This window comes from Phasianus colchicus, chromosome 26 (genome assembly GCF_987193195.1).
Source record: "Phasianus colchicus chromosome 26, bPhaCol1.hap1.1, whole genome shotgun sequence".
Classification (NCBI taxonomy): Eukaryota; Metazoa; Chordata; class Aves; order Galliformes; family Phasianidae; genus Phasianus; species Phasianus colchicus.
The window spans coordinates 4,229,933-4,443,977 of record NC_143461.1 but is presented as its reverse complement, the minus strand read 5'-3'; the positions used below and the strand labels follow the sequence as shown (position 1 = coordinate 4,443,977).

At 46.7% G+C, this 214,045-nt stretch overlaps 15 protein-coding genes and 4 long non-coding RNA genes across 45 annotated transcripts; 5 read left to right on the top strand and 14 right to left on the bottom strand.

Moving 5' to 3' along the window:
• Window positions 1-940: 940 nt before the first annotated feature.
• On the bottom strand, window positions 941-2,655 carry HOXB1 (homeobox B1). The gene is made up of 2 exons (XM_031600792.2): window positions 1,967-2,655; window positions 941-1,266 (listed from the first exon to the last, which is right to left on the bottom strand). Exons 1-2 carry the CDS (start codon window positions 2,571-2,573, stop codon window positions 941-943), a joined length of 933 nt encoding a protein of 310 aa, XP_031456652.1. The 5' UTR covers window positions 2,574-2,655.
• On the top strand, window positions 1,042-9,072 carry LOC149914981 (uncharacterized). Its single transcript, XR_016459990.1, has 2 exons — window positions 1,042-1,154; window positions 8,691-9,072. It is a non-coding gene; the product is annotated as an uncharacterized LOC149914981 (long non-coding RNA).
• Window positions 9,073-9,443: 371 nt separating this feature from the next.
• HOXB2 (homeobox B2) lies at window positions 9,444-12,986 on the bottom strand. Its single transcript, XM_031600785.2, has 2 exons — window positions 12,596-12,986; window positions 9,444-11,341 (listed from the first exon to the last, which is right to left on the bottom strand). The coding sequence occupies exons 1-2, from the start codon at window positions 12,981-12,983 to the stop codon at window positions 10,758-10,760; spliced, it is 972 nt and encodes a 323-aa protein (XP_031456645.2). The 5' UTR covers window positions 12,984-12,986; the 3' UTR covers window positions 9,444-10,757.
• On the top strand, window positions 12,395-14,976 carry LOC149914980 (uncharacterized). The gene is made up of 3 exons (XR_016459988.1): window positions 12,395-12,471; window positions 12,564-13,641; window positions 13,856-14,976. It is a non-coding gene; the product is annotated as an uncharacterized LOC149914980 (long non-coding RNA).
• Window positions 14,977-18,143: 3,167 nt separating this feature from the next.
• On the bottom strand, window positions 18,144-79,119 carry HOXB3 (homeobox B3). 13 transcript variants are annotated; one of them, XM_090125244.1, is made up of 7 exons: window positions 79,041-79,119; window positions 43,086-43,326; window positions 30,162-31,102; window positions 28,209-28,271; window positions 24,560-24,638; window positions 21,786-22,339; window positions 18,144-20,761 (listed from the first exon to the last, which is right to left on the bottom strand). In XM_090125244.1, the coding sequence occupies exons 6-7, from the start codon at window positions 22,219-22,221 to the stop codon at window positions 19,995-19,997; spliced, it is 1,203 nt and encodes a 400-aa protein (XP_089981370.1). In that variant the 5' UTR covers window positions 22,222-22,339; window positions 24,560-24,638; window positions 28,209-28,271; window positions 30,162-31,102; window positions 43,086-43,326; window positions 79,041-79,119; the 3' UTR covers window positions 18,144-19,994. The 13 variants fall into 13 exon arrangements, with proteins under 13 accessions (XP_089981370.1, XP_089981366.1, XP_089981369.1 ...); XM_090125240.1 differs by having other exon boundaries at window positions 31,046-31,102; XM_090125243.1 differs by lacking the exon at window positions 43,086-43,326 and having other exon boundaries at window positions 31,046-31,102; window positions 79,041-79,057.
• HOXB4 (homeobox B4) lies at window positions 46,290-79,193 on the bottom strand. 4 transcript variants are annotated; one of them, XM_090125251.1, is made up of 3 exons: window positions 79,041-79,193; window positions 48,205-48,631; window positions 46,290-47,381 (listed from the first exon to the last, which is right to left on the bottom strand). In XM_090125251.1, exons 1-3 carry the CDS (start codon window positions 79,191-79,193, stop codon window positions 47,065-47,067), a joined length of 897 nt encoding a protein of 298 aa, XP_089981377.1. In that variant the 3' UTR covers window positions 46,290-47,064. The 4 variants fall into 4 exon arrangements, with proteins under 4 accessions (XP_089981377.1, XP_089981379.1, XP_089981378.1 ...); XM_090125253.1 differs by lacking the exon at window positions 79,041-79,193 and adding an exon at window positions 62,201-62,286; XM_090125252.1 differs by lacking the exon at window positions 79,041-79,193 and adding an exon at window positions 49,456-49,992.
• Window positions 63,847-67,815, bottom strand: HOXB5 (homeobox B5). Its single transcript, XM_031600788.2, has 2 exons — window positions 65,828-67,815; window positions 63,847-64,753 (listed from the first exon to the last, which is right to left on the bottom strand). Exons 1-2 carry the CDS (start codon window positions 66,372-66,374, stop codon window positions 64,506-64,508), a joined length of 795 nt encoding a protein of 264 aa, XP_031456648.1. The 5' UTR covers window positions 66,375-67,815; the 3' UTR covers window positions 63,847-64,505.
• Window positions 69,262-73,027, bottom strand: HOXB6 (homeobox B6). The gene is made up of 3 exons (XM_090125256.1): window positions 72,533-73,027; window positions 71,312-71,898; window positions 69,262-69,899 (listed from the first exon to the last, which is right to left on the bottom strand). The coding sequence occupies exons 2-3, from the start codon at window positions 71,718-71,720 to the stop codon at window positions 69,640-69,642; spliced, it is 669 nt and encodes a 222-aa protein (XP_089981382.1). The 5' UTR covers window positions 71,721-71,898; window positions 72,533-73,027; the 3' UTR covers window positions 69,262-69,639.
• Window positions 79,194-81,735: 2,542 nt separating the features above from the next.
• Window positions 81,736-85,916, bottom strand: HOXB7 (homeobox B7). Its single transcript, XM_031600791.2, has 2 exons — window positions 85,164-85,916; window positions 81,736-82,547 (listed from the first exon to the last, which is right to left on the bottom strand). Exons 1-2 carry the CDS (start codon window positions 85,561-85,563, stop codon window positions 82,294-82,296), a joined length of 654 nt encoding a protein of 217 aa, XP_031456651.1. The 5' UTR covers window positions 85,564-85,916; the 3' UTR covers window positions 81,736-82,293.
• Window positions 85,917-85,938: 22 nt separating this feature from the next.
• Window positions 85,939-87,728, bottom strand: LOC149914979 (uncharacterized). Its single transcript, XR_016460048.1, has 3 exons — window positions 86,838-87,728; window positions 86,526-86,649; window positions 85,939-85,982 (listed from the first exon to the last, which is right to left on the bottom strand). It is a non-coding gene; the product is annotated as an uncharacterized LOC149914979 (long non-coding RNA).
• Window positions 87,729-88,147: 419 nt separating this feature from the next.
• Window positions 88,148-89,911, bottom strand: HOXB8 (homeobox B8). Of its 2 annotated transcripts, none has more exons than XM_031600793.2 (2): window positions 89,472-89,911; window positions 88,148-88,556 (listed from the first exon to the last, which is right to left on the bottom strand). In XM_031600793.2, the coding sequence occupies exons 1-2, from the start codon at window positions 89,890-89,892 to the stop codon at window positions 88,249-88,251; spliced, it is 729 nt and encodes a 242-aa protein (XP_031456653.1). In that variant the 5' UTR covers window positions 89,893-89,911; the 3' UTR covers window positions 88,148-88,248. The 2 variants fall into 2 exon arrangements, with proteins under 2 accessions (XP_031456653.1, XP_089981381.1); XM_090125255.1 differs by having other exon boundaries at window positions 88,148-88,553.
• Window positions 89,912-97,350: 7,439 nt separating this feature from the next.
• Window positions 97,351-103,405, bottom strand: HOXB9 (homeobox B9). Of its 2 annotated transcripts, XM_090125122.1 has the most exons (3): window positions 102,773-103,405; window positions 102,477-102,554; window positions 97,351-99,438 (listed from the first exon to the last, which is right to left on the bottom strand). In XM_090125122.1, exons 1-3 carry the CDS (start codon window positions 103,278-103,280, stop codon window positions 99,203-99,205), a joined length of 822 nt encoding a protein of 273 aa, XP_089981248.1. In that variant the 5' UTR covers window positions 103,281-103,405; the 3' UTR covers window positions 97,351-99,202. The 2 variants fall into 2 exon arrangements, with proteins under 2 accessions (XP_089981248.1, XP_031456654.1); XM_031600794.2 differs by lacking the exon at window positions 102,477-102,554.
• A 38,283-nt stretch (window positions 103,406-141,688) lies between these two features.
• Window positions 141,689-143,631, bottom strand: HOXB13 (homeobox B13). The gene is made up of 2 exons (XM_031600509.2): window positions 143,006-143,631; window positions 141,689-142,186 (listed from the first exon to the last, which is right to left on the bottom strand). Exons 1-2 carry the CDS (start codon window positions 143,586-143,588, stop codon window positions 141,930-141,932), a joined length of 840 nt encoding a protein of 279 aa, XP_031456369.1. The 5' UTR covers window positions 143,589-143,631; the 3' UTR covers window positions 141,689-141,929.
• Window positions 143,632-162,549: 18,918 nt separating this feature from the next.
• LOC116233732 (uncharacterized) lies at window positions 162,550-176,133 on the top strand. 8 transcript variants are annotated; one of them, XR_016459944.1, is made up of 5 exons: window positions 162,550-162,785; window positions 163,584-163,640; window positions 166,965-167,199; window positions 171,960-172,051; window positions 175,896-176,133. It is a non-coding gene; the product is annotated as an uncharacterized LOC116233732 (long non-coding RNA). The 8 variants fall into 8 exon arrangements; XR_016459945.1 differs by lacking the exon at window positions 175,896-176,133 and adding an exon at window positions 174,618-174,705; XR_004168000.2 differs by lacking the exon at window positions 175,896-176,133 and adding an exon at window positions 164,048-164,139 and having other exon boundaries at window positions 171,960-172,652.
• CALCOCO2 (calcium binding and coiled-coil domain 2) lies at window positions 168,813-178,248 on the bottom strand. Its single transcript, XM_031600795.2, has 13 exons — window positions 177,897-178,248; window positions 176,141-176,329; window positions 175,522-175,624; window positions 174,985-175,118; window positions 174,658-174,783; window positions 174,032-174,159; window positions 173,826-173,916; window positions 173,547-173,669; window positions 172,741-172,827; window positions 171,650-171,745; window positions 171,132-171,267; window positions 170,694-170,728; window positions 168,813-170,219 (listed from the first exon to the last, which is right to left on the bottom strand). Exons 2-13 carry the CDS (start codon window positions 176,318-176,320, stop codon window positions 170,037-170,039), a joined length of 1,422 nt encoding a protein of 473 aa, XP_031456655.1. The 5' UTR covers window positions 176,321-176,329; window positions 177,897-178,248; the 3' UTR covers window positions 168,813-170,036.
• Window positions 178,249-178,417: 169 nt separating this feature from the next.
• Window positions 178,418-180,793, top strand: ATP5MC1 (ATP synthase membrane subunit c locus 1). Of its 2 annotated transcripts, none has more exons than XM_031600796.2 (5): window positions 178,418-178,524; window positions 178,846-178,903; window positions 179,422-179,499; window positions 179,773-179,948; window positions 180,550-180,793. In XM_031600796.2, exons 2-5 carry the CDS (start codon window positions 178,862-178,864, stop codon window positions 180,662-180,664), a joined length of 411 nt encoding a protein of 136 aa, XP_031456656.2. In that variant the 5' UTR covers window positions 178,418-178,524; window positions 178,846-178,861; the 3' UTR covers window positions 180,665-180,793. The 2 variants fall into 2 exon arrangements, with proteins under 2 accessions (XP_031456656.2, XP_031456657.2); XM_031600797.2 differs by having other exon boundaries at window positions 178,458-178,594.
• Window positions 180,794-181,938: 1,145 nt separating this feature from the next.
• UBE2Z (ubiquitin conjugating enzyme E2 Z) lies at window positions 181,939-194,382 on the top strand. The gene is made up of 7 exons (XM_031600799.2): window positions 181,939-182,952; window positions 184,835-184,907; window positions 186,859-187,046; window positions 188,876-188,987; window positions 189,571-189,683; window positions 190,208-190,298; window positions 191,876-194,382. Exons 1-7 carry the CDS (start codon window positions 182,615-182,617, stop codon window positions 192,044-192,046), a joined length of 1,086 nt encoding a protein of 361 aa, XP_031456659.1. The 5' UTR covers window positions 181,939-182,614; the 3' UTR covers window positions 192,047-194,382.
• Window positions 194,383-194,512: 130 nt separating this feature from the next.
• Window positions 194,513-198,058, bottom strand: SNF8 (SNF8 subunit of ESCRT-II). 2 transcript variants are annotated; one of them, XM_031600800.2, is made up of 8 exons: window positions 197,949-198,058; window positions 197,535-197,585; window positions 197,034-197,172; window positions 196,627-196,731; window positions 196,349-196,421; window positions 195,618-195,759; window positions 195,328-195,402; window positions 194,513-194,904 (listed from the first exon to the last, which is right to left on the bottom strand). In XM_031600800.2, the coding sequence occupies exons 1-8, from the start codon at window positions 198,000-198,002 to the stop codon at window positions 194,767-194,769; spliced, it is 777 nt and encodes a 258-aa protein (XP_031456660.1). In that variant the 5' UTR covers window positions 198,003-198,058; the 3' UTR covers window positions 194,513-194,766. The 2 variants fall into 2 exon arrangements, with proteins under 2 accessions (XP_031456660.1, XP_031456661.1); XM_031600801.2 differs by lacking the exon at window positions 197,949-198,058 and adding an exon at window positions 197,851-197,870.
• Window positions 198,059-198,090: 32 nt separating this feature from the next.
• GIP (gastric inhibitory polypeptide) lies at window positions 198,091-204,184 on the bottom strand. The gene is made up of 5 exons (XM_031600511.2): window positions 204,023-204,184; window positions 202,860-203,006; window positions 202,392-202,523; window positions 199,813-199,905; window positions 198,091-198,704 (listed from the first exon to the last, which is right to left on the bottom strand). The coding sequence occupies exons 1-5, from the start codon at window positions 204,094-204,096 to the stop codon at window positions 198,695-198,697; spliced, it is 456 nt and encodes a 151-aa protein (XP_031456371.2). The 5' UTR covers window positions 204,097-204,184; the 3' UTR covers window positions 198,091-198,694.
• Between the last annotated feature and the right edge of the window lie 9,861 nt (window positions 204,185-214,045).

Below are 214,045 nucleotides of genomic sequence, written 5' to 3'. Positions count from 1 at the left end.
AAGCTTCTGGTGGCAAAGGGTAACAACTGGCCGTGGTTAATAATGTTTTTATCGGACTCCGATAAACCTAAAGGGGGTGGGGATACGAGGAACCGTGCAACTTCACTCCAAGACATGAGGCTATCGAGACGTATAATAAATAGCAGTCAGTGCATCGCGGCTGGGGGAGCGCAGTGCGGACCCCCCCGGCCTCCGTCCCGTGCACGTTCACACTCTGTGCGGCAATGACCGTCGCCCAAAGCACCCCGGGCTCAGCCTTCCCCTTATCTCGTTTTATCTGATAGCACAACGCTCTCACCCCCAGGATCAGTAATACAGGAGGAGAGCGTGTAGGAAACCCTGTATAAAGCGGCGATAGTGCAAAATGGCAGCAGAGGAGTTGCATTTTTGCTTTGTTTCTTTTTTTTTTTTTCGGGTCTTCCCGGAGACCTTCAGCGTCTTGGGCTCTTTTCGAGATACACAGAGTAAATATAAAATGGGGAATAAAAAGAAAGCACCCCGAACTTTTTTTTTTTTTTTAAACCATCTCGCGGGGAGGAATAATACAGCAAACTCGGGATGCGTGTGGACAAAAGTCGTTGTGCGCATCTTTAAAGCGGGAGAGAACTAAAATTCGTTTTCAAGTTTCTGTAGTTGAAAGTGCAGTTCCTATTGGGAAGGGGAGAAGGGAGAAACGTCCCTGAGACAAACGCCTATTGCTAAGGATAAAACGAGGACACGGCAGCTCCTTTGGAGTCCAACGTTTAACGGAGGGTCTATAAATTAAGAGAGGAAGGCAAACGGGGAATGGGCATCGCACGGGTGGATGCGGTCGGAGCCGAAGGGGCGGCTCGGAGGGAAGCGTGTGCGGCCGGGGCTGTGCGGGGCTGTGCGGGTGGGGCTGCGGGGATCAGCGGGGAGCAGCGGCCCTCGAAGGCAGCCCCGATCGTTGTGCCGGTCCTCAGGAGGACACGGAGCTGGGAGAGGCCTCAGGTGAGGTGCAGTTGGACTGATCCGAAGCTTCACTCGCTTCCTTCGCAGACCTGGAGGCAGCAGGAGGGGCGAGACCTTCCTTTTCCCTCTTCTTCTGTTTCATTCGCCTGTTCTGGAACCAGATCTTGACTTGGGTTTCGTTGAGCTCCAGTGTAGCGGCGATTTCCACCCTCCGGGCCCGGGTGAGGTACTTGTTAAAGTGAAATTCTTTCTCCAGCTCCGTCAGCTGTTTGGTGGTGAAGTTGGTGCGAATGGTGTTAGGTTGGCCCAGCAGCCCGTATTCCGACACTTTGGCTGTAAGGAGCAAAAAAAAAACAGGGTAGAAGCAACAGAAGGAGAGCCCTATATGGGCCTGGGGGTCCCGGGGCTGTCTGATGGAAGGGGCATCCCTTGTGCTTTGTGTTGGGCCCCCACCTCTTGCGGCTTCTGAGCCACCCCTGGCTTTCCAGGGATGTAACCCGGAGGGAAATGCTGCCCCGGGATCTGCAGAGTTGCTCCTTTCTCTTGCAAACGGTCATCCCAGCTCCTTGCAAAGTGCCATGAAACTTGAACGCGCGTGGGAAGGAGTGGAAGGGGAGGGGGGATGATGGTGGGGGAGAGGAGGGAAGTTCCGGATTTAAGGAAGGTTTTAGAGAAGGATGTTGAACAATGAGGGAGGTGGAAGCCACCTTTGTGGAGGAAGCAGGAAACTGGGAGTGTTTCCTATTCTGAGCTGGACTTAAACTGCGTTGGGCCTGAGGGCAAATGAGCTCATGGACCCTCTGCCAGGTGTCCCTGAAAAATCGCTAGCTGGTTTTTCTATAGAGCTTGAAAATAAGAATAAAAACGCATCTTCCTCAGGCAAAGGAGCCCAATGACCTCGAGCAGAAACCCCGGGGAGGGCAACATTTCGTAGCAGAGCTGCAGAACGCCCTGCCCCCCTTTCCCTCCCCTCGCACTTCTCCTCAGCCCGGATGGGAACCCCCCCGCCGAGCCCTGCGCTCCCCAAACTCACCTGTCTTGGGGGGGTTCCTCTTCACTTTCATCCAATCGAAGGTCCGCGCAGCGCTGGCGTTGGGGCACGGCTCGGAGGGGCACGCGGGGTCTTTGTCCTCATTTAGGGAAGGCGAGAGGTTGCCGTAAACCCCGGGCAAGTAACCGGGCTGCTCCTGCCCGTAAAGGTGCTGTTGCTGCTGGTACTGCCCTACGGCACCGCAATAACCCTCTGGCAAGGAGCCGAGGTGGGGTCCGGTGCTGGAGGAATAACCGGCAGCCTGGAAGTACAAGCCATCCGCGTCCTGCTGGCCGAGGTAAAGCTGGTGGTGCCCGTAGCCGGGGCTGCAGTTTTGGGTTGGGTAGCCGGAACTCGGGGCAGCGGCTGCGAAGGGCACGGAGCGCCCGGAGGCGGAGGGGAAAAAGCCGGGGCTCTGCGGTGGGAGATGGGCGGCCGAACCCGCGTTGCCCCCAGCACCGAAGCGCCCTTCTCCATGAAAAGTGTCACTGGAGGGGCTACCTGAGCAAGAGGGGAAGGAAGGGGAGCTTTGCTCTAAATGGTGGTAGGCGCCCGTCCCACGGTTACAAATTGCATACTCTAAGAAGGAGTTCATCCTAGTATTGTCCATCTGCCACTGATGGAGGAGGGTCAGCCTGTTTTGGGGGGGATTCCGCCTGCCCTACAACCTTTAGATAGTATGTCAAAGCTGTAAAACTTCCTTCCATGCATCGCTGGCCCTCGAAACCCGGAGCCTTCGGTGGGGCTGGGGTGGGGGCGGGGGGCCACGTGGTCCGCCCCCAACCCAATGAGCGAGGGGCTCCTGAAGTTTGTCACATCTCTGAGCTCATCCATCAAGGAGATGACATTTACATGACAAAGGGGTTTCAATCAAACCCTGCCCATCAATCTGATAACAACACGAATACGTCAAAATCTTTCCTCAAAGACTTTAAAAGAGAGGAGGGAGGTGGGGTGCGGGGAGGTGACGAGGAAAAGGGGATTGGGGGAAGAATTAGAATGATCTACGACTGTTTTAAGTGCTAAAAAAGCTCCCGAGCGATGTGGTTAGCCAATTTCAGCAGAATTTCCCCTTCCTCAACTTAAAAAAGGTTTTCTCCGATCTTAGTTTCACCTGAAAGGAAGACAAGGGAAAAAGAGGTAGGGAGGTCTGACTGCTTCCTCCCTCCACAGCCCCAACGACAAAAGGATGCTCTTTTCTTCATTGCGAAACTTTCCCTTGAAAAGTGGCTTGAACTTATTTGGAACTTTCTGGGCTAAAAGTTCCTATGACAAATTCGCTCTACGTGCTTTAATTTCGTCACTCCGGCTTTGTGTGTAGGGCCAGTGTGGGTAAAAGCAACGTAATTAAATCTGTATTCTAATGAGGTGGTGAAATAAAGTTAGGAAGACAGAATGTCTTTTGTTGGAGAAACACCATGCCCAGCTTAGCAACTGGAGCAGAGGAGCTAAAAATCACATATGTCTCTTTACTAACCCCACAATTCTTTCTATCCATCCTTTCTCCCATGTACCTTTGCATCCACTTCTGAGAACACGAGAGATTTTTAAGGGCTGTAACCGATAGGTTTAGGGGCTGCAACTTCAAGCTCTGCTTTCCTACACTGAATCTGCTTTGACCTCTCCCTGAGCCTGTTGTGAGCCTGGAGCTTTCCTTTAGCAGAGCTCATCTGATGAGTAGGTGGAAAGGCATTGACTTCAGCCCGGCCACTCCACTGTTCAGAGAATGGAAACATAGGTAGGCAACATTTATTTACTTGTTAGCAGAGGGAAGACAAGAGCACCCAACAATATGACGCCCACAGTCATTTGTTACTTGTCAGGATATTTACTGGTTATTCAGCCTCTAGGAAGAGCCAGGAAGGCCTCCCCCCCCCCTCTTTTTTTTTCCCCTCCCTCCTTAAATCGGGCCAAAAGTTCACTTTGAAAGGCATAAACACGTTCTTTAACGCAGAGCTTTGGTGTGGCTGATGCAACCCGTTGGGATGGCATTTGTTAAGCAACTGCAATAGCATCAGCCCTCCTCCCATCTTCAAACGTCCCCGAGAGAAAAAGTGAGATTTGCACAACTGCATCTCTCGTCCTCCAATAAAAAGAAGAAGAAGAAACCATTGCCACCGCTGTGCTTCTATTTATTCATGTATTCTGCAGACTTTGCTGATGCTGAGCAATTCAAGAAGGAAATATTTGAAGTTAGAAACGTTCTCTCAAACTGGATACATTTTTATTTCCTAAAACAAGAGAAAGCGCAGAAGCTGATCGTGAAGATTCAAAGCAACTATGATGTAATTTCCTTTGTAAGAGAATACGGTTTCCAGTTTGATTCCAGAAGTTCTTTCTATATAATGTTGTGCTCGCGCTTAAATTGAATACATTCTATTTAAACGATGCTCACCACGATGATTTATGGCTGTGAAATGAAAAAAAAGGAGAAGGATATGTGTTTATTTCATCCTTGAAAGCCATTGTTTCGTATTGTTCGATAACTTTGCATCACGGTCTCACTCTGCTGATGCAATACAGGGAGATGCTCGATGTTATCACAATACAGCTGTCCTCTGGAGCTTCAAGACAGCTGTGGCCTTATAGAGGAAAAAGTTGTGCTATAAGAATCCTCTCAACGAAAACTAAGCCGGATTTTAGACCTGAAGCAGTTCCTTTTGAGGATGGGAAAATCCCATAGGATGGGATCGAAATTATAGCCATGAAATACAGCAAACCATCCGAGCCGAGTAGGGGTGAAATGTGGTCCTTGGACTCCCGAGAGCCACTCCGAATCCTGGCACAGCCCCATAGGGGCTCTGCTCCCCTAAAGTAACACGGGCTTCCCCAAAACGCACGGCTTGCAGATGCTGCGAACGCACAAATGCACCGGGAATCACTTGTCCAAGTTTTCCTCTTAGTCCTTTAGCCCTGGGACTGACAGAAAATCACCGTCGTTATTATTAGCGGGTTTAATTCCCCTTATAAAAAAGGTGTGAGACCGTTTGGCACCATCCCTTCCTAAAGCGCAGGTGAAAGAAATACCCGATTATCGGTAGCAATCCATCGCTTGGTGAACTTAACGCCGTCATTTGTTCCATTAAAACTCCCTTTATTGAAAGCTGAGAGAGGGGAGGTGGTCAAAACATCCACGTCGTGTAAGTGGAAATTCTCAGATTGCCAGAGCTCTGCCTCCTATTCCCCGAAAAGAGTTAATTAGCCGTTCATTACTGCTTCATTTTCACTCGTGTGGAGGAGGAGAGAAAGGCACCGTTCGAGTGGTGCTGCTGTCTTTCAATCAGAAGGGTTGAAACAGAACTTCTCGAGCTGGATGAGGACAGAGGGCAAGTGGGAAGGATTCAGCTCGTTGATTCCTGGGAAAAGAAACCGTGTTGTCCAGATCAGTGTTCGTCCGGTTGACGGGAGAACGAGGAAATCCCTTCTTTGGCAGCTGCTTGGCTGCCTTGCAGATGTCCTCAGCCCACAGCCCCCAATTCTGTGCGGGACTGAAGGCCTTCAGGAGCTTCTGCTACAAACCCCGGCCTTTATTTGAGAAGCAGAAAAGGAACGAGAGCATCACCAGCAGAATAATGCGGTTTTTTCCCCGGAGCTGATGATGGTTTTCATGCACGGGGTGTTGGTTGGCACATCCTGGGACAGCCCATGGGCTTCTCCCCCCAGGTGTGAGCACAGCCAGCTCTCACTGCTAACAAGGATGTGGGTTTTGATCCTCTGGAGAAAACCACGTCTTTTTGTTCCGACAAAATGAAGACTTCATCTTAAAGGGAAGCTTTTTTTGTGAGCGCTGCCTTTTAGCGGCATGGAATGAACCCACGGAGCTCGAGGCTGCAGCGCTCTGGGGGGGCTTTCGCTCTTTCTTACGAAATGCTTTGCTTGCTTTGAACTTGACACGAAGGATAAGGACCTCCTGAAGGCGCCTACGTCATTTTTCCCTTGTAAGAGAAGTGATACAGACTGCGTGTGTGAGCTGGGGGAAGTTCTGTGCAGGCAACGCAGAAATTAAGAGCTTCAAAAGGCTCCAGAGCGTTCAGAGTCTTCAGATGCTTCGCTTTCGAGTTGAATATAAATACAGTTTTCTGCGGAGAAAGTTTGTGTCTTGCATAAGAAATGCCCCTGGTGGCTCCTGGCTGTGTGATTTAAAAGTTTGTGTTCGTCCCTGACTTCGTTATCACCAAAAAGGACCCACATCGTCCAAATGATGCATAGATTGCAATCTAAAAACGGAGGGGGGGAGGGAGAAGTTCTAACAAGGAAAACTGGCTTCAAAGTTTGGGAGATCGAAGAAACGCTGAAGGAATCATTGGGATGAACTACAAGCACGGGGCTATCTCTGAGCTGAAAAATGAACGTGGGACAATTAAGATAAGAGAACAGTTCTTATCTGCCTCGCCCAGGAGAGAGCAGCACCGGGACAGGAGCCCACATAGCCGGGGGGGGGAGGGGGGGAGATATATTTTGTGTTCTCGGTCTCCTGAAACACCTATATCTGAATTTCTCCATCTGAGTGTGGCTCAACCCCATCTAATCCCACCTCTATCTACTCCAAAAGATCAAACTCCTCCTCTTTGGGTTTAGGGAACCAGTCCTGGGAATCGCATCGGCCGTGCCTATGTGGGCCCCGGGGCATAGGTGTGCGTGTTTAAATCCATCCGCCCTGCTAATGAGCTTCATTTCAGCCTTCAAGCACGGTGACAGTGAAGGGATGAGGGCTGTACCCGCTGTCCCTATGTAGAACCGTGCTGGCTACCGAACCCTTTGAGTTCTACTTTAATCTGTGCGATTTCTCAGCACTGCAGAAACTCGACCTGGAGCATCTCCTCCTGAACCCTTCCTTTAAAAACTGCCTGATTTTATGATTTTATTCACATCTTCACCAACACTAGTATTTGTCGGGCAGCATTATTAATATCATCCAGCATCATTTTATACAACATTCCACTAGCCTTGAGACCTGGACTGACCACAGCGTTTCCTAAAGAAGTTTTCTCTGGATCCGACATTCACTTTCCCTATCGTGGTACGTAGATAGGGGGGGAAATAGCAGGTAAAGCTGTGATGGATGCGAGATTGCCAAGACGATGAGGAGTTCCTCTCTCTCACCTCCTTTCGTTGGTAGGGACGGAGCATTGGGGATGCTGGAAAAGCATCCCCCAGTCAGTAGGGGGATGCTGGAAAAGTCTGTTATTCCTGTGGGAAAACAGTCACTGTGGGGATATTCCCAGAAAAGAGGAGTCTGGCATCAGCAACTCAAGATGGAGCTGGGAGTGATTCCCACACAGAAGTTAACTTTTAGAGTTTCTGCTCCTGCCACTCTTTCCTGCACAGAAGGTTTTCCACCTTGAGCTTTCCCATGGCTCTAATGGCTTAATTCAGCATCTTCAAGGCCTCAAGTAGCTCTTTAGCAAACACATCCCCAGACTAGCCCAGCGCAAGATAAATATTACTTTAGCATCCCTACAACACGTGCGAGCACATCTCATTTGCATATTTCGAGCTTAATAATCGTGAGGCAATTGCAGTGTTTTGACAACGATCAAGAGCTGAATACGCTTAATATGCTTAATGTATGCCCTCCAGTTGCACGGAACAGAAGGGCAGGGTTGCAAATATGCATTCCCCATTTGTTTGACATTTTGAAGAAGGTAAAGAATGGCTGAACTAATGGCGAAATCTTACAGTCATTCAATAATTTAGATTTTATTGAATATTCCCCTTCTTTCCTCCGACATTTCAGTCTTGCTAATTAGGACAAATAAGAAGGGCCCTGCTGTTAGCAAGGATAATAACTGGCGAGGTTCCATTTATTAAGTCACTTTCCGTGGGTGTAGAATTGATCTGTGGCTGTGACTGGCATGCTTTCCAGACCTGCAGCAACTTTGTGAAGTCATTACGATCTGCAGAAGGCCCCTCGTTAGAGATTTGTATTGATAAGGTGTCAGGGTTTGTTCGGTGGGTTCGTGGGACCCCTCTCCCTCCCCCCCACGCCCCACTCCATCCCACCCTGCGTGGACATTACGGGGAAGGCCGTCCCCTCGCAGTCCCTAAAGGGCATCCCGGAGGGGAAGGTGTTGGTCCTGCTGTCCCCTCCCCTTCTCCTTTCGCTTCCCCTCCTCCCTTCCACACGGGAAGGGCGGCTGCTCTCGTGGAAATCCGCTGCGAAATTGATTCGCCAAATGATAGATGTGTGCGTGCGTGTGTGTGCGTGTTTATGGCGAACGAGGAGCTCCCTTCTCTTGGGAGGTTTCGTGGGATGCGCAAACACACGAGGCAAAATAAAGCACGGTGGAGCGGCTCCTGCCCTGGGGCCGGAGCGGGGGCTGAGCGGGGCTCTCGGAGGGGCCGAGGGACCATCTGATGGTCGGCCCTTTCCTCCCTTCAACAAGCCTGTATTCAAGGCTGTGGGAGGCGGGGGAGGAGAGAGGGGAAATATGTAAAGCGCTGGAACAAATGGCGCTTTGATAGACAACGTCTGGCAGTGCCAACGCTGCCGCTGAGTATGTTCCAGAAGCTGGAGATATTAAATAAACTTAAAGATAATGAATAGCCTTCTGTAAGGCTGCGATCTTCCCACCCCCCCAACTCTGAACCCCCCCCCTCCCCCCTCCTCGTGGCTCCGGATCGCGGTGCGGGGGCTGGGACGGCATCGGGCATTGCTCTTTGTTATGGGAGGATGCTCAGTAACGTTCGCTTGCATGTTTTAATTGCGGTCTACTTCGATTTTCAGTATAAACATACACCATCCCGGAGAGAGGTGTTAGCAGGATGGAAACGTCCGCTCGTTCGGTTGGGAAAGAAGGGTAGAGATGTCGGATAGAAACGAAGAGGCGGCCTTCAAACCAACCTCCCTTTGTTCCGACGGGAAGCGATCATCCAGCATTTCGAACAGCAATTTCGCAAACATCTGTCGAGGGCGGTTTTTTTTTTTATTTTTTTCCTTTCTTTCTTTCGTTTTATTCCTTTCCATCGCTGTTGGAAACAAGCCTGGCTGTGATGCTCTTCATACGAATTAAAACACGGAGGGGAGCACACGAGTTTCCCATATCCTTAAAGAGGGGGTGAGGGGGGGTGACAGCATCCGACCCAACCCTCTACGGCCCCCAGCGGTACAGCAAACGGTCGAGCCCCGCTGCTCCGCTCAGCTCCGGCCGCCCCAGAGCCGCCCCTCCATCCCCCCCCCATTCCCCCCCCCTTGGTTCTCCTCTCTGTTTTCCCATCGTTCCGACACGGCCGCCGAATTTCTGCCGTATGCGAGGAAACACCGGTGACTTAGCAAAGACGTAATATGATTTATTTTGGGTGTCACCGCGATTGATTCCTGCGCTGACCCCTTTTCATTCATAAGCCTCCCCCACCCCCTCTGCCTCGCCCTCCCTCCTTGATATATGAGTTTTGTGTTTAAAATTGCACGTTGAGAGAAAGCTTTCGGAAAGAGAGCTGCGAACCGGGAGAGAGCAGCAGCACAAATCGTTGTGGATGGAGACAACAGATTTACCAGGCCGGGCTACATCAATGGGGTTTGGTTTTTCGTGGAGGAAAGGAGAGGAAAAAAAAGAAAGAAAAAGAAAGGAAGGAAAAAGAAAGGAAAAAGAAAGGGAAAAAAAAAAAGAAAGGAAAGGAAGAAAAGGGAAAAAAAAAAAAAGGAAAAAAAAAAAAAGAAAGGGAAGAAAAATAAAGGAAAGAAAAAGAAAGGCCTCTTTCTGGCTCATCTCTTCCCCCTCTATAACATTTTTGTGTTGATCAAAATGCTGTCACCCACATTTTGTACCCATCCGAAACCCTTTACGGCGTTTCCTTCTTTATTTTTTGCCTGACCAGGACGTTGATAACGCCGATAATCTCCTCTCGTCGGCATTTGCTGCTGCAGAGCTGGGAGAGCCGTGGGATGCGGGAACGGAATGTGCGGGGGCTGCGCTCGCTGCCTTTGTGCCCCGCACCCACTGACAAAAACCCAACGGGAATCATTGGAAACCAACGCCCCTCTTCGATTCCTTTCCCCAAATCGCCACAATGATAATAATAATAAATTATTATTATTATTGTTATGAACGGCGCTGAAAGAAAACGCGAGCTCCGACTCGCGAAGCTTGTTGGCTGCGACGATTCCCTTTGTCTTTCCTCTTTCAATGCACACCAACAGACATCAAATTGCTGCAGATCAGGGAAGGAGATTGATTCAGGCCAAGCAACCATTTCAAACGAAACACTCAGCAACGCGCTTCCCTCGCTTTTATAAAGGCATTTATTTCCTCTATGAAAATAATGTACAATAAATAATTTGCCATTTGCTATTAAAGGATTTGAATAAATAATCTACATCTAAAACTTAAAAAGGAGGAACGAAAATTCCTCTGTTTTTTTTTTTTTTTTCTTTTTTTTTCTCATTATTATTTCCTTAAGAAATCTAAAAGTCTCATTCTGATTCCTGAGAAAGCTTGAAGGGTTCACAATTGTTTTCTCTCGAGGGCGGTCATCTCTGATGCGCATGGAAACTATTGGGTGCTTCCTTTAAAATAAATAAGGAAAAAAAGCCTATCATTTAGCACCTAATTTATATTTTCAATTTAAAAAGCTCTTTTATATGAGCCTTCTAAAATAAATACTGCGGCAGCGATTCGGGTCCCTCAAAGTGAAGAGCTTTAAAATGTCCGATTGGTGATTGAATGGGGGATGATTTGGGTTTGTTTTTAGGGTGAGCCCCTCTCGTTCGAAGAGCTGAAGCATCTCGGGGTGGGGCAGAAAGGGACAAAAAAAAAAAAACAAAAAAAAACCAGATAGAGACAAATGAGAACCGCTATTGGAAATTGAAGTGTTGCAGATCTATAGTACAAAGTGCGCTGGTAAAAAAGTCCAGATCTTCCTCCGAGAAATGGAGGGGGCTCTCTAAGGAATCCTGAAGAGCGGGGGAAAGCTGCAAACAAGATTCTGCCGAAAGGATGCTGAGTTCCGGCAACCAAGGCGAACCCTGGCTCTCGGGAAAGCCGAGATCCGAGGGGGGGGGGCCGGGCCGATCGGTGCCCCGAGGGCTGCGGGGCTGCTCGGGTTGCGCACCCCGGTACGGCCCCGGGCACGACCCCAACAAGGGGTTTTCCTCGGCCTCATCCGTAGTTTCGCTGCCTTCATCCAGGCCGTGGTAGGCGATGTCCCCGTCGGGGGGATCTTTGTATTGTGTTTGCCTTTTGTGCTTCATCCTGCGGTTCTGGAACCATACTTTAACTTGTCGTTCGGTTAGATCGAGTAAAGCAGCAATTTCTACCCGACGGGGCCTGCAGAGGTATTTGTTGAAGTGGAATTCTTTCTCTAACTCCAGGAGCTGAGTATTGGTGTAAGCTGTCCGGAGCCGCCTAGAACCGCTGCTGTCTGCCAACCCCTGCGTGTCTTAAACACACAAAACCTCACATTGCGGGGAGGGAGCGGGGTCGGGGAGAGGATGGAAGGGATGGAGACGCCCCCCCCCCCCTCACCACGGGTAGAGCGCAGCGTGCCCCCACGGTACCCATAGGGGGGAGGTGTGGTTGGGGAGCCGCTACGAAAGAAAATAAATGTTTAATTGCTCTCTTCCAACGGGATAAGGGTTGGAAATCGCCTTCTTGTAGCCTTGTCCCAAGGAGGAGAAAGGATTTTGCTCCCTGACCTCTCCCTTCAGACACCTTCCTTCCCTGCCTTCTTTTCAGATACGGGGAATTTCGACCCTTTCCTTCCCTTTTTCTTCTTTTTTTTTTTAATTTTTTTTTTCTTACCGTTTTAAAGCTAGTAGATAAGGACTGACTCTGCGGAGCTTTGATTTCATTATTCCTGCCTTATCTGATCAATGAGCTCTGATATCCGCCCTTCTGCCTGAACATTCTTTTACCTGAACGGTGGTGCTACAAAAATACCCAAGCAGAGAATTGCGCCTCGAACATTTTGTCCCGGGGGAAGGAGGATCCCTGGCCGGGTCTGCCGAGCTCTCTATCCAAAGGGAGCCTCGGAGGGAAGACATTCATTTATCCGAGGGTTGGGGGGGGGGGTTGGGTGTTCCTATCTATGCGTTCGTTTATTTTTGCAATAGGGATCTGGCTCTTCCCACTGCCTTGGATGCTCGGGGAGTTCGCTCTCCTGCCTCCTCATCTTGCCCGCAGCAATCCCCTCGTTACCCACCCGTCTTTCTTTTCCCTTTCCGCTCTTCTTTCGTTCGATTTTTTTTTTATTTTTTTATTTTTTTCCTTTTTTAATTCCCCCTGTAGGTTGTAAAAGAATTCGAGGTTGGCAGGGGAAGTCAAGAAAATGGAGCCGTGGCTCAGCTGCCAAATCCTCCCTCTGTAGCTAATAAAAAACCCGGCTTCCCCGGAAATCTCTCCCTCTTCGCTTTCGCAGAAGTTGCAGCAAATTGCTCTTTTATTTGCAGGGGGGGAGGAGGCAGTATAAATCCCCCCCCCCCCCTCCTCTTCCCCCCCTTTCATACCCCCCCTTCCCCGGCTGTGTACATTGCTGCGGTGTATTTTATTGCGTGACACAGTTTGGGAGAGGTGAGGGGCAAAGTCTGCTGGGGGGGGAGGGGGGGAATAGGGCTGCTGGTGGGACGGGGATTGTTTATAATTCGGATCCTCTCCGATTTCAGCCAACACCCCCTCAGCCCCTCATTATACGAACCTGCAGGAGATCCTGCGGCGGGGATCGGCACCGAGGAAGATGATGGGGGGAAAGAAGATGAAGACGAGGATGGAGCCTGGGTGGATTTCTTGGACGATTTCTTCTCTTTCATCCAGGGGAATTCCGCTGCCAATGGGCCGGGCTGTGCCGGAGGCTGAGGCTGGAGCAGGCCATGGGATGCTCTTTTTTGGCTCCTCGGTCTTGCCTGGTTGCTGGAACAAGGATTCAGGCTGAGGACGGTTTGCTCAAAAGGAGGAGGAATTAATGTCGAGTCCTTGATTGATGAAGTTTGAAATGTCTCCAGGACAGCGGGAAGAGACGTCAGGCACTCTGCGAGCGAAGGCTGGCTATTTATAAACCCGATCTCCCTCTCAAATTCAAAATTCATGGCTTTTCCAGGGCCCAGGGTTTAAAAAGCGGGAGGGGGGGAGGAAGGAGGAGGGGAAGAGAGGAAGAAATCTAAGGGCCTCAGTCTTTATGGCAGTGATGATGATGGTTCTCGGGCTTTTTATAATTGTTATATTGCTGATAATACAGGCGTATGGGGACCTTGCTCTATTAAACTCGAGACTGGGGCGAAATTGCAGCCAATTCCTGGTCACGTGGCCACCCCTGGCCAATGGCAGGCGGGGCCTGGTGGCAAACAGAAAGCATTATTTTCTTTAATTGATTAAAAAAAAAAAAAAAAAAAAAAAAGGCGAGAGAGAAAATCCTCAGGAAAGGATCCTTGCCATCGCTCCTCAGCAAGCAGAAAACTGCAGGGCGGTTCGGTGGGGCCAGCAGGCAGGGAAATGCTGGCTGGAGCTGCTGGGTGCTTCCTAGCACTGCCTGGGGCTGCTGGGTGCTGTTTGGTGCTGTTTGATGCTGCTCAGTTCTGCCTGCACTGCTGGGTGCTGTTTGGTGCTGCATGGTGCTGCTTGATGCTGCCTGAGCTGCTGGGTGCTGCTCAGTTCTGCACGCACTTCTGGGTGCTGTGTGGTTCTGTTTAGTATTTCTTGCACTTCTTGGTGCTGCTCGGTGCTGCCTGCACTGCTGGGTGCTCCAAGGTGCTATATGGTGCTGCCTGCACAGCCTGGTGCTGCTCAGTTCTGCCTGCATTGCTAGGGTGCTGCTGGGTGCTGCATGCACTGCTGGGTGCTGCTGGGTGCTCCATGCCTTGCTTGGTGCTGCGTGGTGCTGCATGCATTTCTGGGTGCTGCTCATTTCTACCTGCACTGCTGGATGCTGCTCTGTTCTGTTTGCACTGCTGGGTGCTCCAAGGTGCTGCATGCATTGCTGGGTGCTGCTGGGTGCTGCATGCCTTGCTTGGTGCTGCGTGGTGCTGCATGCATTTCTGGGTGCTGCTCATTTCTACTTGCACTGCTGGATGCTTCTCTGTTCTGTTTGCACTGCTGGGTGCTGCATGGTGCTGCATGCACTGTTGGGTGCTGCTGGGTGTTGCATGCACTGCAGGGTGCTGCATGCACTGCTGGATGCTGCTCTGTTCTGTTTGCACTGCTGGGTGCTCCTGGGTGCTGCATTCCTTGCTAGGTGCTCCATGGTGCTGCATGCATTTCTGGGTGCTGCTCATTTCTACCTGCACTGCTGGATGCTGCTCTTTTCTGTTTGCACTGCTGGGTGCTGCTCATTTCTACCTGCATTGCTGGGTGCTGCTCGGTACTTGGCAGCACTGCCTGGTGCTGCGTGGTGCTTTCTGGCCCTGCCAGCTCTGCCCAGCTCTGCCTTTGCCGTTTGCTCATCTCCACAAAGTTCGCACCCCCCAGGGGGATGCAGGCGTGGGAAAAGCGGCTCCGCCAGCCCGAATTGCCCGCATGCAGACGGGAAGAAAGCGGCCCGAACCGCAGGCGAGCTGCCTGGGGGTATTTGAATGCCATAAATACATCGCCGAGCTTGAGAAGTTCTGATCAGCAGGAAGGTCTGTCTGAACCCGGCTATGAGGCACTTAGGAAATCAAGTGAGCTTTCAAGTCAAGTAGAGTCAGGTCGGCCCGATTTAGCTCCTTAAACGACTTGTAAAGAAGCAGCGTAATCCTTCTGCTTCTAAAGCGACACTTAATGGACCCTTGGCACTTTCCTTAAAGGCCAAACGTTTTTTTAAGGTCATGGATATCTCTGAAATCGCATTTCTTTCCTTCCCATCTTAGATTTCTCTCCTCCCTCCCCGTTTCCCCTTGCCAATAAACGGCTCCACTTCCAGAGTTTACCAAATAAATAAAGCGAAAAGTCACTTCCCAGGAAGATTCTTTCTTTTAAAGTGGCCGAAATCCACACAACCAGTTAAGAAGAAACAATCAATCTTTTTCTTTCTTTTTCTTTCTTCTTCTTTTTCTTTTTTCTTTTTTTTTTCTCGAATGAATTTGACAGCTCAGCCCGGCGCACTCAGCAAAGAATTTTGGCTTTGGCAAAGGAGTCACTCAATGCAAAATAAAGAACCAAAAAAAAGAAAAAAAGTTTAACCCAGGTGTCTGAATTCGGGAAGTGTAGAATGTAACCATTTCTTGGGGTGGAAGGATGGGTAGTAAAAAAAATAAGTTATCTGCTGCAAAATGGAAGCTGGGATGGTTCGTATGTGTTTGTTCAAGCTCCACTTCTCCCATTTTTTGCAGTAGGCGAGGACTGGCAGGCTGCATTCACACGGGGAGAAGCCTAGAAACTTTTGTCACTTCAAGCATCCGTGTGGGTGGGGAGGGAATCAGAGGACCACATAATAATGAAGCTGAACCAAGCGATCCAAGCTTAGTTTGGCAAAGGGGTAAAATCAAATTAAAGAATGATACGAATACAAAACGAGGTTCGATTGAAGGCTTTGGGGGTTTAGGAGGGTTTCCTTCAATGTTTGAAGTTCGTCTATGCGCTCATGGAAACAAACGTAAATCTCATCAGATCGGGGCAGAAGTACGAATTCAGAGTTTGATTTGGGATCGTTTCTTATTGATTTGGATGGAAATGCATGTGGAGGAATTGGGTTTTGTCATTGAGAGCGGTTCTCTGCGGTGCAGCCAAAGAGTTGGGGATGCAAAAGGAAACTCTTTCCCAGCCGTCCTCAGCTGATTCCGCTGCTTTTGCTGACACCAAAGCTGCAAAATAAAACAAAACAAGAGAACGGCATCTCTTGAGGAAAGAGCCGTCTCTTTTCCCACGAGCTCCGAAGAAAATAATGTGAGCTCTCGGGGGGGAGGGCATACATAACCTGATGGGAAGGGATTCCCACGGCTCGGGGGCGGTTGGGAGATGCGATCACTGCTCCCCTCTTAGAACGGCCCAAACGGAACGTGAAGATGCGGAGATTTGCAGGAGTCCGTGAAGAAGCGGGAGGAAAAAGCAAAAGCGCTTCCTTGCCCCGAGCATCGCCTTGAGTTCTCCTTAAGGATCCTTAACTCGATGCTGGGGAACCCTGATACAAAACCCTATTGGGTTGTGGGATCGAGAAAATGGTATTCAGCAAACGAGGGGGGTGGGGGGGGGGAGAAGCCACTGCCTGAGCCTTTTATTTATCCCGATCCCGATCAGCGCTTGCACGCTTTTATGCTTCTAAATTATAGTATCCTCGAATGGTAAATTGCTCTCTGCATGGATGGGCAGAACCGAGAACAGGTCTTGGGAGAAAAACAAGCCCTGTCTTTCTTTTATACCGCTATTTATTATTGCGCGAAGGTTATAATTATTAACCTGGAACTTCATTTATTAAGCGAGATCGGAGAGAGAGAGGAAGAAACAAGAGATCGTTTCTCATGGAAATCTCTCTCCTCTCCACAATTTCACTTGGGGAGGGGGGTTGGGGTTATTCAGACACCCACGGCTGCTCCTGAGTGTGCAAACCTGTGTGCAAAACCACGGGCAGGGCACACACTCACATTTACACACACTCACAGCGGTTAAGTCCTGCCCAGCCTTTCCCTCCCTCCATATCCCCCAACGTCGGAGCATCTCCAGTCTGACATCAGCTCCCCCCACCCTACTTTCCAGAGCCATAAAACTTATATTACTGTCCGAACCAGCCCGTAAACCGTTGACAATTTCTCCTCGCTGCTTTCATATAAGTTTTTTCTTAAGGCTTTGGAGCATAAAAACCCGAATTTTGAGCTGTGTGATCCTCGCTGCTGCCAAGGGCTGCTCCCCCCATTGCTGGATCCTACAGCGCAGCCCTTCACAGCAGCTTTCTTTCTCTTAATGACAATTTCCAGCGTGCTTGCATGAAGATACTCGTGTTGGTGCTTGTGCACGCGTGACCGTCCCCATACGCGTGCATGGATGCGTGTGCACGCACCGCAAATCCCGTTTAAAATCCCTGCGTGGAAACTCGGGCCCTTTCCTTTTATTAGTAATAATATTTTGTGCGTGATTAATCATTTTCCTTTGTTTTCATTTACGGCCCAATGGCGGCCCGGCCTCGGCGCCACGTGACCCCGCTTTGTGACCGCGGGTGCGGGGGGGGCGCGGAGCGGGGCGGCCCCAAATCTCGGCCTTTGCGAACGGCGTGGGCCGCTCCGCTCCCCGGCCTGGACTGCAGCGCTTTCGTTTCTCTCCTTCCTTCCTTTCTTTCTTTCTTTTTGTTTCTTTTTCCTTTTCTTTTCCTTTCCCTTTTTTTCTTTTTCCTCCCCTTTTAATTTTTTTCTTTTTCCTTTCCTTTTTTTTTTCTTTTTCCTTTTCCTTCTCCTTTTTCTTTTCCTTTCCTTTTTTCCCTTTCTTTTTTTTTCTTTTTTTTTCTTTTTTTCCTTTTTTCCTTTTTTTCTCGTTTTTCCTTTTTCTTATTTTCCTTCTTGTTCTTTTTTTTCTTTTTCTTTTTCTTTTTCTTTTTCTTTTTCTTTTTCTTTTTCTTTTTCTTTTTCTTTTTCTTTTTCTTTTTCTTTTTCTTTTTCTTTTTCTTTTTCTTTTTCTTTTTCTTTTTCTTTTTCTTTTTCTTTTTCTTTTTCTTTTTCTTTTTCTTTTTCTTTTTCTTTTTCTTTTTCTTTTTCTTTTTCTTTTTCCCTTTTCTTTTTTCCTTTTTCTATTTCTTTTTTCGTTTTTCTTTTTTCCTTTTTCTTTTTTCTTTTTCTTTTTCTTTTTTTCTTTTTCTTTTTTCTCTTTTTCTTTTTTTCTCTTCCTTTTCCTTTTTCTTTTCCTTTCCTTTTTCCCTTTCTTTTTTTTCCTTTTTTCCTTTTTTTCTCTTTTTTCCTTTTTCTTATTTTCCTTCTTTTTCTTTTTTTCTTTTTTCTTTTTTCTCTTCCTTTTCATTTTTCATTTTTCTTTCTTTTTTTCTTTTTTCTTTTTTTTTCTTTTCCTTCTTTTTCTTTTTCTTTCTTTTTCTTTTTCTTTTTCTTTTTCTTTTTTCTTTTTCTTTTCCTTTTTCTTTTCCTTTTTCTTTTCTTTTTCTTTTTCTTTTTCTTTTTCTTTTTCTTTTTCTTTTTCTTTTTCTTTTTCTTTTTCTTTTTCTTTTTCTTTTTCTTTTTCTTTTTCTTTTTCTTTTTCTTTTTCTTTTTCTTTTTCTTTTTCTTTTTCTTTTTCTGTTTCTGTTTCTTTTTCTTTTTTCTGTTTCTGTTTTCTCTTTCTCTTTCTGTTTTCTCTTTCTCTTTTTCTTCTTCATCTTCTTCTTCCTTTTCCCTTTTTTCTGCTCCCCTTTTTCTTCTTTTTTACCTTTTTCCTTTTTTTTCCCCTTTTCCCTTTTTCCTTATATCTTTTCTTCCCTCTTTCCCCTTTTTCCCTGTTTCCTTTTTTTTTCCTTTTCCCTGTTTCCTTTTTCCTTTTCCTTCTCCTTTATCCTTTATCCCTTTCCTCTTCCTGCTTTTAAATCCAACCGCTAGGACGAGATGAAATTGATAACAGAAAGTTTATTCAAGAATTGTTCAACAGACAACCCTTAAGCAAGGAAATAAAATAACTACTATAAGAACAAAGAAAGATCTCCAAAGAGGAGGGGCAAGATGGGAGGGAGGGATTAGCTATAGTTCTTCTAATTCAGGACTATACAATTACAGTCTGGTTCTGCTCTCATGCCTCCAGTAGAACTAATTACATTATTCATAAGTACGAAGGTAACATAAAACTACTCGTCTTTCTAAATTACAGTAACTAAAATAAGCTTGTTGTACAATGACAAGGAAACACAACGTCCTTTATAACAAGTAAATACTAAAAAAGTACAATTTGATTCTTTTTTTTTTTGTTGCTGCTGTTGTTGTTCCTCATATAAATACATAATATCGGGGATAAATAATACAAAAAGGAAAATATTTTAAACTGGCTATAACCAATAAATATATATGAATGTTCACCAGAACACACACCTATTGAAGGACGTCTCGACTGAGTTCAATGAACGCCCTTCAAAGTTGTTTTTATACCCATTATATGTAAACTCTAAGTGCAACAAAGATGTCCAAACAATAAAGCATTAGCAAATCCTAGAGATCCATTCACTTCTGCTTCCATTGGAGGACATTCCATTTGTTCAAATATACCCTGTTTTCACGTAAGGTCAAGAGAAGAGGAGGAAAGAAGCATAGGACTTCTAAGTCTTAAGATTGCTTTTCTATTAATGAACCCTAAGGAAGAAGAAAAAAAAAAAAAAAACCACCCAAAAAACAAAAACCCTGGTATCATCAAATGCAAACTTCACATCATCTGTGGCAAAGGTGGAAAAATATTCAGACCTGTCAACATTTTCTTCCTCTCTTTGGGCTGCCGTTCCTGTTGGTGGGGTTTTAGGCAATTGAGAAACACTTTTCCTAAATCTTTTTGCAATTCTTACGCCTCTCTCATTTTCTTTTCTATTTTTAATTATTATTTTTGAGAAGGGAGGCGTGGAAGGGAGGGGAAGAGCGTGGATCCCACGTGTTGGCAGGTGTGTATATTTGCCTTTTGTGTGGGGATTGGTGGGAATTAACTCAGAGAAGAAGGATGCCCTGCCTCTGGAGGCTGGGGAGGAAAGCACAAAGCTCTTGAGGACTGAAGTGGAGGGCAGATTTCTCGTGCATCCCTTGGGCTAACCTGTGTAGCCAGGTGTAGATGCAGAGGCACCAACTGTAAAGGTTTGGTTGGCCATCTGCTTTCCATTGACCAAGAATTATCAGTGATAATCTGCCCCGGGTTTGGAAATTAAGGGTGTTGCTGCTAAAAACCTGTTAGGTTCCCATAAAACTTCCCCAAAGCCACTTCAGAAACATTTGTGTTGACACACAGGAGGTAAATCTTTTCAGAGAGAGAAATGCTTTAGACATTAAATACCAAAACCCTTGGAAACTGTGCCAAACAGAACCCGGAAATAACACTGGCAAACTCAACATCTTGGTAGAACTTGCCTAAGTGAAGAAAGGAAGAAAACACCTCAACACAAATGTTTCTGAAGGTCGTCCTGCCCCGTGCCCCCTCCAACTCATGCGTTGGTTGCCATCCAGTTCACTCCAACCCATCCCTGCTCCCGATCACAGGTGGGTCAGCTTGGGGGCCTCCTGGATTCTGCCCTGAGAAGATGCGTGGTGCGAGGAAAGGTCTGTGTAGGTGGGATGGGGCTCGCATGGTCCGTGGTGTTGGCTTGGAGGCATCTGCTGGGGCCCGTTGTAGTCCATGTTGGCCGCCTGGTGATGTGGGAGGTGATTGAGGCCATAAAGGGATGGGCCAGAGGTGGGCAGAGAGTCCACGTAGTTACCTCCAACGTAGACGGGACTTCCCTGCATGCTTGGAGTCCCGTAGGTCACCCCATTCCCTTGTAACACATGGGGGTCGTACTCGGGGGCCGTGTTGGTGTACTTCTGTTGGGAGGGGCAGCCTTTGATGGGGTTTTGGTAGTTAGTTGACATGGCATAGGCATTTTGGTGGGGCTTATTGAAGGAAGGTGGGGAAGGGGCATCATAGTTACTGCTCATGGTGTGCAAGGCGTTCATAAACCCGGCGGAGGATTGCATGGGTTGGGGGGGGCTGCCGGTAGGAGAAGGCCCTCCAGAGGAAGATCCCATCCCTTTTGACTTCTGATCTTTCTTATACTTCATCCTCCTGTTTTGGAACCAGATTTTGATCTGCCTCTCACTGAGGTTCAGCAGGTTGGCCATCTCCACGCGTCGGGGCCGGCAAAGGTAGCGATTGAAATGGAATTCCTTCTCCAGCTCCACCAGCTGAGCACTGGTGTAAGCTGTGCGGGCTCTCTTGGAGGCCGAGGAGCCTGGAGGGCTTTTCTCGCCGCTGCAGGTTTCTGCTGGCCGTGAAATGAAATAAAAGATAATTACTTACATGCAGAAATTGAATGCATCGTTTCTTAATAAATCCTGGAACAGGCACGAGAGCTCGACCCCCCTCCCCCCGTTCCTCACCCCTTTGCATTAGCCTGCACTCCATAATCATGTCATTTATTAAGAGTTCTGTTCTCCAAAGCTGCCCCTGGTTTATGAAAATTTGATCATGTCATGTAGAAAAGGATTCCAGGGCCATTTATTTAGGAGTCGATTATTTTCAACAGATAATTTTGAGAAAATAATCTTTGGCAGGGGGGCAGCGACTGTGAAGCCAATTAATATTAACGTGGGGCAGTGTTGGAAGGTACTTTGTTTGCAGAAGTATGAAGACACACGCATGCACGTCTTGTTTGTGCCTCGTATTTGTGTAACAGAACTAGTTGCACACACACTGTTAAGTGCCAGATTCTATTTATGCTGATATTTTTGTACTATAAGCACTTGCAAAACGGATATGTGATATTAACACAGTGAAGTGTGTGCTGCAAAGTTTATCCAAATGCATTTGTCACAAAGGTGCCATTTCCACACTGATCTTTTTTTTTTTTTTTTTTCTTGATTGCATTAGAGATGCGTGCATGCAAAAATATCCACCAATTTATGCATATGCTCCCTATGTGCACACATACACCGTGTTCACTGCCGTGTCTGAGGCAGGGGGAAGGAGGAGAACAAGCACTCAGCTTCAGCATCACTGGGTAATTGGTGGGTGTACATTTTGGGCTGTGTGTATCTGCATAGTCAGGCAGTGGCCCTATTCAGCTGCCTGGTTGTACCTCCCTGCCGTGCTCTGGTTGTTGTAGGATAAGCCAAGTGTTCTCAGCCAGCAATGCGGGATGGACCAAGGCCATGGGGTGTGGGTCGTGCCCAGTATCTGCATCCTCTCTGCATTCTTTCCCCCCATCCTTCCTCTAAACAAGACCCCGTGGCTCTTTGTTACCCGGCAATTTAGGAAAAAGAGATGCTCACAAAAGAAGAACGGTGTACCTGTGCTAGGGGAGCTGCTTTTCTGTTTCGAGTTTTGCCTCGATTCTTTCATCCAGGGGAAAATCTGCTTGGTGAGACTGGAGTTTGCACTGAGGTTGGCTTTACTTGGGGCACTTTTGCTGCTCCCTGACTGGTTATTGCTGTTGCTACTGGTGCTGTTGGTGGTGGGGTTTGGGGTTGGTGAAACAGTCGGAGGCGGATGGTGTTCCTGGGGCAAACTCGGCCTCATACAGCTCCCATTCAGGTCTTTACTTTTTGCATGCTGGGTCGTGTTGCCGAGGGACTGGAGGGAGCAGGCAGACCTCTGGAAGTCATTCTCCATGTGGGAACCCGGTTGGAAAGGCTGCTGGGGGCCCTCGTAGCCAAAGCCATTGGTGCTCCCATAGGAATAACCCCCAAAGAGAGTGGAACTTTCGTAGTACGTTGTCTTCTGCATCTCCAGGATACCCCAAAATGATTTTTCCAGCTACCAGGGTCTTGACACCCCTATGGCAGAACATTGGCACCCCAAGGCCACGTGACAGGCCGTTTCCAGCTGTCTATTGGAAGCTGACCTGAAAGGTTAGGAGAAAACACACAATAATAGTACCCAGCCTATGAATCCATCTTGGGGCCTGAAAGGCACATGACATGAATAGGGTTCTGCAGAACAGGGTGAACAGATGCTTTGAGCAGATTTTGTCCTGTGTGCAGCCTCAGAAGGCTCATCAAATGTTGCAGTGCAAAAGTGCTGAGCTGATTTTGGGGGGTAGTTTTTTTTTTCCTGGCTGTTGTTTATTTGCCCCTTTCTTTCCCTTAGAGCATAGCAGCAAGGTTGTAGAACTACATACATGCAAGCACACGTGGCTACATCTAAATACTTCTATTTAGGTCCGTATTTCTCTCTGTGTATAAGTATATACACGCATGCATTCACACATACATCCACTGATAGGGGTGTATGGATATATATGCAGATCCACACGCAGCTAACACACACATTAACATAAATACAAGCCTACAGAATGGATAATTGCTAACTACGACCACGAGAGGAACGAGACTCTGGCCTTCCTATCCCCGACCTATTCAAATCAGGCAGAAAAACCAGCAGGATGTTACGGAGTCAGAAAAGTGCACTAAGTTTAGGGTAGGGCCATTCTCTGCTCTGTTTGTTTTTAATTGGAAAACAGCAAAGCCTTGATATGCCCTATGCAGGTAGCCCTGTCCTGACACACTTGGCTCAATTTGCTGTTTACTCAGAGACTCACAATGTCTTTGGAATTCAGAGCAAATATTTGAAGCAGATTGAAGCAAGGGCACAAATTCAAGAATGTGTTTCCTTTGGCCTGTTTGTCAGCCAACCCCCCCCCCCCCCCTCCTCTCTCTCTGGCAGCACAGGTTGTATTTAGAAAACACACCAATTCACTGCACTGCTTCACCCTCATCAGTATTGAATCTGGAAATGCCGCTGCCGAGATGTAATTCCAAAACCACTTTGATTGCTGTTGGTTTTTTTTTTTCCCCCCCCCTCAGAAAACAACAAACGCATCTCCGGACCATTTGCTCCTAACTTTGTAACCCTTTGGTATTTTAGCATTCCTCCCTCTTTCAGTCCAAGCTCTGGAAGTCTAAAAACCCACTGCAAAACCTCGGATCACAAAATGAAACCTTTCTCTTTTCTTTCTCTCTTCATGTCCATCCTCCTCCCTTCCCTTTTTTCCCTCCTGTTTATGATTTTCTCCCTCTCTCCGACGCTTTTCTCCCTTTCTTTCTCTTCTCTCAAAGCATAAACTTTCTCCACCACGAAGACGGAGGAGAAACACCCTTAAAAAATACGAAAACCATCTTGAGCAGAAAATAATCTGATGGGTAAGGATGAATCAGACGGCAAACATCGTTAGAAAAGGCAGAGGCTCCTCTCTGCAGCTCGGAGTTGGCAAGGAGCCACTGTACTTAAAAAAAAAAAAAAAAAAAGATATCCATTGTATATTTAATTGTATCTACCGTATCTTTAATTGAGCCCGGGCTCTCCGTTCCTCTAAAATAAAACAAAATAAACTCGGTGGAGATAAAAAGTCTCACGCGATAGATCCGAGCGTTGGGGTTTGACAGCAGCCGCAGCTCGGTAATAAATAAGAGCTTTTTCCTCCCTTCCCTTCCCCGGCTGCTGAGCTCCTCTCTCACGACAGACGAAACCCCCATCTACTTTTAACACGGCCGCAGACAAAGTGCCCACGAAGGGACTGTTTGGCTTTTTTTGCACTGATTAAATCCTTTATGCATTCCCAGATCTGTATTGCATCTTCCGCCGAGATGTATTATTGTCTGCGGCGAGAGTGATGTCCTTGCTGGGAGTTATTCTCATTCGGTTCCCTCGGCATGATAAATAAGTCTTATTAAAAAGTAAACTCCTCTACCCTGGCTGAGAAGCCGGGAATTAATTAGCAAACAGCAGCGCCTTTCTTATGAATAGGTTTGCTGAAATCGTCTGGAAGGGCAGAGGTGGGAATTTCTCCAAGGCCTTCCTGTCTGCCATAGGATTCTTAAGGAAGAAGAAGAAGAAGAAGAAAAAAGCAAAACAAAACCAAACCCAACAACAACACAAAACAAACCAAAAGCAAAACGGAGCGGGGAGGCTCGGCCAAAAAAAAAAAAAAAAAAAAAAAGGCAGCTAAAAATAACAGCGATTTCTTTGGGTTTTGTTTTGGAAACGTCCATAAAAGAAATTTACGATCCCCATTCGCCCAACGGCTCTTTTCGCTCGTGGCATCCGCCGAAGGTTCGCTTTGTACCTCATCTCTCAAACGCCGCTCATTTATCTTCGCCGAGGACGGCCGCGATCCTTAATTATTGACTCCGAGGGATTGTCGGCTTTTAAAAAAAAAAAAATGAAATAAATAAAAATCTCGGGAGGAATAATAAATATTCGATTCTCTCCTGTTCCAATTAAAGGCGGGCTGGATCCGCGTTGGGTGATTCGTAGAGCTCCAACTTTCACTTCGAGAGAAGGGAACGTTTAAGCACAAACTCCTTGCCCAGAACTTTGGAGTGCGAAGGTGTTGAGATTTTTATCACTGCCTCCTTTCCCTCCTCATCCTCCGAAAGAATAATAAAAATCGAGGGAAGGTAAAGGTGAGGGAGGGCTGCGAGAAGAAACGGGGCTCTCGAGGACGGGGGGGGGGGGGGGAAGAGGAGAAAAGAAACGGAAGGCGGATGTATCCTGCTGTAAAAAAACCCCTTCCCTCCATGTTGGAAACCCTAAATTCACAACCTGCCTGTTTGTGAAGAAGAAGAGAGGGGTCTTTCCCCTCCCCGCCCCCCCCCCCCCCCGCCCCCCTCTCCCAAGGTACGTTTCCCACAGCCGGGAGAGCAGGAGCTGCTCCCCCGGCTTTCATCGCAATTATTATTAATCATAAAGATCCTAAACGTGCCCTCCACCACCGTAAGTCGGCTGTTCCAAAACAAAAAAAAAAAAAAAGACCTCAAATCTCAGCTACCGCCTCGCAAATGGATCTGCCTGCAAAAAAATAGAGACACATTCCTAAAAATTTTCCCCCTCCTTCCCTCCTCCTCCCCCCCCCCCGCCTCCCCCCCCACCACCGCCCGGCTTCACCCCAACCAGAACTCCCCAGTTGTAAAGCGGGGGTAGTGGGGGGGATGGGGTGGGGTGGGGGGGGGGAAAAAAAGGGCCCTGGATGAGGGCTGCAAAAGAGACTCTGCGTGGAAGGAAGCTTAAAGCTTGTGAACTCTTCTTGAACCGAGATTGGAGTCATATGGTCATAAATCATTGGGACATATACTCCGCCATTCACAAAGTGATAGCCTATTTGAGTCCGGCTTACCTTAGTCTCTGACGAGCAAAGCACGGGCAGACATAATATATTTTCACATCCAGCATCCACGCAATCAATAAGCAAGGAATGACCCCCTTCCTTTAAAAAACGTTAAAGGAATATACGAGAGAGAGGGGGGGGAAGAAAATCCGGCATATGGATGGATGGATGTATTAAAAAAAAAAAAAAAAAAGGGGGAAAAAAAAAAAAAGAAGAAAAAAAAAAAAACAGGGGGGAGGGGGCTCAGCCAGTGGAGCTTTCGGTTACGGCAGCTCAAATTGTCTCTCTGTCTCCGTTTGGGGAGGGGGGGGGGTGGAAAAATCAAGATGCTTTCCAGCTTCCAAGATGTGCGGAAAAGCTGAGGGCTTTGAATGGACAAACCCCGAGGTTCTGGTTGCCCTATAGACTGGTACGCTCTGCTCACTGATAACAATGGCCTCTGCTTTACCACAGCAAAGGGGAAGAAGGGAAAGGAGAAGGGAGGAAAAAAAAAAAAGAGAGAGAAAGAAAAGCTGAACACAACACCCCCCCCCTCATCCCCCCCCCCCCCCCCCCTTCTCACCCCCCTTTTAACTATGCGATGCTTGGCTAGGATTAAAATAATAACGAAAAGAATCCAGGCGACGGGGAGGGCGGGGGGCGAGGGGGAAAAGAAAGCGGAGGGGATATTTAAAAACACAGATCGGGTTCGGATTGCTGGGCAAAGGCAGAGAGGCTCCCGAACAGCGTCACTAGTGAAAAATTATGCTAATTGCAGACGTGGTGGACAGAGGCCTAGACAGAAAGATAGTAAAGCTCGCCTTTGATTCACGTGTTTAACAATTAGGTGTCAATTTATGCTAATAAACCGTTTCAAAATAGTCATGGTTTTCCCCCCCCCCCCCTTCCCTCCTCTCAAGCGGCCGCTTTCAATAGCCGCTGCCTGCACCCCCCCCATCCCCCCCCCCCGACCCCGGCTGCTTTCGGCTCCCTCTGGCCCCAGCGAGGCGGCCACGAAATGTGGGGCACGGGGGGGGGCGGTCTTTGGGGAGGGGGGGGGGGGCAATGTTTTGGGGAGGGGGCTGATGGAACCCTCGGAACTTTAACTGAGAGTTTGGGGCTGGGTGACCATAGAGGGGGTTTGCGGGGGGGGTTGGGGGGGTCGGGGCCGGGGAGGATTCGAGGTGTGGGACGGGACGAGGGCTATTAGCGGCCGTATTAATATCGCCGTTATTGCTATGCGAGGCTCTGCCGCTGTCGCCACGGGAGATTTATGCCTCTCCCCGCTCCCACACGCTGCCGAAAGGAGAAACTCGCCAAGACGCGTCCTGGGGAAAGTCCGTAACGAGGAGGGGCCGAAGAGTGGGAGGAAGGCAGGGCAAAGAATTGAGGTGTTTGCACTTTTTTTTTTTTTTTTTTTTTAAGTGCTACTTTTGTTTCGCATCGCAATTATCTTCTCTCCTTTAATTCTGACGCTCTCTCCTTTGGGTTAAAAGTGCTGACGGGGGGGATTTGCGTTTAGCAGAGCCAGACAAGCAGTGACCACAAAGGCTCTGAGGACTCCGCAGGAAGGTATGCCTCAGCGGGGGGAGGAGAGGAGGGGGGGGCGGGGGGGGTCCATCGCCTTTTTTCTTCTTTTTTTAGGGGGGGGGGGGGGACACCTTTAGGCGAATAAGTATGGACAGAAAAAAAAAAAAAAAACACCAACCCAAGGTGTCCAAGTGAACATCTCTGACTTTTGAGAGGATTTATGCTGGGTTGGACAGACAAGCTTTCTAAGTGATGGACAAAGTCTTATCCCGCGGACTACGGTGTTTCCAGCTATTGTTCTGCCTTCAAACCCCAGAATAAGGGCTTTCGTCCGGGGATTTGACTACTGAGGCCCCCCCGCACTCCCCAGTCTGACCATGATCTGCTCGAAAACATCATTTCTACTGCAAGTCTGTTATTAGTTTGGAGCCCCGGCGTTGAGATTCCAGGCAAGGAATGAGGAGAAACTACAGCGGACTTTTCTTTAAGGACTTCTCTGTAGGTGAAGTATTGGGTAGATTTCTGAATACGGACCTCCACTGACTTCTGACAAGCAAAAGTACCTCGGGCTCTGCAAGTAAACTCTTCCGAAGTGCAACATTTTGCATTAACCTTAAACCAGAAGCCGAAATCCAAAGCATTCAGCAGGTCTTTGCAACTATACAAGTTGGGCTGCTGCAAGCAGCTTTGGGGCTCCCTGTATATTACCATCTCAGCTTGGGATGCAGATGAATTTTTTTTTTTTTTTTTTCCTTTAAAATGCATCTCCCTCGCACCAAATCAGCAGCAAATGTTGCAACCCGACCGGGTTTCCCTTCAAAGGCAGCTCAGGAAATCTCTTCCATTTAAAACACTCCCTGGAAGTTACGGCCATAAATCACAAAAGTTTCAAGACAAGGCGGTAGCGAAATAGAGAAAGAAAATATTCTGCTGTAATCCGGGGCAGCCGTGTTTGGTGGGGAAATAGGAAATAAAGAAAGGAATAAAGTCACGTTGGGTGATTTTTTTTAGAGGAGGAATGGATCCGAGTGAATGGGGAGGAGGAAGGGAGGTGGGCGCAGGGAAGGGGAGCAGGTAGGAGATGGAGAGCAAAACTCACCGTTTCCCGGATGTGTGGTCCAGCAAACACGGGGCTGCGGTGGAGTTTGAGAAAGGAGAAGAACTGAAGAGGGGAAAAAAAAAAAAAAAGAGAGAGAGAGAGAGAGAGAAAGTATGAAACTCGGGTCAGAGAAGCGTGGACGAGGGAAAGCGAAGGGAATTCATCACACAGAGAAATGTTTGGGTGGAAATGGGGAGCAGACGGGCTCTAATAACAACCCCCCCCTTCTCTCCCCCTCTCCCCAGCATCTCCTCTGAGGATATCTCTCATCTAAGAGAGTACAGCTTTGCCAGGGGTTGCACCACTTTCCACACGCCCGTAACCGAAGTGGCACCACAGACGGTGGGCGCTGAGCTTCTTTCTGTCAATTTGAGATTGCTGATCCCCCCCCCCCCCCCCCCCCAACCCCGGGTCTGGGATTGAGATGGCTGACCCGAACGTCAGGAAAATACAAAAAACCACGTCATAAATAAATAAGAACTGAAGGGTTTTTGGTTAAACGCCGCCGGTAATTTCCGAGTTCAACGCGTTGAAGGGGTGAAGCACACGCGGTTCTTTGGGTTTGGGCTCAAGAAAAGTAAAACATCAGGGAAAACACGAGGCCGGGTTTCTGAAGGAGTCGGGATGAGGAATGAGGGGGAGTTACGTGGAGGTTCTCAGTTTGGGGTTTGGCAACAGAACGGACGGGTCGAACCGTTTGGAGCCGCACCGAGATTTATCAGAGCGACTTTCATAGGAAGGACTTAGAAAAGGGACAGAGAAGGGAAGAAAGGGGAGGGGAGAAAAAAAAAAAAAGAAAAGAAAAAAAAAAGGAAAAGAAAAAAGCAATCTCATTTAAAAATATTTTCGTTTGGGGAAACATTCGGTCGCTTTCATAATCCCGTTTCCGTTCTGGATGTTGAAGTTATTAATCTCAAATAAAAACGTTCCCCTCACGCCCTTACTCGGCGTGTGACAACATCCCCGAGTCCATAAATCAGCCGCGGATGCTCCGTGACCTTCTGCCGTCGGCGGCCGAGAGCTGTGTTTTTTATTAGGGTTATTATTACGTTCTCTCACACTTTCATACACAGCTTTGGCAATATTCCGTTTCCGTCTCAGCCTTGCCCGCTTTAACCGGGGCTTTCCAGTTCTCTCTGTGGAGTGTACGTTTGTAAAGGGGGTCGGGAGGGAATGGGGGCGAAGGGGGGGTGGAAAAGAGAAGAAGAAAAACGCTTTTTTTTTTTTGCTTTTTTTGCTTTTTTGCGTGGTGAAGTCGGCAAACGAAATACGAGTCCCGAAGCGTTCCTCCCACGTTAGGAACGGAGGGGGGGGGGGAAGAGGGCAGAGAAAAAGGAGGGGGAATAAAGGGGGGGGAACCGCGTCCGAGAGCAGCGCTTTGCTGGAGGGAGGAGGGAAAAGAGAAACAAACAAACAAACAAACAAACAAACAGAGGGGATCTGGCATAAATAACATCTCGGGGGGAAAGGGGGGGGGGGGGGGGGTTGTTTCTCTTTGGTTTTAATTTATTCCCTTGCAATAAAGGCAGTGGAGGGATGGATGGAGACGGTGTCTCCCCCCCCTCCACCCCCCCCCCTCACCCCAACCCTCGTTCTTTGTTTTGATCTGGGCTGCTTTGCTCGATTTGCTTTGCATTAATTTCTCTCTCAGAGGCGGTGCGGATTCAGCCCAGCCCTGCGAGCACCAACCGCCTCCTCCAGGGGCCTTTTTATGATTCATCCTTATTACTATTAGTAACTAAAAGGAAAGTGTTTGGCTTTCTTCGCTCCTATCCCGCAAACAGACAGCCCGAGGAAGCGGAGAGTTACGGAGGGACCAGGACCTCCCGGTACCCCAAACAGAAGCCAATGAGGATAAGAAATCAAAATGAAGCGGAGTGAGCAGTGTTTTTTTCCTTGACAGATTAGACTTTTTTCTCCCCATGACCTTTGCTTGGAAGAGCGATAACTCACCACGTTAATGATCACTCGGCGGAAGTGTTACCGAATTGTTTCAAATCATTAAAAAAAAAAGCCTAAAAAATCCTATAAAAACCAACCCCAAAACGAACCGACAGTGGAGAGGACACAAAGCTCCGAGGTTCCCATCCCTGTGCCAACGGGGGGTTGGGATTTCGGGGCATTTTGGGGTCGGTAGTTGTGTGGGTGGGGATGATGCTGTGAGCCAAAGGAGGCAATTTGCGCTATCAGCGCTCTGCAAATCGATACTTTGGGAACAGCTCAGCAGAGACGGGAAGAATCGCCATCCCCGCTCCTCCACCCACCCTCCAAATGCCAAAATAATGGCTTGAATTATGCGCTCACGTGATTGGGACACGTCAACCTTTTGCCCGTTTTATATAGAATTGGGAAAACGATCCGCTCCCTCTCCACTCTCACTAATTCCTCCATCAGCAAATTTCCCAAACTTGCCTGGCCGGAGATACCCCTCACTCCCTCCTATCGCAGTTGGGGCTGGACTGGCGTCTGGGGGCCTTTAGCTGCTTATTAATCCTTTTCTTTTAATTATTATCTTCCTCCCCCCCCCTTCCCCTCCAAAAAAAAAAAAAAACACCCTTTCCTATCTTTTGTCCTGAAGACAGAGGAGACGAACCAACACTAAAGCGACCTCAACAACCACCGCTCCTCTGAACGGCAGAGACGACGGAGATGGGGGGAAAAGCCGTATTTAGGGGCAGGAAAAACGGAATGGGGTTTCTCGGCCTTCTCTTCCTCCGAAAGAGAGAGAAAGAGAGGAAGACTCCAAGTTTTCTTCCACCGCCATCCCACCCCTCACCCATCTTACCGCAATGTGAAAAAAAAAGCAGGATTTGGGTTATTTTTGCAATGATACTCGCCTGAATCCGGGACCCGACGGGCGCTGTTGGACGGTCTGAGCATGGGGGAGAAAGGACCTGGGAGAAGAAATAAGCTCAGTTTACCTTTTTCCGTGCGCTACATCATAAAGGCTTATCAATTTCTGACGAGGGAATATCAGGAAAAGGGGTAAAGAAGAGGTGTTAAGGAATTGTATTTCTCTGGTTTGGGATGTTCCCACTAAATATCGGTCTTCTAAAGGGAACCGTGAGGATAGAGGCCAGTCCTGCATTCTCTCTTCACTGCACATCTCTGCAACCATCCCACAGCCACCGACAGACACACAGCAGAGCCACTGCCCCGTGCTAAAATCCCCTCTTACTGTAAGGGCATTTGATCTGACATCCTCATCACCATATCAAAGGGCTCCAATCTATCCCGAGTCCTCGGTTAATTTTTAATTAGGTGGGAAAGCTTTGGGAACGGGTAATGTTTAACGCAGCAGAGGACACGTAGATGGAAGTGAAGGCTTTCAATTCTATTTCTACTTCTAGTAGGGATGCGCCTCGCTGTAACACACGTGTTTTAGGCAGAAAAAGCTCATCTATGCCCACAAAGCCCCTGGGCAGAGGTGGCAGCGTGACTCGGGGAAGAACCCATAGAAATCCGCCTGCTCGAGTCACATCCACCCCAAAGAGCTCATCTCAATGCTCTGAGATATCCCCGTTGCTGTATAATACCACAAAGAGGAACCGAATTTCCAGTCCTCCCATCCACACCAGGACAGAGATCTGCACGTCATTCGTTTTTTAAGAAGAGTGGGAGGAAAGAAAACTGGAAGGTTGAAAAAATATCCCAACTCCCCCCCCCCCCCCCCTTTTCCAAACCTGTCCCAAAAGAGAATTGTGAGCACCGACAACATAGAGATCTATACAGCTGTATTTCAGAAAGTGACCATTAATATCAATTTACTTCAATGAAAACTTTGCTTCTTCATGAAGTTGATGATTTATGATAAAATCAATTAAATTACGGCCACTTAGGGCCTGCGGTTCCTTCTCAGATTTCATTCGCCAACAGATCAAGTGCTCGACAAAAAAAAAAAAAGAAAAGAAAAAAATATTCAGCTTTAGCTTCAGGCGAGAGCAGATAATTCTAAAGCTGGGGAGATTTAATGCAAAGCAATCTTCAAGGGGAAAGAAAAAGGAAAAAAAAAACACACACACACAAAAAAGGACCCCCACCCCCCAACCAATAGATGCCGTATATCCGAGATATTTTCTCTGCCAATTTAACAGTTTGCCTCGGGAAATATCAGACACTGAGTCCAAAGTTTTCAAGTTTCACAATGCATGTGGACGTTTTTAGAACTGGGAACTTGTCCAGAGGGCAGAGTTATTCTCTTGTTCTAAAGGGAAAGGAAGCAGAGGAGAGCAGAGAGCACAAATAGATACATATTTAGAAAAAACTTTCCAGATTTAATTCAATTTTTCGGATTTTTTCTTTGCCCTCCATGCAAACGAGTTTCCTGCCTCACTCTTTAAATCTACACCGGGAGTTCATGGGATGTGCGAGGAGGGGGGGGGAGGGGGGATTTCTGAGCACGAAACGAAGACTAAAAGTCCATTGAAAACGTTGCACCCTGTATTTCCATATGAAAATTCACCCTCCCTCCTGTTTCCTTTTGGCAGATATGGCATTTGTGTGAGATGAACCATTTTCGAGTACATCTCTCTCCCAAATCAACCCAACCAACCCAACCAACCCAACCAACCCGATCCAATCCTACTCAACCCAACCCAACTCAACCAACACAACCAAACCGAACCAAACCAAACCAAACCAAACCAAACCAAACCAAACCAAACCAAACCAAACCAAACCAAACCAAATTACAACCCTTTCTAAAAGCCTGACATTCTCATGCTCGGACTCTCCAAATTACTCTCATTTCATGCCAAATGTTTAAGAGTTTCTGCCTTACCCATTTCGGTCAAACTCACTGGCCACCACAGAGACGAGGAGCTCAAGAAGCCAGATGTTTGTAAGTCACATCTGGCCGCTACAGCCGGACCTGGGGAGGGAACCCTCGCGATGGACATATACAGAGCTTGGGATTTCTTTTCTTTCTTTCCTTCTTTCTTTCTTTTTTTCTTTTTTTTTTTTTAGAAGCCGTTGTAATTAGGATCTGCTTCAAGTAAACAAGAAAGTCTGTAGGGCCATAAATCACCATCACATACATTCTTCAGCTTAACACTCAGCTTTTCCAATGGGCTTTTGTAGTTTCTTTTTCAAACGAGAGAGAGGTGCTAAACTTTAAACAAATGTGGCCCGGACAAACTTTGAAGGTAAACACGCTCTTGGAAAGGAGCAGTTTGTAACCGGTCCCGGTTATGGACCGTGAGAGATCATTTTGGTTCATCTTCTGCTTCCCCCCGTCCTGCTCTGAGACATCGGTCTTAATTTGTTACCGGGAGAGATGAGGATTGGGGGAACGGCCTGTCAAAGCTTTCGGGCAATTAATTACAGCTCTCAACGTCGGAGCCAGGAAAGGCAGAGCCGCGTTGTTCTCTTATTTATTTCTCTGTAACTTCTTACCTGTGTTACCGTCCGACTTCGAGACTTGAAGAAGGAGAGAAGCCGAACCGGGCTGGTGCGACTTCACAGCTGAAGCGGCCAAATTAACGAGAGGAAAAGGAACTACTTTGTAGCGATGGATCTCGTTGTCAGTGCGTTCGGCCGCGGTTTGTCTCTTTGGTTTGGGTTTGGTTTGGTTTTTCCCCAAAGATGCTTTGACCGATCTATCTATGTATGTATCTATCTATCTATTATGGACTCGCTCGATTCAATCGGAACTGAGTTGACGTGCAGAAAAACGCTTCCAAAACCAGCTGAAAGTATCGCAAAGATGCGGCCCCTTCTGCACAGAGATACCGAACGGCGGGGGATGATGAAGTGGGGGTGTCGGGAGGGGGAGGTTGGGCGCACATTCCCCCTTAAAAGCCAAGAAAAAAAGCCAAAAAAAAAAAAAAAAAAAAAAAAAAAAAAAAAGCCTCAAACCTCCCCCACTCCTCAATCCTGCGTTTCTATCTGGAAAGCTGTTTCTCTTTATAAAGACTTAAAATGTTGCAAGACTGTTGTAATACTGAGTGACAAGGGGTGCTGGAGAGAAGGGAACCAAATGGATTCTGGTTTTCAGAGCCAGTAGGAATTGGCCGGCCTTCAATGTCAGGATACAAAATTGATTCCATATGTCTCGTCCGGGGAAAGGGAAGAAACGAAGAAAAGAGAGAAAGAAGGAAAGAGGGAGAAAGAAAGGGGCGAAGAATAAAAGTTGTGCAAAGCCCAACGAGTTTTCTTTCTCTTTGTCTCTGTTTCTCTCTCTTTCTCTCTTTTTCTTCCACTTTCTCCCTTTCCTTCTCTTTCCTTCTCTCTTTTTTCTCTCTTTCTCTCTGCCTCTTTCCATCTTTCTTTCTCTCTTTCTCTCTGCCTCTTTCCATCTTTCTTTCTCTCTTTTCCCATCTTTCTTTCTCTTCTTTCATTTTCTTTCTTTCTCTCTTTTCACCTCTTTCTCCCTTTCTTTCCTTTTTCTTTCTCTTTATTTCCCTCTTTTTTCTCTTTCTTTCTCTCTTTTTTTCCCTCTTATTTTTTCTTTCTCTCTTTTTCCCTCTTTCTCCCCCTTTCTCTTCCCCCCCCCCCCCCCCCCAGTAACACCGGCCTTTAACTCTTCCCCTCGTTCAAATAATACCATACAAAGAACACTGTTGACTCTCGGGTTTGAACCACGGAAGGGGAGAGGTAACAGTAGCGACAAAGCAGATCCTGGAGTTATTTTTAGACTCGATTTACTGAGGCTGACCTCAGCCTGGGGAGAGGAAATGGTGGAAATACGGATGCTGGTGAAAAGCTGAAGCGTGCCATTGCGTGGCCTCGGATCCAAAACAGGGAGGGGAAAGGGGGGGGGGGGCAAACCTTCACAGATAATAATGATAATGATAATAATAATAAAGAAAAACCACCCTTAGCTGAGCAGAGAGAGGAGGCTGCAGCTCCAGAGAGAAGGCAGGTGAAGGGCTCTGAGCTCGGAGGCTCCCATTGCATCAATTATAATGGGCTGGGGGGAGCGGGGGGATCGCTGGACACTTCGCACCCCCCTCCCCACCCCATTCCCAAGTCCTACAGGCTGTGGTTTGCCAGTTCCTATTGATTTCCCCAGGACATGCTTGGAGAGAATTTGACCCGAAGTTTTTCAGGCTTTTCTCTTGACGTCCAGATACCGCTGCCAATAAAGCACTGATATATTTCGCATTGAGTCGGACATCAAAAGGAGACAAAATAGCAACGAGAGGGGATTTCTTTTTAACCCCTCCCCTCATATCTATGTTAAAAAAAAGAAGTAAGGAGTCAAATCTCCACCATCACCTCTGATTTATAGCCTTCCTTTTCAACTGAGCCGGTTACACACGGGGAAGTGTTGAAATGTGGTTATTGCCTTTAATTTCTTTCGTCTCCCCCTTTTCTCCTATCCCTCCTCCCGACAAAACAGCAACAACAACCAAAAAAAAAGAGAGAGAGTGAAGGGGGGAAAAAACCCAACAACTTCAAAGGAAACCATCCCTGTTTCCAGACTCTCCTCTATTTAATCTGAAAAGCCACCGGACTCTTCCCCTCCCGTGCAGCTCACTCTCCTCCTTTTTTTATATATTAAAATGAAGCAGCATCATTGGCTTCGCCTTCAAAAACTCCTTCCGCTGTTTTCGGGCCTGCATCTCAGCTGGATTGCGGTTGATGCTGCTTTTATTTTAGCCTCGGATCCTTGAACATCCGAGCAGAAAACCAAGCGCTCTGCTCCCCTCCCCGCCCCGCTCCGCCCGTTCCCCCTCCATCGCTTTTCTCCTTTCTCACCCTCCGCGGTGCTTTGAACAGAAACAACCCTCTCCCACCATCCCGCAATAAATTATGAATCAAGGTGATGTTGACTCATATTTACAACGTTAATCGTTTCCTCTGTGGGAAAAGATAGGGGATGTGCGGCCGAGAGGGAGGGCGGTTTCTTTAGGGGAGAGATGTGAGCAAAGCGGATTCGCAGAGCTCGTGGAGCAAGAACTTCTGGAGAGATGACAGGCAAGGAGGAACGTTTATTGCACAGAAATTAGTGCAACAGCGACTTGAAATAGCTTATTATCTGCTCCCGTCTCTCGGACGTTATCTCTATCCTTTGTAACCGTAACCCGCGATAGCAAGTTTCTATCAAACTCGGCTTCAACCGAGTTGATAAGGGAAGATTTAACGCGGTGAGGAACGATCTGCTGGTGACTTCGGTGGGTCGGGGATGTGCTGATGGCTGAGGTGGGACAGGAGATGCTGGGCTGCTGCTGCTGCTGCTGCCCGGCTCCTTCCCAGCTCAGAGAGGATCGTTTATATTATGATTATGACGATTATTTTCAAATAAGATTTGTGTAGGGAGAACTGGGGAGCACGTGAAGGAGAAATAAGGAGAGAGGTGGGCTTTGGGCGCAGCGGTGTGGTCTAAGCCCGGATCTCTCTATATGGCTGCAGCCCCCCAGCTCCCCCCCCACCCCATTTCCTACCTGCAGCCCCCGTAGCAGTGCTGGGGGAGCTCTGCCGTGCCCCCCGCCCACTCGGATACCATCCTTTGGAGGGTTCCCTCTTGGTTTTGGCTCCTACCCTGAGTCTCGGGTGCCCTCCGAGGTTTGAGGCTGAGGTCCCATTCCTGGCATGGTCCATCCTCTTGGATCTAGGGCATCCTATCCCGGCTCTGCGCCTATTAATAAGGGTGTGAGTCTCTTATCCAGAATCTGGGGTCCTATTTAGGGTCTGGGACTCTCCTCCCGGGTCGGAATGACAGCGTCCTGGGGTCGGGCTAATGTCCCCAGAACGAAGGTTCGGCCGAAGCGATCCGGGAGCCTTCGGCCACCCCATCTCCTCCTGACATCTGGTCATTAAAGGGCGACATTCGCACAATGGCGTCTGGACCGGGTTGAATAAAGCCCCGGTATTGATTTAAACGGGGCGGGGGCTGCGGGGGGCTCCCCTGCTCCGAGCTTGCAGCCGCCCCCCGCCAAGTGCCCATTTCTCACGCTCAACATCCCGAGTCTACAGAGAATTAAAATAAAATGAAATAAAATAAACGTAACAAAACAAATCAAAATACCACCGACGAAAATAAAAAGGGAGAGGAAAGAAAAAGCGGGGGCTGAGAGACGCGAGGTGGCTGCATCCATCTGAAGCCGACAATTTAAACTAACACCGAACTTGACAGAGAATGATGCTGCATTTCTGGCTCAGTCACCGTCCCTGTTTCTCCCTTAATATTTAATGAAAGTCGCTGAGTTGCTCTAATTTTGCTACATAAAGGTTTACATTAGCAGACAGAGTTAAATATCCCCGCTCGGCGGTGTTAGACTTGGCTGGTGAGCAGCGTGGAGGAAAGGGAAGAGAAAAGCGGGGAATTCTCAGCTGAGAATCCGGTGCGAACATTTAATCTTTGCTCCTGTTGTCAGTTTTATTGTCTCCTCTCATGTTGGAGCTTGTAAAATATTTTTTAAAGCCATTTCTCACTTCCCCCTTCCCTTTCAACACTCGCGGTTGGGACCAATTTGGTCCGGTTCGGAGCTGGGGGGTTGAGGGGGGGGGGGATGGTTGGGGGACAATCCCCACCTCCCCCATTTCTGCTCTTCCCTCGCTGACATTAAAGCCAGGTAGCGATGCTCCCGGCTCGGATACACATCGTGTCCTCAAAGCTTCAGCTTCGCTACCGTGGCTCAGCAGCTTGAGAGGGATTTCCCTAAGTTCAGCTGTTTTTTGCACAGCAATCACTAAAACGTATCGGCTGCCAGCCAAGTCCTGCTGCCCACTTCAACCTATTGCTATTATTTCTTATAGCTGCTCTTTTCGTGGGGGTAAAACAGGCCCCGCGTCCTTAAATACAAAGAAATTCCTGAAAGCACCTTCTCCAACTTTCAGCACAAGAACGCTGTTCTCTATTTCTCCATCCATCACCATTACAGCCTCAGAGAGATCGGGGCTCTACGCAAACTTATCCTCCTGCAGCAAAAGAACAACGAATTACCCTCAACGAGCCTAACCCCCTTTGAGCTGTTGTCAATGGGGGGGTGAGGGGGGGTTGTGAGGACAATCCGCCCCGTGGGGTCCCTCGGCATCGCCCCACTTACCGCGGGTCCCCTTTGTTCTGAGCTTCGTAGACGAACCCCCTCCTCCCCTCTACCCCCCCCCCCCCCCCCACCTCTTGCCCGGGACCAGATCTGTTCCTCTCCCAAAGCTCTGCATCCTTCCCGACGCAATTTCCTATTTGTCTTTTGAATTCTTATTTCTGTGTCCGATTTAAAGCGGGACAACCCAGCAAAAAGCATCGCTCGGCTCGAGCAACCCGCGTCCATTCCCGGTGAGTCCTTCTGCCGAGAGGGGAGGGATGGGGGGGAGGGATGGGGGGTGGAAAGAAGGAACTGGAGGGAACGGGGAAGAAAATGAATTATCGTTGATAAAGGGATGCTGCAACGCAGGATTCCGAGCTGTAATTTTGATATTAAGGTCGTGCTCTGTCACCAGGTTTATATGCCAATGAGGCGTTCCCGGTTTACCAAATTTATACAAATCTCTCCTTAATTGGTAATCACAGATGCTGTAATTTAAGACCCCCAGCTACAGAGCTTTCATATTAGCTGCTGATCTATTACTGTAAATCGTCTGAAATAATCAACTCCAGGGAGTGGGGTAGAGAGAGATCTTCGCTCTAAAATATCATCGCTTGCACATCATTTTCACTCGAGAAATGATTTATCTTGGACACCACTATAAACAACACAACTCTCTCACAAACACACACACAATGGCAGCCGCACTGCTGCTGACATGTTTATTGTAATAAATCAAGAAAGGGGGAAGAGAGAGGAGAAAAAAAAAAAAAAAAAGAGGTTGCGAGGAGAGAGAGGGAGAGGGAGAGAGAGGAATATTCCTAAAAATATCAATGAAATGCCTCGATGGGTATAAACACACATAGCACCATGTGAAGAGAAATGGGAGGAAATGAAGACGGCTATTTGTCACATTTTACGACAATAACATTAATAACAAACAATAAATTTACATGGACATATAGACACGCTAGGAATTGGGAAGCCCCTGCTACTTACAATAATCCAGCCCTCGGCGTGGCTTCGTGGTTCCTGAGAATTGTTTTATTGCAGACTCCTCTCCCTCTCTCCTCCTCTCCCCCTTTCTCTCTCTCTCTCTCTCTCTCTCCCTCTCCCCCCCCCCCTTCTCTCTTTTTTTTCCCTCAGCTATAGGCTTGTTTGTTAAAGGACAGTTGAATTTCACGTCAGACTCAAGGAGACCATGTCTGCGATTTTCCTGACGAATACATATCTATTCTGCAACCTCTGCATTAATTATTTAATGAATCACGTGATGGGGAAGGGGGAAGGGGGTCTTTCAGTTTCATACTCAAAGGACCACTGTGACCTTCCACTGGAACAGTATTTTTTTAAGTAAGTTTTGAACTGAACGAAGCTTTTCTCGAGCTGGAGATGCCCTCTCCCTATAGCAGCTGCAGGGCCGCCTGGCACAGCCCGGCGAGAGTGTGATGTGTGTGTGTGCACAAGGCAGCACTTCGAATCTACTTGTCTACCAAAGAAGGCTCTGCTTTGGGTTTATTTCCCCCATCGTGGCTCCTGCCTAAAGTTGAGAGCGTTTAAACATTTCTCTAAACCTTTCCTGGAGGTTGGCTGGGCTCGTCAGAGCAACGCTGTGTTCTTTGTCTTTTCCTCCTCTCCTCTCCTCTCCTCTCCTCTCCTCTCCTCTCCTCTCCTCTCCTCTCCTCTCCTCTCCTCTCCTCTCCTCTCCTCTCCTCTCCTCTCCTCTCCTCTCCTCTCCTCTCCTCTCCTCTCCTCTCCTCTCCTCTCCTCTCCTCTCCTCTCCTCTCCTCTCCTCTCCTCTCCTCTCCTCTCCTCTCCTCTCCTCTCCTCTCCTCTCCTCTCCTCTCCTCTCCTCTCCTCTCCTCTCCTCTCCTCTCCTCTCCTCCATTTGCCTTCAGATTTTTATTACATTCTCGCACTGAACAAAACAACTCTTTTGGATTCCAAACCAGCTGAGACGATTTATGCTCCGGGTTCCACATTTTACAGAGCCCATCGTTCCCTTTCCTTTCCTTTCCCTTCCTTTCCAGGCCCTTCATCTCCCCACCGCTCTTATTGCTTGGCCGGCTCTCGGTGCCTTCAAACGAACGAACAAATAAATAAATAAACCACGAAAATAAATCACGTCGCGGCTCTGAAGAGAGCTGCCAGCTCACGGCATCCTGCAAAAGGGAATCCGTAACAAAAGCGGCAGCCGCCGAGCTCTGGCACCGACCCTACAGGGGGCGGCCCCGACTTATGGGGATCCCCCGCATTGCACCCCAAACACGGGGCAGAGCCCGACCCCCTTTTCCCCACCCCCAACCCCCCCAGGACCGGGTGCCTGCAATGAGAATTGCTGTACCCCACATCTCCCTGACCGGATAAATCTCGTAAAGCCTTAAAGAGCGTTTGAAAGTCTCTAAGAGTCTTTATTATTATTATTATTACTATTATTTTCCCCTTTAAGACGAGGATAAGGAAAGTGGGATGAAGGTCCTGACTCCACCCCGGCCCTTAAGGACAGAATGGGGCAGCGCTTCATTTCCATAAGGCCGCGATTATTTCGGAATCGATTTATTTTGGGGGGTGAGAAAGGAGTTGTTGGAAAGGTTTGGCTCGAGGTATGGGATGGGAGGAGGAAAACAATCCGGTTAAAAAGAGGCTGGAAGGATCCCACGAAGGAAGAAACTTCGAGGGAATGGGGTGGGGTGTGGGGTGTGTTGGGGGGGGGGGGTATGGGAACTTCAAGGCAATTCAGAAGCCGCAACTTTCACTTCGCACAACCACTTCATTATATATATATATTTTTTTTCCTTAGTCATAAAACGAAGTGTCCCTGTGGCTGCAGTCCGGTTATAAACCACCACCACCAAAAACCCAAACAACTCCCATCATCAACACAACAGATCGGCCAAAGCAGCAAACGGGGCAGATCCTCCCCCCCCCCCCCCCCCCCCCGCCTTGCACCTCCGACATTTTTGGGTTTGTTTCATGCAAAAGAAGCCCACATTTCGCTTTTTTCTTTTTCTTTCTTTTTTTTTTTTTTTTTTTCCAAGCCCTCAGTTCAAAGGGTCGGAAACGCGGCCATAAACAGCGGCTTCACCCTCCGAGGTGCCGTGATCAAAGCCGTTCCCTTTCTAAAGATAAAATGAACGTTTATATAGTGAGAAAGCGAGATTGATTTACGAATTTAAACACGCCGGTCTTATTGCGGATCATAAATCTGTCACAGGGGCTGAGAAACTCCGAAAGTCGGCTTTTAAAGAGCCCCGGCCCCATACCTGGGCTGCAGAACTCCCCCCCCAACCCTCGCACTTCCCATACAGCCATACAGACCCACGCACACGTATATATTTAGGATGATTTCCAATGATTTCCCCTATTTCCCGGAACTCATTCTCGCTTGGATTGGGTTACTGAGATTTCTCTCCCCGTTTTTTGTCCGATTTGGGGACCAGGAGGAGACAAAGGGGGTCAGGCATAGGAGCTGGGGGTTTCCTACAGGGGGTGGTAGGACCCCCCCCTCCACCCCATCTCCCCCCCGCATTCGGGCGGCTCCGGAGCGCCGTGGGAGGAGGGGGAAATGCGGAGGGAGGTGGGGGGGGGGGGGTCGGAAACAAAGGAATTTCTGAACAGGGGAGACGAGAGGCGACGTGCGAGAAAGTGAACGCGGTGGGTTGGGAGGGGGGGTTCGGCTTTGTTGTTGGGATTTGTTTGTTTGTTTGGTGTTTTATTCCCCCCCTCTCCCCTCGATTTATTTATATATATTATTTCGGGTACAACGAACTGTCAGAGCCAAACCACAGCCTCGCTCCAGACCCTCAAACGCCTTTCTCTGCCTCTTGTCTCCCGTACAAAGAAACAGACAACCAAGCCAACAACTGAGAGCTCTCGGCCCTTTCAAGTGAAGCGGCGAGAAAGATGAGGGGAAAGCAGTTCTTTTCGAGAGAGGGGGGGGGGCGGAGAGGTTGAGAGGCAAAAGATAATAAATATAAAGCCAACAACCCCCCAAATCAACAAATTCTCCCGTGCTGAGCAGAATGCCGATCTCTCTCCCGATCTCTTCCCACCTTCCCCGTCGCAGTTCGGGGGCACACAGGGCCGATCCGCACACGCGGATTTCCCCGCATCCCGGGTTGCAGCCGCTGCCCGCACAATGTCCGGCCTCGGGGAGGTCAAGGGGTTTACGAGGTCAGCCCCTGCCCGTAATACACAGCTAATCGCCCAGAAAACGTGTCCTCTGCGTGAACCCTCAGCCCCCGAACGCCGCTGCAGGCTCTGAGTTTTGCCTCCCCCGGTTTCCAGCCACTAATGGGCAGTGGAAGAGATGCGGCCCGGTTATGGGGCATCTCCTGGATACCCCAAATCACCCCTCCGTCCCTCGATAGCAGCCGCAACCCCGGCGTTCCGCAAAAACCCCGATTCCTTGGGACCTTTGTGTAAAGAATTCCCCTTCTCGGACGCGAACAGGGAGGACGTAAACGGGAGGGGAAAAAGAAAGAAAGAAAATAAATAAAAGGAAAGAAAGAGATGATAAAAAAAGAGAGAGGGGGGAAGAAAAGAGAGAGGGGGGAAAAAAGAGAAAAGGGGAAATATGAGGGAATCGCCCCCAAAGAGCAGAGGGGACGCGCATCACCGCGGGGCCGAGGAGGAAACTCGAGGAGGAAAAATCTCCCCCGACAACCCGCTGCCTGTAAACGTCCCTGCTTGGTCACAAGAAACAACTAAAACAGAAGGAAAACCCCGCACGAACATCCACGTGTTGGTTTTCTCTCTGCCCGTTTTCCCCCCTTCTTTCTCTCTCTCTCTTTTCTTTTCTTTTTTTTTTTATTGTTGTTGTCGTCCTTTTGCTTTCCCCGAACTTTCTCGTGAAAGGAGGCAATAAAACGATCAGAAATGCATGCCAAGAGAGCAGCTCTGTTACCTGGTTCGCTCCCACATCCTTTTTTCCAACGCCCCAGAGACGGCCCTCATGGTTTGGGTGGTTTCTTCCAAAGTGAGAGGTCTGGGGGAGGGGGGGTTGGGTGAGGATTTGGGTTTTCTCCCCCAAATATAAAGCTTTCACCTTTACGATCCAGATTTTATTATTAGTATTATTATTTCCCCTGAAGATTCTGGTCGAACTCCGGGTGCTTTTTCCCCAACAGACGGTCTGCGGAGATTTGCTGTTGAATAACAATGGGAAAAGGATAAGTATTTAAAGAAAAGAAGTGATTAATGATTTTCTGTATAATTCTCGCATTTTTCTTGGCTTCTGTCTGCTTATAATGGCTGTGAACTTTTAGGTCCTATAGAAATCTTCTTTTCTCCCCCTTCTATTCTATTCATACTTTCCAGCTTTGATTTGCTTCTATAGACCCCGCATTCCTGGAAGCATATGCTTTTTTTTTTTTTAAGAACGATCCCTTCCATCTCTTTACTACCTCGCACATCACACCCTTTAGGGTTTGGGTTTGTTTTTTTGCCCCCACAACACATCAAAGCGAGAAACGCTCAAATAAAACCTGCACCAGCAGCAAAAATTCACCCCCACCTCCAACACCACCATAAGACAACGGGCCCTAAAATCCTCCCTGGGAAAAAAATAATAATAATAAAAAGAATATATATATATATATAAAGAAAGAAACACGACGTGCTCGCTGCTGCTATCTCTACAATTGCGATAGCCGACCCCAAAAGCGCCCATAAATCCTTTTCTTCTCCATCTGAACGTGTCACACACCCGACCCCTGTCACTGCGTTAATATTATTTGAACGTTTGCAAATGTCGATAGAAAAAAAAAAAGAAAGAAATATAACGGCTCGCTGTTTTTTGGGGTGTTTTTTTTTTTTTTCTTCGGGGGTTGAGGGGGGGCACAATGGTGGGCATTTATTTGCGCGGTGATCGCGCAGAGAACGACTGCAAATAAGGGAACGGCGCACAGACATCGCCTGCTTTTCAACATTGCAGCTCCATCCTTTGTTCGGGAGCGATGGAGGGGGGGGTACTTTGTTATTGCTGGGGGGGTCCCGGAGAATTCCAGAAACAAATAAACGAAAGTCGTTTTATTTTTAAAGAAAAATCATCCTTTTCTTCTGCTGCTGCCAGCCCTCCTCCCTCAACCCCCCTCCACACAATGGGTTTTCTCTTTCTTTCTTTCTTTCTTTCTTTCTTTCTTTCTTTCTTTCTTTCTTTCTTTCTTTCTTTCTTTCTTTGTTTCTTTCCTTCTTTCTTTCTTTCCTTCTTTCTTTCCTTCTTTCTTTCCTTCTCTCTTTCTTTCTCTCTTTCTCTCTTTCTTTCTCTCTTTCTCTCTTCCTTTCTCTCTTTCTTTCTCTCTTTCTCTCTTCCTTTCTCTCTTTCTCTCTTTCTCTCTTTTTCTTTCTTTCTTTCTTTCTTTCTTTCTTTCTTTCTCTCTTTCTTTCTCTCTTTCTTTCTCTCTTTCTTTCTCTCTTTCTTTCTCTCTTTCTCTCTTTCTTTCTCTTTCTTTTCCTTCCTTCCTTCCTTCCTTCCTTCCTTCCTTCCTTCCTTCCTTCCTTCCTTCCTTCCTTCCTTCCTTCCTTCCTTCCCTTTTCTCTCTCTCTTTCTTTCTTTCTCTCTTTCTCTCTTTCTTTCTCTCTTTCTTTCTTTCTTTCTTTCTTTCTTTCTTTCTTTCTTTCTTTCTTTCTATCTCTCTTTCTCTCTCTCTTTCTTTCTTTCTTTCTTTCTTTCTTTCTTTCTTTCTTTCTTTCTTTCTTTCTTTCTTTCTTTCTTTCTTTCTTTTTCTTTCTTTCCTGTCTCTCTCTCTCTTTCTCTCTTTCCTTCCCTCTTTCTTTCTTTCTTCTCTCTCTCCCTTTCTCCCTTTCTTTCTCTCTTTTCTTCTCTTTCTTTCTTTTTAACTTTGAACCGGAATGTTATTTCGTCCTGAACAGTATTTTCGATACTTTCTATGAGAAAGAAAATGAAAATTAATACAAGAGCTGCGGCGCACAAAAGGAGCCATTTGTCTTCTTGATTATCTATTTGCTTGTCAGGCTGTGAGCTATCGCAGGAGCCAGCTCCTTTGTAATATAAAAATACACAGAAAACCTGCAAACACCGAGAAACATCTGTGCAGAAATTAGACTCATTAATGCATTAACTACCTCAGAGAAAGGCTTCGGTTGTTGGTTTTTTTTTTCCCTTTTTTTTTTAATTTCTTTTTTTTTTTTATAATTCCAGGAGCGTCTCTGGAGAAATACAACGCTGCATCCATTCCTTCCAGCAAAGCAAAGCGCTAATGACTGCCTCTGTTTTGTCTGGGACCAGTTTGGGAAGAGCGTATTAATATATGCTTAGAATAAATAAATCATCATATGTAAGGCTTAGCAGTACTTAAGGCTGATATACCCTATAGTCAAACATCCTTTGTTTTCATTACGGAGCGCCACTGACAACAGAACCCCCTGCAAAACAACAGCAACAACAACAACCAAACCAACAGATAAATAAAAGCGATGCGCTTTTTCATTAATTTCTTTAATAGATTTTTTTTTTTTTTGCCTTCGCCTGAATAAAAAGATCCCCTTCTCCCCCCTCCCCCCCCCCCCTCAAGAAGAACAACCCCCAAACAGCCGAACAGACCACACCATCGGGTTCACAAAGAAAAAAAAAAAAAAAGAAAACACAAATTTATTTCCAATTTCGCTTTTTTTTTGTCGTTGTTTTTCTTTTTTCTTTTTAACTTCTTTTTGGCTTTTCTCGGCTATTTACACTTAATCGTGGACATCGCAAAGGACAAAAGGAGGCAATGGAGGCGGTCGGGGTGTATGGGGGGGGGCTCAGCAGAGCCCCCCTTTCCCAACCCGCAAACCCGAAGAGATTCGACCCCCCCCCCTCCATCCTTACCCTCCCCCCCCCCCCCCATCCCCGTTCGCAGGGATTCTGAAATTCACATTCTGAATACAAAAAATGGGCTGAGATGGGGAGAGGGGCTTCCTCCCCCCCCCTTCCGGACCCCCCCCGTTTCCACCACCAGCCGGGCTACAGAGCCGAGTTCAGGTGTCGCCGGGTATCGCCACGTTCCTAACCTAAATTCTTTGCTTTCCCGTCTCTCCCTTCCCCCCCCCCCCACCCCCCCCCCTCCAGTCTTACAAATGAAGCAATTAACCCGCTGGACTCAAAAATGATGCTGGGGTGGGGGGAGGAAGGGGGGGGGGGGGTCCTGCTGAATTGGCCCTTCTCTAGGTTTCTTTGTCCACCACCCACTTGACACTTAATTTAAGGGATATTTCTTTTTCCAGGGTGTCCCCCCCCCGTCCCCCGTCCTCCCCCCCCCCAAATGTCCGAGAGCTCCGTTCCCCGTCTGCACTCCGGGGAATTTTGCTGTCGGTTCTGTTGGTTTTCTCCACCGTGGATCTTTGGGATGTCTGGGTTAAAAACGTTCGGTAGGCGAGAAAGGGAGAAAAAAAAAAAGGAGGAAAAAAATAGGGGGGGTGGGGAAGGGGAAAAAAAAGAAAAAGAAAAGGGGGTCTGGGGGGGAAATCCAGTTCGTCTTGAAGAAACTGAGCCTCATTTATTAAAGTGAACGCTGGTTGTCGAGGTAATAGCAGACATAAGGTCCATCCTTTGTACGGGAGAGTAAACATGACAAATGGGGCAGAGCTTGGCGTGATTAAAGATGAAACAAGGATCCATCTTAGCCAAATCTGAAAACTACTATCTACAGCCTTCTTCTAATGGAAGAGGGGCACAGCAGCACGGCTCTGCTTTGTTGGAGCTGAGCTTCTCTCTGTTCCCCCTTATAAATAATTAAAAAAAAAATAAAGCACCCCTCCTTCCTTCACATCTCGGAGCGTTAAAAAAAAAACAACAAAACCAAAACACCACAATTCTCCCGTGTTCCCTACACACACACACACAATCACACCCACGAGCACACACAAGCCGTCCATCCAGGGAATAGTTATAGGCTGCTGGCTGGTCCGCTGGATCGGTTTTGAGAAGCTGCCGGTTGGATCTGCAGGTTGGCAGAAGAGCTGGAAGTGTTAGACCTGATCTTGGTGTTGGGTAATTTGTGATCTTTCTTCCATTTCATCCTCCTGTTCTGGAACCAGATTTTGATCTGGCGTTCGGAGAGGCACAAGGAATGGGCGATTTCGACCCTTCGCCTCCGGGTGAGATAGCGATTATAGTGGAATTCCTTCTCCAATTCCAAGACCTGCTGCCTGGTGTAAGCTGTACGTGAGCGTTTCGGTTCCCCTCCTGAATAATTGGGGTTTACTGATCAAACACAAAGGAGGGAAACAAAACAAAACAAAACAACACAACAAAAGAACAGAAGAATTACTGAGCTGTTCCTTTAACGGGTCCTATCCCCCCCCACCTCCCCCCCCTCCCCAAAAAAATAGCATCGCACATTCTTTCGGCGGGGGGAAATACTAAAAAAAAAAAAATACAGCGCAAATCTAAAAATACACCCGGAGCCTATCTCCAAATCTCCACCTCCAGCCTCGTTGCTTGACGTGTATTCCTGTCCAAACGTTTTTATAAGGTCCCCCAGCCACATTTTCCATGCCCTCTACGTGTGGATGTACGCATATGTACTCAGCGCTACTCGAGCATCGCTCTGTTATCCCCAAATCTTTCAAGTTTTCCCCTGCACGCATGCACGCAGACGAGCAGACACGCTCCTTTTCTATTAAATATCACACATGCACCAAAAGAAAAAAAAAAAAATTATGGTGAAAGGAAAGGAAGGGAAAATAGTAAAAGTTTACTCAACCCGCCACTTAAATACAAATTACGAAAACATAAAACTTAACTTATGAAGATTCAACTGCCATAAAAAAAAAAAAAAAAAGAAAGAAAGAAAGAAAAAAAAAAAAAGTAGCCTGCAAGAAATTGGAGGAGGATGGTAACAGAGACTTCAAAGGCACATGGCCAAGCAGAGCAATAAAAATTTATGGAGGATGTAATTATACCGCTCTGCAAACAGGCGATCGTAAATCTCCACGAATGGTTATTTTACAACTGGTGCAATAAGATTTCTACAAGACTTTGAGGTGCTACTTAGTATAAAGCAAAGCCACTTTAGTTCACTTACCCGTGCTTACATGGACTTTTTTCATCCAGGGGTAAACTACCGGCTCTTTGCAAGAGGAATTGGAAGGGCTTTGGTTCAGAGAGTTTTGGCTGCAGGAGGGTGGAGGGCTGGGGGTTCCCGGCTCGCAGGGATGGTTTGGCTCAGAGAGATGGCTCTGCAGTCCGGCCGGAGGATGGACATGACCCCGGGGGGATAACACCGCTGCTTGGTGCCCGGAGCTCTGACAGGACGGGTAGAGCTGCTCGCTGCATGCTGACCGCGGCTGGTACATCGCTTCATGTTGGAAAGTGCTCTCTCGCCTCTGGCTGCTGTAATATTCCGGCGAGTGATTGGGAAGGTAATCGCTGTGGGAATACTCTTCACAGGGTGGGAACTTGGGGTCCACATAGTTGGAGTTGATCAAAAACGAGCTCATGGCCATTAATTTCTTAGAATTGCACACACGAAAAAAAAAAGTATATATATATATATATATTTCCTAAAATTTATTCCTGTCCCCCCCTTTACTCGTTTTCCTGTTTCGTGAAACCCTCCTACTTACTGTCAAGTGAACAAAGTTGGAGTCCATGTGACAGAACGGGCCAATAGCGAGATGGCCTGCGATCCCCGGATAAGGAAATCTGCCCGGCTCGGGGCTCTCCCGGGGACCGGAGCATCCCGGGGGAGGCGGCCGAGGGCGCCCGCTCCCCTCCGGCCCCGCTCCCCGGGCCCCGCCGTCCCCTCGCTCCGCAGCGCCCCGCGGGCGAAGAACGGTGTCCCCCCCCCCAACATCATCCCCCCCCCTTCCCCCCCTTCTCCCGGCCCACACCCCTCGGGGGTGTGTCCTGCTTTGGGGGCGGGGGGGCGGGGAAGGGGATGGGAAACAAATAAACAGCAAAAAATCTCCCCCCCCCCTTCTTCTTTTAACCCCCCCCCCACCCGGGGAAAGAAAAAAAATATAAGAAAAATAAGGAGTACGATTTATTTTTTTCATGCTGTTGGGGGTTTGCGGCTGATCCGGGTGATGTTCGCACCTCGTTCCTTGCTAAGGTGGTGCGGGGAGGGACATTGAGCCTCGAGCCTGGCAGAGATGAATAGGGTTTCTTTGGGATCGATAGGAAATTCATCAGCTAATTCGGGGTACCCGTTCTCCTAAATCACATTTAGCCGTGCTCTAAGATTGACCGTTTCCCACGCACCGATGGAAAAGGGAGCCCGTCCTCCGAGCGAGCAATCAGGGGCTTGATGAGCAATTACAAAAGGGAAACGAACCTAAATCCTCCCGCGTCTCCGCCTCGCCCTTCTTGTCATAAAGACGCGTTAAAAAGCCGGAGCAAAGAAAAACGCTTTGCAAAAGCTGCCCCGAAATCCTCCGATTCGGTTTTCTCCCCTCGGCACGAGCAGCTCGGAGCGGTGCGGAGCCATATATTCTTATTATTTTTTGCGGCGGAAATTCGGTGATCACCCGAAGTAAAGCAAAACAGATCCAAGCTCTCAGATGGCAGCAATAGTTCCCCCCCCGCCACCTCCTCCCCATCCTCCTTCTCCTCCCCTCAACCGTTTGCAGCTCAGATTTTATCTGGAAGTGATGATAAAGTTTATCGCAGGAACTCGGGAGTTGAGTTAAGGTCAAATCCGAAGGATTTCTTTCCAGCCATAAAAGCAGTTTCTGGTTAAGACCTTGTTTTCACCCTTTTATTTAGTGTTCAGGGGGTGCGGGAAGGTTGTGGGTTTTTTTTTTGGTTTTGGGTTTTTTTTTTAATGCCTTCTGGGATTGTGACCTGTAGTGTTTGTGTCAACTACATATTCCCCTAGATACGAATTTGTGACCCAACTTCCTTTACACAAATTCGGATCTACAGGGTACATATAGAAGACAGATGCATCCTCCTCGGTCAGAGATCTTCGCTACTGTCATAATTCTCTTCTGGGAGGGGACCGGGGGGGTGGGGGGGTGGGGGGGGAAGGAGGGAGGGGGCAGGAGGAGGGCTTAAAGTTTTGCAACTCTAGAGATCGAGATTTCATCTCTAGATAACGATGGTGAAAATGTTCAATCTTCGGTGGAAGGAAAATGAATTGAAGCATCATCTCTCTATCCGATCAGCTGAGAGTAGATTAGGAAGCCGGAGCTTTTCTACCTTCCTTTTTCCATCCCTTTACGCGGTAGTTTATTGCTTTGCAACATCACGGGTTCGTGTGCGGGATGCGCAACGCGAACGGACCCCAATAGAAAGAATCGGACTTGAAAAGTAAATCTCCGCAGCTCCGTTCCCCTCTTTTCCTTGAGATCCGCGTAATTACGCTCCGATTCGAGGCGCAAAGATTCCGTCCATTTTTCGTTCTCGGAGCACAGCCGAGGATTTGGGCTGGGATTGAGTGCGAGGAAAAAGTGTATATGGATGTCAAAGGGAAAAAAAAAAGGGGGGGGGGGGGGGGGGAGAAAAAGGAAAGAAACAGATGAAAAGAAATACAGAATGTAAAGGCAGATGGGACGACAGGTTTTTGTGTGCGCTCCCCCCAACCTCCCCCCCCCCCCCCCCATATGACAGGCAATTCTTTTTTACAACCCGAGAAAAAGATCAAAGGCGTTTCATTTCCGAAAAAGAAAAAAAGAGGAAAAAAAAGGGATATAAAACAATAAAATATTCATACTGTCTAGGTAATGAACCCTCATTCGGAACTAATGAGGGTAGCATCGTGTTGAGATTTCGTTTAAAATTCCCGGTGCCGAAGTGATTAAAAGTAGTGCGTTTAATTTCCGTATTTCAAAAGGGAGAGAGCTCTTTTTTTTGGGGGGGGGGGGTCAACTTTCTCCTGAATTAATTGTATTTAAATACCACCGCGGAGATGTTGGCAGAGAAACGCTGCGTTTCCCCTCCCTTTAAACGTCGAAGAGAAATTCATTTCTCCCCACACCCATGAAAAATATCTGAAATATAGCTCTAAACGCCGGCTTTTTTTTTTGCTTTTTTTTTTTTTTGTGGCCTATAAAAACGTAGTTATGACCAAGAACGAAAATCCCACAGCATCCCTAATGGGACACGCGCTGCCCTGATATTTTTCAGGTACTTTAAAAGGGGAGCGGTCGATTTTCGCGATAAAACATCGAATCGCCGCATCAGCGAAGCCGTATTTTGAGAACTGGGAACAAACGCCCGTAGGGCAGCCCCAAATCACCCCACACACATAGAAAATAAACGGAGATTTCCAGTAAGAGGAGCTTAGAGAGCTCCTGATGCCTCTCCGTACAGAGCAGCTCCAAATCCTCACCTACAATGGGAGCAGGTAGCAACCCTACGATTTACCTCCCCCTCTAAAAACCTGCCATAAAAGTAAGGAGCCAAACCAAATCTGCTCGTACAGCTCGTAGATGGAAGCCATAAAACAATTCGTCTGAACAAATCCCACCAGAGTTCTTTTTCTCTTCAATTTTATTCCTCTTTTTCAATTCCTCCCTGATTTATTTTATTGTATTTCCTCGCGGCCGGGACCGTCGAGACCTCCTAACCGCGGATAAGAGCCCGAATAGAAATAACAGGGGCCTCTATTCTTTAATTTTAACCCCTTCTCACATCCTTAAAAATAATAATAATAATAATACATCCGTTTTAATTTTCCTTTCCAATGACAAAAGGGGTTTGGTGCCAGCAAACCAGCACCCCTAGCGTCTACCACAATCCTTTCCCCCCCCCCCCCTCCCCAACACCACCACACCTCCAAGAGATCTCACACCCGCCGCTGTGATCCCAAATTAAAAAGGCTCCCCTCGTTCCCCCCCCCTTCACCCCCCGCACACCTTTCGCTCCCCAACAGCCCCACGTTGCGGAAGTTTCTCACGGCGGATCCCTCTGGGCTCTTTTCCATTTCAAAGTGGGCTCAGCTCGGGGTGAGGGGAAGGATGATAGTGATGGTGGTGGGGGGATTCCCCGACCTTCTGCCTCCCCCCAAAGGAAGGCTGGGGGTGATCCCCCCCTCCTCCTCACCCAAAGCCCCCCGAAGGCACCTGCCAACGCAGGGCTTTATTAAACCCCTCCTTACAGACGCACTCCCGCTGCTGAGCGGCTCTTTTGTCGCCTGTCTTCTTTCTGTGCCCCCCGAAGAGGGGGCACAGAGGGGGTCGCCCCCCCGCCCAGGTGTAACGCGTTACCTACCTCGACCAAACGTGATCCTTTCCTCAGGTTAACCCCGAGGGGGGGTGAGGAGGTTCCCTCAGGAGTTGGTAAGGCTTTGAAGGCGATAACAGAGAGAAATCCCCTAAAACCCCCGCACCCCTACCCCGGGAACCCCACCCCAACCCAACCCGGGCTATTCTGCTCTCTCTCCCCCTTGTTGCCTTTTCAAGGAGATTATTTCTCGATAAGAACACTAATTTCTCTCTTCTTCTTCTTCTTTCTCTCTCTTTTTTTTTTTCTTTCGGTCGGGATTGTTGCTTCCCCCCTCTCCCCCCCACCCCCCCGCCCCCAGTATAAGCCCCCATTGTCCCCAAAGGCTGAGCGGAACCGCCGCTGGCAGCGCCAGGAGGCCCTCTGAGCATTTTGGGGTGGGAAACCCGCAAGTTTTGGTATTAATCTCATAGTTTGTCAGTCTTTGTTAAACAGCGAGGCGTGTCCGCGGCGCGGCGGCCGCCGCCGAGAGCCGCACTGACCCGCGCTTCACCCCGCGCAGCTCCGCGCCCCTTCGCCCCCCGCGCAACTTTGCGCTCCCTCCCCCGGTGCCTGCGCGTTTTTTTTTTGTTTTGTTTTGTTTAAAATAGTTTTTAGTTTGGCCGTTCCCGAGCTGGATTTTTATCCTCCCTGCAAAGTTTCATTTGTTCGAATGGGATTTCTGAGCTCTAAAAGGAGAACTTTTAATAATAAGGAGCGATCGGCACCGCAGCTGAGATGGAAAACAACACCGAGAGTGGTTGTGGGGTTAGGAACCATCCTCCCACACCTGTTTTCCAAGAAGATTTAAGCTTAACGTGTTTTTGTGAATCTTTTCCCGGCCATGTTTTGTATTATTCTTATCGTTATTATTATTATTATTATTATTATTATTATTATTAATTATTATTTCGCCGACGTTTAAAAATCGCGCCTCGGGCAGCGCGTAGGATGCGGGTGGTGCAGCGTTGCTGGGGTTCCCCCGAGGGGATGGGGGGGGAGAGGGGGGAACCCTCCATTGATCTCCGCCTTCACACCACCAGCCCCAACACGGCGTTCCTCCCCTTGATTAAAGAGCTCCGTTGAAAAGTAAATCGGGATTAAAAAGCGCCCTCGATGGATTGCCTTGCCAAAAAAAAAAAAGGGGGGGGCAGGCAAATCCACTCTGAATTGTATTCGCTGCACTTAGAGACCCTCACCTCCCGACCGAGTCCGGAGCAAAGGAGATAAATTAGAAATATCCTTGAAAATGATACCTTTAATTTCCTCCCTCTCACCTCCCCTCCTTCTCTCGCTCTTTCTTTACATCCCTCCAAATGAACCCACTTCCAATGAACGCGCAGACGCCTATTCCTAAATTGAAAGTTAAACGTTATGATGTAGGAGTGAATATTATAAGGAAAGTTGGGAGGTGTTTCTTTTTATTGCTGTGAAATTATACCTGCTTGTTTTAATATCCCGAAAACAAATGGCCTTTATTATCCATTACCTGTTCTATAAACCTGAAGTAGAAATGACTGTTCTAGAGAGATAAGTATAGTAATTACAAGGGCGAAGAGATGGATCACCCAAGTTACAACTAAACGGTAGCCCTTATACAGTGATATTTTATAAATACCAAGCAAATTCACGGCAATTAATTAAACCCGAGCCTTATCACGCGAAACAAAACGCTTTCCGTTCTCTTGAATTTCACCCACTCTATGAATATATCGGCATCGGGAAAGCAAATGGATTTTCCAGAACGCCTTTCCCAGGGCTCTAATATTCTCTCTTTCTCATCCAAGAAAAATGACCCTTGTTAGAAGTATTTAGTCACTGAAAATATTTAAAAGCCGGGGAGGAGAGGGGGGAGAAATGGGGGGGGGGGGGTTAAAAAAAAAAAAAAAACAAACAGATTTACAGGGCTTTTTTTTCCAGTAGTTTGCCTTGCCTTCACTGTTTGCTTAAGGAGCGATTGAAAGGATCTTCCCCGGTCCCAGTGCAAATAATATTTAGAGTTTGGAGGGTTCGGAGTCTGGCAGCGCAGAAATAACTTTGAAATGCCAAGGGAAATATTTATTATATCAGTTCATTAAACTGTTGCAATGACCGGAGTGGAGTCACATTTCAAGGAAGAAATAGAAAACATTGCAGTCCCGTTTCGACGGAACGCGTGCTGCAAGGCGGAATTAACTGCACTAACCGGACCGAACGACGAAACGGGCACTTTAAGGAGATTTTACGTACAGAAATTGAGTATTTTCCAGCCCTCAGCCCATTGATTTCCCCTATATTTCATTATCGCACGTTTCACGCGGTTGAAGCAGACAAACGGACTCAATCGCGGCCGTCGTTCCGCGCTTTGTCGCTGTTTGGTGCGTTCGATTTTGCCCCGATTTGATGGGTTTTGTTTCGCTTTGGGTTTTCTTTTTCCTATCGGCTCCCCGGTCCAAATGTTGGATTGTGGGTTGGGAGCTCCGAGGAGAGACAGCGAAACCCCCAGCACCGGGAAAGGCTCCCGAGTGGCTGCGTAAAAACGCATCTCTCACCGCGCTTCTTTTTTGGCACACTTCGGTGTTTTGTTTTTCTCCTTCGGTATAAATTAAATCCTATCCAAACAGAACTGACGCTGGAATGAAAATTATTTTTTAACTGCTTGCGTTAATATCCTATAGGGACCGCGGCGTAATTGGATTTAATCAATGCCATTTCCCTCTATATTCTGTTAATTTGACTCTAAATAGCGTTCCAAGTGTTATCTAAGAAAAATACTCAGACTCTCAATGTTTCCTCTCGTTAAACCCAACTCTTTCTGCCTCGTTCCCTATCGACACCCACCCCAAACCCCACACCTTTTTCCAGCCCCCCCCCCCACGATCGTATTCTCCCATCTCCACCATAAGCAGAGACTCTTCCTCCCACCTCATCCCCAACCCCCGTCCCCCTCCCCGCTTTCTTTCTGCCCTTTTTTTTTCTCACACTGACATCAGTCTATCAGGGTTATACACAGGACCGAGTCACGCACAGCGTAAACTTTTGACCCTCAACTTTTTGACCCCTCGAGCCATAATGCTGTACTAACAAGCCCCCCAAGACCAGAGTTACTTTAGACGTCTCTACAAACGAACGGCACAATGATTTCCCTATTTTATTTATTTCGCCTCGTAAATTCTCTTTTTTTTTTTTGGGGGGGGGGGGTGGAGGAGGGGGAGACACACAAAAAAAATAATTTCAGACTTCTGCAAGCATCAGATGTTTATCTCCTGTTCACCCCGTGCTGCCTTACCCTGCTCGAACTTTTTTCCTCGACCCCCCGTGCCCCCATATATCCTTTTGTTGCTGTTGATGTTTAAGAGGAACAGGAGGGGGGAAAACAAAAAACAAAAAAACACAACGCAACCCTTAAATCACAGCTAGATTAATCTGACTTTGAATTATTTCTTTTACGTTTGCTATTTCACCTGGTTATGCTGCTACTGCAGCGATTTGACTGTTCTGGGATGTGGAGGATTTCTTTTTCTCTTCTTTTTCTTTTTTTTCCCTCCCCCCCCCCTTCTTCTTCCTCTTTATTTTTAAACATGTTCTCTCCCCCCTCCCTTTTTCTTTTCTATTTTTTCTTTTTCTATTTTTCTTTTTCATTTATTCTCCTCTCCTCTCCTCTCCTCTCCTCTCCTCTCCTCTCCTCTCCTCTCCTCTCCTCTCCTCTCCTCTCCTCTCCTCTCCTCTCCTCTCCTCTCCTCTCCTCTCCTCTCCTCTCCTCTCCTCTCCCGAATCCTTTTCATTTTCACCCCTCCCTTTCCTTTTTCTTTCTCCCTCTCCCCTCTCCTTCCCCAATTTCTTTAGCTTTCCCTCCCTTTTTAGAGACAAAACCAGACGAGTGCTGCTATGCCTATTTTTCCAGCCCAGCAGCTCTCGGTGCTGAGCATCACTGGAGCCGCCCAAGCGGAGCCGAAGCGCTGCGGGAGACCCCGGCGCACCGCTCCCCTCCCGACCCGACCCGGCCCGGCCCGGTGGCGCCGATCGAGCCCCGTTTCGTCCCCAGCACTTCTGGCAGTGAACTTGGTCTGAAGCGAGCTCTGCTGGCTGCTTGGGGACGTTACAGGCGAGATGCTCTTTCCCAACCCTCCCGGCCGGCTCCGTTTTCCCCCCCCTCTCCGTTCCCCAGAGCCCCGATTTCCAACCCGAGCTCTCACGGAGCCTCCCTGCATAAACACATCTCCGATTTGCCACCAAGCAAACGTCCCTTTCCAGAATCCTAATGCAGTAATTTGTTTTGACTTGAAGGGTATATATGTATGTGTATATATATATACATACACACACATGCACATGTTAAAAAGAGATAAATCAAAGGGAAAAAACCCTCGAACTAGTCTTATTCTTTCAACGCTCGCTGTCAAAATAGTTTCTTTTGAAAGCTATTTAGGGTAACAGAACACGGAAAAACTACGCAGGGTGGACACCTTTCGAGTTAGGTTATCAACCTCCTTCCAAATATCATTTATTTTACATTAGGACAGAAAATATGGGGATAAGTCAGCTCAAACAGCGAAAAAGCCACGGCCTGAAAGAAAGTTTCATTCTTAAATCCATTCCAAGACTGGAAAGAGACTCCCAGAGGAGGAGCCAAACCCTCACAAAAGTCCTTTTCGAGTTCCCTAATTGTGGAAAGACCTTTATCATGAGGATTTAAAATAATCCCGTCAGCTTGTTCCCTTCAGGTCCGACGTGTAATAAGAAAAAAAATAGAAAAAGAGAAAGGATGAAGAGGTTGGGACTGGGGGGGGGGGGGAGGGAGGGAGGGGGTGAAGAAAGAGCAATTTCTCGGATGAAATTCAGCTGTGGGGGAGGGAAAGGGGTTTGGGGAGCAGATCTGGAGGGAGGGAGATGGCTTCCCCTGAAAGCTTTCCTGCTATGGGAGATCGCGGTGTGTGCAGGATTTAAGGGGCTGTTGAAAAGAAATAGGTGAATAATCGGATTCTTCCCTTTAATAGAGTGAAATAAAAGAATTAGAGGCTGAGCAGCGCAGTTGCTCGATCCTGCCTCCAGCACATCCCCACCGAAGCAGATAGAGACCCACAGCCTCCCAGCCTTCATCATCCCTATGGCCAAAAGGAAAGGATGGAAGGGGAAGAAAAAAAATATAGGAAGAAAGGGGAGGAAAAAAGAAGAAAAAAAAAAGAGATCCCTTTGGCTCCTCTAAAGCATAAATACCACATTGTAGTTGTGCGTCTTTTGGAGCAATATGAACCACAAGCAGAGCTTCTCCTGCCCTCCCCCTCTTTTATTGCCACACCGGCTTTCGGGTTTGGGAAATTGAGGTGGGGGAAGAGAGGAAAGGAGAGGAAAGGAGAGGAAAGGAGAGGAAAGGAGAGGAAAGGAGAGGAAAGGAAAAAGAGAGAAATGGAGGAAAAAGAGAAAGAGGAAGAAGAGAAAAAGAGAAAGAAAGAGAAGAAAAGCGGCCCTGCAGCTCATGTTTTCCTTAAAAAGGTGCCCCAACAGCCCCCGGGGGCCGGGCGCGGTGATACGATGCTCACCCTCTCCTCCAAGAGAGGATCCGGGGCTGTACAAGTCTGCTGACCTCGGAATGATCCCTCTTGCCTATGAATTATTGATGAGATATGAGCTCTGATTTCTCCTTTCAGTATGCAAACCCCATTATACTGTTAAAATGGCGATTTAATCGTTTAGAATAGCTCGGCTTTTTTTTTTTTTTTTCTCCTTTCCCTTCCAACTCATTTGTGCCCCTTTCCTTTTCATTTAGTTCTCTTAATTAAATCCTTTAACAGATTTTTAATCACTTTTTGTCGGATAAAATAAGGCATCGTGCACATCTGTAACTCGGTTACCTTGGAGGATTTTGGTTTTGGGGTTGTTGGGTTTTTTTTTTTCAGTGGGGTTTCTTTGTTATGAATTCATTTCTATCTCGACCGGTTTGGGCTTTTTTGGTGCAGCTCAATTTTATATAAGAAAGCAAAGGAGACCTGAAAGAAAGGAAGGCTTTAAAAAATTCCTATATTTGCCAAAAAAAAAAAAAAAAAAGGGTGGTGGTGGTGGGGGGGGAAGTAATAAAAATAAATAAACCATGACGTTCAAGATGGTCTGACAATGGCAATGCAATATTGAGCTGCTTTGCACTGAAGCACTCCCCAAACCTCTGTGTCACTCACGAACGCATTTTCCCCCTTTTATTGCTGCATGAAGCTGGGAACCAAATGGGTATTTCTGGGTGATATTTTGCCTTTTTCACTCCTGCATCTCACTGCCTTTCAGCATCAGGGTCCCATCCTGGCATAGGGCCCTGGGGACACAGCACAGCCTGTGCGTGCCCCAAAAGTCAGCGTGAAAGGGCTCTGTAATTAATACAGATGTTCAACGCGGCTCTTTCAATCTGTGAAGCTCTTGGGTGAGAAACAACTGCTTTGGGGTATGCTCCCCCCCCTTAACCCCCCTCTGAATCCCCCCTCACCCCCCAGTCCCAAAGAATCAGGGAAGCTTCGAGCTCAGATACTATTCACAAAATGAAAGGAAACCTTTGGGGATGGAGAGAGGGTAAAGGGAGAAGGCAGAGAGAGAATAAAAGAAAAAAGAAAGGTAAACGTGGACTTGGTTGTGCCCATTTGTAACAAGCTAGAGACATCCAAACTGCACCGGAATGGCTGAGCTGGTGGGGAGGATGCTCAAGGCTTTGGTCGACTTTGCATATTTGAAGCCAGCAGACGCTCAGTCACCTCCAGGCTCAGTTTTGGAGAGGCCTTGAGTTTCATTTTTTCCCTATTTGCACTCAAAACAACAATGTAAAGACCTGCACCACTGCAGGTCTTTGCAAAACCAGAGTCTATTGTAACCATGTACAAGAGATTCTCCCTGCTCACAGACCCCTGTATGAAAGCATTCTGTATTTATTCTGTCTTCTGCAGCAAGGAGTAATTGTCCCATGCCTGATGTATGCTATTCAAATGAGAGAAACGATGAAAAATGCAAAGGAAAATCCCCACCTACCTGCACGCTCAGAGCTCTGTTTTCCTGTTTATCCTCCTTATACTTCCTTTCCATCAACAACAGGGAGGTTTTTTTTTTCTTTAAAGGATAGGGGGGAAGCCTGTGCTCAGCCTGTGCTCCTTCCCAGGCTGTAAAATGGGAGCCAATTATTCCTCCCTGTGTCTCACAGGAAGCTGGAGGTTAACACCATATAGGGGGAGAAAAATCCCCCCCCACCCCGAACCCAGCTTGTTAAAAAGAAAAACAACAACAGAACAAAACTAACGAGAAATCGTGGTACAACAATTCAGGTAGAAAGTGAACAACAGAGCGTGGGGTTTCAAGTGAGAGATAGATGGGAAGGAGACTGGGGTGATATTGTTGTGCCAGCAACAAACACAGCCTCAGTGCTGCTCCTTTGCTGTGACAGATCCATTGCCACCCCCGTGCTAAAATAAAGGGATGGCAAAGGATTGCTGCTAGCATTACCTGTTGTGGCCCACACAGGCATCTCCTTGCTGCAATATCTTGTAGCTAAGCAGCATTTCAGACTCCTTTTGCTCAGGCTCAGTCTTTTATCAAGGGGAAAACCTTGATACAACAAGCTGCTCACACCAAATGACTAGAAATGGTGGTGCTTGAGATCAAAACCTCATCCCTTGCTTCATCAGACTGGATTTCGAAGGGAAGTTTGCTTGTGCCCCTATAAGAGATGAATACGTTTGGGTGGGATGCGACTTAATGCAGATGAGGGATGAGGGAGAGGTGGATGGATGGACAGACACACGGATACGTGAATGTTGGCATCGTGTTGGTGGGTACATACATGCGCTGATGGTACGCTTACATTTCCAGATATATATTTAGGAGGAGGGATGTCACTTTTCTTGCCTAAATCACCATCACCAGAATCAGCCCAAATCCTTCCTAGTCGCCAGTACAGATCAGAAGGGTTAAGAACGACCAGGCCCATCACTGCTCTAACCCCAGGACGATTCACACCTCTCACCACAACCCCACACCTCCGAGCACCTCTCACACCGCGGAGACAAAATGTAGCCCATCCAGTCTGCGCGGTTAAATTCGCATTTAAAGTCAATCCCATTGAAATGCCTTTAGGATCCCATTAAAAAACAACAACAACAACAACAACAAAACACCTTTGTCATCAACTGAAAAGCAGGGCTGCAGCTCGCGCGGAGTTTAAGAGGCTGCTCAGAATAAAACCAATGTGTCGAAGCAGAAAGGTTCCCTTTCCCTTCCTTGAATTTGCAGCTTTTGCATTTGTGTTTACACGTTTGAGAACGGAGGCATCGGCCACCCCCCGACTGGCCCTGGGTAACAAGCAGGGAGTTCAAATGATGATCGCAAAGATATTAGGAGACACATGGAGCAGGACAGGAAAAACAGCCCAAGGAAGGAAAAGCAATCTCCAAAGTGTGCAAAAGGGGGGACATTCTGCTTTGTGTAAAAGAGACGGACATGTGTCCACCAAATGTTGTCTTACCGTGAAAATCCCCACTAAGGAGGAAAAAAAAATAAGCTGGTGGCTGCTCCAAATTCTGGAACTCCCCCCCCCCTCTCCAACTCAATACCTCCGCTTTGAACTTTTTTTTTTTCCTTCTCCTTCTCCTTCTTCTTCTTTTTTTTAAAGGAACGAGGAGGTGGGGATGGACGTGAGTTGGTTCAGGTGCTGCCCAAACGTCCCCTCACCTCTCCCACAGATGTTCCCCTTGAAAATCACCCCCAGCTTTCCTGCTCTCCTCTCAATCTGCGCGGCCGCGGAGCTCCGGGGGCCACCTGAGCGTCCCCACCCGCGGAGCTGAGGGCAGCCCTGTGCCTCCTCCACCCAACCCCGAGCTGTGGCAGCCTCTGCTCCCCTGCCCTTCCACGTTAACTTGTTTATTATTCCAAAGGGGAAAAGAAAAAGCCCTGCTGCCTGTCTTTTTCCAGAACGGTGTCACTCTGAGAGGCAGAGAGAGCAGCAAAGCTGTGACATATAGGTGGGTTCCGTAACGCTCGCAGGGTTTGTTATGCAAACTGCAGCCCCTCTGATTATTTTTCTGTAGCACTTCGAGCCAGGCTGGAGACATAACAGCAGTCATTCAGTGTCTCCATATGGTAGAAAAGAACTACGGAAATGTACGTTCTTATTACTAGAGGGGGGGAGGGGGGGGGGGGGGAGAGAGAAAGAAAAAGAAAGCAACCCAAAGAGGAAAAAAGAAAAAAAAGAAATAAAGGAAAATTCGGATGGGAGAGGGGAGGAATTAAACCGATCCCGGCAAAGGCCGAAAGAAAAAAAAAAAAAAAAAAAGTAAAAGTGAGCAAATTTCCTCGGTAAGCAGGTGAAAAGAATGACAACACAAACGTGGTCACAACCTGAAGAGCACAGACGTAACACAGCTCATTGAAATGCAAAGGCATGGACCTGCTCGGTGGCTATTTGCAGCATTACAAAACACACCAAAGCACGGCCAACAAACGAGCAGGATCCTCTTTCTTTCTTTCTTTCTTTCTTTCTTTCTTTCTTTCTTTCTTTCTTTCTTTCTTTCTTTCTTAATAAGTTGAAGGACGAAAACAAACTTGGTCTGAAATGCACGCATCCCCCGGCAAAGATAGGATGGAGCTTTCCCTGCAATCATAATGAATCTTTACAGATTTTCTATTCCTCCCCATTCCACAAAGTTTCCTGGCGGGCCTCGAAGCTGTGATGGAAATCTAATGCAATTCCAGCTCTCGGGAGGATAAGAATTAGGACCTTCAAAAAAGTGAGAAATTAAGCTTTGAAAGAGAGACAGACCCTCTTTCCTCCCCTCTCAGCCTTTTTTTTTTTTTTTTCCTCCTTTTTCTTTTTCTTTTCCATATAAACCCTTTAAAACAGTTCGAGCAGATAATATTTCAGAAGAACTTACTTTCAGGACTGCAGTCTATTGGCTCTCTGGACTGAAAACTGGACCCGCAAAACATGTTGCCTGCAATTGCAGCGTTTATCTCATCTGGAAAAGTGCTCACCCATTGCTGCCCCTTACAAGCCAAACCAAGCAGTTAAAGTGTCACTTAACATTCTAGAGAATGTGAAATATATTGTACATTGTCAACTCCCCAAAACCATAAAACTAACTTTATGGACCTCACGTGACTTTTGAGAGCCAGTGAGGGGTATCTGTCTGAGGTCTGGGCGATTTTTACGATCTAACTTCTAGATAAAACCCTATCCATTTGACATCTAAATGTCATACCCACTTTTGGTATAGTTTGCTATTGGTAAAAAAAAAAAAAAAAAATACCAAGGGAAGGCGAGCAAATGGTTTGGGATCTGACAGTCCACTTCACATCCCTCTCAAAATCACTTAAGAAGTACCTAAACAGTGGGAGATTAAGTTTGGTAAGTTTTAAGATCCAACTTTACTTGCTGCGAACAAAAAGCCGGAGTTGTGCTGGAGGGCTGGCAGTGGCTTTTTGCCAATGAGAGAGACTCGAAAGTGGAGTGCCTAACGCCTGGTTAGATTCCCTAGGTAGCAGAATGGTAACATTTGCCATCTTTGAGGCTGGTTGGATTTGGCTGAGGCCGAAATGAGTCGTCGGAGCGAGCGTTCGGTAGTCGGAGAGTTGCGATCTGTGATTTACATGCGGAGGCAGAGATGGGATGCGAGCTCAGCACCACCGAGAGATGGGAGAGATTACAGCTCAGGGCAGAGATATTCTGTAGAGATGTTCGTGTAGATCCGTAGATCCATTTTCTGTGTATGCTAAATATACAAACACACGGAGACGTTGATTCCATAGAGCGCAGTTTGACGTGTCTACCGATAGAAATACCACTCGCTTTTAGGATTTCTTTGTGTTTATCTAGATCTGACCGTTCCTGAAACGCACGTATATCGTCTGATGGGGGCGAGGGGGGGGGATTTATACCGCGTCGTTGTAACTTCAAGTACTTTCCAGCAGTTTGTTTGCTATGTTGGACTGGGAGGGAGGGGGAGAGGGGGGGGGAAATGCGTTGATTTTTGGGGATGCGGTTGAGAAATGGGACAAAGCAGCGTTTATTGTCGGCGGTGCGGGGTGTGTGGGTGAGTTTAGGAGCTCCGGAGGAACTCAGGGCCCTCCCGGGAGCTGCTGCCGGTGCGGCTCAGGCCGGCGGATTGCGGGAGCAATGCGGGAAAGGAGCGGAGCCTTTGCGAGTAGGAGAAACGTTTATTTGACTTCAAGGAAAGCTACAAACAAATACAAAAAAAGCGTATAGGCAAAGTACTACCAGGCAGCTAGACATGACAGATGCCTTTTTTTTTTTTTTTTTTCTTCCTTTTTCTTTTTACACGTAACATTGCATTCACTCTGCCCACTACAAACCGTCTATGAGTCACATCAGGAATATTCCTAGTATTTACAAACATTAGAGCACTCTATCCGATTTTATACATTTTTTTTTTTTTTGAATAGTGAAGTTTACCCACGTCTAAGAGCACATCTCAGAAATCAGCCTGGGACGGGAAATCCGGGCCTGAAGTTTGAACTAAAACACAGACTGGACAATTTTAAGACAGAAAGATACATGAGATTTTTCTTTTTTTTTTTTTTCCTTTTTCCCCCTTTTTAAATTTTTTTTTCATCTTTTTTCCCCCTTTTTTTCTCCCTTCTTTTTTTCCCCTCTTTTTTTTTTTAATTTTTTTGTACTTTTTTTTTGTTTGTTTATTATTATTCTTACTGCGACTGTAGTGCAGGAACCCCCGATTTTAGCTCAGGCAGAGAAGAACTCACCCCCAAAGCAGTAAACTCAGGAAGGGGAAAAAAAGCAACAAATAAACAAACAACCGTTATCTGTTACCATCTCATAAATAAGTTATAACATTTATAAGGCTCACATAAAACATGCTGGCTTTCCAGAAAGCATCAAGATAGCACGGACACGTACATTTATAAGAACAACGAGAGCATGGGGAGCATCTGCAAATAAAATTTAATAATAATTAAAAAAAAAAAATTAATAGGAAAAAAAAAAAATTGAATGAACCGAAGATTAAAAAAAAAAGAAAACCACGACATGAACTCAGTCCTGGGACAACGGTACCATACGAGTCGGTTTCGAATAGCAACAACATGCTGAAAAGAAGGTGCCTCACTGTACAGTACTCCAAAACTAAGATCTGCTGCGCTTTATTTATTTACGGCTTTATTTAATGTTTCCTCTTCTTTCCTCGATATTCCTTCCTTTATAATTTATGGCTGAAAGGCGCTGCCCGCAGAGGCTAAGCTCATGCTTTTCAGTTTATTATCCTTCTTCCATTTCATCCTCCTGTTTTGGAACCAGATTTTGATCTGCCTCTCGGAGAGGCACAGAGCGTGAGCGATCTCTATTCTCCTCCTGCGGGTGAGATATCTATTGAAGTGGAATTCCTTTTCCAACTCCAGGGTCTGGTAGCGAGTGTAAGCTGTCCTCGCCCTCTTCCCGTCTGGTCCAGTCATGTCTGAATAACACGGACAACAACGGGATTTTTTCAATTTCGCTTCAATTCTTTCGACCAGGATTTTCTTTCTTTTTAATTATTACGGCTCTACGTATATTTAACACCGAGGGATAAGATTCACCTTCCTCGGGCAATTAGGAACGCTGCTTATTCCCAATATAGCAGCTTCCCCACCTCTCCCCCCGGTTTCCTTCTCTTTCCCGCACATCCCCCCCCCCCCCCCCCCGACACGTGGAAATCCCCCCACCTTTGGCCCCTCCAAAAGCGACACCCGAGAACTCAATATTCATAATTTAACCGAAGAACCGAGATCCTGAAATCGCCCTTTTTCACCCTCGCCTGTTGTTGGGTTTTTTTGTGTGTGTGTGTGTCTGTGTGTTTGTGCTTGCTTTGCTGGGTCATCTGCATTAATGCTGCTTTCTTTTTCTCCAGGAGGGGAAAAAAAAAAAAAAAAAGCGAGTTTGGGGGGTGGGTGGGGTGTTGTGGGGGGGGGGGGGGGACACGACGACTCACTGTTTTCTGTATTTCTTTGCAATTTGGGTTTTATCAAGAGCAGAATGTCAAAAGTACACCCAGCAGAAGAAGAGAAGGAAAGGACGGAGAGATCCATCTGTGCATATAATGCCATTTTAATGGTCAATTCTTTCCTTTCTTCTGCCCCCCACCCCACCCCCCCCCCACCCCAAAGGAACACCCCCTTCCCTCAATTTTTAAATTACCTTCTCCCACCATAGACATATCGCTACTAGCCTGAAATAAGCGCACGTTTCGCTGCCGGAATAGCGAAACTAAAAGAAATTCTCCCCCCTCCAGGCGCCAGAGGCAGCTTTAAGGCAGTGATCAGAGCAAGAAATGCAAAAAGCCATAAATAGCTGCGATTCTGATCAAAGAGCCAGCACCGAATAAAGGGAAGGAGAGAGAATTAAAAAAAAAAATGGGGGGGGTGGGGGTGGGGGGGGAGGGTGTGGGAAAGGAAAAGGGGGGGATTTAAAAAAAAAAAAAAAAAAAAAAAAAGAGGGGTTGTGCGAAAATAAACAACAACAACGACAACGACCGAAAAAGAAGTAGCTGTACCATGGCTAATGTGAAGTTTCCTCATCCAAGGGAATATCTGAGGTGCCTGCCCTTCTGTTGCTGCCGTGGAGGTTGCGATGGGCTCTGCCTGCGCTCGGGGGATGCTGCTGCTTATTGGAGTGCCCTCGTCGGCTCCCGAGGACGCGCTGGTCTCGTCTAGTTCTGTGAAATTTGTGTTGGTGCTGGCAGAAGTAGCTTGGTCGGAGGGGGACGGGGCGGGCTTGCCTCCATGGCTCTCGCTGTTGGAGCAGGGAAGGGAGTCGGGAGAAGATAAGGAGCAGCTAGACGCCTGTCTAAACCTGCTCTCCTGAGCTGGAGAAGGGAAACCGCGGGAGCTCTCCCCCACAGCCCCAAAGTGACTAGAGGAGGCTGAGCGGTTGATGCTAAGGTCCATCCCATTGTAGTTGTAGCCATAAGAGCTGGAATGCATGGTGCTTGAATCTCTGTAAGAACCGTTCATGGAACTGCTGGTCCCATAATTTAGTAACTGATAGTCGGGGCCATTTGGGTAGCGCCCTGAGAACGAGTTTACAAAGTAAGAGCTCATTTGGGTTATTTTGGAGGGCTTGATTTGTGGCTCGTGGTCGTTATAACCCTGTGCTTGACGATTTATGATGTATTAATGAATTATAGCAATGCACTGTACTTCGTTTTTGCTATGTATGCGGCCAAATATGGGGGGAGGGTGGGGGTGCGTTTGGGAATCACGTGCTTTTGTTGACCAGTCGTAAATTCTCACTGATGACCTCAAGAGGTAATTCATGCTCTATGGTTACAAATAATGACGAGCGAGGAGTCGTTAGGCCCAAGTCGGTGCGCGGCGCCCCGAGGCCCCGGGCGCGCCGGCGCGCCGCCACCGCCACCTTGGACTGGCGCGCCACCTGCCGGCCGCGCAGCGGTATTGCAGCCCGGCCCCGACTCGCACCCCGACCCCAACTCGGTGTCCCCTCTCCCCTTTTTCTCCCCTTCTTTGCAAAATCCAAAGAGAGGTGTTTGGGGAGGTGTTTGAATGGGAGAGGGGGGGTCCAAGCTTTGCTTGAGGTTCCACGTGGCTCCTCACGGCTGGTTGGGTTTTTGAGCCAACGCGCTGTTTCTCGCTGTTAATTTTGTTGTAGGATTGGAGTTTTGGAGGTGTTGTGTTGAATTCCTTATGGGTTTCTTCTGCTTTTGGGGGTGAAGGGACAGTGCGTGGTCGCGGGTGCTTATTTCCGTGAGAAAATGAGAGTTTTGTGCACGACGAGTCGGGCGGTCGCACCTCCATCGAAGGGGAAAAGAAGAGGGAAAACGAGGGGAAAAGAAAAGCAAAAAGAGGCAAAGTCCGGCCGGTGGGAACGGTGACAGCCTTGCTTTTGGGATATTCTTGTTCCCGAGCATTTCCCGTCCTCCTCGCACACAGCATTGTGTTACGTTGTTCCTTTCCATGTGCAAACCTGCAAGGAATATTGGGGAGCAAAAGCACTCAGAAATGGCTAAAAGCGATGGGAAAGAGCTGTGCTAAGCGTTACTTTCCTTTTTCTTGTCATTTTCTCTCTTCTTTCTTTCCTTTCTTTCCTTTTTTTCTTTCTTTTTTTTTTTCCTTCTTTCCTTCTTTCTTTCCTTCTTTCTTTCCTTCTTTCTTCTTTCCTTCTTTCCTTTTTCCTTCTTTCCTTCTTCCCCCCCCCCCCCCTTCCCAAAGCAGTTTAGGAATTTCATATGCTTGTCTGCAACTCATTGGAAATTATGCGCCATATTGAAAGTGACATATAATTATAATAATTACGGGCAATGAAAAGCGTGGCAATAATAGTAAATGTCCTACAGCTGTGAAGCTTCTGCATGAATTGATTTTAAAAGTGACTGACATTAAAGCAGCTCGTGGCACGGGGGAATGCGTTCGTACATAGGTATTCCTATGGCAGTGGGGAATGGGAATGGGGTGATCCTATTGCATTGCTTTCAGCCCCCCCCCCCCTCCCCCCATACACACACAACCCCGTGAAGCTCTAGAAAATCATCTCCGGGTTCGGCAGCTCTGTTTGTTCCCTTCCTAATCCAAAATCTCTTCAGAACAAAAAAAAAAAACAGAACCGGGGGGGGGGAGAGGGAGCAGGGAGGGGGGGGGGGGGGAGAAAAAGAAAAAAAGAAAAAAAAAAAAGCGTTTTGTTTTGTTTCACACCGAAACCCATCAAAATTTGCCATTTGAACGTCAAGGATTCATCTTCGGAACGGAGCAGAAATATTTCCCCGTCCCATCCCGAGCGCACTCAGACCCCCAGAAGGGGCCTTCGGAATCTCTTTCAAAATAAAAGAAATCTCCTGTGTTAAAAGAGCTCGTTAGACTGAGTTTAGATCGCTTCTTTCCTGTTTATCTCTTCCTTCCTTTCCCCCTTTCTTGTTGTCCCCCCTTTAAATGAACGCTGTATTCCTGCAGCCGAAAAGCTGCTCGTTTCACGGGGAAAATTCCCCTGAAATCTGGACTTTTTTTTGCCATACGCTTCACTTTGATTTGGGGATATGAAGGAAAGGAGCAGATGTTTGAAAGATGCTAGGCAAATGTTAGGTATATTTGGTGGATAAATGAGAGCATATTTTTGCCCGTATCCTTGATTTATTATGTATATGGAGAGGATTTCGTCATAACTCTTTGTACTATAACAATAAAAAAGAGCCCTAGTAAAGCAGAATGTCAGCGAGGAAATACTATTGGTGAAAGGTCCTCCATTTCAGATTAGACAAAAAGAGGGAAAAGCAGATTTATCTCTCGGCTGTAACTTCCGTATGCTTGGAGCTGCTCGTCCTTGCAGATTAGAAGGCAGTGCCATAAAGAGAGAAGCAAAGCTCTCTTCATAACTCTGCGCTCCTTCAGCACGGCGAGTTGCCCTGGAGAAGGGAAAGATAACAATACTGACAGTGGTGAGATCGAAGACTTTGTTTTTATTAGAGAATTCCATGTTCATACCTAAGACAAACTCCAAACACAACACGTACAAAAAAATTAATAAAATAGAACTTCTTCTTCTATTTTTTTTTTTTTTTCCCCTGTTGCTTTTGTATCCCTATAGGTAGTACTCGTTCTTTCAGTAGGTTTTTCTTTAAAAAAAAAAAAGGAAAAAAAAAAAAGATAAACTAATTACAAGACCTCAGGGCTTGATTAATTTACCAAAGGAAGGGGGGGGGGGGAGGGGAGGGCGGGGAAAGATGGAAAAAAAAAAAAAAAAAACAACAAAAACAACCCCAAAACCCAACCAAAAAGCCCCTATGTAAACCGTGCAGGAAACATTTCTTTACAAAATTAAGACAATAAACACCCCGCATGACATATATTGCAGCACTTCCATTAAATACAGAGTTAGCAGAATACTAACAATGACACCAAGGGTAGAAACACGGGTAGGAGTCCTTTTTTTTTTTTTTTTTTTTGTCTTTTTTTTTCCCCCCCCTCCTTTCCCTTTCACTTTTTCCCTTTCTCCCTTCTCTCTCTCTCTTTACCTTTTATTATTATTATTATTTTATTCCATAGGGGATGGGGGTGGGGGTGGATGGGGAGGGAAGTCTAGGAAGAAAAAAAAACGCAACTAGAAGCCTGATTTTTGTTGTTGTTGTGGACACGACAGATATTGGGAACACGAGTCCATAGCGTTGGTAGCCCAAACTTTTTGTTGTTGTTGCTGTCGCCGTCTCCGCAGAGCTCTTGTCCCACCAATGTGCGCGTTTTCCCTTCCTCGCAGCCAGCCCACACCACCCTCATCCTCCTGGCTTCTCACACTCACTCCCTTCTCTCCTTTCTTTCTTTTTTCTTTTTTTTCTTTTTTTTTTTTTTCCAACTCTCCCATTCACTCCGCCGTTTTCTCCTCCTCTTCCTCCGCGCTCAGCTGCGAGGAGCTGAGCAGTTTGTTCTCTTTTTTCCACTTCATCCGACGGTTCTGGAACCAGATTTTAATCTGCCTTTCCGTCAGACAAAGCGAATGGGCGATCTCGATCCGTCGGCGCCGGGTCAGGTAGCGATTGAAGTGAAATTCCTTTTCCAGCTCTAAGGTTTGGTAACGGGTGTACGTTTGACGGCCTCTGCGGCCGCTGGGCCCGAAGGAAGAACCTGTGACAGCCGCAAAATAATAATAAATAATAACAATAAATAAGAAAATAATAGAATGAAAAAAAAAAAATAGAAAAAAAAAAAAGCGGGGGGAGCAAAGGGAAAAAAAAAAAACAAAACCGATGTGAGGTGAAGGTTTCGAACACCTCGACCATCCCCCCCCCCCCCCCCCCGCTTCCCCCCTCCTCCTCCTCCGCTCCCCGCGTTTGTGTGCGCAGAACTGGGCGCCTGTTCGATGCTCCGCTGGGTTCAGCACGGCCTCCGCGGAGCTGCGCGGAGCTGCGCGGAGTTACGCGGAGCTCCCGAACGCGGATATTCCGCGCGGGGCTGCGACGGGATCGGGGTCAGAGCTGAGCTGAGTGGAGGGGAGAAATCTATCTCAGTCCGCGATGAAAAATCGCAAGGTGTTTTCTCTCTCTCTCCCTCTCTCTTTTCACCCCCCCCCCACCCCACACACACACACACCCCCGACCCCCCCCCCCCTGCGCCCCCCGCCGCTGTTTTCCACCCTACCGGCAGCTGTAATGGAGCTGAGCATTTAAGCAATAATGAAGTGAATCGATCTGCCCAAACTCTGCATTAAAGAGGACACAACACTTTATGTCCCTGCGCTAATGGACATCAATTCGGAACTTTAAAAGGCAACAAATGCGTCTAAACACGGGGATGAGGGTGGTGAGCCTCTATTATTTTTCTTCCCCCCCCCCCCTCCCTCAAGCCCCCTCCCCCCAAGCCCACCCCCCCTTTTCTTTTTTTTTTCTTTCCCTTCTCCTGATTGAGGAAACAGCACTTAAAGAAGTCATATATCACCAAGGGGAAAAAAAAAAAAATTCTCCCCGGGCGGACTTTTCATTATGTGTAAGTTTCATTAAAAATGTAAGCTCTCCCTCCTTTCAAATATTTAAACACTTCTATATTATTTAACTACCACTCGGCTACAGGGGGGTGCGTGAGGGTGCGGGTCCGTGCGGGTGCAGAGTCCTCCAGCTCTGAACTGGGGGAAATCTGTCCGTCCGTCCGGGGAAAGACAGAGATAAATCGCTGGAAATGCGTGACAAGCAAATAGGAATGTGAAATTTAAAAAAAAAAAAAAAAAATAGGGGGGGAGAAAGGGAAGGGGGGGGGGACACACAGAAATGCTGTAAGTGGAGATTAAATACGGAGCGAAGTTGTTTGCTGCTGTTCTATTGGGGGCGAGAGGAGCAGAGCCTCACGGCGTGAAGTTTTGGTGCGTGTCAGGAGAACTTGGAGCCTCTCACGTTGCCTAAGTTCCCCGCTGGAAGTTTGGGCTCTAAAGTGAACCTTATTCCTACTTCCCTCGCTCTCTCTCTCGCTCTCTCACTCTGGCGGTAACAAATAAGAAAGGGGGGGAGGAGATTGATGTATTTATTTCTGTAAAAGAGTAAACTCACTATTGCAAGAGTTCATCCGCTGCATCCAGGGGTAAACCGGGGCGGAACACTTTTGCTCCTCGCTCTCTCCGAATACAGTTTTGCTCTGAGCGCAGTCCGACTTGCGCGGCTCGGGGGCGAAGGGGACCTCGTCCAGGTTGGGGGGGGGGCACGCAGGGTCCTTCTCCCTGAAAAACCCTCCGGCCCCATAATCACAGGCGGAGCTGCGGCTGTAGGCTCCGTTGCTTTGCTGGTAGTAGGGAGATGAGGCATAGCCCTTCTCCTGGACTCCCGTGGCTCCATAGGTGCTTGGATAGTGCCTCAAAGGATCCGCATAGCCCGAGGGATATAACGGGATCTGTCCCAGGAAGGGCTCCTGCCCCGCCGCCAGACTCACCGGGAAGGTCGAGTTGACAAAATAAGAACTCATTGGAAGGAGCCTGCCGTCCTTTCCCGGCTTTATGATTTGTTGTGTTTTATAGTCCAAGTGGTTTAGCTATTAGTAGTATATCGGAGATTGGGTTTTAGCTGAAGGGAGATGGCGTGGTGCCAGCGAGGGACACAAGGAAATACAACCATCTGATCATGGGCTGACCAATAGCAGGCGCCTGAGGTTGCAAAATAGCACCCATGAGGAGCTGAGATTGCACCAGGGACCCCAAGAACAAACCATCCACCCCCTTTTCCCTCCCTTTTAAACAGCAGAAATGCACCCCCTTAACCAAATATATAATATCTGCGGAAAGAAGCGTTCCCGGCGCGCTCAGAGCTTCAGAAATAAATAAACCGCCCCCCCTCCCCCCTCATCCCCCCCCTCTTTCCTCCAACCCCCCCCCCCCCCTCCACTTCAGCACCGGGGAGTGAGAGCCGGTGTGTGCGGATGACGGTGTGCACGCGGGTGTATTCACACACATAACGCATAGAAATACCTGGTGTGTGTGTGTGGGGGGGGAGATAGATGGTGGGGGGGGGGAGAGAGAAGGGGGGGGGGAAAGTTAATTGTTTGCATTCGGAAAACTTTAACCCCTGTTGCCCGCGAGCCGTCCGAAAATAGCCGAGCTCTTTTCTGCCGTGAAAGGAAAAGGGGGGGGGGGGGGAACAAAAAATAAAGAGGAAAAGTTTGGCTTTCGGGTGGGTGAAGTTTGCAGGGAGCAAATCCCGCCGCTTTGATTAACTCAGATTTCCGATAAGGGAGCGAATAAATGCTGACAGCTTCTTGCGGTCCGTTCTTTAGCTCATTACCATAGATTTGCATCCTCTGTTAAAGAAAGCTGCGCTCCGTTCACCCAAACCTTCGCTTCTCGCGTTTTGTGTCTTTTTCGTTTCTTTTCCTGCTAAAGCCGCATCTTGGGGGAGATGAATGGAAAATCGAAGTATTTCCTTTATCCTTTGCAAAATCCCGATCTGCTCCCGGTCCCGTACCGCATTGTGCCCTCTTGCGTTTTTTTGTTAATACCAAATCCACGCCCGACCTTTTATGGCCAAAAAGGAGCTCTGAGTTACTCTCAGAAGCGGAGTTTATCGATCGTCACCGATCGGAATTGTTTTACGAGAGGAAAGCGGTGGTGCGGAGGGGTTCTGCCTCGGAGACCCCGCGGTTCTCAGCTCCCCGCTGCAAAACACCTCTTTTTTTTTTTTTTTTGTCAACATCAAACGCTGGAAGCCCCTGAAAGCCACACTTTGCTCTTGGGGGTCGCCTCTTTCATTTATGGCTGCATTCATCCCTTTATTCTCCCCCCCCCCCCCCCTCCTCCTCCAACCCCCCTCCCGGATTTGGTCGCACGGGGATGCGCTCCGCAATACCTGGTCCGTCCCCCCCACCCCCCCAACCTCGGTTTGCTTCCTCTTATCAAACGTGAAAAGCCAGAGAGACCTTACAGAAAAAAAAAAAAAAAAAGATAATAACGATAAGAACAACAATAATGAAATCCAGAAGTGCCACTGATCGTTCGCATCGTATGAAGGACTTCTTTCCCCATCCGAATTTGTAACCATCTGTCTGTCGGTTCCTTACACGCGGTTGAAATGACACACGTTATCATACGCACTCCTCTGTGCCTGGATCTGCGGCCGTGTGTGCTCCAGATCTAGAATTACATACATTACAAGCTCACTGTACAGCTGCCAACTCGGCTCTCTCTGACGGAGCTTTAAGTATCTACGAAAGTCGTATCTTATTACGAGCTAATTTATTTTAAACATCGTATTTACAGGAGCGAAGCCAAGATTGTTTCATGCCATGGCTGCGATGAACACTTCGGCTGAAACGTAATCCTTATAATTCAAGGAAATAACATGCAAGGGAAGTAGTTTTCCATCCTCCACCCCCCTCTCTGACTGATATCTCTTATATTTGTTCTTGCAGAGTTTCCCTCGGTGCGTGGCGTGGACCCAAACTTACGTAGATCGGCTTTATTGGTATGCGAGAAAAACAAATACGGGATTGAAAGGGATGGAGAAGAAAGAGGAGAAAAAAAAGCATCGGATGAGAGCCTGAAGTTCACAGCTTTGCAGGAGCGGCTCATACGTTTGATTAGAGTTACGCAATATTGATAGCGCTACCAAAACAGCGACTGTCTGCCACCATCGGCTCCGCATGCAAATTCTGGGCTAAGAAATGGGATGTCCTGATAATTCAGCGCGTGAGTAAACCTGCCCAAATGTTTGTTAGAATATTTGCTCTCAGTTCTCACGGTTGCTTTGCGAATAAATGCCTCGAAATAGTTTGGACACCCCTTCGTCTCCCTCCCCCTTCGTCCCCCTCCCTCCCCCCCCCCCTTCGGATTTACCGTACTAAAATACTGCTCAGGTTGTGCACGTACGGCTAAAGAAGGTTTTTAGGACGGTTTATATGTCCACGTTATATAAGAAAACAAAATGCGTTGCAACTGGCCGCTTGCTAATCGCTTATTGCTGATATTTTAGATGCCCTATAGACGAAATGAATACATCTTGCTTCTTAAGAGAAGGGCGAAGCTTCTCTTGACCCCCCAGACGGTGATTTGGGGAGAGAAAGGAGAAGAGAGGACTTGATTTCCAAACTGAAATATATATATATATATATACACATATATCCTAAACCAAAAAGAGTGTCACAGTATTCATCTTCCGAAGGGTCCGGCCCGAGGAATAATTGGTTTGCCACCTAAAATGCATGCGAACACGAGAGGGGACCTTGCACTATGCTGTATCTTAGAGAACCGTACCTTCAGCACGGAGTTGGTTTCTATTCCCATGTAAATGGCTTTGCCAAAATAAAGGGCTGAATAAATAAATGAATGGACGGTGGCTTATGGGCATGGCCGCTTCGCAGACACTCTCCTGCCTTTCCCGATATAAATCTGAGACCGATTTCGCGAATTCTCTTTTCTTTGGCCGCCTCCAGCGCCAGCCAAGCCGGGAGGGACACAGACAGAGAGCATAAAGGACTCAGCAGCAAGCTCGTACAGTAGCCCATAAGTTAGGTCTCCCTCTGACAGTGCCCATTGGCATATCTTTATTCAGCCTTTGGCCTCGTCTCCTTAAAAACAGGCTCAGAGAAGGGGCAATAAAGAGGGAAAGTCGCAGGAGACGCCAGAAGGTGGTAGAGAGCGTTTCACTGAGCGCTGGGAACCCGTCTTTGCTCTCTGACTGACATCACTCAGCTGGCAGGGCATCAATAAAGATAAAGGGACGGATTTACAGTACGCACAATCACGGCTATCTGCCCAGGAAGGTCCAACTTTTCTGTTGCTTCTCTTTTCTGGCCAGCAAACGTCATCCCCACAAAGCAGAGGGAGGCAGATAGATGAGGGGATTAAAACAACACCCAAATATTTCGAAATGCAAACAGAACAGAGCATTTCTTGTGCCAGAGCTAAACCGGCTGAGAACTTGGTGGAAAGTTCAGTGCAGTTGGTTCCAATAAAAAATGAAACTCTTTTTTTTTCATGTGGAGCTGGAATTCCCGATCCTTCTGAAGTGAGAACACAGCGGGGGTTTCCCTACCCAGGGACTTATTGCAGCCATAAAGTCAAGCAAACACCACGAAAACACTTGAAAAAAACCCTTGTTCCTGGAGTCAGACATAGAAAGCAGTTGGCAGCAGAGCAGCCTCTCTGTAATGCTCAGCCACAGCCAAATTACATCGGGGGGAAACCCGACAGAAGTCCTCTGTGCTCCGCTGTTGCCGTGTTTAAAACAATGAGCCCTGAAGGTGTAAAAAAATATATATATATTCCATCTCCCAGCGCATAACCGCCTAAAACTGAATTCCCAGCAATTTAAGTTTAATTTACCTGACTTCCCGTGCAGTGCGTAATAACCTTGTTAATGGGATCTTTGAAAAGAAGCAATAATAATCTACCATTGTTCCATTAAAGAGTGAGGCTAATTATTAACAACAACAACAAAAAAAGGGGGGGTGGGGGGGGGAGGAAAGGGGAGAAAAGGGGGGAGGACGTTGGGTTGGTCGCATCGCACCCGGGCCAATGCAAACCCTGAGAGAGAGGGAAGGGTGGAAGGAATATCGGTGAGCAGATGAAGGGAAAAACCGACGCGTATCGTGCGGTGCGTAAAGGCGAGTGCTGCGGGGTGTTGGGAATTACAGCATGGAACGGTTTAATAGCGGCTGTTGCGGGTCAAAAGAGAGAGAAACTTTCCACCATCACCATCACCACCACCCCCTCCATTTTTTTTTTTTTTAATTTTTTTAATTATTTTTTTTAGCATAGGCACCGATCATCTCACTTTCTTAGAGAAAATGTCACCAGTCCAGACGTAAACAGTTGCCAGGAAACTGCGTGGTAGAAGGAGAAAACGAGAGGGAGAAAGAGAGAGAGAGGGAGGGAGGGAGAGAGAAACCTTTTAAAATAACAGGCTCGCATTGTCCCTTCAAAGCCAGCAGTAACTTAAAAGTGATTCGTCGTCTGCCTTTACTCTCTGCTCCTTCCCCAGCAACCACCTCCATTCTGTGTACACGACTTGACATATCTTTTCCAGACCCCACCGAAATGACCACTGGAAGCAATAAATAAATAAAAGCCCCTCTGCCTTTTATGATTAGCTGAAATCCCACCTCGCCTGCGCCTCGTACGTCATTACTGGAGCTCAATTTCACAAGATCTCCCCTCGTGCTCCTGCCCTGCAAACAACCGGCTATCTTTCGTCTGCCGCCTGTGTATACAGATAGATAGATGCGAGCTTTTACGTGTATATATAATTATATGTATGCATTGATGATAAATCTCCTCACGCATGGCGAGGAACAGACACACGGTTGTACACAAGCAGCGGTCACACATCGAAATAGGCACAGCTCAACACACGGACACACGGGGGGGGTGCACGTAGATCTTATTGCAGGCGATCTATTTACGTATATACATCCATCCCATATATTTACATCCAGACGCACGCAGCTAGAAGAACCCCCCCCCCTAAGCAGAACACCAGGCCTCGGGGATGCAAAACGCCATAGGGAACCCCGAGAAGCTCGGAGCCGGGTCTCGCATCGGGGCACAGAGGACGGGATCCAAGCTGTGTTCTCCCCCTACCCTTCCAATCCATCAGCCCCCTATTTCTTCACCCCCAGCCCCACCGGGCACTGCGGGAGCCCCCCGGGGAGCGCCGCCCGCAGCCGCCGACGGTAGATGGCAGCAGACGGCGGGGAATGGGCGAGCCCCGCAGAGCGGCGGCGGCACCGAGGGGACGGCACGGCGGGGAGCTGCCTCCCTTCTCCTCCACCGCGTTTTATTTCCATCGATGAAAGCTCAGGGAAACTGCCAAAGAAGGGAAAGGAAAGGATTTCCCTTCACCCCGGGGCACGCGTGGGCCGAGGGTTGAAACATGCTGCCGGCCCCGAGGTGAGAGATCCCACAAGTGGTTGCACGCGGAGGGTGTGAAAGGATGGGTGTAAAAGGGGTTTGGAGGAAGGTTAATAAATTGTTCGTATTATTATTATTATTACTATTTGCGTTGGGGAGATTGAAAAAGAAAAAGAAAACGAGTGCGGAGAGACCTGGACGTAAAGGAAAACAGGCAGTGAACCAGCGTTAGCTTCCCCCCCCCATACGTGATTTATGAAAAATGTAACAGGTTTGGGAATAAATGGCTGTTAAAGATTGTCTTTCTGTTTATTATTTCCACGGCTTGCGATCATTTACTCTCGTCCACACGATATTCCGGCACAGTCAAGTTAGCGGAGATAAATCGTCACGTCATAAAACGGTTTATGCTTAAGTAATGAATCTCATCTTAATCTCGTTGCACACACACTGCATCCTACAGCATCTTATTTAAAAAAAAAAACGCCTCGTAACAGTCGCAATTAGCGCTATATTCAACCAACCGAAAGCTGGAAAAAATGAAAATCACATTCAAAATGACGCGCATCTCCGGACAATTATTACCCTTAAGGCAACGTTAGGGAATCAGACAGCAAGGAGGGGGAACAGCGAGGGGATTTGCACAAAACCTGGCAGCAAGCTGTGGGAAAGGACCAACACAACGTGAGGCTGAAACTCTACCCGGTAATCCGGCATGGAAAGCCATAAAGACCCGTTAACACTGCAAAACGCAATTAAATACGAGGAGGTTTATTGCGCTACAACGTCAGCTTCATTTGGGAGTTTCACGAGGGGAGAAAAAAAAAAAAAAAGGAAAAGGAAAAAAAAAAACCACAACAACACGACACAACGAGAGCGCAGCGTTCTGGGTTGGCTTCGTTCTTATTATTTTTTCTCTTTCTTTTTTTTTTTTTTTTCCTCCATTTTTTTTTTTAAACTAATTTCCAGAACCGTATTTTCGAGGACTGCCGTGAAATGCCCTCTTTGAAGAAACCACCCACATCATAATGACCCTGGAGAGCAACACAAAACCCAACTGGCTTCCACACAAACTTCGCCAAATTACTGGGCTCGCCTGAAGACAGGCAAACTGGCACGAGATTCAGCGAGGGGGGATAAAATAAAACACGACAACTACCCACAAAGGGGCTGGTAATTTTTAAAAGGCAGTATCTAAAAGGCACATCACCGAGCTACTGCAAAATCCTTCATTCCAAGCCTACCATCGCCAGGTGACCTTACAGGCTTTATCCTTCCTTCTTATTCCATTTCTTTCCTTTTCTTTCTTTCTTTCTTACTCCATTTCTTTCTCTCCTTCTCTTTCTTTTGCTCTTTCCTCTTTCTTTTTTTTTTCCCTATCTCCCTTACCTTCTTTCTTTCCTTCCTTCCTTCCTTCTTTCCTTCCTTCCTTCATTTCTTTCTTTCTTCCTTCATTTCTTCCTTCATTTCTCTTTCTTTCTTTCTTTCTTTCTTTCTTTCTTTCTTTCTTTCTTTCTTTCTTTCTTTCTTTCTTTCTTTCTTTCTTTCTTTCTTTCTTTCTTTCTTTCTCATTCTCTCTCTCTTTCTCTCTCTCTTTCTTTCTCTCATTCTCTCATTCTCTCTTCCTTTTTCTATTCCCCTTCCTTTCCTTTCCCCTCCTATCTCCCCTATTTCTTCCTTATTCTCCTTTTCTCCCCTTTATTTCTTTTTTTCTCATCGTATCCTACAATTTTTCGGATTAATATTCACTAAAACACATTTCCACCAGCCATCATTTTCCTTTTTTCATCACTCCACCCTTTTCTGTCTATTTCCCCCCTTGGGTAGGGGAGGAGAGGGAGATGGGGAATGAAACAGAAAACAAGCAGCTTGACAAATGCATTTTCTCAAAGAAAATAATAATAATAATAATAATAAATTAAGAGAAACAGGTATTATTTCCTTACCTTTTGACGTCCATTTCTGTGGCATAAGCAAAATATATAGGGAGAGGGAGACAGCGTTTGCTTATCTGTTAGCTGACAAATATTGTCCCAACCTGATAGCCGTCGATTGCCTCTCTGACTTGTGAGAGCTTCTTGCATTTCTGTCATTTGCATAGAAAATGGAGTAACTTCCCTTTTTGAAAAATGAAAGCCGCCACTCCTTCCAGAATCTCCACTGTCCCTCCATTACTACTGAGATTCCAAATCGGCAGGCAAATTAACAGAGGAATTAAAAAAAAAAAAAAAAAAAAAAGAGGAAAAAAAAAAAAAAAAAAAGCCTCTTTTCCTATGTGTGTGTGAGGATGTGAGCGCCTATGTGTGTGTGTGGATGTGTGGATAGGCGTCCCCCCTCCCCTCTCCCTTGCTTTAAACCTATCGAGCCTATACACCAAAGTAAAAAAATGTAAAGAGGAGAGAGCCCTATAGAGGACACTGATCCGACCCAAGGTGCAGCGGACAGAAGAATGGTGCAATATAACCACATGGGAAATAATAAAAAGTTCATGTTCACGGTTAGCAGTCCACATGACCGGCTCTGGCCAATCCCAGAACCCAGCCACTCATAAAGTTCTATCACAAAGTTGTAAATTTTCATAAAACAACAAGGAATTTATTGCATTTCTTCATGACCGGTTTAACAGCAGTCTTTTTCTTAGCCGCCATCTTTTTTTTAAAACAAAAATAAAAGAATATGAAAAGGGGTTCGGGGATTTTTTGCCCCCCCCTTTGGTTCTATGGAGGGGGGTGTTGGAGAGAAATGATGGAATAATTCCTCGTGTAATAGGCTATGAACAATAATGACTCCCCCGAAATAAAGAGATTGGGCTTGGGGTTGGCTTTTAAACGAGCAAAGCCAGTAAAACAGTGGGGTTCGGGGGAGACTTTGGATGTCTCTTGATTTTTCAATGCAAGGGGGAACCTTTTTTTTTTTTGCTGCGAAGGGCAATTCTCAGATTTCGGGGGTAACAACAAGGGAAATAAAGGCGGACAACGATGTTCGTGCCTTGGGTAGAACCGGGTCGGAGGGGGGGGTGGGGGGGCTGTGCTATGGGGGTCTCCACGGCCGCTCACACCCCCAGGATCTGCTCATCACCCCCCCCCATAGAGCGGGGACTCCCATGGGGACACACGGGGTGCGCAGTTCGGGTTTCGGAGGCATCGCCATGGCACACAATTCGCCTTTTCCATGCGACCTTCCTCGATCCCTCCTCGATCCCTCCTCGATCCCCTCTGCTTGCGGCACAGCTCCGTGCCAGGGGGGGGGGGCGATGCAGCAGAACGAGGTGGGAGGGTGGGGGGGGGGGGGGGAGGTTGTGGGAGGGGGGGAAATTTCTAGAACCGCATGTTTTATTTATTTTTTTTAAAAAAAACCTCGCGAAAGGATCGCACCAAAGGATTCACCAAGAAAAAAAATAAAATAAAACGGAAGATTTCCCTTTGTTTTCCCTTCCTTCGAGCGGAATTTCCAGTGTTCATATGCCACCGTAAGTGGCACCTTTTACTAATGGGCTTGCCGTAATTAGCAGATGCAGCCTGAGCTGCAAATCGCTCTTATGGATGTGGGCGCGCAGCTCCTTGACGTGGCATCATCTCCCCCCCCCCTTTTTTTTTTTTTTCCTGGGACCTTCTGCTGGATGCCCCGCTCGCCTCCGTGGGGCCAACCGTGGCTGTGGGTGGCGAAAAGGAAAGGAGGGGAGGAAGGCTGAAAGCTGCCATTCCCCAACTAGAAGCTCTATGCGCTTCTCCGGCCGCATCCTGAGAGCGCATTTGGCGAGCAAGTTACGCTGAGCCTCCGCTGGAGGAATCCGCGTTGTGCAGCTCACTCTGTAATATATAAACGGGAGGGGGAGAGCGGCAGGGGCTGCGCAAGTGCTTAAATTTGCTCGCTTTTGTTTTGCATTGTTGATTCTCCCCCCCCTTCTTCACCCCCCCCCCCCCCCCCCGCCCGTTTAATTGCTTTAATTTCTTTTATGCGCGCTTTGATGCTAAACATTATTCGGTGCTAATGAAAGAGTTTCAATCCGCAGTAATTGAAGAGCGGAGGGAGAATCTTTAAAAAGAAAAAAAAAGAAAAGAAAATAGTAAAGCCCCGGCGAAATAGATCGGTTTTTTTTTATTATTATTTTATTTTATTCCTGTAAATTGGTTCAAGAAGAAGAGAATTACAACGAAAGGTGATTTGGGCCTCTCTGCATTCCTCCTTCGGCAGTGGCCACAGAGGAGGCGATCGCGAATTTCGGTGCTGCTCATCGCATTTCGGCCAAAGCTCTCCAAAAAAAAAAAAAATAAATAAAAGAGCTCAGATGTTGGAAGAGCTGCTGAGAGGAAAGAGGAGCGCAGGGTGGTGAAAAGTCGGGGCAGGTTTTAATAGAAAAGGGGTCTTTTAATAGAAACATTTGCTCGTATCTAATTAGAGATAGATTCCAAAGCCTTGAGTTGTGTTCTTAGCAAGGAAAGGCAACGGAACGCAACGCGGTTCGAGAAGGTTGGAGATTTCCTTTTTATTTCGAAGAATAATCAACACAGACGAGGGGAAAATAAAAAGCAACACGTCGCCATTAAATACTTTGCTACTTCGATATACAACAGTTTACGTAGCACAATATTAATTCCTCTTCTTTTGTTTTTTTCTTTCTTTTTTTTTTTTTTTTCCTAGGGTTTGAACAAGGAGGAAATCCGGGTAAAAATGTACACAGACAAAACAGCCTTGCAACGTGGAAAGAACCACAGAGGTTACAGAGGGAGAAGGCGTGATAATAATTCCTATTATGTACAGAACTCTACATATGCTAAGTATAATTTGCATTCAGATTTTCAGGTCACATCTTCTAAATTAAAGGTGCTAAACACGACCACGTTACTTCATACCAAAAAGTACACAGTGAAGTACAAACGGAGATTTACAAATTACTTGGACTATAGGAAGACTCACATAGAAAAAAATGTGTCTATTCTGAATCTAAAGCCACATTTAATAGGTAGATATTCATTCTATTGTACAAAAAAAAAAAAAAAAAAAGACTTCAATATAGGTAGTATTTTTTTTTTTTCAGTGTCAGGAAACACAACGCATCATTCCTAAGTTTTTAATTATTTATGCACTTAACGTTGATCTATTTTAGTATATAGTCTTTTCTGGGTGGTTTTTTCCCCTTTTTTATTTTTCCCCGTTCCCGTGAGCTTTCACGTTTCCCGGATCCACCTTTTGTCCTTTTCATTCCTCCTCGTCATCCTCCACGTCTGCCTTTTCCTGGCTGCTGGAACCGGAGCAGGCAGTTTTATTTTCTTTTTTCCACTTCATGCGCCTATTCTGGAACCAGATTTTGATCTGTCTCTCCGTGAGACACAAAGCATGGGCGATCTCAATGCGTCTCCTCCTCGTCAGGTAGCGGTTGTAGTGAAACTCCTTCTCCAGTTCCAGGGTCTGATACCTGGTGTAGGTTTGCCGGCCGCGTTTTCTGTCCGTGCCTGGGAAGGAAATACAGATTGGGATCTTTTAGATTCGGAGGTGTGTGTGTATGTGTGTGTCGGGGTATTTTTTGGTGCCCGTCCCCTTCAGCTCCACAAAACGAAGCGCACGACCTGAGCCTACCTTCCTCCTCATCCTCAATACCAACTCTCTGCTCTTTCCCCACCACACCTTCCCTATTCTCGGCCTCAAAACGTCGTCACTTTAATAATCGCCCTTCATCTCGGAGAGGCGAGTGGTGATTTTCCACGTGCAGCCCCGCTGTATCTCAAAGCCGAGCGGGATGAAGCTGCAAACTTCACCAAGTTTTCTGCTCTCCTATCGGGGCGCTCGGCTCCTGTTCGAATTTCTGCTTAAACACCACCAACTTCGGATGGAGGAGGGATAAATACACAAAAAGAACCCAACGAGAGAAGCACCCGCTACCTCCAGCCCCAACTATTTGTCCTCTCCTAAAGCTGTCATCGAGCTGCTTGCTTAGGAAGGTGTGTGATGGTCTTAATTATTGCAGGGAATGTTTTGAGCACAGCAGCGGCTTCTGGTTGACGTGGATGCTGCTACCCCCGGGTGTGCACAACATGGGAAGAGCTTCGACTCTACCGCAGCTTCTGAGCTGCTATTCCGCTGTTTGGAGAGGGTCTATAAGGGGCCCGACCCGTAATTCCACCGCCATTCTCCAACCCGACGTTTCCTGAGTCCGAGTGGGAATAATGGTACAATATAGCCCTTGTGATCCTTCTCTGTTTTCTGTGTAAATGCCATGTCTATCTATAGGAGAATGTATTCTTTCGTGGAGAAGTGGGGATGGCAGACAGCAGCCCTCGGCCTCTCCTCCACACATTCCACCGGACTCCACTTTCTCCCCCCCCTCCCCCCTTTTTTTTTCCCCCCTTTTTTCTTTTTAAAGGAAGAAAAGATCCAGTCATTAAAAGGACGGGGGGGGGGGGGGGGGGGGAAGCAAAATAGCCGTGCTAGCTGTAAAGTACGAATCTGCAGGTCGTGGAATGTGGGTTGTAAAATCTGCTGAGGGAGAGCCATAAACTGCTGCTGAATAGGGATGACAACTCTATCTCTGCTCGCTGATGAAATTCCACAACCGCGATCTCACAGTGGGCATCAGGCGCTGGAGGAGGAATTCCCGAACTCGAGTTTCTCTGGTTTTAGGCACAGCAGAACGCAGAGCATCCAGGTTTGGGAGTGCGAAGTCCCCCCGTTTGCCCTTCTTCCTCCTAACGCTGTTCCTCTCAGCGTCACATGCTGAAAGGGGTGGGTGGGTGGGTTGGGGGGGTTGTGCGGGGGTGGGGAGTGAAGGGCTTCTTAAATCTAAAGCCGGATAAAAGGGGGAGACGAAGTGTTTACGACCAGAAATATTTGGTCTTTGATAAATCAACTCTAAAAGTGAATGAATTATGGAGCAGGTAATGGAAAGGACTGACCACCAAATCAGTGCGAGGGTACCTCCTGCCTGTGAAGCCGCCCAGCATTGGCTGCCCCTCTGTTTTCCTTTCCCCTCGCTATGCAGGAGGTTGGCCCGCACTCTTCTCGCCCCCGAAGTTTACTAACACGACACTTTCCGAAGATTTGGCTGCTCTCATGGATGCTCTCAAGTTGCAATCTGGCACCGGGGCGGCCACAGACATGAGCTCATGCGTTCTCCTCGCTCCCGGGCAGAACAGCTCTTCTCAATTCCGTGCCAGGGTCACCCGGGTATAAACACATCCACGGGTGTCCGAAGCACAGGGAAATACCCCGGCTGGGGCCCGGAGCGAAGGGAATCCCGGCCCAAGGAGCTCCTTTCCCTCGTCCCATGCGCTTCAGTGCGATGGGAACGGGATATTTAGGAAATGTTACTTGACACTGAGACGGAACACGGCTGGGGATGAAGGCAGAGCAGCGTCTGGGCACGGGGTGCCCCTCGCCCACCCCCACGAGCGGAGCCCTGCGTGGGGTTCCTCGCTTTGGGATTCTGTTTGGGGTTATTTGGAAGGTCACCCCGCAGTCCCTGGATGCGTCCCTACAGCCGGATCCCGACCGGAATGTCAGCGTTTTTAATGTAAGCAGGGCTTTTAATTGAGCCAAGGATGATGCGTTGCTCTTTTCAGATGGCAACACGCTAGGTTTAATCGCGGTGTCTGGGACGCGGTGGCGAGGGGCTGGCAATGGAAAGGTCTGCAGCCTGAGAGAAAACAAAACGAGCTTGCGAGCACCTCCCATCAATAGTTTATTTCGGAATCTATATCTACATCTACACAGGGGTAGCGCGATCTTCATCCTGTAAATATAGGAGAAGAAGGGGATGGCCATTATTCCTGCAGCTCTGTCTGTCCCCTCTAAGACAAACTGCCTTTTGCACGGCACACACACAACCCCAGCACCACTAATAAATATTTAAAGCTAAAAGGATGGCTTTATGGCGGGGGTTTCTCTCTCTCTCTCTCTCTCTCTCTCTCCCTTTTGAAGCCGGAGATTCGTTTTCGGTGAAACGTCATGAAAGGAGTTGGGGACAATTCCCCCCCTCCCCTCCCCCTCCGCCACCCCCCGCGCACGCCATAAAATAATTTACACTCCCCCCACCCCCCCTCCGGGCTCCTTTCTTTAAGGAGGATTGCGCTTACCTGTGCTCCTCATCCAGGGGTAGATACGGAAGTTACTGTCGCTTTGCAAATCTGAATCCCTCTGGTCCGTTTTGTTGCAGTTCTGCTTGGAAGCATCTCCCGGACACATCATGGAGAGGTTTTGCTCAAAGGGGGAACAGTGCATGTTGAAGGAGCCGGGCTCCAGGCCGTACCCCGAGGAGTACATGCCGGGGGGTTGGGGATGCACGGCGCTGCCGCTGGAGTACAGCCCGGGCATGGAGGAGGCGAAGGGAGGCGTGGAGCCGGCCCCATAACCCGTTCGTTGGGTATTGGAGGCGAAAGCGCAAGAAGTTTGCTCGGGAAAGACTCCGGATGAAAAAACCGAACTTGCGGCTTGATATTTAGAAAATAAAGCATTCGCATAATACAATGAACTCATAATTTGGCCGGGTGATTTGTAGGTCGGGACGTTTTAGTGTCGGTTTTACGAGGTACCGTGATATATTACGGAATTAGAGTCCAGATTTACACCAAAAAGGAGCCCTTTTTCCTCCCGGCCCATGTGACGCGCGGGCACGTGGCTCCAGCGGCGCCAATCGCCGCCCGCTCCCTCCTCGGGGGCAAAAAATTGTAGTGCTGCTGGATTTATAAAATATGATAAATAATTGATGCGATATAAAACCCTCCAAGATCTATGCTGGAAGGGGGTGAAATTGTGCTGGAGTCGATAAGCAACCTGTAATCAGTTTTCAGCTGAGACCGAGGGAGAAAGAGAAAGGCGAAAGGGAAGGGGAAAGAAGGGGGGGGGGGGGGGGGGGGGGAGGGTTGGTGCTCGGCGCTGCTCCTCTCGGTCTCTCTCTGGTGGAGGAAAAGGAGCGGAGCTCTATTTATCCCCTTATTGATCCCGTCGAAAATTCCCTCCTTCGCTCCGTTTCCCGGCTCCGAAGCACTTTTTTCACAAGGCAGTTCACGATTTCCCCCCCCCCCCACTTCAACCTCCCCCCCCTTTGACCCTCTCCCCCTCTGCGACCACCCCCCAAAAGACAAATGTCTGATTGATACCTAATAGTTCCAGGCTCCTTTCCCCCCCCCTTCCCCCCCATTCAGTTCTATATCTCATTTATTCCAACGCCACGGGCTTTGAGTTCAGTATTGAGCTGGCATTTGCTTTTCTTGTTGCGAAAAATAAAAGGCTGTAGAGATCCCTTGTTTAGCGCGTCAGCGCTTCTGCGGGACTCAATTACAACGATAGGAAAGCGTTACCAGCTGGCTGATTTGCTTTCTGCTGGAGAAGCAAAGAGACCTTCCAGATCAGCTTCAATTTCCCCCCCCCCCTCCCCCTTTTTTTTTTTTTGGCTGGGGGGGAGCGGGGTGGGGGATAAGAAAGGAATAAAGTCTTACTGGCAGGAACAGCAGCTCAGACAATGGTGGATGTGCCGTTAGGATTTGCACCGGTTCTCCTTCCCCAAGGTTAAGTTGCAAGGGGATGTGTTTGCATCCCCACGCCCCATCCGCGCTCCTTTTGCTATGGCAGGAGAGCGAGAAAGCTCAGCTGCATCACTTCCACGCACAGAACAGTGAGGGGGGAAAGGAAAGAGAGCAGAGCCGGGCTCCGTAATGCGGAGAAAGCTTTGGGAAAGAGAGAGAGAGAGAGAGAAGGCAGAGAGAGACGGAAAGAAAGAAAGGAAGAGGGGCAATGAAAACACACGTTACCTTCGGGATGGCTTTCCGCACATCTCCCAACCTGTCACCACGCATGAATAGTTAGAAACAACAACAAGAGCAGAAGCCATCGCTGTGCCCCCCCCCTCCCCTCCCCTTTCTAAACCCCCCTCCCCAGTCCCTTCCCCGGCCCAGCAGCGGCCCAGCATCTCTCAAGCATTGCTGGCTTTGATGGCCGGGGTTTGCAGCTCCCACACAATTGACTTTTATTTCCTTTCTATCAAAGTGGTCCTGGAGGAAATGGAGCAGGGTAAAAGAATGATGTCACGGAATTCTCGCTTGTAAACTTTATTGTAACTTTCTTCCGCCGCTTCCAGGTTTAGACAATAGAACAAAGTGATGAAAGAACAACAAAATATATCATTAGTTCCCCCAATAAAGTAATTCACGTATACAGTATACATTCTTTTTCACAGTTAACCTAAGGATCACTTTACAACTTGCTTCACTGTGCGCATGCTAACTAAAGGAGAGAAAAAACGCTTTTTTTTTTTTTATGGTCTTTTTTCTTTTTTTTTTCTTCTTATTTTTCACCTTTTTTTAATTTGTTTGTTTTTGTTTTCTTTTGAAGAGACATTGAAAAAAAATCGTAAACAAACAAACAAACAAACAGAAAAGGGAAAAAATCCCGTAGCGAACAAAAGGACGAAGGGAAGGAAAGTAAAGAGAGAGAGAAAGAGATAACTATAGCATAAATAGGCAGTTTCATGTTGTTGGGATGTTTGTCTCAATAGCTACCTCCAGTACATACAGATAAAGCACAAAGGAGAACAAAAAAAAAACCAAACCAACAAAACAAACCACACAAAAGAAAGTGGAGAAAGATAATAACAATTAAAAATCAAACATTAAAAAAAAAAAAAAAAAAGTGCACGAATGTAATTTCACAGAACTCCTATAGCGTTGAAAGCTATGTTAACCAACCCACCCCCCCACCCCCCCACCCCCAACAAGGAAAGAAGAAAGAGACAGAAAGACAGAGAGGGAGAGAGAGAGAGATTTCACAGTCATGTTTTACATAAGCTATTGCGTTACACTACCACTAGTTAATAACTGGCAAAAGGCAGGGCAGAGCTCCACGGCGCTTTTGCATAACTGTTCATTGTATCAAAGGAGAATCAGGAAAGTGGTGCTTACAGCTATATTGTTTTACAGCAATAAAAGGGTCGGGTTTGTTTTTTTTTTTCTTTTTTCTTTTTTCTTTTTTTTTTTTTCCCTTTTTTTTTTTTTTTTTCCCTTTCTTTCTCTTTTCTATGCACTGTTGGTTTCACCCCCCCCACCCCCCAACCTCCCCCCCCTTCCCCCCCCAACACCCCTCCCTTACATTAACTACCATTAACGTGGGGCTCGGGGGCTCTTCCACCCCAGCAGCGCTTCTCCTTTCAGTCCTCAAAACTCCTTTTTATTTCTTGTCCGCCTTCTGTGCTTCCCCTTCCTCGTCCACCTCCTGGGCTCTTTCCATTTTCTGTTTTTCCAGTTCTTCCTGCTCGCATTTGCTGCTGGGAAACTTGTCTTTGTTGTTTTCCTTTTTCCATTTCATCCTCCTGTTCTGGAACCAGATTTTGACCTGCCTTTCTGTCAATCCCAGGGCATGAGAGACCTCGATCCTCCGTTTGCGGGTCAGGTAGGGATTAAATAGAAATTCCTTCTCCAGTTCCAGCGTCTGGTAGCGGCTGTAGGTTTGCCTCCCCCTCCTCCGTCCAGCGGCTGCTGGGGAATTGCAAAGGTTGGGTGGAAAGGGGAAGAAGAGGAGGTTGAAAGATACATAAACCAGGCTCGGGAATGGGCGCACACACACACACACACACACACACACATAGAGGAGATGGAGAGAGGGAGGGAAGGGGGGGGGGGGGAGTTTGGGGGGGAGAAAGGGCTCGCAGAAGCGAGGCAGGAAGCAAAGAGCGAGAGGAAAGGCTGTTGTATGATATTATAAAGGGAAGATGGTTCTAAAGGAACAGGGTGATGGTGGTGGGAGGGGGGGGGTCGGGGGGGGTCGGGGAGGGGGGGGGGAAGGGTGACGGCGAGCCCCGTTCCGAGCAGCCCAGCAAAACCTTTCCACTCGCGCACTCCTTATTACCCGAACAACAACAACAACAACAGCTCCGGCTCCGGGGGATGCGGGGATACACACACAAAAAAGAACCGCAGCTCGGGGAGAGCCAACAGCATCTCCGAAATCCCGAATCAAACGAGAAACAGAACAAAACAAAACAAAACAGAAAAAAAAAAATGAAGGGGGGGTTGGGGGGGTGTTTCTTAAGGCTATAAAAGTGCCATAAACTTTAAGGACGCTTCCTTCCACTGAAAGCCCGGCTACGTTCAGCCCCCAGAAGAAAAGGGCTCCTTCAGGGTAATTAAACTATAAAGCAATTTACAAGTGCAAAAGTTTACCCCCATAAAGCACTAAAATACAGTCATTGGGGAAGAAAAGGGGAGCGGGAGAAAGGGAGAAAGAAAGAAAGAAAATGAGAGAGAGAAAGGAAGGGGGGGCAGAAAGAAAGAGGGGCAGAAAGAAAGGGAAAAGGGGCAGAAAGAAAGGAAGAGGGGCAGAAAGAAAGGAAGGAGGGCTACTTTTATGGGCTCAGGAAATGCCTCTTCGCTGTCCTTCCCATCTCGCCTCACCTTGCGGTCGCATCCAGGGGAAAAGCTGGGTCGGAGAAGGGCTTTGCTCCGAGCTCTCCGCCTCCTCTCCAAGGCCGCTGGCAGCAAGCTTGCAGTCCGTGTACTGCACCAAGTCCGACTCCTGGGCGCTGAAGAGGCTCTGCCTTTGCAAAGGGTCGTAGCCATAGAAGTTGCTGGGGTCCCCATGGCACGCCACGGCGCAGGGATTCTGTTGGTAAGGGGAGCTGGAGAGTGAGGATGCTCCGTGGTAGAACTCCTGGATTTGGGTCGGATGCTGGAAGGTTCCCCCCGTGCTGGGTCCGTACACCACCGTGGGTCTGCCCCCAAGATCCTGAGCGAACCCGCAGTCATAATAATTGGGTCGCAACGAGTCCCCGGTTTTGTATTTGGAGAAGAGTGAGTTGACAAAATAAGAGCTCATCTTAATTTAAATAATAATCTTTCGTACGGAGGAGGAAGAAGGGGAGGAAAGAAAGAAAGGGGGAGAGAGAAAAAAAAAAAAAAAAAAAAAAAAAAAGCCAACCGAAGCAAAGCACGGGAATCTATTAGCAAAAAAAGAAAGCGCTAAGATGCTAAGCTACGACAGTTTGTGATTTCCAGGAATATAAAAGGAGGATATAATCAAAACTCTAAGCCTGCATGGTACTGAATTCTTTCCTCCCCCCCCACCCCTAAAAAAAAAAAAAAAAAAAAAAAAAAAAAAAAAAAATCGCCACTTAAAGAGTTCTCGCTTTACATTTCCAAGAAGAGATGCCAGTTCATAAACAGTTTTCAGTGATTTACTTCAGCGCAAATGAGTTGTTTCATATTTTGCAGTGTCTTTTCATGATCATTTGCATCTATTACCAAAACCTCATCCTATTGGCTTCTCCTTACTCCACACGGACTCTGCACTGCATGATTGTGAAAGGAAGAGTGTGAGAGAATAAAGAAGGAAAAGCAAGCGAGGGGGAGCGAGAGAGAGAGAGAGAGAGGGAGCGGGAGGGAGACGGAGAGGAGGTGGGGTGAATATACGGATTAAATATGTTTAACTACCTACATTAATGAGATATCGCTCGCCTCACAACAAATCACGCACCTCGACCACCCCAAAGATTGATTTTTGGGGAGTGTTGGAAAATGAAAGGGAAGCGCTCCCAGTCGTTAATTTGGAAATTTTAACGAGGCAGTTTTAGCCTTTTTAAATGTCAGGGTCGCTTTGGAAAACTGTAAAAGAACACGATTTAATTGCTAGCAGTTTTAAAAGGTCCTATAAATGTAATTGGTATTTTAATACAAGTTATCAAATCATACAGCTTCTTACCCTAAACATATTTTAAAACAAACGAGGTAGTCATATTTAACATTTTAATGATCAATTTCCTTATTATTGATAAAGGTTTAACTATCGCATGAAGGGAATTGCATTTGTAATAGCCCCAAAAAAGGCTGTAAACTGTTTAACAAACTATAAAACGCCATAAAGCCGGGGATGTTGTTGTTGTTTATACCGCACTACATAAAAGCCGTTAGGATTTTACGAGTTCTTTCCTCTACTGCTATAAAACAGAGGTTTCGATTGGACTCGTCCGCATTACGGCGAGATGCGGAGGTGTCAATATTGAATTAAAATGATGATGGTTTTTCGTATATAACATTGACTTTTGGTGCTTTTCTCTCAGTGTCGTCCCCCCCCCTCCCCTTTTTCCCCCCACCTCCTGCTCTCCTCAAGCCGAGGACTCCTCAAAGATGTGCTGGGGGATGATTGCGAACTCCGAGTATTGTTTCTCTTATCACCTCCGGAGCAGAACCTCTATGCTGGCTCATTGCTGGCCGCTTCCTCACTTCGTCCCCCACCTCAACAACTTCTTTTTGTTGTTGTTTTTGTCGTTGGGACTTAGCAGGAAAGATTGGGGAGAAGAGCTTGTGGAGGGTTGTGGGGGGGGGTGTTGTGTGGGATGGCAGAGGGGAAACGAGAGCGAGCCCGGCTGTTTTATGGGTGTAACAACGGAGCAAACTCACCCCCATAAGATGCCAACGCTGCGATTTCCCACCATCGAAAACACACAGGGGGTAGATATGGAAATCCATTTCTCGCACTCAGCAAATATGTATTACGGAGACGAATTCCAGCTAATAACGGCCCCGACCCCTCCCAACCCAACGCTGTCCCCCCTCTCAATGCCCGCTCCGCTTTCCGACCCTTTCACCTCCATCACAACTCCAAGACGCTTCCAAACACTTCGTTTCCACTCCCCACCCCCCCCAACCCCCCCATCCTGAGATCCCCGCTTTGCTCTGCAGCCCCCCGAACGGTTTTGGGTGAAGCAAAGTAGGGAAAAACCCTTTTCCTTTCAGCTTGCCTACAGCGGTGGGGAGGTTTTCAACCTTAAACGACGTGAAAAAAAAAAGCGAGAAGAGGAGAAAAGTTGGGTTTGGTCACTTCGTTTGGGTGGTGGTAAAAATGCCTGCATTCGAATTGGCGGTGGGAGCGGGTGGGGAACGAAGGTACGGAGGAAGAAAGAGAGGAAGAGAGAAAGAAAGAAAACAAAGATAATAACGGAATAAAACTTTAAAAGCACCCTTAGAGAAATAATTTAAGTAAACACGTTTCGCCTCTTTTGAGCAGGGATAATTTGAGCCGAGTCTAAGAGCCTTTTCAAGTAATTATTGTTGTTGGAGTACTTGCAGTGGTATAATTAAGGCTTCCCTCCTCCCCCCCCCCCCTAAAAGGCAAGTTAACATTTTATTTTTCTCCACACTTTTATCGTCGATTGAGCAGATTTTTGGTTTCATCTTCGCACATAAAAGCCCAGAAATGGTGCGCATAAGGAAACAGAGCCGAACAGCGCAGCGTGGGGATGCGCGGTGCTCGGATTTTCAACCCAGCAAAACATTGAATTGGCCAAAGAAACCCCAGCAAATGATTCGCGTCCCTCCCCGTGCCTTTCTAACCGTTCCCGCATCCACTGATGGTGGTAAAAAAAATGAAAAAAATCACAACGGTTCCCATTCCTAAACGAAGCTCCGAAAAAGGAGAGAAGGGAAAGTTGTTGTTGGAAGTTGGCGTTTTAGAAAGGGCGGTAGGATTTTATGGTCGCGATGTGACGGGAACTCATCAATGCCCTGCAAATCAATACCGATCTTAAATCACTCATCTACTGTACTCAGATTCCCGATGAAAGGAAAATGTTTCTATTATAAGAGAGAGGGGCCGGGGTTGGGGGGGGGAAGAGGAAAAAAAAAAGCCGAGCGGGTGCGGATGTGTGTGGGGTAATTTATAAAGACCCAACGGAGGAGAGATTTATTAGGAATCCACGGGAAAGAAAGGCAAAAGAACGGCCCCGAAGCCTCTGTTAGGTAAACCTTAACTTTAACGCTGCTCTGCGCTTTCACGGGGAGCACGAGGGCACGATTTCCCTCCGTCTGCTTTATTACTATTATTATTGTTGTTATTTTATCCGTATCTCTTCCCACGTGCGTTTCGTTGGATGGGTTTTGTGATGGAGTCTCGAGGTGTCGAGACTTTTCCTTTTTGGACAACGCCTGGAATCGTTGCCAGAGCCGCTCCCGTTTGCGCATCGTTGTAACTTTGGGGCATTATTCAGCAGAAAGCTGCAGATCGGGGGGCGATCTTTTATTTTTCTTTTCTTCCCTCCCCACCCCCTTCCTTCCCCCCTCCGCACAACTTCAGCCAAGGCAAAGCCGCATCGATTCGAGAGGAAAACTCTCGTGCAACGTTTGCCGGCTTTTCTTACTGCGTTGTTATCTGAGGCTGAACGGAAGGGTTGGAGCGTCTGCACGGTGGTTGCCTTGTAGTTATGATGGTGGGGGGGGGGAGATAAGGCCGAAATAAAAGTGAATTAATAGGGCTAAAAGTTTGCGTTTCGGTGCTGTTGCGTTAACGAAGGAATTCCTCACGTTATAAAGCGCTGTAAGTTCATCGTGTTTGAGTATTTTGTGACATTTAGGAATATTTCAAGCACGTTAAGTGGAGTCTTCGGGCATGAAGAAGCGGCAGCGTTACCAAAAAGAGCAAGAACTAAATTCCACAAAGAGTGCTTTTAGGCGATGCTCCTGAATCTAAAACGTATAAAACGATGAGCTGAGATCGCACACATCATCCTAATGGCCAAGGTACAGTGCCAAGGAGAAATATCCCGATTCTGCGTGCCCGAACTCTCCAATCCACTCTCCTTTTCAGTCTTCCAAACGTAAATCTTCGGTTTGGAGACAATTAAGTTGTCCTCCCACCTCCACCCGAACTCGCAGAAGACAAAAACCGATACATTTTCTCCCCTTATAAATGAACACTGAAAATAGATGCGTGTCCCACCTCTCACTCCATCCCAGCCGACAGATCAACTCCCCTCCTCTATTTTTTTTTTCCCCTTTGAGCATCACACAATTCACCCTCGCAGAAGAGAAAAAAAAGAAAAGAAAAAGAAAAAATAGATGTAACCTATAAAAATCGGCAAAACGGCTATAATTAATCCTATATTTTATGCCTCGGGATGGTTCCCGCACGCCAGCAGCGGCGCGGTGCTGCCGCTAATGAAATCAAGGTGTTGCGCGGAGCAGCGCCGCGGGGCGCGGGAGGCGCGCGTCTATCGTGGAGCAATGGCGCCACCTCGCGGTCAAGCGCGGTACTGCAGCGCCGTCGAGGGTGCGGGGGTCTCCGTGCGGGGCAGAGTTGGGTTTGGGGGGCACGGAGCTGCCAAGGAAAAGAGATGGGGAAGGGAAAGGGCAAGGAAAAGAAAAAATGGATTTCGCCTCGCCTCGCAGCGTTGGGGTGTTGCGCTCTGAGAGCCTCATCATCCAGCCGCTCTGCTAGCAATAAAAGAGACAAAATGGGGTTGCTTTTGAAAACCACTATTGTTTCAAATTCCGAGACTAAACAATTGGTCATTCTGCTCTGGAGGGGGAAGGCCAGGGCTGTAAACCGATAAAGAGCTTCCCAAGCCCAGACGTCTCGCCAGAACTTGGAGTGTGTGAGTGAGGGGGTGCCCCTGTGTGTGTTGTTGTGTGCGCGGCTCTGCATTCTGGCAGCCTGGAATTGCTTTAAAGAAAGAGAAAGAAAAAAAAGAAGAAGAAAAAAAAAGAAAAAAAAAAAAAAAGAAAGAAAGAAAAGGGGAGAAAATAAAAAAGAACAAAGGGTATCATCCAGAGTGCGGGATTTTCACGGCAACTGCAGGAGAAGAATAAATTAGCCCAAGTCCCTCCCCACCTTTTCTCTCCCCCCAACTTATCTCTTATTTTTTAACTCCCCCCTCCGTTAGGGAAAACAAAACAAAACAAAACAAAACAAAACAAAACAAAATAAAAATAAAGGAACTTTATATGCGACCGAAGCAGAAATAAGAGCATTTACACGTTGGGTTTCCCCACATTCCCGAGTCGTTGTAGTAATTTAGGAGTTCCTGAAAGTTTTCTTGCACTGTTTGCTTTACAGCCGTTTAGTTCCTTAACCTTCAGAAATTTATACCCTATAAAGTTTTATAGCGGTCATATTCTTTTATTGCAGCACACTGCACTGAATTTTCCTTTTTTTATGACAAGTTCCTTCCCTTTCTCTCTCTTCCCTCTGTAAGCTCCGAATATCTTTTTTTCTTCTATTGTTTTCTTTTCGTTGCTGCCCCAAAGAAAAGATTTTCTTCCAAAAAAAAGGAAAAAAAAAGTGAAAAATTGCCCTTTCGAGCTCCCATTATGTTAAAAATTAGTGGAAAGAGATTCTGGGTTGTATTTCTCACTACCTGCTTCCCGCAGGGCTGAGCGGCTCTCGGATTCTGTTGGATTTTGTTTCGGTGGGGTTTCTTATTTGATTTTATGGAATTTCTTGTTTATTTCTTGAATAGAGAGAAGCGTTTTCCCGGCGCTTCTCTCCCTCCACGAGCAATAAAACGTCAAACGAATTTAGAGGCGGAATTACCTCTCGCTGATCCCACGGCAGAAGGAGCGGGGTGTCAAAACCGAGGTGATGCCAACGGGTCGGGCATCCCCGTGTTACTTTGGGGTTTCTGATATCCCCGTGCGTAGAGATAGAAAGCGTCAAACCGCTGCCCCGCGGTTGATGTGAACTCGCAAAGAAGAAAAGCTTCCAAACGAAGCAACAAACAAGCGAGGAAGCGAACTGCAGCCCTGAAAGGGAATCGGAGAAAAACGATCTCCCGATTGAACCCATAAAAAAGGGGGAGAGAAAGGAGAGAAAAAAAATAAAGATTTAGAAACGCATCGAGGATGCGGGAGACCGAATATACGCACTTGCTGTACCGGAATTATTTCCGTTTGTCTCTTTTTTATTCTTTGAACCTAAGCAGAAATGGATTCTGATAATACACTTAATGAGGCACTAAAGAACGCGGAAAAACAGCGAGAAAATATTTCTGGAATTTTAGGCGAAGCCGTATAACACAATGACATATCGGTGCTGTTGTTCTCAGATCGATTTTTATTCCGAAGCATTAAACATCTGCGGAAAATACATCCGGGCTGATGCTACAAAAGACTGCTTCCCCCCCCCCCCCCCCCCCTTCCCCAACATTTTAAAGTCTATTTCCTAAAAATCAAAATTCAAAGAGGAAAACAACCAACCCCGTTTCTAATTCTATTCAAACCGACAGCACCTCGTTGTTATTTGTAACATAACTGCCCTTTTATTTAAGGAAAGGGAAAAACTCAGCCTGGTGGCCGCCGTGTTGCCAATGGCAATGAGATGGGTGCGCTGACACGGATTTAACCAAAAGCTCAGCTCGAAATAAGGGCGCATCGACCCACCACGAGGCACAGCTGAAGCTCCTCCACCCTTGAGAAAAACCAAAACTGAAATCGTTGCCTGCTTTCCACGCACCTCCATCATTTCTCCCAACCGAGCATCTCTGTTTATAGACAGATACGTTCATTTTTGTTTAATAAATCCGGATTTAGGGCAATAAGTTCTGCAGTTCTGCAGCCACAAACTTTTTTTTTTTTTTTTTCCCCCCCAGCTCCAAATCTCTTTGCAACAGCTTTTCCGAGCTCGGATTGGAGGAAGGAAAGTGGGGCCGTGGGCACAGGTGGGAGTTCTGTTGTGCTCTATCAACACCTGGAACCCCTCCCTCCCAACCTCCCCCCCCCCTTCCTCCCCCCGAGTTTCCATTCCCAGAGGAGCTCCTGAAGGATGGAAAGTTTCAAACGGGAAAGACTGGGCACGAAAACAAACTTTGGGAGGGAATGGGATTAAACATTACACGTCTGGTTTCTGGTCGAGCGGAGGATTTGTTCCCCCCCCCCCCCCCCCCCCCTCACTTTCCATCCCTCCCCCCCCCCCCAGTTTGCTGAACTGATGCGATCCTCAGCGCAGCTCCCAGCCCTTATCTCTGCATCGAGGGGGAAAAGAAGGAGGGGGAAAGAAGGGGGGGAACGGGAACACTTTCCAAAATCTGCCTATCTCTCTTTCCCAGGGCCATTTTTGTTCCCAGCAGATAAAAGCAGCCTCACAGCCCTCGTGCTAAGGATGCCCAGCAGCTTATCAGAACAGATTTGCGTCGGTTCATCCGCACAGACAGCAGATTTCTCTTCTTCTTCTCCTTATCCCAACCTCCCCCCCCCCCCTCCCCTCCTTAAAACACGCTCTATCTCACACCCCCTCGTTCCTAAACAGACTCCTGGCAGCTAAACATACAAACTTGCACACGAAGAAAAAGGGAGAGGTTTATTTCCATATTATTATTATTATTATTATTATCCTTTTCCCCACCAACTAACAACCGAGGAACCCTTCGTATACTTAAAAGCCACAATAGAAAACAGAAAAACGAGCTTCGACATTCACAGAAGCACAACCACAACCACATTTTACAATAGCCACCATATCATCAACTGGTACTAATCCAACCCCCCCCCCCCCCTCTCCCACCCCCCTTTTCTCCTCGTTCCCTCCCCCTCCCTTCCCAAAACAAAGTGAAGTCTTACAGAGATAAAGGAAACTCAGTCCTGTATGGTTGGGGAGAAACCTGCAGCGGATCTGTCAGAGCAGAAAAGCATCCGTCCGGAATGCCGGGAGACCTCGCCGTAAACCATCGGGGCTGGGTGGGCTATAGAGAGTGATTTGAGGGAGAAGGGGGGGGAGAAAGGAGCCGCTGCAGCTCCTGGTGTCGCTCGTTGAGCCGGGATGGGGACGGGGATGGGGATGAGGATGGAGATGAGGATGGAGATGGGAACGGGGATGGGGATGGGGATGGAGATAGCAACGGGGATGGGGATGGGGATGAGGATAGGAATGGGAACGGGGATGGGGATGGAGATGGGGACGTTTGGGGCGGCCCCGGAACGGATGGGAAACGGAGCCAGGAACGTTTGCAGCCCAAACTTCCCAACACTCGAGCGTTAACAGCGTCTCAGCAAACAGGAGGGGAAGAAATACACACACGCCAGGGTTGGCACTTTATCTCTGCAACAGCCTACTGCTTTAGGAAAAGTCAATTCACAATAAATTATAAATATGCTAGCGCTAAGAACACAACCTTCCCCTCCCCTAATAGCACTACGAAGGTAGTCGGGTTTTTTTTTTTGTTGTTTTTCTTTTTTTTTTTTTTCTTTTTTAACTAGAAAATCCCATTCTTCCTCCCCTCTAAAAGTTAGGAATAAGTTGGCAGGGGTTCTTCCGCCCCTTTTTCTCCTAAATAATTTACAATGCGGCTCTGAGTGTGCCCCACACACAGCCTTTCGCCTCCCCCCACCACCCCCCGTCTGCTCTCGTCTTCCAAGTGACCCAGTATAAAACTACCAGATGAAGGGGTTGGAAGGAAGGAGGGGGGGGGGGAGATGGTTTGCCTGGAAGGGTTCTACTAAACTTTCAGGTCAAAGTCACACATCTACCACGGTAAGATGGAAATAAAATCTCGCATCATAAAACAAAGCGAAAAAAAAAGAGATATAAAAGAAGGAGGGAAAAAAAAGAACAACCAAACAAACAAAGAAAAAAAAAAAAGGAAACAGAATCCCAGCACAGTCGGGAGCGGGGCTGGCACTGAGAGATTTGCCCACTGTAAAGTTGACGAATTGAAAATGATTTGTTGGGTGCAATTAAACGCAAGCCTTACGAATGCGTCTGTCTTGGCGGCAGTTTAATTAAATCCTCCGGTTCTTCGGCCACCTCAACGTGTGTTTGTGTGTTTGTGAGTGTGCGTGTGTGAGCCGGGTGTGAGCGCGAAGCTTTGTCCTTATGTGGAGGAAGAAAAGCAGCGTGCTTTGGTTGGGGAGGTGTGTGGGGGGGGGGGGGGGGGGGTTTGGATCGGGGTTGTTTGTAGCCGGTTGTGTTTTTTGTCTTGTTTTTCCATGGAGAGAATTGCAAGCAGGGAAAGCTGCTGCTCCGACAGGAGCCTGTGTTACACTGTGGGGAGAAGGAAAAGAAAAAAAAGAAAGAAAGAAATAGAGAAAGACAACAAGAGAACAGAAACAAAACCCAGCATGTGCCCCCCAGTGAGGAGCTGCGCTATTCTTATTTTTTTTTTCTTTTTTTTTTCTCTCTTTTTTTTTTTTTTTGCTAAGTTGCCTCCTACGTGGCAACGCTAAGAGGATAAAAAGGATATGAAGCAACATCTCGCATGCAAAGGTGGAGATGGGAAATTGGGAAGGTTTTCCCCTTGGTTCGGGTTGTGTGTTAGCATTACAGCTCGGGTGTTCGGAGCTGGGGGTTTGGGGAGGGAGGAGAGGCTTGGGGGGGGGGAAAGGAGAAAAGGGGGAGGAAGGGGAGGGTGCTGCTCTGCTGCTTTTCACTCCTTGCCCTGCTCCTTGTTCATTTTCTTCATTTTCATCCTTCGGTTCTGAAACCAGATTTTGACTTGTCTCTCACTCAGGTTGAGGAGTCTGGCCACTTCGTGTCTACGGTCCCTCGTCAGGTACATATTGAATAAAAACTCCTTCTCTAGTTCCAGGGTCTGGTATTTCGTGTAAGGGCATCGTTTTTTCCTGGAGGAACGGGCGTGCAGCCAGCTGGCAGCTGGGTTGGCTGAAAGAAAAGCATCAAGATCAATACGATGCAGCCTGAAGTGTTTCTCAGAAGGTTTTCATCATGCCATCAAATACGAAGATTAGACACACGCATATGCGAACCCGAGATGGGAACAGGATTGAAAGCAGCCCGGCCTCAGCAAGGCGAGCCCTGCCCACACGTGGGGGCCCAAATCCAACCTCCCCCCCCCCCACCTCCATCCCCAAGGTGCAGCCTTGATGTTCTCTCCTTGCACTGGGAGAAAGCAAAGCTAAAATCCCGCATCTATTTCAGCTGCGTTTCCCCACGGGTGACTCCAGCTTTTCGTGTAAAGGGGACAGAGAGGAGATGAGGGGGGGGGGGGGGAGAAGAGGGGGGGAGCAAAAAAGGCTCCTAGAATAAATCCTGCTTATTTTTGCTACGTGGCAAGAAACTCTCTCGATACCATAAACATCCTCAGGGCTGGCTGGACTGTGCTGCAGGAGGTCTGGACAGTGTTATACTGAACCATGGACGTTTGTAGGGCCGATGAGAAGGGAGAACAGCGGCTCCAACAATATAACCCCCCCCCCCACCTCCAACCCCCCCCCCCCCCCCGCCAATAACTGGCTTGTGGGAGAAGTTACGTGGGAACCGTTTGCAAAAAGCACATTTAGGGCTTAAACCCAATGCTGGGATGGGGGTTTGGGGAAGGGGAGAGGAAGGGGAAGGGGGGGTGGGGGGGTTGAGGGATTAAAACATCATTTTAGCAATGAGCCCCGCAGACGCGGCGCTGGGTGAGGTCGCACCCAAAGGTGAAGCGCTTCGGGGGCGAATAATAGAGCGTTCGTTAATCGCATGCAAATATCGGAGGAGTGCTGGGGAGAGGAGAGGCGGGAAAGGCAAAGGCAAAGGACAGACCACGTATTTCTATTTTATTTCCCTTTCGTCCTCCGAAATGATGGCCGAAGCCATAAACCTTTACACCAATTAAACGGACCATTATAAATATATATACACGCACACACGCGCGCCCCATCGCGACGTTTCCTCCACGTAAAACGAAATATATTGAATATTTTTACAAATAATCCGCTTAATCTTCCCCTGTAAGCGCTGCCTCTTCCAAATCTGCCCTGCTATTTCCTTAATGTAATTGACTCGATCTAATATGCAGAATTAAATATTAAAGAGGAAGAAAGCTGTTAATAATTGATACTGTTAATCCTGCTACCCATCCTTTAATGGCAACGGAGGGCTCTGCATCATAACGGATTTTTATTTGGTTGGGTTTTATTTTATTTTATTTTATTTTGGTCGTATCTCGGATCGTTAAAATCGGAGGCGTTTGAAACGCGGATATTTTATTTACTGACTGTATACAGCCTCGTGAATGGGCGAGCAAATGAGGGGAGGCTCTGGCACATGGCTTCCAGCAAACCTAGCAAATAAATTAACAGATCCCGGTGCCATACCCGGCTCAGAGATTCATTATTGTGAAATACTTTCAAAAATTGAAAGAGTCAGGGAAATGGGTGGGAGTGCTTTCTGCAAAACAGCTCCGTCTCCCAGCCCTGGCAGCCTCTCAACATTAGCTCAAATTAAACTATTATTTAAAACAAAATATGCGTCGTAACCACACGCCATAGAGAAACCGCACTGCATCCTCTTAGCTCGGGTCCCTTCGCTTACTTAGGACTTAATAACATTTTCTTGGACGAGGCTTTTCTATATTGAATTTCAGGGACATTGAGCACAGAACTTGGATATTTCATTCTCTCCGACCATTCACCTCCCGCTTGCAGTTTGTTCTGGATCTCTGCCCAGCACAATAGAACAGGACTTTCTTTTTGTGCGTGCGTGCGTGTGTGTGTGTGTGTGAGTGCGTGTGCACCGTGCAAGCCAAACGATAGGGGAAAAAATAATACCCCCGCACCATCGTGCACACGGAGGGGGGAATACATCGCGTTTTCCATAGTGTTGCTCTTACACTTTGGCGAGGGGTTAAAGGAGGGGGGATTGAGAGGGGGTAGAAAAGCTAAAACGAAGTTAATTCACCGTACGGCTGTGCCAGGGTGTCCTGCACACGCTGTGCCCTTGGCGAGGGATTTCTCTGCCCTTTCCAACCCGACGCTCCGCACAACTTCGCCTTTCACTACCCAAACATTCACCGCGGTGCTGGAGCCAAATTTCTCCCTTTCCTCCCGCACAACCTTTCCATCTTCCAGATGGACCCCGGGTACCAACCGAACCGGACACCCGTTCTTTCTCACTCAAACGCTCTTGCGTCATTTTAGTAATAACAACAACAGCGTACTACAAGCAGAATCAACTATAATTCAACTATAATCTTATTAAATACATCAAAACGATTTTTCTTTCCGCGTTTCGGGGAGAATCAAAGTGAAACCAGGTCACTAAAAAGGCACGCGATGAAGTTTAGCTGTTCTCCAATCTGGCTACATTGCAAATAAAGAGCTAATTAGGCTGGAAGCACTCATCTCTCTCTCTCTCTCTCTTTTTAACTCAAGTCGGAGGGAGTTTGGAAATAGTGATATTTCGGCTTTGAAATCGTCAGACCCTGAAGTGAGGCGTAAATACGCGAGCAGTTCGAAACAGAAATAAGCGAACGCGTGCCAAAAATATATATAATAAATAAAAAGAAAAAAAAGAAAAAAAAAAAAAAAAGGAAAAAGTAGGGGAAAAGGAAACCAAGCAAAACATGCACAACAAATACATCCACGACCAAAACTCGGCAGCAAAAACAAACAAACAAACAACAACAACAACCAAACAAACCCCGAGGTGAAGGGGAGCCCCGAGCCCGCAATCTGCCGGCGCAGCGCAGCGCAGCGCAGCGGGCACGGAAAAGCCCCCGCCGCTGTTTACTTCCCTCCCCCCCCCCCCAACACGTGAACTTTTCCTCCACGATTTTCCCCTTCTTTTCTCTCCCCCGACCTCCGCTCTCCTCTCCCGGCCCTTCTCCCGACGTTTCTCCGCTCTTTCCCCCCCTCCCCTCCTCCCCCGTCCCTCCGTTCCCTCCGCCCGCAGCTCCGCACGCCCTCATTCCCGCTTACAGCAATGATCTCCGCTGCCGGAGTCAGCGCTCTGGAGGAAGGAGGACGGCTCCATCCAGCTTTTGTCCGCTCTGGACTCTGTTTTAGTCGGAGACGACGCTCGTTTTAATTTTTATTTGTATTTCCCCGCAGAAACAATGCCACCCCTCTCCCCTCCCCACCTCTCCCCTTAGGTTGGCATCAGCCATCTGAGAGTTTTCTTTAAGCCCTGATTTTAAACTTTACGCAGCATTGTCCCCTTTTATTGCACCTCCTCCAGCTTTTATACTGTTTACTTCCTCACTTTTATAACTTACTTTGATCTGTTCTGTCTTTGTCTTCGCTTCCTTCACAAACTTTATTGTCCTCGAAGCTGGGCCTTTGATTGGAAACGATCCCTTCCCTTGCAGCAGAAGTTTCTAAATTGTACTCCTGTGTTCCCTGTTTATGGACATCCCCGGGACGGCCCAGCAGCGGTTCTGCCTTAACAGATCCCTGCCCGGGGAGGGTCTCTGCTCTGGGCACTGGATCCAGCCAGCTCCGTAGATACCTGCTATCAGATGGGACGCTTTGATGTTGAATATATGGATGGTAGACGGCAGGAAGGGTACCAGAAGAATGTGGATTCAAAGGAGTCCAGGAGGCGCTGAAAACTGGAGGTTTTGGCTGAAAACTACAAGAGGGGAATTCTAGATGTTCATTGTGCCCAGCTTGCCTGGAACTTGTATATTGCCCAGATGAAAATTTAGCTGAAGGCGAGTCTTCACTTTCATGACTTATAATAGAGTCGACATAGTAATTGCTAAGAGTCCCAGAAATGGACATTCTCAGACATCATACAAAGCACGGTTCAATGAAGGGAAAAAAAAAAAAAAAAATTTAGGACAGATCTAGATTTGTACTCTACCCCCTTCTCGAACTTCCTAGCCAACAAAGTACAGTTGGGCTGCTGTGTTGTGAGCTCCCAGCAAAATGATTGGTCAAACTTTTTTCGTGTGCCTGATAAAGCGTCAGTCTCGGCGTAAATCAATCGAAGCCGAGGGGGCTGCGCTGCGCTGTCATCCGCCCTTGCATTCCATATCAAGGATGGATTGTTTTATGTTTATGCAATGTTGCAAAACGTCAGGAGTTTAGAAAAGCCACGAAACGGGCAGAGATGGGGTTGATATCTCCCTACGTAGATTTTGCTGCTGAAACGTTATGGGGGGGGTCCGGGAGGGGATCCGGGTTTCTTTTCTTTTCTTTTCCTTTTTTTTTTTTTTTTTAATGAGAGATGCTGATGTATTCACTTCGCCTTTAATAACCACCATGGGGGAATGGAGATAAAAGCTATTCTTTGCCACTCGGGCTCCAGAGTACGATAGCAAAAATAAGAAAAAATAAGGCAGAAAATACATAGAAACCAACCTCCCCCCTTTTCTCCTTCCCCCCCCCCCTCCCCGCACCCCGGTGGTTTCGTATCCACACATAGTCGTGTGCGCATTAAACGACACGATGCGCGTAGAACCGCGTTTTTAGAAGGAAAAGCAAGAGCCGTGGGAGGGTGTTGTAAATAACAAACCCTCTGGCATCGGAAAATGGATGCTAACGTGGTACGATCATGGGGGCAAATATGAAATTTCAAATGTGAGTGGCATATGCGTGACATTACGGCTCGAGCTGCAGACACGACTCCCCCCCTCTCCTCCCCCCCCCCCCCCCCCCAGTGCCCTCGGCTGAGTGCTTCTATCCATATCGCATCCCAAAACCGTTCCTTACGTGAATACATCTTCACGTGTTTTGCGGCATTATCTCGGGGTTGTTTTGCTGGAACCGAACCAGCTTGATGCACCACGTCTCTGGAATCAAAAACCTTCATTGAACTTTACAAGCCCGGTGAAATACCGAGCGTCACTGACGCTGCTTTGTTGCGGGCTGCCTCCGACTTGAGACGGTTAAAGAGTTTAATAAAACTTACATTAGCTTGCTTGGATTTTTATAGTCCTGAATTTATTGCCTGTGGAAAAAGAAAGGGGCAAAAAAAAAAAAAAAAAAAAGGGATCCCTCGCCTTTCCAGTCACGGTGTCGTGTCCCCCCCCCCCCCGCACACCTCGCTCACACCACCGCATGTATGTGTGCGTGCCACCCCCACCCCCCCCGCCTTCTCCCCGATGGCGTTAGCGACGATCCGACTCATTTCGGCTTCGTTTTAATTAGAATTCTAATTTTTATTTCTCTCTCTTTTTGGTTTTATTTTTTTTTTTTTCCAGTCCTGGATGCGATGATTGACGCTCGGCTTCGGTTCGGTGCGGGTCCCGCCCGGCGGTGCGGGGTAACGGGGTCAGTTTTTCCCGACTTATTATGACAAATGCGTTTATTGCGAGATGATCTGATGGCGTCGTAAATGTTGGTTAAGGAAAAGGTGCGCGGTGCGATTAGGGCAAAAGTGTTTTCTGGACTTTTGCTGTAACAGTCTGGATCAATTCGCCTCCTTTAATCTATTGCCCCTCCGCCCTTCTTCCTCTCACCCCAACACAGAAGGATATTTAATGTGAAGGGCAAAGAGATTTCTAGGAATGATAAATCATCGCGAATCCTTTCTGAAGTATATAGGGATGTAAGTATTATATAGCCTGTATTAACGGGCTAATAATAACATTGGAAGGGGGGAGGGGGGGGTGCTAATAGCCACCTGAAATCAAGGAAAAGCGTATTTCGCATCTCTCTCTGTCTGTGATACCGTATGTGTGTGTGTACACGACTCCTGTGTGCCCGTCTGTACAAAACCTATGTACGAATTTGCTATCAGAGGTCATTTATTGATACGGGGTGATCATTAAGGCGCTAAAAACCCGACACCCAAACTGTTAGATTTTCCCTTATTCCCATCAGCGTTGTTTTTCGATGGCCCGCAGCGTGATGGAGGGACGCTTTTCCCCACGTCCAGAAACAGAGACCCTCTTCAAGAGGAGCTGGGAAGAAGCTGTCCATTTTCATTAAAAAATATATAAATAAATAGAATTAATCGAGAGGGTCGGGATGATGGGCCAGAGAAAGCCGGATCCCAATACCGGAGGTCGGATTTAATTTTAATTTTTTTACATCAATCAAGGTTATAAGAGCCCCCCTCCGCCCTCAGCCAGAGCAAAAAGCTCCCTGATTTGGAAAAGCAGAGGGAATCTCGGGCTCCAGCCAAGGTGAGCTCTGGTTTAAGCTCTTGCAAAGACCGACGCGTGTAAATGTGACCAGGTGAGTCCTCACCGCCCGACAAACCTTCCTCTCCTTTCTGTGGGGCGCATCCAAATGAACCCCGCTTCATCCCTTTGCGTTTCAAGTGGGGAAGGCAGAGAAATCCCTACAAATAGAGCAGCGTGGGGAGAAATCGCTCATCTCCCAAACCAGGGCGAACGATGGGCGAAATTCCTGCTTTCCCCAACTTTGATTTGCTCTTCCCTTTAAGTCGTTACGGAGTTTTTGAACTTAAGGGATCCCGTGTCATCAGCCATGCAATGCGAGCTGCTTGCTCGGATTGCCACAGTCCTCCGCTTTATTGCCTTCCAAGACTTTATTCTTTTTATTACATCAGCCTATTTCACAGCAGATTCGGAGGGACTCTGAAAATATTATGAGAGCTCGGAAAAGAGAAGGGCTGATTTAAGCGAGTTCTGGAGATTAAACTCTCCTGGCTCGTGGAAATGTGTTTATACAAGTGATGGATAAACAGCCGTGTTGGCATCGAGGTGTTGAATAAGTATAGATAAAATTATTGAACGTTAATTGAAGCAAAACACCTGTTCTCTGTTTGCTAGATAGATTGGCCGTGTCTTACCTGTAATAAATATATTCTTGGGGAAAAAAAAAAAAAATCCTGGTGCGCCTCCTATAAATAATGATGAACTATGTCAGCATGTGAGTATATAATCTTCTGTAGTATATAAATTCAGCCCAAGAAGACTCTTAGGAGTGTGGCTGTGAGGCAGAAAGCAGGAGCTCTCAGATCCCTGGTGGATGGAAACTTCACATGCTGATCTGTCAAGTCCATTTGCTTTCGCTCCTCTGGAGGTTTCCGTTTGTTCAGTAGTTTATTTTTGGTGCATATTCCCATAGCTCATATCTTTGTAACTTTTGCTGAGAGGGACTCCAGGCCAGCAGCCGCTCCATCCCAGATCTGGGAGCCCCTGGTCGCGTGGTGCTGTCTGTTTCCTGTGACTTCATACTTGAAAGCCTCAAACAGAGCCCGAAAGAAATGGCATGAAAGGCTCTTCTCTTTTAGAGGGAGGAAAAAAAAAAAAAAAGAAAAAGAAAAAAAAAAAAAACAACTCCGAGGAGGAAAAGCCGGGGGGAAAGAGACCTCGGAGAGTCAATTTCGGGATGAGTTTTTGGGTTAGAAGAGTCAGGGTGTGCGAGCTGGGCTTCGCTTTGCACACCGGCTGCCTACACTTGAGGTATGGGTTTATTGCTGGTCGGTAAAATGGAACTAGAAACAGTAACCCTAACCCTAACCCCCCCTCCAAAAAAAAAAAGAAGTCCAGAGTGGAAACTTTTTGCTGCTCTCGGAATCAGTGCCAAGTATTATTTTGCCTGTAAGGCAAAAACTGGGAGCGTTGTCAGCTTGCAGTAGAAACCCAGAGGCTTCCGAGTTCAGATGTTGTTTATAAATAATCTTTCTTGTTTGTAGAGAGAAAACCAATTCCACACAGCGCTTTCCTTTGAAACACACAGCTGCAAAAAATTCATCCTTAACAAACAGCTTCCTCGGGTCGGTATTGCTACACAGACCAAACACAAAACGCCTTCACAAGATGCAGCTTTGTAGGTTTGCTCCGCTGCCATCTTTTGCTGATGTGGAAGTTTTGGCATCAGAAAAATAAAAGAGCAGACGATCCTATTTATTTTATTTTTCATTTTTATTTATATATATATTTATCATTATTATTTTTTTGCCTGAAAACATATTGAACCACTTGTATTATTTTTAAGGACAGTTGTTATCATTTATTAGAGTTGGCACCTTCCTTTTCCAGTCGCTTTAGCACTGAGATGAAGGAGGTGGTGGGGGGGGGAAGATCTGGGGGTGCTGGGCTTTGTGCTGTGCTGGGATGGGACGGGGGGGTCCTATCACGGTTTCCAGGTGGTGTGCAGTGTGCGTTACTTTGGATATATTCACTCTTGTTTTCACGTTGGGTTTTGAAGGAGATAAGGATATGCGAGAGGGGATAACAGCTGAGAGCGAACCTCGCGGCTATGGGGAGTCTGGAGACCAGATTCAGAGATCACTCAGCCTTCAAACGGCTGAGCGTGAATTTCGGATATGGAAAGTATGCCGAAATAGCAATTATTCATAATAATAATTATAGAAATGTTTTTAAAACCAAGAAACAGTAATAAAATCCCGGCTTAAAGCGCTCAGAATTCACCAACAACGCATTTACGCGGATCTAAGAGAGAAAACTTCAGTCCCAAACCCTTCCAAAGTCACGAGAGCGGAACAAAAATCCCTCTTGTGGAGTTAAACTTCTTTTCTTTTTCTTTTTTCTTTTTAATAATAATAATAAAAAAAGTGAAATAAGCTTCTGTAGCCTGAAAGAAGAAGGATCTACCTTTGCCATTTCCTGTGTTAGCCCTCAGTTTGAATGCGGCCGTCTGTTAAAAATCCGTAAGTGGTGAGAAGAAGGGGGGGGTTGGGGGGGGGGAGGCGGAATTCCTTGTCTGAAGAGAAGCAAAAACAAGTTACACATGTGGGCAATTTTCCAAGAACCCGAAGTATACTCCGGTTAAAAAACACAATTCCAAATGAGGTTTGTAATCTCAGCAGTTAATAAAGCATTTCGATCCCCTGTAAAGTAAAAGCGTATGGGCTTTGTAAAAGGGGAAGCCGGAGGAGAGAAAGTTAAAATAAAGTTGGATTGTTGTTCAGGAGCCCACATTTTAGCTACCAGACTGATTCTTCCCTCCATCTCCTCTTCTCCCTCCATGAAATCATATTGAGCTCCCAAGAAATAACTGGGAGACCGCATCGCTCCCGATGTCGCCGGTTTTGGGGGTTTTATACCCAGCTGCTGCTGGGTCACCCGTTACGATCTGCTGTGGGGTCACAGCCAGATAGTGGGACCCCCCCCCCCCCCCCGAAAAAAAAATAAAACAAAAAATCGTCTGATGTCTGGGAGGGATCTGCCTCCACCACATCGAAGCAAGGCGGTAGGGTGGAAAAAGGGCACAGGTACGAGAATGAAGTCCAGAAGGGAGAGTTTTTCTGTAAAATGTGTAGCGATAAAAGAAGGTGCGGTAATAAAATAGCATAAAAGGGGGAAATTCTTTCAGGCGGGCTCTTTCCGCACCGCTTTCCACCCCCCTACCCCCCCCCCCCCTCCCATACACACAGACCCCGAGTCGGGCCGATATGGGGCAGACGGGACCTTGGCAGGAGAGCAACTCGTGGGAAATGTGTTGGACGACCCGCAGTTTCTCTCTGCTTCTTAGCTCAGAACTGCGCATCACGTCGCAAACGGGGCAGTTACCACGAGGAGGGGATTTTTTCACCATCCCCACACAGCTGCTTTTCCAGGTAAGGTCAATCTTCTCTTTCTAATTCGGAAAAGAAGAGAAAGAAACGGCTGCGGAGCTGCGGGACGAGGGGATCGTCTCCCCTCATCCTCCTCACCCCATTCTTTCCTTGGGAAACGAGTTCTGTCCCCGCTTGCAGGCAGCCATACACCCCCCAACCGCCCCCCCCGAGCCTGATTCTGATCTCCCCCATCTCCGTCTCCCCACTCTCCTCCCCGGCCCTCGTTTCCTGTATGGACGTGGGTAGGAAAGAGATCAAAATCAGCAGCCCAGACATTTACAAGGCAAGTTAGTGGTTGCCTATGGGGACATTATTACCGAATAGTTTATGATTAACTTTCCCAGATTGTCCTTTTCCGTTTAAGGGCTTTGAGGCAGGGCACAAGTAGCGCGTTGTTTCTAAGGAAGGAGTCACGGGGCTGCTGAATTGGGTAGAAAACTCCGAGCTATTTGACGCTGTTTGACTTTCCCTCTCCTCCCCTTGGAGCGGCTGTTTGTTTAATAGCGGAGATAGGCGATGCGTCCGCCACAATCACCACTTTCGGGGGAGAAAGCACACGCCGACCTCAAACCCAGACGAGTTTTCTGTTTGTTTGTTTTCGTTTTCACAAAATGGAGGGGGGAGGAAAAAAAAATAATAATAATGCAGGAAAAAAAAAAAAAGAAAGAAAGAAAAAAGAATTCCCAGGGATCTCTCAGCCGCAGCAGATGGCGGTTAAACCCTGGATATCGTATCAAACTTTAATTCTTCAAACCTCGGAGGGGGACACGCAGGCTCAGGCTCGTTTAGCCGTGGCCTGAATCATGTGAAACTTATTTTTTACGGGTGTTTCAAACACCAACGCTGGGCGAATCGCTTCCACGAGCTGAGCGGTAACACACACTGAACACAAAGTCGCAGTGCGTCCAAGAGGAACGGAAGGACTCCGTGCAAACACGCACCGTTTCCCGCACCCTCCCACCCCCACGAGGACTTTTATGAGCTTAGAAGACATTAAAACGAGCGCAGTCCCGCATGCAACACGTTGGAGCGAGGATGGGGGAGGAAATCATTGCGGCGATTCTCGACGTCACCCGAACCTTTTCGTTCGGTGAACGTAGCATTGGGTTTTTGGGTTTGTCTGGAGGTGTCCTAAGAGATGCAAGAGCTCCTCAGCGGCTGAATATTGCCCTGAATTCAATATCCTACACGTCCAGCTATGCTGGGCATTTAAACCTCTAAAGGAAAAGCAATACAGAGCCGCTCGCCGTCCCCATCCCTGTAACATCGCCAGCGAAATGACAAAGGCGAGGCACTGCGCGATGAGCAGCAGAGCCTTTAATAAACTTAGTTACTCAATGGGGATAATTAAACTGGACGCAGTTTCTTTCTGCTCCCTAACGCCGCATTTTATCCCTCACACGGAGGCGTGGATCACTAAAACAAGACTCCCTCCGATCACTTCGTAGCTGTGTGCGGATTTATATGTAGATATTTTATATGACGCTAAAAAGAAAAAGAAAACTTTATTGAGGTTTCGGGACTGCCTGCCGCTTGGGGGGGGGCGGGGGGGGGGGGGGGGAGGAGGGCATTTTGGCCTCCGAGAGGCGCCGCAGCCTAATTAGACCTTTAATGAGGTCTTGATGATTTGGGTCGTTGTCTCGCCAAAAGTCCTCTCAAATGAGGAATTGAGACAAAGAAAGCAGCACCGCTGCGTGATGCGGGGAGCGGTGCGGGGCTGCGGAGCTCCGTATCCGCCCCCTCCATCCTACCCGGGGCAGCTGCACACCGAGGGGGATAACTGGAGTAAATCAGGTAGTTTGATGTTCTTGTGTTTAAAATTTAAAGCCCAACAACATGAAACTACCTAATTCACAGAGCAGTTCTAGTTCATTCTTGGGTCAAAGGCTAAAATTACCGAGAAAGGCGCCTGGGCGGCCATTTTGTTTGACATCATCTACGATCTGAACTTTTATAATAGAAAACAGTTGCTAGGAAACAAAAGCAACAAAAGGACCTTTTCAGAGACGAAATAAAACCCCTACGATTTCGCGAAATGACTATTCAAATGATTTCCTATGTACAGTGTCTGGAGCGGATCCCTCCCGCAGGACGTTACAAATAGTTGACAAATAGAGCAGAGGAAACAGTAAAATGCTGTTGACTTTGAGAAACAAGCGATTATCGAGGCAATAAAATAAGTCGAAAAATTCCTAAAGTTCTTCCCCCACCTCCTCCCGAAAGCTGATTTCAAGGGCCCTTCCCATATCAACGGCATCCATCGAGGCTTTGTAATAAAATGCTATTACAAGAGATAGAGAGGCAGAGATAGATTATACGTATATATTATATATATAATCTAGAAACATTAACGTTTAGGGAACCGTCGCCAGAAAAGAGAATGAAGTCAAAGCAGAGCGTTCCGTAATAATAGCAATAATTAGCACAGCTCTTAATTCATATTCCCCTCCTCTGAATGCGTGTGTAAGGTGATTAATTTAAAGAAAAGAAGAAGGCGAGAACGTAGCATAAATCAAGGAAAGCAAGAGAAAAAGCATCATTGTGACTGTTGTAGAGGTGTGAATAGTAACTCAGAGAAAGTTATGATGTCTTTCTCGCCCCCCACAATGTGAACTCTGTGCTGGAAGAACGTGTTATAAAATAATGGCTCGGTGGTGATGGAATGGGGAATTAAAGCTGGGGAGAGGAGATTGGGAGCCGAGCGGCTCTCAGAGCTTTGCTGTGACTTCCGAAGGGGGAAATTGGAAGAAAGAGCAACAAAATAAAAGCAAATATAATAATTCCCATTTGGCAAAGTATGGACCGTACGTCACGTCAGGCTCCTTCGTGTCACAAATGCTTATGTATAGACATCATTGGTATATGTATAAAATAAAGTTGAAGGCTTACCTTGTGAATTCAGATTTAGTCCTCAAGTGGATTAAATAACAAAACGGAGTGGAATCAATAGGGGCTCGAAAAAAATGGGGCAACAGCTCCCAAAGAGCAAGTTTAAAGGAGATTAAAGTTCGTTGAGAACGAATTCTCTGGGATGAAGAGATGCACGCAGGAGCCAGAAAGTCGACAGTAATTTAGCTCCATTTCATTTGAGAAGAACTTAAAGGAGTGGATGGGACTGTATATAAATCTATTGTGCCGGAAATACAATAAAACTTTGCCGTGTTGTTGAACTTCAAACAGTTTACACCAAGTGGGGAGGGAGGAGAGGGATGGGAAGGAATCAGGAAAAAAAATCCAACACATAAACCAAACCCAACACCAACCCAAAGCCAGCACATAAAACAAACCCAACACCAACCCAAACCCAACGTATAAACTAAACCCAATATATAAACCAAACCCAACACCAACCCAAACCAAACACATAATCCGAATCTAATACATAAACCAAATCCAACACCAACCCAGACTCAACGTATAATCCAAACCCAACACCAGCCCAAACCCAGTGTATAATCCAAATCTAATACATAAACCAAACCCAACACCAACCTAAACCCGACGTATAAACCAAATCTAACACATAAACCAAAAGCAACACCAACCCAAACCCAGTGTATAATCCAATTCTAATACATAAACCAAACCCAACACCAACCCAAGCCCAACGTATAATCCAAATCTAACAAATAAACCAAACCCAACACCAACCCAAAGCCAGTACATAAACCAAATCCAACACCAACCCAAACCCAACGTATAAACTAACCCCAGAGTATAAACCAAACCCAACACCAACCTAAACTCAACGTATAAACTAAATCTAACACATAAACCAAAAGCAACACCAACCCAAACTCAACGTATAAACTAACCCAACATATAAACAAAACCCAACACCAACCCAAACTCAATGTATAATCCAAACCCAACACCAACCCAAACCCAATGTATAATCCAAACCTAACACATAAACCAAACCCAACATCAACCCAAAGCCAACACATAAACCAAACCCAACACCAACCCAAACCCAACGTTTAATCCAAACCCAACACCAACCCAAACCCAACATATAAACTAAATCTAACACATAAACCAAACCAACACCAACTCAAAGCCAGCATACAAACCAAGCCAAAACCAACACCAAACCAAACCCAACGTATAAACGAAATGTAACACATAATCCAAACCCAACACCACCCCAAACCCAGTGTATAATCCAAACCCAAAATATAATCCAAATCCAACACATAAACCAAACCCAACCACCACCAACCCAAACTCAATACATGAACCAAACTCAACATCAACTCAAACCCAACACCTCCAACCCAAATCCAACACAACAAACCTGCAGGGAACTCCCCCTGGGAAAACAAACAAATAAACACACATTTAAAAGAGAATAGAAAGGGGGAAAAACTCATCTGGAGGAGAGGAATTGTGGAGTCCGGGTGTTTATTTTTGTGTTGTGTGAGGTTAAAGCCCTCCCAAAAGGGGAGAAAGATCGTCTGACCAGGAATCTGGTACAAGAAAAGCTTGTATGCATTTTTTTCTATTACTTTATGAATTATCTTCCCCCCCCCCCCCCCCCCCCCCCTTTCACCACTTTGGCACAATGTATGCATATATACGTGGGATCAAGTTTAAATAAAATCGAATCTGTGAATGAACTTTTATGGAGTTGACTACGAAACTTTAATTACATCTACATTAGGAACGTCTAGCACTGCATTCCTGAGGTCGGTAGACACAATAAGTTTGCAGTCGTGCACACATACCATCCACTAAAGTTATTTCTATCACGTCCACAACACCATTACAATGCTCTGAATATTTTTCTACTTCCCACGAAGAGGAATAATATTAATAATAATTAAAGAAAAAGAATAACGCTACGTTTACAATTACTGAACCCAAAGTCACAGTCACACTTGAACTCGTAATGCTAAAAGCTCTTTCCTTCAGACAGGACAGGCAGGAATGCATTTAGAACTGAGCTTCCACTGCTGCAATGTGGAAATGAAGCACACTCTGCCCCCCAACCCCCCCCCCCCTCCCCAAGAAAATTGCAAATTGAAAACATAAATAAGGGAAACCAGTCAAGTTAAGCATGAAAAACAAAACCGCACGTGCCATTTAATTTCATGATCAGGTTTAAAATAAATAACAATTAGTCGAAAAGGGAGAGAAAGAAAAAAAAAGGGGGGGGGGGGAAGAGGGGGAGAGCAAAACAGAAAAGGAAGAAAAAGAACAAAATGCAAATAAGTGATGAATGAGCTTTAATTCTTGGGCTGGAATCACATTTGAAGGTAATGGGGGTTATTTTTCCCTTTCTGGATGTTGCTGAAGTTTTTAAAAACATTTTAAATTTAGACGTCAAAGGCAAGTTAGAGCTGTGAGACAGCAAATGGATGTCTCAGCAATAAGAGAACTTCTGCTTGTCAGGGGAATAAGTGCTAAAATAATTAATAGGGTGGAATGGGAGGGCGCTTGCATGAGCATAGATCAGTAAATGTATATATGTGTGTATATATCCATTACAAACACACTTAACAGAAGAATCTATTACAGATTATCTAAGGGAAATGGCATCGAGTCTCCAGATCCCATCACTGATTTCTTTGTGACTTACTTAGATGTTCACAAAGCCCTACTTTCATGAAAATATGGTGATAGCAGCTGTTTTTCACAGCTCCCATTCATCAGCATTAGCCTTTGGGAGTATTTGGTGTCCGCTCCTTAGGAGTCATGCAGATATTCCCAAGCAGAACGCGTTACAAACGGGAGGCTCTTGATGCGTTTATAAGGGAAAGATGAAGACTTTGCCCCCAAACCCTCTTTCCTTCCTCCCCCCCACCTCGCTGTGCCCCTTAGGAGTGGGAGACAGCTCGCCGTGGGCTCTCTCTTTTTTCTTCCCCCTACCCATCAAACCAAAAAGATACTCAGCAACGCACAGAAAAGTGCGCTGTGACGTTTCTCAACCAGCACTGCACCAAAAAAAAGGAAAAAAAAAGGGGGGGGGGGGGGGGATGTTGGAGAAGGAGACATTGATGGGGAGAATAGAAAACGCTCGACTCGTTCGTACTCCGCCAATAAACCGTAAACAAGAATTATTAAAAAATCTCTGCCCTCCGTTGGCTGGGGCTGCGTTTAACCCCTTACAGCAGCACCGTGTCGTCCCCCCTCTCCTCCTCCACCCCCCCCCCGGCTTTCGTTCCCCTCATCTCCCGTCGGGGTCCGTCGGCTCCGTGGCCTCAGGGCGGCGCTCGCTGGCCGGGTTCGACCCCGACTCCGCGCTTCCTCCGCACCAGCGCTGCCATCCGCGGTGCGGCCTTTGTTTCCTTCGCCGACCATTTTAACCGAGTTTTTTTTTTTTGCCTTTTCTTTTTTCTTCTTCTTCTCTCCCCCCTCCCTACTCCTCTTTTATTATTATTATTTGAAAGTTAAAGGAGGGAAAAGGAAAGAGAGAAAAGTTTGCGAATAAAAATGAGACATTCTGCCTTAAAGAAGGAGACGATCAAAGTCGTTTCCCTGCAGCCCGCTTCCCAGGGGATGCCCTCAGACACCATCCAAGCAAAAGGCATTGTAACGTTGGGAATTCCGGGCTGGGAATGCTCGGATTGAGCGTGGGGACCAGAAGGTGAAGGCAGCGAGGTGTGCCGAGGGGCAGAAGGGATCTCGAGTCCTGTTTAGATGTGAAAGTGGCATCAAACGCGACCTTAGAGAAAGAGTGAAGCGGAATCCCGAAGGAAAACTTCCCCTCGGGGCAAGAAAACACGAAGTGGAGGGCAGTCGGAGCCCCTCGGCCCGGCCCTCCCCATCAGAATTGGCCTGGATGCTTTGCTTCATCATTCTTCCACCACCCCTCACGGCTCGCCGTTCCCAAATCACGGTGTGCGACCGTCCGGATTCGTCCTGAGATCAGGGAGAGCCGCGGTCAGACAGAAAACCCCGAGATATTGGATCCCGCTGCGTCTTAGAGACCCTTCCATCGGCACCCACTTCCCACAATGAAGAGAAACCAAACCGTGCGAAATCCTCGGGGAGAAAAAGAAAAAATCCGGACAAAAATCCCTTCGGTGAAGGAGAACCCCAGTTAATAATAAGAAAAAGGAGGGGAGGGAATCGATCGCACCTATCTCAGTAATTCTATTTCTTTGCAGGGCGAGCTGGAAATGCGGGCGGTGTGCAGAAGCGAAACGATCCCACAGTTCAGCTAAGGAACACGGAATGATTCCCATAAAGCCGACCCCAATTTGGGGCGATCAGAACCACCTCAGCTCCAGCCCGGGGCTCTGCACCAAATTCAGCATCGTGAGCTGAGATGGGGAGGGCGGGAGGGAGCTTCACTTACAGAAACATCATTTAATTAATCCACAGATGCGGCAAAGCTTCTAAATGAATCGAATAAGACTTGAGGTCGCAATAGGAACTTTGGGTGAAGCAGTTAAGGCCGAGCATCGAGAAAGAATTCAGGTAAAAGGGAGGAGGAAACGTTTGGATAGCATTAAAGAAAAGGAGTTGGCAAAATACTTCCAGCAAACCTGCAGTCGGATATGAGCATCTACTTATCCGGCATGAAACCTCTCTCTTTGCCAAGACTTTATTGCTCCAACAATTCATTCGATTATTTTTTCCCCCCTATTTTATTTTTCGTGGGGAAATCTGTCCAATAATTTTAGCTGCGTTCAGAGTCTTTTTTCATTCTTCCTTCCCCCCAATTAATATTTTAATTATTAGTTTATACATTTCGTGTTATATGTTTAAATCTCTGAAAAAGGTATCAGTTAAATAAATAAACTGAAGAGTAATATTATTGAGAGCTCTATGGAAAGACGCAACACAAATACACCCTTCTCTGCGTGACCCATTAAATAAAATACCGCATTTCTTCCTATCCTACCAATTTGTTGAAAAACTTAATTAAGCTCGGCTACATATTTATATAAACCCTCAGTCCGGGAGACTTTAAGAGGTTTCTTCTCCGGTTTCCAACATTGTTATTAGAAATCCATAAAGCATGGGAGGGACAGGAAATTAAATTTAAAGGTACCTCATTACGGCACAACTGCTTTCCTATGGCAGCGGACGGAGACAACACATGGCGGCATAAAAGGCTGAGTCCCCCCAGCACGTAGACTTGGCAATCCTCTCGAAATGACCTTTTAATTCCAAACCTAGCGAGCTTCCGTCCACACAGCGGGTTCTAAAAGTCGGCGGAGAGGGGAGAAAAGAAACTAAAATAGAAGAGAGGACACCGATGCGAATGGAAGAGCCACGCAGATGGAAAGCGTGGGGCGGATGGTTGTTAACAGTGGGTTTGGCTGGGTGGGTATCAGGAGAGGTAAAGGCTATTTGGGGGGATTTGTTCTGGAATTTCCCAGCTTTGCTCCAAGCGGGATTTCCCTGCGGTGTTTCTGCAGTCCCCGATTCGTTTCCCGTTGGATGGTGCAGATTAAATGGATTTCAGCCCAAAGCAGAAACAAAGAAACGATGCTAACCGTGAAGAGTCGGAACCGAGAATAGACGGAACTCCCAACAGACGGTGTGGAAAAGTGGAGGTGAGAACAAAGAAATTTTGCGCCCGATCTTTGTTTTAAAAGAGAGCTTGAACTTTGAGAAGACAGAGGAAGAAATGATTATAGAAGCTAAAGAACGGGGAAGACGAACAGCTCTGCTCGGCCGTCCGCAGAAGAATCCAACAGTTTTCTATCCGGACGGTTGCAGATGATGAGAAGCATTAAAAAGGAATCGGGAATTTACAAGTTGGCAACTACAAAAAGACCAACACGTTACGAACACCACCTCCCTCCCCAGCACCCGGCGAGGCCGAATCCAGCACCGACTTACCCATCCTCACCTCCATCCCGCTCCTTCTCTTATTAATTAATATCACTTTTCAAGCAAACTCTCCCACTCCTAGTAATAATAATAATAAGCCAAGTAAATGTATAAAAATATATATGACAAAGAGGCAGCTTTGCTCGTTGGTAGAGCATCCTCCCACCACTTGTTAGAGCGAACCTTTCCCATCTCCGGCTGTTTTCACGTTATTTCATTTTTCTCACTCCTTTCCTAGACTGGCGACAGAGCAAAGGTGCCGTAAATTAATTTTTAACTAAAAGCCCTTTGTGTTAACGAAGGGGAAAGAAAAAAAAAAAAAAAAAAAAAGCAACAATAACAACAACAAACCAACAACCCACCTTCCCTCCTCCCCCTGCTTAGCAGTCTAGACAAAACCATTCTATTTTGACGGCGGACTGCGGGCTTTCCCTGCTCGCCGCCCATTCCTGATTGTTTGCATTCGCCCCCTGTAAAAGCCTGGGGAGAGGACTTCAGTTTTTTTGTTTATTTGTTTTACCCACCTTCGATTTCTGGTGCCGTTTTAGCATCTTTAGACCCTCGTCTAAAGACGGTAATTTCGTGCCGCGAAAAAAAAAAAAAAAAAGGCTTATCTTCTTCTTTTTTTTTTTTTTTTTATTTTCCCCTCGGTCCATAAGGAGCCTCCGCAGCAGAACGGACACCTCAAAATCCCCAATTGCGATGGGTGCGAAGCTACATCATCCGGGAGCCGGCTGAAGATATTGGTTATGCGGCATAGGAGAAGCTGCGGGCCAGGAGGGGTGCGGGACACCCATTGCTGACTGCTGCCGACCCTTTTACACCCCCAAAAGAGGTGCGAGGGGGGGGAAATATCCCCTCATCCCCCTCCAAAAGCGCTGAGGAGCCGAGGGTGGGTGGCGGAGAGGGGAGAGCCGGGCGCTGCCGGGTGTCTGGTGGGCTCCGGCTTTGCGAAAACGGTATTTTGGGATAAGGTGGGGGGGGGTAGAGGGGGGCAAGTCTCCGCCGATTGACTTATCTGTTAGAAAATGCGTGTGCAGGCGGCTTCCGGCGGGGCTCACCAATCCGGGGCGGACGAGGCTGCTAAGACCATCCCCTGGTGTCAATTTTAATGGGAAACTTCACCGCTTTGCGGGGGGGTGGGGGGGGAGTGAGGAGGGGGGCCGCGTATTTTTTAATACGAGGACGCGCGGCTGCGGTTCAAGCCGACTTTCCCGTCGTCCCTCCCCGCTCCGACGCTTTTACTCATCACCGCTATTTCCACCCTCCCCATTTTTGGTATGGGGGTTATTTTGAGAAAAGCCTTTCGGAGGTGAAACAAAACCCCGTGGTTATATCGAGGCACAAAAACCCATCCCCCCCCCCCCCCAAAAAAAAAACAAAACCCAAAGCCGAGCCCAACTGCGTGCGCTCAGCCCGAAGCTTTTGCCATAGAGGAGGGCTCAGCTCTGTCCCCGCAGCCCCATGGGACAAATCCTCACGTCCCTGCAGTCCATTTGCCCTCGGGCTGTACAAATCTACGTGCAGGGGAGGGAAATGTTGTATGTTACATGCAATAAAGGTTGAGGTGCTTTTGGGAATGGAAAAACCACTTGTCGCGTCGGGATACACAAGGAGGAACCGGGAGGTGACACGCAGGTCCCCATTGTGAGGTTTGCTCTGGGGTTTGCCCAGCTCAGGAAGCCGCACCCAGCCTGCTCCGAATAGGATTTATACACTGGATTAGATGCCTGGCTTCGCACTGCTATTTAACAATCACCGGGGATTCATTTTGTCTTTGTCTTTAAGAAAAAAAAAAATGCTCTTTGTGGCTCAACCCTCTGCAGGGCTGCAATTGCTAAGGGGAAAACAAACAAACAACGCGACAACAACGCAACCAAACATAAAAACCCCAAATCACTACAGCAACTCAAAGAGTTCCCGGTGATTGGAGACACCGTTTCCAAAATGGCCCGAGCTGAGAGCGAGAAGAAAAAGGGGAAAAATTGGTTCTTCGTTAGAACCTCGTTAGTCCAACTTCTTCGTTTTTAACAGTTCTCCTTCTGGAATTAAGCCTTAAGGAAAGGAGTGATGGAAACCTGTTAAAGCTCGTGATGGTTTATAGCCGCAACTGGTTCTGTATTCGCGACACATACTCAAAAAATAAAACGGTGCGGATTTTAGTAGCTATTAATGGACAATTATTTTCGAATGGGTAATGGAAGGGATTTTAAAGATTTTGGAAATTAGAAGGATAAACCGAAAGTTCATACGTATGGAAAGGAAGAGAGAGAAGAGTTTTTTCGAAGCTCCCCGAGACCCGGAGGAGTCTTTGCTCCTTTTTCTGCGGTCTCCTTCCCCGATGCACCAGGACTGAGAGCAGCACCAGCATTGCAGCAGCTGGGTGCTACAAAGTTGAGGGGTTTTCCCCCATTTCAGCGCCTTTCCGCCTCTCCTCTCCTCTTCCAACCTCTTTCCCACTTGCTCTTTCAACAGCCTTTTGGACAGCGATGGGGAAGGTAGCCAAAAATCCTCCGCTAATAAAGAATATCAGTCCTCCCTCAGGGTCTGATCCTGCACTGTGATCCTCGGGGAGGCAAGGGGGGCTGTTCCATGCATTCTCGTCCCTGTCTTTTTCCCCATGGACCAAAGTCCGGGCTCGCTTTGCACACCGGCAGCCCGCGATGCCTTCAGCTCGCCCGGGGGCAAAGGCAGACAGCAGCCCCGGCCCCGCTCCTCGCACTTGTCCTCAGCCTTTCTCCAGAACCGAGAGCCGTCGGGGAACTGGGGAGGACGAAAAGGAAGGAAAAATAGGCATAGAACCTTCAAAGGGAACCTCGAAGGTTGAGGCGCAGGATATCTCGGCTAGAAGGAATGAAGGTTTGCTCCGAAGATGTTATTAATATTACTTTTTTTTTTTTTTTTTTTTAACACAAAATTTGTGGTTGCTCGGAAAAGTGGAACCAAAAAGTCCCCGACAAACAGCAGCTCTTTGCAATTACACACAAAGCAGCCTCAAACCGCCGCCTCTCGAGGCTCAATGCCAGCACTCACGACCGAGCTGAGCCGTCGGGATACCCCGCTCCAGTCCGACCCTCTGCCGCGTCCCCCACGGCCCTCATGCCTTCAAACGGAATCTTTCCTTGTAAAAGTCACTTTATAGCGCCTGAGCCTGAAAACTACCAGGTAACAGCTTTTTTTACAACTCGACTCCCAGGATACAATTTCATTTCTTTCCTTAACCCTCTTTCCATCTCTCTCCGGGTTACATTTCCCAATAAGAAATCCCTTCGGAATTAGAGAGAATTAAAACATTCAAACCTTGCAATGGGAGCTGATTCACGACCTGCCCTTAGGCTGCAGGATTTTCAGACTGATGTTGAATTCTGATTCCATCCAGAGGCATTTTCGGCTTCTAAAACATCCTTGGGACATCCATGAAGGTGGGGAGAGCCCCTCAACCATCAGCAGAGAGCTGGAGAAACTCCATATGACACCAGTTTGCTGTTCTTGCTGCTTTTCCTTTTGATTAATCACAGGTTTTTGGGTTTTTTTTGTTTTTTTTTTTTGAGCTTGGTAGGGAAAAGAGGTGAAATTAATTGGAAAGGATCATCAGAAATCCAGGCTGGGAAAAAGAACGAGAGCAAATTCTGCTTCACTTCCATTGGCTGTAAGAACTCCCTTTGCCCCTGGCCCTTGTCCGGGGACCTTTGCCTTTGGTTTATGGCTTTCCTTTGAGCAGTGTCTGCGTCTCTCACCCTTGACAACAGTCTTCTCCAGTCGTTCTGAAGGTTTGGATCTCAAATAGAGTTTTAAAAAAAAAAAGAAAGAAAGAAAAAAAGAAAAAAAAAAATTACTTCTCCAGCTCTCTGATCATCCCTGATGCTTGGACATTGTCCTGCCCGTTCATCTGCCAGTTTTTCTTTAGAAGAAGTGTGTTAAAAAGCCCCAAAATCACGAGATAAGTCACAAGAGCAAAGTGAGACTTTGGGTCCCAGCAGCAGAGCTCAGTGCCTTTTCACTCCGACACAGCAAAGAAAAGTTGCAGCCCCATCCTGAAACTATTTAGCTCTCATCCATGGGAGATGGGGGCCTTTTAAGGTCTCTTCTCCCTTCTCCACCCCCAGAGCCACTATCCCTCATATATTATTTTTACCAATGTGATGGGATTTTTTTTTTTTCCTCCCTTTCTTGGAGGAGGAGGGATTCGTACAGCCAGATTCTAGGAATTTGGAGGGGGGGGGGGGAATTCAGAGGGGAGGTGGGGTGGGGAGAGAGATCCCCCTGTAGACTAGAGAGATGTTGTTCTTGGGATTAGAGATGTCTGACCTTGAAGGTCACAGGTCACCATCCTCGAATAAGGAGCAGGAGCGCAAGGTTAGGATTGAAACTTGAGGTGTGTCTGTTGGAGATCACAGGGAAAAACCTTCCAAACAAAGAAGAATGCCTCGGTCAGGGTGAGAAAGGACAAATTCCCCAAGAATTATGAGCTCCTTCCGGATGATCGCATACCTGCAGACCCCCCAAAGGATGCACTGTGGCTGAGAGAGGGGAGAAAGGAGGGGAAGAAAAAAGAGGGAGGATGGCTGGAGCCAGCAGACCATGTTATTTATCGTTATTTGCATTCTGGGCAGGCCCAGAGGCCCTGATGCTGGCAGTTTTATGGAGATAGCAACAGAAAGAACATCCCGTCATCACAGCAGCCTGGAGGTGGAGCACTGGAAAAAAGGAGGCTGCCCAGAAGTATCTTTGCAGGAAGGGAAGAAAGGATGAGATTCTCCCAATGGTAAGGAAGTAACAGAGAGCTACAGGAGGAAATTGCACTTCTAATCTGTGTCTAACACAACCATGCCAGCTTCCCACTGTGAGATCCTGAAGAGCTCTGGGGAGAAGGTCCCAGCTGCGTGCCTCAGTTTCCCCACAGAAATAACTATAAAGGAGGCAAAGAGCACCTCAAGCCTTATTCCAGGGTTTCAAAGACCGAACTGAGTAAAGAAACCTCATTTCTCTGATGTGATTCCCATCTAAATGATGAAAGAAACACATTCACAAGCTCAAGGCCGCCTGGCTCATGCCCATGCACCCTGCTTGCAGAAGTCTGTGCTTTCTGCCCCTGGGTATCTATGCATGAGCAGCACCTTTGCTTTCCAGGGAATAAGGTTGCATTGATGGTTTGAGCACTGGGCTCTAAGGCATGCAGTTGAAATCCACTGGGGCTGTGAGGATTTAATGATGCAGGAAAGTGTTTGAGGATCTGAGAACTTCCACACAACCTCAGCTCGCTGTGCTGAAGCCCCACAATTTAACCTGATCCCACTCCAGATCCTTCTCTGGTGTCAATATGATCTAAAGAACCTCAAAGTCTGAACGACCTCACCATATTTTGGCACATTTTGAAGATGGCAGCCGAGACCTCTTTGTGTCATTCATGCAAACAATGCACAGAGAGATGTGCAGGAAAACTGCAGAGATCAAGGCTACCCGAGATGCTTAAATTCGAGGGCATTTTCCCTTTAGGAAAGGGAAGGATGGGGCCGGGAGCAGTCCCCCACCCATGGAACAGCCCCGAGCAACGCTAGAGGGAGCCCGGGGCTCAATTAATTAACTGGCTAAAATTAGCCGAGGTGGAGAAACATTGGAGCCTGGAGGGAAAGTGAGAATGGGATAAATTGTGTTTTCACGGGGTTTTCAAGCTGCATTTCTGTCAAGTTACACCAAAAAGCGACATGCATGGCAGCGAGGCAGCACTAGTGCAAAATGCAGCATGGAAATGGCTCTGTGCTCTGAGTGCAGTGGGAGGAGGTCACAGCCATGAGACAAAGGCAGGGGGTCCCAGAGGCTGAGATCAACTCTTGGATGCTGGCTGTATGGCTGGCAGAGGGGTCCCCTATTTTAGGGATGCTTGCAGGGTGCTGCCTGCATGCAGAAGTATCTGCAGATCCTCCCAGGGATGTCACAGAGCCTCAGTTTCCCCTTCTGTGTCCTTTCCCACATGGTGCAGAGCTTTGCTGAATGTCCAAAGCCATCCTGAAGGCAATGGGGGGTTTTCCATTTGTTTCCTTTGGTGTAAACCTTACTAGAGCTTCTGTGGGTGGGGGAAGGGAAAGGCAGGTCCCCAACAGGACCCCATGACATGGTGGATAGGATGGAACTGTGTGGGTAATCAACCCACTTGTGTGATAGCAAAACTGAACCAGAAAGGGAGCTCAGCAGTAGCCAGCCCATAAAAGCTGCCGTTGGACTCATTTATTATCATTTTAATCTTATTAACATCCCATCCAGTGGCTCTTTGGAGGATAAAACGTTGATATTATATATTTCTCTCGGCAGAAACCAACCAACCTTAGAAAAAAAATGAAGCACTCAGTAAAGGAAAAAAGAAAAAGGGAATCAAGTTTTATATTGTCTTTTTAATTAACCGATCTAATATTGCCTGAGTATGCAGGAGCAGAGAAACGAGGAAGTAGCAGAGATTATGTTAAAGGTTTGCTGTATCCCATGTCCTAAGTGTAAATAATGTTCCTGTTAATTTAAAACCAAGGCTGACTCTCTTTACGACTTCATTGCACTCACATTAGCTCTACCTTTAGGCAGTGTCGTGGGTGCAAATAGATTGGGCTGAAAACTTCCCCAGAGCCACTTTAAAGTGACATCTAATCTTTCCCTTTAGTGGTGTTAATTCAACTTCGCAAGAGCGTTTGAAGCACCATTAGGCAGAGAAATGGACCTTCTCTCCTGCTGGTGCCCTTATCCAAATCACAACATTCCCCCCCAAAATCTGTTTTGTATCAGGCCAACTGTCTGTGGCTCCAGAGAGCATCTAAGGAGACGTGGGTTTCCTCTTTATGAGAGTTAAATACATAAAGGATTTATGTTTTGTGTTTCTTACTGCCTGCTGGAAGTCTCTAAGCATCTTGGGAACCTCCTGGCTCACACAATGCAGTGGGAATGGGGGCAGAGAAAGACTTGGGGATGGAACCACAGAGACAGAGGATTCCCCACAAACCGGAATGCCTCCCAGGCTATGATGGCATGCTGCTGGGTTGGATTTTAACCAAGGAAAAGTGGAAAATGAAGTGCTGGGAAGGAAGCCCCACGAGTTTTGTGGTAGGCCACAATCATGTCCTTACATCTGTCTGACATTCCACAAATGGGCAGAGAGGTTGGAGCAAAGGCCACAGTGTTATTGCTCACCAGTGGGAATGGAGTTGGCCATTAAATGTTTCAAAAGCTGTGCAGCCCAGAGGCACTGCGGTGCTGAATTCTCATCTGTGCTGGTTGAGGGCAGCAATCAGCCCCCATCTCCTGCTTCCAGCAGGGCTCACAGCAGAGAGGTGGGGAAAGGATTAGGATGCATGCAGTGCTGAGGGTGATGGCTCAGCCCCTGATGTCTGCAGGATAAGAAACTTTCTGCCCTGATGGCTTTGTATGGATTGCTGTTAACAGTCAAAAGTGGTGGATGTGTCCTTTAATAATCTGTTGGTTTCCGTTCGGTCTCCTGTTCACATCTTTGGCTTCTGCAGCCTCTGGTAGAAGCAAGTTTCACAATTCAAGGTCACATTCTGTGAGAAAAACTCTGAAACACTGACTAAATATTCCCCTGAACCCTTCCCTTCTCCTTCCAGGATGGGGCAGACCTCTGTCACCTTCAGCCTTGGCCATCTCTTGGTTCTGGCCAGTTTAATCCCCTGTGTGTGGGATGGTCACACTCATTTTTGATGGAGAAAGTATTATATTACAGGACAGCCTGCTCAAGGAGAGGCAAAGCATCCCCAAAGTCTGGCAGGTGCAGGAGTTAAGAGCACGGAGGGAAGGTCTGCAAGGCTGTGGGATGCGATTTTCTCCTCTCATCCAGGAGGGGGCAATCCGTGGCTGGAACTGAAGTGAAAGGAGCGCCGGATAAGGAGATTTTTCTTCTTTCATTGCTCCTTCCAAGGAAAAGCTCAAATTACTCTGATGGAGGAAGGCTGTAAAATGGAAACACAGATGGAGGAACTTAAAGGGACCATGGGTTTGGGGCAGCCCGTTTTTTCTTTACACGGTGGCATTAATTCTTATTAAAAATTTCTCCCAATTAAAAGGAAAAAAGAGAGTTAAACTGGATTTTCTTTTGAATCAGTTGGAACTTTATGCTGGCTGATACAATCATCAGCTTATCTCACCATTTATTTTCATTAAGCTTATGATTAACGCATCTTCTTTGGCCTGCCTTCCTTCCAAAGCCCCAGACAGAAGATGCAGCTGCATGTTGGGTACAACAAGCAGATCTATACATACAGCCATTCTCTCAGCCTAACTTTGATCTCAGTCTTTGATTTTTGCCACACACTTTTATTTATACAATGCATTCTCTTATAGCAAACACACTCTTGACTCCTCGACCTTTGGAGATGGGCTGGTGAGCAACACATGGGCAAAGGTTTGTTCCAAGGTATATCTTGTATCTTTGGGTGAGATACTGAATAGCTCAGCCTCCTCTTTGCCTTAGTTTCCCCATCTGAAAATAAAAATAAGAAGCAATGAAACTGCAACGTATTGCAAAAATTGCACATTCACAAACCATGAATTAAAAAGATGGGGAGAGAGTTTCAGAGTAAAAAATCACCCACTGGAGGAGAACTGTTGGACGTTTCAGGGGCTTCCCAGCTGCATTCTGGGGGAAGGTTTGGAAAACCTAATATATGGTTTTGGAACAGGAATGGGCATCCCACTGGGCCACTTCATCCCAGTGAGGGTGTATGGCCAGGAAAGCAATGAGAGCTCAGAGAAAGAATATCTGGAAAATAAATGAGCAAAACCTTGCTCTGTCTCTTGCTAACTGTTAACTACACAAAGAAAGAAGGAATGAGGGGAAAAAAAAAAAAAAAGAAAAGCAACACGAACCACTCAAGTCTGGGAGAAATGGAATGCGGAGCTTTTTTGGCACAAACCAAGCAGGAGAAGTTTCCAGAAGAAACAACATGAGTGAGAGGATTATTGCAAAAGGCCAGAGTGTCAAATCTGTGCTGGGAGTTAAAAGGAGCCCATAAAATCCACTCAGCAGAAATGGAGCCAGAGCAAGGTCTGGAGTTAACTCCTTAAAGTCTACAAAGCAGTGATAACCATCAGGAGTGACTTCCTTTCTATGAGGTGCAGAGTCTGGGCAAAGTCCCCTCTCAGCCACCACTCAGAGAGCTATAAAGAGGGAAAAGGCAAATCAAGCAGGTTGAGGATTATTTTATGCAATGCAATAAATCCAATGTCCAGATCAGCTCTCTAATTTTAACTCCCTTTTTCAAAGCCAATTATCATGATTCTTTCAAAATTAATCATAAAAGTAGAATGAAGTTACAACAATATAATCCATACACATCTACTTTTGCCATCATTGTTACAAAAAAAAATTATTGCACTGAAGACAAACTCTACCATGGACTTTCAAACAGAAAACAAAGATGGTTAATAATCCAGTAGCTTCATAACTTCTTTTTCCCATTCAAACTCTTGACGCATGCTGAGCAGTGAATCCCTGCTTTACACACCAGTTTCTCCTCTTCTGCATGAATGCAGTGGGTCCTTGCAATATTTGGATACTTATGAGTCTAAAGAAGTAAATTAGAAAGAGAGATGTCAGACTGTTGCCTAAATTAGTGTCTGTGAAGTTAAAGTGCACCGTGTTCTTCACTGTTATGGTGGGCAGAACCAGAAATAATAGTTCAGGTCACAGTGAAGAGGATTTCATATCATGCTTCCCCAGATTTTGCAAGGAACACAAAGCATGGATCTGGAGTCCAATGGCAATGACATCTCTGACACTGGGTGAATACAGGTCATGATAATAACAAGGTAAAATTGTCTGGGACCACACAGTAAGCTGAGACTGGAAATTAGAACTTACACAGAGGGTATGAAGTTCATTCTTACATTTCCCCCCTCCCCTGCTTTCTTTGCTGAGTGCCTCTCGTTGTATAGCCCAGGAGCAGATGATCCATAGGCTGCAGCTCAGCCTTGGCCTTCCCTCTCTGCCCCTCCTGCTTCTGCCTTTGAGATCCCAACATTGCTCTCCAAATGTGTGAGATGTAAACTGTTTGAAGGGAATGGCAGGCAAGATCCCATTGCACAAGTCCTGCCCCCCGTGCACAGCCTTTGCTCACTTGTACAGATCATGGAAACTGTCCAAGGATGTAATGAAATGTTGATGTGAGGCATATATAATAATTCAGTTCTGTTTGGATCACTGGTGCTTATAGAATTTGGGGGGCAGGAAGGAAGGATATGGCAAAATTCTGCAATGATTTTGGGTGCTCCCCTCAAATGGCAGGTGCTCAGAAGATCCTGAGAAGCAATTTACTTAATGTCAACATCTAAACCAGAAAGTAATGTTAAATGAAGCCAACTAATACTACTTTCTGCTAGTAGTAACTGAAATGACTGCTATTTAAGACACACCAAAGCAAATATCATGTCATCATCTCAGGCAGGCAGAGCTTAAAGGGGCAATCAAACTGAGATGCACTGGAAAGGAAGAAAAAAAGTGTAACACAGAAGTAAAAGCAAACTAATGAAAGTCAGAATGAATTTATGAGGCGCCTTAACGAAACACGTGGATGTGCTAAAGATGAATCCATGGCATTTATACTTTTAAGTCCGTGTTTAGTATGGAACTCATACAATTGGAAAGGTAATAAATTTCATGGCAAATGGACGCGATCGTGTTTGCACAGGGAAAGCCTTTGCCCAAGGAAAGCATGTGTGGTTTGTGATTCAATTAGGCTGCACAACAGTTACAGTTGCACAACTGCTTTGTTCAAAGGCTTGTACTATGTTCTGTCAAAGGTTGCACCCCTTAAATGGTAACATATCTGGATTCAAGTCGAACAGCTTTGCTCTGCCCAGCAGATGGGTCTTGTTCCTTTGATGAGGGAGATCACAGAGACAATTATAAGCAAATCATGTCCAATTCCATACGCGCAGTGACAGAACATACTGAACAAATGTTACTTTTTACTTAATCACCCAGAAAATGCTCAGACAATACACAGCCTCAAAACACGACATGGAACCGCTGAGCAACGTTCAGAGGTTGTTAGCATTTATTAGCCGTCCTACAGGAACACCCGTGCCCAGATGCTGCTCAGAAACCACACCTCACTGTTAGGCAGACAAGAAACTCAACTCCACCCCGGTGTCAGCGAGAATTTACAGCTCTGGCATCGCGGGGATCCTTCCAAAGGATCAGCGTGGCTCAGGCAGAGCCCGGCGCAGCGCTTGAACCCGGGGCTGCAGCACCGCGGAGAGCTCCGCACCCCTCCGGGGCGGCCGGAGCTGCTGCGTCCCAAATCACTGCACCCAACCAAGGAAGGAGGGGAACCCACCGAAGGTTTGACCCTCGTTTTCCTTTTGCAGGAGACGAAAGGATAAAAGCAACGAGAAAAATCGTTTCATTCAACCTAAGGGTTATTTTGAGGTGCAGAACGTATGGCTTTTTTAATTCTTCCTCTACGAGAGAAGGTGGTGAAAGACAGGTGAAGCAATTCTGCTGGGTTTGTGCTCTCTAGAGCTCAGCTCTCTGATTTCTCACTCCTTCCATGCAGGGCTGCTCCCACAGGTGGTCAGATGTGGGAGCTTTCCCCCAGGAAAGTGACAGGCCCATATCTGTCCCCGTTGCATTGCTCAGCACCAACTGCTCAGCACCAACTGCTCAGGCTTGTGCTCTCTACATGCTGACCACATTCATCTGCAAATAGGCAGAACGAGGGAGCTCTTGCCTAAGAGGACTATGCAGGAGGGCTGCAAACAGCTCTGCTGCCCCATAGTGTGTTTAAAGCAGTTTCTTGCAGCCAAGGGCTGAATGATCGCGGTGTCTCAGCTTGCAAGCCAAACACATGCAAGAGGGAAATTACAAAAGAAACTGTGGTTTTACATGGAAAAGAAATGATCTCATTTGTTTTATTTTGTTTTCCACAGCAATGTTTGTAACTTTCTGCAAAATGGCAATTGAGGATGATGCAAAGTCGTAACCACAGCGTAATTCCAGATCTGCTTCATATTTCGTTCTCCATTCTTGTTTTTCATTGCAAAAAGTGGGGCTGAAGGACCTCCATCTTTTTAATTGCATGTAGCCCATTGGCTCTCTGCAGCTTTCCTGGGTCATTTAACCTGGACATGGAGAAAATGCTGCGGGGTATTCAGGGATGGGCTGTGTGTGCTATGATCCAGCCCTTGGGAAATGGAAGAGCTGGGGAGAAATCACTATAAAAAGCTACAGCAGCCTCTCCTGAAGGGGTTTAAATCTGAGAATGTCACTCAGGCAGAATCTGTTGCCTACAAGCTGTGCTCTTGTTTGGGTCACAGCACATTTCCCCTCCGGCACGCAGCAAATTGAAGGTGGGGGGCTGGGTTGGGGGGGGGAATGAAGGCAGAGGAGCCTCCTGTCACCCCTCACTGCTTGGCTGTTCTGTCTCTGTGGGTGGAACCTCTGGAGCATCTCCTGCAAAAAGATTGGGGCCCCCCTGGCACCTCCCCACCTCTGTCAGTCTCTGCACATGTGGACTCAAGAAAGGGATTCTGATTTGTACCCGAAGCTCAGAGAAACTTGTGTCCACTTGTTTCCACAGAGTGTTGTTTTCCCTCTTGCATTTGGCATTCACAGCAAAGGGAAAAATGAAAACAAGAAAAAATGAGGAGGAAGAATGGTACATCCCTCATATTCTGTTGTGTCTTTCTAATTCTTAAGATCAAACAGCAGGACAGCAGGGAAAAAGAAGTTCTGGCTGAGCTGAGCTCTCTGATTTCTCACTCCTTCCATGCAGGGCTGCTCCCAGAGGTGGTCAGATGTAGGAGCTGAGCTGCAGAAGCCCCCAGGAAGGTGACAGATCCATACCTGTCCCCATTGCATTGCTCAGCACCAACTGCTCAGGCTTCAGGCAGCAAACAAGGGACACTCCTGCCCAATTCCTGCAGCAGAGTTAGGAATAAACTGCTTTTTCTATAGAGGCCATCTAGAAATTCCAGTTTTTGAAGTAGTTGTGCTCTCCTTTGGGGTTTTGCTGACATCCAGGCTTGCTGCTCAGGCATTGCTCACCTCGCCAGGCATGGCCAGCATACACCCACTGTGACCCAGAGGGCCCAAAAGAGCCTCTGTGTAATTGAGCTTTTCATCTTGAAATCCGAGAGACGAGGATTTGAGAAAGGTGAACTTCAAGGAGCAGTGAAAGGTAATCTTTAGTGATTGAAGGGGGTACATTTGGGGACAGTGCATCTCTCGGTGACCTGATCAGTTATGAAGCCAATCCTCGTGCTCCAGGCAGGGGGACCAAAGTGCCTTGTCCTCACACAGCAATTTCTCAGTCTTTATATGAAATCTGCTGGCAGCCAAGCTGGAAGACCCCCCAGGTTTGCCAGAATTCACAGTAATTCCAGCCTGCTGCTATCAGCCAAGAGAGACACCAGGCAGACTGGGGAGGATCTCTCTGCAACTTTGCCTATAAATGACACTGGCCCGTATACAGCCAAGTTCCATGGAGATCTCTGAGCATTTTACAATGGCTGTAAGAAGCGGAAATAAAATTAGAGATGATGGCAAAGCCAGAAGTACAGCTGAAACCTCACCAGTACCCAGGGTAATACCCCAGCCAATGGGCTCTTGGGACTTCTGAAATACATTAATTCCTTTACAGCAAAAGCTGTAAACCAAATGCAAAACAATTCTTGGGATATATTTTTTTTTAAGATCATTCAGCCTTGGGGTTTGAATTCACGCTGAGAACAGAGAAAACCAACATTTCTTACTGTCTTTGAGGAATTCCAGTCTCTTTCCTTTTAAAACTTAAGGAGAGAAGGGAAAAGAACAGAACTGATTAGGGGAAATATTTTGACAAGGAGGTGTTTCGATCAAAGCCTTCGACTATTATATGAAATAGATGTTTTAGTTCACCTGTTTTACCTCTGTGAAACTGTAAGCTATAGCACAGAGGAGGGTGTTAGCAGAGGTTGGATGTGAGCAGATACCAAAAGCCCTCTGTGTGTTTCCAGCCCTGCTCTGTACATCTCTCTTCACATCGTTTCATGCGTTAGTGTAACTCTTAGGCTTAGTGGAATGTGTCTGAATGATGGTTGAGCACAGATGTAGGAAAAGACTGCCAAAAGCACTCCAAGAAAGGACATGGGACTGGCAATGAATAGAGCCGCATCAGCAGGAACGGAGCCATGAGCCCTGGAATCTCACTCCAGATTTCACCTCCTCTGTGGACTGATGACAGTGGGGAACTTGGGAGAGGGACAGGAAATGGGGCAGCCAGTGTCCCAACATCAGCATCTCAGCATTAGATTTGGCAGCAGAAACAGAGCAAGTGGGAAAACAGACGTGAAGCAATGGAGGATGAGTCAATAGCCATCTCCACTCATTTACATCAACGAGGGCTTTGCTCAGTGCATGGATAGTGCCATACAGATGGGTTAGGAGCTCTGTGCTTCCCGTGTGCCAGTTGTTTAAAGTGCTGCTGAATTCAGAAGGGGCTTACAGAAAGGGCAAAACAGAATAAACACAAGAATGAGGTAAAGAGCTCTCATGTTTTACCCACTTACAGACTGACAGGGTGTGGAGAAGGGTTTATTAAGCACAGTTCTCCCTTTCCCCTCCAAACCAGGGCTGTGCATGGCCATAGGAATGAGCTTTGTCCTTTTTTCATTTGCACTGAGCTGAGTCATTGTGGAGGAAAAGCTCAGCTAGCAATGAGAACAAAATGATAAAGCTGAGATACGAATCTTTTTCATTGCCATCGAAGCAACGCATTCATTTCCATGAGGTTCCTCTAGAAATCCCAGCCAGGATTCTCAGCCCTGGGGGTCTCCTCAGCTCCCTCTTCACCTGCTAATGGAGCAGAGGGTGGTCCTGTGCTTGGATCCAACCCTGCCTGGCCCTACTGGACGGACAGACAGACAGACAGACAGACAAAGACCTCTCTTTGCTGAACTCCTGCTCCCCCTGGAAGTGCAATGGGTTTTGCATGAGTGCAAGGTACACACAAACAGCGTTGGCCTTGGATCACCTGGGCAGACTGTAGACAGAGCCATAAGGTGCCATAAAGCCTAAGGTGTGTGATTTTTATGTAAACATTTATTTTGATGCTGGTTCTGTGGTCTGCTCAGGAGATTCCATGCCTGGGGCATCTTGCTGCTGTGTACAAACCTTCCTTAGGAGCCATCCTAAGATATGGGGCACTCAGGAGTAAGGAGAGAGAGAGTTCATGAAAATAGGGAGGGAAAAATGAGAGGTTTTAAGGATTCCCATAAAAATACCATTGACCTTCGTTTGCTTGCAAAACCCTGATGTCTGAGACTTGTTTGTTTCCCTCTTGACATGAAGGCACTTTCTCTTTTAAGTGTCTATAGGGAGGAAAGGGCCAAGGTTGGCAAACACTGCTGTGAAATGCTGGAGGTTGGAAATTTCCTCCTGTGGGTTGTGGAGAATTATGCTGAGGCACCTCAGTGCTGAATTCTGGTGCTCGATTTCTTGGAGGGAGAAATAGGAACAAAATAACTTTTCTGAGCCACGTGCATAAGAAACACATCTTCAAGTTGAAATATGGGGTAAGATGGTAAATTCAAGAAGAGAAATGGTTGTATTTGGAATTATGTTTAAGACATAGAGAGATGTTAAACAGTGTTTTAAATCCCACTATTTTAAAGTGGAGATGGATGGATGTTGCAAAAATGGTGATCATCCAAAGGACAGGAGCTCACCCCAACCTGCCATGCACTGCAGCAAAGGAATTTTAACAAGAAGCACCTGCCTGTCTCTTCTAACTCAGCTCTGGCCTTTATGGCTTTACACACATTGTTAAATCTAATCAAGCACATCAGTTTATGTATTATTTCTAATGATTAAGCTCTCTGTGCTTGTTGTGTTGTTTGTTGTTGCTTTGTTTTAACATGAAGGTGAACGTAGTGTTATTGAATTCTGGAAATATCCATCAGCCAAAACTCTGCAGGCTGTTTGCATGTCACAATCTGAATCAATCCCTTCTTTACTCTCAGCATGAACATCCAAGGTTTCACTCAGACTGTTGACAAATACTTTAGGACAGATATAATGTGAATATAAAGGAATTCGACTAAATGACTGGTCTGCACATTGGGTTTAATTGACTCTAGTAGAAGCAAGAGGCACCAAATGGTCCCAAGGGTGAACTCTGTGTGTGGGGAATCAGCACCCAATGGATTGCCATTGTTTTGCCACAATGCCCTTCAAATTCAGAGGTGAGGAAGTATTTTGCGCTATCAAACATCTTCCTGGGTTAAAAAATGGGCACAGAGAAGGGGGGCAGGGATGTGGGGAAGGAAGGAAGGAAGGAAGGAAGGAAGGAAGGAAGGAAGGAAGGAAGGAAGGAAGGAAGGAAGGAAGGAAGGAAGGAAGGAAGGAAGGAAGGAAGGAAGGAAGGAAGGGAGGGAGGGAGGGAGGGAGGGAGGGAGGGAGGGAGGGAGGGAGGAGGGAGGGAGGGAGGGAGGGAGGGAGGGAGGGAGGAAGGAAGGAAGGAAGGAAGGAAGGAAGGAAGGAAGGAAGGAAGGAAGGAAGGAAGGAAGGAAGGAAGGAAGGAAGGAAGGAAGGAGGGAGGGAAGGAGGGAGGGAGGGAAGGAGGGAGGGAGGGAGGGAGGGAGGGAGGGAGGGATGAAGGGAAGGAGGGAAGGAGGGAAGGAGGGAAGGAGGGAAGGAGGGAAGGAAGAGTGGTGGGCATTAGTATTGGAAGGAGAAAGGGTGTGACAGCTTGGAACCCCCAGCACACAATGGAGGTCATGTACCACACAACACTGAGGATGCTCAAGGTCCCAGCAGTGTCAGATCACAGAGCTCCATGGAGTTCATCTCATTTTTTATTCCTTTGTTCCGCATTTCTGACCTTCCCAAAGCCATCGTCTTCCATCGAGCTTGTTGGATAAAGAAAACAAGTTTTGAAGCCATTAATTCTCACTTCTTTCCCAACTGCCTGGCTCAGCCTCATCTTTACAGGCTCACAGGGACCGTTTCTGGGTGCACATATGGAAGAACACACAGAGACATGCTCCTTTAGCTACTGCAGCTCGCTAATCTCTTGTCCATCTGAAAGGCATTGCCTTAAGGGGCCACTGCCTGCACAGGACAGAGGATGAGAGGATCCATGGAAATCAGCTGTGGGGAAAATCTCCGTTGTCACTGGAAGAAGCACTAACTCCATCCCCAGAGGAGCTGCAGCATTGGGTCAGCATCTCAGCAACACTGATCAGAGGATATAATGGACTGACAGATAGGAGAAGCCACCACGAGGTTCATTCTGCAGAAAGGCTCCAGTTTTTTTTTGCTTGCAAATGTGCATAAAATGATGCTCCCAGTGTCTTCCACATTAAATCTAGGGAGGCTGCTCTAAAGTTAAACCAATGGAAGGGACAGCACAGTTTTCCTGATGAACTCAAGCAGAATGTTGTTTCATATCAATGTAAGGCCAGGAGCTTAAAGAGAGACCTGTGGGGAGGTGCTGCACTCAGAGCCACTCAGAAAGAAAGGCTCACCCTTGTCCTCTCCAAAGCTAAATGAGATGCACCTCTTACAGCTCTTGGCTTTTTGGGTGCAAGCATTTCTCAGTACAGGAGAAATAGCACTGAATGTAATTTAAAGATGTTTATCCATGTCCCATCTTTCCTGTTTTGTGTCATAAAATCCTGGAGGGGGCGGAGGGAATAAAAGAAAAATCATTAGTAATTGTATATGTACTTATTGCTAGGAAATAAATGCAGTGCTTATATTTCCAACAACTTCATTTAAAAAGTGCTTGCCAGGCTCTGTGTGTGGACGTGAATGTGTATGCAGGTACACGACCCAGAGACTGCTAAAATAAAAAGAGATTTATATCACTTCACCATCCTTGGTTGGGGGGTGGGGAAGGGCAAGCTGAAAGCTACGTTAATAAATTAAAGACAACATTTCTCACTAACTGATTTCCTCCACGCAGCCTTTTCCTACTGGGTTTTTCCAAGCCAGAAGTGCTTTTCTTCTCTTGTCTTGTCTGCCAACAGGTGAGTGCTGGCTGTCCCAGCGAGCCCAGCTATTTACATCGCTTTGCTCTGATGGTAGCGGCTGCAGGAGGAGATGTCAGAGCCCCGTGTAGCTCAGGGTGTTTGGGAGCTGCCTGCTTTAAGCACCATTAGCGTTGATTAAACCTGCTTCAAACAGCCGTGCGTGCAATACCCCTCTAAAGCGAGACCCGAGTGAAGGAAACGAAGCCGTCAATCCAGGTTCTTCTTTTATAATGAGTCTTGCTGAAATGCATCGGTGGAAATGCAGCCCTGTCTCTGCTTCCATCCCGTTCTCCCCCTCTGCACATCGGTGCCTTTCAGTGGGAAGCAGATCTGAAGGCTCGGTGCTGCTCTGTATCCGATCCTTGCGGCCGTGCTCGTGTCTGTCCGTCCCTGCCGTTTCCTCACCTCATTCCCTTTCACTTTTGATATTCTCATCCGGTTTTGGGACCGAAGCCCCTGGGTGGGACCCAGCGATGGTTCAAGGGTTGCGTGAAAGCAAATTGAGGTTGGAGGTGAATTCTGGTAAAACAAATGAACCCCTTGGAGCCGCCGATAAATGGTCCCTGCAAGGGGTTCAGGTGGGATCTGAGTTTCTTCTGGCTACAGCAGCACCCCAAATCCCCTCATTGCCACCGTATCAATGGGATGACAATGCAGTAAATCCTTTTCGTTTGGATGTTTTTGTTTCTTTATGAGACTGAAGAGAAACGGCACCGAGGTTTTCTTCTCCTTCTCTGTGAAAAACGAACCAAACCGAAATGAAACAAAACACCTCGGTCCCAGCATTGCTGCAGCACCGATTTCCACCTATTTTTCTTCATCAGGAGGTGCCCCTCCTGTAGTCGAGCAGAGAGGTTTTCTTCCTTAAAGGACAGAAGCAATCGGGAATACGGTCAATGAAAGGAAATGGAAAAATGAAGTGAAAGGGAATGGGATGGGATGGGATGGGATGGGATGGGATGGGATGGGATGGGATGGGATGGGATGGAATGGGATGAAGAAATGAAATGGGATGAAATGAAATGAAACGAAATTGAACGAAAAAAAGAAGGAAATAAAATAAAATAAAAATAAATGAAAATTAAATTAAATCAAATCAAATCAAATCAAAACAAAACAAAATAAAATAAAATAAAATAAAATCTCCCCAAACCTTGGGAATTAATGATGAAAAAAAACAAAACAAAACAAAAAAACCCTGAAACCCAGAGGAAGCCCTACAGGTGCTACAAATGATTCGGGGGGTCGGGAGATGCTGACAAGGTGGGCTCAGTCAGGACTCTGCCCACATCAAACTGAGCTTCGCAAGGATTTTTGCCTCTTCCCTCAGCCGTAGCCGGGTTCTGTGCCCGGTATTACCGTCGGATCCGGGCTGCTCCCCCCGGTTCCGTCCCCATCCGCATCCCGGCGTTGTCTCTCATTCGCTGCCGACCCCCGCATCGCATCGGCAGAATCGGAACCGAACCGCAGAGCGGAGCAGCGATCCGGGAACTGCGGCAAAACGCAGCCGGGCGGTCCGAGCTCCGCTTCTGTGTTGTTTTGTTTTACAGCAACGACCAAAAAAAAAAAAAAAAAAAAAAAAAAAAGAACACGGTGAAATAAAGGTGAAATAAAGGCGGTGCCTCGAAGGGGTTGAAAAGAACCCCCCGTTCTCAGCCGTTTTGTTGCAATAGATTCGGACGTTGGTCCGTAACGCGTCGGTGTCCCAGCTCGAAGCTCGCATTAACATGCAGCACACGGAGAGCTTCGGTGAGATTGAGATGGTTCGGAGGGCGGTATGAACAACAAAAAAAAAGCCATTTGAAAGCGATGGCTCTGGTACATCTCAGCTCGGAAAATCGGGATCTTTCCCTTGGAAGCCGTTCCCGTACGTGGGAGAAAAGTTATAATGAGAAGAGCGCAGTTAGAGGCAGTTTGGGACGTGTGTTATCCCTGCGGCTCCTTCACACTCCGTGGGATGCATCAATAGAACCCGTGTGCAAGTAATAAACCAGTTCCATCATCTTTCCTTCCATTTATTTCTTAATCAAAAGGCGTTTAAGCCATCAAACGGGAAAGGGTAAAGCTGATTCCAGTAGAAAATTGATTCTATTTTGCTTTTCGGTGGAGTGCAGCACTGGAACACAGCACAAAAGGCGTTTCTGTGACGCTGCTTCAGAGGAACGAATTGCATCTGATTTTTATTGGGTATAACTACGATGAAAATCATTCCTGTTTTGTGAACGGGTCTAAAACTGCGTGATGGTGTACAGCAACACACACACACACAGACCCTCATGGTGTTTGAAACAAGAATAAAAAGCGAGGGGAAGAAAAAAAAAGGTGGTTTAAAATAAAAGAGAGGGAGAGGAAGAAAAAAACCTCAGAGGTCTCTTTGATATTGGGTTTTATTTTTGGATTCGGATTAGGAAATCAATGGAGTCGGGGGGTAGAAAAGGCACCTTTGATTCAGCTGCTGGGATTTGGATGGGATTCTGCTCTGAGCTGCATAAAGGAGAGAAGCAGAGCAGTCTGAGGTCCCCGTTAATGACATCCCGTCACGATGCTGTAAGACCCAAGAATGTTTACAACGTGGGCTCAAGTTCAATGACAAAATGCTTTGAAGAAAAAAGAGGGGGAAAAAAAAAAAGCCCAGACACTTTGTGCAGTGGGAATGAACTTGAACAAAAGAAAGGAGTCAAAGGCGGGGGGGAAAGGGAAGACGGCAGGAGGGAAGGACTTGGGAGTGTTTTCCCCACTATTTCTGCCTTCTGCTTGTTCGAAGGTGTATCTGTGGTGCATCTTAATGTAACTGAGGGGAAACAAAGTAGAGGTAAAGGGAAAAAATAGGGGAGAGGAGAGGAGAGGAGAGGAGAGGAGAGGAGAGGAGAGGAGAGGAGAGGAGAGGAGAGGAGAGGAGAGGAGAGGAGAGGAGAGGAGAGGAGAGGAGAGGAGAGGAGAGGAGAGGAGAGGAGAGGAGAGGAGAGGAGAGGAGAGGAGAGGAGAGGAGAGGAGAGGAGAGGAGAGGAGAGGAGAGGAGAGGAGAGGAGAGGAGAGGAGAGGAGAGGAGAGGAGAGGAGAGGAGAGGAGAGAAGAGAAGAGAAGAGAAGAGAAGAGAAGAGAAGAGAAGAGAAGAGAAGAGAAGAGAAGAGAAGAGAAGAGAAGAGAAGAGAAGAGAAGAGAAGAGAAGAGAAGAGAAGAGAAGAGAAGAGAAGAGAAGAGAAGAGAAGAGAAGAGAAGAGAAGAGAAGAGAAGAGAAGAGAAGAGAAGAGAAGAGAAGAGAAGAGAAGAGAAGAGAAGAGAAGAGAAGAGAAGAGAAGAGAAGAGAAGAGAAGAGAAGAGAAGAGAAGAGAAGAGAAGAGAAGAGAAGAGAAGAGAAGAGAAGAGAAGAGAAGAGAAGAGAAGAGAAGAGAAGAGAAAGCTCAGCTCGGGGTGGGAGCTGCTGGATGAAGGCACATTTCCACCACTCCTGATTTAAACCCAATTTTCATACTGAAACCATACCGGAGCCCCCCCCAAACCTCCCGCTTCAGCCCACCCGGAACCTCCCAGGGCTGCTCTACTCGGGATTTGGGGCTGCTTTGCCTCAGGTTTGCTGAGTTTCAAGTTCAATGGCAAAGGGGGGGGGGGGGGGCCGGGATCCTTCACCTGGCCCGGTGCCCCCCGGCAGCGGCTCCTTCCCGGCGTTTTACGAGGATGTCGGGGCTTTCTCGCCTTTTGCTGAGGCCGCCGTGTAAAGGTTTTACAGCTCTACCCGAGACTTCCCTCCTCCCCTTCCCATCCGCATTTTCCACCTCGGATTCGGGGCCGGAACTGAGGACAGGCGCTTGTTGGGGGGGGGGAGGAGGGGGGCACGAATCCCCCAGTCTCGCCCAGTCTCCCACTGGGGAGGGGGGGGGTCAAGAAGTCCTAACAGGGCTTGGGAGGGGGGGGGGGAGGTTGGGGGGGTCTGGTTGTCGCCCGCTCCACATCGGTGAAAAAGCCCAGCTGTGGGGGAAAGGATGGGAAAAAGGAAGATGTCACTGAAAGGATTAACCCTTAACGTGCCATAGAGGAGAGCATCCTTTTCCAAACCTATAAAAAGACCCGGTTTCTTTTGAAGTTGCTTTCAGATACATTATAGATCACGGTCAGATTTATTTTTTATTTATTATTTTATTGGATTTTATGCTTATCTTTGGGGAATATCCGAGTGATTGCTTCCTCTCGGGCAAAGCTGCCTCTGCAGGCATAGAGATGAGAGGGCTGGTGGACTCAATGGTTAACACAGGGATAAAGGATTTGAAGAGAAATTGAGAGATTTGGAGATTCTCATTCCCTAGCACGTTCAGAAAAGCAGCAAAAACGTTTCCAGGCATTTTCCTTCACAGAAGGATGGAGCTGTAAGGCAGAGATGGGACGCTTTGAGTCACCCCTCCAGCCAGAAACTGTAAAACACGAGCAAGCAAGCAAGCAAACAAAATGGTTCAGTATAGAGACTAATTCATAGCAGGATCCAGATGGGGAAAAACAAAGTTGAACGGATCCCTGCAGCTGTCAGAAGGCGGAGGAGCATTTCTGCCCTTCACCACCCATCTAGAATCACTCGTGTTGGAAAAGTCCCTCATGTTGCCTATTTACCTCCTTTTATATCAGTTTGTTTTGATTTCCCGCAGCCCCAAAGGGATTCATTGAGTTCTTTCCCCTTCATTGCATCATTGCTCGCAAAGCTCAGCACGAAGCCATTGGCTCTCCCCTCTCGTGACGTCATGGTGGAGTGACGTCACGCCGAAGCTCTGAAAACGAGCAGAAAAATGAGGGCAGCCCATGCCTGAAATACTTTAAAAATGACCCCCCCCCCCAAAAAAAAAGAGCAAAATCGCTGCTTGAAAGGATCACGAGTTGGGTACGCTGCCGTTCAATGCATCGCATTTACAAAAGAAAAGGCAGAAAGAAAAAGCAAACCAACGCGGGTGGTGGCCGTGGTAGCGGTCCTGGAGTTTATTCGCCCTTCCGAGGCTGTTTGGGGTTTACAGGAGCTTGAAATCCAGCGCTGCTGCCTCTAAACAGCACGCATTGAATATGGGCTCATGCACCGAGCCCTTCCCTTCCACCGTAAAATACACCTAAAGGAGAAGAGGAGAGCGGGTTCCAGTACTTACACCCTATTTATTCTGATGTAAAGGATCACAGCGTTTCTTAATATTCACCAGTATCATTTTGCACGACGCGGGGTTTATCTCAGCACATGCTATGAAACGTATCACTATAAATCAGCGTTATAAGGAGGAGGTGGGTACAATATCAGTACAAACGAACTCGTGTATGGAATTCTACAAATTGCATTTCCTCGTATCAAAAGATAACCACGAACATACATGTATTGGATGTATGCATACAAACACGTGCATATATATTTATATCCACACAGCCGGTACCATACTGCATGTGTACATGCATACGAATACACATCTGGGTATATATATCGACACACAAACACAAAGATCGTAGGTGAGGAAAGGGAAAATAAGGCGCAATCCTAACCGTGTGCGTTTGCACACCTATGTGCATCTCTGATACATAACAGCAACGCGGTGGGTGCCTGCAGCAACGGGTGTGAACACGGATCCACACAAGCAAGAAACGTGCATGCGTTTCCATAGGGCACATCTGGACTGTATGGATTTCCCCCTTCAAAGAACATTTTGATGCTCCTGCCTGGATTCTAAGTTCGGGTTTTTGCCTTGCAGACCAAATCCGTGTGCAGTGCATCCCCCCTTCCCCCCCCTTCCCCTTCGATCCGCCTTACGCAGACGAGACAGGAGTTGCGTTCGGGGTTAATTAATGCAATTAGGCTTTTTTTTTTTTTTTTTTTTTTTTTTTTTTTTAAGAAAGCGCTCTGCTGATGCAGTTCGAACAAAAGCGACGGAGGGAAACGAAGCGAACGCGACGTGATAAAGGCAGAAAAGAGCGAACTGTACGTAGTCCTGGATGGGATCGTTGCCCTTTCCGACGTGCGGTGCCCACATCTGCCGATGGGTTTTTGCCCCTCGGGAACAAAATACCCTTCATTGCCCCATGGGGACGATGCTTCACCCCCCCCTCCCGGTGCTGCTCAACGTGCCGGAGCCCAGGGGATCCTTTGGGGCTACGGTTTGGAATGGCTGTGGTTCTCACTGAGCGACGCTGCTGCTTTTGATTTTGGCGACGACTTTTTTCTCTTTCACCCTCCTGTTCTGGAACCAGATGGTGATCTGTCTTTCCGTAAGGTTGGTGGCTGCCGAGATCTTCCTCCTTTTGTCTCGGGTGATGAATTTGCTGCTGGCGTACTCCTTCTCCAGCTCCTTCAGCTGCCCCTTGCTGTACGGGACTCTCTTCTTGCGGCCCCGGCGAAAGGTGCAGCCGTCGGGGGGCAACGGAGCGGCGGCGTCTGGGAGAGATGGGGCTGAACGGGGCCGGGCTGGGGGGGCACAACGCACCCGGGACCCCCAAATCCGACAGCAGCACCTTCCCCTCTGCCACCCCGGTCCTTCCCTCCAGCCTCCCTATCTACTTACGGTCTATTCCCTAACGAAATGTAAAGGTTATTTTGCCTATTTGCATTTATTCATACACGGTTTTCCTCTTTACGTGCATTCAAATCTTGTTTCTCCCCTCTGCATTTATTTAAATCTTATTGTTTTCTTCTCCGCATTTATTCAAATCTTATTTTTTTCTCCTCTGCATTTATTCCTATAGCCTTTCTCCTCTAAGCCTATTTATATATCGTCCTTCTCCTCTAAACTTATTTATACATTGTCCTTCTCCTTTAAACTTATTTATATATTGTTCTTAATGTTGGTGTCTAAACGTATTTATATATTGTTTTTTCTTCTCTGAACGTATTTATATATTATTTTTCGTCTCTAAACTTTTTTTTTTTTTTTTTTTTTTTTTTTTTTTTTTGAGGGGTCCAGGTAACGACCACCAACGTGAGGCAGCCTAACAATAACACATTCTCTTTCCCCATTCCCACTGCTGCCCCGGGTTATGTCACCGATCGCCTCAAAGCTGCAAAGGGCATCGTTCATCTTACTTCTTATTTTTGCAGCCTGGCCTCCCTCTTGCTCACAGTGAAGAGCTCCTGGTCGACAGCACCATTTTATTTTCCAGTAGGTTATTATAAGCCTTATTGAAGCAAACTACTTGAAGCCTTGCTCCCAACCACCCCTCTCACAGCCCCTCCGCATCTCCAGCCCATGGACTTTACCTGCAAAAGCGGATTTCAGGAGGTAACCCGCCTGGCCTTGCTCCTTGGGACAGCACATCTGACCGCTCCAGCTGCCTCCCAGAGCCCAGGGCTGATGGTAACCATCCACGGGCAGCAACGCTTCGTGCCTCGGTTCTCCTGGACCTCCCAACCCCGGCACCACCGACACGTCCAGGTATCCGGCCACAGGCTGATACGGTGCACCGTAACCGGGGTAGAAAGCCAACTCTGCGGGACGGCTCTGAAAATCCTCGCTGCCCGCGGGGGGGTCCAGGTACTTCTCGGGGGGAAACGGCCCCTGTGTCGGACCGGCTTTGAGGGCGCTGCGGGCGACTCGGCAAGAATAATAACCCCCACCCAGGTACCCGTAGGGCAGCGGAGCTGAAGCGGTGGGACCAGGAGGGGCGGCGGGGCCGGGGGGGGCCGTAAGGCACGGCTTGGCCGCTTCTTCAGTCGGGTAACCGGGGTTCATCCCGGGGGGAGGCGAAGGGCAACCGAGGGCCGGTGGGGGCGGCAGGATCCTGCCTTGACCGCCTGCGAAGCCGCCGGCAGCCAGGAGCCCCTCGAGGCCAGGGGGCTGCATGCGGGGCGGCGCGGGGGCCGGGGCATGGAGAGAAGCTGCTCGACTTCACCCGGGTACTGCCCGAAAGGGGGGGGGTCCCGGATCTTTTTAAAAGGCTGAGAGCTGCCGAGATCTGCCTTGCCCCGCCGGGCTGCCCTGACGCAACGGGTAGAGCCGGCCTCATTGGTTGCTGCGTGGGGGAAAAAGGACGGAGAAGGAGGGGGGAGAAAAAAAAAAAAAACACACACACACACACACGGACCCACAGAAAGAAAAAAAAAAAAAAAAAATCTCCAGCCCAGCCCTAATAAACCGTGGCTGCAGAAATTGCGAAAATACTTTTATTGCAGTCGGAGGAGGAGGGAGGAAACCTCCCCAGCACGTGACAGGCGGGTACAAGCCTGTGCATTATACAAAAAAATAAGAAGGGGGGAGAAGGGATAGAGGGAGGGATGGGGGATGAGGGAGGGAGGAGGGGAGGGAGGATGGAGAGCAGCACGGAGGAGTAATTCCTGGTGGAAAAACACAGGCTCGGCTTCAAACCATCCCATAGCGATGTGTCCACATCTTCCTTAGAGGTCTGAGAGCAGAAAAACTCCAGTGGGGACACCTGGGGAGGCCGTCAGCCTGGCCTTGCTCATAGATTGTGTCCCATGCACATTCCTGCAGCCACCCATCACAGTGTAAACCAACAAAACCTATATCCTATATAACCTCTACCTAACCTCTGTATTAGGCACAGCTTCGTACCTAAACCTATATATAACCTATAGACAGGGTGCAGGGAAGGCCAAGGAATGATCCTGACAAGCAAGGAGTGAAAAGAGAAAAAAATAACTGCAAAGGGTGGGGAGAAAAGGGTCTCTTCACGTTCAGCTTTGCCTTCTCATGCAGTGCTGATGGGGATTTGGGATGGGGGTCCAAGTCAGCAGCTCAAAGGGAAAGTTTGGAAATGGAGAGGGATGATAGAGGGAGCCTTTGGGTGCAGGAGGAGTGGGCATACAGAAGGGTATGGACAGGCAGGTGTGGAAATGGAGGATTGCTTCAACGTGGAGAAGTTTGGAGTTAATACACCGAGGCCCACGTGCGTGTAAATGTTCAGAAATGATCGGGCTATGCACATTTTTCATTGCCTGTAGCTGTGGTGCAAACACAAATCTGCTTTTCTCCCTCCTGTTCCTCTCCGTTTTCCCCTAAAAGTTTTTGCCTGGGGGAAACCTTCAGCACCGTCACCCGAAGGGCAGAGCAGCTCACGCACTGCCTCTGCGTTGTTTCCTTCTTGCAAAGAGATCAGCTTAAAAAAATCCACAAGAAATCGAGAATTCCTCTTTTTCTCGTTACCAAATATCAGCACCGCTGCTCCTTCTGCCGTGCGTCTTCAACCACCAAAGAAAGCTTTGAGGCCCCCAACCCCAAACTGAAAGGGGGTGGGGGGAGGCAATGATCGCGTCGGGAAAGCAGCGGCTCCGCAAAGCGGTCCGGGGGGTGAAGGGGGGGCGGATTGAAGCTTCATCCCCACCTGTGGATGCGAATGCGGCTGGGTGGGCTGAGGGCAGGGTGGGGAGAGGGACAGAGCTGGGTCTGCAACGGCAAATCCTGAGGAAAAGGCCTTGGAGATCTTCCCACCCCCCCTCGCTGACACCGCTCCTTTCAGCTCAGGGGATCCGTGGGGTCCCTATGGGATTTTGTCCCGCTGTGTCCTACAGAAAAAGGGTAAAAATCAGCGCGGAGCTGCGGGTTCGGTCTCGGCTTTTGTCGTTCGGTGCTGCTGAAAATCTTGGGGTCTTTGTGGACGCGGTGGGTTTTGTTTGATTTGATTTGATTTGAGTTTTCGGAAGAAAAGCGGGAGAAAAATTGGGGCAAAAAAAGAGGAAGATAAAGAAGAAAGAAAAAGAAAAAAGGAAAAAGAAAATGATGAAAAGGAAATAAGAAAAAAAAAAGAAATGAGAAATAAATAAGAACGAAAAGAGAAAAAGTGAAAGGAGAAGAAAAAAAGTGAAAGGAGAAAGAAAGGAAAGGGGGGGAAAAGGAAAAAAATGGAAAAGAGAGAAAAAAGAAATAGGAAGAAAAAGAAATGAAATAAAAAATAAAAGAAAGAACAGGGAAAAAAGAAAGGAGAGGGGAAAACATAAAGAAAAGAAGGGAAAAAATAGAGAAAAAAGGGGAAAAAGGAAAGAGAATAAAGAAAAGAGGAAAAAGGAAAAGAGGAAAAAAAGAAAAGAGAGGAAGGAAAAGAGAGAAAGGAAAGGAGAGAAAGGAAAAGAGAGAAAGGAAAAGAGAAAAGAAGAAGAGAGAAAAGAAGAAGAGGGAAAAAAAAACCGAAGAGAAACTAAAGAAGAAAGAAAATGGGAGATTTAAAAAACCGGGGAAAAGAAAAAAAAAAAGACAAAAAGGAAGAAAATGAAAAAATAATACTCCTATCTTTTTAACCTCCATCTTTCCTCTTTCAAAGCCCCCCCCCTTTTTTTTCCCCCCCTTTCCACACTTTAACGACCGCTCTCCTTTGATGCCCTTCATGTCCGTTCCCCCAACTCCCCCCCCTCCCCCCCTTTCTCCATCCAGCTCCCATTTGCTCCGCTCCCTGCTTTGCTCTCGGCTCCGCGTTTGCCGCAGCTCCGTCCGGGCTCCGTCTTGGGGTCAAGGCCAAGTTGAACGCCGTGAGCAGCAATGCGGGGCCGCCGTCGGGTCCAGAAGGTGCGGGGGGAGATGGGGGGGGAAGAGGGGGGGTCGAAAAGGGGCAGCTCTGAATGAGAAAACCCGAAGGGATCCGGGCTGGGAGAGGAGCTGCTGCTACAGAGGAGCGATTGGCCCGGTGCTTTGTGCCTTATTTAATCTTATTTTATCTTATAGGTCGTTTCCAACCTTGGGATTCTATGACTCTATGATTTTATTCTATTTATTTATTATTATTATTATTTTTTGCCCTTTTTCTTTATATCTCGTTGAAGGAAGATCCAACAGCACAGCGTGCAAGGAAGGAAGAAGCAACGCTGGATGGAAAATGGGATTTTACCCTTTTTTTTCAAGGAATCCTCGTTCAGACACAGCCCTGCTGCCAGCTCCAGGAGCAGCGCAGGCTGAGGTTCTGCTTTCTGCCTCTTTTCACCCCAAATTTCCCACTCGCGTTCGCTTATTTAGAGGTCGGAGGGGATTTTTTTCACCTGGTTTCTCCCATACATTTGCACGTGGGCTGATTTATTGGAGGCATTACCGATCTTTTGAGGTCTCGTTTCCCTTCGGTTTATCTTTACAACACGGTCAGAACGTTTCGAGCACAATTTGCAGTGGAAATGATTGCAACTGTGGCTTTCAAAGCGATATGAAGATTTCTGTTCTTGGACAATTTTACACATAAAATTCGGTGTGATATTTTATATCACAATAAAGCCAGAGGAACGGTGTCGTTTTAAAGGAAAAGATCGATTTATTTACCAGCTCCTCTCTGCCCTCAATGATTGTATTTGAAATTATTAAATACACTTTGCAGCTATACTGATATTATATTCTTGATGGGATCCATATAATATTTATGCCATCTGGAATCCGAAAAAGCTTTGGAATAGATCTTAACCGTCTGTAATTTTTTTTTAAAAGCAATTGAATTTGAGGTCGTCCTCACAAAATAGAGGAGGAGGAAAAAAAAAAGCAACCTCAAAACCAACACAAACCCCGAAGCAGTTTGAAGGGGAAAAAAATTGGAACTATCTTAAAGACGTAACATTTGGAAATAATCAATTGTTGAAAAATTAAGTTCTGGCTCTGGAAGGGAGCCCAGCCCTTTGGTGTCTGATTTTGGCAATATTTCTGGGAGGAAAAAAAAAAATCAAATAAAGGCAAATATTTTGACCTTTTCTTTCTTTCTCCCTTTATTGATGGACGCTCCTTTCCCACCCCACGGGCAGCCCCAGAAGCTCAGGGGGACATAGAGGAGAATATTTCTCTCCCTGGTGCTTGGAGGGCCATAATCTGTACTTCGTAGCACGTTGTTCTTGAATCCTTTGAAGAAATCAGCTGGCATGGGAACAGACAGCACTGCCTGGCTTCTCTTCACTCCTTTTATCCTTGTCTATTGCTCCTGGCCGAGCCCCTGTGCTGCAATCACTGCAGCACATTTCTGACCCCCCCCCTCTTCAGGGTGCGATGCGAAGCGACCTCAAACCTGAAGCATTTTGTTGGACCCGGTTCTCTTTATTCAATGCAATTTATGTCTCTCCTCCCTGAGTTTGTTTGGCCAGAGGCTTCTTCCTTACCTTTCAGTTTCCATTCCAGGAACCAGGAAGGCTGAGCACCCTGGACAGCCAAACCTGAAACCTTCAGTTTGGAGTTCTCCTTCCCTTTCTCCAAAATATGGTGTTGAAACTCTAGGAGGTTCCCCAAAGGCTGAAGCTCCTTTGGAATATGCCCCTCTTTAAGCCCCTCTCTCTGCTCACCTCCTGCTTATTGGGCAGGGGAGGGCTGAAACTCCAAAAGGGGCCCATTCTGCCCTCACTGCTGCCTCCGGGAAAGGAGGAGGTGTGGTTGGATCTGTATGGCTTTGCCTGCAGAGCAGAAGCCCGAGGAAATTGAAGGCAATGTGGACTGGGTGCAGCTTATGAAGCAAATGCTCTTATCCTGGAGCAGAGAGAGAAAATATCAACGCTCATCTGCTACTGCAAATAGAGACATTTGCACATCTTCAACCTGGAAACAGCTCCATAAATACTGCTGGGTATCCATGTCTGTGTTGTCTCTGTGTACAGCCAACTCTTCCAGTGCTCTTGCTTTAAATATGGCAAAATGTGCCTCTCTTCACACCTCCCTCTTCATAGCCCCATATGTGTGTGTATGAGTGGTTGTGCCCTAAGTGCCACCCCACTGGAGCAGCACTTTTGCCTGAGCACATTTCTTTTTGAGCACCCATCACTGCACACCCCAGGGATTAATTCAGGGTTCCCCAGATTCCTGCTCAGCTAAAGCAAATCATTTCAGCTGTTGTGGGATAAAAGGGGAAACGCTCTGTGAGCAGCTTGCTGTACTTCTGATGTTTCATTCATTAAAAGCTGTTCCACTCCTCTGAACTTTCCCACTTGGACCTGGCTGTGGGTCCTGCAGGCAGCCTGCAAAAGGCATGGTGGGAATAAGCCAAATTTTAGGTGGAATCAGGAATATTTTAGGGCTATTCTCACAAATGTGGGAAATGGATCCCCCTGAGGGAGGTGAATTCAGGTGGGAACAAAGACCAGGAGCAGCTCTCCCACTTGGGGCTCTTGGGCACAGGGCAGCTTGCAGGTGGGAACTTCACACCATAAACCTACAGAAGATCCTGTTCAGATGCTGAGGATCTCTGTGAGGCAACAGTAGGGCTGTGGCTAAACTCATTGCAGCTGGTGAAGCCCTTCCTGCCTCTTCTCCACTGCACACGATGGGTGATCATCTATTCCAGCCTCCCTGGTAATTCAGAAATTTTTCCAGACAGAAGATCTTTAACTTTTGGACAATGCCATTGATACGACAATCTCTGCTGTGCTGGATGTGATTCAAGCCTTGCATTCAGAAAAGTTTTCCCTGAGCTCAATAGGATGGAGCATAAATCCCAGCGAGATGAGTGGTGGCACCTCCAGGACCAAGCTGGGCACAGAGCAGCAGGATGAGGCCCTCAGCCCCTGCGGTGCCCATTGCAATGGGAATTACGTTGCCTGATATTTGCGGTAAAAAGGTTTGGATTAAAGTCTTCAGAGCAGACAAAACATCGGGGATCTGAGCTGAGCACATCCACGGAGCTGCCCTGCTGTGGAAATGTCACTCGGCTCACACCAGTGGGAATTTGGGATTTTTTGGGATGATTTGTATTTATTTATTTTTGATAATCTATTGTTCTCATCTGATTTGTGCACAATCAAAAAGCGGCTGGACGGCTCACACGGGCTCCTTTTGCCTTCCCGAGCACGGTGATGGATCGTCCGATGGGAGTCACCCCCCCCTGCACAGGGCTGGGTGGGCTTCGTGTCCCCTGGATGGAGCAGAAACCACAGCAAACCTTCCGGGAGACACTCGCGTCCTCCCCCCTTTTCAACTTCTGAGTCCAATGGGAGTTCTAAGCACGAGATGGGAGCAGCAATAGGGAAAGACGGGGATCTCGGTGCTCCGGAGGGGGGGTTTCAAAGGTCCCGACCCCCGCCTTTGGGAGGAGGCTGAGGGTAGGGACACGAACTCCACCTCGCCGAGGGTTTCTGGGGACCTGAGCAGCTTTAGGACTCGATGAACGCCCAAACTCACATCCAGGTAGCATCCAACCATCCATTCACGGCTTCACACGGTTTGATTTAAGCACTGCTGGGACTATCCAGCTGAATTCGAGTTCATTTGGGTTGAGAAATGAATGCGAGGCTGTGAATCAATTAAACACCCGAACAGCGTTTGCTAGAATGGGGGAAGATAAAAAGCCGACTATCAGCCGACGGGTCGGGGGAATTATTTGCTTACAGGAAGTGCCAGACTGCATTAAATTCCGTGCATGAATACAATGGAGGGATTGTCGGTTTACGAGCTGCACACGGTCGGATGCTGATGTTCTGCATTGCAAAATCCTAACTCCAGAGACAGCATTACTCGAATCCTTCATTCGAAATCGCTTTTCTTCACCTCGTTTCTATCTCAGTGGAGAAGACCGGGGTTCCCCTTCCACCCCCCCACCCCGCTTCTTTCCCTTTCCCCTTTGGAGGATCCCAATTCAGAGCCCCACAGGTGTCGGCACACGGGAGGGAAAGCCGGATCCGGACGGCAGAAGTAATTCCCATCAATTAGGAAATAATTGCTTTGGGATCGGAGACATCGCGGCTGGAAAGATCCCTGCAGTAACAGTTAAAACAAAAGTTAATTGCTTCTTTCTCCACGTCTTTGCTAAACAAGCCACTGAATTGAAGTCAGTATCGGCACAGGAGCGCATTTCTCCGTTAATTTGGATATTCACTGCTCTTCACGCCCTTCCCATACACACGAGAGGCGGTAGAACAACGCAGAACCGACCCAGCTCCCATCTGTAACACGAACAGAAATGCCCCCAAATTTCTTCCCTTCGTTTTTCCCAACAAGTGAAGAAATCTCTCACATTTCCCCTCGGCCGTTTCAGTGCACAATCGCACCCACGGCGGGGGGTTCTGCTGCAAAATAGGAAGACCAAGGATCACCACGATCAATTTGCCATCGGATTTCACTTTTTCAGCGCTGCAGAACGACGGGACGCCGATCCGGAGAGCCGTGAATCCATTCCCACCCGGATTCCCCCCCCCCCCCCCCCAGCTCTCTGCCTTTGCAGACATCACCAAGAAAGCAAATTATCCAACCCACAAGAATGTATTTTTTCTCTCTGTTAACGCAGCGGATAGGAAAGGTTTCTTCCACCCCCCCCCCCCTCCCCCTTCTTTAGTTAAATAGGAGAGAAAACAAACAAACAACGACACAAAAACGAAACAAACCACGAGAAAAACCGACAAACGCAATTGCGAGATAACACTGCAAAGCGGAGAAATAATTCCAGCGTTGATTAATAATTTTTTTTTAATTAATTATTTCTAATCTTCATTTTTTCCCCGCTCGCTCCCTGTGCTGCCCGAATTACACCGCTTCCCTCGAATGGAAGGGAAGCTTTCCTCCACCCTCCTTCTCTGTAACCTTTCAACGTTACCTGTTTTCAACTTGTCCGAGGAAAACGGATCGTTTTTCTTCCCTCTTTGTGGCACCTTCGGCTTTGGGGAATTCCCTGAGCTCCTGGAAGCCCCTCAGTTCCATCCGATCCCCCCTTTGGCTCCGGGAGGTGCCCGCAGAGCGCATCGCCCCGCTGCTATTACAGCTATTACAGCCCCTCCTCTCCCGAGGGCTGATCAGGGAACGGATTTCCCCTCCGCAAAGGCAGCTGCTTCAGTTTACCTCCATTATCCGGATTATGAAAAGCGAGCCCAAAGCGAAGACTCCCTTTTACGGTGAGGAGGGGTCCCTCTGCAGTGCGAGATCACCTATTTTGCTATTGCTGCTCAAGGAGATCCTGGAAACAGATTTACTGCCAGCTCTCAATAATCTCTTTTTTCCCCCTGCCCCCCAGAAATCGCGGCTTTCCTCTCAGATCGCTGACGGAACAGGACCTGAGGAGAAGGATTTCCGTGTCTGTAGGGTGGATTTGGAACCTGGACCTCACCAGGAGAAGCAGAACAGGTAAAGCTGCCCCCCATCTCCAGGTACCTGTGGGGCTCGGGGGTTCCCACAAAGTGCCATTACTTCAAGGAGAGCTTTGTTTGCAAACGACTCAGGCGAGAGCACTTCAGTGTGTCTCACCTGTGCCTTATTTTGCTTTCATTTTCCCCCCTATACCCGGTAAAGTTATCCTGGAGAAACCTATGGGGGCTTCAGATCCTTGAGATCCTGAAGGTGAGGGGTGGGGAGAGACCTGATGTGAGAAACCCCAAACTTTCCACCATAGAATCGTTCATAATCTCAAGAAACCATAGAAGAATGAAATAATGCATTTCCCAGCAACATTTCCCGACCTGATGTAAATCCTTTCACCTCTTAATTTCGAGGCAACGTCTCCATCTCCTCGTCCTCCAGCAAAGAGAATCCATTCTCTTTCCCCAATTACCAAGCAATCAGGATGGAAAAAAGAAAAAAAGCAGATTACAGCATAATCAATAATAATAATAAAAGACAACAGCTGCATGATTAAAATTAAAATGATCTTTCCTTGCTCCCAAAGTCCAGCTCACCCAGAAGCGTTTTTCAGTGCCTGCCTGCTTGGTGTCAGTGCGGTGTTTGGAGCTGAAAACTCCACGATTCCCACTCAAAAATTCCTCGTTTCCACAACTCTGATTATTTTTGGTGTTCTTAAAAGCCTGGACGTTGAAACACTCAGATCCCAAATCCCCCAAGGAGCTGCAGTTTTGCTCTGCTGGGCTCCCAGCACAGAACTGTACCCACCTCAGCTCTCCACCTCCTCCATTTCCACCTCACCTCTCTATGGGGAACCTCTTCTGGGGCATTTTGGTGCTCTCTAGCTGTGCTCTTCCTTCTTGTTTTAGTTAATCCCCATCAGCTTTCATTGATGCTTAGCACTGCAGCCAGGGGTAGCTTTGATTTCTGAAGCAAAGCATAGGAAAAGCAGAGTCACAAAACCAGAGTTATTATTCACAGCCACAGAAGAAAGTTCTTCAAAAACCATTTTAATTCATTCCCTTCAACAAATTTCCTCCCAACATTGCCCAGACCCATTTCTATACAGCAAAAGAGGCAGAGAATGTGCACTTGCACTTACCTCCAGGGATCTGACTTAGCCACTCATTTTCTTCCCATTTCCAGGATATCAGGGATTTTCCAATACCTGTGCCCAAATCATTTTGTGTTCACCATCTGGACAGGGCAGACCTGGCTTCTCCTTTCATGTGTAGTGGGTACACCACACCAGGCAGAGCACTGGTCTGGCAGATGGCTGCCAATTAATTGTGCTTTCCCACCATCATTATGTACAACTTCTGCTGCTGACAAGTCACGTACGGCGAGGCACCAGGCAGTGCAGGCTCATTGCATGGATGCCAGAGCCAATAAATGCTTCTTGGTCCTCAGTGGTTGTCAGCAATGTCACCACCCGTGTGTCTTAACATAATAACATATTGCTGCATCCAGGTCTCAGCAATTACTGTGCCAGCGGTGGCTTCGTAGTTTCCATTCATTATTAGATGTGTCAGAAGCACTACTGATTGTTGCTTAAGAAATTAAGAAGCAAACACTGCATCCTCCTGACTGTAACAATCTCATCTTCTGAGGTTTTGTTTTGCTGTTTGTAGGTGACACCTTTCCCTTCTGCAGTAACGTTTGGTATCCACACAGAGGATTTTTATCTTGAACTGGGTCTCCCTGTCCCCTATTCTTCTTGGGTGTAATATCCTGGGGATTTTGGACTATAGAATCATAGAATGGTCTGGGTTGCAAAGGAGCACAATGCTCATCCAGTTCCAACCCCCTGCTATGTGCAGGTTGCCAACCAGCAGCCCAGGCTGCCCAGAGCCACATCCAGCCTGGCCTTGGATGCCTGCAGGGATGGGGCATCCACAGCCTCCTTGGGCAACCTGTTCCAGTGCCTCACCACCCTCTGGCTGAAAAACTTCCACCTAATATCCAACCTAAACCTCCCCTGTCTCACTTTAAAACCATTCCCCCTTGTCCTATCACTATCCACTCTCTTAAAACTGACCAAGGCTGTTGTAGTGCCTCTCTGGGCTGTGCTGTAGGGAAGGAAATCTAGAACAGTGTCAGCAGAAAGGAGTCAGAGCCCTCCATGGGCCACATCCCTCCCTGTCTCTGCTAGGACATAAATCTTCAGTTATGCGCCGTAATGAAAGAATCCGTGCCATATGCACTGGAACTAATTAAATCTGAATCTCGTTCCCAAAGCAGGGGATGTGCCCTGGGAGAAGCACAGCTCCTCCACACACACAGGAGGAAGGGAACGTTTTTCTCTGGGCTGCCAGCTGGACTGACATAGCCCCGAAAAATGCTGAGCAAACGTTTTGGCTCCTGGGTTGGGTTCAGCCTGAAATTCTGCTTTTGTTCCCACTGCTGGTTGTTTAAGGAGATTTTCAAACTAAATGTGGAAGAGCTCAAATGTCCTCGATGTACCACTGCCTTCAGGGAAGCAGGAGAAATGGATGTTGGGGCTCGTTATGCAGATAGCTCCCAAATCAAGGCTACCAGAGGACAAATATTATCTGAAAAGCAATATGTGTGGCAACTGATGTAATTTTCATATGCCGATAATCACTTCAATCTCATTTTGTGTGATTATATTATTGCAAAGGGATTATGTGCTATTGAAACTCAAGATATCCTCCAGCCTAGATCATTTCTCAGAGCCTTCAGCTGACAGTATTGCTGTCCATAATAATTATAGCTCATGATCGCCTTGCTTTGCCCAGCTGTTATTGATATAACTCATCAGCTAGATGACGTTCTAAGATCACACTGATAAACTGAAAGCTGCATGCATACAAAATAGGATGGAGTGAAAAATAATAAACCCGCTACACTGAATGATCATAACAAAGCAATAGTCCCACGCAGTGAGACATGAAAGCTTTCAAGGAAGGGAAATTTATTAGAATTGTTTCCAAAATATACAGTTCAAAGTGGGCAGAACAACAGAAGCTGGGATTGTCTCAGCAAGGAGCCAATAAAGACCGGAGAAATGGAGGAGATGCTATTTGAGGTTCTTACACGATGGCATATCCTGACCATATTAACCATTCACATCTCAGCTCCTGAGGATGAGAGGCACCATTATAGCTAATGGATGGAGCAGTGTGCTCATGGAAGGACCTTCCTGCAAGAAAAACCTTTTCCTAGCTTTCCTCTAGCTCCCATTTCTCAGGAATTAGATTACAAAATGGCACTCGCTTCCTTCCTCTGCCCATTTGACTTCCAAGCAGGAATCACTCCCAAGACATCCCCATCCTCCCCCCTTCAAATAGCACTGGGGAAGCAGCACGTGTATCAGTGCAGGAGCTGCAAAGCACTTTGCAGGCAGATGCAGTGAAGGCAGCTCTGAACCTGTGCTTGCCCTTAGCTGAAGGGCAGTGTCGAAACTTCATTTTCTTTTTGATTAACCCACGGATTAAGTAATTTAAAAGGAAGGAAAGTGGTTCTGCTGAGTGACACTAATTTCAGTCTGATTCATTTTACAATGTTGTAAAAACAATTATGTGCCTGGCACCCTCCAGAACATTGAGCACTGCTCAGTAACCATCAGATCTACTGAGATGAAACTGATGCAGCTTGTTAGAGCAGAAACTTATTGAAAATGTGCTTTGCAGCCAGAGCAAGTGGACAGTGGCTTTTTTTTTTTTTTTTTTTTTTTTTTTTGTAGTATGACCTCAGCTGGTTTTCCTTCTCTTCAATAAAGAGGTGCAGTTCTCAGATCTCAAGGATCTGCTATCCTGGTCAAACTCATTGGTCAGCACCCTCGAAATTCCAGTTCTGCTGGAATGAATTGCTTTGATTTGCTGTTTTCTGATTATGATTACAATCCTGGATGTTTTAATCCCTACACCAATCCTCTGATGGATCAGAACAAGGCTGGAGAGATCTGTAGAGATGAATGTTATGGGATCTCTCACTGCTTAAGAGTCAGTAAGAGCTGACACTACTGAGGGGTATCTTTGCTGTCTGATCCAGCCCTGTGCCATTGATTGCTGCAGCAGGAACAAAGACCAGGTTGAAGCTATCAAAACTGTCTACATCACAGTGGAGAGAACAAACAGTTTGGTTCTGCTCCTCTGTGGGTCACAGAGGATGTTAGTGAGAAGTCCAGTCACAGAGGTGGTCTTCTGCTAATTAACACCACGTTCCATGCCTCAGTTTCCCTACCCACCATACTGACAAAACAATATTTTCCCAATCCATCAGTGGTGCTTTGTACATATGGTGTTTCTAACATGCTTTGCTTTAGTTCTGTCTGGACATTCAGTTCCAGAACTTAAGAGCAAAAGGAAGAGATACTAATTACCTTGATAACTTCCCCTCAAGCTTGCTTTCCATTACTCAGCATGCATTTAGTTATGCTGAACTGATCCTTCTCATTTCCCTTTACACTCAAATTTTCTTCCAGTCTTTCGTACTATATTTCTATATAGGAAATAGAACACCATGGATGCGAGTAGCCTCATTTGTAACCAAGCTTTTATTAAAATATATTAAAAGATTAATATTTCATGGATACCTTGCATTGGAATGGCCTTCCTTGAAACTCAGACTCATCTGTCTCCCAAGGCGAAACAGCTCGTATCACTGGCTGCTTCAAAATGGGATTGATGGTACAGACTAAATTCATTCTTGATGAAATGGAGATCATCCACTCAGTCTATGCTACAGAGTTAACCAGTGTTAAAAACTAAGTAAAAAAAGTGAGGATGAAGCATTGATTATTGCTTCGTGTTACTGTTCTGCAGAGCTAATACAAAGCAGTAAGCTCTGGAAATGGATGAAGATCAAGCTGAATGGGACACTGAGATGCTGAATGAGGTTGTATTTGTTCATTTGCTGATAGAAGAAACTCAGAGCCATAGCCTTAAACCCATCTTTTTATTATGGCAGGTGTTGTAAGTTCTTTGGACAGGGACAGTACCTCGTTACCTGTCTGCAAAGCATGCATAACAGAAAGTTATTAATGAGTAAAACAGATTTCCTCGTCCTTGACAGGTTACAAACATTTGAAACTTTTCAATGACAAATCTAGGCATTACTCCAACAGACCCATGTGTTCTCTGGCAAGTATTTCTTACATCTCTTATCTTTGAACCCTGCTCCATCACTCACCCACTCATCTTATGGCAGTTTTCAGGATAACCAGAGGAACCGTAGTGAGTATTAATAAGAAAAATCAACATTTTTGTTAATATGAATGAATATAATGATAAATGAATATCAGTGTACTGAAATCGCTCTACAGGAAGAAATCACCCTATGAAATGAAGTAATTTGTCAGACGTAAGAGGTCTTTTTGCCTCTAATCAAATGAAAACTAAGCCAAGAAGGGCATGTGTGAGGAGCTGAGTGCTCTCTTAACAGAGTGAAGTGCAAAATGAATGGCTCTCCTTTGAGCGATATAAACAACGAGCCTTGCCAAAGCCCCAGACCTCCAGGATCACAGTTGAGATCCCTCATTTTGGCCTCTTCCATCATTTCATCTCTGTGAACCTGCAAAGTGAAACCCTGGTATATCGCATTAATCTATTTGTATTCATATCAATCCCAGAATAAATGAAGACTAATAGATGTGGTGCTGGAGATACCCGACTTTGGCAGTCCAACAGCTCAGCAGTGTTGGCTCAACATCCACTGGGAAGGAAATACTACGATCAACAATTCAATAGAGTGCCTACACTACAGAACAAAGCTTTAAGCAACCCAGCTCCTATTCTAGAAGTAGTACAGCCATGTCCATGCATGTGCACCCTCACTTCTCAATGAAATAAAGTCAAGATAGCTCAGCTATCACTACACAAGGGTGTTACTGAATTAAATTGCTGCTCCACGCCATAAAGCCGCATGGAAAGTGTGCACCATTGCTCATAAAGGCGTCACAGTTTGAGAATGACTGCTCCATTTTACAACTGTAGGACTGCAGAACTGCACGCTTTCCAAGTGGACTGAAAGCATTTGAGGAAAGGCAGCAAACCCATCCCTTCAGGCTCCCCACATTTCTCCCACAGATTCCATTCCACCTGCTCTTGGAGCTACTGAACAAGCTGTCTATCAACACAATCCATCCTGATTTCAATTTACTGCCATAGTCAAGGTTGGATATCCATATCCAAACCAGTTTTGCTGCTGGTTTCACCAAGGATTGCTTCACAGCCATTTCAGCTGAAAAAGACACCTTCTTATCCTATCTTATCCTTATCCTATCCTCATCCTGTGCGTCCTTGCTGTTTGTCAAATCAACAACAGCAACAAAAAGCAGTGACACCAGCTGGGTTTTTTTTTAAATTATTATTATTAGTATTACTTTTAATTTGGCAAAGAGAAAACTAATCATTGACATGCTCAGTTTGAAACTATGGCCTGAGATTGAATGTAGAGTTGATGCCAATCTAGCATCCACTAGGAGTAGAGGAAGAGGAACTGCCATTAACTTGCTGTCTCTGAGAGCCACAGCCTACCCTCTCCATCACCAACTACAGAGGGTAATAACTAAGTCTGAAATAATTCCGCATGCAAAGAACTTGAAAGAAGCTGTCCACGAAGGTGGGGACTCCTGCAGGCAGGAGATGCTCCATGCAAGCTCCCAGAGCTATTTTTCCCACCGATTCAGTGTAGTCTATCCCCCTCTGCCGGCCACCCATGAGCCATCCATTAAGTGGGAGCTGCAGGAAATCCGAAGCCACAATTAGAAATGGGTTGTTAAAAAAAGAGCCGGGTGACAGCAAGCAACAGGTTGAAGAAGAGAAATAAGTTAATGCAGATTCAAGGATCTAGAAGACATCTTCATATGGCAGAAGAGGTAAATGCAACCCTCTCTGAGAGTAGCTCTGAAATGTTGACTTCTTTTTACTTCTTACCACCAGTGATTTCTTCTCTGCAGAATTAACGCTGTTCTGGTTAATGGAATAATTTGTCAGATGCATGCATACATTATCTGTAAATGAATGAACAAGATGCAGGGTTAGAAAGGTATTAGCCTCCTCTCTTCTTCTCTACATGATCCTGGTCACACTGCATAATGTACAGAGCATCTTAATTAAGCACAGAAGATTTAATGGCACTGAATATGATCAGCTCTATACTGATCCCATTACTCTAAAGAACCCAATAAATGAGGCTCAACAGCTTCAATTTCACTTCACTGCAATCTCATCAGCATTCCAATTCCATCACTTCTGAGAAATCAGCAGTTTCAATTGAATATAGCCCTCTTTCTCAGTCAGGTCCCATTCTACAACTACTTATTAGCAGAGCTAATTCCATGTTAGAATGATCCAGAACTACACAGCAGAACCTTTTCCAGCCATCAGCTAAGCCAGGACTTCTTTTCATAAAGAAGCAGGAAAAAAAAATATTTTAGCATGGAGGCAAATCTTCCTTCCAGCGTTTCTTTTTCTTATAACTACCTTAAATAGTACCAAAATTATGCTGAAAGTCGATTAGATATGTATTTATGGCAATATTATCACACCTAAAACTTGTTTTCAGCTTAGATACCAAAAATATAACTACCTACTAGAAAAAGAGCTAAAATATTTCATGCATGCTTTTATTCATGGAACGTAGAGATTACCAACATTTATGGAGTTCTTAGAGATTCCCAGATAAAGAAACTTTGGACAATCAAACCACTCTGTTTTCTCTGCCCAATTGCTACGTATTGGATTGTCATTAATATCTGCTAATAGAGTTGTTTACTTATGAAGCTATTATGCAAAGGGTCAGAGTGTGCTGAACTAGTAAAATGTGTAAGGTCCTCATTATAGTCAAATATCCTCAGAGGATCACAAGATGTCACCAGCACATAAATTTGCAGATCAAACTTGTGTCTACCAATTATAAAAGTCTGGGATGGAGAATGTGAAGCCAATTTGCATCTCAACTTGCTTGAAACACATGAATCACTCAGGTAACTCATTAACCTATAGAGCAAAGGTTATAAGCCCAGTTAATGTCTCTACTGAACCCTTTCCTACAGCAGATATTTTTCCAGAATAGTCTAGCCTAGCTATCACAGAGCTAGGAAAGATGCAGTAAATGTCTGTTGCTGGGGTGTATGACCCAAACACTGATTATACAGAGCCCACAGCACGGGAGGTGGAATAAGATGATCTTTAAGGTCCCTTCTGGCCTATGTCATTCTCTTATCCTATGATTCTATAACTGCCTACTTTCTTTTTCAACAAGCCAGTGCCTGCATGTGCCCTCCCCTCCATCTCTTACTGCTTTGACTTTCATTCTTTCCTGGGAATGATCCCTAAGAAATAACAACGGGGTGAATGCAAAGTCAAATTTATCCCCCCAAAATAAAGTGTATCCAAAGGTCAACAACAAACCAGAGTAAATTAAGGCTCTGTTTCTAAGATTATCAGAAATCCAGAAAACGAGACGTTTACTGGGGTCTGTATATTAGACTTCATCAGGAACATGACTCCAAATGTCAATCAAAAATGCTTTGATGAGAGACTTGGAAGGAGCAGGACAATAGAGCTTAAGTGGACTCGTGAAAAATGAGTATTGTTTAAGGGCTCATTCAGTCGTGAGGGAAAAAGTTTTCCTTGTCCAATGAGTCCGAATGGCCTGAATTCTTGTCAAGGTGATTCCATCTCAAAACATCAGAGGCTATTTCTGAACGAGAGTTTACACGGCGACATGTAAAGTAGATATTTTTCCTTTTGACAGCAATGAATTCTTTTGATAGTGATGAATCTGAAGAAAATGACCAGTGAATGCTATTTATGGCTGACTGACCACATCAAAGCAAGGCTAAAGTGGATATTAAAACAGTAGCTCAGTGACAGAACAGCAATCTTGAAACATGGAATGGAGGGGTTACCCTTGAGATGTATTGCTGGCAGATCCTCCCCTGTCCAGGTTTTATGTCCTCAGATTTGGCGATGAAGATGCCTCTTCCCTGACAGTCAAAGTCCACTTTACAGATATAAGTCCTGTGTTTCCTTGATATGCTATCAGGCTGCAAATCATCACCACTACGGGGAGGGAAATGGAATAAAGGGACTCTTCAGAAGTTATCAAACGCTTGCACTAAAGCTGCTTTCTATGGTAGACTTTTTAGATGTAATTTTTCAATCTTTTGAAATAATTTTGGAAAAAAAAAAAAAGGTAACTAAGTGTAATAAGTAAATGTAACATCTGGAAAATCTTCTGGGTAGCTAGGTCAGAAAAAAAAAAAAAAAAAGTGATATGTTGATTTTCATCTCTTTAATTGGAAAAGATAATAAAGAGACCATCGTATGTCATGCCGTGGTTGGACTCGATGATCTTTAAGGTCTTTTCCAACCTGAGTGATGCTATAATTCTATGATTCTATTCTATATGCATACAGGCTAAGCAGTTCATGCTTCTAAGGGCTCGATCATCACTTCCATTCACCAACCTGTTGAGATGGTACAACCTGTCCAGTATGCTCTCCTCATCACCTCTCACTGCCCATAGGTTTCAGGAGAACGAAGTGTTGTAATTTCAAACTTTGCCCTCCGAGTGAGATGCAGCATCTCCTTTCAGTCAGACCTCAGCAATAAAGCGAGGTGGATTGCTTCTGCTTGCTGCAGATGCATTATTTACAAACTGCCTGTTTTAGATGGCAATTGGTCATAAAGGAACCACCAAACAGGCCAGCAATTTCTTGCTGCTTCAGAAGCCACCAACAACTGCCCAAACAAACAGTTCCATTGACATTTCTGATGAGTGGTGAAAAACAGATTCCTGGAACACAAGCCTGAATAATGCTTTGTTTAAATTGGGAACAGAGCCATTTGTAGTGCTTCTTCGTGTTCTGCACCCGAGGCATGAATCCAGAAAAGTACTGGCAAGAGCTCACTGACATATTAAGTTTTGACTTCTTGCCTAACTTCAGTCATTATGAGAGAAATATGTATCGTGATCACAAGCAAGCCCTTTACAGAGATTAAACATTAGGGATAGTGAAGGCTTGCAAAGAGCAAGTGTTAGAACAACAGGGGACACTCCGGGGCAATAAACAAATACTTTGCCTAATGACTGGCAGCATATGTCTGAACAAAACTGCATCAATGGGGAATTCCAGCACAGCCTGCCAAGCTCTGCACAACCAGCCACGACTTTCAAATGATATTTGCAAATCGTGTCATGACCCTCATGCAAATGGCAATCGACTCAGCCTTCAGGGATGGGCTACACCACAGTTATTTTGGCTCCTCCGAGCCCAAAGGCTGTGTGAATGCTTTCCCAGTGCTCCATCCATTGAGTTGGTGCATCTCCCAGTGCTCCATCCATTGAGTTGGTGCATCTCCCAGTGCTCCATCCATGCTGGTGCCAATGGAGACCCATTCATAAGGAGCTTTTTTTTTTGCAAGACCTCTGTACTGCTGGCACGGGGGAGCCAACACCTGCAAGGGACGGAGCGCTGGGAGCTGCTTTCAAAGACGACGGCTCACCAGAAGGAGTGGAGGAAACGCTGAACTCCGGCAGCTCGAACCCCACGGGACGCCAGGAGCCCCGAACCCGCGACCCTAAGCCTCAACGCGACCCGCAGCAGCGCCACCTCCCGCCCAGGTGAATGCCCTTAGCGCTGAGCCCCCACCTCAACCCTCGCGCCTTCTGATTGGACAAAACGACAAGCACCACCCCTTTATTTCCCCGCCCCCTTATTAACATATTGCCGCTCCATTGGGCCGAGCGGCCAGAAAAACTTGTGACTGGATAAAAACAGCAAAAGGGCGGGGCAAGGAGCTGGCGGGGTGACGTCACTTCCATGCGCCACCAGTGCGCAGGCGCGTTGTAGAGCCCTCCCCTTTCCCGCCCACTGCCCGCTGCTGACGGCCCCGCTTCGTTTGAACGGCCGCAGCCAATGGCAGCTGTGAGGCGATGTGAATATTCACGAGGGCTGAGGAGGAGCGTCTGGGGGTTGGAGGCTGGGGTGACTCCTGAGGGCTTTGCTACTCGGGGGGGGGAACGAAAGTGCTTCTCTTGGGGCCTTTCTACAGCAGTTTGGGGGAGGTGAGAGGGGAATAAACGGCTGTGAGGCCCAGAGTAGCGCGTCTGCCTGGATGGGATTTCAGGGCTGTGTTTTAAACAGCCTCAAGTTCGAAGGTGGATCTGCACAGCTCTGCCAGGGCTGCCCCAACTCTGGGTAATGGCAGCACGTGGGCCTGAGAGCGGCTGTTTCTCAGATATTAACATTAAAAAAAAAAAAAAAAGCACCCAAATCATCCTCGCTAAGTAATGATAACAAAAGCAAATTAGAAGCCTTGGGGAAATGAAATTAGGTGTTGAGGTCTGCTGGTGCTGCTGACACAATGGGCAGCACCATTTACATCCAGAATTCGCAGTTGGTGTATTAATTCAGTGCCTGCTGCCATGGAAACAGATGGAGCTGGCAGAAAGCAGAGCAGGTTGTGCTAGGCAGGGGGGTTGGAACTACATGATCCTTGAGGTCCCCTCCAACCCAGGTCATTCTGTGATTCTGTGATTCTGTGATTCTGTGAGCTAATTGACACACGCACACAGAAAACTGGATTCCCTCTTCTTTTCTGTGATAACATATCCTTTAAACTAACCCTATTCCATTTCCATAGCAGCCCACAGCGGATTCACCAGAATTCATTTGAAATTTTACAATCCTGATACGATCTTCATAAGCTTATGAGTTTTCCAATACTTAAAGATCTAGTGAGCATCTTAGATTTATTTGAGCAATCTGTGGTGCACTCAATAAGGTGCACCCAAGTGATACATAGGTACATTATTTCTCCATTAAAGCAATGTGTTTTTCTCTTTTGTTGCTTGTAAACACAGATGTTGGAGCCTGAGACCAGAGAAAATTTCATTCAGGATTTCATGGTGATGCAGTAGGTCTGTATGCTGTCTCTTATTGGGATTATTTAGGAGAAAAGGCAAGAATCTCATGTTTGGGGGTTGTCTTAGGAAAGCTCACTGAAAAATAGGGTACAGCTTTCAAAGTTAATTTTTTTTTTTCCTCCCAAAAATATATATATTGGGGTTATAATTATGAGTATTTTTATAAGAATTATTGCTTTAAGAACAGAGAGGTTCTCTTGTAAATAGCTAGCTGGAAAGTTTGAGTGTCCCTATTTTAATTGATTCATCAAGAAAAGCAAAACAGGTCATTAAAGTTATAATAAAAGAGAAGGCACTTCTTGAAGGTGTGAAAAACACTGCACTGCCTAAAAGATACTGATGTTGTGACAGTCTTTGGGTCACCTAATGAAGGGTCTTTCCTTTCCAACATTCTGAATCAGCTGTATCCTAGCAATCAACCTCTTTAAGGAAGAACTGTCAAGTTCAGGAACTCTGCTAAGACAAGTGTGGATTCATAAACTGCTACCATCAGGTAATAACTCCTAGAGATTAAAATTCCATATGGCTCTCTCAGCTGCACTACATAACATGCAGTACCTGCTCTCAACAATATAACTGCTAATAAAAAGGAATTAGCCACACTGTGTAGCTGGCAAAACTGCAACTTAGTATTAAACACAAAAAACGATAAAAAATATTCGGAATCTTTAGGTTTCCCATCTTTTTTGTCTTTTTCGTTGTCATTATTTGTTTCTGGTTGCATTTAGATGCTATAATCATGACCAAGGCCCCACGGGAATACGCATTATGAAAGCACATGCAATATTCTAGTCTCATCCTGTTACTGGAGAAGGGAGGCAGGCAGCGTATGAGACATACAGATGTAAGTGCCTCAGGCCTTGAGTTATCAACTCACTCTCAAAGCAGCTGCTCCCACTGGCAAATCTCTTATGGATCAGCAGAGGAGCAGTACAGGCTGATGAACCCCACCAGGTTTTTCAGGCTGGCAAAATCATTGGGAAGGGTTAAAAACTCCCTGGAGTCTGAAGGACATCAATCCCTTTTGGCAGCCATCCATTTTTTTCTCCATCCTGGCTCACTTCTTGTGCTGCGCAGCCTTTCTCAAAATGAATGTTAAATCTGGTGAGGGAGAGGAGGATTATGCCACACATTTTCTGAGAGACTTTGGCTAAATTCCTTCATGTCTGCATGGCTGCTTCCCTATCAATAGCACAGAGGTAATATTTAATTACATAATATAGAGCATAAGTCTCTTAAGACCTGCTTCTTCCATACTTGTAAGGTTGTAATGTGGAAGGAGCTATATTTTAAAGTAATTAATTTAGCATCTGTGTTGCTGATGGCTTTATTGTATTTTAGGCTTTCAGTGCCAGACTAGTAATTATGTAAGACTATAAGCCCTGGGCACTCTGAAGCTAGTGGAAGCTTTGTCACCAATGTCATTTTTTATTTCTATTACATGGTAAGCAAGGGTGCAAGCCTACCTTTAAGCCTAAAGTGACCTTGCATACAAATTTTAATGAGCTGTGGAGCTCTTGGACTCTTAAATAGGGCACCATGTAGTCCCATCTGCTTTGCATGAGGGGTAGGCACAAGTATGGCTGTGCCTTGATCCAAGCCAGTCATAATATATCCCATAATACAGCCAACAAAGAATGGATGAGTGAGTTCAAGTTCCTTCCTAGAAGGCTTCAGTGTTGTATGCAGAAGGATGTTGTGATCTCTGCAGACAGCTAAGCTAATGATATTTGGAGGCTGAGTAAATAATGTCAAGGAACATTGTAGTAACCCAGTTTCTGGTCAGATCCAGTGAACCACAGCAACATTGCTATTTGAATCAGGGTACAGTGTTAATTTTTCCCTGAAGGCAGTTTGGACTGACTAGGAAGGTTAAAAAAAATTGTCTTGAAAAGTCCTGTTTTTACTAACAACAAGAGACAGTCTATATAGTATCACATCAGTAGCTCTACTACTTAAACGGTGATCAAAAACTAACACAACCCTCTATTTGCTGAGATTTACTACTTTACAGCCCAATGGAGCGAAATGTAAACTGCAGCACATCCATCTTTATTCCACAAGCATCCCTGGTTCTGTTATCCCAGTCCCCCTGGATGAATAGCCCTCCCCGCCTTGCCATGCTGAATAAGCCAGGTGACTCCAAAACCAGCCACCCAGCAGATGCTTCAGCACTACCAACTGTTCTGAATCCCCCACCTCTTCTCCAGATTTTTGTTTTTTTCTCCCTTCCCTTCTTCCCCTGTGTCCTACCAATCTAGGCTGCCTGGCACATGCTGCAAGCTGCAGTCCCACTGGAGTGATATTGTGATGGAAATGAGGGAGGGGATCCAGGCAGAACTGCACAGATTTACAGCACTCTAAGGGTTTCCATTAAAATCCTTGACAACTTGTTATTTATGAGTAGACCAACAGCTCTTCTAATATCCAGGGCCTAGACCCCATTCACTTCAATAATGCTGGTTTGGAATAAATGAGCCAGAGGATGGAAACCAGTTCTGTTAGTATAATGGAGGCGACTAATAGCTGTTTAGAGAAAACAACTGATCTAATTCTGGGACCCAACCGTTTCACCAACAAAACTGTAAAGATCTGCTTCTTCAGTGCATTTCAGATTGGGATTTAATTCAGAACAAAGCGGGTGATGAACAGCAGTATTTTGATTTCATGCCTTTATGTACCCACTTTGACTGTCTATTTGTGCAACTGCTCTAGAGATAAAGGGACTCACTAACTCCTGGATAAGCAAGAGTAGGTCAGTTTGGATCTCTACTGCAAAACAAAGATAAAGAGAAGAAATGTCCTTACAAAATAACAGAAGCAACAAAAAAAAGCTCGACATAAGTATAATATCTTAATTTCTCAGTCTCACAGGGACATGTGAGCATTTCCTTCCCCAGGTTTTTCAGAGCTGTCCCATCTCAAACAGCCTGGCAGTTTGTTTCAGTGTAGTTTTAGAACCATTTTTTTTAACCATGATTGCATTCCCTATTCTCTTCCTTTTCCCATAATTGACATGCCAAATACAGAAGCACTGCCACTTACTAAGAAAGTACAGACCTGATCCCTGAAATAAGGACTTTGATGTTCAAAACACTTTAACTCCTAGGATGTGCATTATACTGCTGTAAAGAATTATCGATCTCTTCTGCTGTGTCTTAAAATCAATCTCACAAGTTGATTATCAAGCAAAACCACTCAGTTGCTGGCTTGGATACTGCTTTCCTTCTCCTCTATTGTTCACCTGCACCTTGTCTATTTACATTCCTTTTGTTAGGAACCTTTTTATTTCCTTTCTGCTTCCTCTGCTCTCTGCAGGAGCCTCATTAAGGTGAAGAGAAGCAGCAGCCAGTAGTCCCAGCCTGCATTCTGCCCGCACTGCCAGATGGATCCCACTCCATGCCTCAGCCTCTCCTCGCCCTAAACCTCAGCACTGTGATTTCAGAGGAGAAAGACAACGCTGAAGGTGCACCTTGTTCAGTAAGAAAGAGGAAGGCAGAGATAGGTGAAGAGAAACTAGGAGGAGAAAGAGTGGAGGAAAGAAGCTGCTAAAGTGAGTAAAGGGGCTGTGGCTGTGAGATTGGGAATCAGTTTGTGAAAGGAGCAGAACAACCCATCAGCCTTTCAGAAACTCTGACTTTCAAGACTGAAAGAGTTTGAGAATCTGGATACTGTAACTGTCTACCTCAAGGCCAGTCTCATTTTTCTGCACCAAAAATAACTTTTTGCAGGCAAGATGATGGTCTTTCTGATGGAAAGAACTGTCAGTAGTCTGGTGCCCTATGCCATCGACAGCATGCCTTTGCAGCTGGGAGATGTTGTCATCTGGTTTGTATTTTCTATCTGCAGACATATGGCCTGCAAAATTTTTATACCCTTTTAAATATTTATATATAACAAATGCCCATTCAGTCAGATTCCACGTGATTCCAGACATAGATTGTGCCAACTATCTACTGTCAGTTTTGAACATTTATTTCAAGGTCCTTTTGCAATATATATCAATGTAAATGGGATCTCATCCAAAGTATAATTATATCTAATTATCAACCATTTGAGCTATTTCTGTTCTAAACCGTACAATTGAGATAGGGTTGAAACATACTGCAATTCCAAATGTTAAATGCATCAGTAACATAAATAAAGCTGTAAATTACATGTAAAATGAAAATTTGCTTTGAAAATACAGTGTAGTTTGTACTTGGAGGTAAATTAGTCCCTGGCTGCTCAGGATGTGTCAGGCAGAAGTATATTATGTCTTGGAAGTCTGAATCTGGACAGAAAACAAATGGCATACCTTAAAATGCTTCAAAATGCAGCATCCTCACGAGATTTATTGCAGTCTGACCCCCTCTGCCGGCCACCTGCTTGCTGTCTGTATCCTATGGCTGCCACTTCAAAACAGGCTCTGAGGTTTTGTGGAGATGGTAGGAGATGGCAAGTAGGCACCAGAGTAAAATGGGTGGAAGCAACATCAACGCTTGACACTAGTAGCTCAGGGACATAGCTAACACTCTAACACAACTAACCACTAATGACAGGGCTAGGCTTTAGGATTTGAGCTGCTAAAGCCAGCATTAACAACAGCGTAGAAAATGAGCAGGGCTGGTAAGTGGTATTTGGGTGAACTGCTAGAGTTTTAATAAAGACTGCTTCTGTGACACTCTGTATTTGATCTGCTTCTGTCAAGATGTAAAGCAGGAAAAGAATGAAAATGTTAATTTAAATGAGGATGTGTAGAAAAGCTTTGGGGTGGGAGCATTTTCTTGAAAAAGAGTGGGATATTTCCTGAGAAAACAGGTGCTCAGTTAAAAATTAGCCTCATGATGACAGAACATTTGATTGCCAAAATTGGGATAAAGATACATCAGGAATGTTGATACACATTATAGTAATGAATAACATCCTATCCTTTGGCTTTCTTGATATATTCCCATGCTGAGAGAAGCCAATGAAGATTTGCAGGTTAAATATATGCCATTAGGCAGCAACAGCCCCACTAACCATTGAGATATTATGTTGCATGCTAAAAGTTATTCAGAGATGTGCTTAAGTACTTTGTTAGAGCAAAGCTTCAGAAAGCAATCGAAGGCTTGCAAATAGCTCCATTAAGACACCAACAATTTCTCCAATTTATTTAAATAACTTGACATCTTTTTCAAGGACTTTCTCAGTACAGCTTTTATTTTTTGTCTGCTCTTATTGTGTTACAGATTTTTTAAAATAATGCTTACCAGTACAGTATATCTTAAAGACAGAAATACTCCATTTAAACCTAGATTAAAAAAATTATGTGTAGAATCAAAATATTTTAAAGTCTTTGTTACTCTTAATAGTCTTAAAACTCTATGTAAACTTCTTATGATTTTCTCTTGCTTCAGATATTCAGCAGGAAACGTCTAATACAGCTGGATAATAAAACTTCACCCATTTGTATGTGCATGGACAAAAGAACAGTTAATCATAATTTGAAAATCCCAAAGCAGAAATAAAAATAGTAACTGGATAATCCATCCACAAAGCATTGTAATGTCCCAAGGCACTTAGCAGTTTTCAATCACAATGTTTTGGTTTGAGAACAGGCTCTTCATTTTAAGTCATGAGGGTTTTCATCACTTCCTTTAAATGAGGATGCCCAGTTTCAAGACTGAGAGCCCATTTATCCTCAGCACTCTCATGACAACTCAGCTACTGCTTTCCTATGGTCTCCAGGCCATTCTGACTTTTCCTGTTTCATAAACATCAGGGTTCCCTTGCCATGAGATGGATGCATGACAGGACAGTGTCAGAGTGACCGCGCAAGCACAGATTGTATCACCATTTGCTTTCAGTCTGGTCATACAGAAAAAAAGGGACAACAGTGCATGCACCTCGTTCTACACTAAGCTATACTGCCTACTCTGCTATAAGAAGAACCCTAGACCTTTAGATCTACAAATAAGTAGTTTCTTTATAAATATATATTTCACTTTTTTATGACTAAAGGCAAAAGAAGAAAGGAAAATATATTCTTATTTAGACTTCTGTATTTATTAGTATTTAACTCTGTGTTCCAGAAGCTGAACCAGACTGAAGGTGTGGTCCTAAAAGACTATGCAGTGCTTCTGCTCTTTGGTTAGCAATCACAGTGCTCTACTGAATAATAAAACCATTATAATGGACCTGTACAGCCGAGTACTGCTGTACTAGATCTGTTATTTGGCCCTACCTGGATAGTTATTAATTACAGGATTTGTAACTCATTTAGCTAGCATTGTTGTTTGATCCAAGACAGAGGACTTAAGGGGATGACAAATTTGTTTCTTACTAGCATAGATCAAGTCTCTAGAATAATTTTGGTCTATTCCAAGCTGCAGCCTCTGCCACCTATTCTACAGAACAGATAAGGATTCATAATCGTTCCAGGCTATGGCACAACATATGATCTTCAAACACCTGCTGATTGGACTTTTCAAAGGCTCTGTTGCAGACTGGGCACTCCAGAAGATGGCTCTGCACGTGGGCCTCGTAGTCTCTTGATTCAATATCATCAGGAAAAATGTCATTGCATATGGGGCATTTCCTGATAGAATCCTGAAGTACAAAGGAAATGCAAATAAAGACAATTTTAAATTTGTATTTGCATTCAAAAAGAAGAAAAAAATTGCTAGTCAGATATTATGAGCTTTGGACAAGTCTTTCTGACTTGCAATACACTGAAGTTTTCAAATGTCTCCAGGCTTCTCTAAATAACTCTTAAAACTCCTAAATGGCACGAGTCTATGTCTACAATACAAAATAATAAGGTATTTAGCAGCTGCTCATTCTGACATTTGATGCTGCCAAAAGTTGTTCTTTAAAGATTAAGGTGAACAGAACTTCCCTAACATGTTACTAATTCTACAGGTTAAGTGCACATGGTTCCATTTTGTTGTCTGCTATGTTACCAGGACTAAAACAGTAAGTGGACAACCAGCTACAGAACTGAACTTGGTGCTTCTCATTTTGAACTACTAATTTTTGTCTGTATACCACTAATTCATGTCCATTCATGTCTCCTTTACTTACTATTCCTGTGGCTCTTGCCTGGTTTGCTCCTGCAGCTGGGGAAAAAAGAAAAAAAGTTCATTCAGCCACTTCAAATGATTAACAGTGTAATGTGTCAACAACTGATAATTCTTGAAATGTGAGGGTGTGGCTCTGGATCTAAACCTCTACATTTAGGACTACAGAAACTGGACATAAGCTACAGAACTCACTGTCCCACTGGCAGATGAGCTAGGTAATGGTTGTCTCTTTCTGCAGAAAATGACAGACTGCTGATGACTTAAATCAGCTCTTAATATCTGGCAGCATTTTGCAGTTGTCAAGTCATCTGCACACATGCTACACAGGTGCTGCTAAGAATGCATTCTCTACAGCATCCAATTTGAAAGGGAGGACAGTTTGCTGAGACCCTTATTGCCATGTATTTGTGGTATCAGACAGAATGCCAAGTATTCTCACCATGATATGGATTTCCAAATACAAAGTCTTCAGGAGCTGGAACAAAAGCTTGGGCTTGTGAAACAACAAAAGAGGAAGAAACATCTCTAGGCTGAGAGAGACGCCTCAGGAGGGAATTATTCTCTTTTCTTAGTTTCTGCAAATGGACAGAAGGGTAGAATTAATTTCCAGAAGCTCAGGAGACTACTTCAGTGAGAAATTACACAATGAACTAACACAGATCCTCTAAACGAAAATAAAAATTGCTCTTAAGTTTCTTGATACCTCAGACTTAGTCCTGCTTGACAGAAAGTGAAGAAAGGAAGCGTAAGGATCTATTCTGTGGCCTGCTCAGAAAGGCAGACAGGATGACTGCAATAGGATAATACATTTTAAAAGACAGAAGAGAATATTGCAGTTGTAAAGGCACAGGTAGCAGTCTGTCTGGTGGAAGGGTCAATGGAACTGAACACTAGATGGACAGATTGGTGTCATATTCAATGTGTGAGAAAGGTAAGGGACTCGTGACAAGTTCTCACCTGATTTTCCTCATCAGATTCCTTCTTTTTTGTTTGCAAAGCCTGAAACAAACGCTTCTGCTCTTCAAGCTCTTTCATTAAGTCATTGTTTTGTTGCTATGAAGGAAGAGTGTTATTAGCTAAATTGTGGGACACTGGCAAACAAAAAGATGACAGCTCCAAGCAATGTTCACATATACAGAAATCTTCTAACTGCATTTATTACCAACAATTAAACCTTCACTTGAAACTAGAGTCTTACCATTTTTTAGATTTTGACCTAGGACAATTCTGTGTCACCAACCACTTAAGCTCTGTATTTTCATTACAGCATGAGAGGATGATGTGACCTCCAGAGGGGAAGTACAACACATCAAAGTGAGAGGTTAAAGAAAAGGAATGACAACAATTCTACCCTGGCAGGTAAGAGACCTCCAAGCCTGACATATTTCCTGGTACTCCGACATCTGCATTGACTGGATAGCTGGATAGCTAGCACATCCTTAAGAATGAATCTTGTATTAAATCAGTAAATTAGATAAGCTAGAGTCCGTAGGGATTCTGCAGTCATTCTCAAAGTGTCACTGTAAGAACCCTGAACATTTGATATCACAGCAGAGGTAATCACATCTATTTTAGGCACCTAATTTTCAAAGTCAGAGTAGAGCCTCCAGAATTATCCTGAGTAGCACATGCAGAAAGGGAAACGCCTTTAGAAAACCACAGAGGATAACAGGCTAAAGATGTTAACAGGGAGGCTTCAAACACTGCCAAGGACAGTTCCTTCAGCAGAATGAAAATGTCACTCCCTTTTCTTTTGTAACCTTCATGTTACTTCAAAGTGTGATTTTCAGAGCTGAAGTCTGTGAATTGTTCCTAAAAGATCTGCAGGAGTTACTTAAGAAAAGCAAACCTTTTGACCATAAACTTAACTTTGTTATATGTATAGGCATTTGTAACATCAAAGGGAAATTGTGATGGTTCTGCAGATTGAAAAAGGGTGGACAACAGGGCTTTAAGTAAATGTCAACTCCCCTACACAGACACCAGCAAATTCTATACAATAGAGCAGAGACCACTCCCCCAGCTGCACCCCTAGAAATGTTGGACACCTGTTCATTCTGCAGACGAAGTGTCAGCTTGGCCTCTGATCCCTTCAAGTGCTCCAGACAATGTTTAAGTTCTTTCTTTTGCTCTTCCTGATCAGAGTTCCCAGAGTTTCACAGGTAGAGTTGCAAAGAGAACATCAAAGAAAGAAAGTGTCAGGTCAGGATGCAAGGCAGAACATTAAACTACAGAATAGAAACTTTATATTGTAGAGGTTGTTTCATGGCATTCTGACTATATTGCATCTTTTCATTTTTTTTGATTATTAAATGCCAAATCTACAGTAGTAAAAATGAGAAAGGGACAAAATACAAGCATACAGGAAACCAGCAAGTTTCTGTCTCTCACCAGTTACTCGCCAGCTTCCTGTTAGAGCTAAAAGTAACTGCAGATAGTCTAGGCAGATTGAAATTGTTTTATTTATACAAGTCTCCATCCTGAAACAGTTTTGCCTAGTTGTAACAATTTGCAATCAGCTAACTATCAATTCTGAATTTCCACCTCCCTGCTTCATCAAAAAAGACAGAGATTGAATTTTCTTGCCAGAGAGAATCAGAATTATGAAGTCTACTTAGACAGGCATCTCTTCCAAAACTAAAACGTATGTGTGTACTACAAGAATCTGCAAGGTGGTGTGTTCACAGAACTACCTGTGTGGACACCCAGACCACCATAGAGATTTCTCTTTGTCATGAAATCTCCTAGACTTTTCCTAAAATTAAACTGTATTTCTACCCAGTCACTGCAAAGGACACCATTCAGCCTCTTCCCTGACTTCCCCAAGCATCCTGATATTCAGGGAAGGTTTTACCTTTTGAGTTATAGTCATGCATAACTGGTTATTCTCTTCCTTTAAACTTTCACACTGCTTAGTCTTGTCATGGTCTGAACGAACCAGGTCTTCAATTTTCTTCTCATAACTCAGAAGTTGAGACTAGGAAGAAAGAAAGAGTGGGCAGCAAGTGAATACAAATAGTTATGACTGAGAAGCACAGGCTCTTTTAGGTGCATGAAGCAAATCTCCAGAACCTGTGTCTGAGCATCAGAGACTGTCCATAAAAGCAAAGGAAGGAAGCTACGTGTTTTCTACCTGCAGCTGATCGACATGATCCAGGGCTGTTTTCAGTTTGGTTTCCAGATGTTCCTTTTCAGAGGTTACATTCTGAATTTGCTCCTTGAATCTGTTCAGAGCAAGTGAAAACACACCACGCTTTCACAAATGGAAATTTAATCCACAAAAGCAAGATGTTTGCTTACATGGAATCCTGTTTAAATTGATCTTGAAGATACACTTACTGGTGCAGTTCTGCCTCTCTGCACTCATTCAGCTCCTTCAGGTGTTTATTTTCCTTTTTCAGGGAATTCAGCTCCAGCTCCAGTTTTTCAGTGTTGCTCCTAAGGGACTCCAAAACATTCTGTAGCTCCTGAAAATCAAAATGAGATCAATAGGAAGAAAAATGGGACTCAGGTAGTAGTCCTCCTCTGCACTGGAAACGCAAAATGCAATGCTTCCAGACAGCCCACCTGAAGGGCTCCTTTTTATCTTTCAGATCCCACTTTGTTTACACTAAGCTCTGAGCAAAACTGAAAGAGAAAGCCCTGAGCAAAACTGAAAGAGAAAACAGGAATGTTAGGAACGGGGCTGGGCTGACAATTTCAGGAGAGCCTACCAAACATTTTTGAAAACTCTCCTTCCCATATGTTCCTGAATCCCACGTCTGATGATGCCTCTTGTTCATCATTGTTGTTATTACTGTAGGAGAGGTGTTGTACCCCTTGTTAAATGATTAAACAGATAATACGGGAAGAAAACGCTTTCATTTTCTCCTGGAAGCATACAACAGAGCATGACCCGACTCAGTCTTTTTACCTTATCCTTCAGAATTAAAGCTTCTGACTTCATATACGAACTTTTGTTGTACCTGTGTCTTCTTGAGGTCTTCCTGCAGATCTGCGTTTTGTTTTTGGAGACTCTCACAGTTGGCTTGCAGCTTCTCATTTTCTTTAAGCAAATTTTTGTTTTGTAGTTCAATCTCTTCCACTTCTCCCTAGTAAGCAAAGTTGTTTAGTTGTAATGGAAGCACAAAAAACCACTATGCTCAAAAGAGCTGTATGCAGGACACTGCAAAATAAACGTGCCTGGCTTCACAACACCTCAGTTATTGTCCACGTGTACACATTTACTCCCATCTAATGGAAGGCAAATAAAAGCAAAGGCAGGAAGAAGCAGGGGACATGAGGATACATACCTGTGTGGTAACCACCAGAATATCATCCTCAGTCTCTGCTCTGAACTGGAAAGGCACACTGGCTCCACGGATCATACCATCCTGGTCAATGTAGCAGAACTGGTAGTATTCATCATCTTTGGGCAGGTAATAAGCTTCAGACAAACACAACAACACTGTCATATGCAGCTTCTAATTATTTGAGTCTCTTAACTATATAGCAGAGAAAGTCAGAAGCTAAGAAAACAGACATCTTGCTTTAATATTGCTCCTCCACCATTACTAATTCTTTGTGATAGTGATTGGAACGCAAACAAAAAACATTCAGACAGGACTGCAGAACCCAGTAGATTTGAAATATTTTTTTGTCTGTTAGGCTGTTGGGATTTGAAGTTTACCAAAGCACATTACTAAGAATGTCTAATAAATCTAATACTAAGATATTCTGTAATTCTAAATATAACGGCTATTAGTGGCAGTAGTGTGGGAGTTTATGTGTACATGCCTGTTTGTGCACCTGCACGTATATACCATGAGTGACCCAACCTCCCAGCCCACCTTTGAACTGGATTTGTTGCTGCACAGCAGTATCACCATGGACATCACTGGGCCGAGGAGCCCACATGAACGTATAATATTCTCGGGTGGTTTTCCATCCCACCTGCAACAGCAAAATTCTTGTGAGGAATTACATACTTCACGTTCATCTTATGGCAATTGGACAGTATTCTTACACAGACCAGCTATTAGGAGGACTTCTGTATATCCTGACTTCTTAAGAGTTGTAATCTATGCATGAATCGAAGATCCTCACCAGTTTATGCCTTACTTATTCTATGGAATGTATTAGGAAAGTGAGGGGAGCACTGAAGTAGGAAACATGTTGGAATAGATGGTGCCAGTATGGTCTTTAATGCAGCTGTTCTTCACAGATTCTGTGAATCATGGGCTACTTCATTGGCCTTGAAGCTGTTCAAGTAACAACAGTTCTGGCACTCTGTCCCTGAGCACAAGAAAAACGTTGCATCACACAAGGTTATTGCTGAAAATAAATTCTTTACCCTGTTCTACCAAAGCCTTAAGGCCTTTCTTAATGCTGAAGTATCAAATAAATGCCAAATAATTTGTTTCTGTCAGCGGCTGCCTCTTCATACTTGGTTTCACAGTATTCACTTACCCGGAAGATGCCCACCCAGTCCTTCCCACGAGGAACAATGTTGTGTGTGAGAGTATAGTGACAGGTTACATCTCCTCCAGGAACATAAAATTTCTCCACATTGTTAAAGATGACCTGGGAGAAGTGGCCGCTGTCTAAAACGACAGCAGAAGTGGGAGGTTCATCTGAAGTCTCATCCATTGTGGAAGTCTACAGGAGGAGAAAGCATAATCTCATCTCCACATGCTGCCAGTATAATCGTGTCCAGGAAGGATACGAAGAGGAACAGTTTGTGAATGAGCTTTACAGAGCTGTAAAGTCCTCTACACGTGGACCAATACTTATCAGCAAGGCACATGGGAACACTGGAGTCCCTACTGCTGTGATGAGACTGCTCCTTAGACCCAGATCCTCTTTGGCAACGTAAGACTGACCACTGCTTCCCAGCCACAGTGGCTGGAACTCTAGGGCTGCCCATGTAATGTAACAGCCTCTTTCCTGCTTGGGACCCCATAAGCCAGACCCTGCTGACCCTCCTACAAATCTACTACACAGAAGAGAGGCAGCAGTGCCTTCTAGCAGCAAAAGCATGCATACATGCCTGCTGGTGGGATTCAGTGCCTGGATGCTGCAAAACAATACATCCTGCTGGAGGAAAAAAAAAAAAAAAAAGAAAAGAAGAAGAAGAAAAAGCATTGTTTTTAGCAAGAACAACTGTGATCTTGCAGAAAAGCAACCCCAATGGCCACACAGGCTGTGCTGATGATACAGCATTCAGTCCATTTCCAGGAAGTAGAGGAGAAAGACATCTTATTAATATGAAATTTGTTATATGAACAGTTTTGAAGCAGTCAGTGCAGGAAGAGGTCCTGTGAGACTGCATCCACTAAGGCAATGGTCACAGCCCCACCTTTGCAGATGGTAATAAGTAATGGTCAGTCCCAGCCCACAGCCGAGCTAACGAGATAATTACACCTCACACAGAGCAATATAGAATATACAACACTCCCTCTGATATTCACAGCCCAACCTCTTTTTGGAGACTTTTGGTTGGTTTTCTTTTGCTGTTGTTTTCTCCTCTTTATAAGCTGCAGCATTCCAAAAATGCAATGTGGGGAAGAGAATGCTCTGACAGCAGCCTTCTGATACTTATAAACAGGAAAGAAATCAACTTTCTACATGGGAAGATAGCAATAAGACAAGAGGGAAACTTTTAAAGTAAAATAAGAGATTCAGGTGAGACGTCAAGGGGTAATTTACTCACTGAGAGGGCAGAAAGATTCTGCTCAGAGAAGGGCAGGCACCCTATCCCTAGAGGTGTGCAAGGCCAGCTTGGATGAGGCCCTGCCCATTCTGATGTCGGCAGGGGGGTTGGAACTACGTGATTTTTGAGGTGATTTCCAACCCAAGCCATGCTATGATTCAACAACAACAACAAAAAACCCGCAGAATCTCCCTTCTTAAGTGAGGCTGATTTCCAGCTGCAGGCAGGAAGCTGATGTGCCAAGTTACGTGCCACAGGGGGTGCCCTGACTGCAGCCCTGTTAACATCCCTACATAAGCCGTGGGTTGGAACGGAGTGCCGCTCCCAGCTCCACCGGCCCAGAATCTGCAACTCACTGCCGGGAATCGAATGTGAAAGCGTCTCAGCAACAAGCGAGCCCCGTCCACAATCAGCCTTCCACCCTGCCCTGAAAAAAAAGGGGGAGGGAAGGAAAAAGGGGAAGGAGGCAGTGGGACTGCAGGGCATCCTCACACCCTGCCCCGGCTCACTCACCGACAGGCACAGCTGGAAGCTCGGAGGAAGAAGCTGAGCACCAGGAAAAGCAAAACGTTCCTCCGCAGGCTCTGCCGCCCCGCCCAGGGTCGCCTCCCCGGGCTCAGCCCCGCCTGCGCTGCTGGGATTTGTAGTTCGGTGCCGCGACGCAAGGCCCGCCCTCGGTGCGGGGCGCTTCACTAAGCAAGGCCGTGCCTCAACAAACCACAAGGACGCGTTTCAGTGGTCGAAGCGAGCTTTATTTAGCAGGGAATGGGAAACAGGAAAGGGCGGCCGCAACAGCCTCCGGTGTACCGGAGAGCAGCGCGAGAGGACAGCCGAACCCACGCCGCACCGACCGCCATCTCTATGGTCAGCTCTATGGTTCGAGGAGCGGCCCGCGCGCCTCGTGGTCCTCTGGGAGACCTCCAGGCCGCCAGCCAATCGCAGAGCGCGTAGCGAAAATAACTGACCAATGGAGCCCCGCATCGTAAAACAATCCTCCCGCCCCCGTGCTGCTATCCCGGATGTTGGTGGGAGGAGCTTGCTTGATCGCGGCCAATGGGGAACGCGGATGTTGTCCCAGAGTGCCGCGCGCCGCGTGTAGCGGTAGCCAATCGGCGCGGAGGACGCTGGGGGACACGGCAAGGTGAGCGGGGTGGGGGCGCGCTCTCCCTTCAGAGCCACCGCCGTCGCAGCCCGGAGCGGACACCGCGCAGGTGGGGTCCGTGTGCGGCCCCGGGGCAGCGAACGGCACCGCGGCCTGGGGCCTGGCCGGTGGGGTGGTGCCTGGACGGAGCCGTACCCTTTGATGGGACCCTGCTGTCCCCTTGCTCCGACCGGGGCTCGGTTGTGCTGAGGTGGTTTAGAACGAGGAAAGGGAGAAATGCGGATGTCTTGATCTGTAGGGTTGGGCCGCCAGGCGGATGTGGCAGTACTGGGATTCCTAATTCCTTTTTCTCGTTGTTAGTAATAGGTAAAGCAAGATGCAGACGACTTCTTTGGCTCTCCTCAGCTCTCCGGCTCTGGTAAGAACTGTCTGCAGAGGGGTGTAACGGTGCTTAGTGGGGCCGTGTGGCTGTGGAGGCTTTCCCAAAGGGGCTGCGATCAGAACTCTGGGCAGCCCTGACTGAGAGAGGGTCCCACAAAGCCATTTTAGGTAATGAGGGGGGGAACAAGGTGACCTCTGGTGACTGCAGAGTGATGCCCGCTGTCCCTGCAAGCATTTGTTGGGCTGTGAGCCCTGTGAGATAAGCAGTTATCACAGAGATGTCATCCTTTTGTCACAAAATACGAGCTAGAGATGAAACCTCTGGGGTTGTGATAATGGCTGAGCTGTGAAGTGGCAGCTGTGATCCTGCAGCGTGTGGTTCCGTGACAGCGTTCCTTGTGGGCTGCATCCAACTGACTAGACTAGAAATACTCTGAATTTGTCTATGCTTTTTTCAGTCTTGAAACGTTTCGAAAAATTTTCTAACGCTGTTCTTTTCTGAGAATTGGTGAGGGTGCATCTAACTGTAGGAATTCATGATCTGTTTTGCTTCAGTTCCGGTGCTGCTCCAGGGCTCTGGCCAGGCCTGTTTCAGTGTCTGTGTTCAGCAGGCCTGAGGGTCAGGCTGTACAGGTAAGACTCTTTTATGTGGTAAATTAAATTGGCTCCTGTATTTCTGTGCTTGATGTCTTGATGACTCCTCCAGAGGTGGAGGAGTAAGATTTTTACATCATCAGAATGACTGCTAAAGGGATATAGCTTCTAGCTCAGACCAGTGGTAGCTGAGCATTTTTTTTTTTTTTGCTCTATCCTGAGTAGATCATAATAAAACACATTTTCACTGTTTAAGATGACTTCCATATTGATGATTCGATGCCATTAACCTGTTTTTTATGTATCCCACAGCCAGCTGCTGTGTCCTATCCACAGCTGACCCGCCGTGAGTTCCAAACTAGTGCAGTTTCCCGTGATATTGACACTGCTGCTAAGTTCATCGGTGCTGGTGCTGCCACAGTTGGGGTGGCTGGTTCAGGAGCAGGTATTGGGACAGTGTTTGGCAGCTTGATCATTGGCTATGCCAGGTAAGTAAGATGCAAGGCTGGCTTGAATTTATTCCTTTCTAGCACTGAACTTGGTAGAGGAGTGGAACTTTTTCTGGAGCTTATGTTCTACTCCATACGTGTAGCGTGTAGAATCACATACTTTAACTGAAGCATTCCTCTCTGGAATGTAAAAGGAATATTGTATTTCATCATTTCATTTAAACAAATAAGAAAGTGTCTGAACTGTTCGAATCCACCCTATACTTACTATTGGGTGATGCAGAAGTTCTGTGGAGCTCTGCCTCCTCCTAGAAGGAATGAAGCACTAGTCATCAATGGCAACTGTTGCTTGGTACCACCAGGGCATGTGAAATTAGCTTTGGGGGTTTTACAAGGCTACTGGCAGTCATTAAGCCCAGGGAAAAATCCTGGCTTTTTCATTCCAGATGGTGGCTAGCTGCCATAAATCTGGTTCATCCTCCAAAACTTGGTGACTGTGGCATAATCCTGGCTTTCTGTGATGTGATATGGGGTCTGGTTTGTTTAGCTGTGTTTTGTTTTTCCTTCACTGTGGGTCTTTTTTTTTTTCTACCTTCATTTTGTTGTTTTTTGTTTTTTTTTCCCCCCTGTATACATGCAGGAATCCATCTCTCAAGCAGCAGCTTTTCTCCTATGCCATCCTGGGCTTTGCCCTGTCTGAGGCCATGGGTCTCTTCTGTTTGATGGTGGCATTCCTTATCCTCTTTGCCATGTGACAACTTCTGGCGTGGCTGCAGTTTCCATCACTTTGTCCTCGGCGGTTTGAGTCTGCTTTCATCAGAGCGTTCCAGACTGACAATTAAAGAAAAGATTTCTCTAAATAAAGTGGTGGCTTTATTATTTTTTTTCTTATGTGCTGGTCCATGATTGGGAAAGCCACTGGGGGATGTTGATATATTAGTTGAAGAGGGTAATATTCTAGATCTAGGAACACCTACTGATAAAGCATAGTGGGAGTGTGAAATGGTGATAGCAAGAAAGAAAAATGAAGTCAGCCAAATGAAAGGGGATGTCCTTGAGCAGCTCAAACACTGTGTCAGATCTGTTCAACAATCCCAACAAGTGTTGCTCTAATAAAGCAAATTCTTATATTTGAGCTGACAAAACGTTGTTTTCTCCACATAATATTACTGAAGATTATGGTATTGAAAAGGTGATGGGTACAGGTGAGTGCACATAGTGTATTAAAGGTATTTGGATTATAAAATGACATATATCCTTGTGCAAGTACACAAGGATATACGTTAGTTTACCATCTGAGATGTCTTAAGCAAAGAAAAAATGGTTTCAAGGTCACACTGTTCATAGGCCTCTTCAAAGCATTGATTTAAGCACAGGACCACAGACAGTGTTATTTCTTTCTCAACAGTTACATGCCTCAGCTGTTTCAGAGTTTGGAGCACACTGAGCAAGGAGAAGTTCTAAGGTCTAAGCTGAATCTTGGACCCAGTGTAAGGCAGCTGTGCCTTTAAGGAAGGTAACCATGTGGGAAGCTTGTCTGGTTATCAGCTTTAGGTAATCGAATTAATGCAGTGTCTGTGTATACTAAAGCCTCTGAAGCATGGTTGGGACATGCCTGAGGACACGAATTGGATACCAGTAACTCCTCTGTTCATTTGTAATAGCTGCCTATGCAGTGTGAAGGGATTTGGAGAAGGGCTTTGATTTCTGCCCAAAAACAACAAACAAACCAACCCATTCTTGACACTGCTTGGAGAAAAGGGTCTCCAGGAAGAGCCCAGACGAAACCAGTAGTTGAAAAAGAGGAAAGGTTCTATATGTTCAGAGAGGTTGCCAGTTAGGAACAGATACATAATTGCTCAAAGGAGAGGACCCTGTTCTGTGTGCCTGGATTTCTACTCCAGCTGAGTTTTACCTGTTTTAAATGTTAACCATGCTGGACTGCAATAGCAGAAACCCCTGCTGATAGAGAGGGTGATGCACAGCTTACCTTGTGCTTTTATGTTTCCTTTAGTGAGATTGCATCACAGACAGCTGTGAGCTGGAGAGAGGCAGACTTCTCTGAGCACAGGGGAAGCTTATCTGTGCTCCCTGTGAAGCGTGGGGGCAAATCTATCAGTGAAGGTCGCTGGGAACCTTCAGTCTTGATGTTAACATGGTGTAGTTGGCAGCGTGTCAGCTGCTCACAGCACGGTGCTGTGTTACCTGACCTTTTCTGGCACGTAATCAGATTGCATTTCTTCTTTTTTTGTGCGTGAAATGGATTAAACCAGATTATTTTGTGTATCTCTGGTATGGCAGCAGTGACCTTGGGAGTAAAATGGTTCAGTGATGGCTGCTCGGGGCCTTCCTCAGCATCTTCGCAGCAGCTGCTTCCCTGCTGAGCCTCAAAAAACTCCCATTTCCACGAGCCAGGCTTTTCTGCCTCTGCAGTCCGCCGGCACAGCAGGGGGCGCTGTTGCGCAGCGACGCACAGCCTATTGGGGAGAGAGGGCGGTCTCCTTCGAAGAGACGCTCTGGTACCGAAAGGAGACTCTATGGCAACTGGGAGGGGGGCAGTCGGCGCCGGTAGTGGGAGGGCAGCGCGTAGGAGGTGACGCTCTGGGCGGCGATCGGTGGAGGAGGCGCGAGGCGGTGGCCGCTCTGGCCGACCGACTCGTTGGTGCGGAGTCCCGGAAGCAGCGTTCTCCGAGGCCGGGCGCGGAATGGCGGAGAGTCCGGCCGCCGAAGAGGCGGCTCCGGCCGCGGTGTTGGCGGCGGCGGCGGCGGGCAGCGGTGGCGGCGGCACCTCGACCAGCTCGGGCGGCGGCGCGGGGAACCCCGGCGTTTTCATCCCCGCCGAACTGTGGGCGGCCGCGGGTTTCGGCTCTTCTCCGACTGCTTCCAGCGTAGCCCCGGGAAGCGGCGGAGCTCCCATCGCCGCAGCGGCGGCGGCGGCCGCGGGGGCCGCGCTCCTCACGCATTCCGCCTTCTGGGACCCCACGGTCAGCGGTGACTGGGACAGCGAGCGGCCCAGCTCGGCCTGCCTGCTGCGGATCAAACGGTGAGCGGGCCGCCCTGCCCTGCCCTGCCCCGGGGCCGCCTCCCGTCCTTCCCCGGCACGGAGAGCTCCGACGGAGCCCCGCTGTCCCGCTCCGTGGCTGTGCGGGGCCGCCCGCGTTCCTCAAGGGCGCCGGTAACGGGTAACGGGACCCCGCCGGGGGGTTCAGCCGGCTTTGGGGCAACGTCCTGGGGGTCGTTGGGGAGGAGGAGTCTCAGGAGAGACCCTGAAAGTGTCCTGAAATGGATCGGCCTCTGTATCAGGTAGCAGCCGTAGGATAACGGGTGATGGCGTTGTGGAAGAAGAGGTTTGGGTTGGGTATTAGGAGAAATTTCTTCTCTTGAAAGAGCGGTGAGGCATTGGCACGCAGGCTGCACGGGGAGGTGGTGGAGTCGCCGTCCTTGGAGGTGTTCAAGAACTGCAGAGATGTGGCGCTGAGGGACGTGGTTTGGGGGTGGGCTGGGCTTGGATTTGTGGATGTGAGAGGTCTTTTCCGACCGTCGTGATTCTGTAATTCATTACTGTGCCCAGGGGCTCTCTTAGGTGCAGCCCCAGGGCTCTGTGCTCAGGTGTTTGGGTGAAGGCCACAGCCCCCCTGGGATATCCTCCTCCTCCTGTTGCTGTGGCCTTTGGCAGTCACATTCTGTGGCACGTTGCCCTCATCCTGCCCTCGGGATTGCAGCGTGCTCCGTGGAGGTGCTGTGAAATGGGAAGGGAATGAGCTCCTCTGCTCCCATCAGCAGTCAAGTTGAGTTTTGCAAGATGTTATCCTAAACCTGCCGGTAGCAATCCTCTTTCCTGGTTGGTGCCCACCCATTTGGCTGCTCTGAGAATCATCTGGTTAAACCTGGTATGTCAATAGCCTTTGATACCGTGAGCAATACGGTCTTTTATTGTTAGAGATATTGGCACCGTTTCAGCAAGTTCTTCCTCTTCCTTCAGAGCACTATTGCTGCCTGCCAGGCTCTTGCTCATCCTTGTTCTGCTGCTTGTTCTAGAGCTTGTCTAATGTCTTCCAAAGATGGCACCAGATATTTTGGCAGTTTTCCATCCAAACACCAAAAGCAATAAACTTCATAATGCTAAGTAGGAAGGCAAAGCTCTCCTGTTGTTCTCAAACTTGTTCTTGCCCTGAAACCTCTCTGAACTCTGGTTGCTTCCTGAACAGGTCTAGTGGTAGCTTGTCCTAGAGTGCAGCTCTGATTATGGTGGGGAGCTTTTTGGCAATAAAAGGTGATGGGTGCTGTTTGGTGCATCTGTAAACTTGTTATTTTTCAGCTCATTTAGTCCAGGAAATAAAACCATTGTGATTAAGTTGTGTGTGTCTGTGCTTCCTAACAGCACTTGAACCAACTGTCTGATTAAAACCGAACTTGACAGAGCAGTAATGTTTTTGGACACAGTTCAGTCACTGTATGTTGGGGAAAAAAAGTGACTGGGTCTACAGAAGGGATTTTGTAAATAGTCCAAGTGTATGGAGAGAAAACAGAGAGGTAGAGTTTTCTGTTAGGCAACAACATTCACCAATGAGAGCTTTTTTTTTGTGCTGACCTTAGGAGAAGCTTACTGTTAATTCCTGGGTGCTGGAGTTGATTTAAGGTAAAAAGCAAGGCAGCAGGTAGCCAAGGTGCTGAGGTCTGATGCCTCACTGATTCACTGAATGCTGCCTGTGCTCTTCAACTATTGTTTAAGATAAGTTAAGAGAGCTCAGCCAGGAAACAGTCAGACTAAAGAAAAACATCTACCACTTTGAGTTGCAAATTTCTGTCTTAAAAATCTGTCCCTTTGCATCTCTACGCAGATTTGTCCTCTAGAACATTCCATGCCTCAAGGGCTGATGAACACCAAGGGAGATCTTGACTAATTCCTGTTTCCTTTGTTCCAGGGATATTATGTCCATTTACAAGGAACCGCCCCCGGGAATGTTTGTTGTGCCTGATCCCCATGACATGACCAAGGTAAGAGACACTTTGGAATGGGTTCAAGTTCCCACTCTTCTGTATGTTGCTGTTAGTGGCTGCTCTGAAGATTTCTCCCAAATGGTGTAATCCCTTCTTGTTTTGAGAGAAGTCAGGGTGAGTCCTGTAAGAGCACAGTGCAGCTCTGGTTTTCTTGGTGACAATCTGGTCTGTGTTTAAATGGGAGGAGGCTGTCAAGGAAAAAATGGTTTTGTGGACAGAGACCATCACAGGAACCTGGGAGTTTCCACAGATAAAGACAGTCCTATGAACTAGTGGAGTGCCAATCCAGCTTGTTCTTTCCCCTACAGATGCTTGAAAAGAATCACTAGATTAGCTCAGAGAGAGCTCTATGGAAATCTGTTGGCCAAGGGGGGCTTTGTGAGGGGCTGGAAATGAGGAACACCTGTCAGTCACTGGCAATGCTGAATTATATGTAAGTCACCTATGGAAGGCAGAGATGTTTAACTACTGTGACCTGGCAGTGGGATTTATCCCTGGGCCCAGATCCTGTCCTGCTGTGGAGCTGCCTGCCTGGCTCTCACAGGTAACAGCATCCCTTTCCCAGAGAGGTGGTTGATACCCTTTTCCTGGAGACACTGAGGTCAGGTTGGACCAGGCTGTGAGCACCTGATCAAGCTGTAGGTGTCCCTGTTCATTGCAGGAGGGTTAGACCAGTTGGTCTTTACAGGTCCCTTCCAGCTCAAACGATTCTACGAGTTCATGCAGATCTGACCTGCATAGCTACTCCCATCACATCACCTCCAGCACATCGATTCCCTATGGCCAGGTGTGTCTCTTGCCTCTCCTGCCCCAGATCTTCCCCTTCTGGCTGCCTGGCTCTAGGGATTTTCCAGGATAGGGAATTGCCAATTATGCCTGAGAGAGTGCAGTGATCTTGGAGGCTGATGTTGCTCAAACAGTGATCTTGATCCAGTGCATTCCTTGGCTGATGCTACCTTTCTCCAGCCAGTGTCACCTCATCTGGCTGTGCTGGATTCTGACAAAGCTGTGTGTGTGTGTGCGTGTGTGTATGGGGTTGCTTTGGTTTCTCCTCTGCTGCACACTTCTCTCATCCCCTTGACAGACTTGGCACATCCTTGATTCCCTCAGTGTGAGCACCTGCCTGGCTTAGGGCTCTTGGATTTTTGGAGATAGTGCAAAGGGAGTGTCTGTGTGCAGACAGCTCAGACCTTGGGCATTTTGCTGGAGCTCTGACCTCCCTCGGTTTGGAGGCTGAAAGTGCCAAAATGCCCTTCAGCAGAAATGCGGGTTTGTAGAACAGCAGCCTTGGGGTTTTTAACTAACATCCTAGGTGGGTAAGAGGATCATTAAAGGAGATTGCTTGGATCACTTCAGGAGGATGGAAAAGGAGGAAGCTTCCCTAATAGCCCAATGGGAGCAGATTTCCTGGTATGTGATTGAGATTTTTGAAGGTAATTAGCGAGGGGAGCATGGGGTCTTCATTACAGATCCTGGCAGAGGTAATTAAATGATTGGTTTCAATAAAACCAAATCAGCATGAGACCATAAAATTGAGGAATGTTCTAGTTTTGGCAGAAAATCTGCCTTTTTTTCTTGCTAAAATTAGACTTTTTTTCATATTTGAAATCTTTTTAAAGCGGAGCTCACCAGCTGAACTGTGATTCAGTCCTCTTTGGACCATGTTGAGATGTATGGGAGGCAGCTGCTGTGGACTGTGGCCAAACCTCGTGTTGGAAACCTGCTCTGCACATTGAGTGTGGCAGAGGGGAGAGAAGTGTGCAGCAGTGGCTCTGGCTAAGGAGGGGAAGGAGGGGGAGTTGTGTATGGCCTGCACGTGGCGTGTGCTTGGGGAAGGTGCTGTGTCCATGCCTGGGTGGAGGTTTCTTGCCTTCGGTTGGCTTTGTTGAGGATTTGATGGTGCTGCACAATTTTGAAGTGGTGCGCAAGATGGGCTTTTGTTTTCCAGATTCATGCATTGATCACAGGCCCATTTGACACGCCTTATGAAGGGGGTTTCTTCTTGTTCCTGTTTCGCTGTCCTCCAGATTATCCTATCCACCCGCCAAGGGTCAAACTGATGACAACGGGAAATAACACAGTGAGGTTTAACCCCAACTTCTACCGCAATGGGAAAGTCTGCCTGAGTATTCTAGGGTAAGAGGAGACTTTGGCTGTTTTGGTGGGAAATCAGGAGGTAGCCACAGGCTGCACTGTGCCTCGCACATCTTTCTCAACATGCTGCGCCCTGATCTTGCCCCAGACATGCTTGGATGCACCTTTATGCTTCTGTGAAGTTATGCACTGGATCAGAGTCGTAAAGCAGCACAAATTCCTCTTCTGAGCTAAGAGTCTAACTTGTCTCTAAAAGCATCTGAGAGCAGAGCAGGGGAAGCATGAAGTTCAGTGGATACTGTCACTTTTCTGCTTCCCCTTGCAAAGCCCTGGCTTGAGCACTGCCTTTTTTCTGCTCTTGCTCTTTGCAAGCTGATCCTTAATGCTTTCTGAATGCAGGTTTTCGTGGTTTTAATTTCCTCCCTCTGTGTGGGTTTAAAAATAAATAAGATTAAAAGCCTCTAAGAACTTCCTTGAAAGCCATTTGAGTGCTCTGGGCTTCCACCTACATGTAGTATGTGGGGCTGGGTAGGTCTAATGATTTACAATCACTGCTCCCATGCTGCCTGTTCCAACAAGCTCCACTGCTGCAAATGCTTGTTACTCGCATACTTGGTTTTTAAACTGAGTCCTGACTGATTCAGTGGCTTTTAAGCTCTACCAGAGGAACTCTGGCCGTAGTGTGATATTCCCCACTCCATCTGTGATGGTTTCAGTTGCAAGTAAGGAAGGGTTTTTGCTGAGGCTCTGGACTGGTGCAGATAGAGGCAGCCAAGTTGGGAAGGGGCAACGATGGCTTGAATTGCTGTAGGGGTTTCATCAAACAACAGGAATCTGAGCACAGTTGTGGTTATGAGACTGCCTTTGGGATGGTTTCAGCAGCACTGTGTCCCTTATGTTAAAGTTGATTCAAGTCACTGATACTCATCTGCTGGTCCAGGGCTGGGTGAGAGATGCAGTGTGCTGGGAAACATTTTCCTCAGTGAGCTTTCTGATCCAGTGAGCTGGATGCCAATGCTTGGGAAGCACTGAGGTGTGCAGGGTTTGTCTGTAGCTCAGGGGGCTGAATGCCCAGCAGCTTCCACGCAAGCTGCCTCGTTGCTCATGTAGTGTAGCCTTGGCATGGAAGCTAAATTATTGAAGAGTGAACAAAGAACCTCAGCCTTACCAGCAATGGGAAGCTGTGAATGAATTTAGGAAGAGCATATGTGGGTCAGTACATCCTTGTTCAGCTCCCAGGGAAGCAGCTCTCTATCTGGAGCTAGGATATTAATGGCAAGTAGCAGTTCTGACCCGTTGTTCTGTGCAGAGGTTTTTGCTACACCACACATATTAAATGAGCACCTTGTTCCTACAGCAGGGTATCCATGAGTGCTTTTGGTGGCAGACCTTGTGCTATCTGCATTACAAACCACTTAAGTAAAGGTCTTGTTTGAGTCTGCAAAGTTAGATTTAACTTCTTAAACAGTTGCTGCCAACACTACAGTAAGTCAAGAACTGTATGTGTTGCTTCAGGATGCTGTACAAGATCATAGCCATAGCTCTGAAGTGCACTGAGGGGTATTTGAAGATGGTACTTTTCTTCAGCTCAAGTGTGATTCCCTCTGTGTGTTAGCTGTGAAGCTCCCCAACCTCTTGCATGGCTCAGATTAACGTTCTCATTTGACTGAGAGAATAAACTGCCTTCAACTTGGAAACTTTCTCAGTGTGCAGTGCTTTGTCTTTCTGTAGCAGCTGTTACTTCTCCTGTCACATTTCTTTAAGGTGTAGATGTGTTTTCTGAGCTTTCTTATCTTTGGTATTTGGAGAGATGGTTGTTGCTGGGTTGATCCTACCTTGTTAATTGATGCTTTTTTGTTTTGATGCTTCAGCACTTGGACCGGGCCTGCATGGAGCCCAGCACAGAGTATCTCCTCAGTCCTCATCTCCATCCAGTCTCTGATGACTGAGAACCCGTATCACAATGAACCTGGCTTTGAGCAGGTGAGAGTTGGACGTGGTTCATCTTTGGTTCTTCAGCAATTTCTTCCTTCGCTCCACACCTTGACCTGGTAACGAAATACATCCTGGAAATGGGGACAAAGCAAGGCTGTGTCACTTGGCTTTTTTTCAGTTTGCTCTGCCTCTGGTCAGAGCTTGAGGGGGGGACTTGCAAAACTCTGAACTGGAGGCTGTTTAGCTCTCATAGTGTAAAGTAACAGAAGAAGAAAAGGCATTTCTCTGCTACATGACTCCAGATACAGCTTCCTTGAGACACATTGTCGTGCAGAAACCAAACTGTTCAGGTTTTCGTGGTTCTGGCATCCCAGAGAGAGGCAGCTTTCTGTGCCAACTATCAGCTGACTTGTCTCCCCAGCTGTGCGAGTCCAAGGCTCTGTAGATGTAGAAAATGGTGCCAGCTTTTTTTTTTCCTTTTTTTTTTTTTTCCCAGTATAAATTAGCTCAGCATACACAAAACAGACAAAGCTGTAGTGGGTTCATGCACCAGTGAAATTCATCAGTCTCAAGAGAGAGACGAAGAGCCATTCCAGTAACATGGACTCACTGGCCCAAATTCTATTTCCAGGAGAGGCACCCTGGGGACAGCAAGAACTATAATGAGTGTATTCGGCATGAGACCATCCGAGTAGCAGTGTGTGACATGCTGGAAGGAAAGTGTCCCTGTCCTGAGCCACTACGGTATGGAAAAGAGGCAGGGAGGGAGCATAAGAAAATGGGTGTGGGGAAACAGGTTAAGATTTTCTGGTTGCCTTTCCTGAGATCCTGAGAGGTGCTCCAGAGAAGAGCAAGTCTTTAAATCATCCTGCTCTAGTGCAAAGTGGTTTTGTTTCTTCTGAAATGGATGATTGCATCTATGTCGTGCCCAGGAGCTGTGCACTGCCCAAAGCTGTGTTACTGTGCACAACGGCTGCATCCTCTGATTTGTGTTTGAGAATAAATGTGCCTTCTCTTAGAGGGGAAAAAAAAACATTTCAGAGAGAGAGAAAAGCACAGCTGTTGTAGAAACACGTGCAGGATCTGTTCAGCTGCAGCAATGCTGCAGTTTGTTTTGTTCTGTCTCCTGCCCTCGCTGTACCCAGTTGTCTGGCTTGAGCTGTGCTGATTACATGACTGTGGTTCAGTGGGATGCTGTGACCCTGGATGATGCCACCATTGTAATACTGTCATTCTCTGTTGACTCTTTGCTCTCTGATTATGTTCAGGGGTGTAATGGAGAAATCCTTCATGGAATACTACGACTTCTATGAAGGGGTGTGCAAAGAGAGACTTTATCTCCAAGGTCAGACGATGCAGGTGGGTAGCAGATGATTTTCTTGTCAATTCAGAACTTGGATTCCAAATACACTCAAAGTGACAAACAGTTGCGCTGTATGATGTGCAACATGGGGTGGATCTGCACCTTTTCTATCAACTGTGTTTCAACCACAGTTTCTATCAGCTGTGGTTAACTCAACTCTGAATTAACCATGAAACTCCTGTGGATAAAACACTAACTTTCCTGAGTTCAGAGTATGCACACAGTGTTTTCAGGGCTGTTAGATTTCTCTCAGTGCTGGACCTGAGCCACACTCAGAGCAAGCAGATACTTATACCACTGTTTAAAGAAGTGCAGTTTGCTTTCATGTGGCTTTGACTTTAAGCAGGGAGGGCACATATAGTTTCTGCAGTACTGATGGCAGCTGAGCTCTGTTGTATCATTTTCTTGTTGAGATGCTGGTAAGATTTCTTTTTCTTAGATTTTTTTGCTTGTACAGATAGGAACTTTTCTCTGACACTGTACAGAGTTGTTCTGTAAGGTGCAGTTGAAAGTGGCTGACTGAGGCAAAAGTATCTGGAGGAGGAAGGATTAGGGGAACAGCGACATTATGGCAAATACATCCAGACAGGTTGAATAAAGGAGCTCATTTCTGTAGGAAAATAGACTTTACAGAATAGACTGCCAAGCTATTTGCATCTGAACACGTCTTCCTCCCTCATCAGGCACCTCTTGTCTGACTCATTGAGAAATTTCACTGTTAAGAAAAGATGGAGGTGTTTGATTTAATGATCCAGTGTCTCTGATCTGAGCCCTTTTTTCCTGTCAGTGCCATCACTGACTGTGTAATTCATAAAATGAAAGCACTCGTGAAGCAGGAGGGTTCATGTTTGGAGCGAGAAATTCCTGAAAATGAGAAATGAAAATGAGAGCACTGTGCTGAAGGCTGTATTTGGTGAGATCAGAGGATTGTCAGGTGTGATCAAGCCTTGTTTCTTCAAGGAACCAGAGCTAAGTTACATCTGAAGAACACAACAACTTGGGACTGCTGTTCTCAGTCTTCAGAGTTAGTGACTACCACAGTCTGTTTTCTGCTCGTGTAAATAGTAGTGCAGGGAGTCTAAACACAGTTTGCTACTGTTATCTCCACTGCTCTGTATTTAAAATAAGTCATTCTAAATAGATATAGTATTGGTTCAGTGCTTGGCAGATGTGCTGTCTTGTTAACTCTGGAGCCACATGGGACAGGTGAAACTTCACCACTCCTTTATATAGCCCTGGCAATTGCCTTTAACGTGGAATATGAATAAAAGCAAAAAGTGTTTAAGCAGCTGGGCACCTTGATTTAAAATGAGAATGTAGTTTCGCAAAGGACGAGTTGTGCCTGATGACTCTGGTGGCCTTCTACAACAAAATGACTGCTGGTGGGTAAGGGAAGAGCAATTAGTATCAGTTTAGAGTTTTGTGAGGCCATTGACACGGTCCCATTGATCACAAGGTGGAATTCAACCCTTCACTCTCTATTTGCTGGCCAGTTATTATACAGCTTTCTTTAGACCATTATCCTTCTGGCATGAGGTCTATATTAATGAGTTCATCTCTGGTTTCCTTCCAGGATCCTTTTGGAGAAAAACGAGGCCACTTTGACTATCAGTCCCTATTAATCCGTTTGCAAGGAATTCGGCAGAAGGTGCAAGAGAAACATCAGCAGGAGAATACAGAAATAGACTCTGAGAGCAGCTCCTCTGAGACAGAGACAGACACTCAGGGCTGCTCCAAAGCTTAGAGCTGCGTTACCAATGGAGAGGCCAAGCCGTGGGGATGTTCTGTCTTCACACTAGAGTACCCCTGACAGACTCAACAACCAAACCAATGCCAGAGTGGAGAAAACTGTGGGATACCTTCTGTCTCCTTTTACTGCTCTGGTGGATAACGCTGAACGAGAAGACTTCATGCTAGACAAAGCCAAGCTTGTGACAGGCTACTCTTACAAGGTACTTACTCTACTAGAAATCCGGAGCATGTGGCATCAGGTTATTTTTTGAAAAACATCTACACTGGTTATTATTATTATTATTATTATTATTTTTGTCTCCATTTGATTAAAGAATGAGATGTAGACTGCGACTCCTCTTTACAGCTTTTCTGTTCCTAGACAGTGAGCCCTTCCCTGGGGCCATGCTGAATATGGAGCTGTAGCTGTGGGAGCGCTTTGATGAGTCTGGGGTATGACATGGCCCAGGCACTGTGTGCCTGGATGAAACCTTTTTGTGCAGACTGGGAGAGATGGAGCCTGTTTGCTCTGTAGAGCCCATCTACCCGATGTCTTTCTTCTAGACACTGTTCTAGACAGACCAAAGATAAAGAGCAGTGGTGGAATCTGGGCTCCTTTCTGAAAGCTTTACACAAGCCATGGGTGACTTCATCCACTGAGATTTCAGGCACAAAAGGGGAGGATGAAAAGGCAAGAATCCGTACATTGAGTGCAGGTCTGTTCATCGTGGTGTTTTGGGGAAGGGAAGGTGAGAAAACCATTGGTTCAGAGATAGGGGAGCACTAAAAAAAAAACCTAAGTCTTGTTTGTGTAACTCTTTAAGGTTTTGATTTGAATTTAGTATTCTAGAAATGTTTTATTCTGGCTGCTCTGAACAGAGAGCTGTTTTGTTTCCTTCACTGAAGTACTTTTTTGCTTTCCATCTCTCCAGTCAGTGTAATATTTCATTTTCCTCCTGCCACCTCCCTCCCCACAGCAACCTTCATTGCTCAGACTGAAATGCTAGGATAAGGGGCAATTCTAGCTCAGGAAGCCACTGTTTCTAGGTGGAGCTTTCCAGAGGTGTACACTTAGTTACTGACTGAAATTCCTTTGCCAAACTTGGCCAAGTACAAGCTCAATGAGTGTTGTAAAGTTAACACTTCAGTACTTTGAATGTTTTAAATGGCAGCTTTTTACTGTGAGCAAAAGCAAGGCTGGAGGAGAGGTGTGTGCTGGCTGCAAGTGCAATTACGTCAAAGATGTATTCGGTGCAACTTGGGTGGAAGTGAATAAAAGCTTCTCCAGGTGAAAGACCCCGGTGATGATTGACTAAACCAGTAAAATATTTTGTTAGTAAATAGCTTAATCGACTTTTTTTCATGAGGACTCTGATAGAAAACTGAGCACAAAGTTGCACGTTGTCCCAGGCCCTCTCCCCCAGCACAGCCCTGCTGCATACCGGTGGTGGGAGAACATTCAGTGCAGTCATTCTTGTTCTAAAAGCAAAAAAAGCATGGGAGGAAAGGCCAAAAGACCCCTGCCAAGCACTGTACAGAAAGGCATTGTCCTATACGTCACTGAATTATTTTCAGTCTCTGATTTATATTGGCTCTTGCAGAATTTAGAAGCCTGCACACTGCTCTCTAAGCAGCTCTGGAAGGTGGAAACGTTTCTGAACTGTAAATGTGCCATTTAACAAGTAGGGGAACCTTTCCTCCCTTCTAGCAAGCAACCTCCCCTGGGTCTGTCACTGGTATGAGTTAGACTTTAACCTTATCTTCCCTCAAGGGAAAGCTAAACTTACATAGGACTCACTCAACACATACACCAAATGAGAGTAAATAAAGCTGTGTTCACCTTCAAATAAGGTCTCAGGGAGGCAGCGGGGTCTCCTGAGAAATCATGAGCAGTATGCTACTTTTCTGCCTCTGTAATCCTGTTGTAAATGTCACGTTGTTTGTCACCATTCAGTAGCATTGTGGATAGAGCTGTGACTCTGCTGCCTTCTCAAGGCAGAGCTGGTTCTGAAATCTGTTTGCGATGCATGTGGCATTACCATCCACCCATACAATGAAACAAGAAAATGCCTTATTGTGGACACTATTCACATAACTAGCATGTGGCTGTAAAAGAGAAGTATTAGTTTTCTAGCTCTAATGTTGTCTGTCCTACCATTTCTGAATGTTTCCATTTCAAAGTGACAATCCTCAAATGACTGCTCTAGGCAGAGATGTTTTAGCAACAGATTTTTAGACCTAACTGAGTCAAAAATATATGCACAAGAGTCACTCTAAGATACCTTGTTTATATACTATTGTACATAAGATTTTTTTTTTGTGCAATAAAGTTTGTTTTGGCAGAATCTAGACTGTGGTACTCCTTAGTGGAACGACGACTCATTCACAGGACAGAGGACTACAGCACAGTTTCTGAGTGACTTCAGAAGCATCACTGCAGGCAGCAAGAATCTTTACAGTCTTTTGTGCATCCTCCATGACTGTGGTTGCAATAGCAATACTTTTCCTCTTGCTGTGACAAGGTAACTACCGTTTGCAATAATAAGTGGTGTTTCCACTCACAGTAGAGGAGAAAATTCCAAGGTAACCAAGCATGAATTAGTCCTATGAAACTTGTCAAGCTAGACACTTCTTTTTACAAAATTTTATTTCAAGTCCACTGTCCCTCTGTTTCAGGTGATATGCAAGTACCCTCACAAGAAGACTTGGATACAGGCACAGAACACTTAGCAGTCAAGGTATTGCCTCCTTGGCTTCCTCTGGAGTGATTTCCTGAGAGTACAACTCTGTAAAGAGAGCAGGCAGCCAGTACTGAGGTTCTCCTGCTGCCTGTGTATCCAGCCAGGCCATTCCTTCCTTCAGCAAGTGTTCCTGTTCAAACAGAGCAGAAACTGTGAGCCAAGCTTAACTAGATAGCTGATAAGCCATTCACAGGGGAGGCCTCACCCCACATTTATTGTACAGTAAAAGAGTGTGTAGAACTCAGGATTTTTACTCATCCTCAGCAGGGGAAAATGTAGTTCGGACATCTAGTCATGCAGGAGCTGAACTAACACATCCTAAATTTTACTGAGATTAGTGAAGTCACAGGAATATCATCTGCAGCTGCTGCCACTCTACTTTCTTCAACTTAAGTAGTGTACACTCTGCCTTTGGTCTACCACCTAGCTGAGGTGGATCACCTGTGCATGCTGTGATATCACATACAGTCAAAGTGTCTGCAGCTCTGATGCAGGAGCAGCCACTCTACCCTGTCACTGACCTCCACCATGCACAAGAGGCCCTCATACATACCAGAATTTGCTTTGCACGTTCCACTTCCCACTTCAGACTGGACTTGATCTCACCAACTGTTACATAACCCTTTTTCTGAAAAGAGAGAAAAAATAAGTGTTGACTACAAGCACGCTAAGTCCACAGTTTAGAAAAGTGTGGACAGTTTTGCCTACAGGCCTGATCTAACCATAGCACAAACTCTGGATTCACATTCATGCTGGAATGTTATTTTCTACTCCATGTGTTCCCTGTCACTGAAGCAGGGAGATTCTTTCGAGGTGGCATTTTAAAGTGCCCTGGCTCAATACCTCTGCAAGCTGCAAGACAACTGTGTGATCCATGTTCAGTTCAGCTGGTACAGACTGAATCAGATACGTTCCACCAACAGGGATAATCCCAAAGCCACTCCCCAAGACCTTCAGTTTCTTGATTGCACGAAGGAGATCATCTCTGAAAGCAGAAGTTAATGCAAGGCTTTAAGCCAAAAGCCACTCCCAAACCGCACTAAGTTTTGTAAATGAGGAAGACTTCATGTGAAGAGAGTATAAGATACAGCTACTGGAGCTTGCTGCAATTTCAGCTAATCAACAGCTGATTTTCGTCCTATTATTAATTTTGAATTAATTTATCTGTGCCACTCTACAGAAATACAGAGTTCCATTAAAGGGACACTGGTAAAATCCAAGCTGCAAATGCTAAGTTTAAGTTTCAGCCCCAATTACCAATTCTAGGGAATTGTATCCTAAAATCTACTTCTCTAAGGCCAGGTGTCAGTCCCTTCCTTTACAGCTTGGACCAAAGCAGCTTCAGCAGACTGTGACAGTAGGAGTGCAGCATTTGCAGCCTAAGCCAACAGCTCTTTATACTTATGGCTCACTCCTGAAATAGTCATTAACTACAGAACACGTGTACATGACTAATTGCTAGAATTTGGAGTCCAATTAACAGCAGCACCTTCAAGCCCAGCTGAGATAAATCATTTAGTTTTCTCTTTCTCATGTTACTCAATTCCCTTTTCCTACAATATATAGACACTCACTGGCTGACTTCCTGAGCAAACTTCCCTCTTCCCTTCAACACTTGCTGATGAAGTTCTTCCAGTGTTATCAGACCTAGGAGTCAACAAAAGGGAACAAGAAAGCATAACTGCACAGCAAGAAAATTACTCCAGCAGTAGTAGTGAAGGCTTCTTTGTGTGCTGACCACTGGCTCACATTATATCAGTATCAGATTCCAGCTCCTATTGGCTTTGCTGTTGCCCACTCTTAGCCTCAGATTGCGCTTTTGGAGTGAAGACAGACACAGAGAGATCCTCACCTCCATTCCTGTGTTTCAGAGCCAGGCAGACTTCAATAATCTGCACACCCAATTCATAGTAGAAGTCACCAACTCCCAGCATTTCTGACCAGAATCCTTTACCAGCTGTGAAATGAGAAAGAAAGCAGTTGGACCATCAGCAAAAACACCTTCCTTAACAGCCACTGCTGCTCACAAACCTCACTATGAGGACTCTGATAGCTCAGTGAAGAGCCTCTTTGGTTACCTCCACCTTTTTCTTTTCTCCCTTTTATATTTATATATCACCTAAAAGCATATTACAGCAATTCACAAACTCTAAGAATCAATACACCATCAGACTTCAGAAAGGACAATTTCTAACAGCTTCACTGAGAATCCTTTACAGGAAGATCTTTAGCTGTTAACCCCTGCTGCCTGGTCCTCACATGCTAAAGGATCCACTCCAATTGTTGCACACATATCCTGGAACTGGACCCGGAACTCAGGGTTTTTTCGGATCTCTTGCTTGTGTTTGCTGGCAAACTCCTCCAAGTTGGTCTTAAACATGTCCAGCTGCTTAGACATCTGAAAGACAGAGAAAAGAATTTCTGTTTAATCCTTCTGTGAACACAACCCCCAGTATGCACAAAGCAAGCACAGCCCTAAGGCAACACTCAGCACTCTGACATGCTGCCCAGCCTCAGTGGACTCAAAAAGAAGGAAACAGCTCTACAGAAATGAGACGTTGCTAAGATGGAAAGGAGGGAAGCAGAGCAACACCTGCAGCAAATAGCACAGTTCTTGGAGGAAAAAGCAGCCCAGTGGTGCCATCATTTCCCATACTGCTTATGGATAATGCTCCAACCCTGAAACAGTGCGAGATGAAGCCTGGATTTACAGCTGGGCTCACAAACATGGTTATACCACAGCAGGGCTGGGTTTCCCACCTGGGCCAACTGGTCTTCAGCCAGGACTGTCCCTCGCTCCTTGTACTTGGCCTGCAAGATGAAAACAGAACGGTAGAGCCAGCGCTGAAGGACAGAGGAACCAAACTCCAGATTGGGGGAGGGAAACGCTCCTTAAGGACATATGAACCGAGAGGCCAAGCGAGGAAACTGCCAGAAACCTCAGGGCACCCCGAACTTACTGCTGACACAGCCGTGGAGATGCTGAGGACCCCACCCAGAGCCGGACACCCCAACTGCCACCCACCACAGGGGACCTGAATCCCTCACACGGGAACACCGGAGCCTGGCAGCTCACCTATCCCGACACCGGCGCAGTCTGACCCCATACAAACGCACTTAGGAGCTCTCACCGGGGTCTGGAACCCCCCCGTCACGGATCCGACCCCTCCTCACCTCCGCCAGCTTCCTTTTGGCGATAGCGCCCGCGCCCACCCCTCGCCGGTGCATCCCGGCGGCGGCGCTGCGCGTCGCGCACTTTCTGACGTCATCAACACGCGACGCATCACGTGACACCCAGGTGGGCGTGGCCTTCCTCTCCACACCTCCTCCATAAGGGGCGGTTCTGATGGCGGTCAATGGCTCCCAGCGCCCGGATTGGGCTCTATTCATCCCCTACCGCCCTTTTATGGGTCGGGGGACCGGATAACGCGTTTTATGGGTTCTAGGGGAAGAACTCTAGAGGAGAAAGTCAACATCTATTGAAATTTAAAAAAAAAAAAAAAGAAAAAGAAATAGAGAGAAAAGCTCTTTATGCTGATGGCAAAAGTTGGACAAGGATGGAAGAATCTCCTCACCCAAAGAGGTCGTGGATGCCCCATCCCTGGAGGCAACGGCAACTCCTAAACTGCAAACCCGCAGCGCTTCCCCTCCTGCTGTTCAGCTGGGATGGCTGTAGGCTGGACTGACTGAGTGCTGTGCCCCTCTAAGGGAGGACATGTGCTTTTATTTTAATTGCCGAGTTCAACCCAACCCGTCCCCAAATGAAAACTTCGTCTGATTGCAGTTTCAGGCTAAAAATCTTTTATTTCTTCCATTGGCAAAGTGGGCGATAGGCAACGCAGAGCTTCCTCCTCCTCCTCCTCCTCCTCCTCCTCCTCCTCCTCAGTGCGGCTCTGGGAGCTCCTCAGGCGGTGCTGTGGTTACACAGCCCTACATGGGAGAGAAGAAAGGAGCCATAAATCCTTATGGTACCACATTTACCCCGTTTTAACGCAGCTCTGACAGCAAACAAAATGTGATTTGTTGCCTTCTTTACCCACCAGTCCCCTATGGCACCTTTTAGATGTCTTTTGATAGCATGACATATCTTACAGCTAACAAACATCCAATAGAAAGTAGGTATCACTTCTGAGAGAGAACAGCAATAGGTCAGAGGAGCGGGATACAAAGGTGTGTGTCCCTTCCCTGCAGGATGAGCTCAGAACTCAGCTGTTGTCTCTGCTTTCTTGTTGTCTGCTCGGTTCCCATTATCTGACCAACCTGCATGGAGCTCTCTGTAGCACAGAGCAGCCTCCACCTCCTCCATTCATGGCCAGCCCATCCTTCTTTCATAGAATCATAGAATGGCCTGGGTTGGAAAGGACCACAGTGATCATCTGGTTTCAGCCTGCTGTGTGCAGGGTCGCCAACCAGCAGACCAGGCTGCCCAGAGCCACATCCAGCCTGGCCTTGAATGCCTGCAGGGATGGGGCATCCACACCTCCTTGGCTGAGGAGATTCTTTCATCCTTGTCCAACTTTTGCCATCAGCACAAAGAGCTTTTCTCTCTATCTCTTCTTTGAAATTTCAATAGATGTTGACTTTCTCCTCTCAGCCTTCGTTCCCCTAGAACACATAAAATGTGCTTTCCATTCCCTTCAGCCCCATTGGGACCTCAACCTTTTGCACCCTGATTTCTTGTTTTTCTCTCTGCTTTTCACACTTATGTATACTGAATAGAAAAGAAACATCATTTCTAAGATGAACATCCCCTCTTCTCAGAAAAGCAGGGCAAAGGATTTATTAACCCTTCTCTAGATGGTCAGTAGTTGATGTTTGTCCATCCCCCAGTTCATCATTGAAGATTCTTTTGCAGAGCCAAACTCTGAGCAAAGCTCTCAACTCTCCAACGAAATCCAGTTAAGCCACATTGTGTGAGCACTCAGTGGTCATCAGAAGATGGAGCACTGCAGCAAGAACCCCTGGGACAGGGGCTTTGTACAGTGCCACGGTGGAAAGGATGTTTTTTACTACAGGGTCAGGCAGAACAGCTGCTCACCATGGTCTGCAGAGGTCAGTTGACATTAACCATGTCAGAAACTCCTGGTTCACGACATCCTTCAAATCTTCTGAACCTTCCAGAGAAGCAGAACTGCAAGAAACGTGACATGCCATCAAGAGAGGAAACAATCTGTATGCAGTATACAACAATCTTCTCCCAATCACATCACAGATATTTTATTTTCCTTTGGTTTAATGCATTGCTTGCCAGCTTGTCATCCCTGAATCCTGGCAACATTTCCTTCTTTTGATTCTCAGTACTCTGTTATTCTTAACCAATTTTTTTTTCACTTCATCCTTAAAATAAAAAGTCCTTTAAAAGAGCCCTTTCTCCTTCCTTATTCTGAAAAAAAGCCATGTACAAATCTCTGCCTCCCAGCCTAGATAAAGTATTAATCAGTGCCACATGGATTCAGGTCCTTTAGGTTTTCTCCATCATTTTTCCTCCCAGGTGCTACTTAGATTGTTGGCCAGGTTGGTCTTTTGCTCCTTAGCAGAAATCCTTCTGCTGCCTCCTAGGCACTGCAGTAGTGCCACAAACAAGGGGAAACAATTTGAAAGATCCCTGTGCTCTCAGCAACTGTTTTTCTGTTCTTTGAAATAGAAATGCCAGTGAAGAAGAGAGAAAAAGGGACATCCTGATGGCTGGGGAGTGTTCCCAAGGGCAGCAAAAAGAAAACAACAAAAAACCCACCAAGAAGCTTGAACCAATTTTTGACATGGTGAGATGCTGCCACGGAACACTGCTTTCATCTTGGGAAGTTTGGGATGCTGAGCACTGAATGTGTCTGTCAGGCTTAGGGGATGAGAAGGAACAGCCCCCCAATTCCTTCTTTTCCCCATGTCCTCCCTCAGCCCCAGCAGGCACCAAAACAAAGGCAGAATGTGGGTGAAGCAGCATCTGTGCTCCAGGATGACAAAGGAAAGGCTTTGTTCCCAGGAAGGACTTTCCCCCCCAAGTTGTGCTTTTTAGTTGCAATTAAAGAGACAAAGGGTGACACTGAAATTTATTCTTATTATTTCAAATGCAGCTATTCTAGCTGATGAATCTCCAGTATCAAAGGTTTTCTTTTTTTGCCACCCCACAACCAGAGCAGGTTAGACAAATATCTGTCAGGAACGGTTTCAGGCAAGGTGATCCTGCCTTGTAGCAGAGGTCAGACTGAATGACCTCTGAGATCCCTCAAAGCCCTCATTTCTTTGATTCCACATTTCAGAATGACTAGCAAATCTCAGTGTCCAATTTTCCCTGCGCTTGGCGTTAAACACCTCTGTGAACCATAGCAGCATTTGCTTCCCCCACCCCAGGTCGTCCCTTGCATCCTTGTTTCTAAAGCAGTTTTCATGCCAAAGGCTGCAGAAGACAACAGGTGTCCCCAGGTTGCTGTTCTGGGTGATGGGTCCCTGTTGCTAGAGATGGCATTCTTTTAGCAGGAGGCACCACAATTGTGCCTGAAGTCTGTGGGCTGTGTCCCTCTTTTCCTTCTCACTACCATTTTAGGACTAATCAGCAGCTATGCTAAATATATATATATATATATACTTCCCTCATTTATTTGCTGGCTCTTATAGATATTTTTTAATATAGAAAGTGCCCAAGAACAGATACTCAGTTGGACCCAAATACCTGATTTGATTTTAGAACGTTTGTGTCATCAGCTCAGACTGGGAATGGTAAAAGAGGGTCTTGGTGGGTTGGGGTTATGCTGAGCCAGCAGGAAGCCATGCAGCTCCGTGATGCACAAACGTGCTCAGGTGGCTGGGAATGAAGGCAGCAGCTGCAGCCTGAGAGCTCCATGCGCTCCCAGTTGCCTTCCCAAGAGAATTAACTTGTGGCAACTTCACCACTATGAGCAGTGCAGACACACCAGAGAAAAACTGTGGTAAAGGGCTCAGATCAGAAACAAAGAGGGGAATTCCTCCTGGGTCACTCAGTTTCTCTCTCCTGCTTTGTTTCACGTTTAGATCTCGTGCTTTTCCTAGGAAGAAGGCGTAGCAGTGATACAAGGAAATAAACGTTTTGCTTCCTTGCTTCTCCCAGGAGCACATCAGTTTCACTTCAGTTGTCACTGGTGAGTTTTATTTCGATAGGGCTTCGAATAAACCAGACTGGAATGGTTTGGTTAACTCAAAGCGCTTGGTTTTAAGCTCTGAAGGATGCTGTAGGAACAGCTGTGTCTCAGCTCTGTCAAAAGCAATGCTCAGACTTCAGCAGAGCACTGGGTTTGTTGAGCCTGTTCTGATATTACCCAAGAAAGAGCAACCAACCAACCAAAAAAACCCCAAAACAACCAAAAAACCCAACAGCCTGAACACCCTCTTCAATCTTCTGCATTTCTCCGATGTGAATTTTGTAAGAAACTTCAGAGGGATGGAAGCTTTTTTTTTTAATCTTTCTTATCTCCCTCCCACATGAGACAACTGCAAAGCACGGCATTCCTTTTTGAAACAGAAATCCTTTTGCTTGCTGATGCTTATCACCTATTCCTGCCCTATAGCATCCCTCCAAAGGTTGAGAAGTTGGGGACTTCACCCCCCTCTTGGGACCGGATTCTGTTTTCAGTTCTCAGCTCTCACCTCTGATTCTCCTTGGCTTTTAGGAGCCAGGTAAGGAAGTCTTTGGCTTCGTGGCTGCGCAGGTCCAAGCTTTGGTCGCTCACTGCGGACAGCTGGGGGTCAGCTTCTCTCTTGTACGGCTCAATGACGTTGCTGGGAAGGCAAAAATGGGCAGAAATCTCAACCTGAGGCACCACAAGAGGGTGCTGGAATGCTGCTTTTCCACAAACCCATCTCCCTCCCCGCTCCATCCAACCGCAGCGACGGGAGAAGGCGGACTGGAGGAGGCTGCGCCGTGTGCCGACAGAGCAGAAAAACCTCTAGGATTTAGGGGAGAAAAAAGAAGAAAAAAAAGAAAAACAACCCCACTGCCCTGCGGGAATCACTGCTGCAGTCCAAGAAAAATATCCTCAGCTCTGCATCGTAACGCAGCCATCGCTTGGCTGACGACAGCTGTGAGTTTGGAGCGCTGGAAGTCTGCACACTCACTCGCTTTTTTTCTCTCTCCGGGCCAGCAGCCACTCCACGAAGTTCTTCTTCAGCATGTTGTCCATCGTGCGGCTGTAGTCGCTCGCCAGCGTGGCCTCCGAGTAGCGTCTGTGCATTGGTCTGGAGCCGGGAGTCCTTATGCTGAGGCTGTAGGAAGAGTAGAGTGGAGTAGAGGAGAGGAATGAGTGCTGCCCAGCTCTGCAAAGCAAATTGCTGACCCGACAAGGAGATGCCACGCTCCTCATCCTGCTAACCATTACTGCCTACTCATTTGCAGCTCATATCTGATAGCTTACGGGGTGAACTTGGGATATTTGGAGCCAGCGTGACTCTTCGTAGCATCGTTGAATTATGGCATCATTAAGGTTGGAGAACATCTCCAAGATCATCCAGTCCAACCACCATCCCATCACCAATATTGCCCACTGACCCACATCCCTCAGAGCCACATCCTCTTTCCTGCCATATTCTGATGGATTTGAACTCTGACTCAGCCCTAAAGGATGCTCAAGGCACCTTTTCCAGTGAGCTACACACCAAGGAAACCATTCCCTGCATCCTCAAAGAGCCTGAGGTGACAATTTGAGACCTTCAGACCAGTCTGACAATGCAGACATGGCTGGGGACTCCCTAAATTAGCCAAGGATGTCAGGGCTGATCTTTCTGTGGTGCTATTAGCTGGAATTTCATCAGCTCCTACCTCTCTAATAGGGATTCTTTTGGACCTTCTTGGGGAGTAGCTGGAGGTTCTGTGTCAGGAATTGAACAAAGAAAGGGAAAGTCCTTATTATGTCCCCACTTTATGTAACTGGTCGCATTTTCAGAAGCTTAAAAAAAGAAATGCCCCCTAGCCTACTTCTTGTGAGATGATTACATCTTGTTCTAGTTCCCAGCCAACCTTCTCTCCCTGGTTGACTTCCAGCTTGCTACTCCCAACCTGGAGCAATAAAATTTCTAGGGAAAACTTGGGAGTTCTTGGCTTTGGCATAAAGGCTTTAGTTTGAGATCTCTCTTATCATTTGTTCATCTCTTTATATCCAAGAGCCACCTCAGGACTCGTGTTCTCACCTTTTTACCAAGATGCCAATGGAAAGAATCCATTTGCTTCCAGGGGGAAGTTGGAAAAGGCTCAAAATACATCGTGTGCTTTCCAGAACACTTACCCTGAGACGTTCTCTTCCATCAAAACAAAGCTCAGAGAAGCAAAAAGCAGCGAGAGAACTCTCAGAGACATCATTTTCGTGGCTGATTTCTCTGTTCAGAAGTGGAGGGCGATCTGGATATTTTGGCCTTTGGGACAGAAGGGACAAGATAGTGAGCCCAGAGGGATGTGCCACGATTGGGCACAAGTCTGTGCTTGTTAACATGGCTCTTCAGCCCTTGTGCTTAGAACAGCCTCCTCCACCATAGGCAGCCCTCCTTTGCCATGCCCAGTTAAGTTACTTTTTCAATCCCAATGCTCTTCCACCACCGTGCTGCCTTTTGATGTTTGTTCCCCAGACTTTTATTGTAACCACCAAATTCATTGTGGTTTGCACGTTCCTGAAGGCAAGGACATTGTCCTGCTCTGTGTTTGCAAGCTGACCCCGAGGGATCCTCTTCAAGGATCAGTTCTACCTTCAGGATGTGAGTGGGAATGTACATAGGATCAGGCAGTCCCAATGGCAAAGAGGAGAAACACAGCATCCTGCCTTTCCCTCCCTACAGGTCTGCAGATTTAGAAGCCCAATCTATTTACTGATAAGCTTTCTGTTGGTATAGATAATGCCTTATAGATAGGGAATACATCCAGAGCCACTGGGTATCAGTTGGGAGAAGCATCCCAGGGCAGTGAGAGGATTGAATTCCATGGTTTATTGGTTTCAGGGCTGTTCTCAGTCCTCACATCCACAGTTTGGCTCAACAGCCCTCAGACATCTGAGCTCTTAATTACTATTCCACCTCCCCAAACTCTGCACAAAAATGGTTTTGCTCATGGCTCACGGGCGTGGTTTATTGTCTGTCACCTCACTCTTTGTTAGAGATGTTTCTGGAATCTGCAGTGCTACCGTTCACAAGAATCGAGTAATAACAAGAAGTAGAGGTGTAGATCAGGACTTCAGCATCCCATCCTTCCAAACTGCACTCCTACATTAATGCAACTTTGCTCGCCTTCTTACACCAGCTCGATTATTCGTTTGGAGAAAGAAAGTTTTGATGGTGTTGGTAATTGAGGCTCTTTTTATTCCTGGGAAACTGTGGCATCGTTGCACAAACGTTTTCAGCCTTTCTGATTGAATGAGAGAAATCTCAGATGTGTTCTGATATCTCAGAGACACCAAATTCAGAGGAATACCTCTAAAAGCAAAGAGTGCTGTTCTGAGCACTCGCAACCCCCCTAAAATATTTACAGCTAAAGCCAAAAGTTACAGAATGCATTAGCAGAAGTGGGTTTCATGATACGAAAAAGCTGGGGAATATTCTATATGAGAACAGAAAAACTGCTGTGATTTAGCAACGGGTTTCCCCTCTTATTTGCCCTTCATTTTATATATAGCTGTAGGTATGACAGTGAATCTGAAAATAGTTACGTTGTAAGAGAATACTGTGCTGCTGAAGGTAATTATCTACAAAAGTAGGAGAAGAAATGCATTGTAGCCTTAATCTTAAGGTGGGGTCATGCTCGTTCTCTGCAGATTTTGCCAAAATAGGGAGGAAAAGCAGTCTGAGTTTTCAGAGATGCTCGGAACAAACATTCCTGAGTTCACACAAGACCCCTTTGTCTCCGTGATGCTCAACTCAAGCTCTGCTCCACCCGCCTGGTGTGGATTTTGCTGCAGTCCCTGCACTGCTTTACTTTATCCTGAGACTCCTTCAGGCAAGTGGAAAACATCTCCTGATGGATCTCAGCTATATGAAAGTCTTAAACCCCTTGTCCAACGCTGTCTGCTTTGGAAGAAACATTCTCCTTGTTTTACCCATAGCCAGGAGGATGCAGAAAGTCACCGAGAGGCATTTTTCCTTGTTTCCCTGTGTTTCATACATTTACAAGGGCAGATCCCAGCCCAAGACGTGCTGCATCCCAAACCCTCCTTTGAAATCATGGTCTTCACTGTTGAATAGCTCTTTCCTGCAGACCCTGAAAGCTGCTGTTCTTGCACTGCCTGGGGAACGACTCAGCCCAACAGCTCACCCTGCTCTGCTGCTTTCAAGCAACTCTCACACTCATATAAGGAAAAAGAATAAAAATCCAAAGTAAAAAGAGAATCCAATAGAGAAAAAGCTGCTTACCTTCCTGCTCCCCCGAGGATGCCCAGAAGCTTTCAGCCAATTCTGGTGCCCAGAAGAGACCCTTCAGAACCTTTATATACAATCCCAGTATAGGACCAAACCCACTTCCATAAGGCAAACAGGAAACTGAGCACCAATCAGAGCAACTCCAACCCGCTTAGATCTGCTCCATTAGGTCCATTGACCCGCAGAGCAGGGAAATAACCTTTTAAATTATGTTTGCATTAATGGTAATTAAACACGAGTATATCGCGAAATCAAGAACTGTGGGCAGAATACAAATGGCATTGGGTTGAACCTTATTTCCACACAGCACCTGCTTCCTTGGCAAAACCTTTATTAATTCCCATCTCTTCTGCTCTCAGGTGTGTCACCTTAGAGAGACCCGCTGTGCTTCTCCCCCATACAGTAGGAATAACTTTGCTAAAAACAAGAGCTCCAAGTTTTATTTTCGCCACCACCAGCATTGAGTTGGAGCAAATGAACCATGTTCTGCAGCCCCCTGTGCAAATCCCAATGCTGGGAGCAATGTCTACCCCCCCAAACTTGCCATCTAAGGGGGTCCATCCGTTTGGGATGGACAGCAGCAAGCAGGAAATTGGTAGGAATTAGCAAGGCAGCATTGCTTGATGGGATGGAGGGTGGGATTGGGGTGGTCAGCCTTGGAGCAGAGCACCATTCTGACATTTCTGAGGGTGTTGTGCCTGATTTCTGTTGTGGGTGTGTCTGATACAGTGTTCTCCATGGTGTCCAACCTGCCCTGGGTCTACTTGGGAGGAGAAGTAATGCATTTTGCGACGTGCATCCAGAGGAGGGGCTGCTCCCAGGGGTCTCTGCTGCCTTCAGCTCCAATCTGTTGAAGGAGTTTTTTCCTGGCAGTTTAACCCACGCACTGAGCTCTGCTCGCATCCATTCCCTTGCACAAGGGGCAGCCCTTGATGGAACTGCAGAAATAATGGCAACGTCTGTGATTTCAGCATTTATGAGGGCATCACTGCACCCCGCTGCATCCCATCCTTAACAAACACAGAAATCCAGTGCAATGAGAGACAGATCTCGGTATAAATGCTTGCTAAAAAGTGCTTCTCTGCTATGACACGCTGCCAAATGTGGGTTTGCTTCAGTCACCACCTGTATTCCTGTACCAGGAGAGCACAGAATGATATGCACACAGCATCCTACAGCCCTGCCTGGCACAGGACTCTCTGCCCTGCAGTTACACAACAGCCTGGCACAGCCAGCCCCTGCTGCATCTATATTACATTAAGATAAAGAATCAGAAAGACTTTTTTTTTTTTTTTTTTCAGGTAGATTAAGAGCTCAGCGCTATTAAGGAGTAATTATTACTTTCACAGAACTACTTAACATTCAGCTTAATCCTTTAACCAGCAGCACACCAGCATGCCAGTGTAGCCAAAAGCTTTTCACTCATGCAAAAGCATCGTGCCTGCAGTAATAAATGTGGCACTGTAATAATTACAAGCAAGCAATTCACACTCTTATCACTGTTGCTAATCAATAAAATGGAGTAGTTTATCCTGGTGTCTTTATTATATGTATTCTGGGCACTTTGCTCCCAGCCAACTCGGATATCTTTGTTTCTCCAAAGTGTAAGCTGTTTGTTTTCCTCTCATTTGGTGCCTCTGTGTGGTAGGAAGTTAATAGAGTGAAATAAATATCCAGCATTAAATGATGGGCTGTTCAGAGTTACGGTTATTTCAGGGCATCTGTTTGTGATCCGCTTTGGACATCAGCATTGCTCTGAAGTTTCTCACAATCTTTCAGACAAACAAAAAAGAAGAAATAGTGTAAAAATAATTTGAAACCAACCAAGCAGATTCACAGATGCAGAGACAAGGAGCAAAGCAGTGACAGAAAAGAGCCACGTGCTGCTTTTCTTCCCCCCCCAGCATAACAGAGAGTCTATTAAAGATGTCGACCTTGCTCTTCTCCAGCCTTTGCCCATCACAGCTCCCCTTATAGCACTGCCTGCACTCCCTAATAACAACTTGCTTCATGAGCATCAGCTGGTTCTTAGCTTGGGACAAAGGACACTTCTGCTTAGGTTTCACCCAGCTGCAGCATTTCCCTCCCTGCAAATAAAGCAGGAGAGCCAGGGCTGCCCCATGTCACCCACCCAGCACCCAGTGCCAGCGCTCTGCTCCCCTCTGCAGCAGACCTGGCTGAGCAGTCGGGGCTCTGGGAATCTGAGAACGTGTTGGGAAGATCACAGCTGTGTTTCTGACACAGTCCCACTCTGCTTTGAGACACTGAAACACCTCGAGGGCAACTTTGATTATAAAGTGTTTCATGTATTAGACGTCCCTATAATCACGGAAAGCAGGGCTTGATGTGACCTGAGGAGATTGATCATTCACCCCCTGCTTCCAGACACTTTTGGCTCTGCTTAAATCATTCCCAGTGGATGAGAGCTTGATCTGTTCCCAAAGGTTTTCAGACATGGAAATTCTGTGAACTTCCCAGTGAATGTTTTGTAGAGTTCTGCTGGAACGTCTCACTTCCAGTGGTGCAATTTACACCTCAGTCCCATTCCCAGTGGATGTGGTGAGCAGGATTTTCCCTTTCCCTTTGAAGCTGTGCTGTTCAGGTGTGTGGCAGCAGTGAGGGCATCTCTTCTGCCACGGGGGAAGCATTTCAGGTGTTCCATATGAAAACACTTGCTGCTCCTTTTTGCATCAAACGTTGGGCTGATCTGAGACTGCAACTTGTATCCAGCTGTGATTGACCACCATCAGCATTTGCTCTGTTCCCCACAGGGACAGATGGATGATTTTTGGTACTTTTTTTTTCTTCCCTAAACCCTCTCCCTAAACTCACAAGCATTGGAATCGTTTCCAAACTCTGCTCCTGACTCACGACTGGTTCTGTTCCTACCTCACCCTTCCTGCTGTCAAAGGCAGAAAGGCTCAGAGCTTTTGTTGGTGGCTCCTTTTTCCCCTTAAGTCACCAGCAATGATGTTTGCAGGGGATGTAACTCTTACATGCTTTATTATTCCTCATCCTACTGCATCTTGGCAATCCTAAATATCAGCTTCGGTCTCCAGCCCCGCTGCCCAAACCTGGCTTCTATCTCTCCTCCAGGACATCCTCCTCTTTAGTGCTGTCCCTGTACAGATCTCTGCCATTCTGTGAGCTTTTCCTGGCTTCTCACCCATCCCTGGTGCTTAAACCCACACAGTGTTCCCATTTATCTGCACATGGGACATGAGTGATGTTCTGCCTGTAGTTACAGAGGATCTTCTGAGTGACGAGCATCACTTCATCCTCTCTTCTTTGTTCCAGCTTTTCTCCCTCCCTGGGCTTGCAGGAATGGAACAGGTTTGTTCACCATAGCAAAATGCCGGATATGTTTTTAAATGCCAATACACACACTTAACAGCAAAAAAACAAGCAAACCCTGGGGCCTTTTAAAGCTCTTTGTGATCTCGATTAACCCAACTCATTGGCGTGGCTGTCTCAGCTGCTTTGTGATTGCCATTTCTTTTTGGGAAAATCAAAAGCTTGAAGTAAAAAAGAAACAAAACGAAACAACACCCAAATAAATGGGAACCACGAGACAGGGGGAAAATGCTCTTTTACATTCCCACTTCTCTGTTTCTTTTATCTGAGGTGCTTATTCTGCACCCCGGGAGCAGAGAGCTGTGGGATAGCAGTGAGAGTAGCAAAAAGCTGATGGAACATCACTGCATGAAAGGTTTGTTTGGAGCACAGAGCTCTCTGGCTAAAAATCCCTCAACTGCACCTTTTGCCTCTGTGCAACCAAGTGCTGTCACTGCTCCAAATGGACGGATCTGAAACTGCCACAGCATTAAAGCTACCTGTGCTCATCCCTGTCGAGCTATACCTTGTGGCAGCTCCATGAAACCCACCCTTTAACCCATCCCGAAGCAAAAACAGAGCCAGAACCGAACAGCTGGAGAGATTAGAGCGGTGAAAACACAGGAAAAGAGAGGAAATAATCAGTCCCGATAAATCCCAGCCATAGAGCAGCAGGATGAGAAACGAGACGGCAAAGTCCCGGCACGGCGCCTGCCCAAGTGGCCGGTTCAGTAGCGTGAAATTATTTCCATCTTGTGCCCTTTCTGTTCCCTACCAGCACCTTTCCAGCAGCCCAGCAGTACCGGTGCCCCGGCACAGGCGGTGGGGAGCAGTTCAAGGTTTGGATTGTGAAATGATCTCTATTTTTTAAAGTGACCCACAATAGAAACGGTCGCTGCGCGGTTCCCCACCTCCCGGGATAAACTTGTTTTGGGTCTGAAGAATTAAGGAAAAATGGGATGGTGATGCTGAGCCTTTCATTGCCTCCTGCTTCAGCGAGCTGAGAAAGCAGAAGGGTGAAGAGCAGCAGCGCTGGAGAGCCCTCTTTTCTTGGGGGATTTAAATGGTGCATCATAACATACAAGACCCCTGAATTTGTACTCATGTAGCACAAATCTGATATAAACGTATTTAGTTTGGATAGGAAGAAATCTGATACAAATACCTAGCAGGAAAACTTTTGATCCGTGCTTTTATATGGGCTGCAAACACTTGGAGGGGGGTTAAAAAGATCAGCTCCTGCTTGGAATAAGGTCAGGGGGAGTTCAGCAACGGCAGGATCCATCTCCCACGATGCCTTCTGGGCTACGTTGGTTTCGTTTATCATTGCACCAACAGCAAAACTTCCCACCACCTTCACAGCCATGGATCTTTCCAGCCATCCAGAGGGGGAATGGCTGCTCCAGATATTTGTCCCACAGCTTGCAGTGATTTTGAGGGGGAAAAATAACAATTTGGCACGTTAGGAAGGTCTGCTGGAAAGAAGTGGGGGTATATTTGGAAGCTGCTTAAAAGAGGGGGGGGAATGAAAAATTAAAGGGACACTTTGAACAGCACAATTTTAGGGCTCCTTCCAATCAGCATTTCCCTCTCCTTGCGTTTGGGATTTACCTTTTAGCCAAAGCAAAGGATTGAAGCACCAAAACGAAACCAAATCATTTCCATCGTGGGAGAAAAAAAAAAAAAAAAAAAAGAATGATTAAAAATAATTTAAAAAAAAATTTGATGCAGAGCAGCTTTGTTTTGCTGAAGTCTGAACAGCTCTCAGAACTTTTGCAAAGCCCCAATGGGAAATTCAGATTGTTGCTGTAGGAGTGCAAGAGCAGAGCACCCTGCCCTGTGCAAAAGCAGCTCCCAGGCAGACGGAGGGAGAAGAAAACAAGAGTTTGGTTGTGGTTCGCTGTTGTTTGGAAGGAGCCCCATCTTTCAGCAGCAGAACAAAAGGATTTTTTTAGAACGTGAGCTGATGCTGCAGCCTGAGTTGATCACAGCGTGTGCTGTGCTTTTAACCAAAGTGCTGCAATGCTCAGGCAGTGGCCAGCACTGGGAGCCATCCCCATCCTCAGCACTGCTCCATGGAACCCCCCTATCCTCACAGCCCCCATTTCCCCCCCAGGGCAGGATGCTGCTCTGCCCCTCAGCTTCAGCAAGCAGCCCTTGGGGATCAGAGTTGTGTCCAAAGTGCACAGAGAATCAGGAAATTATTAATAATCGATGCCAAGCTGGAATTTTTGTTTTCAATCCAATTAGTGATCCTGCAGTAAGTTTGATTCACAACTGATTCGTGCGCTCCAGCTTTAATCAATGGGATCAGATCACGGATAGGAGATTCCTTTTTCATTCACAAATGTTTTCCTCCTAACAAAAAAAACGAACAAAAGGTGGTTTGAACTGGGATCCCACGTAACAGAAAGGAAATATTCCCCAACTGAACCCTCACACCTCTCATTCTGCTCAGTTCTCACCTGTGTTTCAGGGACAGCTTTGCTCTGTGCTCGGCTGATTTCTGATGGCTGAGGTTTGTTTGTAACAGATTCTGCATGAATCAAAAGGTGATTTTTTCCCCCTTCTGTGGCAGAAGTGCTTCAGTGAAATCCTTCAGCCCATATTTATTTGATTGTAGCTTAAGCCATACATGAAAGCTCTGGGAAATGAGTGTTGTTCAGAGCTTCAGGTGTTTCTCTGTGTTGTCCAACTGGAAATGCAGTGCCATTGCCAGACATTAAAACCAAAAGCAACCAAAGCAAATCAAAAAAAGAATCCAAACAAATTAAAACAAAATCAAATGGCAAGTGCCAGAAAAGATAGCAGGATTTGAGCTACTCCATCTCACCACTTCTCTGCCACAGAGATCATTTCTGGTTTAATTTTCCTCTGCCTCAGAACAACAACAGTGCTTCACCACTGTGCAGGAACTGCACCTTTCCATATTGAACCCTTGCACTCGTCGGTGCATTATCCAACCATTCAGTTCCCACCTTTTGGTTTTTGTTTTTATGAAGCTTAATAAAGTTCTCTTAAACTCCTGTGTGACAGCAGGGATTGTTTGGTGTCGTACAATAATCATAAAAACTCATTAAGGACCTTTCTGCCTCATTCCAAGGTGGAAATCTTCCATCAAAAACAACAACAACAAATCAACCATGCAACCATGCAACCCTCCCCCCCCCAAAAAAAACCAAAAAGAGCAAACAAAAAACCCAACAGCTTTTAACCCGGGTTACATTTTGGGTATGAAATCAAACACAGCCTCACGTGGCTGCAGAGCATGGAGGGACCCATTGGAACGTGGTGTAAACTGCACAAAGAAATCCGCTCCTCAGAGGGAGCTCAAAACAGCAGGGAAGTGCTGGGGGAGGAAAGAGGCCACGCTGCTGTTGGAAGTGACAGAGCTCAGCTCCCCGTATCACACCGGATTATTGCTGCGGTTCCTGGTGAGGTTGAGCCCTTTCCCCCCTTCTTGGGGGGGGGGGGGGGTTTGCAGAGCTTTGCTCTCAATGGGGCAGCTGCCCTGCAGTCCCAGCTGCCCCTCCTCCTGCCCAGGGCTGAGCAGCCCTATCACCCCGCAGCAGATCAATGATTTGGGCTCTGCTGTTTGCATTCCCTAAATACCTTACATCTGGAATGCTCCACCGAGGGAAGGAGGTTGAGTGATAGCTTTGCTTGTTGTGGGTCTAAACGGAAGGCTTCCCTCTTTGTTAGGACTTTTGTTGTTGTTGTTATATTGGGGTTGGTTTCTTTCATTTCATTGTTAAAGGGTTGCGTTACACGGGGAAGGTTGCTATAAACCAGCAAACAAACAAACAAACAAACAAACAAAAGCAGCAACAACAAAAGTATTCGGGTCCAAATTAGAGCTGGATGTGAAACAGGCAGCAAATGAGTTGTGCCTGTGGGACGTGTCTGTGTGTGAAGGTGAATTCTCCACTTCTCAGCCACTTTGGGAGCTGCAGGAGTTTTATCCCCAGATTTCATTACTTTCTTCTTCCCACCTGTGAGCGTGGAGCTGATGCTGCCTCAGAAACACACACACAGACACAGCAGTTCCATCCCAACCCCTCCGGTGGATTCGGTTTGGTGCTGTGAGGAGAGTTGGAAGGATGGCACCAAACTGCGAGCAGCATCTCTGTGTTCGGAAAGCCAAAAGCCGAGGACAGCAGAATGCATCAGACAGAGGAGGGGGAGCTGAAGGCTCTTCGCTTTAAATTTCCCAGATTTTTTTTTTTTTTTTTTTAAATCGTTCATTCTGACGAGTTTCCTACGTGGCCGAACGCACCGAAATACCCCTGGGTAGGTGCGCTTATTTCTAAAGCTCTACACGACTTCTCCTTCTCGAATATAATACCACCAAATTTATTTACTAACAAATTCTCCACGTGGCTCTTTCCCCCAGCCCTGCCACAGCGGAGAGATGGACGATGAGAACCCGAAGAATCGCTCAGCAATGCGGGAGGGGGGGGGAGGGGGGAAGGAGGGGGTCCGTCCCGACCGCAGCGCTGTGCCACCCCCAACTGGGGTGCGGGGGGAGGATGGGGGGGGGGGGCGGGCGGTGCCCGGAACGCCTTTTTTTTTTTTTT

Coding starts and splice junctions, on each gene's coding strand:
- HOXB4 (XM_090125251.1), bottom strand. CDS start 79,193: ATGCAAATGACAGAAATGCAAGAAGCTCTCACAAGTCAGAGAGGCAAT. Junction 48,632..79,040: donor ACAGAAATGGACGTCAAAAG/GTAAGGAAATAA, acceptor TGCAATTCTAAG/AAATTAATGGCCATGAGCTC. Junction 47,382..48,204: donor AAAAGTCCATGTAAGCACGG/GTAAGTGAACTA, acceptor GTGTTTGATCAG/TAAACCCCAATTATTCAGGA.
- ATP5MC1 (XM_031600796.2), top strand. CDS start 178,862: ATGCAGACGACTTCTTTGGCTCTCCTCAGCTCTCCGGCTCTG. Junction 178,904..179,421: donor TCCTCAGCTCTCCGGCTCTG/GTAAGAACTGTC, acceptor GTTTTGCTTCAG/TTCCGGTGCTGCTCCAGGGC. Junction 179,500..179,772: donor CTGAGGGTCAGGCTGTACAG/GTAAGACTCTTT, acceptor TGTATCCCACAG/CCAGCTGCTGTGTCCTATCC.
- HOXB2 (XM_031600785.2), bottom strand. CDS start 12,983: ATGAATTTTGAATTTGAGAGGGAGATCGGGTTTATAAATAGCCAGCCT. Junction 11,342..12,595: donor CGCCGCAGGATCTCCTGCAG/GTTCGTATAATG, acceptor TGTGTGTTTAAG/ACACGCAGGGGTTGGCAGAC.
- HOXB3 (XM_090125244.1), bottom strand. CDS start 22,221: ATGCAGAAGACAACGTACTACGAAAGTTCCACTCTCTTTGGGGGTTAT. Junction 20,762..21,785: donor AAGCAGCTCCCCTAGCACAG/GTACACCGTTCT, acceptor TTTCACGGCCAG/CAGAAACCTGCAGCGGCGAG.
- HOXB1 (XM_031600792.2), bottom strand. CDS start 2,573: ATGGACAATACTAGGATGAACTCCTTCTTAGAGTATGCAATTTGTAAC. Junction 1,267..1,966: donor GAGGAACCCCCCCAAGACAG/GTGAGTTTGGGG, acceptor TGCTCCTTACAG/CCAAAGTGTCGGAATACGGG.
- GIP (XM_031600511.2), bottom strand. CDS start 204,096: ATGATGTCTCTGAGAGTTCTCTCGCTGCTTTTTGCTTCTCTGAGCTTT. Junction 203,007..204,022: donor ATGGAAGAGAACGTCTCAGG/GTAAGTGTTCTG, acceptor CTCTTCCTACAG/CCTCAGCATAAGGACTCCCG. Junction 199,906..202,391: donor AAAGCCAAGGAGAATCAGAG/GTGAGAGCTGAG, acceptor CGTTTCTTGCAG/TTCTGCTTCTCTGGAAGGTT.
- HOXB6 (XM_090125256.1), bottom strand. CDS start 71,720: ATGAGTTCTTATTTTGTCAACTCGACCTTCCCGGTGAGTCTGGCGGCG. Junction 69,900..71,311: donor GCGGATGAACTCTTGCAATA/GTGAGTTTACTC, acceptor CGGCTGTCACAG/GTTCTTCCTTCGGGCCCAGC.
- HOXB9 (XM_090125122.1), bottom strand. CDS start 103,280: ATGTCCATTTCTGGGACTCTTAGCAATTACTATGTCGACTCTATTATA. Junction 102,555..102,772: donor CAAAGACAGAACAGATCAAA/GTAAGTTATAAA, acceptor CGACTAAAACAG/AGTCCAGAGCGGACAAAAGC. Junction 99,439..102,476: donor CGGCAGCGGAGATCATTGCT/GTAAGCGGGAAT, acceptor CTTTTCTTTCAG/CCAACCCAGCTGCCAGCTGG.
- HOXB7 (XM_031600791.2), bottom strand. CDS start 85,563: ATGAGTTCATTGTATTATGCGAATGCTTTATTTTCTAAATATCAAGCC. Junction 82,548..85,163: donor CCCCTGGATGAGGAGCACAG/GTAAGCGCAATC, acceptor TTTCCTTCCCAG/GCACGGACAGAAAACGCGGC.
- HOXB5 (XM_031600788.2), bottom strand. CDS start 66,374: ATGAGCTCTTACTTTGTAAACTCGTTCTCAGGGCGCTACCCAAATGGC. Junction 64,754..65,827: donor GAAACTTCACATTAGCCATG/GTACAGCTACTT, acceptor CGTGTTATTCAG/ACATGACTGGACCAGACGGG.
- HOXB8 (XM_031600793.2), bottom strand. CDS start 89,892: ATGAGCTCTTATTTTGTCAACTCACTCTTCTCCAAATACAAAACCGGG. Junction 88,557..89,471: donor CCCCTGGATGCGACCGCAAG/GTGAGGCGAGAT, acceptor GCAATTCCCCAG/CAGCCGCTGGACGGAGGAGG.
- SNF8 (XM_031600800.2), bottom strand. CDS start 198,002: ATGCACCGGCGAGGGGTGGGCGCGGGCGCTATCGCCAAAAGGAAGCTG. Junction 197,173..197,534: donor CTGAAGACCAGTTGGCCCAG/GTGGGAAACCCA, acceptor TCTGTCTTTCAG/ATGTCTAAGCAGCTGGACAT. Junction 196,732..197,033: donor TGGAGTGGATCCTTTAGCAT/GTGAGGACCAGG, acceptor CTCATTTCACAG/CTGGTAAAGGATTCTGGTCA.
- HOXB13 (XM_031600509.2), bottom strand. CDS start 143,588: ATGCAGCCCCCTGGCCTCGAGGGGCTCCTGGCTGCCGGCGGCTTCGCA. Junction 142,187..143,005: donor CCTGAAATCCGCTTTTGCAG/GTAAAGTCCATG, acceptor CATCTCTCCCAG/ACGCCGCCGCTCCGTTGCCC.
- UBE2Z (XM_031600799.2), top strand. CDS start 182,615: ATGGCGGAGAGTCCGGCCGCCGAAGAGGCGGCTCCGGCCGCGGTGTTG. Junction 188,988..189,570: donor ATGAACCTGGCTTTGAGCAG/GTGAGAGTTGGA, acceptor TTCTATTTCCAG/GAGAGGCACCCTGGGGACAG. Junction 189,684..190,207: donor CCCTGTCCTGAGCCACTACG/GTATGGAAAAGA, acceptor GATTATGTTCAG/GGGTGTAATGGAGAAATCCT.
- CALCOCO2 (XM_031600795.2), bottom strand. CDS start 176,320: ATGGATGAGACTTCAGATGAACCTCCCACTTCTGCTGTCGTTTTAGAC. Junction 174,784..174,984: donor TTCTGGTGGTTACCACACAG/GTATGTATCCTC, acceptor TTTGCTTACTAG/GGAGAAGTGGAAGAGATTGA. Junction 171,746..172,740: donor TTCGTCTGCAGAATGAACAG/GTGTCCAACATT, acceptor CTTCCTTCATAG/CAACAAAACAATGACTTAAT.